The sequence below is a fragment of the Harpia harpyja genome, chromosome 2 (genome assembly GCF_026419915.1).
Source record: "Harpia harpyja isolate bHarHar1 chromosome 2, bHarHar1 primary haplotype, whole genome shotgun sequence".
NCBI lineage: Eukaryota > Metazoa > Chordata > Aves > Accipitriformes > Accipitridae > Harpia > Harpia harpyja.
The window spans coordinates 52,938,301-53,226,658 of NC_068941.1; the positions used below are offsets into that span (position 1 = coordinate 52,938,301).

Consider the following 288,358-nt stretch of genomic DNA (forward strand, 5'->3'; position numbering starts at 1 on the left):
CAATCTTTTGCTGTAAGTCCTGTGCAAGCAAGAATATCCATCCGTAAGCATTGGGCATTTAGCTCCTTTCCTTTATTCTTCAGTCATTAAAATAAAATTTGGAACTGGAACCTAGACAATGCCAACAAGAAACACCTGCCTGTTTAGGCAGGAGTGACACCGTGGCATTTCATTTTTTAAATGGCCCTACAGAACCCTGGTTTGAACACAGAGAATATGAACTGCAGAAGTTACCGGAGTGACATATTAGCACTAGCCATGAGTTTCTCTAGTTCTTGCATCCGAGAGCCAAACTGCAGCAAAGAAGGAAAGGACCATCCTTTCTCTTTGAGATGCAGCACAGATGGTAAGTGAGAGAGGCTTTGTAAAGGGCAATAGTGAAGGATGAGTGGATCAGGCAGAGAAGAAAGGCTCAAGGACAGTGGAGGTGAAGAAATGCTACAATTTTGCAGGAATGAGTAGAGCCCTCCAGGAAAGAAAAGACCTAGACAAAATTAAAAGAGAAAATAGAGGGCAGAATTAAAAAAAGAAGTGTGATTACTCAAGGGCATTGGTTTCAGGGGGAGAAGAATTAGAAAATGTATTGCTTAGGCTAGGAAGTGCGCTAGGGAAAGCTGTCAAACATGGATGTCAGCTATGTAAAAATATACTGTCAGTATTGTTCAGCTGGACTAACATATGGCACACAAAATCCTTGATCTCCCTAGTCACTGGGAATTTTACAGACTAGTTAAAAGACAGGAGGATTTCACTTACTGTTTTGCCCCAAACACAACTTTTTGTGGCCACTGAGATTCAGATACTAACAAAAGTGCAAATTCTTGAAAAGTGAATGAAAAGGTTTTCTCTTGCTGAGGATACAAAGCATTTTATTTTTTTCAGTTCTTATATGAATATGACAACACAGAGGCTCATTTCTCTATTCCCTGCCTTAAAAGTTTGTATATTTGTGTTGGGCAATTCCACCACTAAAAGTTTGGTGAGGCTGTCTGCTCTATTTAGAGTGGAACAGTGAAGACAAAGGACATTTTCTAATCTGCTAAATCATGTAGCCCAAGGACCTCTCCACTGTTATGCACGTGGTTTTCTACAACCCTCAAAAGAGAAGATTAGATTAGATGGAATATTATCAGAACTAGAATCACTAATGTATCACTAGAAAATGAAAGAAGAAGTTGCTGCCTATTAAAGTGCAACAAAACTACTAAACAGGAAATGGATGACTGGCTACAATAAATCAAAGCTTAATAAGGCTTTCAATCTATGTGGGTTTTTATTTATAGCAGGGAATGGAATAGGCTAATATTTCTCATTCAAATTTACATAAATATGTTCTTTACTGTCTGCTAGGTCAAACAGAGCCCTAGTATGTGCAGACACAATTCCCCTGGCTTCTGAGAAGTCAAAGTAACCATGCTTTTGAGGTACGTGTTGCTCTGACAAACAGCAGAGTCAGAAGTACTCTGTGACAGGTAGAAAATTTGCATTTCCATTAGCGAGGCCTTTGTCAAATGAAATCCCTAAAGGCAATGAAGAATGTGTGTGGAAGGAAAATGCAGTGTATTAATTTACCAGCACCCCCCAAAAAAATTTCACTGTATAGTTCAATGAAACTTAAGATAAAAGGCAGAAGGAGAAGATTTACATTCCAGGGGGCCATACAATAAGGGTATAGTGATTTATGCATGCTTTTGCCACAGGATAGTCCAGAAAAGAAACGCTTTTAGATAGCTTGGCTGGCTGATAATTTATCAAGGACTCAATTCTTCTATCCTGTTCAAAATTAGCAGCTGCTCAAGTAATGCCATTAAGATGTACTGAGTTAGGGCACAGGAATCAAACTGAGTCTGCACCTGAACCATTTTGCTCCTCTGAAAAACCTGGTCTAGATGCTCAACTACTTGCAAAAATGAGCCCAGTTTTTACCTTTTTTAAAATATGGATACACTTTAAAGGACAGTGCTTTATCTTTTTGGCTGATGTCTTTTAGAAATTAATGAAAATATTATTGATTCTGATGAGATTCCTATTCTTTTATGCTCTGTGACCCCTGTTTTTCATGGATTAAATTCTTACTAGAAATTAACAGATCGGCAGTGGAATTACAGGTAAAACAAGATACTATTTAATGTGAATAAAAATCTCAGAAATTGGTCCTAAGTTTAATTTGGCCAGTCTTTAAAACACATTAATATTACCACAACTAACCCTGATCATTTTAGGATGTCTATATCCTGCATTAGTTCTTCATTTATATTGCAGATGTTTATCATCAAGGGTCACTTTATCTTGAGACTGATGGAATTAAATTTACAGATTGGGCATGAGGAATGCTCAAAAACACACAATAATTTATTAGTTGATATTGGTTTCCCCAGATATGTTAGAGCATTCAGGGAGAATACTTTTGCATCTGTGTGCACTGTCGATAGCTTCAGGAGTACATGCATTCTCTTTACCAAGTCAGCTAATGAAAGTACATTTCTTTCATCAAGAAGTCTTTTCAGGAACAGCTCAAATATTTACATGCTCCTTTTCATGTAAAACTCTCACAGGTTGACTCTATTGATCACAGCTCAGACAAGACAACTGCTAAGTAAAATTATAGTAATTCTTGGATAGGTATTCTTCTAGTTTATTCCTCCTCCTATATACGGTCATGTTATACTGGCACATGCCCCTGTGTGATGTGTGGTGCTTGTAAACTATTCCATCAAAAGGAAATCCAAAAGCTTGACCCTAACCAAAATAGTCATACTGGAACAAAGGTTATGAGTTAACTGGGTTCAGAAGCATAAGTCCGAATAACGTCTTCCCCTTCGATGGGATTTCTGCTCTGAAGTCATCTATGAGCTTTTAAAAAGTCTTTCCAGGAATAAATGAATAGGTTGTGTGACCATCACACCACCCTCTGAAAAAATCACAACCCTACCAGAGTGAGAGTGCATGTTCTGAGCTGCAAACATGTCCACGATGAAGCTGTTTTTTTTCAAACGTTAAGAAGTATCTCCCTAGATGAATTAAAGAACTGAGAGACCATCCACAGTAGATAGCATCCTATTTTCTATTTGCTCAGAAACAGGTGTAAATTGCTTTCAGTATGCTTTTATAAAACAGTGGGTTATCTGCAGACTCTACTAAGTATTACTTTCCTGTTTGGGCTCTTTCTGCCTCTGTACTTATTTATTCCTGCCTCACTAACTTTATTGCTAGCAAAGTTTTTCAGCATTTCTTTCTTTTTTTCTCTCCCCTTTTCATACAGCAATAAATATTATTCAATTCAACAAATGCATACAAATGGTTTCCATTAGAATTTTAATCTACTCTCAAAATGAAAGAAAAGCTTTGTGTAAATCTTTTTAAATTACCAGAACATAAATTCAGACAGGGACATCTCCACCTAGGCTGAGCTGGGGAGTTCACAGCCTGCTGTCCTCGTTCATAAATTAATTGAGGTCTCTAGCTGCAGTAAATGAACAGTGCATCCTGCAAAAGATCGTATCTGTCAAGATTGCAGATTGGTTTCTATCAGAGTTTGCAAAAGTCAGAGCGCACAATGCTTTCATTATGTCTATGAATATGGCTTCCCAACTGGAAAGAAATGTGTGTTTTGTTCTGTTGGGCCAAGATTTACAGAAAGCAATTTTCCTCCATGCTCCAGCTATGACAAACCTGCTGAAAAATGTCATTTCATGACTTCTTTCATTCAGTCACCTTTTTACTGACAAATATATATTCTTTCTGCTCCATGTGTACGCACCAACTGTGACATTTAATGGCCAAGGAAGGTTAATCACAGGTGAGTACATATCCCTCTTGGATATTGCAAACTATACTGCATTCACTGCCACTTCTCCATTATAAAGTAAGCATGGCTTTAGCTGGCTCACACAACTACCTGTTTTATATTACAAATTCATAAATTTTTTAAAAGGCTCCCTAAGATTCTGAGCACCAGCCAGCATATCCATGAACCTCTTAGGTGTCTTAAATTACGGTAAGGTTGTGACAGAGCATGAAGAGAGTCAAAGGCAAGGTGGGTATTATTGAGTACTCGGTATCATTTTGTTTCTTTCCCTTTGACTTTGCACTGTGAATCTGCAGGCACGCGAGAGGTGGAATAAAGAAAAGACAGAGCATCAGATCTCAGAGTTTGGGAAGTGGAGGTGGTTTTGCTTTTGTTTTTTTTTTTTTTTAATCAGTGCCATATTTGACAATGGTGGCGGGGACCCTAGACACATAAACACCTGTTCGTAAGAATTTGGAAATTAAGGAGAGTAAGACTGACCAAAATAGCTCTTTGCAGAAGTGACTAGAATTGGTACTATTTCAATTTACAGGTAAGGGACTAAAACTCAAACACAGCACATGCGCACTTTTCGTTCCTTGCCTATGTCAGCTGTGCTGGCCCTTCTCTCTTCACAGCTGAATCTGTAGAGGAGGCACCCCCAAATCACCTTAACGCCAACCTTTCACTCCTACCTCTCCTCTTCAAGAGAAGAAAAATGTCCCTGTTGGGGTGCACTGAGTGTTGCCCAACAACTGAGTGTGGTTGTTCTCTGGAAGCAATAGGAAGCCATCATACCAGCTCTTAAAAACGATGGGGAGATTCACCACAACTACAAACACTGGTTGCAGAGAGGTCTTGGTGATCTCGCTATGCAAAAGACTAGCGAAGCAGAGCTAGAGGGGCATACTACGGCATTTTGTTCTGTAAATACACACACAACCTTTTAAAGAATGCAGATTATTTACATGCTAAAAGTTAATGTGCCTGTTAATCTCTATCTAAAGGCTTCTGCCTTAGCCTAATAGTGCCAACCAGTTATGGTCCGTGAAACAAAGGTGGCTGCCAGCCACAAGAGCCAAATATGTACTGGAAATTAATTATTTACTTGGCAGGCTCAGCAGTTACTTTATTATCAAAGCAATTGGGGCAATTTAGCTGTTTTATTAAATACTCATTTGTTCTGACCTGTAATCACACAGGTGACATTTGGCATCCCTGTGTCATGATGCTGCCTCTTCCCATCATGAGTCAGGAGCGCCACGCTGTCAAACTCTTCTCCAGGAAAAATACTTGCAGGTGCAAACATCAGCAGTTGTCCTGGTAGTCTAGTTTAGAAAGCATTTAAAATAAGTATTTTAAATGCACAACTACTCTGTGCTGGGCTCACACAACAGGAGGGAAATTTCAGACTGGAAGTTTTTATTGCAATAAATTACAGACTCTTGAAGATGTGGATTGCAGTGGAAACCCTGATAACATGTTCACCGTAGCAGGGACAAGTCAATATAGTGTGAAAAAAAATCTCTCCTAAGCAAATACTCATGCCAACATTTTCTGTTATATCAGGCTATGTCTGGTATATACTAGCATATAGGCATGTATATCACTCCACTGAACAGCAGCAGAAAAAGGAAAAGGGAAAAAGAGAGGAAAAAAAAGAAAAAAACCTCAAGTATCTGTTAGTTTGGAACACAAATCAAACTGCAGAAATTTTTGTTCACCCACAGTTTGGTCCCCAAAGCCGTGTTGTTGCCGTTACAAGTTGCAGTGATGCTATCAGTATACAATTCCTCCAAATATTTAATTTTCCCCCCTCTTTTATTTTAGCATACTGTCCCTAGTTACAGTTGAAGCAAGTAGCCCCTCCCTATGACTTAAAATATTTGGAAATACCCATTTCAAGTTTTCCCCTCATCCCTGGGTTCCTAATCGCTGTTACGCCCTCTCTGTATTACTCAAAGCAGAAACTGCCCTAGACAGGACCCTAGCACCTAACAGCGTGCAGAACACCTGGCAGAACAGTCCTGTGAGGAAGGATAACTTCTCTCTTCTCCACAACAGACATAGTCCAAAAGTCACGCTTGTTTTTTGAGCTACTGTATCCCATTATCTATTGTGTACTACTGACTAACTCTTACACTACTCAGCCTCTCCTATGAGGACAGGCTGAGAGAGTTGTGGTTGTTCAGCCTGGAGAAGAGAAGGCTCTGGGGAGACCTTATAGCAGCCTTCCAGTACCTACAGGATAGCTGGAGAGGGACTTTTTACAAGGGCATGTAGTGATAAGACAAGGGTAATGGCTTTAAAACAGAAGAGGGTAGGATTAGATTAGATGTGAGAAAGACATTCTTCACTGTGAGGGTGGTGAGGCACTGGAACAGGTTGCCCAGAGAGACTGTGGATGCCCCATCCCTGGAAGCGTTCAAGGCCAGGCTGGATGGGGCTTTGAGCAACCTGGTCTAGTGGAAGGTGCCCCTGCCTGTGGCAAGGGGGTTGAAACTAGGTGATCTTTAAGGTCCCTTCCAACACAAACCATTGTATGATTCTATGATACTTAGTAACTTTTCCCAAAATTTCTCCCTCTCAGGGACTTTCCGTGTTTCAGATAATTTTTCCCCAGATGCAGTAATTTTCTTTTCTCTCTTGTATCCAGGTGCAGAATGGCAGAAGAGTGGTTAAGCCGTCTTGCAATGAACCCAGTCTTGAGGGTAATTACCTGTGTGAGCCTGGAGCAAGACCCAATCAGCCCAACTAACTCCTCATTCATGCTGGGAAGTCTAACACGGTTGAATGTGATACCTTCCTCAGACAAAACTGATGAGAGAAACTATCACACTTCAGACACATTAGTCTCAAATACCACCTTGGTTAGTAAATGTTTGACCTTGATTTGCCCACAGTCTAAGACGGGAAGGAAAAAAGTCAGTGAGACTTAACAACCCTCTTTCCCTCCCTGTCCTCGTTTCCTACTAAGGATCAGCTGTGAATATTTTTACCCTGGTATTTACCTTCAGGTGACTAAGGTACATCCTAAATAGACCACACCAAACCATAATCTAGAGACAACCAACTGTGATGCAGGATATAAACCAAACAGTAACTGCCTGAGTTTACAGGAAGACAATCTTCATAATACGCTGTTACGTATTTGTTCATCAAAGCAGAGGTGGGTTTAGCACTGATTTGAAGCATACAGTGCTGATTCCCATTAGACTATCTGGCTAAATGGACCATATGTGTATTGGGTTAGATTGCAGACAGCTCCAATGGTCCAGACAACTCCCCTAACGAAGGTCTTGCCTACAAAATGGATCAAAACCCCATCAGCTCTAGTGACTGGCATCAATCCCTCCTCACCTTTGTTTTCAGCAACAGTGTCACAGTGCTTTCCATATTAGTAACTGGGGATCTAATGACCACAATACAGAGGTAATTACAGAGTTATGTACAAGGTAACAGTTTTGTTCTATAAATTATTTTGATTTTTTTAAATGCAGAGATGGTTAATGTATGTGATTATCGCAACACTTTTATTAAGGTCTTGCTTAAGAGACCTAAGAAGAGAGACGTAAAAGGAGAACTAGCTCACGCAACTGGTGCACGTGTTTCTGTCCTATAAGCATTCTTAGAAAGTGGCAGAGGCAGGGATTTGAGGATCTTGATTACCAAAACAAAACCAAAAAAAATTAAGGAAGGGTGCTCTATGCATGTGTCCAAAGAGTATTAGAGAGATTCTTTGTCAAGAAGCTGCATTTCTTTATGGCAGGTTTCCCGCTATTGCTATCTATCTATCTGAGGTGTTAAAATAACCTCTACTTCACTGAAGCTTCCATCTGTAGTTTTCAACAGAAATAGGAGGCAGGAAGCCCAGTTTCGGAAATTAATCTACACCTTTGCCTGTGCAGAAGGTACAGACTGGGGCACCATCCCACTTCAGGAGCTTGCAATAAAATGTGCTGGCAGCAGGACAGAAAGCAAGTGTTCATATCAGTGCAGGTAAATTCTAAAATTTGGAATAAAAATACTACAGAAATACCAGTCTTTTGAATACTACACTGCTCTCATTTAAAAGCAGAGAGAAAGATAGGATTTTAGTGCATTATTGCGGGGGCACGGAGAGACAGCTTTCATGTGACATGGAAGACTACACTAATCACCAGTGTCCAGCCCCTAGCAAGCAATTCATCTCTCTCTCAAACTAGCTTTTAAATGAAAGGTGCCTGCTCTTTCTGAAGTTATTGGATTGTATTCTGACAATAAAGTTAAATTATACAAGCGGTATCTAGAATATTTCATCACAGAATCAATGTGCATTATTTTAAATTTTGCTTTCTTCCTCATAACTTGCATACACACACACTGATCTATGAAAGTTTTTGTTCAGTAAGAACACAATTTCAAAAAGCTACTGCTGCCTCAAGGAAAATACTGAAATATATTCTAAGACAGAAATAATTCTATTTATCAATCATTTTTCTTCCTCACCTCTTTGCTATTTAGAATATTTGCATGAAAATGGGATCTTTATTTCCCAAGAGTTCATCAGCTGCTCCTGCTATGATATAATTTCCATGGATACCAATTGTATGTGATGTTGCAAGCATATGACTAAAGGATAAGGAAGAGAGAAATCAACTGCTTTATTCTTTGGCTATGCTTTTGAGTAACTCCATAAACAAAACCTAAAGCTTTATCTAATCGATTCATCACCCACACAAATAACCCACTCAGTCCCTCTCCCTTCCAAGCCCTCTTGGCAAAAATGTCCCCACTTACGTAAATGGGTTCAGTCTTTCACATATTATCTGCTACTCAATGAAGAACAAGACTCAGGACTTTAGAAGGTGACAGAGCAAAAAGCCATTTTAATTTTCAGTTTTTTAAGCTAAACTTTAAAACTTCCTAATTCAGAAAATTAAGTGGTAGATTTCTCCATTTAAAAGGTAAGGTATTACTTTCAGTAAAATGACTAGCAACAAAGAATTATAGAGATAATAAAAGTCTCTCTAGTAAGGAAGGAAGAAATAACAAAGAAAACACCAAGTTTCAAAATGTATTTGTTTCATCAGTAGGTACAGCAATTTAATGCAATGTATCTGTACAACTACACAAGACTGAGTTACTTCACAGTCTGATGTGGATTTTGATACCTGTGTCTTGTTAAAAATCATTTGAAGAATATGTTACCTTTGGTTTAAAGCCATTTCTAATAACAGGTTTTGGATGGACAAGTTTTCTCATTTTGTGACTATACAAAAACTATTTTTTAGATAAGCTTGATCAGACTATGACCCAGGGATTTTAATTTAGCTCAGAAGACAAATGTCCAGAAGCAAAGAGCAGAGTAGGCAGAAAGAACTGTAGTCTCCATCCATCCAGGGAACTCTCATGTGACTCGCAGGCAAGTCCTTGCAATATTTTGATGCAATGGTAACATGCGTGACCTATAGAGATGCAGGAAGACAGTCATAACTCTAAAGCCCCCACCATTATCTATGATCCCTCTTTCCAATATCTCAAAGGCAAGAAGATACTTCACAGGGAAGGAAACACACACACACACACAATGAGATCAAGAAGCTTGGCCAGAGTCAAAGGCCAGGTTGGGAGCAGAGCTACAGAGAGAGGTCCCACAGGAGAGCACTAGCCACTGAGGCACTGAGTCCTGGCCCAAGGGTGGTCAGAGCATGGCAGCCAGGAGCACTAGGAAAGTCTCACTGTGTTTCTCCAAGCCCTAATAGCATCTCCCCCAGCATCTCTCAAGTCACTCCTTAGTTACACTTTGCAAGCAAAATCAAACTTCTCTGCCAGCAGCTAAAAGCCACTGAACCCCTCCGAGTCCCCACTGCTTTTGCTTTTATTTACCCCAGGCTCAGGCAGCACGCTGAAGAGCAACCACAAAAAGCCTCCCTGTAGCTTGCAGGCTCCTGCCTAGCAAGCCCATTCACTAGCTGAGAAGAAATGGATGTTAACCCTCAGCACAGCCAGAGGGAGAGCGATTTAAAGTTTTCACATCCTCCCTTCTGGTACAGAAGGTTCAATGCAAATATCAGGCTGGGGTGATACAGGCTGGCTGCTGCTCAGCCCCCAGGGCAGGCAGAGTGTCCTGCAATTCTGCAGTCTCCTCCCAGAAACTGAAATCCAAGGTATGCATACCCTGCAACACACAGGGGCAAGGCTCGAAGTATGTATTTTCTGTTTGTTCTCTACTTCTCAGTAGCCTTAACATTATCTCTGGGGTAGATATAAACTTTTTTTTTTTTTTAAACTTTGCTCATCTGTCAAGTCTCATTGCCTGACATCAAGGAGATCAATCTGCCTGCCTTGAACACAACTCCTGGCTCTTTCAAGAGGCTTCCCTTTTTAGATGTTGGTCTCCTCTCCACAGCCTGTCTCCCCTGCTGCATCCTTCAACAGATTTTTTCAAATCAGAACAGACAACCCATATCGGCTGACATGCTTTTTGCAGTGCTCGCTGCTCACGTCTGAATGTTACTACCCAATCCGCCTGCATTGCTGGGCAGCACAGCAGAGGAGAGTGGGGCGAGAGGTGTCTGCTACATGTGTATAGGCATGCACCTTGGAATGGTCCCTTTTTCTGTAGTCAGTAAAACTGACATGGGTGAGGAAACTCATAAACAGTACTGCCAGATAGTTTTAAGCACCAAGACCAGGAGATTTCTATGGGAGAAAAAAATAAAAGGAAACCAAGAAAAGGTAAAAAATCCCCCAGACGTTATCAGAATCTCCCCTCTCTTTTGGAGATTTTTTCCATAGAAAGAAAACACATTTGGGCGTGTGAATGCATGACCTGCTCTCTCTTGAATGCCAAATTCTCAGAAACATCATTCATCTTACTAGATATTCCTTCTCTGCCTGAGGGAAAGTCAGTCAGTTCTGCATGCCCAATGCTAGTAGTTACGCCTCAACCTTAAAAAGTGGTCGAAATAAAACAGATATGGTGAAGCTCCAATACCACACAATTATTTCGACTTTTATAGGGAGTTACCCATTAGAAAAGACTGTGACCTGAAACAGCTCTCCTTTGCTCTTCCCCAGTCCTTTCTGCCCCACCACCCCCACGGGATATGTAAAAGAACACCTTAGTTACATCAGTGTGAGCTAAAAACACATTTAAAATCAATCCAGGTAATGCGTAGCCCCCACTTGAGGGCAGAATTTCAAATCGGAATATTTATTACCGAGCTGTAAAGCTGTGTTTTTGCAGACTTTGTCAGGAAGGTGTTATTTGAATGCCAATAGGGACATCAGGCTCCATCTCTTTATAGACCTCAGGTCAGGAAAGGATGTGAGCCCATCGTCAGCTTTAGCCTCACTGACTTAAAGGATAGTTAAGCGTATATTTTACATTCTGTCGTGAACCGGAAATATGTAGTACTGTAGTCATCTTAGCTGCAAGGGGAATACACACACTTGTACAGGCTACCTAGCTCACTGCAAAGGATGGTTACAGCTTTTCTTGCACTCTAAGCTATGATCAACAGAAAAGAAAAGGAACTGGCCAGAAGTGAACAATGGCAGCAGCCTATTAAGGTTTTTATTCAAACCAGATGTATGAAGGTACCATCTTGCCTCACAGCAAGAACCATCCCAGACATCAGTGACCTTTCTGCAGGTTTAAGTCAGTCCTAGGGGGTCTAGGATCCCAAAGGCCCAACGCCAGGGACGTGTATCCTGCTGGGCACTGACCTGGCTCACCCGTGCTCATGCAGCAGCATTTCCAGCCAGGGACATGAGCCAGCATGAGCAATGAGGGGAAGAGCAGCAGGAACATCCTATTTCCAGAGCCGTCCTACCTGAACCAAGCCATGGTGTTGCCCCAGGAGAGGTCAAGTGTCCCTCAGGTGGAGATGCTCACCATGGCTCCCACTCTTCTCCACACAACATGACCCTGGGGAGGCAGCTATAGTGCTGCAAGACCCCATATTTCAGGGAGTGGGAGTGGAAGGAGCAGAGACCCACAGTCCTGCCAGGTGAATGATGACCCACGCTGCTTCTGCCATGTTCATGCCACTTCTGCCGTGCAGCCCTCTTGCTGACATCTCTGCAAATCCCTGCAGGGAAAGAGGCTGTGGAAGAGACAACGGGGCTGCAGGAAGAGGCAGTGAGAGGATGCAAGAGAGCAGGGAGCGGAGGAGGAGGCAGCAGTCAAAACATACACCTGGAAATCACCAGGAGCCACTGTGCCGTGAAAGCTGTTGGTAGGTTTCATTTTTAGAGTAGAGGTGCTGACTCTCAGTGGGAGACAGTCTCCCTCCCTCACAGTCCCCCAGGTTACCGACTGTCTGTGGGACTCCCTAGAGCAGAGGCTATAGTTCAGCTGCATCAAGCCTACACCGTAATTTCAGTGTACCCCCATAAACTAACCACGTAGGTGCCCTGCGGTGACCTCTTAGTGGCCAGGCACACTACAAGCACTTACGAAGCCTATCAGTTTCAAAAGACAATGATTCTAGTTAGCACAAGAGAAACAGATTTTCAGCATACATGTTCCCTAGCCACTTTGAAAAGCTCCTTCAGTTTAGAACAGGGTCGTCTGACATGCTCAGGCTCTCCACCCTCCTTCTTACTCCAGTTTTTTCTCCAGATCACACGGAGGTTCTTTCCCTCCCTGTTTCCAGACAGCTTCCTTTGGCCTTGAAGGGCCTGACAGGTAACAGACCTCTTCTGCAAACATGCGCTTCCTTTTCTCTCCCTTTCATCCTCAGACTTCAACATCCCATCAGATTTGTTTTGCTGTCGAGGACTTTCTAGTCTCCCCTGTCCCTTTCCTCAGGGCAAGTCTCCAAGCACCAGCCAACACTCTTTTAAGGTGTTCCCACACCTAACTAGCTTCTGGTTTTTCTCCTCTGGAAGATAGATAAGCAATGTTAAGAGCAACGAGTAGATTCATATAGACTAAGGCATTCATGATATGGCTGTTTCTTACAGTGTAATGTCCTCAGTTGTCACAGAAACATTTTTTCCCCATGAGATTTAAACCCAGAAAGAATAAATAGGATACCCATATCCAATATAATTAGAGTACAGTCACCCTTGAAAAAGGGAATACATGGAATACAAAACCCTGGCATCTGAATGTGAAGCTCTTTAGCAAAACTTGTCAGTGCTTCAGGAAACAAATATGAAAACCATACCACAAAACACTAGATACATTATTAGTAGTATCTTTAATAACAGTACAAATATTAAAGTGCCGTATTGTTTACAACACAAAATTAAAATTTTAATTTTAATCAGTCCTGTTTACCCAGCAACATTCTGATTAGCAGTCAGAGTTGATTGAACAGTGGAGGAAAAAAACCCCGCTCACAACAAGATATGCCACAAAAAAGACTTCAGCACGAGTCAACGAGCAGCAACAGCAGAGTTATACAGCCAACTAAAGAACGTACCCAAGTCTATAGCAAACCAAGACGCAACTTATGCCACTGAAGTGGTGATTTGAATTTGTTTGTATTTTGTTTCCTCTCCTTTGGTGCAGGGAGCCCTTCTGAATATTTGCATGGCAGAATTGAAATACACATTAGCTTGAAACAATGAAGGAATAGGGAGGTAGAGAGCACGGAGTAAGAAATCCCAGGAAACCGAAGGCAATTGCTTCTTTATTATGCATATTTTGCTACTGGAGCACATTATTCTCCTTCTCCTTAGGGCACCGTTTGTTAAGAGCACAGTAAATAATGTCAATAACTAAAAATCCAGCACATCAAGCTTGATCTTTTTTTTCCCCTCATATCTGGATGAGAGGGAGTGCCCTGACAGAGGCCAGATTTTCCAGCACAAACCTTCAAGCATACAAGACAGAACTAGCAGTTGCCCATTCCAACCCCTACTTCTTAATTCCTCCTAAAAAAAGAAAAAAAATCAGGTAGAAACACGAAACAAATCACTGTAATTCATGTACCCTGTCACATATATCTCTGTTTTAAGTGTTGCCCTTCTGCCGCACAGTTCACAGAAAGATGGTGCCCTTCTTGTTTGTTATTTGGAGGGACAGGCAGCAGCCCTCCTGCCACAACTATCTGGTGGTGCCTTGCAGGCATGGAGCTGCCCGAGGCACCTTCCTCCTGGGATACCTCCTCAGCAGGGAAGGGGTTCAAAGCCCGGCCGCATCGGGGCCGCATCGGTGCCTTTGAAGCATTCGGACAACATATATCCACTGCTCCTGAAGATGAGTGGTGTTAGGAAGCAAGCTGCTGAGATTTAACTCCTGCTCCGGCAAAAAAAATCAAATGCTGCACTCTTCCATAGCTTGATTAACCACATGCTTCCTTAAAGCTTTTGCTGCCATTTAACTAAGCTGTAAATGCCAGGAAGACATTTGATTTTTTGAGTGAGGCAGAGACAGTTCACAAATCCTTTTTTTTCCTCCTCCTCTCATTTCCTCCAAGCCAGAGAAAGCGAACAGGTGAGTTTCTCAGTTTCTCAGGGAAAAGGAAGGGAACATGGATTTAAAGGTTTCATATAGGGTTTCTTAGACAGTCAGCTCTGTTCAATGCTTTTCCACCATATGCCTTCCAGTAGTTCCCAACGTTGAGAACACGGAGCAGATGCAGACTATGTACTTGAAACAAGTTTTACCCCTCTGTTCTCAAATCAGAGAAAGTTTTACATTAGATAAACCTGGATTTTGAAGGGAAGGGAGAGTGAAAACTGCTAAAAGAGGCTTTAGTGGTGCAAAACCTTTGAGCCATCACCACCAAAGAAAAAGAGTTAGTACCTCACACCTTCAGCCCTGTATTATATAAATCCTTTTCTTACCTACAACTGAGAAGAAACAGCTGCAAATAAATGGCCTTTCAGCTGTGGTCACTTCTGTACTTCATCCTTAAGTGCTCCCAGTGTAGCAGAAACCTAAGCCAACCCTGCTAGATTACTAAAGAGTACTGCTTGCTGCTCCACCTGCTCCCCACAGCCCCAGCCGCACCTCGTAAACTTATCCCAGGCCCCCGGGCCAGACCTAGCTCTGTCTAATTGCTGCTTCAGGGCGACCAGGTGAGGCCTCTGCCATTTGTCCCACCTCACTTGCATAAAGACTCCCATCACCCAGTTTCAGAGAGGGGGGGAGGGGGAAGTTAAGAGTGGCAAATGGGAGTTTTTGTTTATTTTGCTTGTTCTCAACAGCTTAAAATCCCTGCAAGATTCATTTTGGTAGCTGATGAACTACTGCAGCTTGTGCAGTTCTGCATGTAGAGCTTTCAGGCTGAGTGATGCACCAGAAGAGCTTTTATTGCCAATGTTATCATAGGCTATTTTGGAAATCAGAGCAATTGTACTGGTCACAGCATACTTTTTGTTATCTTTGTGAAAATATTCCTAATATACAAAGCAATAAAATGCTCAGTCAGTGATCAAATCTTCGAAGATGGAGATTATGCTCTCATTCAGTATGCCGGCCTGTGATACCACCCTTTCTTAAATGAAATTTATGTAAATAAGATTGCCCATTCCTTGGGTTCTCCGACAGGGGAATGGAAAAATATTTGGAAGGAAATTCTAGATGATGGCAGGATTTAGACTTAACCTTTAAGATAGAGTTATATTGAACTGGATAGGATCTCAGCATTTTATCTGAATGTGATTTCTTCCTCCAATTAATGCTCCTGAAGTAACTACCGAAGTGCTTCCCAGAGTCTCCTCTCAGCTTCCTGTACTGGGTTTTTCAAGCAATCCCTAATGAAGCCTCAGCCTGCGGTCACCTCCCCTTCCCCCAGCAGGCTGGAGGGGTGCTTTACCATGGGAGTGGTGCGGGTGGCCACAATGGGACCTGTGAAGTTTCACACTGGTGAGCCATCAAGCTCAAAGAGTCAGTGGTCGGTGGTTCGAAGTCCAGCCATATTAATGGCTGGAGGAATGGGCTGACAGCAACACGATGAAGTCCTGCACCAGGAACAGAACAACTCCATGCTGACTGGGTGCCCACTGGATGGACGGTGCCTTGGAAGAAAAGGACCCAGGAATTCAGGTGGACAAGAGATGAAGTGCCCTTGCAACAGAGGTGGCTATCCACATACCAGGCTCTGCTAGAAAGTGTGTAGCCAGTAGGTCAACAGACGTGATTATTTGTGCTCCTCTATTCAGCTCATGTAAGACCACATCCAGAGTAGCGTCATCTTTGGGCTCCCCAGTATGAGACAGACAGCGAGGGGACACTAAGATGGTGAGAAGACGGAGCACACGATGCATGAGAAACGACAAGAGCATGGCATTTGTTCAGCCTGGAGAAAAGGTTAAAGGTGGGGGGAACATAACCGCTGACTTCAGCTACCTAATGAGCAGTTATAGAGAAGACAGACTCTTTTCAGACATGTACAACAAAAGGATGAGAGGCAACAGAAATAAGCTGGAACAATGGAAATTCTGACTGAAGGAAAAAGACACAGTGAGGGTGTCAGTGAGGGTCAAGTATTGGAATGGATGACCAGAAAGGCTGCAGAATCTCTGTTCTTGGAGATACTCACCTGGACAATGCCTGAGCAACTGGATCTAACTTGTCATCAACGGTGCTTTCAGGAAGGCTTCTAGAGGCCCTGCCAGCCCAAATGGTTCTATTCACCTTGAACTTGAGCTTCAGGAGCAGAAACACATTTTATTATATTTACCTGTTTTCTTTGTTTCCTCTAGTAATTATTCTTTATTTGGAAGTCAAAGCACTATCTCCTAAACTATTAAAACAAAAAAAGCCAGAAGCATACAGATTTCTAGGCATGCACACAAAGTAAGGGTCAAGCCTTCTTTAAGATTTGGTCTAAAACATTAACCTCAAACTAAGCACGCGCTGTCTCAAGAGTTGTACATGTGCTTCTTCCGTTTCCATAAAGTTGCCCTGGAAATGAGAGAGCCCACTTACTAGCCTGTCTCAACTGACAATTACTCTGAAAGCTTGTATATGTGGCTCTACCAGATCAAAAACTGATCGGAACAAATCTAAAGTCCTATCATATTCTCCATGAGTGCTCTTTTGTACACAAACAGGAAAGTCCTGGGGAAAAAACAAAGAGTAGTTATAAAAAATAGTACATTCCCAAAACACCCGGACGTTGGTTCAAAAAACTCCCGAGTTTTTATGCACGTTATACATTCTCATTATCCAAGGCCTGACATAAAAATATTTAAAGTGACCAGAATCACAATGCATATATCTTTGAAGTCTGAACTTAGATCAGCAATTATCTATGAAGAAAACACAATTTTGCTGCCAAAACCAAAAATTCTGCTCCTTCTCTCCCCTCTGTCCCATTGTCAGACCAGTATAACTCAAAATGCTTCTACTTATTAATTCAGGCCAAGGAAAAAGATGTGTATAAGCTGTTTTAGTGACATTTTATTAAAGTAATTTTTCAGGTTTCACCCTCCCCCTCCACATATGTGCAAACTTCTTCTGGCAGTAAGCCACAGACCAATTTTGAGGTGGAAAACAGTTGTAGGAAAAAAAGAGAAAGTCAGAAATTACTTTATAAATGGACATATCTTATAATACATTACAATGCTGCCTTTAGTAGCCAAATGGTTCATGAACATTACATTTTATGTAATATCACAAATGCACAAAATATGCTTTGCATATGATTACAAAACCAGCAGCACTCTGGAGCCAAGCACATGGCTTAATATTATAATAATGAGTCTACTTCAATGTAGTGGATTTTAGTAAGACTTTAATAATACTGGTATGAAGCCAAATTACATAATGTCCCAAAATATGAAACAAGCTTTTATAGAGAAAATAAAAGCTCACTGAAGTATAACCACATTAAAAAAAAAAACAAACAACACAGCTACCAATGTTATCTAAACAAAGCCATTAGATATATTTAATTTAAAAAAATCAAATCAGAGAAAAGGAACTCAAATCTATTCCCAGATCTCAAGATAAAATTAAAAAGGGTATTATTTTAGGCAACATTTATGAAAATGAAGGTACTATGCCAGCACTGGGAAACAAGCTAATACCATAATTACCTCTTTTGGCACAGATACGGATATGGGTTGACTATCTCCAATTTCTCTCAAAGGACAAAAAATGATTCAGTTACCTTACAGGTCGATTTTAAGACTGAGCTATGCTGGATTGCCTAGAAACAGCTTACACCAATAAAATAATTTCCTTCTACACATGAAAACCAACTCCAAGTAAGAGTCCCAAAGGTAAAGAGCCAAATGATTTACTCCCTCAACCCCCACCAATTCTGGAGTCTTGGGGAAAACAAGGACTTGAAAGCACCTGTAAAGCTTGGTCCAGCATGGACCATTCTCAGAACAACTTCCTCTCTCACCCCTCCCCATGTATGACAGTGTTAGATAGCAATTAAAGAAAAATCAGTATTTCATTTGCTGGATAACACATGCAGAATATCACACACTCTTAAAGCTGTATAACCTTTTAAATATTAGTGTTATGCTAGTTGGAAGTTATCCATTTGCATGGATAACATTTTTTGTCCTTTATTAGGATCAACTACTTAGATCCACATATCCAGTAGAGAGATCAACATATATTAGCGTATTCCAATGTATAACTGGTTACAATAAGTACTACTGTTAAACTGAGTCTAAATCAATGCTGACAGCCTATCAGAGCATGTGGTGATGAATACAGCAAGAATCTGAACAGTTTTCTTTACATACATTATATTGTCTCATCTACATGTCTCTAGACTTTTTAAGCAGTTTTGGCATTAAAAAATTTTAAGTAGATTTAGATTCCACATGACAAGATGAAGTGAGTGGGACATTTTATGCCTTGGATTTCTTAGAAGTCTACTTTAGCTACAGAAGCCATTAAAAAGTTGCAAGTAACTTCAAGATGAAAGGCATTAGCAGCTTTTTAGGAAAGGATAATCACACTCTTCTAGAGACTTAATGAGACTTAATTCACAGAAGCTTTTGACTTGGTCTGCTGTTAATTGAATCAAAGTCGATGATGATCTTGTTACACTTTGGCTTGAATTCCCTAAAATAAAGAAAAATACAGATATTAGTTAGTGAGTAGTTAAAACATTTTGCTTGCTTTAGCTCCAGCTAAATTTTGGAAGGAATAAAAAAAAAAACCTCCTTGGATTCACATAGTTTTCATCTCTATGGGAGCCAATTATAGCGCACCACACTGAGAGAAACCTGAACAAGAAAGACTAAGACAAAAGGGACACATGGGGTGGATTAGCCTGTGCATTCTTCGGCTATTGGAGTTCATAAATTACCCAGGAGTCAAAGGACTTTAAACAACTTAGCTGCAGGTGGTGGCATCATGTTACCAGGGCTGAGATTTTTGTTCATATATATTTATATTTCAAATATTTTAATATATATTTACAGATATATAGATGCTTATATGTATCCATAAAAATATTTTAATATACTGTATATGCATTATATACGCACATATATGTATATGTATTTATATATAATAGGTATCTGGAATATATTTTGATAAATATTTTGATCACTTTTTTCCTGCCAAGTTTTCAAAGAACACTTTCAAACTTTGCCTCAGTACATTAAAATATTTTTTGTGCTAGTGGAATAGATCACATTACGCACCATACTGGGGAAAACCAAAACTAGTTAAGAGAGAATCATTTAAAAATTGTAACTTTAGAACTGTAAAATTAATACTGCCACAAAATGTTGCCTTTTATTATCATTAGAGCATCTGCTACAGCAATTAGCAAGGAAGGTATTTGGGGACCAAGCATATATTTTCCAGTCTACCAGTAAACAAAGGATTATGCAAATAGTGTGGATTTAGTGCCTAATTAAGCTCTGCAGTTCAGTTCAAGAGATTCATTAAGTACCACCTACATCCTTAACAATCAATACAATAATGAGTAACAGTCAACACAGAAAAGCACATGCTGCTGACCACAGAAACTCTGAATACTTTGTCCAGAATAGCAATCTGAAATGCAAGAAACACTTCTCACCCTGGAGAAGTTACAAGATTTGACTTGCAAGAGAATGACTTATGCTTCTTAGTCAAATAGTCTTAGTAGACAGGAAATACATGGAAGGACTAAAACTGAATTTCAAGTACTGCTGTGTTTTTTCATGGATGTTTCTTAGCCCAGTAGGCACCTTTCATCCTAAAATTTTATCTGTAAGAATTGTTATGTTTGCAAATGTTTCAAAGTCTTTATATTAATATTGTAAAACTTTTTAGAGTTGCAAAGCCTCCCTGACTGCATAATTAGCCTCACCCGCAGCATGTTATTGCTATCAAACTAGCCGTTGAACAGACTGTCTTTAGGTATCTCTGTCAGTGTCTTTAAAAACCCCACTCTTCAAACATTTTTCAGATTCTCATTACTTTAAGGCAAATATTCCAAGTTTTACGCTTTTCTCACAAGAAAAGCTGACCAAAGAAGACTGGACAGCTATAGGCACCAAGAATTAATTATGGGTGGCTGGTTCAACATGTTCCCAAATTGACTGCAACAAAAAGATACTAAAGTTTCAATAAGGATCAAGTAATCCACAAAAAAAAAAATCACTGGTCATTTCAGTCCAACTCATATGATCATAGGATAACTCAGGTTGTAAGCGACTTCAGGAGATCATCTAGTCTAACCTCCTGCTCAAAGCAGGGTCAGCAATGGCTCTCTGGAGTACAATGTAACAAATAACCACCACATTTGCAATTTCACTTGCAGTCCAGGAATGAAATGAGTATTCCAAATGGAACATTTTCTCATACAAATGTTATGAAATTGAAATTTAACCATACACAAGGCAAAAAGAATGGTGCCACAATCTGTCAATCCAGTATCTTTTGCAGGCATACAGAGCAAGCCATCTACAAACACCACCAAAGAGTAAAATGCTGCACAATGCAAAGAAGAAAAACCTTTGCCCTAAAGTTGGTCTCCTTCACACACCATTTTCTCCCTTTCCAAAATAAAAGTTAATCCAAAGTTCTCTTACCTGTATATAATACCTGCTAAATCAAACATCCGCCGTGCAGCTGTCATTTCCGTAGTGTCATGATACTTGTCAGACATAAAAATAACTTCCTTTATTCCTAAGAAGGTCATATAGAAAAAATGCTAGATTTACACTGAAAACAAAAAAAAGTAATGTCTGGGGCACAAAATCAGAAAAGGCAGCATTCATCCACATGCTCTAGAACTCCTTGGTACACCTCTACTTCCCAAAATACTATAGATTCTACTTGAGAATAAGGCTATGTAAAATAGAGCTGATTCGGAAGACAGTTCTTTCAAAAACGTTGGAAAATGTTTTTCTTTACTTTCACCTAAGTTTAACTTAGAAAACCAGAACCAAAAACTCGTAGGCAAAACCACAAGACAGACAGACTAGAAATCAAGCATTTTTGCAAAAGTAATTGAAAACTTTTCTTTCTGGCTCTCTAATATAGGTAAAATTCCCCACAAAGAACTTAAACCCCCAATCCTATTCCCCTTCCAAATGCATAGCTATAAAAGGATGCTTTTTTCTCTGTTTTATAACTCCCAGTCCCAGGTTCAAATCCTCATAAATGCATCCTGTCTCAAACTGTTGAATGATCTATGCCTAAATTATTTAGGCAGGGGAGAAGTGTAAGGCTGACCCAAGAGAATTCACAAGCAGCCTATCAACATCTTACTGTATTTTCCAGACAACATGAATATCAATACATTGCAGTTTAGTGCTGACCTAAGTGCATAAGGAAAAGGGTGAGTGACTACATTGAGAACAAGCAGCCAATCTACCTTGAAGACCATTTGATTTTGATTCTATAAATAAGAGAAATGTAGCACAAACACAGAATACCATCATCTTTCCCCCTTCACGTCTCTTCATTTCAAACTTTACTGACCAAAATAGAAAGTGTTCTGTTTGCTACTTTCTTCATAGATTCCTGTGGCCATTAATGGTGAGAGAAACTCCCCAGAACAGCAATCCATGTTAGCACTGCAAGAGTTTACTCAATGAGCAAAATATATGCTACCTTAAGCAGAGATTTTTACAGAACTGAAGCCTACTGCAGATACCGCCTAATCTGAAAAAAGGAGACACATTTAGGCCAGCACACTTACTGCAGCGGCACAGATTTATAACAATTGTAATGAAAGACATAATTAAAGTAGGATCATAGAAGTCTTATGACATTTATGAGCAAAGATATTTTAAAATCTTCAAATATCTACCATGCATCACATTCAAATTAAAATTTCATGTATATACTCCCAACAGACCTTTTGTCATGCAGAAGTTTATTTCTTTTTGCCCTACTCTATTCAATGTGTCAGAGCACAGTAAAATTGACAGTAATTATATGCAAAGCCTGTGTTGTTCTTTGGCAGCTCCTGGTCTAAGAAGTTACAAACCTAAATTAGAAGCTCGCTTAGAATCACAGAAGATGCAATTAGCACTGGAAAAACTTGGCACCATTCAGATGCAAAAAACCCCCACAAGTAGCATCTTATGAAGTTGACAGTGCAATTAATTTAGATCTAACAGCAGCAATTTAACATCAAATACATCCGTGGTAAGATACCAACGAGCAGGCAGCACTGCAACCCTGACAAATCAAGCTGGCACTACTCCTTACCTGCCTGGATGATGAGCTTTGCACATTCATTACATGGAAATAAGGCAACATACATGCTGCAGCCTTTCACATCAGCTGAGTTTTTGTTCATGATTGCATTCAATTCGGCGTGGCACACTAATTTAAAAAAAAACCAAAACAATTCATAATACCGTTCATTAAAATAAATCAGTCAACCTACAATTAAAGTGTTACAATATAACTGCTTACATCCTTTCAAAGGCAAATAGCTTGCACAGCTTGTCATAAAGGGCAGAGGAAGAAATAAAAGCAGAAATACCAAGATCAATGAAGGTCAATTGTTCTGACCAGGCTGCCGATTAGTAATGATATCATTAAGCGCATTAGCATTGCCATTTGCTAACACCTATTGCAGGCAACAAAGCCGTAGGCTGTGGGCCAAGTAGTTGCAACCACCCTAAGTGAAGCAATATCTCACAGCTTCACAACTCTCTGGAGTATCTAATTGCCAGTATAAAACAGCTCATTTATGTGTTTACATGCACAGATAGAACAGTCTTATGGTTGTAAGAGCGCGCTGTGCGCTCTTAAAGGCAGGAGAATCGTGAAGTAAAACCGAGCAGCTCTGTCCTCTGGGTCTCAGAACGGCTCAGCGCTGCTGCATGATTCTCTCACCCCAAGAATACACAAGACACACTCAACCATAAAAATGCCCCAGCTTTAATATTAAAGTGAGTTTACTGCTCATTAATACTGCCAGACTTCCCAAGCAGTAGAACAAAGTCCTCTGTTTCTCCATGGATTTGAGATAGGCCAGGTAGCAACAGACTACCCTGCCTTATTCCACCGTAACACAATAGCTCTTTCTGGACAGATTGCACCTTAGGGATTAAGTTTTTATGCTGTACACATCAGCAAATTATCTAATGTGTTACCAACACAGGTGAGAAGAGCACGGTTTCTCTGTCATCCACCATGAACCTCTAAAAAACCATTAGGATCTCTGTGAGAACTTCCTGTTCACTCCTAGGAATGACAGCAAGTTGCATAATTTATATACCTACCTACTAAGAAACTGCCTGCTGCCCTGACTTACTTCATAAACAGGTGCTGAAGTGTGGTGTGGGTTTGACCTCATCTAGAGACCTGCATGTGCAGACAACATTAAGAGTTTTTCCACTGCTTGTTTTGAAGAACAGATTAAAAAAAAAATTTTCCTCTCCCTTGCGTACGTGTGAAAATTACAACAGGCAAAGTTTCATAGCACAAGTTCATAGTATACTTGCTACTATATACTGACCTCTATGTGAATGATCTCACCACACAAAGAACAACTGAGTGCAGTACCTTTAACACGTGGCAATCCTTGCTGAATGGAAATGTTTTCTGTATGCACTAAATGTCTACATGGAATTTTCTATATAACAGCTAATGCACTACAAACTTACAGCCTAACTTACGGCACACGAGCTTTCCCATGTAGACAAGTCACAAAGGACCAAACACTTGCTAAAGAAAGCTCAGTATCGACTTCTACAAGCAGTCCTCAGCACCACCATGACCATGCTGTCCACATACCTTCTCATAACCTGTAAAGCCAGAAACTAACATAAAAAACCCCAAGCATCATCACATTAAGGTTTCTGTTACTATTATTATTGTTTCTATTGCAATTGTAATTGGGTCACACTGTATTTTAATCATATGCCATTAAGTGTACAAGATATACAATTATATGCACCTATACATTTAGAAAATACAGAAAGTACATTTAACTCCAAGTATATTACTGAGTTGCACTAATCTTATGTAGCCTTCACAATAAATAGTTTTTCTGGGGTTACAGAGGATTGAGTGAAAAAGAGTGTCATTCTTTCCGCAACTGGAACTAGGTTATGTCAACAAGACAGAAACATCACTTTTAAGTTTCTTTGAACAATATACTTATGTTCTAGGCAGCAGTCTAAAATATGGAAGGCCTCCAGAAAGAAGAATGAGGGAATGTTTTCAAAGGCTCACAAAACTTAAAAAAAAAGCCCTAATTCCTTCAGTAAATATTTTTCCTTCACTAAAACTCAGAAATCTTCAGCCATAAAACCAGACAAGTTTCATTATTAGTACTTCAACAAGTTTCCTTCCTGTGCTGATGAGAAAGAAAGGCTCTTTTGGCAGACTTCTGCAAACTTTCAACAACAAACCTCTTTCCCAGCAAAAACAAGTTCAGGCCAAAAATAACTTATAGAAGATAATCGGCTGGAGCAAGGGAAAGGAGAGATTTTGCCTCCTGATCATCTTAACACAGTCCGAAGTTAAGAACAGTTACAACTCTCCAGTGTGGAAAGAATACACAGAAGACAATAATAAGGAAGAAACAAACTAATCATTCCAAGACAAAAAGTAGCGGGTCTCTAACAAACCCAGCAAGCTTTCATTTCAAAAACAAAAGGAGGTAGGCTTTTCATGCACACTGTAGCCTAACCAAGTATTTCATACTGTACTTACTGCAGAAGTACTATGGGACTAGAAGTTTGCATTGACTCCAGAAGTAATTTTTTTCCTTCCAATATTTCTTTTTTTAGTCTACTTGGCTATTAAATACAAAACCATTTTGGCTTAGTTGTTGGAACTTGGAAGAATATTCTGCGGAACTATCATTACATGTGTCTTTGTTTTATACATTTCCCTAGACATCTGCTACTGGCCCTTGTCAGGGATATTATGCCAGATGGTCCTTAAGAAGGTATAGGCATCAGACAAATATTTTTAGGCTTTGTCCCATCACTCTTCATTCCCTCTTCCTCATATTCCCCTCTCTCTGGCAGACAGACGTTGACTGTTAACCGATTTACAGATAAGATAGTCTATTATCCCCAGATTTTTCTTAGAGACATGCCCAGCTTTGTACAGAGCATTAGTGAGAGACAGAAAACAAATTCAGGAGTCCAAAATCCCTCTTGTTAATAACTAAGTAGTTCACATTTGGGGTGTTATGAAGTTTTCTAACCTGTTAAGAGCTCCAACTAACAGTTACATATTGTTCTCTCTCAGACAGTAAGAAGCTAACTTAAAATAACCTTTCACAGGTGCACAGTATTCAGAACTCTGAAAACTGTATATTTATATAGACTAGTAAAACTAAGAATTTTTACAGTACCCTATGGGGGGCCCCAGTGTTTTGGTTTTTTAAAAAAATAGTATTCATGTATAGCCAACATAATATTAAGTCTGCAACAGTGGTTTCCATTCTGGAAAAGTGGCTTGAAAAGTATTCTCGAAAGGCTTCATTAGCTGAAGAAATAACCATGCAATGAGAACTTAGTGTGTGCTCTGACATTCCCACCACTTGCTACTATATTCACAAGAGAGGAAAAAAAAAAAAAAAGGCAGAGGAATGACTGCTTCTTTACTGGCAGTATTAATTGCTAGTGTTTCCATCTTTTCTCATTGCATACTGCTTTGTGTTGCATATATGAGGTAGCACTCATTCTCAAGCCTACCCGTAAATAAGAGATCCCTACTTATGCTGTTAATGGACATTTTTCAGGATTAACCATTTAACATGAACATGCTCTTAGTGGGTTGCAGAGTCACAAGTACTCTTCCCACCTACTAAATGTGTTCCGACTAGTGATTTTATAAGAATCACAGGACTAGTCAAAGTGTTTCTTAACACTGTTTGAAGGTTTACATGCTTGATGAAGAGCTTGGAGTAGGGACCACCATAACATGTCACCTTTTAAGAAGCAATCAAAGGAGGGGCTGGGCGAGTGACCTTTCTATGTAATTAATTACTAACTAACTGAGCCAGACTAGGAATTTTGAGAAATTATGCCCTAAATATGGTGTTACATTAGAAAAGAATACATTTCAATGCATATAGATTGTCATGCAGCAAGTTTTGACTTATTTATTAACATAAGTTTTTACACTGCCTTGATAACCAACTTCACAAATAATACGGGTTCCCAATACAGATACATGGTAACAGCATGGCATTCTTCAACATGAACCTGGTACAGAAATGGATACAGGGAGTTCTGTAATTTGGGCCACTTCTTCTTAGTCTTTTGGTAAAATCTGTACCTTTTTGTGTTCATTCCTTGTCCATCCCACCTTTGTCCAAGCTCTACCTACCAGTTATCCTTTACTGGCTGGACCCCCAATACTGGACATAGCAAGGATCACGGAAGGAACCAAAATATTGAAAGGAACGGGGCCTGGAGTGACAACCACTGGGGACAGTGGTTGAGGGATATGGAATTTGTATAATGACATCAATCTTTTTTCAGCCTTTGTGAAAGCGTAGGGATGGTTGCTGGTCACTGCATTAGGGGAAGGCAGGACACTGATGTTGGGCTGTCACTGCCCTCAGTGACATTCCTGCTGCTCTCTTTCTCACTCTGTGTGCTGGAGGAAGAGCGGTTGCTGTGGTCAGGGCAGGGAGGCAAGGATAACACCACCAGCTTTCACTGGGAATCCTAGCCTCTTCAGACTGCAGTCAGAAAAAGGGAACAGCCCCAGCCTCACTGCTTTCTTCTGTGAAAAAGGAGAACTGGGAAGTGAAGATGGGAACCACTCAGCCCATTATGAACATCACAAAATCTGCTGGAGGCAGACCAGAGATGCCCCTCTCAAAACCTTAGAAGCTTTAGCTAATCCACCACATTTCCCAGTTCCTCCTATCCTGCTCCAAGTTTGTTCTACTCTCAGCAGAACACAGAGGCATTTCTTAGTGGGCAAGCAGAATGAGAGAAATTATTCTCAGTGTTTCCAAATCTCCAAAGTTTCTAGCGATATGATGTAAAACACCAGAGTTGGACGGAAATCCATGCAGGACAAGAGAGTGAGTGGCTGTAGGCGGAGACTGTCTCCTATACATCCCCTTTCCAGCTGAAGCTTCAGCTTTGCACTGCCAATTGGAGAGAGAGCATCACACTTCTTCATAGTGCCTTACCAAGTTTTGTGCTGTCAAAATAACAGCTTCTACAAAAGTAACATTTGCCTGAATATCTTCGAATGTTCATCTCTAAAAAATTGACGAAAAGCTCACAGTCCTAACACAAGGAAATGTTGGTAACAGTTTGTTTCGTTTTACACAGCAGGTACTGTTCAATTAGAGCATACTTTTTGCCACAGCACATATTTTATCGTATCTGAACCTGTGTAAATATTTGTAAGCATATTTACTCAATATTTTCTCTATTGCTCAGAGGCTTCTAAATTTGCCAGTCATTTTAATTTAAAACTCTCTTAATTAGAGACTGGTTGTCAAATGGATGTTCTTAGATTACAGTGGAGACAGAGGGCATAACAGGAGCACAGCAACTAGCATTAGCAGGAAGACTTGTGTTAATAGGAGGAAAATGTAGTATTTTAAACGATCAGTGAGAGGAAACTGAGCATCATCAAATCCTTGGATTCATCTAACAGAAAGAGAGGGCACTCACTTTTGACTCTAAAAGCCAGAATTTTGACTAATTATTAAGAAGCTTCTGCGCACACAGTACTGAACACAATGCCTCACGAAGAGCTTTTAGTAACATCTTAGTAAAGTAGGTTTTCAAAACTGGCCTTCCATTTCTCTCATGGGTGCAGAAACATCCCCACTTCTGTCACTGACTAGCAGCCTCTAAAGAGCCAGTTCTAACACAACAATGAAAGCTCAATTTTGTGCTATGAAATGAAAAATGGCATTCTGCAAAACACCTGGTGCTTTCTGACATAACAAGGCTACACTACTAAACTGTTCAAATATACACTACAACTAGAAGGAAAAAAGTTTTAATCTGCTTCAAGACTCTCATAAGGAATGCATAGTATCAATACTGGTGATCTACATCACTACTCCTGTAACACCCAAATGCCTCGCAAACATTTGCATCCTCTGAGGTAAAGCGAGCACTACTGTCCTGGTTTTGGCTGGGATAGAATTAAGTTTCTTTCCAGTAGCTGGTATAGTGCTATGTCTTGGATTCAGCATGAGAAGAATGTTGATAACACACTGATGTTTTCAGTTGTTGCTAAGTAGTGTTTAGACTAAGTCAAGGATTTTTCAGCCTCTCATGCCCAGCCAGCAAGAAGGCTGGAGGAGTAAAAGAACCTGGGAGGGGACACAGCCAGGGCAGCTGACCCAAACTGGCCAAAGGGATATTCCATACCATGTGATGTCATGCCTAGTATATAAACTGGGGGGAGGTGACCTGGGGGGATCACTGCTCAGGAACTAACTGGGCATCGGTCAGCGAGTGGTGATCAATTGCATTGTGTATCACTTGTTTTGTACATTCCAATCTTTTTATTATTACTATTGTAATTTTATTAGTGTTACCATTGCTAGTTTCTTTTTTTCTGTCCTATTAAACCGTTCCTATCTCAACCCACGAGTTTTACTTTTTTTTCCGATGCCCTCCCCCATCCCACTGGGTGGGGGGGAAGTGAGTGAGCAGCTGCATGGTGCTTAGTTGCTGGCTGGGGTTAAAACATGACAACTACCTACCACATTTTGATGCCTTCTTTCAGTAGCAGCTCAGGTTACACTTAGACACAGGTAAATACACATTTTTTAATCAAGCACGACCCTTTCCCTAACACTGAGCTAAGCAGAACCCACACTTGAGGGTCCAGGTTAGATATGTACAGTGTATTGCAGCAGACAGATAACTGAGACATTGGTGAATTTCAAGCCAACAAGTTTCAAGATACAGTAAAATTTAAGAGTGACAGGACTTGTTAGTCTTACAACAAAAGCTTAAAAGGTTATTGTTATCAGTAAGTGCACAGGGGAAGGGGGGAAAGGAGGAAGGGTTAATTGCAATGAGTAAGAAAAGCTGAAAGAACAATGCTGGCACACACAAGAACGTATAAACTAACCACAAATAAATTTAGGGTGGAAATTGGAAGTTTTCTAGCCATGAAACAGTGAATCTGATCAGAGCTGTGGGGTCAGTGCATCCATCTGTTCTGCTGGAGCTCAATAAATTTATTATAGGATCATCTAACACACTTCTGCAAAGATAGCCTCTGGGTCCAATCCCCTGCTATGTCTATGCTGCTAAACACAGACAGGGCCAGGGACTGACCCTTGGCCCTGAGGCCAACTGGCAAAGACTGGCTCATGTTCATCTTACTCAGGGCTCCATCAGCATTACATAGCACTTGGCCCTGGGTTTCCTCAAGGCTCCACATCTCAAGAGTCCCACAGCACCACATACTTATTTTGTATGTCTCAGTTCAAAGTGCACAAAGAAGTGAGATGAGTTTCTTGCAGCCCACCAGAGTGGTATTTTCACAACATGAAACAGAGTATGTGTTGCATACCCCCTAGTATGGCCTGAGGGAGGGAGGAGGGTTAAGCATACCATCTCAGCAGGCTTTGCATTATAGGCCTATACAGGATGACAGTTTTCCTGCAGCCTTTTTTCCACCCTGCCCTCCGGAGCAGCCTTTGAGTGAGCCATTTGCACAGCAATACTCAGGCTTTGTTCCGGAGAAAGCTAGTCAGAGTGGTCCAAAACAGATGGGAAGTGAGCTAATGTTTATGCCTGACCTACAACAGTACATAAAACCAGGAGGTCAGCATTCAGATCTACCCTGGGCCCTTTCCTGTAGCACTGCAGATGCATAAAGTAGCTCTAGAAGACATCTTCCAAGTCCGTGTGGTGGTACATGCACAATTACCGTCAGCTTTACCTAATAAGCTACATTGCAGCTCTAGTGATGAAGGTGCCAGCATTCCCATGACAAGCTAATGGAGCACACAGTAAGATTGTATCATCTTTGGACAAGCTAGTGAGGAAAAAGCAAGGATAAAAAGTTCAATTTACACAAATGCTGTGATGATTAGCAAAAGCGGAAAGGAAAACATGACAGTTTAATGAGATTATAGCAGCAATTCTATGTGTCTTTGCATCTACCAGAATTTTTTAAAGCAGAAGATTTTTTTTTTTTATATATATATACTTGTCTGGTCTGTCAACTGTGCTATCAAGATTAATAAGAAACTGCTAGAGTTTAAATGATCTGTGAATTACAAAATAGGCCCTTTATTCATCACAGCAGACACTTTATGTTACAAAGTTGTGATTTTTTTTAATGAGGTGAAGACTAAGATTCTTGGGGGGAAGGGCAGTAGTAGACCAACTCCTAGAAACGAACTCATCTCTCCAAGCTGTTAGATTGGTTAGTGCATTTTTTAAACATCACGTATTAGAGATTTTTACTTTACTCAACATCTTTTGGAGTCAGAGTTAACTAAAAAAAAAAATTCTCAGGTCATCTTGTACAAAGATTCCTCACAAATTCATACAGCATTTTTAGATTAAAGTGGTCAGCTTAGATTTGAGTGCCTGGAACATGCTCAGCTCCCAGAGACCACCCGCACTGATCTTAGTTCAGAACCGAGACCTTACAGCAGCATAAAGATTCAACCAAAATCAATATTCTGTTTTCAGTACTTCATATTTAATCAACGGGCTAACACTTGTTTCCTCACCCTATAAATAAAAAGCAGTCATATCAAGTTGTACTATTATGGTACCATCATTATATGTAAAACCAGTGCTTCTGCGCTTTAGAGCAGACTTAAAATTTGGCAGGAGCTGGCCCTAGTATTGGGAATCCATCTCTTCGGAAAATAATATGAAACTGTCTCAAGCTTAAGAGTTAACATTAGAGGTTTTATAATAAATTGGTAAAATGAACAAGGACAAAGTACCGGGGTTTTAAGAACTCAAATATGAAACTGATGAATTATGTGCTGAGCCACTGCATATCATCTTTCACTTCAATGCTATGGGAAACCAGAAAATGTAATGCCAGTTTTTAGAGAGAGCTCTGGGTGAACACAGGGAATGTCAAAACTCATGCAAGTCTAATTTCTTATCAGACCAATTGTTAGAAGTTACAAGTAAAAAATAGAATTAGTAGGCAGAGATAAATACTGTACAGTGGAAAAGAGCCAGTATCTCTTTGCAAAAGCTGAACTCTGGTGCTCATTACCCCCCACCCATGCAGGGGAAGGGAAAATTTCTCAGGGTTCTTGTTCAGTTTTGTGATTCTTCCCTCTGCCATTCCTGAGCCCAGGATAGGCTGAGATGCAGCACAGGATGAAGGAGCTCCTAATACCCATTATTCCTGTGCCCATGGCTTCTGCTGCATTGATCTCACCCCACAGAGGTGCAGCAGGATCTGGTGCGGAAGCAGAAAGATGAAGAAGGGGGATTTAAGAGAGCATACACTCCCTTCTTCCTTATCAGTCCTAACCACGGTTCCTCCCCAACATCAGCTATTGCAGGCCACAAGGCAGCTCTCAACTCCATTTCCACACCCAGCAGACAGTACTCATGGCATGAAGCCTGAGGCAGCCCAGCAAGTTGTCTCCACCCCTGGCCCAGAGGAGTAACTGTACAGCCCTGTTGATAGGTGCACCAAGATTCACAGAGAACCCTTCAAAGCAGGCTTGCAGAAGGCAAAACTATACCAGCTGCAAAGACAGAGACAGGATCCAAAGCAGCACTCAGTCACATTTACCATGAAACTGTCCTTGCTCTTCATTCCTTTTACCCATTTAGTAAATGTGAATCAAATCAGAGGCTGAAATAAACAATGAAAGTCAACTCACCCATAGCAGGGTAGATCCACTGCACACCAGATGAGGCAAAAACAGCATGGAATGACAGAATGCAATCACATACTTCAAAGACAAACAAAATTCAGCTCCTTCATAATATGTATTACCTATGCCATCAACACCTGAACACTGGAATTTCCCACAGCCACTGGAGTTTACAATTTTAATAACGGTATTTTAGACCCAATTATTTGTTTTGCATATACATGCTCTCTCTAATTTCTGTGGAGACAAACACACAGAAGCAGCAAGCATCTGCATACACTGTAACCGTGTGCTAATGAGCTGCATTATATTTACAAGTCTCCATTACACAATCCAAAATGGCTAATCCTTCATGAACATACTTCACCAGGAATTCAGTCCTTCATAAAGACTGTTTTCATTTATTTTCAGAGCTGTGCTTTTTATCCTGATGTACCACATATGGGCACGTTAACAAAATCAGGTGAGTGGAAGAAAAACTGATCGATACTTTACCAGCTGAACTTTCACATATACAGACATCACAAGTCTGACCTGTCAACCACAAGAAGCCTTACCATAAGGATATTTCGTGTCCAGTCTATGTGCTGCTGTTCTTGTCCAGGGTAGTACATCATCACTGCAGCCATTAGGCATCCCATTGTATCCAATTCCAACAATCTTGTTTTCTGAATTTACAATGCAGGCACCAACCTAAATAAAATAAGATTTATATAGTACCAGCAGCATGAAAAATGATGTATCAACAAGAAAGATGAGACCTGAAAAGTCAGTCCTACAATTTTCATTTAAGAGATACAAGCTTTGCTTTATATTAAGTCACACCATCTAGTGAGCAAGGCTACAATTGTACCTAACTGGTACAATTTAAAATAAATCAGGGCAGATGCAACCCTGCTACCCCTCTAGTCATGCAATGCCCACTCCAGCCTGCCAGCACCGTTCCTTGTCCGACTATGAAGTGAACCTAGTTCAGGGAGCAGACTGAATTAATCCGCCACTGAATTAATCCTACTAAACGTAAGTTTTCTGTCAGTTCAACTCCCCAAACTAGCTTTTCCAGTAGCAGTACGAGCAGCAGCAAAAGAAAAGTTATGGAAGATGGAACAGAAATGCAGCAGTGTTGACCTAGGCAGAGACAGGCTCACAAACCTTTGTGGCTTATTTATGCAAATGTGCACCAAAATAACAAACCTTTTAATTCCCACCCTTTATCACTTTAATCCAAGTCTGCACAGCGACCCTTCTTACAGAATGATGAAGTGTCCCATTTTTATGTTTTCTGCCCATAGTTTAGATTTATTGAAATGGCAATAGTACTGATTTTAATTCACAGAATGTGTTTATCAACCAGCTCTTGGGTAACAAAAATTTAACCCTAAATGAATAACCTTCAGAGAACTAAAGAGACATAATGTACAGAAGCCAGAGAGTAATTGAACAGACTGTTAACACGCATTTTACTCCATGGCTTTTCTGGCATTTGCTTCCTGAACTTTTTCACACAAAGGAAAACTAGCGGGACGACTGGGTCCTGCAGAACAGCACGTTTCAGGAGATGTATCAATCGCCTCAAACCAATATTCAACAGAGGCACATGAAAGAAGCAAAGAATGGGGTCAGACAGTGAAGCGGAGGGGGAAGGGGAACCTGAAAGAGGAACCAAACTAGAAAACTCCAGTGTCCTGATTTCAGCTGGGATAGAGTTAATTGTCTTCCTAGTCACTGCTACAGTGCTATGTTTTGAGTTTGGTATGAGAAGAATGTTGATAACATACTGATGTTTTCAGTTCTTGCCAAGTAATGTTTAGTCTAAAGTCAAGGATTTTTCAGCCTCTCATGCCCAGCCAGCAAGAAGGCTGGAGGAGTAAAAGAACCTGGGAGGGGACACAGCCAGGGCAGCTGACCCAAACTGGCCAAAGGGGTATTCCATACCATGAGATGTCATGTCTAGTATATAAACTGGGGGGAGTGGGGTTGGGGGGATCGCCGCCTGGGGACTATCTGGGCATTGGTCAGCAAGTGGTGAGTAATTGCATTGTGCATCACTTGTATATTCCAATCCTTTTATTATTACAGCTGTCATTGTATTAGTGTTATCCTTATTAGTTTATTTTTTCTGTTCTATTAAACCATTCTTATCTCAACCCACGAGTTTTACTTTTTTTTTTCCCCGATTCTCTCCCGCATCCCACTGGGTGGGGGGGAAATAAGTGACAGGCTGTGTGGTGCTTAGTTACTGGCTGGGGTTAAACCACAACATCCTGTCAACTCAAGAACAAACAAGAGGGAATTTTTATACCCTACAGGTGAGGAAAAGGAACTTGTAAAATGCTGTGTCTTTAAAAATTACAATCTAAAACTTTTATTAGTTTTATCCTCCTCTAACAGTAACTATATTTACTGGAAAAAGGAGAGAAAATGCATGTGTTATTTTAACCTCCAGATGAAAAGATTTACAAAACTCCAAACCGCAAACATACACACAGAATTATACACGAGGTCAGGCCCAGTAAGAGAACTTCTGTAACAAAAGGTGCTGACCATGTTAAAAATTGAATAGCTATATACTGAAATAACTTTTAATAAGAAATCCCTGAAAGTGCTACATGTGCATCTGATGCGATGTGCAATATAGATTAGGTTATGTTATTCTTATACCTTGCCTTCTTACCTGAGAACTTGGATCCTTGCTTCTTTGTGCTGACAAAAAAGCTACTGCCATAAAATATTCAGGCCATTCCAAATAATCCTCTCTTTTTTTGCAGGATATTTCATTGCCGAAACTACAGTTTACGGAAAAAAACCAGCCATCAGCAAACAACACATAGCTAGAGTTATTACAGATTGTATTCTTTTAATGTGCACAAGTTTAAAGTAACCCGGATCAGAATCTGGCTAAGACCGCACATTCGCTAATATTTTAACAGTAAAACCATCAGTGTTATGTGCTTTCCAGGAACTTATATATGCAAAATTTCCTTTCAGGTGAAAGGCATCCAAGCGAGGTTGTAAATTTCAGTTTTAGATAAGAAGGCTGAGCTATTCAGAGCACCGAGCTATTCAAAGACAGAGCAATTCATCCTTTATAGATAACACCTTGTGTATTTCTAAGATTCAGGTATATCATGTACTGGCATTCTTCTCACCCAAACAACATAATCTTTTTTATGATGACTGTGCTAACTGCAAGCCTCTAATCTAAGCTATGTTGTACTTCTGCCTACGACAAGTGCTCGCTAGATTTCTATTTGGTAGCTTCCTGTGCAGTCATTCGTTTCTGCCCATACAGTTATTTCCACGAGTTTGCCTCTCGTTACAACACTTACCAGCAAAAAATCTGAGGCCATTCTGATAGTTCCCTGCTGAATTTCTCTTGAGATTATGTCCTATGAAAGCCACCTAAAAAGCGAGATGAGATGGGTTCAAGAACTTTTCCCTTAGACATAATGTATATAAGTGGTACAAAAGGTTGCTTCTTTCCCTGCAGTAGGGGGTTTGTTTGGGGGAAGGAGGGAGAAAAAAAGAAGCGATGCATCATTTCCTCTTGCTTGCTTATGGCTGAAAGACTGCTTGGACAGCGTAAGACACAACAGGGGAATTCGTGTGCTTTTCAGCTTAAATAGAGGAAAGAAAGACAGCTCTCTCGCCTCGCCTCCCAACATGTTTAAGGTTTGCAAATTTCAAGAAAAAGATCAAATTCAAAGAAATTTCCCCAAACTCTCACCTATCATTGCTACACTTGAAAACAAAAACAATGGAACATCTCAAATACAATATTAGCCTATCAAAATACAAGGGGCACAGTACTTTTTCTTCTTGGGCTCCTCTTACCAAGGACTACAGCTTAAGACTGAGGTACCCTTCTAGCGATGTACAGCCACACAGAAAAATACATCATAGGTAACTAAAAGCAGCAAGACACCTCCTAGCAACACTAGTACCAGCACTTTTGGAAGACAAATAGACATTAGAAGTATTTTGTTAATTATTATTTTTATAACCAGAAACATGTATTAGAGGCTTGCAGTTAGCTTGTCTTAAAGAGGTTACACTATTTGACTGAAGACAATGCTAGCACATGATAAAATTGTACTTTAGAAACCTACAAGTTGCTACTTACCAAACAGAAATTGCTTGTTTTGAATAGTTCATATATGGAATATTACAAGTTAGCAATTTTGGCTTGTTCTTGGAATGAATGAGGATCATCTTTAAGGCCATCGTCTCAATGTGAGGAGGGAGAAACACGCACTGTTGGTGTAACCAGCACACCTCTCTCACACTTTGACAACATTGTAAATAGTGCCCAGAACTGTCAATTGTCAAAGCAAACACACAAATCAAGAACGTGATTCTGAGAGTGCCCAAACTGGCTTGAGCCATCATAACTAAAGGGTTGGGGCTATATCCTACTAAAAAACAGTGTTCAGAGAACAAGAAGCTCACAGCAGAAAGAAGAAATTAAAGACATGCCCTCACACCTCTCTGTGTCAAATTGAACTTTGACAGGTTAACTGAAATGCCAAGAAAGTGCTTCAGCTAATTTAAGCGATTATTTAAAATATCTCACAAAAGCAGATTTACAAAATCCAAACCACCATTGGACTTTAAATGATCAGTGTAATACATTCCTGACTTCGTGACATTCACAGTGATGTCTTTGGAGAGGCATGCAACACACAATGCCCAACTACACCGAATAAAACATTCTGGGGAAAGGGCTCCAGAAAGACAATGATACTCTGAACTAAGAGATCGTGAGATCTCCTTTTGTTAAATTATTCCCTAGCAACCCTATTTATTCAAAACACAACAAAAGCTACTATTTACTTTTCTCATAAATACAGAACTGTATGTAAGTGGAGGTCCCTCAGAGTACCAACTTCCCAGGGAGAGGAACATATCTGAAAAATAAGCAGAAGGCTTACATCAAAGAGAACACGAAAAAAAAACCCCTTACTCAATTACTTCTACTTAACATCACTGTGCTTGGCGAGATAATTCCCTCAGCTCAGTGCACAGGAACGCAAGAGCGTGAAATGGGCATAAAACACTTAATTTCTGATTGAGCAGAAGCCAAGGCCTTGGCTAGCAGTCAAGCACACACAGCAAAACTAAGTTTATGGATCTGAGGCAGCTGATCATCTTCCTTACCCTCATTTCTAAGTTCTAGAATTGCATGAATGAAAGCTACTCTAGAAAATATTATAGCTAGCTGTAAAATAAGCAATTAAAGATTTTCCTTGTGATAAGTCAGAAGAACTTATGAATAAAAATAATGGGAACTGAAAGCCATAAAGGTAACACTGCTCAAGAAGAAAGGGGAAAAAAAATTCTTATATTCTAGACTGATTAGTAGTCTGTAGAACAGTCTGCGTAAACAGTATTTCAAAGGAAAATAGAGAAAAAGATTCTGCAATTAGAGGGCAGTGCCTTCCTTTTCAGTTCTTTTTCATCCACCTAGGCTTCAAGTAAGTTGTAACAACATCTGAAAAAGGAAGAAATTTCATTCAGCTACTAAAAAGTCTATCTTAATGAAAAATTTAGTTGAGAATCCTAAAACAGAATACATCACCTCAAATCTTTTCATAGGACAGTCATGATGGTCAGCTACACAACAATATAGTACAACTGGAGAACTCAGTTATCAGACTTTTTTCCCTTCTCCCTCTAAGTTTTTCCTCTGCTTTCTTATCTCTGATGTCATGTGCATTATGTTCCAACTGTATTGTAGCAATTTTTTTCCCCAGTATCAAGTATGCTACTGAAGATCAACTATTACTATTTTATCACTCAACTCACAGAATTTAAGGTAAAAAAAAGAGGTAAAGCGTGTATTAAAAATAAAAATTAAACACCTTCAGCAATGCTTGTGTTCCCCAAAAGCCAAATGGGACATGTGTTCTTGATGACTTTCAATACTAGCTGCTACTTTAAGTCTCATGATTTTGTTTATGATTGCTATTATATCAAATGAATGTGACATTTCCTTTACTTGAGGCTTGCCATCTTTCCCCTCATATAGGTACTGAATATGGTCATTACCTATTCCTTATTGGGAGGTAAGGTTTTGAGAGAGATGGAGAGAAAAATCAACCTTTCCTACAGAAAAACGATACTCGGTGCATTGAAAATTAACTATATTCAAATTTTTCCTGAGAGATAACCTACCAAACCTGTAAATATAAACACTTTGTAGAAATATGGAGCCCCAATTGAGCAGTACAAGAACATTTCCCTTCACTGATTGTGTTTTGCTTTTACGGCATCACTTCTTCGACTTTAATTAACTGCATGTTGCTCATGCCGCTCTCCACTTCAGGAAATAATGAATACAAGATACCCCACCTGCTCTTCTTCCTATCCCAACGGTTACAAAAAAAAAAAAACCAAACCCCACAAAAACCACACAGGCCATACCCTCACGACAGGGCCTTCAGAGGCGTCAAGAAACGCCCCCCCCCCACCGGGGACGCGGCGTTTCCCTCCGCACGGCCACAGCCCGGGCCGGCCCCGGGAGCCCCTCAGCACCGCGGAGCCCGACCTCCACGGGAAGCCTTCCCACGGCAGCCAGGCGCGGGGTAAGCGCCCAGCCGCCTCTCCCGTTCTACCCTGCCCCGCTTAGAGCCCCCCCAGCCAGGACCGGACCCGCAGCGCGGCTGCCGGAGGATACCAAGCTTCCCCGAAAGCAGCCGGACGGTGACCGCGGCCGGTGCCGCCGCTCTCTCTCCCTCCCTCCCTCCCTCACGCGCCGGGGCTGGCCGCGTGGCGCAGGCCGCGGCGGGCAGCCCCGCGGGCCCGCTGCTGTGGCTGCCGGCCCCCCGTTCGACCTGGGGGTCAGACCCCCGGCGGGAGCGGCCCGGCCGAGGAGGGAGAAAGTTTAGTGCTAGTGGAAGAGGGAACCGCCGGCTGACAGGCGAGAAGAGCTTGGAAACGGCATCACGCGGGCATTCCCCCCCACACACCCCGCCACGCACCCGCGGCCCACTCCATGCCACTGCTCCCTCAGCGCAGCCCTCGGCGGCAGGGAGGCGAGCCCACGCGCGGGCCGGGCCCGGGCAGCGTACCCGTTAACGTGGCGGCTGGGCTGGTGACCGCTCATCCCGCCGCGGCCCCGGTCTCTTTCGCCGCTTGGCGCCAAAGCGGGAGCGGGCGGGGAAAGGGGCGGGCGGCGGGGAGGAGCGCGGGGGGGGGCGGGGGGGTGTCCCGCCGCCACGTCGCCCCGTGGCCCCGGGGTGCGGGCGGGCCTGGGGAGCCCGGCGGCCAGCAGGCCCCGGGGAGGCCGGTGGGCTCTTGTTTTAATGCACCTGCAGCGCCCGAGAGCTGATCTCGCTGTGCCGGGGGGACGCCACTTCCACCCACCCCTGGGCTTCCGTGAGCCTCCGCCGTACTTCAAGTGAGTTACTTTAATCTGTCGTCTTGTAGTCTTCAGTTTTCCGACAGATGCTGCTTCGAACGTTATGCTTTGACGCAAGCATGCAGGTTTTCACCCAGCTCACGCTCTCGAGGTAAATGCTTTTTGTTAAAGCTTGGCATTAACATATTAAAATGTCTAAAAATGGGGGGTTTGTTCTCTGGGTATGAAATTGATGTGGAAAGTGAGTTATGGTTTATTAATACCTCCAGCTGCTGCCAGGTTTTAGAAGTCTCCCAGGATGCTCAGGTAGCTGAACATATATATATAGCCCATTACACTGCAAAATAAGTGGTATAACAATAAATATTAAATGCTGGTATGGCCTGTTTGTCTTCCTTCTGTGAGGAGCTGCCTACCCTGGCTGGCTGGTTGCCACGGGGGCCTGCCTTTATGGAAACACTCAAATGGGAGCAAGGTTCGCTCCACAGGGCTGCAAGACATCAGGTGAAGACTGCCCAAACCCAGCCGTACGTGTCCGATTCAGTTCCCACTGGAGGCGGTGACAAGTGCAACAAACTCGGTGAGAGCAGTGATGGACAAAAGGAAAACACTTGCCTTTGAGAGTGTCCCCGAGAGGGATTGGTGCGTGCAAGCCATGCAGCTCGCGCTGCACGTGTGCTGCACCATTGATCTGAACGTGGTCAACAGACATGGCTGAGATAATGGTTTCCTGCAGCCTCGTCAAAAAACTTCCTCTTCGTCTAGGAGGATGCTTCAGGTTGGGAAAAAGGACATTTTGGGGAAACTGGGCACATAGTAGTCCTATCCCAGAAGCTGTCTTTATAGTTCCCCCTTACTGACCCTATGCATAGCAAACTGCACAAGTGAGTACACCAGGTAAGTTAGTACACCAATACGGGTGCAAGAAGACGGCTAACTCAAGGAACCTGCCATGCTCATTCTTGAAGCTATGCCAAAAGAGAGCGAGCCTGCAGTGATCAAAACAGGAATGCACTGGTAATATGTTTTCATATTTAGATTGCTGTATCAGCTAGCTATCTTTTTTTTTGAAACAACTGACAAACCATCAAGTATGAAAATGTTACTTAATTTCACAGATATTGCTATTCAGTTGTAACCAGAAAACTTGGCAAAAGCAGCCTGTTATATTGCAACTGACAAGTTTTCCAGCCCTCAGAGTGGGAAAACATAGAGCTATTTCAGTTCGCAAGACTTCTATTATCACAATTTCATATGGACAACAAATGTTCATGTAGGGTTTGTTAATGAATGAAAAGGAACGATTTAAATGCAAGAAAAAGAAAAGAAATACAATGAAAGTAGCATCACTCAGGAAAGCATAAGCCTGAAGGTGAAATGAAAAGGCCTGATTATGGTTGATCATGAAGAGAGTTAAAGAGCACTCATTTAATTAATCTGGAGAAAAAATTAGCGTAATTCAGTTCAAAAAGTTTTCTACTATCTATATAGGTGTTTCTGCACTCTTGAAATACGAATTAAAATTAATAGTGCTACAATTACCCATGCCAAATTTGTTATTTTTCATAATTAAGATTCCGAGGACAAACCGTAACAACTACTAACCTTTAAAAAGCAGTGCTTATATGCTGATCATACACAGTGAATGATGGATTTTCTGTTCTGTGAACACTGATAAGGAGTTCTTGCAAACTATTCCGTTCCTCTGAATTTATCATGTTTTCCAGCTAATATCTATAAATCAGCCAGAAACAAATTCAAAATAATACAATCCCCATTTCTCAAAAAGAAACCAAACTAAGATTCTTGCTCCCTTCTCCTTCTCTCCCATCACAGAAGAAAAAAATACACACTCTAAAACCAGCTGCTTATATTATTAAGCAATGAGGTTTTTATTTTTGGAGTGCAGTTTTCAACTTTCTATAAAATTACACAAGAATTATTTTTGAAATGCAAAACTTAAATGTTTTTGTCATGCTTAGCAAATAAGTTTCTGTAATAATTTGAAACTACTCTTATATCTCCGTTAAGTCCACAAATATATCATTTTTTTATTTTTTTAAAGGTTATTCACTCTTCTATCTTGTTCTTCCTCAAAAACCAGACCAACAACATTCAGCATTTCTAATAATACAGCAGTAATACGTGGCCTGAGAAGGAAAACTTCTGGTGGAATTTTAGTTAGTAGACTCGTATAGTCTTGCTAAATGACACATTTTCTGGAAACCTAGCTACATTTTGGTTTTCTCCTGTTTTGTTGTTTTGTTTTGTTTTTTTCTTAGAATTATACTAAAAACTTCTCTTGTGGCCAAGTTGTGACTGCTCTTCTGACAATGTGCTATGGAGGTGGTACCTGACATGACAGCCTCTTTCTTCATGCACACATTGGAAGTAGGTTATGTGGTTACAGATATCTAGATGAAGTTACACCTGGATTAGGGGAGATTTAGGCCAGGATCCTGTGGTCTAAACATAGGGTTGCGCTGAAGGCAGGTAGCTTGACTTGCTACAGGTGTGGGGCAAAGTCCTGCTGCCTGGTAGGTTCCATAAGACTTCTCTGGCAGCTGCCTGCTTTGCAAAAGCAGCAGCTCCTCTGGATCTGCTGTCTGAATCCTCCTCTCCATTGACTCTGTCTTACGCTGCGATCTAGAAGTTTATTTGCGCCCTTCATCTGTCTCGGGACCATTCAGATCTCTGTGACAGAACTGGAGTGCTTTGACTCAAAGCCCCTGTTAAGACAGGCATGCACTCAAATAGGCTGAATTTCTTCTAATTTTGTATCTGACACTCTAGCCCTGTCCTTACACATTCCTGTTATTGCAGAGAAGGAGGATGTATGTGAAGAAGCATGGAGTACCTCAGGTAGTCTTTCATAGGTTATTTTTGTTTGTCTCTCATTTTCTAGGTGAAAGTCCCCAGCATTGATTATCATGACCTTGCTGTACAGATGTCAATAAACAATCTGAGCTGATTACAAATATTTTAGATGATCTTATTAATGAGAAGTGATACAGGTTTGAAAGACATGCTAAACATATAACCATCCGTCAAGATGCTTATATTTTTAGCTTACTGCTTAGGAAATTTTCACATCATCTACCTTTTGTCAATTTTGATAAAAGCAAACTAAGCTGAGTTTGGGGAAACCCCAGGTTTCAGACACCCTCCCCACTTTCTGGCTGCTTGCCAACACACTCTTAACTTTGTTGGCAAGCAAGACCTCTCCCCAAGTGTAGCATATGTATAAGTTGTCACTCGGAAAGTAATGTTTGCCTATTTGCCAGGATATGGAGTATGCAATTTGGTAGACCACCCTGAAATCACTCTCAAAACTTCAGGGAAAAGTAAAAAGAAATTGCTAATGAGCTGTTGTTTTTTTCTCTAATAGAATGAATTCTTCAGGAACTAATTACTAGATTTGGAGAGAAAGACGAATAAATATGACAATATGTCTTTATATCTTAACATCTGGTTCTTACCTGTCTTTCAGAGAAGTACTGCTTGCTGACAGGACAATTTTCATAGTTAGAGGAGGGGATTCATTTTTAGGCAAGTCTCATCTTCCAAATATTTTTCCAAATAGGAATTTCTACTTGAGTTAAACTTTTCCTCCTATACTTGCTTACACAGCAAGAACATATTAAATACAAATGCAGCTGCTGGTATGTGCTGCAGTTCTCAATTTCTATAGTTAATTTAATAATGAATATGAATTGATGGCTTCCTCACTGATCAAATGACATTTGTTGCAATGTCAGGCTTTGTTTTGTGAACAAAGCCCTGTTGATGGAACCCCCTCGCTGGAAGACGTAAACAGGGTTAGCTGCAGCAGCCTGTTAGTAAACCAGCCCATTAATAGACTGCAATAAATTGTTAGATTTTTATATTGTAGCATTTTGTATAGGAAGCATAAGCATTTCAGAATTGCTACAGGAGTTTTAACTTCAGCATGTAACTCTTTATACTATATAATTTTTGAACTACTTGCTAATAAAGATGGTAAGAAATGCAACTTATTACCAGCCTTTGATCAAAACCAAATAGGATGCTATGGTAATTTTGGTGCAGATGGAAGCCTGTTGCAAATCCAGTATTTTCAAACTCAGGTGCCAAAATTAAGGACATCGAAATCTGTTTAGATGCCTACATTTTTACAGATTTGTAAACACTGAATGCCAGAAACACTTGTGCGTGATGAGTATCTCTGACAGAATCCAGCCAATACTAAGGTATTTCTATGATTTTCATGTCCAAATGGAAACCTTTTCTCTTCTCTTAGATTTCGATGGCTTGTGTATTACCTTACCTTTCCGTAGCACCTGTTCCTTGAAAACTAGAATAAAGTACTGGGTTTAAGTTTTCTTCCTTTCTGTCCAAGTCAGACACTATTTTGAGTACCACATTCTCAGTCTTCCAGACTCAGAATGTCTGCAGTTTACTAACTCCCTAAATCCAGAACTCCCTAAATCCAGCTTCTCACCTTGGTGAACAGCAGTTTTCTCTGAGAGCTGTCTTTTATTTGCACTTTATTCTGACTGGGGTCACAAATGAGTATATAAATAATACTCCTTAAACATGCTTCTGTTCCATCTTTAACATTACAGCTATTTTTCATCTCACCTAAGATTTTTATGAACCTTTGGTGGTTTTCCTAATTTTGACTGTTATCTTGTTTTATTCATACTGACGGTTCTAGTTATAGGCAAATACTGTCTTCCCAGTGCCCTGATCACCTCATCATTTCTTTGATATCAATATATTCTCCGGCTAGATTTGTTCTTTCTGTATATAATTTGCTGATGCTTTCTCTGTTGTTTTGGGTTTTTTTTAATGTTAATCTATGCCTCTGACCAGTCCTCTACTTTTGAAAATCCTTGTTCCATTTATACCTGCCCTTGCATCCAAATTCCCTGTTTTATGCAAGCTAGTACAACTGACAGGACAAAGACAAGTGCTAGAAAAATAGAAGATATTGCATGTGATCTTTTTTCTCCTATCTCCATCCAGAACTGGAAATCCCAGATAATCTTGCTCAGTTGTCCTTTGGAAAGTAAACTGAGACATAAAGTCTCAGGCTGCAAGTCTTCTGGCAACTCTAGTGTTTTCTTTTAAAATATGAATTACCTTCTTTGCCCACCCATACGAGTCATGATCACAGCTATTCCCTAATTAGAAGTGAGAAATTAATTTTCTGCTTTCAGTATAAAATTTCAGTTTCTTGGCATGCTGCTTCTGTACTCAGCACCTGCCTACACACTTCACAGCTTTCTATTTCTTCTGTTACCTTCCTCTTATTTTTCAAGGCTATTTTTAATATCTAAGAAGATTATTTTCTATTTCTATCCCTTCTGATTCGGCATGATTTTCCTATCATGATCCAGTAGCTTTTCACATTACTTCCATGAACTTGCCCTAAGTCCCAAAATCTGTTGCAGTGTATCAACTTGGAAAAACTCCAAATGGGCAAAAACATTACCTGTAATCACTACATCAGACACATTCTGAAGAAAGAAACCCTTACTCTTCCATCGCATACAAATAATCTTGAATACATGTATCCCTTCATATGTGGGCAACTAGTTTGCTCTTTGTAGTCTTTTTTTTTTCTGCTGATACAGATTCCTTTTATGCTTTAACCTCAGTGGAGTTTCTCTCCAAGTTTCTTCTTGTTCCTTTCAGATTTTTCTTTGTTTATGATAAGCTTTAGATTTCTTCTATAGAGGATTTTCCTATTTTTATGTATAATTTCCTGTCATTTATCTTAGCTGTATCTTTAGATTTTGTTATTATGGTGTGATAATACTTAAATCTTCATAAAAGAGCTGCTATACAGAATAATTTTCTTACATCTTTAGATGGGATTTAGCATGGAAGGTTTTAAGTAAATGTGCTAAATCCATTCTGTGATAAGAGATGAATTACCCTTTCAGCTAACCTGTGGACTGGGGTAAAAAAAATAAAAAGACAAGTATTTCAGGATTCTTAGATATATCGCTTTAGCTAGCAAAATTAAACTAAGTTAAAAGAAACAAAAAGAACTGCCGCAATCACCCTGGTTTTGTCCTGTATCTCACCTCAGCATGATGAAATCCCTTTGACCTACTTGCCTTTCAAATTTGCCAATATTCCCGTTTCTCCAAATACCCATTAGCACCAAAGGCATTTTCCTTCCTCAGTAATAACTGCTCCATTCCTAGGACATAGCACCAAGAGAACTGTGAAACAGGAGGCATGAAGGCTTCATTTTGTAACTTCCTGAGTGTTAGCTTGGCAGCAGGGCAGAAGGAACTCAGGTGCCACTATCATATGTGACTTAATCTCTTCCGACTAAGTTCTGGCTGTTTCCTAAACTCATTGATCTAATTACAGAAGAGCAGCTAACAGTCACACTGCTTTAACTTATCAATAATGAAAAGTGAGCTGGAGCTGTCAGGAAATACATTTGACATCCCAGCTTCGAAGAACAGGAACTCTGTGCTCCCTCTGTGGATATGAGGGGAAATATAATCATTAGTAAACCTAATTTATTTCATAAGCAGAGTTGGCAGTGTGATTCATTTTCAAGATTTCCTGGCACTTTCCTATTATGAGATTCTGCTTTTAGTTGTCTACATCAGACAAACATGATTTGTTCAGGCTGAAATAACCCAAGCTGAGCATTTGCTTCTACTAAGATTATTTTTTATCTTTCAGGTTGTATCCATATTTTTTATGCTATTGTAACTTTAAAACCATTATAAATAAAAGCATATTCACATTAGGAAGGTGTTGACTCAGATGGCAAAGACAGTATATGGTAAATGAGGAATTCTAGCATGGAGCCACAGCAGCTTTATGCTATAGAAAAGAGATGATTAGGTAAAGAAGGCAAAGAGCAGGATGTGACCTTTGAAGCAAGAATCACTAAGGAATTCAAAGGTGGATGGGCTACAGATTGTGGAAGGGAAGACAGACATTAGTTAGGTATTTCCAAATCTTATTTCTCAGAATACAACAGAATACTACTAGGGTTCAAAGTACCGAAGAAAAAATGTCTTTTGAGGCCATCCTTCACAGCAGCATAGGGAGATAAAGAAATTAAGTAACTGAGGAAGCAAAAGGGAACTGAAATGTGATATTCTTCATTTACAGGAAAGTAAACTGAAAAACTCCCTATTACTTCTACAAAAATTCAGTGGGTTCTGTAGGGACAGTAACAAGGAGAACTCTGAATCTCTCCACTGGTATATATGTCCTCTGGGGTGAGCATTTTTCCACAGAAGATGAATGTCTGACACAAGCAAAATAAGAAACGAGCCAAAAATCATAAGAATTTTATGAGCTTTGTGAAAACTGGCTACTCTTGTTGGTACAACTTTTTAGGATAAAAATGTTTCCATGCAAAGAGTTTGTTAAATTGACTTTAACGGTTTTTTAAAGGATTAGAGAACAGAGGATTCTTGTTGGGAGACATTATATGGGTCATTTTGTTTGTGCATTTTGTGTTAGAAAATTCTTCAAGATTCTGAACAGCGCTTCAGCTGATCTGCAGTATGAGAACCTGAAATTAGCTAGCACAATAGAATCAGTATCAAGTAGTATTTTGTCTCTGAAAGAAATTCAGTCTGACAGAGAAGAGTAAGAGCAGTGTAAGGAAACCAAGAACCTGGCTAAAAAGCTGGATACAGAAATTCCCTGTAAAGCGGTACAAATTAGTTGATGTCACCAGAGCAAGAAAGCCATAGTGACAGAATAAAATGTTATGCAGGTTCCAGAATACTTTATTATCACCACCTTAGGTCACTAAGCTTCACAAGCTATATCCATTAAGTTTGATAGCAGTATGTATACTCACAGCTGAAGCTAGGTGCAGTGCTTTAATGTACTAACGATTTACATTAAGACACCTGGGTTCAAAGTCAGTTTATGACAAGAACAAAATGGGTTTGTTGGTCTCAGCCTGCTCTCTAGTGGACAATTGCACATAAACCCAGTCCTGAGAAGAATCCCAAGAATTAGATTTGTTGGCCAAGACTTATGGTGAAATTCATATTTTCTGAACAACATTATTAAAAATAAAATTAAACTGCATATCTGTGCTTTCTGTGCTATTCTGAAACTGTAGGATGACACATTTCCATCAGCATCTCTTAGATACTGTATGCAGTATTCTTGTTACAAGGATTTGAAAGGATACAACAGAAGGGGAAACAGTACAATGGAAGGCAGCAAAGGCAATTAGATGCTTCCATGTTAGGGGAAAATGAAGATAAAATGACATACTGCCGTAACAGACATATATAATGTTTATGACTAGGTAAAATATTTGTCTTTATTTATTCTTTTTCATAATACAAGACACTGAGAAACAAAAAAATTGACATACATAATAATGATAAAAGGAAATATTTTCTTGATACATAATTAACCTGTAAACTCATGTCTGAAAGACATCTTAGAGATGAGCTAAATAGGACTTAAGAAAAGATTATGCTTTTTTATATGAATAATAAGAATAGCAAGAGTTATGTTAGATAGTATTAAAATGTATGAGGGATATAAACTCTCATGATTCAAGATATAAAACAAACATAAATTGCCTAGAGCATGGGAAGAAACTACACCCCCAGATGTTTTATTTCATTAGTGTATCCCATACAATGGTTACATTCACTTCAGCAGGCAGGTAGTAGAATGCTGGAGTCTTAGATTTGTGTAGTCTGTGGTATTTCCTATGCTTCCAAGATAAATTCCTTAGTGACTCATTTGCAGAAATCAGCTGCAAAAAATAGTCTGGAACTCTGACCCCATTTCAGGTTATTCCCCTTTACATTGCTTAACCTTTTATTAGTCAAGAGAACAATACTCATTGATATCCAGGCATTTACAGTTACAATCATATGCCAACTACAGAGGCAAAGTAAAAATTTTATTGGGTTAAAGTATCTTTTCAAAGCTTTTTTTAAAATATAAAAAAATAATGTTATCACTAGCTTATAATTGACCATTACATATTATATGTTACATAGTAACATATATGTACACTATATTAACACAGTTTTTTATGGTCTTGTGCTCTGTCCTAGTCCAAGCTGACCATTCCATTATTTTTCATCATGTTATCTACCTCACTTACTTGCAGGAATGTTTCAACACTTCTGCGTTTTACAAGCTTACAATTAAAGTTCAAGATAAATTTAAAATTCAATTCCTATCCAAATAAAGTTCACCTCATGGGGTAGCTACTGTTTACTGTGTTTAGAATGCTATATTTCCAGATTTTACATAATAAATAAAAAAAAGAGCAGTCTCTTTTTCAGTCTCTCAATGTCAGAGCAGCCTCTCTGACATTATTCTGATTCCAAATTTAGAGAATCATCATTTTTATAAGAAAATAGTTTTACCCTCTATTTTGCAAAGAAATGCAACTCCATATATACTATAAAGTGCAATTTATCAAACATTAATTTCCATTGCTCTCTTAGTTACTAATTATACTATTAGTTTATCAAAGCTCTTCGTTCTATGGTGCTTTCATAATTACCACTTCTGATTATTTTATTTCCAATCTTCTGATAGTTGATGGTTTGCTTAAAGGTTAAGCCAGTAAATCCTAGTGTGAAAATGTGAGTTACCGTTTAGAGAAAAATATTTTTTCTAGACTTTGTAGATAGATAAAAAGTGAATTTTAACTACTGTTAAAAAGTGAACTAAGTGACTCTGAAAGCCTCTAAAATCACAAGGCAAATAAAGTCAAGTCTTAATTTATTGGGGAAAGGAGCTGACTCATAAATTCTGCTGATGTGAAGATGACAATATGCTTCCATGAGTAAATTCTTACTCCAAAATTATGTATTTATGGAATAGCTTGACAAGTATAATTTCCTTGAAGATAAAAAAATAATTAGAAATGTTAAATAGGACCTAAATTTATCAAGCGTAATGCAGAGGAATGAAACAGCTAAGACTCATATAACTTCAAAAGAATTTGAATTATGCATTTAAATTCAGACTTGTGGCATGAACTAAGATAATTACCAGAAAAATAGCAGCTTTTGCAGTCAATAACAGACATTGGATTGAGTTTGTCAATTTTTCTGAGCTGACAAATGAAAGATGATGGCTGCTGAAATGAGCTGCAGATTATGAGAACTACTATGGTCCGTAAGAGCTAATGCTTTTATTCTCAAAGCCTGAAGCTGTAAGAAATATTAATAAAGCTATTTATATTTAGCTAGTTGTAGTGCATGAGGTACCCAGTAAAGAAAGGTTTCTTGATGTAGTCTTCTGTTTCTACTTGGCATCAAACACAGCGTTCTAAAAATGTTTTTCTGCTCTATTCTCCTGATAATTCAACAGCAGTAGGACCAAGAAAACCCTGTCAGAAGTATCGACTGCTTGCACAGAATTTCTGTTGTACTCATGACTACCCGCTGGCAAATACTAATGCACAGAACAAAAATAAGTAAGATAGCTATAGCTCAAAATGGATAGTGCTGGAAATAGGATATAGCAAGTGTACTGGGAAAGGAGAAATCCCACCCATAATAGTGATGTCTCACTGCTAGAGGACAAATAAATAAAAACCAGTATTTATGCTATGCAAGATCTTAATCTTTATTTGTGACCTTACAAAAGAGCTTAAAATCCTTTACTTTCTGCAGAGCAGACATCTGTGCATACTAAAGGAGGAACATACTGTAACCACGACTATATATTCCAGGGATATAAACCACTGAATGACAGCTCAGGATCAGCCAAAGCTGATCAAAGCCTCAGGAATCTTATCTCCCCAACTTCTGTGGGAGCCCACTGTGACAAGCTTATCTCTGATCCCAAATTTAGAATATGTCAGAATGGGTTAATCCTACGTGTTTATTTTCACATTTGACAACTTTTTTTTTTTAAATTAAAGTGGTAGGCAAGACCCAAGCTTTTGATTTTCTCACTGGTTTCCATCACTTGGCAAGTGTCATGGCATGGAGAAAAGTTCTAACTTTTGGATTTCAGCTTTGAGCTGAAATCTTTTCAGCTTTTCCTCAGCTCTTCTTCAAAAGGTTTCTGAACTGGGTTGCAGAGAAACATGAGTAGTAACAGAACCTTAGAATAGAAGTCTGAAAAGTACTGTAGAAGGAAAATAATCCCAGTCTGTTATTATTTTTACACCTCATTATTTTGAAAAGTCATTGATTTTTGAATGCTGTAATTGAACTGTCTTAGCCATGATACAGATTTCCCAGACCAGATGGTCAGTTCCCCTGTAACCAAAGGTATGGTACACTTCAGACAAGCAGGCCATTGCCCTGAGCAATGGACGTTCCTATGAGCCTGACTGGTGGCTGAGTTACCCAAGGTATGCAAGGTCCCTTATGTGAGGTTGATGAGAGAAAAGCCCTACACTTTCCTTCTGCACAATCTTGTAATCATTCACTGCTACCATCACGACTGACTTCTGCATAGACGCCTCAGTACTGAGCCATTCCCTTTGGTTCTGCTGACCCTATGTGTGCAAGAGTCATGAAACAGCTAGGTCACTGAACAGATATACCGTGAAGAGTTGTCCCTCTTGCTTTAGCAGGGAAGCTCGAGGCACATGCTACTATCTATAGCCTTACTGTGCAGAGCATCACTCTGATTACCATTGTCATTCCAGATATGATGTCAGAGAAGTCCAGTCACTCCCCACTGCCATGTTCCCAAAATGTCAGTAAGAGTGCCACAAAAATACAAATATGGACAACTGTTCACCGAAACCAATAGCGGTATGAGGGAGAGAAGCACAGGGCAGCTGCATGAATTAATTATCTATAGGGGTAGGGGAAAAAGCAAGGGCAGGGAAGAACACAGAAAGTCCTAGAACAGCACATGCACATATCTCCCCATATCTCCCCACATTTTCATTTATTTGTTCTTTACAGACCGAGCTCTGAGGAAATGAACGCTGCCAGGAATCTCCTTCGACATCTAGACTAGATCATCGTCAAGGAACAGCTAGGGGCTTATACCCAGGCACTTCTTCCCTACAGTTTTGTTTGAATTCAGAAGAGGGTAACAAAGTAAGAAAGAGGAATTTTGTTAAAAAAGCAAGGGGCAGCTCAAAGTCTCAACTCAGTACAGGCACCAAGGAACCTGTTTGAGGATACTGTAGTAGAAATACATACTTTCTTTTAAGAAAGACTTCAGAAAGGGCAAAAGAAAGCTGGTGTGACTAACCAGCAGGGTAAGTGAGGTTGTTAGAAGCAAAAATACATCTTTGAAAATGCTGAGGTCATGTTCAAATGACACAAGAAGAAAGAGTTACAAACTCTGGCAGGTTAAATGTGAAAACATAAGGTGGCAGACCAAAAAACATCTTAAGAATAACTAACAAAGGAATCAAAACTAATAATCCTTTTCTCTAAAAAACACATTAGGAGCAGGAAGTTTGCCAGAATCTGTAAGGCCAGTTCATTTTCAGGGCATAAAAGAGTACCCAGAGAAGACAAGGTCGTTGCAGAGAAGCTAAGTGAACTCTTTGCATTGGTGTTCACTGTGGAAGGAACAGGGAAGATTCCAAAACCAGAACCCTTCTTGGCGGGGGACTCATCTGAAGATCAGTCTGAAATTGACATTACTGTAGAAAAGATTATGGAATAAATATATAAAGTGAAAATCACCAGGACTGTATAGTATTCACTCCAAATTTCTAAAGGAACTCAAGGATGAAAGAGCTGAATTACTCACAGCAGGGTGTAACCTGTTGCTTAAAATTGCCTTGCTTCTGGAAGGCAGCAGATGTGACATCAATTCTTTAAAAAGGCTCCAGAGAAAATCCGGGGAATGGTAGGAACGTAAGTCTGATGTGTACTGGGCAAATTACTAGAAACCATGCTAAGGAACAGAATTAGGGGACACCTGTATAGATCTGATTTATTTGGGAAGAGTTAGCATTCTATTGAGGAAAATACTGCTTTATAATTCTGAGAAAAGTTTTTCAAAGGAGCCAAAAAGGATATGGATAATATCGGGGTGATGATGTCAATACAGTCTACTTTGATTTCCAAGAGACTTGAGTTCAGGTTAGAATTAGGGCTTGCTAAACCAGAATGTCTGCAGGGATGGTAAGCCTGAAGATAGAAAAAAGACCACTGAGGAAGTGCAAGGCAGAACTCTGGGGAGTTTATAGGGAGAATATTATGGGAGGGCATCCTAAGCATGTTCAGCCTGGCCTGACATTGGCCTTGGGGCAAGACTGAGGAAAAGTAGTTGGAAAGAGTGTGGCTCTTGTTCCCAGATGGAGGAAAAGGCCCAGAAAAGCAAAATGGTAAAATGAGACACTATTCAATATGTTATTCTTTTTAGTGCATTCAGATGTAGCTCAGTAAATAGGATTTTGCCAATACTAGTAAAAAGCCACAGACTCTGTAGTGACCTGACAGTGCAGGGTCTCAGGAGGTGTCTGGGCTTGTCTTGACCTGACCTGATTTTAATTTGGGGTTTTTTTCAGTGTATTACAATTGTCTGGTGGTCAAGTGGGTATTGCCTAACTGGGTTGAGCTTGGTCTGTGGATACTTTATATGGTAAAATCCTAACTACCCTATTGTAACAGTGGCTCTTTACATTGAAAGAGGCTGTGGGGCAAATTTCAGACTTTAGCAATGAGAAGGATGCAGACTGTAGTAAGAAAACTCAAGCAGACCCCAAAACAGAGAGGAAAGAAACTCCTACTGTGAACATCAAACTCTTTCCAGCAGAGGACACAGGAGGCCCATGACTCATAACACCTCCATTTCTGATACACTCTTTTTAAGGAAGATGGAAGTTGTCGACCTTAGGACACAGTGGGACATGCAGAAGGTGAGCAGAGCACCAGAGAAACTGAGTAGAAACAAAGTTTATATACAACAATTTTAACTGTATTGTTCATGTATTCTTTCTGTATTAATGGGGTAATTTGTACCAGTAGATTATTAAAACACTGACAGGACTAACACTACATTCTTACCTCTTCTTTTAAGGCACAATCCATTTAGCCCATAACAAGATTTGAATGTAACATGAATCCAGCCTCAAGCTAGGCTAGTCCTAAGGGCTAGGGTTACGGTTTGAAAAACCAGAAAGCTTACAGGGGGTGATGAGACTGATGGTAGAAAAGGGACTCCAAGGAAATGCAGGGCAGGTGTCCAGGAGATTCCCAGGGAGAACATTATACAAGGGGCCTTAAGCGTGCTACGAGGCTTCAGCCTAAGCCTAGTGTTAGCCTTTGACAAAGCTCAGAAAAGGTGGTTGAAGAGAGTGTGCTTCTTGATTCAACGTGGAAGAAAATGCCTAGAAAAGCAGAAAAGACCTATCACAGGTAAATGCCAAGACAATATCTGCTATATTACTCTTTTTAGAATCATAGAATTGTTTAGGTTGGAAAAGACCTTTAAGATCATTGAGTCCAACCGTAAACCTAACACTGCCAAGTCCACCATTTGAACCTGGTGCATTTGAACCTGAGCTCTGGCTAGGCTATGATTAAGGTTTGTTTCAAGACAATCTTGACAGGGATGGTGGGACTGAGAAAACTGGAACTTCATGAGAGTAGACGGCAGGCCTTAAGTGGTTCCTCAGCGACAACATTAGGCTAGGGGATCCTGAACCTATCTAAAGAGTGAGGGCTTAAAAAGGGAGGCTTCCTGCATGGATAAATAGTTGTTTAAAAGATAAAAAAGAGAGCATCAGAGTAAATGGTCAGTTTTTATAGTGGAGGAGGTCACAAGTGGAAATTCACAGTGGCCTGCCTGAGATATGTTCTTGAGCATATGCATAAGTTACTTTGAAATAGGAGCCAATAATGAGATGACAGTGTGTGCTGGTGATAGCATCAAATTAATGGTTAGTGGGACAAAGGTTTGTTATGAAGAACTGCTGCGGTCCCAGAGACCAGCGAAGTCCCTAAACATAAAATAGAAACTATGTCTCATCTTTGAAGGGAGTGAAAGAGAATATGCCAGGAAGGGTACCCACTGGTCCAAGATTATGTAGAGGAGATGTCAACTCCGTCACTTCACTCTTTGGCCCCACAGTTATAACTATATCTAGTGTGCTTCAGGAGGCTTTGGGCTTCATGGTCCAAGAGATCAACTGCCATGATGGACAACTACCAGGGGCCAGAAACCCTCAAGAAGCAATGGTAGGACATGTCAGCCAGTGTGGTAGAAGCATTAAGTCACATGAATGGCTGGAGAACCAGTCCTCTAAGCTAGAGTCTGAGGCTGACTACCAACTTGTGAAGTTGGCTGTAGTGGTCAAGTTTATGGGACCACGCTTTGCTTATGGAACACAACTATGTTCTCTCTGCATGGAGAGTCACAAACTCAGACTTTGTTCTTTGATTTCATGCAGCCAAAGGAGAAGATGCTCACATTTTTCTGTTTATTTTTTGTCATTATTTAAAATCCGTATCAATTAATAAAGCACAAAAAAATGAAGTATGAAGTATATAAGGAAAAAAAAAATGTTGCTAACAAAAGTCTATATTGCCCTTAACGTGCCCACAAAATTTTCAGTGAAGTCAAAAGAACGGCATATGGCAAAAGTCTCAAATCAGACTTCTTTTCACCATGAATCCCTGTGGAATTCATAGGAGTTTCAGTGGCAAGGAATTTTAAAGGAATTCCAGTTCTAAATATATAACAGCCTAATAGGTTGGAACAGTAATTTTTCTTCCATCAAATTTAATGGGCACTTTTTAGATTTAATGTGTTTGTGACATTTTTGCGGACTCATATTTCCTTTGTTGTCTTCACATTGCTACAGAGTCGCACCCCAGGGTACTTTATGAAACTGTAACTGATGTAAAAACTTGATTGGCAGATTTTGGTGTGTAAAATATATGTTTCATGACATTTTAAAGTATCTACTTTGCTCTCTATTAGGCTGTAGTTCTTTTCTGTTATGTGAAAATGTATTTTTGCATTGGGTACAGTACCAAATACATGGCTTTATGTACTGTCAGTAAAATGTTAAATATTGCTCACGGCATTATGACAGGTATCTAAAAATACAAGAGGAACATTTCTATTCTGGTAAACTGCCCAGACCTTCCATGCAAATAGAATTTTTAATATTTCGGTGTGAAGATTACCAAAATGGAAATCATGCATAACAAACTATCTTAATTTCTTTGAGGAAATGACAATAAAAGCAGACAAGAGTAAAGAAGTATACATTATTCACTTGGATTCCAAGGAAGCTTTTAATCCTGTACTAAATATATTATTAATGAATAGGATAAGAAGGCAAGGAAGTAATACTCAACTGGATAACAAACTGGCTTGCTTACAAAGTCAAGGAATGACCATAAATGTAAAAGGAAGATGACAAATGCAGCACCACAGAGCTTAGCATTAGATCTTCGTCATACTAATGAACTGGACAACTGACAGAGCTTCAAGGTGTGCAATTTGATGTGTCAGGAATACAGGTAACAGCTGGTCATGAACAGAAGGGAGGAAAATATAGTTCAAACTGAGTGGAAAAAAAGTGGATATATATATGCCATAATAGTGAAAATTTAAAATGTATAAAAGTAAGCATAAGGAAATGAAAAAAACCCAACAGATTATCCCCTAAAGTATGGGCTGTACTGAGCATGTCAGACTTGCAGTGTTCAATCCAAAGTTTAAAACATCAGGTAATTTGATAAATGATTGTACTAAATTATGTTCAAACCATTTGGTAAGAATGTAAAATACTGTATAAATAGCCATTCAGTACCTGGCAGCAGCCAGAAAGGACAAAAATTGTATGCAGAAGATGAAGAATGCTAAATCCAGAGTCATAGTACAAAGGAGTGTGAAAAGAATTGAAAACTAGAATTTTAGTTTAAATCTGTCCCAGGAAGGCAAAGATTAACAGTTCTTTCCATCAGTTTACTTGTTTGGCTGTCTTTGTGCAGTGAACTGGTAATGATGCCAGCAGACACAGTAGTGACTGACAGAATTGCAAAATGAATTTTTTTCTTTCTCTGCGAATCTTCCAGTTATTCTCAGAAAATCAGAAGGAGGTATACAGGTAGAGGACAGTATTTGTTGGAAGACTGCTGTGATACTGCTGGGAATAAAGAGGGATTTAGCACACCGTATTTCAAAAGTGCATATATTAAGCACTAAGTGATGTTCTTCATTGCTATACTCTAACTAGTGCAGTATATGCTAAATTCATCACTGCTGTATATATCCTTGCACTTGGAGTGTTGCAGTGTGAGTTCCCCCCTCCCCGCAAAGGTGCATACTCAAGAACAGTGAGTGGAAGAAGTGCTATTGCTACCAAATCCTTGATTTATGCAAATCCCATGGAGGTTTAGTCTCCCACCTGCCTTTTCAGTTTCCAAATGCAGCCTTTAGGAGAACCAATTAGACAAGATTAAGACAAGTGCAAGCTACACTTCACCACATCTGACCATACTCATTAGCATAAAGATGGCTTTTCTTTTGACAGCAGCAGCTCACAAACATTTCACTGAAGCTGAAGCAAAGTAGTAAGTGATGCTACTTGAAGAGCTCACAGAGGCACAAAGTCTACTCTGACTGAAAATACAAACCTGTAAGTGGCCAACTCAGTCCATAATTAAGGACTGTTTGTGGATTCCTACATCTTTGCTTCTGGGACTAATGCTTGCTCTTAGGCAGTTGTCTTTGTTGAACTGTGCTAGATGATGATCTTGCTTTGTTATTCATACTTCAGTTACCTAGATTCCAGCAAAGCAGTGTGAAACCTGCAGCTCTCCAGAAGCTCAAACCTGTTACTCATTTTCTGAGAATCAGAGTCAATTCTGGACACATAAAACTCATTCTCCACTCTCCATATTGCTTTTTCATAGATTTGAAGTCTGAAGATCTGAGATCTCAGTATTCTGCAGGCTCAAGCCAAGCTAACTGAAAGCTAGAGGATGAAGAATGGGAGGTTATAGCTTGACACAGTTGCTTCTTTGTCAGCCTCCATCAGGGTAACATCTACCTGTATGACAAACAAAATTCTGGAGGGACTGAGGGTAGGGGGAAGAAGAAAACATAGAATCAATTCTTGCAGAAAGAAAAGACTGTCACACAGGGTCACTACCGTCTGTTTCATGTGCAAGACCAGCTAAACCATAAAACAGATCCCCCTACTCAACAAAGCAAAACCAAAAGACACCTATGTTTCCCCAGTATTCTTAGGGCAGAGGTTAAATGAGGATAGTCATCACACCTCATTATTGGAAGGCATTAGAACAGTGAGATAATAAGTGCAGCGTAAGAAAATTAATGGAATGGAACGGAACAGAATGGAACAGAACAGAACAGAATGGAATAGAATAGAATAGAATAGGATAGACTAGAATAGATGTTTTTTCACAGTGAATTCTAACATTCACGACCTAGAGCAAAACAGCTGCCTTCCTACTGATGTCAGACACCTATGGACAAAATAGGATTGAAAGCAGTGATTGTGGGGGATCCTTACTGAGAGGTTTTTCTGCTGGGGATCAAGGTACTGAGAAGAAAATAAACCTTCTCCTTGCTCCATCTGAATCCTTCTCACAGCAAAGGGATGAACTAATCTCTGCCGTGCTGGCCTGTGCTGTGTTGGTCTTTGTAGATCCTCTACTTTAATTTAATCTTTCTAAGTCAGTATGGAAAGTGTTCATGGTTTTCTTTTATGATTCTCTTGAATTAGCCTATGGCAGTTCTTGCTTAATTCTTAACATATCTCAGATATTTTCATCATCTTACTGGGTGATGGTAATATAAAGGCACTGTCAAACTCTGATGAATCTTAGATCTATACCTCATATCTAATATTTTCATAAAGAATTTTTACTCAAAGACATTCAGATATCCACCTTTGGTAGCTTTCCAGATTTTGTATCCACACATTAAGATGCAAATTTTCCCTACTCTCCCACCTTAAAGCAATCTCCTAATGCTTCTTTTCATAATATTGTCGGTTTCTGACTTTTGAATGCTCAGTTTTGCAATACTAATGACCATTTTTGGTAGAATATGCAAAATAGAGCAATCTGCGGTTAGCATGACTGGCATCAGTGGTATTATTCCTACTCTTTGTGAGTACAATGATGACTACATATAGGCCAAATGCATTCAAGAATAGTTTCTTGGGATCCTGTTCTGGACAATTTTCCATTTAATTGTTTCTTTTACAAAGCTTTCAAGACATCCAGAAATTTTTTATAAGTCTTTGTAATAGGTTGGAAGAAATATAATAATGTTTTTAATAGGCATGTAGTGAATGAAGCTATGAAAATGAAATTAGGGTAGAAGCAGAAACGGAAGCAATCTTACTACTGTACTATAAAAAAAGGACTTACTGTGAGTTCCTTGCTTTATGTTACTATATGGAGAAGAATTAATATAATAAATGTACTTATTGGTAGCTCATTTATAACTAAATGGTCATCAGCTATGGTCTATATGGTGGTCTTGAAAATTGTATTTTATATTCTCTGCGTTTATGAACAATCTGTTTCATCCCCTCAAATCATAATTTACAAAAATGATGTTTCATCCATGATGTTTGCAATAAAAATAATATGGCTTCAGGCATCAACTGACAACATTATTTTCTGAGTACAGGGGAATCATTAATCTTGAGAGACAATCAACTGCTAAATCAATTATAAAAATATAGGGGCTTTCAGTTAGCTTTAATTGTTCATTATCACAAGAAATTCAAACACTTGGTGTAGCTGCCTAAGGCACCAGCTAAGTGAACCTATGATGAAGTTCCAATAGTTTCCATGAAAGTGAAGCTAAAATATTTGAGTAAATCTTATCTAGGAAAAAATAGACCACAGGTTGCCATATGCATCATAGCTACACCCAACCTCTATTAGCCTCCTCCATTTCTTAATTCCACTGAAATTTGAAGCACTGAAATGTAGTGGTAGGTCCTATTGATAGCATTTACAGTAATGGTTTTCCATAAAGCTGCCTCACTTTATTCTTGTGGTCCACCTCCCTCCCCTAGAAAAACCAAAACCAAGAAACAAGCCAGAAATGTGAAGGAAGAAAGAATTAGCTGATGCGGGTGGGGCATTACCAAATCCCCGTGAAGTCCATGGGCCATACCTCAGCCTGCTGTACAAGAAATTCCAGTTGCAAGCATTAGTGAAGGAATTTTTCCAAGTATTACAGCAAGTCACAATATTCCCTTTAGATTATCACTGACAGAATTTTAAAATATTTACATTATTTATCAGCTCTTGCATCTCTTCATCTAAACGTAAGCTGTAATCAATAAATCATCAATACCTCATTTCTTTATTCTGTGGGATCTAAATTATGCAGCTTTCCATTGTTTTTACATATTTTTTTTTATATATATGTGTGTGTGTGTATGTATATATGTAATGCCCAGCCTTTCCAAACCCATCAGAAATAAACTTAATTCTAATCAATAAAGGTGCACCTATCATTTGGGAGCTGTGGCTACTTCTATATATTGAGTAATGAATTTAAATAGCATAGGATAAAATGGCAGAAGTTCTTTATGCATTCCAACTCTGCAACCTTACAACTTTGTAGATGAATGGAACTAGGTCCAATGTTTAGGCAATGATTTTATTTTATTGTGAATTGTGGTCATGTGTCAGGAGAATCGAGAATGCTCAACATCTCAAACTCTATTTGACTGTAGACAGGACAGAATAGAGTAGAATAAAGTTAAATCTCTCTGAATTTCTTCAGTGGTTTTAAAAGGATAGAATTGTGGGATGCATTACTACTACAAACTATCTTCCTCCTCCTGATTTTGTAAGCTTTTAAGTGATTAATAAGGAATGGTAAAACTTAATACAAACAGAGTCTTTGGTTTTCAGTAAAATGCTTCCTTCAGGACAGGTGAGATGGTTCATGAAGCAACAGTAAATGCTGAAGATACAGGTCGGTGTACTTTCCTGTCCTGGTTTCAGCTGGGATAAAGTTAATTGTCTTCCTAGTAGCTGGTACAGTGCTATGTTTTGGGTTCAGTATGAGAAGAATGTTGATAACACACTGATGTTTTCAGTTGTTGCTAAGTAGTGTTTAGTCTAAAGTCAAGGACTGTTCAGCTTCTCATGCCCAGCCAGCAAGTAAGCTGGAGGGGCACAAGAAGTTGGCACAGGACACAGCCAGGGCAGCTGACCCAAACTGGCCAACAGGGTATTCCATACTGTGTGATGTCATGCCCAGTATATAAACTGGGGGCAGTGGGGGTGGGGGGATTGCCGCTCGGGGATTAACTGGGCATTGATTGGCGGGTGGTGAGCAATTGCACTGTGCATCATTTGTGCATTCCAATCTTTTTATTATTACTGCTGTCATTTTATTAGTGTTATCATTATCATTATTAGTTTATTTTTTCTGTTCTATTAAACCGTTCTTATCTCAACCCACGAGTTTTACTTTTTTTTCCTGATTTTCTCCCCCATCCCACTGTGTGGGGGGGAAGTGAGTGAGTGGCTGTGTGGTGCTTAGTTGCTGGCTGGGGTTAAACCACGACATTTTCATAGTGGAAGTCATGTGGGGCTTGTAGTAGGCCTTAGGCTGGCTTTTTGAGTGCAGATCTACTTCACCCACAGACTTGAATGGAAGTTCAGTTTACTTAGGAATTTAACTAACTTTATGTCAAACCACAGGGAAAAAAAGCCTTTAAAACTTCTTACTATTACCCCCAAACTTATTTTAAAGGTGTCTTTTGATAAGAAAAACTAATCCATTAATCTGAATGACAATTATTACTGTTCTCAAAACTAAACCACTTAAAGAGTCTGGGAGTTCTTATGGAAAAGTTTAAAACTATTATACTTCAAATTAAATGTGAAGGTACTGCATATTGAGTTGCCTTTTTTTTTTTCTCCTATCATTTTTTAATTACTAGTACATTTGCATGAAAATAGGTTCTTTATTTCTTGAAAGCTCATCTGCTCCTGCTGCTTATTCTTCATTGAAGATGTCACATGCAAAGGGTTAGATCTTCAGGTGAGGTAGAAGCAACAGATGTGCTTAGAAGAAAGGAAGTTTTTTTTATGCAAATATTATTTTTAATAAAACAGAAGAGGATAAAAAGTGAAAATACATGCTCTGAATCCAAAATTCCAATATCTCTTCCAGGAGGTACAGATGTCCCTCCAAACGAAAGTAATTTTGAACTGTAAAACTGAATATAGAACATGAAAATACAATATAAAAACCTACAGATTCACTAGATCACTGTTTACTCAAAAAAGCCCCCTAATTTGATACTCATGCCCTTACTGTACAATAAGGAAACACAAGTCCCAGCCAGTCAGGTTCATTTAAGCCCTCAAAATAAGACACTTCCTATAAAAAAGTTTCTATTTTTTTATGGTCCTTTCTGAAACAAATGGCCGATATCTACCTGAAGAGAGGCATTCGTATTGTAAAAATCAACCAGTCAAATGCTTATGCCTTAGTGTGAAGAAACCATGAGCAGCCAATACTGAATGAACATGAACTATGAACTACCTATTGGCTCCTCCATCTGCAGATCCAGCTGAAACACAGCGATGCAACACTTTGAGGGAGTTTGCACCACTATGTGCCTGTGTTTTCAAAGAGAACTGAAGGTATTTAACACCATACTTAATATATGACCCCCACTTCTATTTCTCAATAATGTAGCTTGATTCCAGCTGCCAACACAATTGAGTACATGAAAATAGTAATGAGAGCCTGGGCTGTATTAGAAGTACGAGAAAAGCCATCAAAGACTCACACATTAAAATAAAACTGTTCTGCTTTAAAAGAGGTATTGTGCTCTACCAAATTTTATTGAAGATTAACTGGTCTTCAGATAGCTCTGCCTAGTTAGGTAATAAATGTGGTGGTTATGTTTGACAATCATTGCAATTGCTTGCAGCCTATCTGGGAAGCATCCTGAAGTTCATCACACTCCGGGCGCCAGATTGGTGATGACAGTAAATGAGCTGTTATTCATCAGGTATTCCAAAACTGTACACAAAAATTTGGCTGTGTAAATAATGTTTTGGAATGACAAAATGGCGCTAATGATTTCCATGGTCAAATCCCCAGTAAATGTAGGGTAAACCAGAGGCAGTGCTGCCTGTCTGCTGAAAGGGGGCACCACTTGATAACAGAAGGGGAAGGGAAGGGGAAGGGGAAGGGGAAGGGGAAGGGGAAGGTAGGGGGAAAGGGAAGGAAGGGAAGGGGAAGGGGAAGGAGGGTTGGGTTTATAACATGAGGCCTAATAAGAAAAATACAGCTCTGTCAAAGCTCCAGAAGTGGCACTTGACCTCATTTCTGCTGGTACAGAAAATGCCACAGAGGCAGAAGCAAGGCCCAGAGAGTATTTTACCTGCAGCCAGGAAAAATTTACAGTGCACTCAGTCAGATTCAAATCTGCAATACAAATGAATTGCTACTAATAAAAACAAAGCACAGAGTCCCTTTTACATTGTTTTAGCCTGTTTAAAAGACAAACATTTGCACACTGCAAGCCTCAAATGGATAAAAGCTACCATGAGAACTTATAAGCCATCTGCTAGCTTCCTAATGAAGCCAGTAACTATTATTGTTTACAGTTGAACACCGGGGGTCATGTGTATTTGCTGTAATGAAAGAATCAATGCATCACTGCAGATGCTAAAAGAGAACTTTTTTTTCCAGACGGCTAATTATAAATACAATAAAATAGCAAATTAAAAAAAATCTGTTCATCTCCATAGAGGAATAGTGCTTGGCACACCAAATACAAAATGCAGCACTGTTGTGTTTTCTAGTAGTCTCCACTTGACAGACTCGGCTTACAGAAACAGAATCACAAAAAGTCACTCTTCAATACTTAACAAATAGCTGATCACCAAGGAATGTTTAGCCCCTAATTCTCTAATCTTTACAAACCTCCTACAATATTTAATTGTATTGTTTATCTGAATGTAATGATGAAGTGTGCATGAGCAGGTATCTCTGTTGCTGTTTCACTCTGTTTCTCTTGCTTTAAGAAAACACCATGACATATGAAAACTTGGCTCAGTTGAGCTATTAAAAACATCCTGAAGTTTCTTGGATTTTCAAAACGTTGGCTGAAGAGAAACTGATACACAGCAGTGATACAATTGATTTCTGGCTTACTATTTCATCAGTCAAACAAAAATACACTTACAAAACTACACAAAAACTTACACAGTAATATTAATTCCCAACATTTAGCAAAAACAAAGAATGATAAATGATTGGGCGTTTGTACCTGATGGAATTCTTAAATTCACTGAAAACAAGCCATTCATTTTGAAATCTTGTTAATGGCCTTTATTTGCTGTAAAAAAAAAGTATCTTAATTTCAGGAAATTTCCTAAAGCCTGTGAGTCAAGAGAGCTTACTTGCTTTGCTGAGTTGAAACACCGCAAATGACTCCTCACTGTCCTCTGATACCATCAGGGCCATGGCACAGCCTTCTTGCAGCTCGTACTCTCCTCACTCCACCTACAGCATACGCAGAGGTACCTATCTATCATATGGCTAAAATGCAGCATAACATCATAGGTACACGGGTTGCAGTGGACAGGAAAGCTGTATTATTGTAGGCAACAAATCTGTAAACCCATAGGAAAGAAAGGGAACAAGCAATATTCCTCTTTTACAATAATACTTGTAGCAGGTTGTACTCAAGGCGGAAATAAAGCAAGCTGTCAGCGGGAGAATACTGCTTTTTTATTAATTTTGTCTTCATCTTGTAGTGATGGCCAGGGAGAGCTAACACCAGGTAGCCAGAGTGGGCAGAGTTCATTAGTGAGGTCAGAGAGCCCAGAGGAGCATCCCTGGGAGATACCTATTAAGTCTAATGCTTGGATCCCCTGCCGCAGCCTGCCGCTGAGGCTCCTGCACGTCACCCGTCCCCTGCTCCCAGCCCCAGACACCCGCTTTGTTGGATGTGACCGACTGCATGTGGTGCAGGGGCTGGGATCACGAAGGACGGGCCCCACTGCAACCCTTTGCTGCGGACCCCTCCTCGTCTGATGGCTGCACACCCGCGGCCAGCATGCACGGGCAAACGTGTTGCGTGAACTGCCGCACGTCTTCCTGAGGTATGGATGTACCACGAGCGAGCGGCCTGAGACGTTGGGTAAAGAGAAGATGGACGGACCTGCTTAGCTTCCAAAGCTTTGCTTTGCTTTGCTTTGCTTTGCTTTGCTTTGCTTTGCTTTGCTTTGCTTTGGCAGACCTGGCTGGACCCCTCCAGAGAAAATCAGTGAAAGAGCTGAGTGACTGGAGTACAGAAGAGGATGAGGAGAATAATTTAGTTTCAGTTCCTACTCTGACAACGTTTCCATCTTTGTGGACTTAAGTGAATAACTTAATTTATATGTCTTAATTCTCTGTTTCATAAAATGTCTGAGATAATACTTTCTTCACTAAACCACAGGCAAATGTGTATGAATATACTTGCTTCCCCAAATTACAGGGGAGTTGCAAGAATTAATTAGTTAATGTTTGCAAAGTGCTTTGAAGGCAGAAAGCACTCTATAAATGCTAATTATTAAATCAAAGGTTTATCTGACTTTATTACTAAACCACTAATAAAATAAGTTACATAGCTGTTGCAGGTTGGAAAAGGCACTTTTACTGTCTAAAAGATATAAAGGTTTTAATTAGCAAATGTTTTGAAAGCGCTTTGCTGAGGAAAAAAATGCTAACTGTTAATAAAGGCTTTCCCTAATGAAAACGGCTACAAAATATGAACTCCTGGATGCTCCTGCAACTTCTGCATATATTATCTAAAGTTTTGTCCCATGACAACAATATTTTTATTTGAGGCACAATTTTTGTAATTTTGATGAAAAAAATCGTGGTTATGTTTTTCAGACAAATGTTCAGATGCAGCAAGAGATTAAAGGTATCATTCTTCGCAGAGAATAGCAAAACCTAATGTATTGTCAAATTATACGTATATACGCATACCCTTATTTTTGCTATTATTTAGCTTAAACTTGTATTTTGCTAAGCTTCCAAGCTTCTGCTAATTTACAAGGTTCATCTCTTCCAAATGCTCTACTGTACCTGCACATATGTGACCTCCTACCCACATGTTATCTTAAAGTCTAAGCATGCAAACAGATTTTAATGTTATGCATAGGCAGTTAGAAAAACTGAATTCTGAAGGTGCCTCAAGCTTCTGAAACACTGTGGATCTTTAGGTTCACATAGTTTCATCCTGCCAGGAGAAACCTTTTGTTCACCTGTTTGTGACACTTGTTTCCCCTCTGGATTTAATAATATAAACCTGGGTATAATAATAGGAACATGTTGATTTACTAATATGAGTATAATAATAAATGTATTAACATAATTGGTTCTGATTCATCCCCGTCCTCCATACATTTTAGACGTAAACTTGCTTTTAGAGCCTTCCAGAGTCATATCATTCTAATTTCAAGATTATCAGATGGTAATCAGTATTTCTCAAGTGCCAAGGCTAGTGGTTTGAAATGAAGTTTGAAAGTAGACCTCGATATGCTTAATACCTGTTGTAATGTCTGCCTGTGGCTGTAGAAAACATGAAACCTTGAGCAATAAGAAAAGTCCTATTAATCTGCTTTGCTGAGAGGGGAGAGGCATGCCGGCATTCTCCCTACTTAAAACTGTGCTGATGGCAGGAGGATGAGGATGCAGTCAGCCAGGCCTGCTCAGTGAAGCAATGCAGCCCAGCTGCGGAGGCAGAAGCTACCCGTTTCCACGGTCCAGGAGACAAAATACCTTGTGCTGTCCTTAGTGCTCCCAGCAGGAAGGAGAGGTCCAGGTGTTGCTCCTACAGAAACCAAAGGGGTCTGCTGCATTCCAATGTCACAGACCGGTGGCTCCAAAAGGTCCCTCTCAAACACCCCCGGGGGGGAGGCGGTAGTATGTGTTCATTAATTTGAGCCATAAATCGCAATTTCGTATGGCAGGAAAATGTCCAGAAGATGATATGCTACAGCAAGGGGTTATGTCCGTTTCTGTGGTCTTACTATAGCTCTTCCAGGCAGATGGGGAGAGTCAGAGCAGCAGCAGGAGTGATAAACCTTTATCACTGCATCAATTTGTCAAGCTGTCCCTGAAGGAAAGATGACTGAGATTTTTTGGAAAGGGGACAGGGTTCAGGGCTGAGGACAGGAAGGGCTGTCTAGGAATAGATGGGAAATGAAAAGTGTTCAGGAGACTTGTTAAAATGTCGAAGGGGTCCTTAGCAGGAGAAACTCAAGATTACTCAATGGCCAGGGTTTTTTGAGCGTGTTTTCTTGGGTTGCAAATTTACCTTATAAAAACACAATTATTAAAACTTTATGAAACAATTCCAGACTAACTAATAAACAGATAGTAAAATTATTTTGTAGTTAGTCTAAAATTACACGTTGTGAAATAAGGTACCAATGACACAAAGCAAGAGCAGCAGTGCTGAAGGAAGGTCTTGAATGGTATTTTTGTTGTTATAACTATTAGCCCTTATTTTTTAAAAATTATAGGAAATTGTGTGGCCTTTCTGCAGAAAGTTTATGGATTTTAAGATTAATGGATTGTATTAAGATTAGACTAAAAATTGTGACAAAATAAAAATAATCCCTTTTCTGTCTTTAATGCTACATTAATTAAATCAAAATGGAGCCTGGTAAATTAAAGTTATACACAAATCCTTGTTTGGAAAAACTTAAAATGTATGTGTGAGAGACTGAAGGAGTTAATGTCTCAAACACTGTGGTGGGGCAAGTTCTGCATAACAAGTAACTCTGCCTAACAAGGAACCCCAGGTGAAAACAAGCCGACCAGCGCCCATCAGCAACAGTCGGGGAGGCCGTGTGGGAGGGTGCACAGCTCCCTGTTCTGATAATGCTGTTCTGATGTGCTGAGCAGGGCAGCTCACCATGTATGGCCAAAGATGATGGCTGCAGGGAAGGGGAAGCTACACCCCAAATGACCCCCAAGCCCACGACCCGAAGGCTACCTAATTAGCCTAATGAGTTTGAGTGCCTGCCGGAAGGAGGGGCAAGGACGATAAAAGGACACAAGCTGAAGCCCCATGGGCGGAAGCCCACTGGAACCGGACCCCTCGGTTGACTGGACCAATGCTGGATCCAGGACCGGTGAAATCTTTCTCTTTTTTCTCTCTCTCTCTTTTTTTTTTACCCTAATCCCTACACCTCATCCCTTTAGACATAAACCGTTGACCAAGTCTGGGACTAGGAGTGGATCCAGCTGCCCCTGGGCTCCTCTCTGAGAAGAAGTCTAGAAGGCAAGGGGGTCCGCTCTGAACCTTATGACTCAACGGGAGGGATCTCCTTACTGTCCTCCCTGAATTGATTCCCAGATAAGCAAGGTCTGTAGTGTATGTTTGGTCATGTACGGTTAGTACATGTTACACTGTTTACTGACGTAGTTTCATACCAATTTTTGTTGTGAGCAAATAAAAATTGAGTTTTGTGAGTTAAAGGATCCCTGGTGTTGTTTCACCTCAACCCTGACCTGGGAATCAGCAAACCTGAGTCATCGTCCTGAGAAATTGGGATGACAGTATGTCAACTCCCATAGAATAATTTTGATGGCATCAGAGCTCAAAAAGACAGGTCTACCTTCAGTCCTGTATTTTGACATTGTGTAGTTCAGCTTTCCACATTCTGCTATCACCAGTGGTATTGGTCCATTCACAGATGGTAACAACAGAATTAGAAATAATGCAGAAAAAAGCAGACATGCTCAAGAAATACTTCTGTCTTGTAGCTGGCGAAAAGGCACATTAAGTATTAAAAAATGATGCTGATAAAATACTTCCTGCTCTGACAGTAAATTGTGAAAAAACAGGTATGATGGCACTGGGACAGGTATTAGAGCTTTGGAGTATGATGGCCAAAAGTAAACAATATGGGTTTCAATAGGAAAAACAAAATCATGTATCTGGGAAACAAGTATACAAGTTATCTTTAGGGGATGGTGGCCTTAGTCCTGGGAATCCCTGTCACAGAAGAGCTTAGGTTACAGTAGCAATCCTTGGACACAAGACCCAGTGAGGTGCTGTGGCAGGAGGAGTTTATCTAATCTATGACCAAAAAACTGTGGAAATTATAGAAGTGGATAAATGCCACATATCCCTATATTTGGCATTAGTGTGACTATTGCTGGGGAGTTAGTTCTATTTCTGATACTTCAAACTGAAGAAAGATCTCCTTTAATTGCAGTGGAGTCAGAGAAGAGAAATGAAAATGATCAAGGGACAGGGAAGTGAGCTTTATAGTGAAAACTTACCAAATAGGAGATTAAGAAGTGATTTGATCATATTATATACATTTGCAAAATAGAAATAGCAGTTTCCACTTGTGCAAGATGAAATTTAAGCACATCTGATAAAATACAAGAGTGAAGAATTCTGACGTGGAAATGTTTACCTCTTTTCCATAGCTATACTTAATTCTGCTAGGTATAGAGCACCAAAATTAAAATCCAATATTTGAAGAGGATCAAAAAATCGCCTGCTTGACTTGCTTCAACCAAAAATTCAACAGTTACTAACATTTAGTTCTTTGGGTTTCCTGCAATCATTTGAAGGCAACCCTAAAAATGATTTTTTCTATTTGGTTTGGTATTCCATTATCCCTGCTCACTTTAGCAATGTAGTTTTCTTCTTACCTGCTACATGTTTGCTTTCAAGAAAGTCTGCTCCTGTGACTTGTCCCAGAACAATTTGCTTATACAGGTACGCAGATTAAAGATACGCGTAAGCCTAGCAACGCATTGAGACAATCTCACATCTCGGAAATCATGTGTAACAATCCATGTAGATTATATCCCAGTGCTGGTCAGGAAAAGCAAGGCTTCACAGAGGTTAAGAAGCCCTGTCATACCCTGGAATTGACACTGTTTGCCCTGTACCCAGCTAGATGGCATTTGGAATAGGGGATCATGTTGAAGATTTAAATCATTGGACTATGTCATGGTTTAACCCCAGCCAGCAACTAAGCACCACGCAGCTGCTCTATCACTCCCCCTCCTCAGCTGGACAGGGGAGAGAAAATACAACAAAAGGCTTGTGGGTCAAAATAAGGACAGGGAGAGATCACTCACCAATTACCATCACGGGCAAAACCAGATTCAACTTGGGGAAAAAATTAATTTATTACCAATCAAATCAGAGTATGATAATGAGAAATAAAACCAAATCTTAAAACACCTTCCCCCCACCCCTCCCTTCTTCCCGGGCACAACTTTACTCCTGAATTCTCTACCTCCTCCCCACCAGTGGTGCAGGGGGACGGGGAATGGGGGTTATGGTCAGTTCATCACACATTGTCTCTGCCGCTCCTTCCTCCTCAGGGGGAGGACTCCGCACACTCTTCCCCTGCTCCAGCATGGGGTCCCTCCCACAGGAGACAGTCCTCCACAAACTTCTCCAATGTGGGTCCTTCCCATGGGCTGCAGTTCTTCATGAACTGCTCCAGCATGGGTCCCTTCCACGGGCTGCAGTCCTTCAGGAACAGACTGCTCCAGTGTGGGTCCCCTGCAGGGTCACAAGTCCTGCCAGAAAACCTGCTCCAGCGTGGGCTCCTCTCTCCACAGGGCCACAGGTCCTGCCAGGAGCCTGCTCCAGCATGGGCTTCCCACGGGGTCACAGCCTCCTTCAGGCATCCACCTGCTCCGGCGTGGGGTCCTCCATGGGCTGCATGTGGATATCTGCTCCACCGTGGACCTCCATGGGCTGCAGGGGGACAGCCTGCCTCACCATGGTTTTCACCACGGGCTGCAGGGGAATCTCTGCTCCGGCACCTGGAGCATCTCCTCCCCCTCTTTCTTCACTGACCTTGGTGTCTGCAGGGTTGTTTCTCTCACATGTTCTCACTCGTCTCTCCAGCTGCAGTTGCAGCTGTGCAGTTCATCCCTCCCCCCCCCTTCTTAAATATGTTATCCCAGAGGCACTACCACCATCACTGATGGACACGGCCTTGGCCAGCAGTGGGTCCATCTTGGAGCTGGCTGGCATTGGCTCTGTCGGACATGGGGGAAGCTTCGAGCAGCTTCTCACAGAAGCTCCCCCTGTAGGCCCCCCGCTACGAAAACCTTGCCATGCAAACCCAATACAGACTAACAGGACTTCACTTGGTACTGCAAAAGTATCAACTGTCAGGTAAAGCAGCAGAGAAAACAAAGTTTTGACATGCTTATTATGGGTTGTCTTTTATCCATTGTTGTTTGGCTTTGGGGTTTTTTGCTATTTCTTAGTTTTCTGCCGGTCCTTCAGTTCAGTATTTGACATTGTTTCAAAAAATATGACATGACAAGACATCATAATTATCCTGTCATGATGATTTGGTATATTTGAACATATGAATCCTCTGTAAATAAAGTGGAGGGATATGAAAAAGAATTTTAGCTCTGCAGTCTGGTTTAAGGCCTTTGATTTTACTTTGATTTGGAAATGTCATGGTTCGATGCAAGCTCACCAGAGTGAGTTTAATGGATTAGAATATGTTATTAAAATGAGATTGCTGGAGAAGTGTATTCCACAGATGTGGAATACTGAGAAGGGAGATTAAACAAAATGAATGGTGAAAGGCCTCCGCTGCAATTAAAGGCAGTGTACGCTACTTTTTCTTTCTTACCTTACAGGATAAAGGGCAGGAGTAGCACTACAGGTTCACTACAACAGACAAGTTTTCTCTATTTTTAGCTTTTCTTCATTTATGTTGATAGATCAAAAAACATCTCTTAAAGATACATACAGAAAAGCATTAATCTTTCATGTGGTGTTACGGACACAAAATGTGCATATATGTGCTTTTGAGAATTTTTTTATGTTCTTTTTGAGATTTTTTTTTCTGAAACATGTTTTCCATGAAGTAAATCCTTGATTCAAGAAAACCTCTTTTCATAAACAACTCCTTACCTTCCTCTCCCCTGCCCCAGTGTATTTCTTTGCCTCCTCTTACCAAAACGAAACAAAAACTTGTGTTACCTTGCTCATGATCTATGAAAACAACCTACAACTTTATGGATTTAATTGGTCAGATCTTTGCTTTCTCTTAACAGCATCTCGGCGCCTGTGATTAGTGATGTTACATGTAACTTGAGAACAGCTCTCTCCCTGCAAATAGTGTAGAAGGCACACAGATTCCAGGGGTGACAACAGCTCTCAACCTCCAGTTCCTGCTGCTGCTTCTTCCAGCTCTCACTGGATGGAGCTGCTGTTGTGGCTATTGGTGCTGTTGAGGCCACTGAAGGATGTGCAGCATATTCACCTCCACTCGGAGCCCTTCCCGAGCAGAATCCAGTGGCAAGCACTCCTGTTTTGGCTTTGACCCTATTTTTCTGTCTCACAAGAATCGGATGGTTTGAGTTGCAACCCCAGCCACTGACACCAACAGCAGATGTCACTGTCGGCAGCGCGGTCCTTTGCCAGCTGTTCACAGCAACACAGGTATGGAGGTGACTACAGCCACTAACAAGACCTTTCCACAGAGTGGGGATGTGGGATGCTCCGGAGAAGGGACCACCATGGTTGATACAGGTACGACAGCACACCTTGGGGAGCGCAGCTGGGAAACACACCAGCTACATGGAGTAAGCCAGGTCTGTCAGTGTTAGCTCCGCTGCAGCCCCGGCCCTGGCAGATCAGAGCCGACAGCTGCGGAGCAAAGGGAGCGTCAGAGGGAGCAGGTGTAAGAAGAAAGGAGGTGGGAAGGGGAAGGCAAGAAAAAGAGCAGGAACCAGCGCCTGCCATGGAGAAAGGTGACACTACCTTTCCTGCCCCCACCCCCATCAGTCACATCATCAAAAATTACTGTGAATCTTGCTTTTAAGTATATGGGGTAAAACTAGATGGAAGCTGTACAACTACTGGTGGCGGGGGAAGCGAGTGAGCGGCTGCGTGGTGCTTAGTTGCTGGCTGGGGTTAAACCATGACAACTACCAGCCCTTGTTCCGCTACATTTTGAAGATACACTCCACTTTATTTCCTCGGGTTAAAAGGCCTAATTCTGCAATCTGAAAAAAAGCCCAAACGAATTGTTTCTTGAGTTCCTGGAGTGGGAAGCAGGCTGCCGCGTAAGAGTATCGTACTTCTTTCACATTTGTTATGTTCTGAAAAAAATGTATCAATGGTTAAGTAATCAGAGAGTTTCTGAGCTAGTGTTTGAAAACACCATTTTTCTTCTTTGTAGAAAAGAACGCTTTTATTTGTTTCTATTGCTGAAGGTGGCATGTTGAGTTGTACAAGCATGTATTAATGCTTCCATAGAAGAACCAAGGTCTTTTGTGAGTGATGACATCCATGATACCACTGAAGGCTGCAGAGACCGCAGTCCTGAGGAGGTTTCTCTCTTGTTCTGATTGTCTAGTGAGACTAAAGGCAAAGCAGCACTTATTCTGAACATCTGGCTGCTTGCTTGCAGGGGCACCTCTGGCCTGGAGTTCAAGAAGCCAGTTTGCAGTGCAGTAGTTTCTTTGTTTTGGTTTGTTTGTATTATGTGGCACACTTCTGTGCTCTTTTAAGATGTAGAGAAATGGGCAAATGGGAATTTCATGAAGTTCAACAAAGAGAAATGCAATGTCCTGCACCTGGGGAGGAATAACCTCATGCACCAGTACACTGCCCAGGCTAACTGGCTGGAAAGCAGCTTTGCAGAAAAAGACCTGGGGGTCCTGGCGGGCAAAAAGCTGACCATGAGCCAGCAAAGTGCCCTTGCAGCAAAGGCAGCCAGCAGCATCCTGGATTAGTGGTATTGCCGAGGTGATCCTTGGTGATCCAAGGTGATCGAGGGAGGTGATCCTTGCCCTCTACTCAGCACTGGTGAGGCCACAGCTGGTGTGCTGAGTCCAGTTCTGGGCTTGCCCATACAAGAGACATGGACATGACATACTGAAGAGTCCAACAAAGGGCCACAAGGACTATTAAGGGACTCGAGCACCTCACATATGAGGAAAGGCTGAGAGAGCTGGGACTGTTCAGCCTGGAGAAGGCTCAGGGGTATCTCATCAATACATATAAATACCTGAAGGGAAGCTGCAAAGAAGGTGGAGCCAGGCTCTTTTCAGTGGTGTACAGTGACAGAACCAGCGGCAATACGTGCAAAATTAAACAAGAAGGTTCCCTCTGAACATCAGGAAACACTTTTTTCCTGTGAGGGTAACCAAGCACTGGAGCAGGTTGCCCTGAGTGGTTGTGGAATCTCCATCCTTGGAGATATTAAAAAACTGTCTGGACATGGTCCTGGGCAACCGTCTCTAGGTTGCCCTGCTTAACCAGGGGGGTTTGAATGAGATGACTTCCAGAGGCCCCTTCCAACTTCAACCATCATGTGATTCCTTTGGTGTAAGCATCAGCTGTGTATCCTTTGGCTTTACATTCACACCTTTACGGAACAGCTGATTATCAGCAGCAGCTCTGACATTTCATAGTCTGAGGATTATGTTTTAATACTTAAATTTTGCAGAATTTGCCTAGCTTCGAATTATTCTGAATTCTTGTTCAGTGTAATCTTTTTATGCTGTTGGAAAATACACTTTATTAGTGTATTTCATTTATGAACACACAAGTACAGCTAACTGGAATTTATGCTTTTGTTATGTTTCTCCACCAAGAAACTCAAAGGAGAGAGCTGTTGAAATAGTCATGTGTCTTATATGTGGATACAAGCATTTCATAACATATGCTTGACCATATGGAATTGATAACTTCTATACACATTTTACCTGGGAATGAGATACTGAATAAAAGGAATTTTTTTTTGTATGGATTATAATCTTTTCCTTGTGATAAGAAAGCTTACCCCAAGTATTTCTGAGACCACATATTGAAATAATAAAAATGACACAATGCAGTTCAACAAAATTAGCTCAGGAGCTGAAAGCATCCTATGTTCTAATCCCTATCCTATTTCATTTAGGTATTTTTTACTCCATCATGTCACTTAACGCTTTTTTTTTTTTTATGTCCACTGCAAAGTGGACATAATAATATCATGCTGTGTTCTTCAAATTTTTTCAGTCCTCTAAAAAGTGCTAACATTGGGATTCTAGGTTTTGGACAACCAGACTAGAATGAAAATTGCCATGGGATGATTCATACAATTCAGCAACATCTCTAGCAGTCTAGAAGTGCTAAATCTTGGTATTGATGCATCAGTCCCATTTTTGCTATAAATTTGCACAGATTCAGATTTTATTTTTGCAGCATAGGTTTTAGCCTCTGTTAGCAATAAGATAGGATTGAGGTTCCTTTGATGTTGCCCAGGACAGATGTCGAAGTACTTTGCATTCATGCAAAGAAACTTTACTTTTTTGAGGGAAAAGAAGAGGTAAAAAGTCGGTAAAGAGAAAAGAAGCATTTATTTTTTCATATTATAGTTTAGCAGGTTCCTGCTGGTTTTGTGTTTCAAATAAGATTTTTCATTTGTTAGAAGAAAGGTTCCCTAAGCCTCTCCATCAGTCAGAGGATTATTTTTTTTTTCATAATTCAGGTGTTAAATACTCGATTAGTCCAGTCTACTTCATTTACTGCACTGTATTTCTGAAAGTACATGGATGATACAGAGAAGAAACGTACTTCACGATGTCGTTGCTAAAACATTCCTTTTTGTATTTCATCTGTTGCTGCCGCTCAGATACAACACAGCAGACATACATTAAATGCCGCCTTCTGGCTGTGGTGGGAGCACTTACTCCTTGCACCAGTAGAGAGGGACAGTTAAAAGCATTAGTTCTGTAAACCTGTGCACTTGTATGATGCTTGATGGAGTTTCTTAAATACTTGAAGAAATTAATCGCTCTTCTCCACCAAGGCAGTTGTTATTGAGAAACTCCCTCATTCTTCCCTCCCTGCTGATCAGCAGAAACCCTCTATTGCTGGCCTACTTCTGTCTCACACGCAGCCAAAAGAGAAGACCGGGCTCTTCGGAACCTTCTTGGCTGACCAGGCGTGCTTTTGTGGTTCTCCAAAGCCATTAGACAGCAGTGAATAGACACTGCAATTCCATAGATACGATGAAACATAGGAAAGTTAAATTTGTGTGTACAATTATCAGAGATACATTAAAAAAATACAGCAAGACGGTTTCTATGGGAGGTGTAACACCAAGCCAACATACCAAGGCGGCATCAAGAAATTCTGCAGGAATATGCCTCAGAGGCTAATCTGGACCTCATCAATCCTAGGGTTTTTGGAACAACCAAAATTCCCCATCTTCTTTTTTCCTTTGTCCACAGAAACATCAGCAGTACGAATCAGAGTTAACAGAACTGAATGCTAAGTTAATTTAATGAGTGGTTTGGGGTGAGTTTGAGATTTTACCATGAAAACATTATTCACATTTCCATAGTTAGGCTTGAGGCAAAGCTCTTACCACACCAATTCCATTCTACCTACCCTAAACTTTTAATCAGACTAACAATCAGTTAAAATTGTTCAGTGCGCTTATTTTCAGATTTGTAGGATTAGAATTATGTCTGCAAGGACTCGAAATGTGTAATTGCTCATTACTTTCTCCTATGCATGCCTGAAGGCAAAAATAAGGCCAAAATTCTGAGAAAAGCTAGTATATATTTGTTTGAAGCAGAACCTGGTATGGTCTTTTTCACTGATACTCTAGGAAGTCTTTGTAGGACATCCTATTTTAGCAGCAAGCTGTCCAAATGAATGTAAGTGGAAAGAGCAGGCTTTGGAGTAATGAGAAAAGCTGAATGAACATAAACATTATCTGGCTCCACTGCTTCTGCAGAGCTTCATCATAAATTCAACCAGAAACAATATTATTCAAAGATCTTTTACTCTCAGATGTATACATGCATCAGAAGCTGACAATAGTAAAAGTAGCACTCTTCTTCCTTTCCTCCCTCGTGCATGTACACTGTTTTTCTTGACAGGCCTTTTTAAACCGTTCTTAAAATTAAAAATCTCACTGCATAAAGGAGTCCTACTTTTGGTATGGGTTTTTTTGGAAAACATAGCTGTCAGATAAAATTCACTGTTGTTAAATAAACAAATATTTATAATGCTGAAAATACTATTTTTAGAGTTCTACAGTAGCTATATGTGAGGGAAGTCAGACTTGTCCATATTTGGTGGTTTAAGTGTCTAAAAAACCCCAACATAACCAATATATATTTTCAAACATTTTTGTCAGATGTTTTTAGAAATTAATTCTGTCACCATACTTCATAATTCATTCTGCAGTGGAGACTGAACTATGCAGATTTTCAGGGAGACAGCTGCAGCTCTTGATTCAGAGCCATTTGTGGATAGTACAAGTTAGCGTTGTAACAGCTGTAAATTTCTTCAGGGACGTCACTCTAGCGGATCATCAAGTTAAGGGAGTCTTTTGTTATGGAAGGACTTTTTTTGATCACAGTCAGTCCCAAGAACAGATTTACTGTGAAAAAAGAAGCAAGCAGGGAGTATCAGGAGATTAACTATACTAGTACAGACTGGAGTAGGGTATGCTTCTTGTTATGTGACAGGCCGCAACCATTTGCCTTTGTAGAACCACTTTCTCGATTCAGCCACTTCCACACTTCTGTTTCAAATTTTCACATAGACATGTTTTCTCCTAGCTGATAACAGTAAGCAGAAAGGACACAAAATAGTTATAATTCCCCTTAACTCAGTCCTTTAACTATGTACTGCTTATAACGTAAACTTCTCCAGAATAGTTAAACGTACATATGCAAAGCAAAAGAGAGGAACAATTAGCTCCTTTTCATTCAGCATATCTTGTTATTTATCATACTTACTGATAAATACTTAAGTCATGCCATAGCTACATTGTTCTGTGCTTCTGGACAACTCCTTCGTATGCACCCTTCTGTGTTTTGAATAAAGCATGCTTACATCTTCTGAACTATGCTGTCTTATGCAATTAAGCCAAACAATCTGTGGTATGCTGTCAGCTGACAATGTCAGCACAAAATGCTAGGCAGGTTATCAGTTGAGATGTAGGAAGTATACTTGCAAAACTACTTTTAGTTAAAATTTATAGCATATTTTAGGCTAAAAAGGATCATTATGAACATCTGTTCTGCCTTCCTATATTGGACATGTGAAAAAATATTAAAGCATAGTGGAAGAAATTATTTTCTACCAGTCCAAATTGCAAAACTGCAAAAACCAAGAGGATAATTGGATTCTGTTTTGTACAACAATAGCAGTCCTTCAAAAAGCTAAATGTTCTCACTGGTAATACTAAAGGTCTGGTATTTATTTCCACAAATATTACCTACTTTTTGTCACTCTGGCTTCAAATATTGTCATTCCTAAGTAGTCCTAAACAGGCATTGTGGACTGTAAATTCTAAATATAAATACAAACACAATGAAGTACTCAAACAATGGAAAATGGAGGGAGGAAGGGGAGATCCTAACACTTACCATGCAACAGTTTATATTTAAGTGTAAGCACATTTGTACATGCACACACAAGCATATATATATATAAATTAGACAATTACGCAATGATCTTAGTGTATTTATTTCCAAAAATTAAGAACTGCAATTTTGATCTATTTGTGCAAATGAAAATATTGATGTTTTCTGATGAGAAGTTTTACCCTGGTAAAGATGGTTATAAATCAGATCCACATCCATGTGGATCTCATCTGACCCATAAACAAAGATGTGGTTCTGACTGCCTTGGTGGTGACATAGAATAGGAATTAGGTATTACCTCAGGTGCCATAATTAACTTCAGGGGAAGTATTGACATAAATGAGGTTTCAGTTTTGTCTTGGTATTACATCTTTTCTAATCCCATGTTTTCTTTTGTGTGGATTATTTAGGGGGTAGGAGTACAGGAGTGCTGCTGTATAACAGGCCTGCTTTTTCAGGATGAAAAAGGCTGTATCATTATGAAAGCTCCTTGTTAATGCCAAAGTAACTGGCAGCTAGTTTCAGAAAGAAAAGTATATCCTCTATAGCTTTTTATCAACTTACATAACAAAATGTCCTATTGATAACTCAAACCGAACTTTGAAAGGGAAAAGGAAATCCAGTTTATCCTGTCCCACAACTGCCACATGTACTTTCTCACTGTAGGATGTCATCTATAAACAAGTTTATAAAATTAGAGTAGACTATTTAAAAGGACACAAATGTAAATGGATAGTAAAATTGCCTTTTTACACTGATGGAAAACAAGACTGGACTTTATAAATCAATCAGCTCATTGAAACTTAATATTCTCAATGAAAATAAATGAGTCTGTCACTTTAATAGGCAATGATCCTGTTGCTTTCCCTAAGTGGCTGAACTCTTACAGATATCCAGGAGTTAGAATGGCTCAGTTTTTCTCCACTGTTAACCACCAGGGCCTTACTTCATGTATGTAGTTTCACTGCACATTACCTTAATGCAATAGACATAAAATAAAATCTTCAAGATAGCCTGGAGCTCAACATACAGGTATTTTAGGGAGGCATACGAGCCATTTGCAGAGACAGTGTTACAGAATAAAGTAAGTAGAATGACTAAAATAATAAAAATCTTGGCTCTAGCAAATTGGCAGTTAGCTACATTAAAATCATATCTTGCTGGTAGTTTTTTTCTATTTAGGAGCAGATCCAACAATGGGACTTAGACACCGGTAAATTAATTACTGCAATGCCTGTCAGCTATGTGGCCTCTGAAGTGGAATCCAAAAACTTGTTATGTACTGAACAAGTCCAGTACTTAGTAAGTGTAAATTGTCTCAGAAGAATAATTCATAGAGCTGAATGCTAAAGATAGCTATAATGGAGTAGACAGCCAGATTTAAAAAAAAAAAAAAAAAAAAGAAAGAGGACATCTCTGGGTCCTAGGAAAATTTTGTTACTTTAAACCAGTACTTTTACTTGAAAAGGAATAAAACATTCTAGCAAACAGGGACTAAAACTTGGGTTACCAAGGAATCTTAGCCGCTAAACTAGGGAGTCATATTCCCCCATAGGTGTTCTACTTCTAGTGCCAAATCTTGGGAATCAGTTACACATGCAAATTAATAGAGCTTATTAAGTTACCTTCTATCAGCTGAACCATGGTAACCAGCCTGGAGTACTCTTCTCCTGTGGCAAATGTGAGATAAACACACAGTAATTCACACCTGGTTTCTAAACTTAATGCGACTTAGCTGCCTGCTTTTTAGGCCAGGGGAGTTCAGGGCACAAACAGTGTGTGCATGTATTCTCCACTTGTGCTTCTGTTAAAAAGAAAAAAAAAAAAGGCTTGAAGTTTAGGTACTTCCAGGGTTAAAGAAGGGTTCCCTTTTTCATTTGAATTTTGAACTCGGGTATTTTAAATGTCAAGGTCTTTTTTCTTGAGCCTGGCTGGAGTTTAGGGAGCGTTCACAAGGTTGTGAAGCAAGGTTAGCGGGACCTGAACGGAAAGGAAACTCTCTCGATGCCGCCACGGCTCAGGGCACGGAGGCGGTGGCAAAACTGCCTTTTCCCGGGGCACGTTCCCCGTGCCCCCCAGGGTCAGGACCTCCCCCACGCCACCTGATGCGGGGCCGGCAGCAAGTTCGCAGACAAAGGTAGCTTTGTCTGGGCCGCTGGGTCTGTCGGTCGGTCGGTCGGTCAGTGGGCCGGCAGCCCTCAGGCCGGGGCGCCGCTTCCCTCGCCTCACCGCGCCGCAGCCCTTCCGCGCCGCTCTCCCCCGCGGGGTGCTGGTGGCTGGGGCAGGGGGGGTGGAGGGCTGCCTCGTCCTCCCAGCGGCCCAAAAAGGCTGCGGGGACGTGGCCGGAGTGCCTAACCGCCCGGGAGCTGAAGGTGCGGGGGCAGAGGCGGTTGTCGGCCCTGGCCCGTGAGGCCGCCGCTCCCCTCACTCAGGTGGTTGTCTCCTACTCCGCACCGGCCGAGCCCCTGCGCGCCGCGGGCAGAGCTCGTTTGGAAGCAGGAGGGGCCCCCCTTGCCGCCTTTTCCCCCCTCTCCTGCCCCCTGCCCTACGCGCTCCCTTCGCTGGACGTTTTCTGTCTCGGCTCCACGGCCGGGGCCTGTCCAGCCCAGCCCGGTGGCGGCGGGCAGCGCCGGCAGGGTTAACCCTGAGGAATGCGGCGGGAGGAATGTGCATGCAGATGAGATGGATGCTAATCTCATGCTAATGAGCGGCGGCCGCGGCTGCCCGGGGCTCAGCCGGGCTCCCCGCGCCCAGACGGCAGCTGGGCTCCGCCGGCAACCCTGACCCGGGCTGCCGCGGCGCGGGCAAGGCGGCAGCCCAGGCATGGTGGACTGAGACCCGGCCGCGGAGGAGGGCTTCCCTGGGCTTCCGTGAGCGGCCCGCTGTGTCCCCCCCCCCCCCCGCTCCCGGCCCCTTCCCCGTCCCCCCGGCTCGGGTGGGGGCTTTTCCCGCTTCCCGTCTTTCTTTCTGTCCCTATGGAGCAGCTACCCCCGCCGCCCGACCATGCCTAGGAAAGCGGGGAATGGGCAGCTCCCCTTACCCGATGGCTGGGAGGAGGCGAGGGATTACGACGGCAAAGTCTTCTACATCGACCACAACACCAAGCAGACCAGCTGGATCGACCCCCGGGACAGGTGGGTGCGCGGGCAGGGAGGTGGCGAGGCCCGGGGCGGGGGCTCGGAGTGGCGCTGCCGGGCCCTTCGCCGCCCGGGTAGCTCCGTGGCGGAGGGACGGGGCGGGGGGAGGGCAGGAGAAGCCCCTGTTGGCAGCCGGGCACGCCGTGCCCTCCTTCCCGTCGGCATGGGCACAGCCCGTTTTTAAGCCCCTTGCGTGAGTTGATGGCGGGGGGAAAGCCTGTAGAGCTCTTCCCGGGGTCGACGGGGCTCGCTGGCGTTTGGGGAGTTCCGACAGGTACCGAAGTTTGCGAGTCCCTCCCAAAGCAGAGGCGCTGGCTCTTCGCCATTCCTCTCCCCCGGGCGCCGTGGTGCGGGGCCGCCTCCTTCCCTCCCTCCCTCCCTCCCTCCCTCCCGGCTGGCGGAGCGTCCCGGACGCCTGTCCTTCCCGTGCCCCCCCCCCCCCCCCCCGGCCCCGGGGACCGCCGGCCCGGCCGTCCGGAGAGGTCTCGGCTGCTGGCGGAGACGGAGCTGGGGCTGCGGGAGGCCTGGTGTGCTCGCTAGGCCTCAGCAAGCCCAAATCCTCTCAGCCCCCCGCCAGCCGGAGCGCGGGGTGTTTGCTGCCCTTTCCGGGTCTGAGCACTGTAAATCGGCAAACCTCCTTTGAAAGCGCTTGGGTGAGCGAGGTAACCAGCTCAAAGGCTTCTCGCCCAGGAGTCAGCAGGGCAGGTCTTTCATCTGGGGAGGGATTCTGGGTCTTTGGGTAGGCTTCAGTGGCTGTTTTTAATAGCTGGATGATAGACGCCCAAGACACCTATTGTAAAACGTATATTTTGTCCAAAGTGGTCCCGAGAAGTAATTAAAAAACAAAACTTTGTGTGTATTATGAAATACAACGTTGCTGTTGAAAACAGTGCAGTCTAATTATCAAAAACTTTTAAAAGACATTATAAATTTATGGAACAAGCTGCATTGAATTATAAATGAAGGCCTTGGTTTATATTTCTCCGGTGAAATTAGAAAAGGTAGTTGTGATGAAGCTTGCTGGCTGTAAGTTGCATAGGGAAAGTTTTGACAAGCATCATATGCTGTGTTAGGCCTACTTCTCTGTCCTACTTGCTATAACAGCAGATTCCAGTAGTGGCAAACTTAATACTTAAATTCCTTTGTACTTCAAAATATGTTAAATACCTTGTAAATAGTAGTGAGGTGGTAAGGTATGCAGGATAGTGGTTTTTATTACACCTGGCCTTCTGAGGTGTTTATTTATGTTTTTATCACAGACAATAAAAAATTTCTGGTTTTACTGTCTCTAGAAATAGTGGATTTGAAGTTTTGTTTAGTTTTAGACTTCTAATTTGTGTTTGCAAAGCAGAATACAAGGTGATATGATTGAGGTAAAGCAAAGTGTGACACTGGAGTGTACTCATTATAATACCGCCTTGTGAGTGTACTAATTTAAATTTTTTTACACATTCTGTAGTCCTGCAGAGTTCAAGAGTATTCATATTTGGTGGTAAAATTTGAGTCTTCACTCTCATTAACAGAGTAGACAGCTAAGTGAGTAACACTTGTGTGTTTGCCATCCTGTAGGGATAGGATAAATATTGTTTCATTAATATCTTGACTACAGGTGAAAGAGAAATCAAGCCCTGAGACTTGATAATCTGTAATGAGAATGAAGGAAGTAAAGACCCTTTTCAGAAAGAGTGGTATTTGAAATAATTGTTAACCTATGTCAGTCATGCAAAACAAACAGAAAGAGGGGATTTTTGCCCTTGGTGCTTGAGACAATCCATGCTTTAATGTATATGGCTCAACTATGAAGCTGAATTGCCTGCACAGAAGAGAGAGTGACAAGCCTACTTAATGTGCAGCTTACGGTATTTGTATTTACAATATCCACATTTGCAATCTGTATTTATATTGGTGACCTGGTTTGGAAAAGTGAGTAAGAAATGCCTGAAAGTCCTGTGATGACTTTGCTCTAGATTCCATTGTATCTTTCAGGTATTTAGAGAATATACATTCAGAAACCATACAGGACGTAATTAGGGCTTGCTGTCAGAAAAATTGAGAAGCGATCTTCCTAGTTTGTCAATACAATAAAATCTGGATTCGTGCTGTTTCTAAAAGTTATCTCAAATTGTCGAAATGAAGATAATGGATTCTACAGAAAGACTGAAAACATGTTCCCTTGTTTGATGATACTTCAGGACTTTTTTTTTTTCCCCAACTATTTTCTCTGATGGAGGTCATAAAGTTTTCATAATGTACTTGTGGAATATTACAGTACATGGGCTCCTAAAATCTTTCGTTGGTAAAGCAAGTGTAGAATAGATAAGTTTTGATGGACAATATTCCTTCTGCTGTTGTTACACTGCATTCTCTGGATGATTACATAGAAAAGTTATGCTTGATGTTTTAAAATAATTTTTATCCTCTTTGAATTAGATGATGCAAATACTGAAGACTAGTGCCGTGAGACATCAGCCATATGTCTGTGGATTGCCAGGTGTATTTGAGCACAATTAGGAACCTCTTTGTAACTGGTTTAAAATATTAATGTCTAGAAATAAGCCGACATTTGGAAGTGGCATGTTTCAAAGCTTCTTGGAAATATTCTGTGTTTTGTGGTGGTTTGTATGTTTGTTTGTTTGTTTGTTTTTAAATATAGTGATGCTTTTTCTCACGTACTTTTCTAGACTGTTCTGGTAGTACATGTATTTGTTACTGCTTATATGGTGCAGGTCTGTTAATATAATGATAGCCTTGTATACAGCTGTGAAAAAAAACTGACATCAGCTTCAAGCTTGGGGCTTGGTTTTCAGTTTTGCCCACTTCATTTATCTGAGTAATCCCATTGACATTAGAGAATCTCACACTTGTAAGGGCAAGAGTGACTTGGCTTGTGTTTTAGGAGCGTTGTGGAAGCTATTCGAACTGCTCTGTTCCTCAGGGGTTTTTAATGTTTTGCACTATTCAACAGTGATGTTTCTCTCCAAACACTTAGGGTACTGTGTTGATTTGTTTTGAAGACTGGTGGCCCAAAGAAAGGGCACTTTAAGATACAAAGTGTGAGAGAAACATAAGGGCAAGAATGTGGGAGTTGTAGTAACATTTTCACTCACTAAATATATAGATGTTATTTCTTTGTTTATGACTCCTCTAAGCTACAGTAAACTGAGAAGTCACTGATCTTGACAGTTCTTCTGAAACTGGTTTATTGTAAGAAGGGAAATATCCAAAAATACCAATTTTATTCTGCTACTACTTGTCAAAATTATTAAAAGACAACTACGGACTGAAGAGGATGAACCAGATGAAAAGGTGAGAATGGGTTAGAGGAATTCATACTTTTCTTTGCAGTTCCCTTGAAATTACTTCAAGTTCCTGGGATGCTGAATTACAGAAAGGTGTTGGTGTGGGTTTTTTTCTGATAGACAATTAAGAGGGGCTTGGGGTGGAGGCAGAAATTTGAAAAGGAAAATTTTTCATTTTTTCCACCGTTCAACACATTTTAAGTAGGCCTCATGTTTGTTATATGCCTTAGTGGAACCAACAGAGTAGAGCACCGAGGAGGAACAGAATAGGAGATAGGAATCTCAGTACCCTCAAATCTTCAGCAGTTGGATGACATTTGATTTTCTCACCAGGAATGCAGGACCTTCATATCTTGGTTTCTACATAGTAAATTGCCCATGCTCCACTGCTGATCACCACTGACTCAAAACAGATTTTTTTTTTTTTTTTTTTATAGCTTGCCTAAAATGAGTTCCACATCACAAATTCTGAAGCTGCAAGTGATCTTTATTTAACTGTTTATCTGCATTCCTGTCAGAGTAGTAAGGAGTGAGCTGCTATGAAAACAAAACTGTCCTTCCTTTCTTTCTGCCCCCTTTTCAATTCTCCTTCCACTGAGGAGAAAAATCTGTTTACAATATATCTGTACATTTGAAATAGTTGATAGTATACTTTGGCTAGGATGTTTCTAGAGTGCTTGCTAACTGTATAACCAAGAAGGTGCTTGAGAAACATTAGATGTGCAGAAACCAGAGAACTTTCTGACTTAAGAGATTGTGAAAGAGTTTTCTTTGTGGTGATGTGGAGAGGGAATGCAGTTTCCATTGCTGCTTTCATCTTTTGGGGAGGTTGAAAAACACTACCAATTTTTATCATGGAATTCTGTAACTTGTGCAAGATTTGTCTTAATTAGAACATTTATTAGCTTTCAGCAATTAAACATTGCATGCCCTTTTCCCTTGGAAAAGAAGGGCACTTTGTTCCTTACTTTTTCACTGGAACTTGCTTTCTCTTGTCGTGTGAACAGCAGAGGCTGTGAGGAGGGAAGATACTGAGGTTGAAGTTAACTTGAGCAGGGGGCCTTACATCCTGTCTCTTTCCTGGACACTACCGTAGCTCAGGGGTGCGTGGTAGAAGGCTTCCAGTCTCAGTGGAGACTCGGAGAAATAGGAGGCATATAAGTTAAAGGTAGCAAATATGAGGCAAGCAGAAAAGGGAATAGCATGATGGGAGGCATCATCAGAGACTGGAAAATACATTTGGATCGATTCTTTTTTGCATGGAAGTAAGCTGTGTTGTGACAGATGAGTAGAATAACTTTTACTGTCTGAAGTGTCTGGTGTCTGAGGCAAGTACAGTTCTGTGTGAAGTTGGTGATTGCAGGACTTCAGCGAAAACAGGAAAAAATTCTGAAATGTTAAAATTTGTGGTTGGGAGGGAACAAAATTTAGGCAAGATACAGGGGTATGATTCATCAGTCCTTTGAAGAAGAATGATGTTAAATTGAAGTGTTAGTCATTACATTTTGAAAGGGATGGATCTTAATTCTGTTTTAAGTGCAAATCTCAACATTGCTGATTTAAGATACAACTAGAGCAACTACCTGATAAATCCTTTCTTTAGGCTGCTGCTTTCTAAGAATGAATTAAATGGCAAATCATCACTGAATGGTTCCCTTTCTCATTCCCTTTCTATTTTGCCTTGCATCTCCCTTGTTTGCTAGTAACTGAGGAAGGAGTGGGGCTTTTATGTTTTCAGTGGTGTGGAGCTGTTAAATGATTGCCTCAACATACCTTATGAAATTCTAACCTTAATAAGAAATAGTCACCTGCCTATTTTGGAAAATCAGTAGAGGATCATTTGATGATGCTCCAAGGTGTACAACTTGCAATAATCCTGTAGTGAGATAGGATGATGATTTTTTCCCCCCAATGTCTTTTTTTTTTTTTTTTTTTGCCTTGTTTCATCTTGTAGTATCATTTGCTGGTTTTTATTCTAATTCCACATAATTTGTTCCTGTCTCCTTGTCTGCTCAGGAATGTGCATATTCTCTGCGAAACTGTCTGGTATCTCATTCTGGTTTCAGTGACAGGTTGGGAACTGCTTTTACTTAATTAATGTATATTTATTCAAAATAAAACCCGTGATGCAAGTACTGAACTCGCAATGAGAGACTAGCTGTGTCTGAACTTCTGACACCTTCATTTGTTTATCCAGTGTAAAGTAGAATTCTAATATTACAGTGCTAATATAGCTGTGATAGCACCAGACAGTGTTAAAATACATAGTGATTGTGTATGTGGGTTTTTTAACCAGTCTGTCATTTGCTTGGGGCTATGTGTTGTTGATTTTAGCATTAGTGAAAATGGCTATGGTAACTCTGAGATAACGCTTTTATTCTTTATTTCTCTGGGAGTGATAGGGCTGCACTGTATCTTTCATCTCAGAGCAAGTGAAGTTAACAACTCAGGAAATGCTATGGAGTATTTGCTTATGTGGGCAAAGTATGTACCACTGGTTAAAGCCAAGGACTGTGACCTGGTATGTAAAGTGGGGCAAGCGGTCTAGACTGTGGTTTATCCAGACCTACTAGTGCTTGCCTACTGGAGCTATTCCGATTAAAACCTATCTTGACTTACAAGATAATGTTACTGTAGTTGTCATACACAATGTAAGCCTTAATGAGAAGTTGTACACATGAAGGAAAATAGACCTTTTCTCAAATGAATGGAGCTGAGCTGTTTGCTAGAGATGTTTTCCTACTGTAATATGGTTAAACGAAAGAATACTTCAGAACTATCTTGTGTTTTCAGAGAAAGGGAACTGGCTTTACTTTGAAGTAGTGGCTGGGAAAGAAGTTTTCATTTTTACAGGTAAGGGTCAATATTAGATCCAGTAGGACAGATTATTTACAACTTTAGAGATCTGTACAGGTTACGTTAGGACTTCTTGTTTTTCTCCAGTTAAATAACTTGGTTAAAATTCTATGCTTTGAATGTGTTATTAAGGTTATTAGACTAAGAAAAGAGGATTTCCCTACTTCCACTTACTAATGTTTGTAACATCTAGAGACAAGTCGAATTTTGTGAAACAGGTTTTGTTTTGGTTTTCTTGCTACTTTTTTCTTTTTAGCCTAAAAAAATGTTACAGATATTTGAGAATGTCACTGTTTTTATATCACACACATGACAAAAAAACTAGAAGAATACTCATGGAAGTAATGGGGAAGATTGAAAATAGACAAATATACAGTAGTATTTCCATGGTGACACATTTTCAGAAAGGCATGAATAGAAACAATGCTAAGATTCCACAACTGTTATGCCGGGACATGTAAATTCTTATTACAGCAACCTGCAAGGGAAGTGGAAAAGGGTTGCAGAGGGGTAACACGGCGCACTGAGTCTGGACTGTCATGGTTCTGTTTACCTGTCCCTCTCCTGCCACCAAATAGTAAACTGACGCCAGGAGATGATTTGGCTAAAATTAAACCCCTTGTTTTTAAGGTTGTTTTCCAGCAGAATCAGCCTGTTGTGTCGCTGAATGGATATGAGTGCTGGTGTGAGGCAGGAGGCAAGTCCAGAGCTGGGAGCAAAAAGGGGAGAGTGGTGCTGTAGAAACCAAGATGCAGATGAGTCCTAGCTGCCATGGAACTGTCATCTTAGGTGTCCATTTCTTTTGTTGGGTTTCTCCATTGTTTTTTTGTGTGTCTTTGTGTTCACCTTTGCTTTGCTGTGAACCAGCAGTACCACTGTCACAGACATCTTGATCCTAAATGTGTTTTCTGTCGCCAAGAAACCTTTATGATGTTACAAACTTTTAACAGATTTTTTAAATGTTTGTTAATGTGAAGCTCTTGTTGAAAAGAAATGTTGTCATTGCACAGTTGCAGAATTAGATCCTGTTTCCCAGAAATGTGCTGCTGTTGCCAATGTGCTTATGAATAGCTAATTTCTACTCTGTATGAAAGCAGATCAGAAATTCTTTGACTTTGGTGCGTTTTTTCCTAATTATTTATAAAACATATTTTAGACTCTGCTGCAAAGTATCTCACCAGAATGGTGGTGTAATTCAAGACTTTGAATGTTTTGTTTTGTGAACTGGAGCCATTTGTCTTCGTGTATTTGAGGAAGTCATCTGTATGGACAAATGGACTTGTCCTTCATTTGGAAGGAGCAGCTAGTGGCTGAAAAGGGGAGTGATACAGTAGTTATGGTTTCCCTTTTGTGTTGCTTGTTTGTGGGGGTTTGCTTTGTGGGTGCAGGGCTTGGGTCTTTTTAAATAGCACATTTTGAGTGCTGCTGAATACTACTGCTCTTCCCCGTGACTTTTTCTGTGCAAAACCATTAGTGATGGTGAAGTTCCTACCTGATGAAGTCAATCTCTGGCTCTTGTTTTTAAAAGGCTAATGAAAGGGCTTCTTGGGGGAGATTGCTTCCCCCCCCCCCCCCCCTTTAAATGTACTTTTTTAAGGCTAATTTGCTTTAGGAATTTTTTGCTTGGTTAAGACTTCTGGGCTAGAGGCAGTCTGTCAGTGGTATGAATGTATTCTGTCAACTGAAACAATCATTTGCATCTCATAGAACAAGATCAGATGCTATCCTTTGAACTTGGATACTGTTTGTACTTGAAGAAAGGCAACTTTATCTCATCAAGTCTGAATACATATTGTATTCAAAGTAATTATTTGGGTATGTAAAGACATATTGTCTTGAGACAGCAAACTCAAATTTCTGCATATTCTTGCTGCATGCTATACAATACTGTATGTTTGACCTGCTTTGGTATGTCTGTGCTATTTTTCTCTATTGAATCAAACTTCAACCTTTAATTGAAAAACAAAAAGAACCACCATACTGGGATGCCTTCCATAATGCACTGCTTGTTCTGATAATCAGGTTTTCAGTGTCTAGAAATACCAAATTTTTTTACTTTTTGTATAGAGGAAAAATCCAGAAGAATCTGTATTTTAAGTAAATCCTGCTAGGACATTCTCTTTGTCATGTTGTTAATGAAGGAACAGTACTTTACACACCTATTGTTTCTTTTTAAAGTACTTTTAAGTGCTAAACTGTAGTCTTGTCCAGATAAGCATATCTTATGGCCTACAGAACTGAACTGTGAAGAATTCTTACTCTGACTCAATGCCTGTCCCTTTGTTCTTAAGAGCTTAACTCCCTCATAGACCTGGGAATGTCTGACAAAGATGTGGGTATTTTTAATCATGTGGCAAATAAACTTTTGATATTCTGCAGATTGTGTACAAGCACATCATGCCATATGGCAGCAAATATGGCCAACACATGATGAATGGTGCCTGCCTCTTAGCTGTGTGGCAGGCGTATGTCTTAGTAGCATCTTGTCAAGTAACAGGGTTTGACCAAAGCGCAGGTGTCCCCTGTCATATAGCTGAATGGCAGTGTTTTTATTGGGATCACACTGTGGAGGAACAATTCTGGTTGCTTCTGCCTGTCACTCTCTGGGACACTTCTGGTCATCGGAGGACAGGGTGATTTGCTGTGTGATTCTCTAATACTTTCAGAAGAGGAGGTATGGCCCATGTCAGCTGAAAAAGTGAGCGTTTTAACCTTGCTCACTGTCTGTGGTGGTGGATTGCAGAAAATTGTCAGGGGAAGACATTTATTTTCTCTTGATGAGGAAACAGTGGGGTGGGTTTTTCCTTTGTTTAATACAGTCAATTGTTAAGCTGTAGTGCAGTCTAGAAATGCCTGTCTCATGGCCTGATGATCTGACAGACTACTCTTACTGAAAGCCTAGTCCCTTCATTCTTAATTGATTTCCTTGCTTATGCTAAAAATGTTTATGTAGACTTAGAACTTTCTGCCTCTTCACCGATGTTAACAAAATGTCTCTATGAAAACTCTTAATTGCTGTTAGAAATAACCCTGTGCAAAATTTCAGTCGGTTAGTAAACAGTTACTATGCATCAGAGAAAGATGCGATTCAGATTTAACAACTAGGTTTTTTAAATGCTGTTATTTAGCAAGTTATTACAGTCTCATACTGTGATTTGATTCATGTTCATGAGCCGTTCTGGCTGCGTAGGACCTCTAGGTGCATGCTGCTGTCCTCATTGTAGCCTGACCAATGCAGAGCCCGACCAGGGGGTGCTGGTTTTGGCTTCTGTTCCACAGAGATCCAGTGGAGACCAGTTGTCATGGAGAAAGGTTTATAGTACAGTAAGGCTGGAGTGGCTGGGAGCTGAACTAGAGAGGGAACATTTGAATGTTTTTCTTGCTTTTGGGAGGGCAGTGGGGAAAGTGGGACATGCAATGGAATCCAATGGACTTAGCTTCTGTGAAATAGTCTGTAGTTACTGTTGCTTGTAAAGCTCCTTTGATCCATATTTAATCTTTGGTGGTTTTGTCTGAGATGTGTACGATACAAAATTTCCTTGTAAGCCAAGTGACATTTTCTGTTCCATAAATCATCCACTACTCAAGCGTACTTGTACTTCACTTGTCAAATGTGTGTTGTTAATTGGTGTTTGGTTTAAATTTTAAAACATTTTGGCTGTCTTGAGTTACCTCAAGCTGGTATTCACAGTGTATCTTTGTATACATTGTTCCTTGATACAGCACCAAATAATGTAATTTAAACTTTTTACTATTTTTAAAGAGATATGGCAAGCATCCTGTGGGAAACTCATGAGCCTTCAGAAGTTTAGGAGCTTAGTAGCTTATTTTCTTTAGGAAGTGATGGCTGGGTAGGAATGTATTGTTCTTAATTTGTTGTTAAAACTTTGACAAAAGTTAGGTCATGGTTCTGCCCTAAGGACTATATGCTTTTTGTGTACTCTTGGGGATGCATTCCAAGGTGTACCTAAGCCCACTGTCTATCCACATCTGCCCCCCATATTCCCAAGATCGATACAATGTGTACTCAGTGTATTCACATATTACTGAAAAGAAAAATCAAGTCCTTTTCAGCTCATTCTGTCAGTCTTGTTTTAACACGTTATGTCATCTTGTACAGTAATTAGTGATAAATTTTAGAGTATGACCTTGCAAATGTTATGTATGATTGTATTTTTTCTGAGGTATTGCATTGCTTTTAATCACATTGCCAGTAATGGACAGTTTTATTGTCTGCGGGTTCTGATCGAAATGGTATTTTGGTTTTTTGTTGTTTGAGACTTGTAGTGCAGAGTGCAAAGATTTGCACTTACCGCACCTTTTTAGTTTGGATGGAATTGTACAGTGGTGAATGATTCTAGTTTGGAGTGCTATGGACTTCTCTCAGAGAGATTTGCAAAATCAGCTATGGTACGAGTTTAAGGCACAAAACTATTCAGTGCTAAATTCCAGAGTGAACAGTGACAAACTGCCAAAACTGGAATTGGAATGTCCATAGAGTTGGAGAGAAGTAAACAGAATACTGCTCAGATGATGTGATCTCTGATGGTCTGACTTGAATTTCACCCTTCTGAAGTAAATCAGTGTTCCCTTTAACTTACTGGATTGGAATGTAGACCTGTAGAGAAGCCCCAGAAGTTGAGGTTGTCTGTGTTTCTGTATCTTAATGTTCCTGGACAGTAGGAGTTTTGCCAAAGTTTTTCATATTTCCCACATTCTTTTGCAGTTGCCAGCTTTGTTTTGCACAGAGGTGGCAGGCTGAGGTGGTGCTTTAGTGGGTTACAGCATGAAGGATCATTTGGAATATGATATTAAAATAATTAAATACTTAAAATATATTTTGCTGAAGCATTGAGTAGTAAATGATTGTACATAAGAGGATGCAATTCAAGACAGCAATCTGACAAGGAGTAAAGACCTCTGTCATGTTGTGAGTATTGCAATGTTTGAAATGAACTGTTAACACACTTAGAATCATTCTGGTGAATAGTAGAATGGTATGGATGTGAATAATCAACTGAGACTTCTTCAGGACATTCCTGAAATAGTGTTCAAATGACTAGAGAAATTACGGGATGCAGCAAACACACAAACACCATAAGCCTTTTAATCAGGCTAGTGTGGTCAGTGGTTTAATACTGCAGTAAGTAAGGCTTAATATGCAGGAACTTACATAGTAAACAGATTATTTGTTCAAGTTTCTGAGTTTTGTGTGTACTTTTCTGTTTGTCCTCTGTTACTTCCAATCCCTAGGGTCTCTTTTTGTATCTACTCTTTGAGAGAAAGACTTCAGTGATCTAAGGTTTGGGGCTTGCTAAGGAGTTGTTTATTGGTTATACTGCTGTGTTAGCTAAATTGATGATAATGTGGTCTAGAAAGAACGTGAATTGCTTATAGCAAACCAAATTATTCTGGTGATATGGATTAGGCTTTTTCATTCTTGCTTATGTTCTTGTTTGCTTGTCTAGTTGTTGTGCCTCACTTGCTAGCATGGCTTACAATGATCTAAAATAAGCCATGGACTTCTGTGCTGTGGCAGGTTGCTGATTTCCATTCAGGACCTGGCTGGCCCATTTGCGCAGAATACATGAAAGCCATCAAAACTTTATTTTTCCAGGCAAGATTTTGGCAAGAAAATAAGCTCTGAGGACAAATGTAGAACAGTTAAGGGTTTTGTATTAAAAATATTTAGAACCTCCTGTAGTTGATATTTCATGTCCTTTTTTTTTTTTTTTTTTTTTTTTTGGTCAGGTTTTGCTGAAAAGTTGTATCTCTTTTCTGGTCATAGTTGTGGTGCCTAATGTGGCTAGTATTTTAAAAATGTATGAAGAGTATTTAAAAAAAAAAAAAGGAAAAAACAAATCAGTGTTCCCATAATCAACACTTCATTTTAAATTTTATTCTCAATTTGGCAGGTGTACTAGATAGTTAAGCAGCTTCAGCCAGCTGCCTGAAGTTCTTGTGAAACACTTTCCCTGCAGGTGTCTGGTGTTGAGGGGTGACAGTATTTGTCAGAGGACCCTCCTTGTGGCAGTACTGTCATTGCTTATTGAGGTAGTAGGTTTCTAACAGATCTTTGGGGAATAAGCTCTCCTAAATGGCTGTTTTGTAATACTTTAATTGAAAAGTTTTTTAAAATGGCCAGTATTGGAACTTTATCTGAATGCTCTCTTTTTCCCTAGGTATGAGTAGTACCCATCTGTTTAGGACATGCAGTGATGTTTAAAGTTCATGTTGCACTGATGATGAACCCAGTAACATTCAGATACCACGAAAAGTTTCATGTGGCCTTGATGATGGTGATGTCCTGATGCGGGTATTTTGATTACGTGAAAAACTATATAAGAACTTAAGTACTTAACTTTAAACATAAGATGATTGGATACTTGCAAAAATTTGGAAGGACAATAAGCTTAAACGAAGACATTACTTCTCAGCCTTTTAGACCAATACATGGAATTCATCTCTCTGGAGGAAGTCACCTGTGCAGATGCTTTATTAAAAGCAAACTATATCGTAAGCAGAGAAACCTGTGAAACTTAATATATTTTTTTCTGTAGATGTATTATTTGTGCTAGATTGCAAGCTCTGATTGGAGGTATTCCACTGCAGAATGTTTATAAACTTCTTTCTTGGGCTCTCTTCTTCCACCTTTCATGTCACGTGAATACTCTGATGTCTAGCAAAAGTTGAACTAGCTGTTTTTATACTCTTGATAAGAGAATTAGAGGGACAGAGAGATTTTATACTAATCTTTTCTGCAGCTTTTCTTTCCTATGGTGGCTCCTCATGCCAAGATGAGATTTCATCCTGACTTAAGAATGGTTACATGTAAACAGAAAGAAAAGAATGGTAAGAATGGTTACATGTAAGTATGTGTGTCGGGACATACCCTGGAAACCTAGTCCCACAGTCAGCTGAAGTGTAGTTCTGACCAGAAGAGGTCATAGGTCTCTTTTGGCCCAGTTGATCCAGAAGTCAGCACTGGGAGATGGGACTGGTACTTAACCAAGTTTCACTTCGTTATAGAGCGTCTGGCAACTCAGGAGGTTGGAAGCACTCCCGAACCCCACCTTTCCCAGTTGAGATGTATTCAAAGAGTCCTACCTTTCTTTTTCTCCTCGGGATATCTCCTTTGGCTGTGAATCAGCCTGACTTTGCTTGATGATGAAGGTAAAAAGGAACATCGGGATGGCAAAATCTTTCAAACTGCCTGTTCCTATACTGAGCGATCTATTATCTTTTCAAGAACGTTTACATTGAAGTCATAGAATTCTTACCTAATCAGGAAGGAGGGTAAATAAACTTTCTGCTGCTGTGGGCAAACTCATCAAGGTCCAAGCTAGGCAATTTAGGGACGTGGTTTTTATCTGTAGTCTTGAGACCTTTGGATCTGCTGTAGAAATATCTTAAGAATATAATGGGTAATGGAAATCAGATACAAAGTTGGAAGAGAGGGGAGTGGGCAGAGAATCTACATGATAATTAACAATCTGTTTCTTTTTAATTATTTTTTAACTAAAAAGAAGCAAACCCAGAATTTACAAAATCTATGTTTACTGTACTGTTTCAGAGAAACAAATTAGCACATTACTGTATTTCAGTTCTGCCTATTTGGTTGAGACATATTTGATTTTCATGTGAAAACATCTTTAAGTTTCTTTCAGACAATAAAATAGTTCATGATATAGTATGATTGGGGCAGTATTTGGCTGATACTTGTCAGTTTGGGTGGTCTGATGCTCAGATGAATTTATGAAAGAGAGAAATGAGACTAGCAGTCACTGAGGTTTTGGTTTTGTGAAGAAAATTTTGTGCTAGTAAAGGCTGAAGATATTTCCCTTTCCACCTTTTGTTTCTGTTTGACACCCCTCTCTTCAGTTCTACTACACAGCTGTTTGTGCAACTTTGCTGTGAACCAGAGTAGAAAGGCTTAAAAGCAGCAAGAGTAAAGATGAAAAAAAAATCCCATTAAAGGTCATATTGCAACAAAAGCTCATACTACTACTACATCAGTGAAAAGTGAATTTGCCTCCTTTTTTTATTTTGAAAAGATGGATCATCGTCCTTAAACTAGCTTTAGCACTGAAGACTTCGTCTTGTGAAAGCACAATCTCGGGATGGTGTGGAGACTAAGGATAAATTAGGTACAGAATGCATATTGAATAAATACTGACTTTGGTCTTCAATACAGATGTTGAAGTATGTGAAAGTAACAGCAGGCAACTGATGAAAATTAATTTTTCTTTTAAACAAACAGAAACCACAGTGTTTTAACATAGAGATAGAATTTATACTGTTCATTATCTTGAAACTGATGGGCCAATATATAATCTGTATCCCCGAAGAGCTTTAAAAATAATTGCAAATGGAATTGCAATGACTTACTGAATAAAAAAAAATTGGCAGTGTAGACTGGGATTTGTGGGCAAACACTAGAACAGGTTGCCCTAAGTGGTTGCGGGCATGATGCAGAGCAACCTGGTCTGATTTCAGAGTTGTCCTGCATTGGGCAGGATTTTGGACCAGATGACCTCCAGAGGTTCCTTCCCATGTGCATTATTCTGTGATTACCTTTTTTTTTTTTAAAAAAGGAAAAAATGTTTTCTGGGGAAGACTAGCCTGCTATTACTAAAAGCAAATATTTCAGGGTTTTATAACTGGCCTTTCCTTCATTATTTACCAGGCATATGTGGGTAAATGTGGCTTTATCAGGGTTAGCTCATCGGATTAACTAAACATCATATTTTGGAAGAAAGACTATTTTCAGAAAAGTAATGTGTTGATGTAATCTGTTTATATTCAAGGAAAGCACTTACTACCATACCCTGATGTGAAGTCCTTAATCTGAAACACCTGTGCCTTTAATGGAAAAATTAGGTGATGATCAAGTAGCTGCAGGATGAGGAGACTAAAATGTGCTATAGTGGAATGGGAATTACAAGGGTAGTGGGGGGTTAGTAGTGGTGTTTTGCAGTATAATGACAGTAACTCAACGGCTGTTCACTATAGGTAGTGTCTGTAAAATGATCTAAAGCTTCATTTTGCTCAAGCTATCAATCCTACAAGCAAAAGTGTAGAAATTAAATTTCTTTCTCACTTTGAAGACCAGCTCTGCTCTATGTGGTATCAATATGGATCTCCAACACCCAGGAGTTAGCATGTACTTCTAATAACTTGAATTTTAGAATTCAATGAGGAAAATGTATATTACATCTAATGATTGGTTTATTAAAGATAGCTCTGTGTGGGCTATGTTATTTGCAGTGTAATGTTAAAGTTACTACTACTACTAAATGTACTAGAAGCATCTAGTTACGATTTTTTTGTTGTCGTTCCTTCAGATGTGACTTTGGAAGGGACAACATTTTAAAGTTTGTTCCAGAAGGCACTTTCAGAGATGGATGATTGAAAACAACTCTCCTGAATGGCACCTTGCTGTACTTCATAGATCATAACAGCTTTTATTCACCACTGTGATTGTTTTTTAAATTACTACCTGTGGATGAATACTTGAAAGAATTGGCCTGCTGGCTGCATATTTGGCTTGATTGGGGGCTATCTTGAAGTTGCCTTTAAATTACATGGGGTTCTTGATGATCCTAGCATTTTCTAATCTTCTTTGTACTGCATAGTTTTTGTTTCTTAGATTCTTGCAATTTTAGGAAGAACAGTAATTCTATCTTTAATTTTTTTCTTGTTTAAAAAAAAAGTGTGTCATTTCAAGCTAAGATATACAGAGATGCTTCTTTTAAAAATGATAAAGGTGCTGTTGATTTTGCATTATTCTTCCACCGGAAACCGTAAATTATGTAATGAATAATTATTATACTAATAGTTGCTGATGGACTGGAAACTGTTTAATTTATAAGAGATACATTTGTCACAGAGAAAGCTGAGTGACATCAATAAAGGGTGTACAAAAGCAGTACTGCTTTAATAATTTATTGAAAATATCATGGCAGTAGCGTGCTACATGTTTTTCCACAGGTGGACGTTTCATTGGACTGTCACTAACAAGACAGGCAGAAGAAAAGAGGGAAAATGAATGTCATAAGACAAAGTGACAGTTGAAGTTGGTTGAAATATTTGAATAAACAGCTTTTTTCAAAAGTTGCAGTGTTGATAAGTCTGTATAAAATGTTCCATTCTTCTTTTTGATGAAAAATTTTTGTCAGAGGCCCTTTTGGGAGTGTAAAATACTGGGAGGATTTTACTGCTTGTTAGTCAGGGTACTGGTCTGGAATGTGGAAGAATCAGATTCCAGTCCCTTTCCTGGCTCAGAATGAATGGGATGGAAGAGGTACCTGAACATCCCAGGCCTGCTTCCTGAACTGCTGTAACACAAGGCAACAGGAAAAATCTAGGTAGCAGTTTTGAAAATGGAACATTTTGAAAATTTTTCAGGGGGAAAAGCAGACAAACGAATAAAAAGAAACAATGCTGTAGAAGTTCCTGTGAAATGTAATTGTTGTTCTCTAGATAGTATTGAGAGGTATGCCTATCACTAGAAATATTTAACCAATCAAAGACTATCTGTAATCTCCATAAATTCCTCTCGGATTTTTATCAACAGCAGTTCCTAGATTCAGTTGCCGTGTCCTGTGTGCCCTCTGTTCCTAGCATTTGATCTTTTCTCTTTTCATTCAGAAAATAGCTCAAGTGAATAAGCAGAATATAGGAGTGCAATGGAAAGAGTGGGTCTTAGCCCATTCAAATATATCACACCATCTGTATGAATAGTATGGAATAAATAAAAGGTAGGTAAGGGTGATGGCAGCAGGTGAATGCAATATTTTTCCACACACTGAAGTCCACAGTATGTTTTAGCTTGTTGGCAGTTTAACAATACAACTCAGATTGTTAGCGACTGGCAGGAGGAGCATGATTTGCTCTGTACAGTTCATGTTAGTTCTGCTTCTTGGGCCACAAAGACATGCTTAGCCAGGCCTTCCTTTGCAGATCCCCAGAAACTGAGTTCAGAAGGCCCTAGCTGTGTTTTGGGCTACCTTTGCCCTTGGAAATTGCTTTCCCCCCTTCTGCTTTCTTTTTCTATGGCATATAGCAGCTGGAGGAAGCAAAACAGAAGGAAACAAAGACATGAAGGTCAGGGTTGGGGTGTTTCAGTCCTTGTATTGTCTTAGTGGGGAGTTTGCAGGTGACGGACATCCTCCATGCCTCAGCTGAGGGATTTCTTTGACCCTTCTCTACTTCATTCTGCACCTAGTGACTGCAAATCATGCTCTGCAAGCTGTACTCTGTCCCACTTTGCTCTACTGACAAGCAGACTTAACAGTCTTTCTGCCTAATGTATCACAGGAGTATCATGCCACATGGATCATTTTGTCTGTGTCCCTACTGTCTGAAGCAGTTATCCATACTGCAGCACACTCTCAGTTACAGCCCATTCACAAATATTTGGGCCACCCATAAAGGACTTGGGTTGTAGCCTAAGCATAGTGAGTGTCAGTACAGTAAAGGTCCTTTGGACATCAATTAAGCTTCCTAGTCAGGTTTGTGAAAGGAAGAGATTTTGTCAAAGCTCAGTGAAAGGATCAAAAAATGCTCTAGCCTGCTTTTTTCAGCTGGCACAGTGGATTGCCATGCTCCATCAACCAGACTAATTCTTTGGCTGCCAGTGAGGGTCACCAAGCACTGCTGCTTCCTTGTGTATCTCCCAGCAGCTGGCTTTAGAGGGACAACAGGAAGAACAGTCCAGGCATGGAAAACACGGAGACAACACTGTTATGTTACTTTGCAAGCTCTATCTGTCTCTGTTGCACAAGGCCATGCATTTCTTCTGCAGGCTCTGGTCAAATGAAGCCAGATGTCATTATCAAAAACTAAATGTGGTGGTGTTTGGTTTTTGGTGGGGTTTTTTTTTGTGGTTATTAGGATTCCAAATAAAAGATGTCTGCTGTTATGATTAGATTCTTGAAGCAGAAATCACTTCTAGACAGAATGTCTTCCATGTGTTGATGCAGAAATGCTAATAATGGTTGAAATACTGTAATGTTAAGAAATGAGCAGTACTGTTGCTCCACTGATACCCAGAGACTGCTCTGATACTATTTGGTGGATGTCTCTAGTTCTTTAAAGTGATATTGCTATTTATTTAAGTTTATGTAAACCAAACCAGAGACCTTGTTACAATCTGTTTATTGTAAATACAAGCGACAGAAATACAATGACTTTAACACAAAGAAAGCAGTAGGGTAAAGGAGACAAAATGCGATGGGCAAAATGAAATGCTTTTTGTATCTTTGGTATGAAGCACTGAAGTCAGGGGAAAAAAGACCCTTTCACCTGGACATCCAATAAAGAACAGTTTTTCCACTACTTGTTCAGTGTAAAAACTGATGAAACACAGGAGTTGGGTTGGGAGAAGATAAAACTACCATATACTGAAAAAGTCAGTGAAGAGCTATGCAGATTTTTAGGAAGGAATCCAAGAGCTTTATTTTATTGTAAAACCCCACCTTTCTTCCTTACTGTTTTTGTCTAGAAAAGTTCAGTTTTTCATAGCATGGCACAAAAAGAGATGCTTGGTATACTGACAACTGAAAGCATGAAATGATCAGTCCACAAGTGTGTTAAAAATGTTTAGAACTAAATGTAAAAGAATGGATTTTTAATTAAACAAGCATGCAGCACTGATGATTCCTATTAACTTCTACCATTTCAAAGACTTGACAGAAGATCAAATCTCTCTTTTTATGGCTGATTTAAATCAATCATTGTTCTGTCTGGCAAAATTCCAAGTCCACATTTGAAAGCTCTTTTGAGAATTATCCTTCCCCCACCCTAGGTTATATCTGCCAGATCAGGAAATTCCAGCTTCTTCTCTTAAATTTACTGTGGAATCCCCAGAGTCTAAAACGCAGAAAACAGATTTTTGCTGGACTGTGAATAATCATGATCCTCTCTTTCTTCCATAACCTTTTCACATACTATCTAAAATAGAACTTTAGCCACACTGAGTGCCTGCAGATAAGCTAAAAAAGAATTGCATGGACTGTCATGAGCTTGGAAATCTGTCCTCTTGTTAGGTCAAACTCCATGCTTGTATGCATTCTGACAATGTTAGTTTTCCTTGTATTTGTTTTCATTGCTTAATATACTGTACAACATTGAAATGCTTGCAGGCACCTAATGGCATTTTCAACAGATTAGAAGTTTGACTCCTATTTAATTACAGTGCACCTACTTTTAAGCTTTCCAATACTTCTGGAAATTGTTTTAGATGACTGATGTTTATAGGATAAGAGTCAGAAGCCTAGCCTCCAAGTAGATAGATTTTTTTTTTTTTTTAAAAGGTTGAATGATGCATGAAGTAATTTCCCAAAGGAACCTCAGCATATCATGTAGAATTGGAGGGAAAAATAGTATCTCAAAGTATTAATATTTATCGTAAAGATTTTTCACGAAAGCAACTGATGTAGATTGATTTATGAGAGATAGTAAGAGACTTCCATGGAGAAGTTTAAAGAGATTACATAAGTAATTGGATAGTAGAGATTTGTATCTGGGCTATCTCTTAAGAGCAATCTTCTCTATTCGTTTTAAAAGAATAATAAATGGCAAATGGAGATGTAATGCTTATCTTGGCAAGGAGTGACTGCATATTTCCACTATATGAGCTAATGTTGAGGTTTTTCATTACTCAAACTATATAAAAACTTTACATCTAACAAAATACTTAAAGTGATTTTTATGAAGTAATCATTTAAAAATACTGTGTCTAAGAAATTCCAGAAGTCTGTGAAATTGCAGCTTTCTAGTCAGCTGAATTTATTGAAACATTGCTTATATGGCAACTTGCCTCTTCCAGTACAAAAGATATATACAGCGTGGGAGATTACTGTTTAATCAATTGTTTATGCTTAGGTGTTGTTTTTCTATGAAAGTGCCTTTGCTCAGTATTTGAGACAGTATTGTAGTTTTTGGTGTCATTAGCAATTGTTTTTAAACTCTCTCCTTACTAGAGCCACATTAAGGAACTAGTTTTGGCTAAAAAAGGTCAAAATGGCAAAAGTAAAGCCTCTCACAGTAGGACAAAATATTTTTTAGATTTTATTTTGGCAAACATGACAAAAGTCAGGTAACTAAGGTATTAATCACATACAAAGTTTGCTTCTATCCTTGTTGAAGGCAATGGCAAGGCTGTCTTTGACTTTGGTGTAGAAGGAGGGTGCACATGGAATTTTCCTTGGCTTGTTCTATGAAGTTGTGTATCCTTCACAGGATCGGGCACCTCACTGATTTACATTGTTCTACTTTGAAATTCAAGTAGCCAGTAGATCAAGGTATTGCAGTAAACAGAAATTTTCCTAATTGCCTAAGCATTTTCATTTCATAATACAACAGGAATTAAATGCTGTTCTCTGTAATTTCTTCCCTTTCCTCAGAAATAGGGCTTTGCAACCAGTTAAGGTTCATTGTTAGTCCAAAACCCCTCAACCTACCAAAATCAGCCTCCTAACTTTCACCACATAAAAACTGCACAAGGTAGTTAAGCACCTCTCCAATTTTGCATGCTTAGTCTTATCTGTCAGTTCTAATAGCTTAATTGTAAGGAGTAGTAGTAGTAATCATATATAGTACAGTACTGCCTACGAATCTCCATCAAGAACCAGGATTTCAGGGTCTGTTAGGAACTCTGTTGTTTCATGACTGGTTCATACCAATCTGAATTGGGACTGCACGTGGTTCCACCCTCTCTCTTGCATTGACATTTGTACCAGTAGTGAACTGGTTAGGCAGCTAAACTGGTTAAAAAAAAAAAAATTCAGTCTCTCCTACTAGTTTATTTCTTTGAACTGACTTACTATGGAATCAGATGAGTGCCAGCACAAGTAAAAGAGAAGGGGCATGAACACGTAGCATGGAGGAGGAGCAGAAATGTGATAGCCATGTTAGATCCACTTAAATTGTTATGGAACCTCAGTATTTAGTGTGATACAGGCAAGTAACAAAGATTATTTTTCTGTAGTCAGGATACACAATGATGGAGTTCTAAGCTCCAAGAAACAAAGGCAAGGCAGGAGTGAGCACACGTATATGTATATGTGTGCACATGGTTTGGAAGTGTGGCGATAGCAAAGATTTAAAAACTATATGTGAAAAGCAGGGTCGGCTGTGAGATCAGAGTTACTCAGGTACAACTTCTCAGGTTAGTTTGTCCCACCACATGCCTGTCCTCGTGGTGGAAATTTTTTTCCTTATATCCATGCAGTCTGAACTTGTTTCAACTTATGCCTGTTTTCTCTCATCCTCCCACCATGCCCACCCTGGCAAAGAGCCTGACACAGTTGTCTTGAAAAATTCTTTGTAGGTAGGGGCAGGCTGCTGTTGCATCCCTCTGAAGCTGCCTCTTCTCTAGGTTCTTCCTCTTTCCCAGTCCCTCAGCCTTGCCTCACAGGGCAAGTGCTCCAGCTCCCAACCATCCCGGTGGCCTTCCCCTGGACTTACTCTAGTTTGATGTTTTTCTTGCCTTAGGAGGCCAGAACTAGATGCAGTATTTGAGATGCAGTCTATTGAGGTGCAGAGTAGGGGGAGTAATCACTTCCTTTGATCTACTGGCCACGCTCTTGCCTGATACAGAAGGCTGTTGGCCTTCTCTGCAGCCAGGGCACTGGATCACTGCCAGCTCACTGCCCACCAGGACCCCAGAGCTGCTCCACAGCTGATCAGTCCCAGCCTGTATTGCTGTAAGGGGCATTTGCTTCCTGGATGCAGGACTTTGCATTTGTTAGTGCTGAATCTCTGAAGGTTCCTGTTGGCCCATTCCTGTAGCCTAAGCCCTTCTGAATGGTGGTCATATCCTTGGCAGTGTTGATTGTTCCCCCCTAGTTTGGTGTCGTCTGCAAGTCTGATGAGAGTGCACTCTGATGCCTCCTCCAAATCATCGATACGGATGTCAAACAGGACAGGTCCTTCCAATAATCCACTTCTTACTGGCTTCCAGGTAGAATACAACCCATTGACCACTAGCCCAAAAGAAGGCAAGCCTGGACTGCATGCTGCTGTTACAAGACTAGGACAGATGAAGAGAATTGGTACCATGGTTTTAGTCAAAACTGGAGGCTAGCTATGACTTCCTTCTTCCAACTCAAAATGGAACCTGTTGCTGTGAGCTTTGTGGGAGCTGTGCTGCTAAAGTAACTTGTTCCTCTCTCAACTAGGTTAGCTTTCTGTTTTTACTAAAATTCAATATTGACCATATATTATTTGTCATAAATGGGATTAATGTAAATCTAAGAAATGTCAACTTTAAGTAATACTTTTTTTTTAAAACATCCTTTGTGACTATAACTCAACAGAAGCAAAAAAAAAAAGTTAGGAAAAACTCTAGTGACTCATTATAAAATGTTAAATAACTAAATGTTTATTAAATAAGAATATATTAAAGGGACTTAAAAGATATCTTTGCTTATGACTTTGCAGTAGCTCCATAATGTTCTCTGTAGTGAGGCAGTTTTAAGAATTCTTTCTAACAAGGGTCCAGTTTGAAGTGTATGTACAAGGCCAGTCTTTTTTTTCTTTTTTCCTCCCACTGGGAGGCATTCTCTTCACTTTCATCATTGTAAATTAACTCAGGATTTGTTTATTATGTGTTCCTTTCTGTTGCCAAAGAATAAAGATTGTGGCATACTGTTTAGTTATGCTGCTATTTTAGTAGCTATCTTGAAAAGTATCACCTCTCTTCTTTTTTGTGTGTGTGTGGTTTTTTTGTTGTCTTTTTAATCGTTAATGTAAAGGTCAGCAGCTTCTGTGTAGCTAGAGTTTTTTCTTTAAATTTACTTTATGACAAGGTACTGTATCTGACGTGGTTTCTGTCTTTGGAATTCCGATTTCCAGTCATAACAGCCTCAGGAAAGGAAGGAGTGGCAGATTTAATTCATCTTTCTGCATGTGCTAGAAGAGTGAATTTAGAATAGAAACTCCATCAAGAAAATCGTTGCATCTGGAATATCATGTTTACTATCACTGTGGATCTATTCTTTATATTTTTCGTCAGTTCTGCTTTTGAAAGCAGTTACAGTTTTGACCTCAACAAAATGCTGTGGCAGTGAGTACCAGATGTGATTGTGTTGTACAGAACTTTGTTTTGAGCCTGTTCTTCTGTACTTTCTGCATGTGCTTCCTTGTAGTGTGAGAAATATAGAATAAGTGCTGCCTGTTCCTTTTCTTGTATATAATATTTCTACTCTGTAAGAAACTTTCAAGATGAATAATCTTAATCTGTTCAGTTACGTTACATTCTATACACTGATTACCATTGCCCACTTTTCTCTGCATCTTGATCTGTGGTTTTACTTTCTCAATGTTGTTGTGGTGTGGAAGTACAGGGTTATCAGAGCTGAACACAGTATTAAAATGTAATCACACAATAGCTTTACAGAAATTGTATGGTGGTGTTTTCTGTTTCGTTTTATATTTCTTTCCTTGTAACTTGTAAATAACCTGTTTGGCATTTGGGCTTCTGCTAAATGTTGAGCTGATTCAAAGAGCCATCCACAAGGAGTTGAATGACTTCTTCAGTGATGTTGGCAAAAATACTTCATGTCTCTTGCTCCAATTAAAAGTGATTCAGTGGTACAAAATCTCTTCACAGATTTTTGTGCACAATGTCTTTCTTTTTTTAATTTTGAGTTTCTAAGTGTTAGCTTAAGCAGTTGAATTTGAAAATGTGCAAAATAACCTCATATTTTTTCCCCTTCTCGCATATGCTTTCACCTTGAAAGACAGGATTGGTAAAACATTGCTGTTACCTACTCATAGGACTATTGTGAATATTGTTTTGATGTTTGTGTGTTTATTTGAAGAAATGATGATAATTTACTCTATACTATTAGGGACCACAGCCAGGGACTAGGTTTTAATATGTACTGTGTTCTCTGAATTCTTTAACCTGGATTAGAATAATCTTTTTAAATCAGTGATGCAAACTGCTAATAAACCTGAAGGGAGTGTATTTCCACATGTGGGAAAGGTAGACAGCTCTGTTCCAGTCTGGCAAGTAGAGCATTAGCTCATCTGGCAGCTCCAGGTTGCCTTCTACAGTGTCTCTCAGAATTCCTCAACAGTCTTTGCAAATTACTGCCTTGCAAGTATTTCCCCTGCTCTGAACAACTGTTTGTGCCAAATGTGCTCAGTAAAGAGGGATGTGTGATAGATAAGCAATTGTACACTGGGGGTAAAGGAAAGGCTTACAGGGTAAGTTCAGTGCTTGCTTTTTTTTTTTTTTGCCCCAGCCCCCGCCCCCCCTTTTTTCTCTTTCTTTTTTGAACTTCACTCTTCTAGGAACAACAAAAAAAAAAGTGTATCTGACCTGAGATATGTTTAATCAGTTTGACATGAGAGGCAAAAGCTGCTTTCTTTTTTTTAAATCAAAAGCCATGCTGCAATAAACTGTGTATGTGCTGTATTCCTGCTAGTGACTACTAGAAAATTGGCTGCATTTGTTACAGGTTTTGAGGTGGGTTTTTTTCAGGCAGTTTCTGGGAGTGGGTGTGTGGGAAGGAAGTCTGAGCGGAACACTTAGATGTTTCCTGTTGGATAATTGTTGCATATTTCCCATTCCTTAAACCTTACTGCTACTGGGAATAAATTTAATCTAAAACTTGAATTCAATTAATATTGTGAATAAAGAAATATTAATTATTTCTTTATTATTAATTATTATATCAGTAGCAGTGCTGAAGGAACTCTGCATTGATTTTGTTTAATAGAATACTATTTTGGGAGTGTCTTGGAATATACAAAGAAAGGCAGTTTAATTTTATGAAAAGCATTGTGAACTAGAGTTCTACATATTAAAATAATTGGTGGGAGGGATTAAATGTAGGCCAGAACATATATCTGAAATCTTCATATAGTTGTAACTTTACGGTACTGTGATTTTACAGTACCCTGACACTTCAGCATCTTGCACTTTTAAGTTCAACGTTGATTTGTATGAAGCAAACATATTTGCTACCACCCTTACTCATTATTTCAGTTTTGTGCAGTTTTATTAATATATAAGTCAGGCTGTGTGTTCCATCACTCTGCTCTCAAGAATGTAAAGGTTTTTCTAGAGGCTGTCTTCTATGAAACTATAGCTGAAATGATTTGAGGGAACTTTCTGAACCATTTGCACCAAGGCTTGGCAGACTTTTTTATGGTCTCTTATTAATATTAAAATATAAATATATTCCCCCTTTTTTTTTTAGTATTATGCTGCTTGCAGTTGTATAAAATCAGGGGTGTGTTTGTTCATTTCCCATGTAAGAAATTGTTAATACATTTTAAAGATTTCTCCTTCTTTGGTAGCATCTGGAAATAGAGTTTACCAGTGCCCAGAGGTTGGCCAACTGGTTGTGTACTGTTTGAGCTCTGATCTAGCTCAGCCTTTGCAACAGGAGCTGCAGTGTACTGCAGAATACACAATGATTTAATGAAGTATGCATTAAAAATTGTTACAAAACAAGTGATTGGATGAGGAGCTAGAAATTGGGACATGAAGAACTCAGTATTGGGAATAATGGTTAGAGTGGGGTGCTGTCTCCCCTTGGGCGCAGTTTGTAGGTCTGTAACCAAATTGCAGTGACCTTGGGCAGTTAACTCACGTTTGCTCACGTTATTTGAGATGTTCAGTTGGATGGTACTTTTCAAAAGTGCTTGTCACAGATTTAAGTTTCCTGCTACTGAAATTGGTAACACTCCTGCTGACTTCAGTGGGAGCAGAGTTAGGTGAGGAGAGTCTTTAAATATCCTCTCTATAAATCCAAAGGTTCCTTGTAATGCAAGTGTTTGTTTGCTGGAGTGAAGGGGACTTCACAGAACAAAATTTTCAAACTAATTTTCTGTAGCTGATGAGGTGAGTAGTGGGGTGATTTGGAGCATGTGTATGAAATTACAGAGAGGATGAAGGGGAAAGGTTAGGGATAGGGAAGATCTTTTAATGCTGATGTTAACTATCATGATCGTTTTCTGGTTTTGACTATGTTCTTTCTTTGAAATGCATTTCTCTTTCCCAGGTTATTAATTTTCACACTACAGAAATGTCCTATATTTAACCCTTTAGTAGTTAACTATCTGCCACAAAGCCTGCTTTTGATACTTTGTGCCTGACAGATAGCCAAGCTGACAAATCATCTAAAATAACCGAATAAATGTTTAAATCCTTTATTAGAAGTGTCTCTGTTTTCATTTATTCTAATAAAGTATTCCAATCTATGGACATTTTCCTCCCATTGTTTGTTATATCATGCTTCAATTAAATGGTAAGCTTTTGGAGACAGGTGTTGCTCCTGTTTTTGTACAGAAATTATTGCAGAGTCTGTGCCTTTTTTGAATTTCACAAACCGATGTTTGACTGGGTTTCGGTTTTTTGTTTTGGTTTTTTTTTCCTTTTTTTCACTTCTGTATTTCTAAGGGTACATCTTCCTGTTGTAGAGGAATAGTTTGATAATGTATGAAATGAGAAGCAGAATGGTACAAGACAGGTAAAGGAAACATTTCTAAGTCAAGTTTGCAGGTAGAGATTGTAGGATTTGGAACACTTAAAATTACTGGAAAACTATCACGGTGTTTATGGACTTAGTTTAAAATTAATAGCTAAGTTTCTTAAGTGTTCTCAACTGATGACAACATGGTTTTCCTCTATCAACAGTGTACAGTCATGTATATACAAATAACCTATAGCAACACTGCACATAATAGCCTTTTCATAATGTCACTGCATTTGAGCTTTCCGGGGGAAGGCTCAAAGGTCATATCATTGGTTTATGGCTGTGGAATTATCCCTGTGCTAGGGTATGGTTATCAGACATTCCTCACATTCCAGGTGTCTAATATTATAGTGCTTACATGCCAGCACAGGATCAACTGCTGTGTCAAAGAAAAACTCAGGAGAAAACATTCATGGCATTACCCATTTCCACCCCTCTACCCCCCACCCCCCCCCAACCTTTCAAAATGTCATCTTTGCATTGAACTTGGCAATGTTAAAGGGATAAACGCATTACAAGTAGTGATTTGGTTGGGAGCTTTTGCCCTACAGATCCAAATAGCTAGTATGCTGAGCTGGAAAATACTGGTTCTCCTTTTCACTTAAATTTTTGGTTTCTTTTGGTACCTTCAATGATAAAATGATGTAGCAAAATGTATAGCTGTGTTCAGCATGGTTTTTTTTTTCCTTCACTGATGGTAATTGTTAAGTGGAAAGCCAAAACAGTTTATCACAATCAAAAGGAAAAGGAAACAAAAAACCCATGCCAGCAGGCAGTTTGACCTGGTCCTGCAACCAGTGGGTGTGGGTCCCTTCCTTCCCAAAAGCATTCTTCCCCTTCTGGGTCTCAACTGTTCAGTTTATGTGCCTTTTCAGAAGCACCTGTGAAGGGACAGAGTGAGCTGACATTGAGCTAATGTTAACCCCTTTGTAACTGGGAAGAGGCAGTTATGCTCTGCTTCGTTGCTGTTGTATTTTTATGGCAGTCATTAACATGCACATAGCATCTTACAGTAATTTGGAAGGCAGCATATTCCATCTGTGCTCACCTACCCCTGTATTCTGCTTCCTGTACTGAAATCTCAAGTTGTGTGTTCTCTGCTTGCTTCCTTTCATGTGTGTGCGTGTGAGAAGGACATCAGTTCCCCGTTTTGTGTTTTTTCTGTGGAGGAAACAGGCAAGATCATTAGAGAACCTGAAGATTTCCATCCTTAACTTTTCTGTATTGCATAAAGCTTAAGGAGTTTGGGGATGTATAAGATTTTTGAGCGTTGAAGATAAATCCTTTAAAATAAGTAAAAAGGACAGTAATTTTGTTAATACATTGCAAGCACTTAATTGCTGATGGTTTTACAGGACGCTTGCAAAACTGCTAAGTGAAGTAGGAAGGTGTTTTTTGGGAAAACTGTGTGTGTTCCACCATGTAAGATTTATTTTTTTAAATTTGGTTTGGTATGATTTCCCCTACCCCCTCCTACCCCCTTCGGTTACTTGGTGGGTTTCTTGGGTTTTTTAGTTTCGTTCACTACTACTGCAGATTTTACTGGCCCCTCTAAGGCAACCCCACCCCCACCCCCCCAAATATATGTCCTTTATTTGTCTAAAGGGATAGCATTCATTCTGTAGGGGGTTTTTTGTTCAGCTATTTTTATTATCAGGTTGTGTTTGTGAAGAGTTACTTGTGCTGCTGTTAAAATAAGTGGACTCATTCTTTCCAGTTATAAGTAGATTTTTGTTTTAAAGAACTTGTTGCTCTCTATGTACAATGCATCTTTTCTAGTAAATACAGGGCTATGTTGGCTCAGAGGCTGGTGCCATGAGTGGAATTTTGGGTTTTTTGATCACGGGGAGGTTTACACGACACTGGGCCTGCTGGCGACAGATGGAGTCCAGCTATCTCAAAGGGGGGAAAAGGATTCTCGCTCATGAGTTGGTGGGGCTCATAGAGAGGGCTTTAAACTAGGTTTGAAGGGGAAAGGAGGTAAAACTAGGCTCACCAGAGATGAGCCTAGGCGCGGCATGCCCGTGTTGGGGGTGGAATTGATAGTCCAGCTCAAGTGCATCTACACCGATGCATGCAGCTTGGGCAATGAACAGGAGGAGCTGGAAGCCATTGTGCAGCAGGATAGCTATGACTTAGTCACCATCACAGAAACATGGTGGGATGACTCTCATGACTGGAGTGCTGCAATGGATGGCTATAGGCTCTTCAGGAGGGATAGGCAAGGAAAGAGAGGTGGTGGGGTAGCTCTCTATGTTAGGGAGTGTTTCAATTTTACAGAGCTCCACGATTGTGATGATAAAGTCGAGTGCTTATGGGTAAGGATGAGGGGGAAGGCCAACAAGGCAGGTATCAGGCTGGGAGTCTGTTGTAGACCAGCCAACCAGGTTGAAGAGACAGATGAAACATTCTACAGGCGGCTGGCAGTAGTCTCACAATCGTGTGCCCTTGTTCTCGTGGGGGACTTCAGCTTTCCAGACGTCTGCTGGAAATACAACACAGCAGAGAACAAACAGGTCTAGGATGTTCCTGGAGTGTGTGGAAGATAACTACCTGACGCAGCTGGTAGGTGAGCCTACCAGGGGAGGAGCCTCGCTAGACCTACTGTGTACAAACAGAGAAGGACTGTGGGAGATGTTGTTGTCGGAGGCTGTCTTGGGCTTCATGACCATGAAATGATAGAATTCTCAATTCTTGGTGAGGTAAGGAAGGGGGTCAGCAAAACCACTACTATGGACTTCCGGAGGGCAAACTTTGGCCTGTTCAGGACACTGGTTGAGAGAGTCCCTTGGGAGACAGTCTGGAAGGGCAAAGGGGTCCAGGAAGGCTGGACGTTCTTCAAGAAGGAAGTCTTAAAGGCTCAGGAGCAGGCTATTCCCATGCGCCACAAAACGATCTGTCAGGAAAGACGACTGGCCTGGCTGAACAGGGAGCTTTTGCTGGGACTCAGGGAAAAAAAGGAGAGTTTACCATCTTTGGAAGAAAGGGCAGGCAACTCAGGAAGAGTACAGGGATCTTGTTAGGTCATGCAGAGAGGAAATGAGAAAGGCAAAAGCTCAGCTAGAATTCAATGTGGCCACTGTTGTAAGAGATAACAAAAAATGTTTTTACAAATATGTTAACAATAAAAAGAGAGCCAAGGAGAATATCCATCCTTTATTGAATGCAGAGGGGAACATTGCCACCAAACATGAGGAAAAGGCTGAGGTACTTAATGCCTCCTTTGCCTCAGTCTTTAATAGTGAGACCAGTTATCCTCAGGGTATTCAGGCCCCTGAGCTGGAAGACAGGGATGGAGAGCAGAATATACCCCCCATAATCCAGGAGGAAGTAGTTAGTGACCTGCCATGCGTAGACACTCACAGGTCTATGGGACCAGATGGGATCCATCCAAGAGTACTGAGGGAGCTGGCAGAGGTGCTTGCCAAGCCATTCTCCATCATTTATCAGCAGTCCTGGTCAACAGGGGAGGTCCCAGAGGACTGGAGGCTTGCCAATGTTGCACCCATTTACAAGAAGGGTCGGAGGGAGGATCCGGGGAACTACAGGCCTGTCAGCCTGACCTTGGTACCGGGGAGGATTATGGAACAGTTCATCTTGAGTGCGCTCACACAGCACGTGCAAGACAACCAGGGGATCAGGCCCAGCCAGCATGGGTTCATGAAAGGCAGGTCCTGCTTGACCAACCTGATCTCCTTCTATGACCAGGTGACCCGCCTAGTGGATGAGGGAAAGGCTGTCGATGTTATCTACCTGGACTTCAGCAAGGCCTTTGACACTGTCTCTCATGGCATACTCCTTGAGAAACTGGCGTCTCATGGCTTAGACAAGTGTACTCTTCACTGGGTGAAAAACTGGCTGGATGGATGAGCCCAAAGGGTTGTGGTGAATGGAGTTAAATCCAGTTGGTGGTGGGTCACAAGTGGTATTCCCAAGAGCTCAGTACTGTGGCAAGTTCTGTGTAATATCTTTATCAATGATCTGGATGAGGGGATTGAGTGCACCCTCAGCAAGTTTGCGGATGACACCAAGTTGGGAGGGAGGGTTGATCTGCTTGAGGGTAGGGAGGCTCTACAGAGGGATCTGGACAGGCTGGACCGGTGGGCCGAGGCCAATTGTATGAGGTTCAACAAGGCCAAGTGCCAGGTCCTGCGCTTCGGTCCCAACAACCCCATGCAGTGCTACAGGCTTGGGGAAGAGTGGCTGGAAAGCTGCCCGGTGGAAAAAGACTTGGGGGTGTTGGTTGACAGCCAGCTGAATATGAGCCAGCAGTGTGCTCAGGTAGCCAGGAAGGCCAATAGCATCCTGGCTTGTATCAGAAATAGTGTGGCCAGCAGGACTAGGGAAGTGATCATCCCCCTGTACTTGGTGCTGGTGAGGCTGCACCTCGAGTACTGTGTTCAGTTTTGGGCCCCTCACTACAGGAAAGACATTGAGCTGCTTGAGCGTGTCCAGAGAAAGGCAACCAAGTTGGTGAGGGGCCTGGAGCACAAGTCTTATGAGGAGCAGCTGAGGGAACTGGGGTTGTTTAGCCTGGAGAAAAGGAGGTTGAGGGGAGACCTTATCGCTCTCTACAACTGCCTGACAGGAGGTTGTAGGAAGGTGGTACTGGTCTCTTCTATCAAGTAACTAGTGATAGGACGAGAGGAAATGGCCTCAAGTTGCACCAGGGGAGGTTTAGATTGGATACTAGGAAAAATTTCTTTACTGAAAGGGTTTGTCAGGCATTGCAACAGGCTGCCCAGGGAAGTGGTGGTGTCACCATCCCTGGAGGCGTTCAAAAAATGCGTAGACGTGGCATTTCAGGACATGATGTAGTAGGCATGGTGGTGTTGGGTTGACGGTTGGACTTGATGATCTTAGATGTCTTTTCCAAACTTAATGATTTGATTTGATATTGATTTAAAATGGTTATGTTCGTAATAGATATTGGAAACGAAGAACTTTTGTCAGAATTTCGGTTTCTGATGTTGTACAAGTTTAGTAAGTCAGGTATAAATATATTGAGTTTAGGATTTTTTTGTTGTAGTGGGGTTGCAGAAAGGTTAGTTAGTTTGTTTTCATCCTTGCCCTGGAAGTTAAATGTTTAACTAAATCAAGAAGAGCAGTTCCTGGAAAACATTTGAGTAATGGAGTACAGTTTTCTACTGTAGTTAGTGCTTGTCTCCAAAACCAGTCATTGGTGAGGTATCAGCTTGTTATTTCTAAGCAGTACTTACTGAATATGGTGAATGGTTGTGTGCCATGGTACAGTGTATGAAACTCTGAGTTGGTCTTCAGGGAAGGCCTTTTGGCAGTAGCAGTCAGAACCGATAATGGGCTGATACTGCCATTTCACATGGTAGTATTAATGCAGCTGTCTCTCTGTAGCTGAGAACTAAGGTACTGTTCAGCACACTGCCCTTTTCAGCAAAGCATTTCAAAATAGCCTTGAGTACTTTGCCAAAATTACAGAGAAGAAACAGCTTATTCAGTACTCTTAAAAAGGTTTAAAAAACACCAAACCCTACGAGGATGGAAAATGATTAGATTTTAGTTTCTGCTTGATCTTTCTGTGCTTCCTGAACACACTATTTTGTTCACCTGGGCTGCTGGCTAGCTAGACAAGAGTCTTTTACTGGAAATTGTATTTTTCAAAGTCTTATATGTTCCTTGAAACATCATTGAATGTGGTCTAGTCCTATCTACATGAACCCACAGCTCACTTGTAATATGGGAGGTGTTGTAAACGACTGTCAGTACGACTTCAGTACCAGAAACCAAGTTTTTGAGCTTGTAAAATAGTTGCGAGAGCCCATTATCCCAATATATACCCAAATAATGTCCAGCCATTCTGTGTTGCTGTAAGGTGGTGAACTTACTTATGTATGTCTCCTAGTATAACCCCATATATGCCTGTGCGTACATTTTCATTTACCAAGAAAACCCTCTAAAACCCAAGAAGTGTATTTCTTTAAGGTCTGCTGCCTGTCGTAAGTATTCAAGGGCTTAAAAGAATCATAGGATAGAAATTCCAAGCTATTAAAAATGTTACTGTACCTATATGGTTTTTTAGAAAACTAGAATCAGGGCCCAAATATCTCAAGTTTCCATTCTTTTTACAAAAATTTGACTGTTTTGTCTATCTTTGTATTACCAGGAGCAAAATTATCTGATATCTGGAAAACAAGTGAAAATTCATTAAATGTATCCAGGAAATACTTGCTGATGGAGTTAAATCTTTGTCTCTGAAAAGTGTCTAACTCCACTGTGACTTTATTCTCTGCAGTTAATTTTTGAGTATCCAGGTGTGTTTCAAAAAGGTGGTACTGTCAATGTACTGCTGACTGCTACATGTAAATGCTAGGAGTGTGGCTAGGAACGTTTGCCTGTAAACCTATACTGTTGTGTGCATGCATGTGTAATACAAAACAAGCAGATTAATGGTGCACATGCTAGTGGCTATAGGCATAAAGCAGCATAATTTAATATTACTGAGAATTTTTCATAATTAAAGAACAGGGTGACATTTAGTTTTAACTACTCTTAGTAATTCTGTATTGGTGTAGAAAAGGTAACATGCGTGTTTGCTGTCTTTTAAATATAGGCATATGTTAAGGTTTGGTTGCACACATCTTGTGAACAAGGTAAACAGATGCATAACCTTACCATATTTATTTATTTTACACCACTATTCTAAAACAGGGGCTGCCACCATGCTACTACTTGTTTGCTGTGTTCTAATGTGGTACTGATGTCCACTCTAGGTACTTTTTCAAAATAATACCTGTAATAAAGTGGCAGTATATCTTAATAATACCCTTATTAAAAGAGAATGTACCTAAGCAATACAAAGGTTGTACATAATGCCTTGGACTGGTATCTGAGTGGGAGGCACTACTGTGTTAAGAACATGGTGTTTAGAAGCTGAAATCCTGTCAACAGACTCATGAATGAGCTTTTTCAAGAGAGAGAGATTGTGCGTGGGATTTGCTAGTTTATAGAACTGAATGAACAAAGAATATGGCGAAAGGTGTTTTATGGGCATGAAAATTCTGCCCCTTTCTACAGGTAGACAGCCCATGTACCACTTTTTAAAGTTAGGAAAGTGACAGCAGTATTATTAATAGAAAGTAAACGCATTTTGTTGCAGCTTCAGCCACTGTAATTTGTAAAAGAGAAAATAGTCTTCCCATTGTAATGTAACTTTCATGCTGTTAATGGATAGTGGCCTCAGCCATAGGGAGCAGCAGTGCCTCTCTAACTCTGATCTGCAATGTGGAGCTACAGCTTGGTCTCTTGTCATTCTGTATGCACTCTGCTGCCTGATATAGTATTCATCCCTCTTAAATGTAGTTGCGTTGTGTAGACTAAGGAGCCTTGCATTCAGGCTCCTTCTATAGGCACTAGAAAAAGAGGGAAACCTTCATCTGATTCATCTTCAGTCTAAATAGATGTGCTGAATCAGCCTCTATAGGGAACCTAAAGGAGCAATTCAGGTTAGATAACTAACTTTTGAAGTTTATGAGATTAATTGCACCCCTGAGTTTTATGTAAGAAATCCATCTTGGGTGCCAGAAGTGAGTAAAATCCATGTTTGGGAGGATATTTGGGATGGAATTAGAAGACATGTTTATAGATCCTTCAAAGTCACGATGCCTATAGCATTATAAAGTTGGGTAAGAATTGAACTGATTTTAAGATCCATCTTAATCACTAAATTCAGGAGTTCTACTGAAGAATTTAGAATGTTTTTCTTCTTCTATTTATACATTCCTTTCCCTGATAGCTGATTTAAATTTGTACATTTGCTGGTCTTGCGCTACTGGATCAAAATAAGAATCAAACACTTCCAGTCATCCTTCTGCAAAATAAGAAATTAGCTGATGTTGATCATATGTTCCTATTGTGTGTCATTGTGCTAGCGGAAAATACTTGTGGGGAAGCACTCAGAGGAAATTTTTTGTATTACTGTTGTATCGTGTTATTGGTAAGTCATCTCTACACCCTTCTGTAATGATGTGTGTAGTTAAATGAGCCAGATTTCAGGTAAGTGTGCATGTAGTCCTTCCATCATTTGGGTTTCTTCTGTTTTGTTTTAAGAGATGCTCATTCCTGCACATCTAAATAGTAACTTATGTTTTGTCTTCTCACTTCCTAGAGTGTGGAGAAGAGCTATATTTTTCAGAACAGTTTCTGTCTAGAAAAAGTACTAGTGAGTACTGCATTGTAAGAGAAAATAAATAATGCTTAATACACATTATTATATAAGAGAACGAATGGGTGTGAAATTTAATCAGTACAACACTTCATTTAAGTGTCACACAAGATCTTGCTACATGGCAAAGAACATGAGGTCATTTTGGGTAGGAGATAGTTAGGATTTGGAGAAAGTTTTCAAACGCATGTTGAGGTTACTATAGGAATTGACCCTAGTTAAAATTGAATTCAAAACTCCAAGTCTTGACTGTAGGACAAGCACCACACAGCAAAGGAAGTATTCTTGGAAGTCAGTTTGAAAGAGATTAAGATGAACCTGTTCATAATTCTCAGGTATTTATGTACCTCTTACCAACCTGCGTTTCATTCCTTTCTAATTGAGGAAAAGAAGTCTCAGATTTGGGGGGGGGGGGGGGGGAGTGTCTGTGTCTGTCTCCCTCTGACCCCGTTTTCTGAGATCTGCCTACCGTAACCTTTCTCTCTTCCCCACACCCTCTACCATGTATAAATCACAATAAATCAGTCTTACAAAATTGATGTCAGTAGTTCTATCTAAGCAAAACATGTCAAGCTGTAATCACATAGTCCTTCAGAGTGTGAATAAAATCAGGTCTTGAAGTATGCTAAGGTCAGTGATGCTGATATCAGCTGAGTTTAGAAGAGAGTGAAGACCAAAGTCCAGAGTTTGCTATTGATAAAGTAGAGTCCTAATCATAATATGGATAACCTCTGGTTCAGTGTTACAATTGATTTAGTCCTGAATGGATTTTGGAGAAGAAAGGAGTCAGAGAAGGAACGCAGCAGAAGGCAGCATTACTCTTGCATAGAACAATGTGTTAAAAATTGTGTGTGTGTGTGTGTGTGTGTATACATACATATGCATACACATTTTTAAGAACATGCACATTGATAATCTCAGATCACAGAAGTGTGAAATATTGTGGGCTGTCTGTATCTTGACAGAAAGATAGCATTCACTAGTATATGTAGTAAATTTCTCATTTTTTGTGGACCCTGACCTTAGGAAGAAACCTTTCTTCTATGTACTTTTGTGGTCTAGGGAGCACATCAAGTAAGAAAGTTGTCCAAATGGAACTATATTGCACTGACAATCCATCAGTCTGTAGTTATAGTTCCATTTTAGAGTATCATCAGCCTCTTACTAACTTTGGATGCATATACAGACATTCGTATAGGCATAGCTGCAGATGCAATAGCAACTGTTAAAGATAACACATATATCATTGTAGAATCTACATTTTAAGATCTTAGCTAACTTTATATTTTGAAAACTTTAAAGAAAAATGCGGATCTGACATGGTAATACAGCTTCCCAATTTGTAAGCTGTATTTGTCTTCTAGGTTTCCCAGGGCATCTGTGAAGTGATTGGCAATAACTTAATTATGTATTGTTTACGTAATGGAATTACAGAATGCTTCCTGGTTTCCTTAAGAGTAGCCACTTCTTGTTATACACACCTGCTTCTTGTTCTCTTGGTCCAGGGAGTACACTTCAATCCATATGCTGAAATGGGAGCGTTGCAGCTATATAGTAGATAAAAATGTTATATATGAGCTAAAGGCTAGTAAATTAGCCTTCACTTGGAAGGAGTTCTGTAAGGTTAAAAAAAAAAAGTGCCCATAGGTGAGAGTACTTGAGTTTAATGATATGCATTAAAAAAACAAACACCTTTTGTTAATTAATTAAACTTCATAGTATATGAAATGTGGACTTCAAGTCATCCTTTTCAGAGTATCAGCATTCTTTTAAGAACATGTAAGTTGATGACTACAAACTGAAAAAGTATTATAAACTACCTCAGAATATCAGTGCCCTGAGATGCAGCACTTAATCCTCTGTTATGGTGCAATAAACCTCATTTTTCTTGGGTCACAGTTAATGAATGTAATGGGAGTCCATCTATCATAGGTTATTATGTCACAGATAATGATCTTCACACAGACAAGATTCCTTCAGTCCTTGCTCCTAGGTATTAGCTCCTTTCCAATTACATCTCATAACTCTCTGCGCTTTCAACTTTTGTCTTGCAAATTTTCTCTTGCATTTTACTGCTCCTCATGTCATGTTAATCTCATCCATTTGCTGTATGTGTTTTGAAAGTAAATACTGTTTATATCGAGACAGTTCTGAGGGCCCTAAGCAATCAGATATCACCTTGTGCTGATTGCTGCTCAATTGTAAAAGTCCGCGTTGGGCTCAAAAATCTTGTGCTGTTAAAAGACTCTGAAACAAAAAAGAAAGTCTTGGGGGTGTAACACTCTTAAGTAATTGTGATCTTGGTATGTACAAACCTTTTCATGTTTTAAAAATCTACTTGGGAACAGTTTTCCTGACATAGTTCAGATCTTAAGGCTGCAATGTCCAAGCATGATCCAGCAGAGCAGAATTCATAGAATAATTTGTCCAGTACTGCCTGTATTTCGGGGCCTCTGTCTCCCTCCTCTTCTTTTGTTTAAGGTCCAGAGTGGGTCACTGAAGTACTCTTCCACGGTTTTGAAGTGTCACTTTAATTTATGGAGTGTCTGGGATGAGAGAGTGGCTACTATTCATTCTCACGGTGTCTGTTTTCTGACAGGTGATAACACCTGGACGGAACATCCGCATGGCCAGAGTGGTCTGCAGTGTAACCTACAGAATGCGCTATAATAGTAAGAAGTCAGTATTTGATTAAAAATAAAATTGGTGTGGAGGGCAGATGGAAAAGCCAGGAATAGTACTGGGTTTCTGTCCTTCCTGTAGAGATAGTTTAAAAAAATCACATCTTGTGATTGTTGCTAATTGTGGTGTGTATCTTTGGTGAAAGGATTGAATGCTTATGCAGAGTTCTAAATGAGTTTATTAGAGACCATCTGGCCATGTTTATATGAGTTTATGGTCCATACTCTGCTATATGTTATTTCAAATAGAAAAACTATTTGAACTACAAGACTTGTGTTTTGAGTTAATATTATGATGTTAAGGCTAAGGATGACATTGAACTTTTATTTTTACTCAGTTTAAGATGTTTCATGAAAATCCACATTCGTAATCTAATTTGAGGCAGGACTTTCTTCACAGCAAGATGTGACCTTGTAGCTGGCACGGGTTCACATAACTAACCAAACTCATCAAAGGGCTCTTGCTTTTGTGATTGATGCTTCCTCTGAGCAGTAGTGGCCTGGGAACTCTCTGACATGAGTACCCTGTGTTCAGTGTGCTGCGTGCTGTGGACAGCCTGGCTGAGGCTGTGATTGTGTGCATTATCCTGGCTTTAAAAGGCTTCTCCTGCTTTCCTAAGAGCCATCTCTTTCTGTCTAGCTCTTCCTATTTGCAAACAAAACAGTAATCTTTGAAGTGATGCTGGTAATTATTAGTAGGTAGTATTTGGGCAGGTGTATTTGATACGGCAGTGCTAGGCAGCTGCAGCTTTGCAGGCCAGCTGTTAGCCTGCTGAGCTGGGTAGCTGCCATCCTGGCCATGGCAGCCCAGCTGCTGCTACCCTGAGAAAAGGAGGAGGGTGAGGAGCAGAGCGGCGAGTCTGAGCTGGGGTTTCTGGAGAGCTCCTTCTCAGAGCAGCCTCACTCAGCAGTGCCGTGTGTGGATTTAAAAATATATGTCAGGAGTGGGAAGAGGATGCAACAGATAGGCTTGGTTTACTACAGACCTGGTCTCTCCCTAGAGATTGCTGGGGAGTTTACCCCAGTCAGCTTCAGTGGGATGTCCTCTCCTGCATCGTAATGAGGAGGATGGGTCATGTCCATTTGAGATTTCCTTTAGAAAAGGAGCTCTTGATCTGTGAGGCAGCATATAGTGGGTTAAGGTTGAGAAGGAGAACAGGTACTCCAGAAGCTACACCTACTCACTCTACTGGGAAAAGTGTCTGTGGCTGGCCATTCTCATGGAGAATCTCTCCCAGTAAACAGAACTCTTCTCCCAGCTTGCCTGTGCTGCTTATAATCCATATTTTCTATCATAGCGATCCAGATGTAATTCCACATTGGTAATCTCACCTGAATTTTGTAACAGTTTTCAGTGTGTTTAGTGGGTTTGCATAGCAGTTTGTAAGTGCCAATAAATTAGCAAATTTGCCTTACACATGTGAATATGTTCAGGACTTCAAACTAAGCATTAGTAACCTTCATAGGATTATGTTGTAAACTTTGGAGAAATATGAGGAAGTGGATTCATGCTTACAATTTAAAAAAAAAAAAAAATTGAAAAAACCCCCCATAATTCAAAAGGTTTTGGATCCTAAGAGCTTGATTCTTTGTAATTTCTGCAACCTTTGGAGGAGTAAGTGTTGCCCTACTTAAAGAATTGGTAGGTCAGATCCATCAGTAAGAATAATATATTTGTGGGACAATGATTTCTAAATCAAACCTGTGCTCAAATTTCTATTTTCTCAGCTGCATAAAGAATTTAATTCAATAGTTTTGTAAAGTATTTTCTATCTGGTGTTTTCTACACAAAAAAGGCAATTAATTTTGTAGAAAGTAAAATGTACTATTCTCTTTCATTCTTCACAAAAATGTTGATAAACCAGTTTCTTTTGGTCAGAAACTAATTGAAGAAAAAATACTGAAACACAGAAAAGCATGTGTGAATTAGACTGTTAGCTTTTTATTTGTATAGAATTTTAACGATGAGGTGAAAAAACAGTCTTAGGTGATAGAACTTAAGCAGCACTGAGCAAAGGAGGTGATGCTTGTGTGTCCCACAAACTGCTCTTGATAATCTTACTCTGAGGATTTTTTTTAAACTCTGGATATGTACTAATCTTATTGTCATTATGGTGACAATAAAACCTTAAATCTCTTGTTCTTCCTATTAAATACATCAGTATATCAGACATGGCATTTATCTGTCAGTTTACCAACAGGAAACTGAATACTCATTTCTGTTTAAAAAAAAAAAAGGGGGGGGGCAGAAAGATGATGATGTAAAGCTTTGCTCAGCCTCAGTTGGAAAAGAGCCAATGAATTATTGTTATTAATCTATTTCTTGTAACAAATAGGTGCTCTGTTATTAAAATGAAAAACTTTAATTGCCTATCTTCCTAAAAAAGCACGATGTGAGCATCTAAGGCCCATTAAATGTCACTTATAGAATGTCTACTCTATGCACACTGCTGCTTATTTTATTCAAGTACATGGATTGGTAAGTGCTGCTAACTGCATCTTAGGTGGTTGTATTATCTTTTCTGAGTTTCCTGTCTGTGGTCGTTAGAGAAGATGGCCTTGAAATCTTGTGGTCTCATCACAGACTCAAGGTGGAAGGGTCTGGTTCTTCTGGGGACAAACAGGAGTATAGATTTTTTTTTTTTTTTTTTAACAAGCTATTGGTTATTGTTTAATTTTAAACTGTAAAATGTGAAAGATGTTGCAGTGAATTTCTCATTTGAGTGCCTGTAGTGAAAAGATGTTTGCAATAACTTACATTATGTTCTTGGAGTTAATGAATTCAGAAGGATGGAATAGGGGAAGAACAATCAAGAACCTAAACTTTAAGAGGGAGAAAAGAACTTGCTCTCCTCTCTCCCTGCTGTCTGTCTTTAGATTCCGTCATAATAGGAATTAATATGAATAACAAATGTACGTAGGGAAGAGAGAAAAGCTATACCATTAACTTGTTTCTTTGTTTTTAGGTTAACAAAGCCCTTGTCATTTGCGGATTGTGTTGGGGATGAACTGCCATGGGGATGGGAAGCTGCATATGATCCTCAGATTGGTGTATACTATATTGATCACATCAACCGTAAGTATTTTTCAATTTGCCTTATTGATTATATAAGAAGGCTCATCTTGATTAGACTTCCCTGAGAAGCTTCTAAAGCATGCCTGGGAGTAGGGAAAGATTTCTTGTGAGAGAATTGTAGTTAAAATAACAATTCCTAATTTTCAGTAGACAAATTATCCCATTTGTGTGCATGGGTTTGTGGGGGATGGTTGCAGATGTATTATAACTGGCTCAAAATTATTTAAATAACTCTTCATCTTTTTCTGCGGAAGAAGTCCATGTAATGTGTAGTAAATAAAGATGGGTTGCATCTGTTGGTATCTGTAAAGTGTAGGATGTTTGGTGGCTATTAAATATTCAGGAATGCACACTGGTGGAGATAGCCTGATACGAGTAACAAAAACTGGCTTCAGCCTAACTACTGAAAGGAACTATGGAGTTCTGTAAGGTAGTATGGAGCATGGGGGCTAGTATTTGTAACATGTATATGAGGTCTGGCAAAATGTACTGTAGTTCTTAGAATGTTGTAGAATACATTTCAGACTATAAATAATGCTGTGTTTTGTAGTAATTGGAAAGGGAATGGGGAATCAAAGTGCTGGGGAAAATTTGCCCTTTGCTGCATCGTAATTGGCTTTAAAAGGCTTACAAGAAAATCTGCTGGTACAAAATGACTACATCTGTTTCTACATATATTTTTAATTGCATGGGAATTATGTCTAAACCATACAAAACTATAGCAAAATTTGAAATACAATACTTGTTAGACTTACTGAAATGAATATATTCCTGAAAGCATTTCTGTCTTCTTTTTATGCATTTATTACTCCATATTAATTGATACCTTTTTCTGTTTTCTCAGAAATTGTCTTTAATAACATAATAGAAGAGATTCTATTTGAGACCAATACCTGAATATAGGTGCCTGCAGCTGTGCTAGCAGTGCTGTGTACTTAAAAAATAATAAGGTGTCTATGGCCATTTCAGATGCTTTAGGTTAGCAGAGACAACTGCACAAGGTCAGTAGATAGGGCATGGACAGTAAGAGACCAATGGCCTTCTGGAACAAAAGCTGGCAACAAGGCTCGTTACCCATGGCATCTCAAATGTATGGACAATTGAATCAACCCTGAGATGTCTAAGCTGCTTTTGTAGTCAATAGCTATCTAGTCAATGCAGTCAATATAATGTAAAGTGTGATGTAGCTGGCTGGTTGGGTGTCTGCTTTGAAGATGAGCTGATTTAAGCTCCTTTGGTTGGGTTGGACTGGAACTCTGATAACTACAGTGGGACACTAGATATCTACTGTGCTTAATGAATACCTGCAGATAGACACCTAATCTTGAACTGAATCCCACTCGGTAACCGCTTTTATAGCCCTGCTTCATTGGAATAACAATGAGAGTCCTCTGATCTTATGTGTGGCGTTAAACGTTTCTGAATTTTAAAAAAAGGGACATACTTGATTGAATTCAAAAGGTGAAGAAAGTAAAGGATTTGCTTCTCAATCTAAATGCTATTATCAGAGGAAACTTGTCTTTCACTTCTGCTTTGGCCAAAACCATAAAACTTAAAGCTATAAAATTTTGAGAGGCAATCTGCATTTCTGGGTGTTTTGAAAGTGCTTTCAGATCACTGCTCTGATAATTGAACCCTTTTATTTCATGCATGCTCAAAATTTTTAATCCCTTCTAAAACTCTGTCTTGTGGCTTTGTTGCTTCTTTTTTTCCCCAGAAAGTGGTTAAATACTTTCTTTACTTTTAAATGCTATTTCTGTGCATTGAAGGTGAATTCCTGAATATTATAAGCTCTTCATGGGTTGAAGTTCTGCTTCACACACATCTAAGATGTTGAGGCTTGGTCAGCATTGTTTTGGAATTCTCTTGAATATTGTTAACATACTGCAAACACTAATGCTTCCACTTAATAGAGGAGAGTTGAATATATTCATCTATACACGTGCCTTTCTGTGGCTGGGACAAATAAATGCGATTAGCTACATTATATTATGTTAATGTGTATGATGGATGACAAAATGGTGTACTTTGGACTTTGGTATACTTAAAGTGGTTTCCATCCATTTTTCAGTAGTGCATTTGGTTCCTGTTATATTAATATATGAGTTGCTTTGTAGCAATTTCAGTGAAACTTCCTATTTTGTAAAGTGGTATATTTTAGTTTTGCACGCTGTGTTTTGCGCAGTGTTTTGCTGAGAGTACCCTTGAGCTGCTGGGAGGTAAACTGCCTAAGAATCTTGTAAGTAGGTCATTTTTTTGATGTGCCAAATGTGGAGATTATAACTCCTACTTCATCTGACTGGGGTATATGTGTTGTTTTGATGCTACTGAAATCTCTAGTACAGAGATCACTAATAATCAGGGGGGGAAAAGCCTTTCTAGGAAGCAGGTTTTGCACCTGCTTGCAGCTTTATTAGCAGTGTAATAATTCAGATGTGTTGAACATGCTTTTTGGATTTGAACTGTTAAAATTCTCTGTCAGGACAGTGGCTGTGTTAGAATAAGGAGGACTCCTTTATTCTTTCACCTGTATTAGTTATAATTTTGTTAATTCTCTCTCATACTGGACAAAGAAGCCCAATGAGGGAGAAAAACTGTACCCACTGCTAGGAGGAGGACCAAATGGATAGATGCCTGAAAAACAAGTTGGATAAGGTGGAATTTCAGGACCCACAAATGGCAGCTTGAGGGATAGCGCCTTGGGAAGAAATCTACTCCCGTGTGTTAGGTAGGGAGAAGTGACTAAAGATGTTTCATATTCACTGCCTTCCAGCTGGATTTATTTCAGCAAAATGTTTGAGGGAAGGCCCATTGATTCTCTCCTCTTGCATCCCGTAATTAATTATTCTGAACGGCTTCTCTATCTGTTCTCTTTTTCATTTCTTTTTCTCATATTGTTCCTACTGTGTGCCTCTGTACAAAGCTACATTCGATACAACTGTGAAGTTTCATGTTGTCTACAGGACTTTGGAACTGTTGTAGTAAAACTGGCCAATCTTGTTAAATTTCTCAAGCCACCCCAATAAGCTATGAGCAGCAGGCTAGACCTTAGCATAAGAGCGTAAATCATGGTTCTTCCCTACTTTTCTGTTAAAAACTCAAGGTTGAAAATGTTAAGGATGGAATTTCCATTAGTGGTCAGTGCGGGACTTATTCTGCTCCTCTTGAAGGGTGAATATTGGCAAAATTCCCACTGACTTCAAGAAAGCAGTACTAGGCTGCACCTTGCAAAGTTCTAAAAATTCTACCAAATTTCTATAACATCAATTCTTCAAAAATTATTGAAATCAATGTATATATTTTTTTAAATTAAATACTTTCCCCATCTGTGTAATTATCTTAGTCCTTTACCTTCCCTTCTCCCATGCAAACCTGAGAAAAGCCTGCTTTCCTTAACTGCCAGTGGAAACTCAATTTCTCCTTCACAGAGGGGTAAGAGTTGGCTGTGAGCAGTCTGCAGTTGTAAAACACTCCCTCAGACTTGAGGAAGTTTCTTTTGGTGTCAATATGTTTAAGTATAATTTGCTTTTATTATCATCACACATTTTCTATAATTTTATATATGTTAATGAATTTTTTTCAAATATGGTTTGTCTTTTTTTCTTAGCTCTTACCGATTGCCTTAGAGCTTTCTCATGATCCTTTCGGATGATGTAACCCACTTTGAGAAACACTGACTGAGGTCATTACTTTATGAATATATTACCCCAATTAAGAATTTTAATGTGATGCTTTCAGCTTCAAGGGAGACCAGATTACAGGCCATCTGGCAAGGCAGAACATGCATATGATGTGGGTAGCTAATACTGTAAGAACCTAAATGCTTACCCTGTAGTTCAGTAGCGCCGTTTGTTAGAGGGATGACTGAAGGGGTATTATTTGGTGGTCAGGGACTGAGGAGTTCCTTTTGTGCAGGATCCTTCTTACTGTGGCTTGGGAGAGTCCAAAGATTTTATAGCTTATGCTGTTCACTCTTATAATCGTTACTGCATATATGTACTCGTGTGTTCATCTACTTCAGCTAATTTGCTAACGTTTACTAATTTTGCTAAATAACACGGTTAGGAACTCAAGGCAATACCAAAAATAACACAAACCATTACTCCGCTTTATTTCGTATATCTACAGGCAAAGTCATCGCTTTCAAATTTTTCCTATTCTTCTGCAGGGTTTTCAACATCATGTGTTAAGTGGCTGAGATGCAAACATTTATGCTCTTAGAGCTTGGATTTGCAAACACTTTCAAGCTGATATAATCTCTGAAAGAACTGGTCCTGCTCTATTGCTACCTCTGGCCTTTTGTTCTGTCCCTGCAATGTTTTTGCTTATACTGGCATGAACATTTGCATGGCCAGACAGTGAATCAGATCAGGGAGCTGATTCGCGTTGAAACTAATCTGGTATGGAAAAAAAAAAAGTTGCTATTTGTTCTCCTTTCCACACCCCTATTTATGCAAGCAAGAGAGGGAAGGTGACCTGGGGCTATGAATGAACAGTCAGGTGGAGAGACAGGGGACAGCTGCTTTTTGTGGTAGCGCTGGTTAAGGGTATTTTGAAATGACACCCTTGAACTTTCATCTGTTCCGCGCCCTGTGCAGGCTTGCCAGGAAGCAGTTTTGACTCCGAGGCTGTGATTTCCAGGTGCACTTCTCGGGTGGTGGTGGCAGCTGAAGTAGCAGTCATTGCTTGCTCTGGTTCCTGCTCCCACATTGTGTCAGCGGGAGGATATATAGTAAACACCGACAATGGGGAAGCACTCTGCTTCCTGAGGTGTGTGAGTTGTCGTTCCCCACCTCCTCTTCCTTCCCTCAGCTGCTCAGGTTTTCTGATCCAGGTCATTGCATGGGATGTGTGTAGATGAACTGCTGCAGAGGTAATAGGAGCAAGAAAGGGAAACTTCTACTTCTGGCCTGACATGAATAGTCTGAAGGAATCCTGGGCTGGGACAAGTTATGCCTTGCCTTCAGCACTCTACATATTCTTAAATAACTTAGCCCCTTTACTTCCATTTCTTATTTTCAGGCTTGGGAATAACCAGGCAAGTGGTTGTTTTCTTCATTGCATTGATTTAGTTAACCTATAAAACACGTACTCTGCTGTTAGTAATGTTTTAGTGGCAAAGGTAACAGAAAGGAACTGAATGACAGTATTTAAAAGATGAGGATGGGAAGGAATAGCTACTTCTAGCCTAGTAGTATTTCAGACCATCATGTCGCTTTCTTTTTGCCACTCTGTACTTTGTATTCAATATAATGATTTTTGTCCCTGCCTTCCACCCCCAGCACTTTTCTTCAAAATGGAGTTGGACATCTACCTTCTCTGCTTCTGCAGCTCCTCCTTACTTAGTTTTAATTGTGCACTTTGGAAGCATGAATGCACCTTTCCCAGAGACAGCTTTCTACCACTGTTTCATCCACAAAGAAAAAGAAAATTGAATAAGAGTGATGCTAAACTTCAGGAAGCATAGAGGTAGAGGGATTTGTGTCTGCTTAGCTCAAGAGTAGAATTCATTGGAGGTTCCCATTTCCTCACTTGGTTTCCTTCCTTCTTAAAATTCAAAGCCTAGCTATTTACCTACCCTGTTTGATGCTTATAACACGGTATTTTAACTACAGGTATTCTATTTTTTATTGTAATCTTAAAGGCTTTCATGCCAGTTTACACCTGAGCAACTGGTTTATCTAACACAGGGATTTTTGTGGATAGACTGACTCTTCTCTGCTCCAGCCTGGGACTCTAGTACACGTGCATCTATGAAACTATGCCAGACTGTATTTTCAGACAAGGAAGAAATCTGAAAATCCCACTGTGAGTCTGCAATTACCATTAGCTCGAGGAAGTCGAATGGTGTATCATGATCATAAATGTGCACTGTTTCTTCCCATAACCCATCACCATCTTCTAACCAAGTGGTGACATGCAAGCATTTGGGAAACAATTGTGAAGACTCTTTACTGTCAGCAAACACACATGGTGAAAACCCAAGTGCAGTAGATCTTATCTTGAATCTTATTTATAGGTATTTTCTCTGCACCCTGGCTGTAGGAAGGGATTAATCTGGTGCATGCTGGCTACAGAAGGAGGGCTCGAGCAATGAATGCTCTGGATTAAAGATAATTTTAGCTGCTGACTTTTCTGTAAAGATCATACTTGCATGTTTTTCTTATGTCTTAGTTCTGACAGCCATAGAAGTAGAACGTTACCTACTTAATGGATAATGTAGAGCAAAATGCTCAAAGTTTCTACTGCATTTGACTCCAAGATATATATATATATATATAAAAAAGCATATGCTACCTGATATCTAGAGGAAACTAATGTGCCTTAAGGATAACATGTTCAATATTTCTTTGTAAAAATCTCTGAATAAATATGTCTTGGACATCTGCTCATGCTTGCACAGTATAGCTGGAAAATGTTTCATTTTCTCTCATTACTCAAACTCAAGCACAGAATTATTTCATGGAAAAGTGAAGAAGGTGTCTGGAAGACAGGTGGCATTTTTTGTGTGCAAGTCCTATGGCAGGAAACAAACTGTAGAGAGCTCAGTTCCGAGCATACTCTGAATAACCTAATTTTGCTCCACGTCTCTCTTTAGAACCCGTATTCCATCTTATTATGTGGTAGAATGTGATTTTCTTTGAGTATCCAGCAATGTGTTGGATCATTTTTAAGACACTGTATATGTCATCTTGTTGGGCTCCATGGTCTTACTGAAACTGCTGTCTCTGTAATGTGCTATTCTTTATTTTTATGTACCTATTGAACAAATATATCAGTGTGAAATGATGTAATACTTGTTTGTGAATTCTTCCTCAAATTTTTGGGTATGAATTGCTTTTCTTGTTGTTTGAGTTTGAATCATAAGTATTTTTAAAAGTGCGGGGAAAAAAGGAATAAGAAAAAAATGCATTCAGAAAGCCTCTGGTATGTAAACAATAAAGTGCATTCCTTAAGCCAGTCTAGTAACACTTGGTTATTCTCCCTGAAACTAGTGCTAGTGCATTTGCTCCTTTGTTGTTCATTAAGACTTGCATCTCGGTTGCTTGCAATATCTGTTATGCTGGTTGAAGTACTGTGAAGTAAGTGTATTTTTGCAGGCAAAAGTACTGGAGATTTGAAAGCTAGTTTGTTTATCAAGAGACATGGGATATACTTGTAGAATAAACATCTATAGTGATTACATAATGTTGTTGATAAAATTGCTTTCACCACCCACCACTAAGCCAACTCTCATTATCCTGTGATAGCTGATATCAGACACCGTTTTCCCTCTTCTGATGTTACATGTCAAAGGGTTGTTGTTGATTTTGTTTGTGCCATCTTGAGACATTTTTGTGCGAGATACCATTGAAATCTTGATTCTCCTTCGCTGTGGCTGGCCCCAGTTTGGTTTGCCTGCAGCCCTTTTCCAGGGGCTTGCCCTCAGCATGTGGCAGGCTGCTTTCCAGATATCCCCTCCTTCTCAGATCACCTCTGTGGAGTAGATTGTAATCCTACCACAGCAAAGAAATTGTGGGCTGTTCAGAAACCAATCTGGATTTAGCTTGCGCGCTTTCTTCAACCCCTGGGGTTCAGGAGAAGCACCAGTGGTGAGGGATCCTGAATGTAGTCAGCTATTGGGTTTGGAGTTTTGAGGCCTGTGTTACTCTCTTGAAGGTGGGGTTCTGTTTGGCTGGAAGTAGTAGTCCTGCAATTATTATGCAAGATAACTGGACATGTCAGGTGTAATGGAGTTATCTTTTCATCACTTACTATTTCAGGCAGAGAAAGTGCCACCCTGACACAGAGTAGCTGAGTTATGACATGGTGCAGCCCAGAGCACAGCTGGCTGTGTGCGGCACGCTTCTGCATCAGTCAGAACCACCCTCTTTTCAGGGCTCAGCTACTGCGGTTTTGCCACCTCTTGTCTTGTATTGTAGCCTTGGTTTCCAGGTCTGGAGACTTCCCTGTAAGTTAGTATATGAGGGAGAACGTGCATGGTATTGATGAGTAGATCCATACTTAAGATTCTAATGGATGACTTTCCATAAGTAGGCTTGCTGCTGCCAAAAAAGGGATGTCTAGTTCCTTCCCAAGCTAGGTGGTTGTTCCTCCTTTATATTGGCTCATTGGACCTTTGGTAACATGGCACAACTCACCTAACCTGCCCAAACATGATATATCTGCTTTCATGTTATCTTTTGGAGCCAGTGAGTGCTTGTGTGCGTTTAGTACAGTGCTTTGCACTGGGTTGAGTGAGCACCAGAGACTGTGCAAAAGAGATGTGAATGCGTAACGTTGGGGAGCATGCGTTGAGGTGACATGGTGGAAACAAACCATCACTGCCAAAAAGGAGGGCTATTACAGCAGCTCCAGCTGTGGCGTGCAACTCCCCTCTGCTGTTCTCCCTACAGATCTTAGGTCTCTGGTCCTTGTTTCTAGCCAGGTCAACTAGTTTTCCTTGGAATAGCCTCTCTTCTGAGATGGTGATTCTGCTACATTTACGAACTGGGATAATACGGACATGTGTTTAAACAGATAAGAGTTCTCTCTTCAGGATGGTAAGTATAATTTCATGATTTTGTCTCCTCTTGCTATGTATGTGTCCTTCTCAAATAGCAATCTAGCATCTCTGGCATGTTTTTTAGTGGGACCCCTTGAGAGTACTTGTGCTCTAACTGTGGTGCCTAAATGTAATGTATCTGAAGACAGCTACATGTGACTCATTCTAGAGCCAATCGATGCTATTATTTTATTTGGCAAAGGGAGATGTTGGAAAACTATTGCTTCCACATATTGTTAATCCTGTAGTAAAATGTCCAATTCTCTCATGTCTAGCAGTAGGGCGTCAGGGAGCCGTTCCCTTCCCTGTGGGATTTTAATTTTATGTATTTTAGGGAAATACGATCCTACTGCTGATAAGGTAATAGTTTCCTTCTGTTCAAGTAGACTGTAAAAATTTGGCAGAGCTTCTTGATAGCGGACAGGAACATAACATATGAAAATATCTCATTTAAAAAAAAAATGGCATGCCTGACTATTTCCTGTATTCTATGTATAATATATATCTTATGTATAATTACAGAGAACATGCATAGCATTGCTGCCCTTGAAGCAAGTTCTAGGCAAAGGAATAAACAAAACTTTCAAGCCATAAAGTCAGTCCTGGCATTTTGGTTTTGAATTGTTTGGGCCAAATTTTTTGCTGAGTTTAAGTGAATCAAACCTGGCTGGCAGTGAGCCAGGAAGAGTGCATTTCATGGATAGCAGTATGATTAAAGCCAGCATAGCTTCCTCTTCTACGTTACAAGGCTGTGATCATTTCAGTGCCCAGGAACGTCCTTGGGTGGAGCGTGCCATCCTGCTGCTTGTGCAGTTCCGCTGGGCGAGACCACAAGTGTTTTCTGTCTCACAGAATTTCCCCCCCAGTGTGGGTAGTCACTCTGATCTTTAAAAATAGGAGGAAATAAATTGTCTGTTTATAATTTTTTTATAAATTTATTAACTAGGAAGTTACAGTAATTTGTTTAAATGAAATTGTTTTAAATCAAGATCTCTTAATACAATTGAGAAATTTTGATTTGCAAGTGGCTTTGCCAAATGACTCTAAAACGAAGTCAAACTAGGAATGTGTAACCTGAATATTAGGCACGCCACCACCCTCCTCATTCTATTACTCTGGATCATTATTTTGCATTGTGATCGGACAGAGGAAGTTGATATATAAAGATATTTTTAAATCTAAGCAATGCTCTTGATAGAGCCTGATGTACAACTCTTAGTTGTTTAAAGATCCATTTTAAGGAGATTCCTTTAGTTCATATCTAAGTTTATGCCATGAAAAACAATAGCCAGTATATCTTCTTCATTTTCTCTACAAGAAACAGCTGAACTCTTGAATTTAACTGTCTGGTGATGCAGAAAGCATTGGAGAGGTCGTGCCCAGGGGGATGGTTTGTTTGTTCTCCACTGCTGCTGATGGAAGTCCAGTTAGCATTTTCTAGAACAGACACAACCCTACAGCTCTGTCTAATGTTCATAACCAGTGCTTACTCCTCACCTGACCAGCAGAAATAACAGCTCCCCATTTGTCTAGCTAGCAATCTGTTCGTTGCGTGATTCGTATCTGCTGCAGACAAGGTTATAAGGCATCCTGTTGCAGTCACCAGTGGAAACATCCATCTGCCCTAAAAAAGGAATGAGATCTCCCATGTTTATTTTATATCAGCTGTTGAATAATAAGGGTAGAAAAATGTTTGGATGTTCTTTGTGGTTTAAATCTCACTCTTTGGATTAAGCATGAAGGCCTTCACATCTCATTTTGAAGTGTTCAACAAGCTGTTCCCTCAATGACATGCATGTGACTATCCCAATAATATTCTTCTGTATGCAAGTTTGACCTTAACAGCAGGTGCTTAAAACATTCCTGTCCAAGGAAAAAATTCTTTATCTTTGTGAGGCTTTACTCTGAGAAGTATAAATATTTGTTTTTGAAAGAAGTCTGCATTTTAAAAAATTTTATTGGCTCTTAGAAGGTGCATGTGCTCAAATGAATGTACTTTTCACAGTGCAGCACTACAGTACCAGAAATATTATCCATAGTTCTTTGGGTTTTTTTCTCTGTGGAGTAAACCTACTGATTAAAATTGAGACAACTGAAAATTATAGATGAACAAGCATATGGTGCTGCTACACAGGCACATGTTTTTATATATATATATATTCCACTTCATAATATTTGAGAAGACATAGAGTGACAAATACTCCAGAGCCTTCTCTGCTTGGTAAAAGTTGAGTAACAATTCTGGGATAGTCATTCCACTACTGCTTTGCCTTTTCCAGGATTAGGTATTCTCCTGACTGAGCGTTCGTTTCGGAATAAAATACATGCAGATAGAATTGGCTGAGACTAATTTGACCAGTCAATGTACTTACACAGGCAAATACCCAAACCTCAGTATGCTGAAGTTACAGTGTGCGATTTTTAAAATGCAGGGTCACCTTTAACTCATTTATGACTATCAGTATAAAAGATGTTAGCTCATGTAATCATAGTATTGTTTTGCACATGCAGCTTGGAGAAGCAAAAAGAAAATGTTTGATTGTATTTGTCAGCAATACAAAATAATCTGCTGTTGATCAGCTTTGTCCTTCTCTTGCAGTCACAAGGACAGGGCATCTGTAGGCCACGTTTTAGAACTCTGCAGGCTACATTTGGTCTTTGGGCTGCATGTTGAGCAATCCTCACTTAAAACCTACAAGGCAATTACCTACAACATGCTGGAAGATGAGACCTTCCAATCTTGTAAGATTATTCGGTGGCTGCTGGTTGCACTCTTAAAACACAGTCACATCATTACATTCTTCTAAAAAACCAACATAACTACATTTATCCTATTTGGTCATTGACCCATAAGAATCATGCTTCATGCTCTTCATCCTGCTTCACAAAAAAGGACAGCTCTGGAAACCAACACTTCCTATCTTGTGGAAATAACTGTGAATGTGGAGGTGTGTTAAAGCACAACAGCAGTAAGTGGCCACAGATAGGGACATGTGTTGACCATTTAGGAGAGAAAAGGTATTGATTTGCTTCTTTGTGTGCCTGATATCTTTGTGGAAACAGCAGGTGGTTATAAACACAGATATATGTGTGTGTGTGTCTGTAGCTACAGTTAGTTTTTTGGAGAGAGTGTTCCTGTTGGGGTTATTGGAAAACCAACTGTGTATAAAGCTTCTCTGCTTTAATCTTTTATGCACCGCACTTGGGTTTACGTGATTTATACTCTCTATGCATCCATTGTGAACATCTAAGAAATACCTTTCCCAAGTAGAAATACAAAAGCTTGTCATGTTTGTAAATAGTGGAGGGGGGGGGTGTATCTGTATTTGTTTGTTTTTAAAAGTATCAGTAGTTCCATAGACATAAGGTTCTACAGGGTTGGTTTTATGGGATGCTCCTTTTTATTTGCATGTCTTTTGGTTTATGTGATATTAACAACAAAAAAGGCTTTTGAAAAACTGGTAGTTAGTCAGTATGGGAAATTGTTATTAACCAGAACCTGTCTTATCAGCTTTTGGTGTTACAAAATCTGTTTTCATATATGGAGTTGAAAGAGTGCCTTCTCCCCAAGAGTGCACTTCAGCTACAATTTAGAGGAATTGGATTGGTTCTGCTGCAGTTCTCCCCCCTCCGCCATCTTCAGCCACATGTTCCCATTTTTCCCCCCCCTGCATTGGTTCTCACAGTAAAGTGATTCAGAGAATTAAAGTGGCAGAAATCTAACCCAGAGAATAAACTTTCCTCCCCTTTTTGCAGAAAAATTCTGAATTAAATACTTTGCACTTAAATACTTTGGTACTGAATGTTACTTTTTATCTCTGTAGCTCTACCTAGATTTGTAGTATGTAACTTTATAAGTTTGCATTTGGATTTCAAACTTTTCATGGCTATGTCTTATGAGAATGTTTTTGTACTTAGTACAGCTTTAAAGGAAGAATATTCATTGTACAGCTTCAAAAAGTGCTGAACTAAGTCAGGAAGCATTAATGATAAGATTGAACATTCAGCCTTGACTCTTCCTCTTTGCATGTTTACATTTAAAAAAAAAACAAAACTTAAAACCTACAGTGAGATTGATCTCATCACATACTTTCTTAATATGTACCGCTACCTTATGTCTGATCCTCTTGTCTATGCATTCTATACAAGTCTGTCTTCTGTGTGGCTGCTGGAGTTAAAATGTTTGACCTGAAGCCCTTTGTGAAGTAAGGGCCTGTTCCAGCCCACTCATTTATATTACCTGGGTAGTCAGTGGAAAGAAGTAGACACCTAAGAAGACATTTTGGTCCCATGTATCTTGGTCACCTGTCTTTGATGGAGTGGAGTGCCCTCTGAGGGCAGCGCTCTCTGTCTATTGACCATAAAAGAAAGTTGTACCTTGGATCAGATGCCTAGCAGGGATAGGGATAGAGTTAGGTGAGATGATCTGGAGAGTTAATGATCTGTTAGTTCAGTTACAGGGGAAAAGATAAAACTCTTTTATAGAGGGAAAGGAGAGAGATAACCACTATAAAACATAAATAACATATGGCTGTAAAAATTCATGAAGTGGGGAGGAAGGGGTTTGAGAAAATGTAATAGCTAAGATTGCTTTTCATTTTTGTTCAGAAATGCATTCAATTTTAAGATGTCATAGAAAGAGTTTATTGATCCAATTGTTTCCAAATACTCTGATGCAAAAAATAAGTTTTTTCTTGAGTTTTAGGGTGTTATTAATTCAAGGTTGAAGATGTGGGAATGATCTACATAAGCATTTACCTGTTGTACTCTAATTCCTAATTTTGCAATTGATCTCTTAAATACTGTTTCTTACACACGCTATTGTGGCAAAGAAAAACAAATAAAATTGAGCAGCTGCTTAGTAACCGAAGGCAAGCTATGGTTTAGACTTCTATAACTGTGGATTACAAGCAAAGAAAGTTGTCAATTACTTTTAGCAGAGGTCTCTTTAAATCCTTTCTTTTTCTCCTATAAAGAAACAACACAAATAGAAGATCCCAGGAAACAATGGAGGCAAGAACAAGAGAGAATGTTAAAAGATTATCTTACGATAGCCCAGGATGCTCTCAGTACTCAGAAAGAACTCTACCAGGTGAAAGAACAGAGGCTAGCACTTGCACTGGATGAGTATGTACGGTTGAATGATGCCTACAAAGAAAAATCAAGCTCTCGTACAAGCTGTAAGTACAGTAGAGAATACAATGTAATTTCTTTGATCTGTGCCTTGCAGGGGATCCTGCTTCTCTTTAGGATGAGTTCTCAAGGTTTCCTATGAACACCTTGTACTCTGGCTTTTTTACAGATAGCATCTCTACTTTTTTTTTTTTTTTTTTAAATTTAATATAAAGATACTCTGCTGGAGAGAACCCTCTTCTCTCTGATGCAATTGTGAGCTCCTTTGAGCCATGGTTTAGAGCAGTTGGCTCTGAAATCTATTTTGTCATGCAGTTTGTCAGAACAAAATTCTGCCAAATCTAGGTTCAAAGTAAATAGAATCTCTTGCACTTCATGGCTGTGTACAGGAATGACCCTACTGTCTTGACAGGTGTCTACAACAGACCAAGAAGGGAATTTGTTGCTGCTTTGTAAGAATAGCTTATAATAATTTTGTAGCTTTTGTGCTGTGATTAGGGGTGAAGTAGAGATACATGCTACAATGTGAGGCAAGGAATTGGCATGTAGTAAAGTGCAGTCAGAAGCCTGTCGTTGGCCAAACATCTCTCTTGGAAGTAGACAGTGTGATGAAAGTAACACGTACAGCTGTGGATGAACAGAGTGGTTGACCTCTGAGGCTTCTGGATAGATCTTCTGCTTACCAAAAATCTCCTTAGAAATTACAGCTTCCAGGAAGAGGTCGTCACAAGATGGCTTAACTAGAAGAATGGGAGCAGAAGGCAAGGGATAGAAAGTCAGGGAGAATGAGGTGCTACTTTAGGATCCTGGGCTAAGTAAAGGAGGAGAGATACCAAATAGTGGTAGGGGAAAAAAGGGGGAAATTTTGATTATTCATTAGTTATTGCCACCCTGCAACACTGACCAGTCTACAAAAGGATTTTTTTTTTTAAAGTATTTTATGTTTTTCTGCACTTTGTAGTTTTAGATCAACATGGATTCATTGAGGAAGGGACTAATTAATGATTTTAAAGTACTTAAATATTTGTCCTTTTTTGTCTTTTAAAAAAAGTATTCTCAGGTTCTTCATCAAGCACAAAGTATGACCCTGACATTCTGAAGGCTGAAATCTCCACTACAAGATTAAGGGTGAGAGTGCTTAACTCATTCATTTGTATTCTGTGTGCAAAGTTTATGACTATAGAATAAGCAAAGCTTGAACTAGCAGACATACCTTGTACCCTGATACTGAAACCTCCTAATATTCTCATTAATACCATTCAGAAGTTTTTAAGGAATTTTTAAAGCTGTCTCTGTTACTTTCACATAACACATTTTGGAGAAACTTTGACAGATACTCTAATTAGATGTGGGTTTAAATAAATCTGGTAACTATTTTTGCTTGTAAGCTTTTGTTTTTAAAAGGAAGAGTAAAAATCTTTAGGTGAAAATAGAAAAGTATTAGGCCAAGGTGAGCTGCAGCTAGATGAATGTTTTTACACAATCTTTCTTCTGAACTGACTCAAAATTTTCTGTTGGTTTAAAAAACACTTTTCAATAAAGGTGTGAAACTTTGGTCTGTTTTGTCAAAATGAAACAGTTCAGATCAAGAATGAAAGTTTGTGTTTGCATTTTGAAATTGCTAATGAACAAAAATCCTTTATTTGGTCAACTGTGTTCAGTATGGTCACTAACAGACTCCATGTAAAGAACTTTCATTCACAGGTTAGTCTTTAGTGAATTTATCTTGAATAAGGAGGAAATGGTGTGGAAGACATTTAAAATCTATATAGGGAGTTCATTTAAGTTGTGGCATATAATGCTCTATGGATAGCCTAGGCTTTCTGTAGTTAGTAATGAAAGAAGTTAGATCAAACAATGCAGGTTAAAAAGACAGCACCTCACAGCATAGTCCTTCGATGCGGGCTGGAATACAGACTGCGGGAGCAGAAGCAGCACAAGCGACAGCAGTTACTCAGCTCTTCCATTGCCCCCTCCTGGTTTCCATACAGAGCAGCACTCATAGAAACCTCCGAGAGTAACAGCCTCCTTCACCTGGAGTAAGAGTTATGATTAGGAATCTAAACAATTAATGTTTAAAACGAACTGTGGAATAGCTCATTAAAATTTTAAAACCCAGTATAAATCAGGGATGGAATGCACTGAAAACTGGCGTCCAGGTGTTGCCCTCCTGACTGCTTGTACACCTGTTTATCCTTACTAACCTCTATTTGTAGTCCCTTATCCTTTAAGGAGAAGGGAAGGTGGTTAGTGAGAGAACTTACTTCAACAGTGGAGGAGATGGGAGGAAAAATTTTTTAGGTTTAGTAGCAAGAATCAACAGCAGTAAGGACCCTGTCAGGAACAAGAATAAAAAGACAAGGTGAGAGCTTCTTTCTAAAATAAGTGAAGCAGTAACAAATGTTCCCTTTGGCAAGGGGATCACTAGTATATTTGGGAAATTAACAGTGTTGTTGAAGAACAAAACACATGACCAAATTTAAATATAGTCACCTACAATTCAAAGAGGGGAAAATTCAGACATGGTCCTATGCTCAGTTTTTCCCGTTACCTAGCTCTGATCACCTCCCAGCTCAAGATGCAGAAATGCTGAATCACCTCGTGGCTGCAGATCTACAGTTTGTTCACTGAGGAAAGAAGCAGATGTGTTAATCACAGTAATTAATTTTTTGGAGGTGCTTTCCTCTCTTCGTTGTTTCTTGGAGTCAAGAAGCCTAATATCCTGCTGGTTCCCGACACCCGATTTAATGGCATTGCAAAGTCCAAGTTGCATATGTGCCTAAAATAGGTGACCTGAATCTTGTCTGCAGAGTTTAGAAGGGTGCAGTCCAAGAATATCTGTATCAGCATAAAGTGTGTTGTCATCCAAAGCCACTGGATATGAAAATCATTGAGATAAGAAAAAGTGGAGCCCTGTGGTGCTAGGGCTGGAAAGTGGTTTTCATGGAAGATGGCAAGAGAGGTATGACTATTATCATAGTTTACCCTTATTTGAATGCTTGAGGATGCTTGCTAATATGCCACCTTTTGGCATTTTACGGTATATGCATGTGTGGACTTAATGGAAAACAAAGTTAGTCATTAGTAAGCTGCTAGCCAGCTAGTTAGAATTTGTATATTTGGTGAACTGTTAGGTCAGATGTACTAAACTGGTTTCTCCCTCTCACACTGGCTGAGGCTTACTGGTATCATCAGGTTAATGGTGGCTGGAGGGGGAAAACTCAGCATTCGAGGAAGTTCTGAATTGGCCTTTGGCCTTTTACTTGTTAGCTGTGCTTAATATATGCATGTGGAGCCTTTTGGATACATGAATTGCCTATTGTGCAATAGGTTGTGGAGAAAATATGACAGAAATCAGACAGCTGTTAAATGAAATAAGCAGGAGAAGAAAGACCTTTCTCACAAGATTAAAATCGAAGGATCTGATCATTCAGTGGACTTTGAGTGGGGCCATTTGGGGTCTTAATTAGTAATCAGTAAGATAATTCAAACAACACAAAGCATATGTGATCACAGTATGTTTTATGCATATGCAGTGAGTAGGGGATGCACCTTTATAAAATAACAAGGGAGGGGGGTTTTTGTTGTTGTTCCATTAGTACTCAAGTGCTGGGAATAGAAGGAGGTTAGCACAGGAGCCTGCTTGAAGATGCAGTTAGAAGGAGGAAGCGAGAAGCCTGTCAGGTGACTTAAGATGATGTGCAGAAGCAGTAGGAAGGGGGTGAAGGATAAAACAAGTGAAGAGTTGTGAAAAAGTGGGAATTATATGAAAGTTTTTGAAGGAGAAGACAAGGAGCACAAGAATAGCTTATTGCAAGTATGATGCAGTAAACAGTCTATATTATCATGTAGGTCACGTCCTTCTAGGATAATGTGCCTAACATTTCTTGATAATGAAATGATGATGAATTACAGCAGAGGACACTCAGAAGATGATCTTGAGGAAAAAATGTAAGGGTTTCTGAGAGATCCAATCCTCTAAGTTGAAATCAAGTGTGCCTTCTGCTATTACGATAAAATCACATTTCTGATTTAAAAAAAAAAGGTTTAGCCATTCTGTGTTTCTCAGAAAAGTTGGGACTTCTTTCGTATTTTACACGTTACTTTACCTGGAACATAGAAGTGATATCTGTTCATTTTCTATAACCTTGATCAGAACACTTGAGAGATTTTTCCTGGGGTTTTCATGCTAGTCAGGGAAGAAATAGTTCAGGAGCGCTGAATGTGTACTTAGAGACATTGTCTATTTATCGTGCTAACTATTCAGTATGGTCAAAATAAAAAGAGTTTTCTGTCAAGTAAAGCAACTAGTGATGATAGTTTCCAAAAGCCTGAACCTAATACCTCATCTAGAGAACAGGTTTTGCTTTGGAGAAAGTGGAGATTGAAAGCATTTTATTTCTGTCACAGAAAATTCATTAGCCAGAAGCTACAAACTTGAATGCCTAAGTATCATTCACAAACCCGTACGAAGACCCTGCAAAGCACTGGTTATTTTAGACATACAAAGTATTTTAAGTCTCTTGGAAAGCTACAGCAGTTGCTGATGCTCAGTACTTTTAGTCACCTGGCATGTTGGGAATCTCACTTTTTTTTTTTTTTTTTTTTTAATTTGAAGAATAGCACCAAGTAGGAAGTCTAAGGGCATTTGGATATAAAAAGTCTTTGAGACATATTTTGAAATTAATCTCAGTTAAAGTGGTCAAAAGTCTTCATTTTAATATAATCCATTTTTCAAAAGAGTTGAATATTTGAGGACCTATATAAAAACAAGCAAGAATTTCACAGTGGTACGTGAGAGCAGGGGACTTCCAGTAAGCTTTTCCTTTTTTCACCTTACTGATTGGAAAGTTAAAAAGCCTAACAATATCTGGCTAGTATGTAGAGTGCAAACAAGCCAGGTATAGCTGTCTGTCTCTGTGTGTATACTGAGGATTAATTTTCATTTGCGTTAAAGTACACTCCTTTATAGGTGGTCCAGAAACTTTGTTTTAGTATGTTTGGGAAGTATGACATAAAAAATTAAGTGGAAGATTTTTTTAATTTAATCTTGATTCATAAATATTTTTTACTGTACTCATATCTGCCAACATCTGAAATAGCAATATTAAGGTTAAAAAGCAATCGAGCATGCAAATTTAGGGAAAGTAGGGAGTGTTTTGCCAAGGACATTTCTATTAAATATATTTGCATATATTTGCGATCCAAATGTGTTTAGTGATTGTTGTCTTGGAATTAAATGAATGTGAATTATATATTTAGGGATCCAGTGTCTATAAAGCTTTATAAGAAAGGATGGTTCATAGGGGAAAAAAAAAAAAAAAAAAAAGGAGTCCATGCTTTGTCTTTTACAGTGCAAATGACTTGAGAGCTTCCTGGAATGAAAAAGTGAAAATATAATAAGCCTAAAAATAAACAGGCATTTCCCTGTAGGACAGTTGGAATGCATGCTTAACAAGTGAGAAGTAAATTACTTGTTAAAGTTCTCTCAGGTTTAATAACACAGTGTGGTATCGATACAAATAAGAAATGTGATTTAATCTGCTTGTGTCCCTTTAATACTAAAGCATGTTGCCCATAGACATCAGGAAGAGAACAGATCCTTTTGTTTTTAATATGTGTCAGTAGAGCAATTTACTCTTTTTTGGTTTTGGTGGGTTTTTTTGTTCATCTGATGTAGAGAATACATTAAGTGTTCAAAGCCATGTGTTACACTGTTTAACAAGAGGAATTTTCTAACTCTTGCTTTGATTTAACACACAAGGTTAAGAAGCTGAAGAGGGAACTCTCTCAGATGAAGCAAGAGCTGCTGTACAAGGAACAGGGCTTTGAAACACTGCAACAGTGAGTAAAAGAAAACAGTTGAAACTGACTTAATCCAGTTGCCTGATTTCTTTTATTGGCATGGAATTGAATCCATCTTACATGAGAGAATTATTGGGGGGAAAAATGAGAATCTAGTAACTCTTTTTGTTGTAGTTAGGAAGCAGGAAACCTGTAGAAATGGCAAACCTATTGTGCAAGTGTTAACGTGAGAAATCTGTTCCCCCTCCTATTTTTTTTCCCCACGAGGTAGCTTTTGTTGCAAAGAGGCAGAAAGAAGGGCAGTGGTTAAGGGTCCCAAGGAAGAATTTAGCTGCTTTGCACGTCCCATTTAAAATATTTCAAAAAAATTTGAAAAAGTAATTAGGTCTGTCTGTCTTCCTTTCCCACCTCTGAGCTCAAAGGAGTGAGAGGAGGGTGCTGGTTCTTGGAGGTATAAATGGCGCACAACTGTGCGGGGTTTGAAATGAGTCACAATTTGAGGATTAGAGACCTGACTTTCTTTGTTCCAGCTGCTGGGATGCCTGATGTCCAAAGGGCTGATGCTGAACTGGGTGAGCATTCTGGGTATTTAACCAGTTGGATTATCAGGGAATTGATTTTTTTTCAGTCTGAGAACTCCCTGCTGCTCTGAGTTACAAAGTTGGGCCCTAAAATATTAAACATTACTGGAACTGTCACCACAGAGAACTTGCTGCAGAGGAAACCTTAGTAACAAGCATGTTTTCTTGACTAACGTGAACAGAAATTTATTAACGCTAGTTGTTTTCCCTATTGTGGTATGTACTCATACATTAAGGATACATTTACACAGTAAAATGCTGAGCTGTGTGCTCTTAGTACACTAGTTCCAGTAGCAGAAGCAATGTTGCAGCATTAATGTAATATTGTCTGGATTCATTTACTCTTTTTCTCAGGACCTCCTGTGTATGGCAGTGTACTGTCAGATAAGTAATAATCTCTATCCTGGAGAGCTTGCAGAGTAGGGCAGATGGGACAAAAGGTGGGAGAAGGGAAGCGCATTTCCATCTTCCAGGTAGAGTACTAAAATGCAGAGAAGTGATTTGCAAAGGATGACAGAGCATCTGTGTTTGGAGCTGAGAGACTGGAGTTCAGTTCCCAGTTCTAACCAAAACATCTTGTAGGCTATTGCCTGTGTATTTTAATAGATCAGTTCTATACAGTAGGAATTTTTTAAGTGGGAGAAAAAAATTCTGGTCCAGGAAGTGGCCAATCATAATTAGAGACATGTCAAAATGGACAAAAATATTTTTCTGGTATAAAGAGTTTGAAGTCAGTTGGGAACTGAAAACCCTCACACCTTAGGAGGACGCCAGTCAAGTCTCTATCCTCCTTCATTTTGACTAAAACAGAAATGTAAGATTTGTTTGTTATTTAAATATATAAAGACTAGTGAGGAGTGAAGGGAGAAGAGGATAGCTGATGGCATTTATTTAACTATAAATCAGACTTCATGTGAAGCAAAATTTAGAAAGTCGTATTGATTCTAAAGCTTAAGGTAATAAAAACTCATGCTGCTGTCCTAGGATTAAAGGTTAGCCAATCATGCTGGTTTTATTATATTAATTCAACAATGAAGTATTGTTTTAAAGCAGCTTGCTCACAAGCCATTTTGATAGGAATCCAAAGCATGTTTCAGAAACTGTCAACAGCATTCCACAGAAACACAATGGACGTTTGTTTTTAAAATTCAGTCAGCCACTTTCAAACAGTACTAATCCTATTAATTTAAAACAGGAAGATGGAATATCTTGTATGTCAGAGATCCTTCATGTCCATCTTAATTATATACAGAATAAAGTAGTTGAAATTTGAATGTGGCACATCATATTACTAGGCAGCATGTGGTGTATTACCCAACTGTTCATTCATGATCCCAGTTGTTGGCATATCCTGTATCTATTTGACATTAGCAACCTGCTAAGTTACCAAAAATTGAGTGTTGTCAGACAGTAAGTGCCTACCTGTGAAAGAGTTTGAGGAACTTTCAAGCTGAAACAAATACATCCTTGAATAGGAATCTGAGTGCTGAGTCACATAGGTAATTTTCTTACACAAATGCAGGTCTAGGTTGCACAAAAACTGAAATGTGGAGAAAGGAAAACAGACATGCTCACAGCTTTAAAGACCATTTAGAACCTTGATATCTTTGTGCACAAAACCGGAAGAAAAATAGAATAGTTACAGGTGTTTTGTGCAAGCTGCTGTTCTTGCAGGGGATGCTCGAGATCACTTCTGATCATTAAAATGTTTGTTCATTCCTCACTCACAAGGTTAATGTCTTCCAGCAAAGATGATGGATGATGATAAAAACAGAAAACCAATTGCATTATAAAAAAATGTGTTCCCTACTAAATGCTTGACTTTTGTGAAGATGGCTGTTGGTTTTAATTTTGTGAAGCACAGCTGCAGTCATTTCTATGATGCTATGAAATATTCAGTTAAACTAGAGATCAGAGAAATGTGTTTACAAAGTGTACTTCTTGAAGTAAATATGGAAATACTAAAATGAAATATCTTTTTATCTCTATGTTTAGGGGCTTTTTGTTTTGTTATTTTCAAGTTACATTTTTAAAAATCATTGACAGTCCAGGAATTTAGTAAATTGTCCAATGTATGACATATGGTAATAATTACCCAGAGATTTTGTGAATAGAGAGAGCCTGGTGACTGGCTGAGCAGAACAGCTGTTCCAGATGGTTAATGCCTAGGATTAGGGTGAATGAGAGGGAAGCTGAGACAAGAATGGTGCTGGTTACGTTTCTTCTCTGCAAGGCTGATTAGTACCAAGAAGCTTGCTTGTCTGCCTGTGTCATGATGTGGGTCTGGGTAGAGGAATACTACTAATAACAAATTTTGCTTCTGTAAGGGTCACAAACTGTTAATAGTAGGAAAGGTCTACCCAAAAGCTGCTTCTGTGCTGCAGAGAGTTACAGTGGGGATGGGAATTCTGACAGTGTTGTCAGCAATAATGCTGTACTCCTGGTAGCATGTGTAGGAGTCTTCAGTGCTCTGTGCCCCTTATGTCTTTAAGACTGGATCAACTAGAATTGCTTGTGGAGTCTGCCTTTGGTAAGGCCCCAGTAGTTTAGCTAAGGTGGTTTTAAAGCCAACAGAAGTATTTTTCCATGAAATTTCCTGATGTCAGAAAAAGCCATTCACTGGGCGCTGTGTATGTGTTGGATAGCTTGACGTTTTTGCCGAGGATTAAGTAGTAAGTATTTTAATGGAGACTTCAGTGTCCTTTTTCCTCTTTGCATGTCTGTTACAGGAAAAGGTATCTCTTATCTCCATCTCTTCTGTTCTCTAACTATGCTTCTGTCTGAAGCAGAAGAGCAGAGATGTTAGTATTATTTTCTGTATCTAGTATTAATATTCTCTTTTTCCACAGAATTGACAAAAAAATGTCTGGGGGCCAGAGCGGGTATGAACTGTGTGAGGCCAAAGCCGTCCTGAGTGAACTAAAGTCCATCAGAAAGGCGATAAGTTCAGGGGAAAGAGAAAAACAAGATTTAATGAAGGTATTTTGAACAGTTGACATAAGTTTTGTGTGGATTTGTTTTAACATGACTCACTTTCTAGATGATAAATACTTTGCATTTTATACTTTTTAAGGGATTCTCAAAATTCTTTCAGCCAAACTAGTATTAAAATCAATTTTTGGATGCAGAAACTGAAGCCTGTGACGTTCCTAGTTCGAAAGGCCACTGTATGTCAGTCAGAGAATATAGATTTCTGAACTTGTATTTAAGGTACAATGCTAACCTATTTAATTGGTTGACAAGTTAAAAAAACAAAACAAAAACAAAACCAAAAATGAGACACACAAAACCATTAGTACATTACATTGTCACAGGTGTTGGTCACTCTTGGTGTCACCTAACAACTGTTTGATTGAAAGGATAGTTTGCTTAATATGAAGTAAACCCAGAATTTTCATATTGGAGTCTTTTATGTAAATATCTTTTGGGGATAAACTGGTATAAAAATGGTAAAGTGCAAAGGAACTTTAACACCACCTCCTTCTCTGTTTCCTGGACAGAGTCTTGCAAAGCTGAGAGAGAAATTCAATCTTGACCAGACCATCGGGACATCTGAACCAGACTTGAGTTCCAGCTCTGTAAACTCCCAGCTGTGTTTTTCTAGACAAACTCTGGATGCAGGGTCTCAAACTGACATTTCTGGTGAGGTGAGCTTTTTTCCATTTTGTCAAATATAAAGAGAAATTGAATCAGAATGCTGCGGTTAACGGAATTGGAATCAAGTAGTTATTTACTGTTGCTGATAGGTCTATATATACACGTTTGAGAGAATTACTTAGAATCAGTTATCTGATTTTTTTTTCCTCTTTAAATTTTAAATCAAGATTCAGATGAACTTTCTCATAAATGCTTCATGCCAAACATATAATGTGATTTAATCAAATAGTTCCAGTAAGTGAAGATTGGCATAAGTAGATAGTGGGTTTTGGATATGTTTTACCTTACAGACTTAATTCAATATGAAGACATTTTTACTTTTCAGAAACAAGATCTCAGAATTGAAATGTGCGATTTCATTTCACACAGCTGAAAAGCTGTTAATGGAACTACTTGTTCAGTGATTCATTAAAACCTCTGTTTCACTGACGGTATATTTTACATACACAGAAATCTGTGCATAATTTTGGTACCTTCTTTGAAGTTGTGTGAGCTAAGTTTATAGGGAAGAGACTGTACAAGGTCTTCCAAAAAAAAGAGCTAAGCTTCTCTTATGTTTTGTAGCAAATTTATTGAATTCTTACTTCAAAATGCACTGACTTATTTCTAAATTCTGAGTTCAGCGGAGTTCAAAGTAGGAGATTTAAAATTTCGAGTGCAATCACTGCAAGACTACTTTGAAAATACTCTTGCTCTACTCTGATGGAGTATGGACAATTGGTAGTATGGTAGTTAAAAATAGATGAACTGGATCAGAAGAAAGCAGCACTGTTTTGTACATCTGAGTAGATTCCTGACTAGGCATTTAACAGCGAGTGTGCTGCAGGTGGGTGTGGTTTTACTTAAGTCATAATTTTTCTAGCCTGTGCATAGGTTTTGTTGATTCATTTAGCAGCTTTACACAGTAATAAGGCTAATTTTTTTCTTTTTTTCCTCATCAGGTTGGAGCAAGAAGTAGATCAAATTTAGCAGAGAAGGTCAGACTAAGTCTTCAATATGAAGAGGCAAAAAGAAGGTAATCGGGTTAGTTGCTTTGTTAAGTTACAAACAAAGTTAAGTCTTGAGTTGGGAAGGTGTCTGGTCTCTGCAGCACTAACATTGTGCTCGCAGTGACATCTAGTGGACGGCTCTCTGGAGGCACTGTGGGCATCCCTGGAAAGGGTTTCTTTTTCCTTCAGAATGCAAGCAGACTTTCAGGAGCAGTCGGTGCTTTTGAACAGTAGGTTTTACATTTAATGCTAAGTTGAATGTGTTAAGAAAATGCAGAGAGTGACAAATTAATGGCAGTTCCAGGATTAGGGGAACAGAGAGTGAGCTGCCTTTCCACTGAAAGGAGTCACCAGGTTATTTATGTCCATTATATCCTTCTTTGGGATCATCATTTCAGTTTACTATGCCACTGAAGGCTCTTCAGTTTTCGAGTTGCTTCAGACTTCCAGTGCAGATTTAGTAGGCTTAATTATTTCTTCTTTCCCTGGGACTTTGGATAAAGTAAATACTTGTTATCACTATGGGGTTGGGGTTTTTTAATGAGTTTAACCTGACGAGAGAAGAAATCAGAAACTGCTCCACTCATGAATGTGGAATGCCTTTCAAAGAAAGTTCTGCAGTGGTTGCTTATGAAAGCAGTGCCATTTTGATGAATTGCCACAGCATTGAAAAATGGGCATCAGAAAGCAGAACGTTCAGGGTTAGAATGACATGTCTTCTGGTGCACCAGAAGTGCTGCATAATACTGGGGGAAGATATACTACTTTAAAAGAAAAAAAAAGTGTGTGTGGGATATCTTGCTATTAATAATGTATTAATTGTGTTGTATTAGTTTCTAATACTTTGCACAAAATTAGGTGTCAGCTATTCAGAAAACTTATAGTTTTTGTTATGGAGGTGATTTGTAATTTAAGGGGAATAGAAATCTAAAAAAGTTATCCCACACGCAAAGTTCCTTTTTTACTATAAAGAACTGTGATGGGTTGACCCTGGCTGGATGCCAGGTGCCCACCAAAGCCGTTCTATCACTCCACCTCCTCAGCTGGACAGGGGAGAGAAAATATAACAAAGAGCTTGTGGGTCGAGATAAGGACAGGAGAGATCACTCACCAATTACCGTCACGGGCAAAACAGACTCAGCTTGGGGAAAATTAACTCGATTTATTACAAATCAACCGGAGTACGGTAATGAGAAATAAAACCAAATCTCAGAACACCTTCCCTCCACCCCTCCCTTCTTCCCGGGCACAACTTCACTCCCAGATTCTCTACCAACCCCCCAGCGGCACAGGGGGACGGGGATGGGGTTTACGGTCAGTTCATCACACGTTATTTTCTGCCGCTTCATCCTCCTCAGAGGGAGGACTCATCACACTCTTCCCCTGCTCCAGCATGGGGTCCCACCCACGGAAGACAGTCCTCCACAAACTTCTCCAACGTGGGTCCTTCCCATGGGCTGCAGTTCTTCATGAACTGCTCCAGCATGGGTCCTTTCCACGGTGTGCAGTCCTTCAGGCACAGACTGCTCCAGCATGGGTCCCCCACGGGGTCACAAGTCCTGCCAGAAAACCTGCTCCGTGGGCTCCTCTCTCCACAGGGCCACAGGTCCTGCCAGGAGCCTGCTCCAGTGCGGGGTTCCCACGGGGTCACAGCCTCCTTCGGGAACCCACCTGCTCCGGCATGGGGTCCTCCACGGGCTGCACATGGATATCTGCTCCACCGTGGACCTCCATGGGCTGCAGGGGGACAGCCTGCCTCACCACGGTCTTCACCACAGGCTGCAGGGGAATCTCTGCTCCGGCGCCTGGAGCATCTCCTCCCCCTCCTTCTTCACTGACCTTGGTGTCCGCAGGGTTGTTTCTCTTACGTGTTCTCACTCCTCTACTCCGGCTGCCGTTTCCCGTCTGTCCCAACTTTTTTCCTTCTTAAAAATGTTATCACAGAGGCGTTACCACTATCACTGATTGGCTCGGCCTTGGCCGGCAGCGGGTCCGTCTTAGAGCCAGCTGGTATGGGATCTCTCGAACACAGGGGAAGCTTCCAGCAGCTTCTTACAGAAGCTCCCCCTGTAACCCCCCCCACTACCAAAACCTTGCCACACAAAGCCAATACAAGAACTAAACAAGGCAATAAAATAAAAAAACAAAAACACTTTTCCCCAGATGAAAACTGTGCTAAAATGCCATTTAATCTGAGCTTTAAATATTATTTCAGTTGGAATACTGTGGCATGGTCAATTAGAAAACTAGGAAAAGAAATTGCAGCTAATAAGTACCAAGTAAAGGCATAGTTGGTTTTTATGTTTTAAATGCAGGAGGCTGCACAACCAACATTTTTTTTTGCCTAATTTCAAATATAAACCCTCCTCATACTGAGTAGTAGCTACCATCCTTGCTGGTAACAACAGTAATCCTTTATATCCTCATTACAGATCATAAAACTTTACTGTATAATCAATGCATTCATCAAAGAGCGCTAAGGCTGTTGTGTTTGTTCAGGATTGAACATGCATGATTCTGGCTCAGAATCATCATGTACATAATATTAATTGTCAGGTGGTGTTTTACATGCAGATAGATGGCATTTTTTCTCAGGTGTGGTTGATCCAAAACTGGATCCATCCTCTGTTTTGACTATTTCTTGATACCAAGAAGTCCCAGCATTGTGTTTTATCTCTCCTTTGTAGGAACAAAAAAATTCCTGGCAGTAAGTCAGTTTACTAATTCTACCTAAAAAAAAAAAAAAAAAAAAGAAGAAGAAGAAAAACAGTACAGTATTCAGAGTATGGAGTAGTGCAGCACAAGATCTTACTTCCTCACAAATTAGTCAGCCAAGAATGTGGGTTGAAATTTCAGTAGCTCATGTACTTACCTTTGCATAACTAAGTATTTGTTCTATATAACATTAGTGTGTTTCACGGTTAAATTATCTCCTTTTAAATGGTATCTTTATGCAGTTTTGTCTGAAAACTGTCCAGTAATGAATATTCTTTTCAGCTTTAAATAGTCATATTCCTTGAAGACACCATTAGTCTTTAAAGTGTTTGCACATACCAGTTTTATCAGTGACTACAAGGTGAACTTAATAAAGTGTACATATCTTGGAATAATGAAGATATATACCAGTTTGCACATAAAGTTCAGTCCCTAATTACACCCCCCCAACTATTATGGCCATTTTAGTCATCACTATAATTTAATAAGTATTGACCATCTTTTTAAATGTGCAAATTCTTAGTTGTTTTGTGTTAAAATAACTATGAGAAAGAAAGGGTCTTGTAAGTGAACTTCTGTACTTGAAAACTGTCAGATAATTTTGTATTTTGAATATTTTATGTTGCTTAGCCAGCAGAATGTCTTGAAGAGGTGGAATGTTGATGCTAACTATGCTAAAGTCAGTTGCAATTGTTATTCAAAAGGATCTGGTATAGCATGCTGATAATCCTATCCTGATGTGGTAAAGATCTGGCTAATATGCCTTGTTGACCTGTTGAGCAAGGACTTCCTCAAAAGAGTGAGACCAGTTCAGTTTTCATATCCATCTAGTCCTTTGCCTGTGTGATGAAGCAGCTGAACAGTGTCAGTTACAGTAGCAGAGAGTTGTCTATAGCAGAGAGAGCAAAAGAACTGTTTGGAGACCACCATCCCATCCCATAAGCCATCAAACAGCTGTCAGTAGCAGCTACTTTCAGAACAAGGTTAGCTAGAACCAGTGACCTGGAGGTGAAAGTCTTAACATTTCATTATTGATCTGAAACTATTCAGTTGTTTTCCCTCTGAATACTGCTCCTCTAAAGGACTGTTGAATATAAATGATATATGTAAAAGCTGCAAAATATGTTGAAATGCTTCATTTCATTTCATTCCACCATGTGGTTATGGTAGCACTGCTGATAGTATTTCTGTTTATTTTACATTGTTTTTCTGTTAAAATACCCTGAGTCAAACTTGTTCTTGCAGGGGTTTGGTGGGAGTATAGGTTGTTTTCATTTTTGAAGCTGTTGTTTTTTCATTGAGGTGCAGACAACAAGGAAATGTTACCCATGGAAAAAGAAAAGGGGGTGGTTCCCTTAAGCTTCTAGTATAAGCAATGGGATAATTAAATTCAACATTAACAATTCTTAGCTTTGACCATAAATAAATGCCTTAATGTACTGTAAAATTAGTACTGGAGATGCAAAATAAGCATGATATTAGTTTTGTTAACCACAGAAAACAAACTGGAAAGAAGAAAAACGTTTTCCCAGAAATCTAATAGGACTACAGAAAGATTATACATACCAAATTATCTGTGTGTATTTATGAAGTGTGGCATGGGTCATTACCTTAGGTAGTGCCTGGTAACATTGAAGTTGCACAGACTTGTATCAGTTGTTGAGCTGACTTAGGTGTATTTTAGTATGGCAGTTACAAATAAATAAAAGTAACAGTTTAAGTAACAATAAAAGATCAGTTCCTCTTGCCCTAGGTTGTATGGGAACGTCTTTCTATTTTGACTTCTCCTGTCTCTGCCTTTTTCCCAGCCTACGAGAAATAGGTACAGGATGCTAGGAGCTGTTACATAGTTCAAAGCTTCCATATCTTTAGCTATGCAGCTGGTTCAGGTGTGGCTAAGGCTGGAAGTAACTGAAAGTTAACATCTTGGGAGACGGTCCTGAAGGGCAAAGGGGTCCAGGAGGGATGGACATTCTTTAAAAAGGAAATCTTAATGGCTCAGGACCAGGCTATTCCCATGTGCCGCAAGTCAAACCGCCGAGGAAAACGACCGGCCTGGCTGAATGGGGAGCTTTTGCTAGGACTTAAGAAAAAAAGGAGAGTTTATCATCTCTGGAGGAAAGGGCGGGCAACTTGGGAGGAGTACAGGGATCTTGTTAGATCATACAGAGAGAAAATTAGAAAGGCGAAAGCTCAGCTAGAACTAAATCTGGCCACTATCGTAAGGGACAACAAAAAATGTTTTTACAAATATGTTAACAGTAAAAAGAATCCCAAGGAGAATATCTATCCTTTAATGGATACAGAAGGGAACGTAGCAACCAGTGATGAGGAAAAGGCCGAGGTACTTAATGCCTTCTTTGCCTCAGTCTTTAATAGTGAGTCCAGTCATCCTCAGGGTACTCCACCTCATGAGCTGGAAGGTAAGGATGAAGAGCATAACATACCCCCCTTAATCCAGGAGGAATTAGTTAGGGACCTGTTACGCCATCTGGACACTCACAAATCTATGGGACCTGATGGGATCCATCCAAGAGTACTGAGGGAACTGGCTGAGGTCCTTGCCAAGCCACTCTCTATCATCTATCAGCATTCCTGGTCAACAGGGGAGGTCCCAGAGGACTGGAGGCTTGCCAATGTGACTCCCATTTATAAGAAGGGTCAGAGGGAGGATCCGGGGAACTACAGGCCTGTCAGCCTGACCTCGGTACCGGGAAAGATTATGGAACGGTTTGTCTTGAGAGCACTCACACGGCAGCTCCAGGATAAGAGGGGGATCAGGCCGAGTCAGCATGGGTTTACGAAAGGCAGGTCCTGCTTGACCAACCTGATCTCCTTCTATGACCGGGTGACCCGCCTAGTGGATGAGGGAAAGGCTGTCGATGTTATTTTCCTAGACTTCAGCAAGGCCTTTGATACTGTCTCTCATGGCATACTCCTGGAGAAGCTGGCGTCTTGTGGCCTGGATAAGTGCACTATTCACTGGGTGAAAAACTGGCTGGATGGCTGAGCCCAGAGGGTAGTGGTGAATGGGGTGAAATCCAGTTGGCAGCGGGTCACAAGTGGTGTTCCCCAGGGCTCGGTGTTGGGCCCTGTTCTGTTTAATATCTTTATTGATGATTTGGATGAGGGGATTGAGTGCACCCTCAGCAAGTTTGCAGACGACACCAAGTTGGGAGGCAGGGTCAATCTGCTTGAGGGTAGGGAGGCTCTACAAAGAGATCTGGACAGGCTGGATCGATGGGCTGAGGCCAATTGTATGAAGTTTAACACGGCCAAGTGCCGGGTCCTGCACTTCGGTCACGGCAACCCCATGCAGCGCTACAGGCTTGGGGAAGAGTGGCTGGAAAGCTGCCTGGCAGAGAAAGACCTGGGCGTGCTGGTTGACAGCTGGCTGAATATGAGCCATCAGTGTGCCCAGGTGGCCAAGAAGGCCAATCGCATCCTAGCCTGTATCAGGAACAGTGTGGCCAGGAGGAGCAGGGAGGTGGTTGTTCCCCTGTACTCGGCACTGGTGAGGCCGCACCTCGAGTACTGTGTTCAGTTTTGGGCCCCTCACTACAGGAAAGACATTGAGGTGCTGGAGCGTGTCCAGAGAAGGGCAACCAAGTTGGTGAGGGGCCTTGAGCACAAGTCTTACGAGGAGCGGCTGAGGGATCTGGGGTTGTTCAGTCTGGAGAAGAGGAGGCTGAGGGGAGACCTTATTGCTCTCTACAACTACCTGAAAGGGGGTTGTAGTGAGGAGGGTGTTGGTCTCTTCTGTCAGGTGTCTGGAGATAGGACAAGAGGAAATGGCCTCAAGTTGAGGCAAGGGAGATTTAGGTTAGATATTAGGAAAAATTTTTTTACTGAGAGGGTTGTCAAACATTGGAATGGGCTGCCCAGGGAAGTGGTTGAGTCACCATCCCTGGAGGTATTCAAAAAGTGAGTGGATAGGGTACTTCAGGACATGGTTTAGGGGGCATGGTTAATGGTTGGACTTGATGATCTTGAAGGTCTTTTCCAACCGAAATGATTCTATGATTCTATGATCTTCTTAGATATGTGGCACCTATAATGGGAATTTTTAGGCTTTCCCAGTGGACAGTGAATCTTTATTGCAAGACCTGTACTTCTTAAGCTATGCTGCTGAGCTCATAGACAGTATGATTATGGAGACTGAACACTGGAAATAACCTGTCTTGATTGGGACTGAGCTATAGTACAACAATAATGTAGGGAAGTTTCTGCTTCTATTATATGTGTGTATCTGCAAAATATGTATGGATAACAAAGTCTTGGGTGTCTTAACTCTGTGATTTGACATCTGCAATGGGAACAGTAGCTGCACAAACTCAAACTTTTGAGTTAATAATCTGCCTTCTCTTTAGGTAGCCACTGTCCTATTACCTTTTATTTTAATCACATAGAAGAGCAATGCTTTTTGCCTTTTAAGATTTGCATACATGCATGTTGCTGCAGTGAGCACCTTGCTATGGTGCGCCTTCTTTCACCATGGTCATTGCTGTTTCTGACGAGCAGTCAGCCTCCAACAGCTTAGAAATCCATCATACTCCTCAATGAGTAAAGCATAGTGCCACTACTATGTTACCAGACAGATCGCTTTCAATAAAGCTTTTATTAACGTTGTGACTTCTTCTTCAACTTGGCATTGGAACAGGAGCAACTGATTTTTAATGCATATGCATATTGCTGTTGGCCTGGATGGGTGGCTTTTCTGGCATAGTCTGCATTCTTGCGAAGCAAAACCAATTAAAAGTATGGCTTTGAGTAGAAAATGTTGTTATATCCTGATACCTTTCGAAGTACTGTATCACTTCTGTCTTTCCTGGGATTTGTGTGCTGTGCTGGGCTGAGACAAGTCTGCTGTGTTTTATTTTAGCATGGCTAACTTGAAGATTGAACTCTCTAAGCTAGATAGTGAAGCCTGGCCTGGGGCACTGGATGTGGAAAAGGAAAAACTGATGTTAATCAATGAAAAAGAAGAGCTTTTAAAGGAACTCCAGTTTATTACACCACGCAAACGTACTCAAGATGAGCTAGAGCAGCTAGAAGCAGAAAGGAAGAGGCTTGAAGAAGAGCTGCTGTCTGTAAAAAGTACACCCAGTCAAGCACTTGCTGAAAGGTAAGGGGTTGTCTTTTGCTAATATGAAATGCTTCTTTCTGCAGTCTAACCTTTGTACTCATTACAGACCCTGAACTATGCCTTGATGGGCTGTTTTCCTTCAGTAACTGTTCTATGTAGATCTTAATTAAATTTGTTATTAGCCCACTGGGCAGAAACACAAAGAAGTCTTCTGTACTGTGAGAGAATGCGAACACCGTGTATGTGCTCTGCAATATCAGTTGCTCTGTGTTTGTTACCAGCATGAAAATGCCTGTGACAGATGTTAAATAACTGAGGAATGTCAACATACCAGCAGGAGGGCAATACATCATTCACTCGTTTCTGATAATAGCTGTAAACTATTTGAACTCAGGTTACAAAGATTATCTTGATTGTTGCAACATCTGAAGCCTTTCATTGTGAGTTTTATTACATACAAAAATGCAACCAAAAGGGAAAAAAAAAGTTCAGAGGAAGTATAATTGCTGCAAAAGTTTCCTAACTTGCTGCTACCTAACTGGTAACCAAAGCAACTCCTGCAATAAATTGTTCTAGCCAGATTCAGAGTTAGAGAAAATCAAAGGTGACTGTCACAAATGGACTTTTCATCAACTGTAAGTGGAAATAAATTTATGGCCACCTCTAGCACACATAAAATGCAATAAACAGAAAATGTCATTGTGTGTATCAGTGTAGTATGCCTTATTGAAGTAATACAATCAGCACTGTAAGCCTTTCCTGCTTCCCTCTGCTAGGAAACACCTGCTGTTGCTCCAGTTTCACTGAATGGTGAAATTTCTGTTAGTGGCTTTAGAAGCTGGGTCCTAAATTGTAGCTGAGTAGTGAGGAAATTTTTTGTTTACAAAGGACATATATGTGCATTAGGCTTGATTTTTAAACGTATTTGTACACTTTAGAATAGTTTAAACTGCATTGTATCGATAATCCAAACGTGTTTTAGAAGAAGGGTTATGTCCTACAGGAACTATATTTTTGCAGAAGTGTTACCTGTCTGTGTTAGTAGTCTCTAAAGTACCATGGATCCGTTGCTTTCTGACTTCCATTAATAAATAGAGAATAAGGGGTCAATAATAAAATCGCATTCACAAATAAATAATTTGAATCTAAGATTTTGATAATGTGCTGTTATAATAGCTAAATCCTGACTCATGCTGTAAATAGGTAGCTGGTTTTAGTCTTGTTTTGGATTTGCTTGTTTAGTGCCAAAGAAAATTCTGCACCTGACCGTTTTCCTTACATGTCAGATGCCAAACTTGGAGTACCAAGGGCAAGTAAAATTGTCTCCTATGTCAAGAAGAAATAAAATGGCAGATTTTTTCTATGTGTAGTGACACAACTAGTTGTTAGAGCTTAAATTTTTTCCCTCTGTTTTCTTCCGATTTTTCTGCTTTTGATTTTTATTCCTGAAAATGAGGAATCTTTTTCTGAGGTTATTGTAAGATTTCATGTCATACACTGCTGGTTGAGGTGGCTTCTGGTTTGCTTTTTTGCTATTCCAGTGAATCTCCATTGAATTTCTATCTGCAACTGTTGATGATATATATTAAAACTGTCTCCCTTGATGACTTCAGAGCACATCAGTTCTTTCACACCAGGCTATTCTGAGATTATTTCTGGTGTGTCTGCTATAAACATAAAGAAAATCCTCATTTTGTAGAAGGATTCTGATGGTGAAACTTTTCCTGAAATGTTAATTTGAGAAAATGATACATTTAATTGTATCAGATCAACCATCAGCATTTTGTTTCTTGGAGATGAGGAAGATTCTTTTCTCCATTATCAGTGGAGGAGCCACACCATCCTCAAAGTGCTGCACTGTTGTTGCATTACTATTTTCTTTCATGAAGTTTCATGAATGCCTTTAGGTTTCCAGTGTTTTCACAGGTACTGATAATGAAGCAACAATGTAAGCAGCTATGGATTGTGTCAGAGCTTGATGCGATGAGGGTTTTTTGTTTTGGTTTGGTTTTGTGGGTGGTTTTTTTTGGTTTTTTTTTTTAGTTTTTTCTAAAGGGGGAAGAAACAGAAGACTTGCTCTGACTTAAAACAAAAACATTATAGCGTAGCCCTGGGTTATTTTGGAATAGGATACTGAAATTGCCACTAGTAGATGTACTTGGAATCAATTTACAGAAGGAGGGTATAAATCATAACGTATCAGCTTCAAAAAAGCAGAGACAGGGCATAATCTGACTGCTCTAAGAAGCCCTCCAGCCACTATATAGAAATAACTGGATTGTGAAACTGTTGAGAACTATTTGCTACTTTCTTGCCTCTGTGTTCATGTCAGGGAGATTCCATTACTGCTTTAGTCCTGGGCAAAATCTTCTAAGTAATCACAGGCATTTAAACAGATGCATGAGTTAACTACTTGATTGTGCTGTTGCCTGCAAAACTGGCCCTTGCTCTTGTGCCTGTCATAAACAAACATGTCCACATAAGTTTACATTGAAAGGTGACGTATGTGCACTTTAACTTTCTAATGTATTTTTTTTAAGATTCTATGCCCCTCTCAGCAATGTTACAATTTAAGATCAAAACTAGAGAAAGATGTCTCACAAACACTCAAGTCGCTCCTGCAATGAGTAATAGGCTAATTTAGATAGGAGGGGTGCAAAGAGGAGGGATTGAGAAAGGCCCATGTCAGAATAGATAATGTGATGGTTGTTTAGGTGTTTACATATTCTTGGGGATATTAAAGTTCCTGCTTATGCTAATGCTATGAAGAAGGAAGGTTCATTGTTTGAAAGTTTTGGGGGTTGTTTTGTTGTTTGGTTGGTTGGTTTTTTTAATTTGGCCTGATGTAGAATAAAAAAAATTTCCTTGAATCTCAATTTGTTGTGAGATAGTAAAATTATTTCCTGTATGTCTTGGAAATTCCAGGAGCGATTTCATCATCTAGCTTGTGTTTGTGACTTGTGACTAACATCTTTCTGAAATTTCCCTACAGGTGTTAATACTACTTCTTTAATTACTAGTAGATCAAATTACATCCAGGAAAGAATTTTTTTTCAGGAGCTGGATTATATGGGATAAATTACATTTTGTCAACCTCCTTAAGATAATAAAGGAAAACAAACTTTTGCTTGTGCTTTGAAGAAAACAAACCTTTTAGTTTAATAGTACAAATTCAGTGGATCAACTATAGGTGTCTGTTTTGAGGACTCCAGTCAAAGAAGTTCCTAAGCTTTTAATTTTCCTTCTTGCCTTTTGCCATTAGCAGTTGAACACATACAGCAATTTTTGTGCCTTTTCCTTGAAGATAAAATATGATAATTCACTATGAAAAGCCACAAAAGAGCTAGTGAGGAGCACTCTTGCTTGGGAAAAGCAGGACAGATTAAGCTTTAAAAGATAGAAGGCATTGATAAATAGTAGAATGGTAGGAAAGAGTGTCTGATACCATAGATGAGCATAATTCTTAGTTCGGAAACCCGTGCGTGTGTCTTCCTGAGCAAAGAATGAAATACTGTGTATGCTTTTAACAGTCTTAGCAGGTATTGGTAGATGAACATATTATTGCGGTGTAAGAGCACACGCAGTGTAGGCAGTGGAGTGGAAGTTCACACCCTGGCTGACCTCGGGGTAACTTATTCACCTTTGCATAACCCAGATTTGCTCGCTGAATAAGCATGGGTGTAAGCAAGTGCTTTTCATGCTTTGCTGAATTGAGGACTTAATGTCTTTTTACTGGTATCTGACACTCAAAGAGAGTGAATTCTGGGAACTCTGGAGTATTTCATTCAGTTTGCATAAGAAAGCAATGGTTGATTTTGGGGTTTTGTTCTCTGAAGTGTTCTCTGCTTTGAATTTTAATTTATACATCCTTGAGATGCCAGAAAGGCCAAAGGAACAGTTTCTGAGAATGAACATCAACCTTTTTTTTATCTTTTTTTCTCTCTCTCTTTTTTTTTTTTTTTTTTTTAAAGGAAGGGAGGTAATTTCTTGTCTCTCAGATTAGTTGTTTGAGAACTTGTGACATCGATCAGTTGACTGAGCAAGGGCTAGAGGAGAATATACTAATCCACAACTACAGGAGGGTTTTAGCTGAATCCACTGAGGGAAAGCAATTTACTTGGTGTTGTAAATGGGAGTGATAAAAGGGAATTATAAAAGGAAAAAATCACTGTAGAGGTTAGTGAATGCTTTCTGCTAGCAGCCAGCCAAAAGGAATGGGAGAGTTCCAGCATTCGTGGTTTTAGAGCTGCACTGGATAATGTTGCAGGAGGCAATAAATCCTGCTTTTTCATAAAGGTGAACCTTGATAATGAGCATTACAATGCTATGTGGCTCTGAGGTGATGACAAAGTTGTTGAGGTTGTAGAGATCTTTACCAAGGACTCCTAAATATGGTCCATTGTCTCAGAAGATTGCGCTTGAATGCTGCTTTGATTTTCTGTGCTCTGTCTCTATATGAAGACTCTGAGATCAAAGGGAGTGCTTTAATTTTAAACTTCCTGCAGTGCTACCCCAAGTTCCTGCATTATTAGAACTAATACTGGTATTAATGTTCTTTGGGGTTTTTTTCTGAAACTGTATTAAGTGAGGAGCCAGTCTACAGCATGGCTTTTGAAAACTGTATTAGTGCAGATCTTATTTTCCTGAAGTTGCAGCTATTTTCCCAGTGCTCATGTGTTGCTCTTTTATTGGGTGCACGTTCCCCTTGGTACAGTGTGAATGTACCAACACTGCTTGCTTGTACACTCAGCAGGTTTGTTACAGTGCTTAGTATTCTGCAGGTGAAGTCACTCTGCTGAAGTGGTTAGGGTTTTACGATAGGACTGAGAGCTAACACAGTCTTTTGGATTTTAGTAGTTGGCAACTAGATGAAAATATGAGGGATGTTCACTTTGTTTCTGTCTTATCTATAAAGTATTTTAGCCTCCAGATTATTTTGTAATGCTTTCCTGTACTTATATGTACCTCTCTTTCCAGACTGAAATTGGAAGAGAGAAGAAAAGAGTTGGTACAGAAACTTGAAGAAACTACGAAGTTAACTACTTATTTGCATTCACAACTTAAGAGGTGAGACTGTACTGCATAATGTAAAACCTGTTTTCAGCAACAATCTAATGGACCTGGATGTCTCAACTTCATTCTTAGGTTTTTCTGTTAGCTGGAAGCTGAAGAAAATTTGTTCAATATTTAAGGAAGAAAATGCAAGTTGAATAGCTTCAAGCGTTTTGCCACCATGCAAACCTGGTGTACCTTTATAATTTCAGTAAGCACTCAAGACTGGATTGAATGGATTTTTTGCACAGCTTCCATAACTAAGCAGGCAGACATTATTTTGCTTCAGTGTACATAAATAAGTAAATCGGGAATTCTCTAATTGGTCATATCTTCAAAATCCTGTCATTGAGAAGACCAAATGCTTTCTCAGAGTTCTGTCTAAAAAGAGTTATTAGAACTGTAGCCTTTGTTCTGTGTAATAACTGGAGAGACTTAATGAGTGTATGCATGAAAATACTTATGTGAATAGTTGATTCTGGTTTTATTCTGCAACATGGACATACGCTTTCTGTAGATGGAAATGTATCCTCAGCAGGATATTTTTTTTCCTGACAGTCACTGATTCAAAATCTGACTCTGGGTTTATGAAATTCATAGTGATAACAAAAAAGTAATCAGTTACAGCAACTGTGAATTCAAACTCATTGCTCTGATGAGAATTCCAATATTTAATGATACATGTAACTGGTCCTAGGGAAGAGTTTCTCTCAATTCTGGACTGTTACCCTGGGCTACCAAACCACGTGTCCATTATATTTATTTAGAAAATCCTGAATTTTCTTGCATATCCCAGTGGGATACACCAATCAGACAATGTATTAACGGTTACCTGTTCTCTTAGAAGTCAAAATGGGGCTTTAAGAGGAAAAATGTTTTTAAGCATTCTATAAAGGTCCTCTCACAATAAGCCATACCATCCTATTCCTGGGATCTAGGCTGGCTTAGCTATTTCAAACATCTCAGCCAGATCCCATAAATTGCATCTTGATTGGTGATTAGTTAGGGAAAGAGTCTTTTAAATGTTTTTTGGTTTGTTTTTTTTTTATTTTTAAGTATTTTGTGCTCATGTTTGTTTGGACTTTTGGGAATCTCTTTGTCCTGTTAAAAGCAGTTTTCTAGCTCAGTGGCAAAATTTTTTAAAGTCGATAGCTCTGTTATTGTCCAGTAAGCTTCTTTTAAGTGTTTAGAAGGGGCTGCCTTAAATTATTTTTCATGACATTTTTTCCCGGTAGAGTCCTCCTGAGCCAAGGCAGTAACACTTGCTTTCTCTGGCCTGGCAGGGCTCCTTATCTTCTATTATTAACAAGAGAAGATTGTATGTTACGGCCTTGGCCATGCTTATGTAGTTGCCTTTAGCGGGCATGTAGAGTGTGTGTTGTCTGACAGATGTGAAGCTGTTCTGCTATAACTTGTCTCCTTCTAGCTGCCATCTTTCCCAGGTGCTTGGGCAGAGGGCAGGCTGCATAAATTGCTCTAGACCTGGCAGCACTCCTCTGCTGCCATAACCTCCCTCCCAGGGGTCCCTTTCCTGTCACATTGACCCCATGAGCCCCCACATCAGAGTGGAGCAGATCTTTGAGGGAATATAGCAGCTGAGAAGGCTGCCGTTACTGCTGGACCCATTTGTCAAATCTGCAGCCTTCTCCAGAAGAAAAGGGGCTTTGGCAACAGGCAGTAAGCTGGATAAATTGGCCTGATAGCGTGCAGGTTGGGCACACTGATGTAAGCCAAGTATGGGTGCTTAAAAAAAACGTAATGCTCCAAGCAGCATTCAGTTGTAAATCGTTATAGTGCAGCTCCAGTCAATCTTATCTCTCCTTGTACCGTTTTGTGCTTGTTTAGTTTAGTAACATCATTGTACCTGTTTGTGCTTTCTTTGCAGCCTCTCAGCTAGTACGTTATCTGTGTCTTCAGGGAGCAGTTTGGGATCTCTGGCATCCAGCCGGGGATCTCTGAACACATCAAGCAGAGGGTCATTAAACTCACTCAGCTCCACGGATCTCTACTATAATCAAGGCGATCAAATAACAGATTTGGACTATCAGTATAAACTTGACTTCATATTGCAAGAAAAAAGTGGTTACATTCCTTCGGGGCCTATCACGACTATTCATGAAAATGAAGTGGTCAGTTCCCATGGGAGACTGGGTTACAGTGACTCTCATTCAGCTGCAGACCATCCCAAATTGACTGAACCTCCCAAATCTGTGACATCACTGTCTTCCAGATCCTCCCTGTCTTCCTTGTCCCCCCCAGGCTCCCCTTTGGTTTTAGAAGCTGCATTTTCAATGTCAGCTCAAAATTCCCCTCTGCATCAGCTCACTACAGATTTTGAAGACTGTGACCTTTTGGGTGATTTTGCAGGCATTAGTCTCTGTGAGAACCAAATATTATTGGACTCTGAAGCTAGAGCAGGATCTCGGATTTCTACAGATGATAAAGATCTTAATGAAGGCGTCAGGCAGCCTCTGCCTTCTCTACATGAAGGAAGTTCAGGTAATAAAAAAATCTATTGTCAAATGTATATGCAACATGAAAATTTTGAACTAACAGCTGGCTCTTGAATGGGGAGGTACCTCATGTAACTGAAGATTATCTTGATCAGCCTACATTTGCCATGGCAGGCAGGCAGTAATTCTGATGGACGTTACGTAACTTCTAGTTTAGGCTGCAGAGAGCTACGATCACCCTGATTCCTTCTGCATTTTTCAATAGCTGTCTCACAAGGAAAGTTCATGTGTTGCAGACTCTGTCATGAAAAAGTAACAGAAAAACCTGAAGCGGGATCTTGAAGACACGGAGCATGTGTGGTATTCCTAGGTGTTGTCAGGATGTATGGGGATAGAGCAAAAATACCCTCTGCTGGTTTTTGGTAACTTGAAATCAGATACCTTGTTTCTCACTGAAGAGTAAGTTACAAACTGACATCCTCAATAAAAGAGATTTCTGGACTTAAAAAGAGTTAGAATTTTTATGTGTGTATGTATATCTAGTTATTCGAACCTGCTGTTGCTGAAAGATCTGTGTTTCACTTTTTTTATGTGAGTTGAGAAAGACAAGTGACCACATGCCATGTAAGTTACAGTGAGAGTCTCCCTATTTTTAACGTGGATTTCCTAGCTTTTAGCTTTTATCTGTCTGAGTTAGAACAGAGCTCCTAAGCTAGTTCAGGCTCTCCCTGCAGTCTGTGGGTAACTTCCAAAAGGATGAGTCATCTCATCCTAAAACATACTTCCCTTTAAGGAAGATGGGATGAATGACCCTGTGAGTTATCAAGGTATCCTTAGTAACTAGTTAACTTTAACTTTGAGGTGACTGAATTAGGTGTAATGAATTCCACTTCTAGTCTGCAGTAAAAGCCCTGCAACATACTTAGTCGTCTTACATTGTCAAAGCCTTTGGCAGAGTGAGAACTTCAAAAATCCCAGCTGTCAAGAATTGATGGCTTGTCCTCAGTCTTAGAGTTGACTTTGCTGCCTTTTGTTAGGGTTGACAGTACGTTGTCCTTTCTCTGCACATTATTGACTTTTCTAGTGGCATTCTGTGTCATTGTCTTTAAGTATGTTGCAAACATTCGTTACACAGTGGCTCGGTTTTCCCAAGGAAGAACTGAGGGAGCCAGATTTCCAGTAGTGCTGAGCACTGGCAGCCCTGTTTGAAACCTGGTCGGCACCTAGTATTCCCAGCTCCATGCTTCTGGGCCTAAGTTGATAGTGAAGCGGCTAACTAAGGAGTTTGGGTGTCTTAGAATAAATACAGCCTAGCTCTAGAGAGTGCATTGTCCAGATTTGTTGCTAAGCTTGAACTCTTGTGCCTGGAGTTTGCCAGTTTTTAGTAAAAGTACCTGGACATATTGATACAGACATATATTTTAATGAGAAATTTGGGGTTTTTTCCATCTCTCTCTATATATCTCTCTCAATGCATTGTTGTAACTTCTGTTGGTTAATTAGCTTAGCTTACTGCACTACTGTAGTAATTTCAATATTGACCAGAACAGTGTGGCACCAGAAGAGAAATGTATGGTATACATAGTACAAGCTGGGAGTCCCCCCTCTGTCCAACTGTGCAGAAAGAAAAAAAGAAATTGACTCATGTCCGAATGGTCTGAACCTGTGAAAGCAAAGTGGAAAAACATGGAAGGGCATTTGGGGGGAGGGGGGTCATTTGGTCCTTTTGAGTATAGTGAAACACAGTAGCTATTTTGCTTTAGAGCTGTATTATAAAAGATGGAAAAAGTAATTAATTTTCCTGCCCATATTTCAGCAGCATATCCTTTCCAAAATAACAACTTTCGGTCTGTCTGTCTTTGCAATCTGGCTGCAACTTATCTAGTCTGAGAACTGAATTTAAGATGGTTTGGGATTTGGGAACACATAGGGCTATGAGGAATCAGAATTATTTTTTTTAAATTTACTTCTTTAGATCATTATTTTCAAAGGCATCATGTGGTTGTCTAAAATTTTTGAGCTTTTTTGACTACCTGTTATTCTGGATAGTGTCAGGGTGTCTTTTAAGTCTATAAGTAGTTATGATTTTTAAATACAAATTTGTGCTGTGATTCTTCATACTGATACTTCCTCATGTAGTGTCATATATGTGATAAAAATTATCTTTAGTCTGTATTAAGACTGCCAAAACAAGCACTCAAATTTTGAAAAGCCAGCTATTAATTAATTATGCTTCAATACCTCTAATTTCCATAGTAAAATGGGCCTAACGGTGAGGCTTCAGTAAATTAGCAGGGAGACACAGACCTGGGGTTGGTTCGGTGTTTCTACTCCAATTTCATTCTTGGAACTGCTGCAATGCTGAACGGGAAGGTTTTCAACAAACTCAGCTGGAGGCATAAAACCTGCATGGAAAATTTCAGCTCACACTTAAGTTTTACAAAACCACAAATCTGAATACTGTTGAATCGTAACTTGGAGGTAGACAAACGTACCTGAAGACAGTATAGCTAGTATTTCGATGTAATAATCTGCATTGGCTCTTTAGATGCAGTGCTTACCTGCTTCTCTGTCTGTCTCTGACTTTTCTGTACAGGTGAACCATGCAGATATTTGCTCCTCTGCACATGTCTCTGCTGTCAGAAACCAAGTTGGAATATCATGTAGCTCTTCCACAGTCAGTCTCTGTCATTGTCAAAGTCAATTCAGGCTGCTGTGGTAATTCCTAAGGGTAATCAATAAATCATGTCATCACCTTCACCCCTCACGTGGCGGCGGGGGGAAGGGAAAGAGCACTTCATCATCAAGGAAAAAGCATTCCTACTGCCATAAATAAACGCACAAATGCAGCAATCAATCACCTAATCTGAAGCCTTAAATTTTAAACATCTTAACAAGATGTAAAGTCATGATTCAGGTGGGGATGATAATGCATAACAATATCCTCAACCCTTGGCAGATAAAAGTACTGCGTAGGCCCTCAACTTACTATGCTGCAGAACGTGGCTTTTTGTGAATGCTGCTTCTTCACTGCATAACACTAGCATATGAATGAGAGTTGAAGATTACAGCTAAGTAGTGGTTGATAGTAAAGAGACTGTAGCATAAAAAGTTTTTGATGTAGTAAGCCGGAGGGGATTTTTAATTTCTAGCAGTTATGTCACTGAGGAGAGGGTGTCTGTCTGACTTCTGAATATTTAATAAACAGTAGGCAAGCACTTTGCATGTAGCCGAAGTGTTACTACAGTGCAGAATGTGAACGTGGCAAATACAGGTTTAAAGATCAGGATAATGAGGGTTAATAATGAAGGATAATAACTAGCTCAACAGATACGGGTGATGATAGGAGCCTGTATCTCTGGGAAGGAATAATAGTTGTACACTTTCAAGTTCATCAGTTTGGCTATATCCCTAGCCAGAATATGTGATAACAGCAGTACAGTCTCAGAATGTTTAATGATGTGGAGCAAAACTACTCTGTGATACTCAGTTAAGGGTCACCTCTTTCAACTTGACAACTTTCTAAGCTATGCACTTCTCTCTTTCTGACTATTAATCTCTTAGACTGATTTTCTTTCTTTCTTTTCGTAGGTGTTGACTTACCAAGAAGAACAGCTAGTCACCTGCTTGAGGAGAAAACAGCTTGTGTATCTGCTGCCGTGTCCGATGAGTCTGTAGCTGGAGATAGTGGTGTATATGAAGCTTCTGTGAAACAGTAGGTTTGAGAAATAATGCAAGTCTTTCCACCAAAAATCTACATACATCTATAAGTAGTTATATAATACCAGCATAAGTAGTTTATCTGTCTTGCCTTTTTTTATAAATATTTTGTACTTTCATATTGAAAGGAAGGCATGTTTGCCAAACAGTGAAGGGGTTTTTTTAAGCTAATAAATTTGCATTAGAGTGCTTATATAGCTTGGTTGAATAGCATTCATATGCTACCTTCTACTCTTGGGTTTTTTCTTGCTAGAAGTGTTCCTAGGACAAAAGCTGGATTTAAACTACACAGGTTCTGCCATGTGACTATATTGACTCTACTCAGAGTGACTCTTGTTACTTCTTGTATTGTTTAGATACAGTCTTAAGATTGCATAGCATTTTGCTTGAATATTTTCTTTTTTAAAAAAGAGGATATAGGAAAGATAAGAAAATCCTCAGTTGTAATGTTGGTATAAAAATAAGCCAGGTCAGGGTTTAATGTTCTTGCTTTGCTGTGGTGAAAAGGATATAAGAAATGTATCTGCTGTTGTTGCTTTTTGACAAGACAACTTCTACAGGATTCTTCATACTAGTTTGTATAGTGTTGTCTGTTTTCTGGCAGGGAGAACAATGAACTTTAGGCTGCGTACTAGAAGACTATTGCAAACTATGAGAGAAACCAAAATATTTATTTTTCACCTCAGTTTTGGCAAGTTGTTGACATTTAAGAATTTTTTGTCCTTTTGAATATTCAGATAGAGAAGTTTTAGCAGTATTGTTACAAAGACGTAGATGCATGTCTTCTGTTGCCAGGCTAAATGTTTTTATATTAGCACAGGTAAAGGTGCGTTATGATATCATAAATGGGTTTTATTGGCCTCTGATAAAATTACTTTTACTTGTCAAGTCTTTCACAAATTAAAGGGTAATAAAAATAGATGAGACCAAATAAAAAAGCTGAAATCCAAAGGGATTTCTCCTAAAGTGTTACAATGCCCATTCAATCTCATCTTAGGTCATGGACCCATATTTCACCCTGAAGTCTGAAACCTAGTATTAGTTTGCTCCATGTCTGCAGTTAGACGTAATGCAACTTCTTAGGCTGAAATAAACTCCCATCTATTAAAAACTTAGCTTTCACTTGACTGAGTGGCTTTGACTGTGTATTTTGGTTCAATAACCATTTTTGTCTTTCCATTTTATTTCAATTCTGAGCCACTGTGATCAAAACTTACTGTTTGCTCCAGTTATAAGACCAGTGGATAGAAATGAACAGACATTGGACCAAAAGCAGTGGGTGTTCTGTGGAGCAAGTCTTTAGTCCTCCAATGACTACGAGTAGTAGGATAGGTGGAAAACAGAACAAATTCCTGTCGTCTTCCTGTCATTACTGAGGAAAAGAGGAAAGAAGGCAGTTGCATCCCCTAAGCCTGTGTACAAAAGGAAACTATTGCCATTTGTGCAAGCTAGGATTTACAGACTCTAGTTATTCCATGATAGTTCCAGGTGTGGCTACTCTTAATTATTACTGAATAGGAAGTAGTGAAGAGGTAATGAGTGCCTCTGTGTGAGTTGCTTATGTTTAGTAGAAGTGTCTTTATGAGCACTGTGTATGGAATGACTTACAATTTGTCAGTATGCTCCTGAAGTTACAGTACAGTGATTTCTGCTGTATAGACCAGTTGTTTGTATTGAGTAATGTAAGGCAGGGGAGGGAGTAAATACACTCTATCAAATTAGCCATCAGCCAGGAAATGAATAGTAAAAAGGAAACCTCTAAATGCAGCGTCTTAAAATAATGCTGTCATGTCTTGTGGGATGTCTGTGTCATTCTCCACATTTCCTGTCTTGACATTTTCTATCTTAATCTTGTTTATTGATTCCAAAAGTCTAGTTTTAAAAATCAATGAAACACATTAATACAACATCCTCACTCAAACCTTCCAGAAGATGACTGGAATTATTTTGCCACATGGATTCTCTGTAATTCCATTCAACGCTAGAGTTGCTCTTCAGCTGCAAGACTTGAGTCCCTTTGGTTCTTTGAATGGTTCCGAAAACAGGCTCAGAGGAAAGATGCTTCTTGTTTGCACAGAAACCTCTTTATTTTACAGAGCTCCTGCTTCTCAAGTATTCTCCAAAGCAGTATTTCATATCCAGTTTACGTGTGGTCTGATGTTTATTACAAATTTTAATTTCCAATTTTGTATTCAGGGAGATAAAGAAGTACTAAGTATGTATAGGAAAATGTCATGAGTTTTTCTCTTGCCTGTTAGTTTGGCCTGCCTCAGTAGTCAGCCTAAGGCCTTCCTGACTCATTACTGGAGTCGTCAAACTGTTCAGGCAGCGATTGTGTCTAAATCAGGCATTGCTATTCTGTAGGTTCTGAAATTCTCATTTGGAGTGCACACTGTAATTAAATCAGCCTGTTTAGGAGAATGTGTATACATTCTGTGTACGCATACCTTAATTATTGCTGCAAGCTAACTATAATTTTCCTAAATTTGAGTATTTGCCTGTTTGCCCTAGACCAAATGAAACTGAGGACGTTGTATATAGTGAAGATGATGCGACAACTCTAGAGGCTGCCCAGGTACAAATAGGACTCAGGTAAGTAACCAGCAAAGGGAATATTTCTGTTCATACATAAATGTGAATAGTAAACTTCCCTCACGTTGTCCTTTCTTTAACAGATATGACCACAGCAATTCAAGTTTTGTGATAATCATAGTACGGCTCAGAAATCTTCCAGCGTTTTCTGTCCCCCTTGGCTCTAAAGTGTAAGTCAAACAATCACTGAGCAGTAGTGTTGAAATATGAGAATATAATAATAAATTGTACAAATTCTCCAAAGGAATGGATTGATTTAAACTTTTCAAACTGTAGTAGTACTTAGCTTTTACACATTCCAGCAATACTGCAAGAAAAAGAAGTTATCGGGAAATTTGCACGTTGCACTAAAGTGGAACAAAAAGAATTTTTTTAAATGATGCTTCATTTAGTGTTTTTAAACATTCTGTAGCTTTGTGAGTACAGAACAGCTATTCTGTAGTTACTAAAAACATTCTTTTGATACTTTGCCATTCTTTCAGCTCAGAATGTTGTCTTTTTACATTTATGTGGCATTTTGATGTAAAATGATGTTAAAATAGTATGTGTCTTTTAAGTGAGCTTTTAATGGTAAGGGGTGATTTGATAAATTGCATGCAGACAAGCACAGCCACATTGAGATACACCATCCCTAACAACTGGAGCTTGGAGGTCTGTAAAGACTTAGTTCTTGTGTTGAATTGGACCAATATGAAAGGTCTGAAAGTAATTACAGTGGAAATCATGTGTAGGAAATGAACAAAAATGACTGAATAAGAAAATGTTACCGCTGAGATTCTAATCCAAAACTCTCATCTGTACAAGTAAGTACAGCTTGCCTTGGCTCCTTGGGGACCCTTGTACTTCAGTGAGCTTTTTTACAGACTGGAAAACTATCTTAAACTGTTGAGAAGCTTAATAAGATTAGAGTAGAACATACTCAATACTTGGAAAATTTGGTTTTCTTGCTGGTCCCCTTCCTCCTGTCCCCCATCACCTTGAATTCAATTGGCAGATCAATAGGAAGCCACTGAATATGGAAAGGATGTATGGAAAGGGATACAGGCCTGGGTACCTGTTGCATTTTCTCTGTTTGTTTTTGTTTGGTTTTAATAACAAATGGTTGTCTACTACCATCCTTCCTTCTCTGACCTCCATCTTTCCCCTGCTGACCTTCCAAGTTCACTAGCATTTAGCACAAGAATATAGAAAAACTATAGAAGAGTAAATTGACACAGCCGGGAGGAAAAGTAGACAATGTAGAATATAAAAAAATGCCAACAAAATGTTCAGTAAGATAAAGTTATGTCATAGCTGGCATCTTTTTAGGAATTAAAGTATGAAATTGTAATTACAGTAGTCAAGCATCTTCAGTGCAGAAGGCCAGATCTGCTGCTGCTAAAAAGATTTAATAAAAATAAAGCTACACAAAACAAGGAGAAAGGACAGACAGGGTAAAGGAAGGACCTTGCAAACAGCATTTTCTCTGTCACTTGCCATTGTGTGCATATATGTATATAATGTACAGATATGTACAATGATAAAATTCGGGTCTGGAAAATGATGCTATGTTATAACTATTTTTTAGAACATCAAATTGGATAGATCAGTACTTTATTGAACCTTTACACATAGAGGAATAGATTTGACATGAGGTCTTACTGATACCTGTTTCCACACTGTTTGTAAAAGCTGTTCATTTTTAGAGTAGGTAGAGCCTAGCTGAATACTTATTATTTGCATCAGGATCATTTTTTCATCAGTTCAGAAGTCATAGGTTTGTCACAGCAAAACCTGAGGCATTGGTTAACTTTTTAACTTTTTTTAATTAAAAATGAAAGTAAGCACTCTTTTAAAACAAAGCCAGTGAACAATTTATCTTTTACTTCTCTGTTTACCCCTCATTCTGGCGTGATGCCAATAAATTGGCTAACAATTGTTAAAAGAAAGCTCCAATGAATGACCTTTTAAATATACTTTTAATATACTTTATCTTCGATTCCTACCTCTTTCCTAAATGTTTCCTAATTGCTTAATCTATTAAAATGGCTGTTTTCAGTAGACCATGCAAATTGCTCACCTACATTTATGTGAACACAGCAGCAGCATTACTGGGATTACATTACACTACCACTTAACTTTGGGATGGGTTTGTCAAAATGCTGGATACCTGCTATCCAGGCTATATGTGTGAACCAAGCAACTTAGATCTTACTCTTTATCCCAAGAAGCTTGTATCCCAAGAAGCGTGGCATAATTGGGGAATAAAGGCTATGCCCAAATTCAAATAAGAAAATTAAATTTCTCACAGACCTAATTTCTTTCAGGTCAATTAATGTAAAACTAAGTTTTTAATAGTAATAGCAGTATGTACGTAGTCATTACCAGAAAATATAGCAATAGTACTATAAATTTTGGGAGACCAAGTTTTTTCCAGAATAATTTTCCTTGGTCTGCTTTTTCTTCTTGCTGTAGCTAGCTTCATTGCATTCTGTTCCACAGTGAATGTCAATTATATTTACAGCCAATACCAGAAATAGACTAATGCATACACACAAAAAAGATGTAAAATAATTACTATGCTCATTCATGTGTATGAGAAGGTGTGCAATCGGTAAATAGCATGTACAAATTGCATTAGGAATGTCTCTACCAAACTACTACTAAAGTGAGACCTGGAAGTTAACCAGTACTACCTTTATCCACATAATATCCATTCATATTTGTTACATAAAAAGAATGCAGCCGTGTAACAATTTGAAGTTATTCCCTGTGCTTGTAATTTAGGCTTGCAAGATGCATTCTTCTAAGTCTCACTTAATATATTATGAATTGATCTTAAGCAGCTATGGCCCTAGCTATTTTCTTCCTCATTTTCTTTAGTTTTCTGGTTTCTTTGGAGGTTTTGTTTTGTTTGTTTCTTTAAAAGATTAAAAGACGTCACTTCTTTTCAGTGCTGCTCACATTGTTCTAAGAGTTTAATTTTTACATCCACCCAAATTTTTCTCATTTTTTTAAATTAAGATCATGTTTCCTCCCATCTGTGACATTATTTTCAGTGTTCACAGTACTAAACCAGAGGACAAATTTGGATAGAGACAGAAATAGCTACCTCTCTTGCTACTACCTTACCAGGCACAGAAATTACTTTTTGGAAAATGTTTCTGCAAGGGGCAGGAGGAGTTTCTCACTCCTGTCTTTCACCTCTTTTCCATTCCACCTCTGATTTGTTGCTGTTTCATTTTCTTGCCATGCAGTCCTCTAGTTGATTGTGGTCAACTTCTATCATGTGTCACCAGCAAGTGCGAGTTTAAATACAAGTAAAGATTTTGTTTTGTTTCTGGCAGGTATGTTAGAGTAGCAGTACTTCCATGCTCAACTGATATCAGTTGCCTGTTCCGCACAAAAGTTCATCCTGCCATGGAAACCATTTTATTCAACGAGATATTCAGAGTAACCATTTCCCAAGTAACACTGCTACAGAAGACGCTGAGAGTAGATGTTTGTGCTGTCAGTAGAAGTCGTCGGGAAGAATGCTTGGTATGCAGTTTTATTTATTTCTGGCTTTTTTTGGCATGCATTTGTTTGTAGTGTCCCCTCTTTTTTTGATGGTCAAGGCTGCTAAAATTCCACAGTACTTGGAGACACTCTGAAGCACAACTTGGTTGTTGCTATAGTGCTTAAAATACTACCTTTCTCTGAAATTCCTGATACAGAAGTCTAATCCTAGATGGAAGTTTTAGGAGGTGTTTTGATAATTGTAACGCTGCATTACCTTAACCCTTTAATTACAGATTGATGCTCCATCTTTGCAGTTTTATACATAAAAAAATCCCCATAAACTTCATTGCAACATTACTCTAACACTAGATTTTAAATTAAAAGCTGAATAAGAGCCACAGTACGTCCAAAAAAAAAAAGCAAACCCTCATTATCACAGCTTGTAATAAAGAACAAACTAAATTACATTTTTGCACGTTGTTGTAGATTATATGATGTCCAACTTTTTAGTCTTTATGATCTGTAGAAATAATAAAAAGGCATGACATTCATAGACCAGCCTATTGGCACTTTTAAAATTTTGTTGTTAATTGTGTTCATCACCTAATTAGTGCTGAGACATTTACTTTCAAATTGCTTTTGCATGGTCTGGTACAACTCAGTTTAGTTTTTCACCATGAGTCCAACTTAGTAGCGCAGCAGGATTTTTAGTTACAACATGCTGAAGAGATGGTGGAATCTGGTGGGGTTCATCAGCTCCGACTACTGGGAACAGCCTCTCACTTTCAAAAATGCAGAAGTTAATTCCTGGGGAATGTGTTGGCCTTTTTCAGTATGTAAGAGGTTTTCCCCTCAGGTAAGAGAAGGGCAGTGGAACAAAAATGCAACAGAACGCAGGATACAAAGGTGAAGAAAAACACCCAACAACAACAAAACCCCACCAAAGACATAAGGGTTAATCACAAGATCAAAAGAAAGAGTTGGGCGTACCACCCTGTTGTGGTTTAACCCCAGCCAGCAACCAAGCACCACGCCGCTGCTCACTCACCTCCCTCACAGTGGGATGGAAGAGAGAATCAGAAGGGTACAAATGAAAAAACTCATGGGCTGAGATAAAGACAGTTTAATAAGTAAAGCAAAAGCTACGCACGGAAGCAAAGCAAAACAAGGAATTCATTTACCACTTCCCATCAGCAGGCAGGTGTTCAGCCATCTCCAGGAAAGCAGGGCTCCATCACGTGTAATGGTTACTTGGGAAGACAAACGCCATCACTCCGAACGTCCCCCCCCTTCCTCCTTCCCCCAGCTTTATATACTGAGCATGACGTCATATCGTCTGGCGTATCCCTTTGGTCAGTTGGGGTCAGCTGTCCCAGCTGTGTCCCCTCTCAACTTCTTGTGCCCCCCACAGCCTCCTCGCTGGTGGGGTGGTGGGAGAAGCAGAAAAGGCCTTGACTCTGTGTAAGCACTGCTCAGCAGTAACAAAAACATCTCGGCATTATCAACACTGTTTTCAGCACAAATCCAAAACATAACCCCATACCAACTACTGTGAAGAAAATTAACTCTATCCCAGCCAGAACCAGCACACACCCCCAGCAGAAAGCCCTGGGCGACATGATGAGAGTCTTGGCAAGAGCTATGTGCGCAGCCCAGTAGCTCTGAACATGATTTGCTTTGCCAAAGAAGAGACGATTTTAATCTCCGAGGCACAGCCCAAACACGAGTACTTCATAAGTTTTCCCAGAGTGCCAACTCAGTGTATGTCAGTACTTGTCCAAATGAAAGGGTTTGTTAATCTCTTTTACTGTCTTTTCATCTGCTTCCTCGCTGGTTAGAGCAAACAAGGTCATCTGTTATTGTTTGCCATATTGATGATTTTTATGGTGGAACAACTGAAAAATTGACTGAAACTTGCTGCTCTATGAGTTGATGCTGCAGGTTTCATTGGCGCAGTTTTTCATTATTGAATGCTGTAGAAAGCAGACGTGTGCATTACAGTGATATAGAGGTTTTTGTGTGTGTGCATGCGGGGAGAAATTCCACAGATTGAAATAAAAGATGGCAGAATGGATAATATGAAGGACCTTTCCATGTACTTCTGTTTGTTTATTTTAGCGAGAAGTGGAGGGAAATAGAAAATTGTACAGTTAAAAAGGGAAGTAAGATTCATGTCAAATTTGTGCTGCCTATTTTACATGATAAATACTGTAGAATTTTTTCAGCTGTTTTGTGGGAAACCAATTTCAACAATTTTCTTCCATTTTCTTATTTTGTGCAGGCTGGGACTCAGATCAGTCTGGCAGATTTATCGTTTTCTGATGAGACTTGTACTCTATGGTACAACCTGTTGCCTTGCAAGCAAATTCCTGGCAAAAAAAACAAGGAACAAAATGAAGAATCCATGTTTCTGTTAAGCAAGCAGTCATTGGACTCACTGGACTTGGTGAGCAGGCTATTACTGTAATAGCAAGAAAAAAGCCGTAGCCTCTAATTGTGCTGTTGCACTGTGGTTATTTGAATATGTGAATTGTCCTCCCCTGAAGGTCCAAAGCCCTGTTGTCTTGCAGGCACTTTTGTTTATAGTGACTTACTGTGGGAGTAGGTCCTGTATGGGGTTTCAGACTTGCTAGCAAGTGTGGATAGAGCTGATGCTTCTTAGCAGCATACAAAATTGCACTCCAATTTGAAATACTTCAGCTGTATTTCATTTTAAAAAGAATGTTATTGAAGAGCTTCCTTAAATTTACCATTTATTTTCATATGCACACATTAAAAATTGCTATTTATTAATTATTTTAATTTGCATACTTAAAGCCACTGCACTGAAAATGCTGTTTATTCAAAACACATACCAATTCTTCTGGTTAAATAAGCTTTTCTGCTTTAATACCTCAAGAGAACTATGTTAAAAAATGTAACTTTTAAGAACAACCTTTTTTTACCTGGGGATATTACGAGAGGGAGAGACAAGACATTAAAGGATGACAGGAGCATATTTGATTGCATTATCATTTTACAAACAATCTATTTTTGATTGAGATTTACTCTGTATAAAAACAATTGGTTAATGTGCTACACACTGACAATTCAAACCCCTTACACTTGTGATCTGAGTCATGTTTTTGCTGGCATCAGGGAGCAGCAGGGTAATACAGCTCTTGCAAGAGCTGTCATTTTTTTTACCTATGTTATGTATCACTCAATTCTGGTTTCATCTTCTCTTTCCTTGTGAGCAGGATGCTGTGTCAGCTCTGCTGGAGAGGACATCTGCTGAGCTAGAAGCAGTAGAACAAGAGCTGGCTGAAGATGAGGAGGAGGAGCAGGAGCAAAGGGGCTCTGAGGAAGACTGGTAAAGCCACTTTTGCTCCCTCACTGTTCATGCCTGAATGATTCCACTCATTCCTCCTATTCTTAGACAAATGAAAGGGCTGTACTTTCGGAGGAGATCATAGGCTCATGGAGCAGTTTGGGTTGGAAGGCACCTTTTAAAGAACATTTAGTCTAACCCCCCTGCCATGGGCAGGGACACTTGCTAGATCAGGTTGTTCAAAGCCCCGTCCAACCTGGCCTTGAACACTTCCAGTGATGGGGCATCCACAGCTTCTCTGGACAACCTGTTGCAGTTTCTCACCACCACGGGAATTGGGGTAAAGTCTTGTGTGGTCAATTCATTCACCTTCTTTTAGGTTTGCTATGTCTTGGCTGCTGTATTAACTCCTACTGCTGATGTTCCTCCACTCCATGTACATCTTCCTGTGCAACCACCTGGGGAGTCTAAGCCACTGGAGGTGTACTAGAACGTCTCATGTCAAATACTAGTTGCATTTACAATAATAAGCAACTAATAGGATTTGAAGAGAGAGCTGCTGTCTGACAAAGTGTGTGTGTGCTTCCATTGATAGTCTTGTTTTCGGAGAACTTGTGAGCTTTCCTGAGAAACAGATTTCTTACTAAATTGCTACGTTGAGTTCTGTTCCTGTGCAATTTCTTAGCTGCGGTGTAGAAATAATACATGCTTTATTATGAGGGAAGGGGAGACTCACTCATTTGTTTTCTGAATTTATTGCAACCAAAGTCCTTCAATGTTATCAACATACAGCTATTGAATGTAGTGCGGTGTTGTCATAATGATCTTGAAGGTGAACTGTAGTAGAGCTTGCTGGGTTTATTGGAGCATATAATGAAATGTGCCTTCACGTGAACTTAATGGAAGCATTTGGGTGATACTCTTGTTTTCCCTGTCAGGAAAATGCGTACATTGTACATGGGTGAAGGCCTAGGCCTTTGATACCTTTCTCTGGTGGGCTTTTTCAGTTTGAGAATAAGCCTGGGCTGCTTCTGTTCATACAGGTTGGAAATGCTTGCAGAAGCCTCTGATGAAATTGTGGATGAAGAGGAAGATGGCATTAAGCTGGCAGTAGAAAGCAACTGTACTGATGACATGGGATTACTCGTTGATGCACAGGAAACAAGTGAAGACAAGGACAGAGAGAATGGTGATGAGGCCCATGAAAGCCAGCAAGCTGCTATAATACTAACACTGGTGAATATCTTGAAATACACATTCCTATGGTATTTTACTGCATCTGAAGATTTATTTCTGAGCAGTTAATGTAGAAGTCTGCTGCATTTAAAATTTGATGTAGCCTTTGCTGTAGTGCTTGTCAGTATGTACTTTTAACGATATCGGTGTGGTCAATTCTGAACTATGAAGAGGACATTTAACAGATATGCGAGGCAGAACCTCTAAGTCAAAGACAATTAACCAAAAATCTGTATCTTCACTTTTTTTATTGCATAGGGAGAATATTCAAAATACAAGTGCAGTTCAGTAGCTTCAACTCGTGCATACTTAAAATACTTCTGCACATCTGTTTCATTGTTTCCTTTTTTTTTTTCCTGATTCATCTGATAAAGGGGGAAGGACAGAACAGGGGTCAAGATCTTTAAACCAATTAGGGGATTTCCTTATTTCTTCTCTCTATTTTAGGGTGTGAAATACAAAAACTGGCTTAGCAGAGAAGAGGAGGAAAGATTAATGAGCAGAAAATTCCAAAATGTGTATTAAACTGTGTACTATTGAACTACCCCCACAGTGCACATAACAAATTCTGATTCCATGTTCTTGTTAACCGTTTGCTTTACATCATATTCCACCTTTCTGAAAGCACTTTCAGTAAATTTTTAGTAAACATATCCCTGATGTGGTAGCACACACTCTAGAAATAAAATTTTTAGAACACCTTTCCGCATCTTAATGAAGACACTGTTGCATGCATTAAACCCACAGGTTCTGTAAAATAGAAAGGTAAAAACGCGAAGAATGACATCTCGTTCCTTCAAGTTAGTGACAATACAGAAGTTCAACACCTCCATGGACTTGCTGGAAACTGTAATTAACTTCCAATTAATGTGGCAAGATGCCATATGAGCTAAGGCCATGGTATAAAAGGACTGACAGTCTGCTGGGTAGCAAGCAAATACAGATCAAAGCCCAAACTCGGCAAGGGGAGACATCAAGGACAACATCTGAAGGTTAGGCACGCACACAAGTGTTTTGCTAAGCCCGGGCTGGATAGACCTGGATAGCGAGTGAAAGACATAGCAGACCTCATTGTAAAGCCAGCCACAGATCTTCGTGTGCCAGATCCTCTCAGGGTTGCAGTTGTGTTATTTAGGTCACTGTATTTATCACCTGCACATTGAAAACCATGAACCTTGCTAAATTACCCAAGTTGAAGAAAATGCCCCAGTGCACATCAGTAACATCAGAAGTGCCAGCTGCTGCAGTGCTTGTTCTAGCTTGGCTGTCAAGGTGATTGCTGCATGTAAGTAAGCACAGGCTGCACCACCTACAGGGATGTTGGCACCTGAGGCTCCCTGTGGCACATGTGGGGCAACTGTAGTAGGCAGCAGGTCGTTCTGCGGAACTGCAGCTAGCTAGTCTCTTCCCTGGGTTCACAAGGCTGGTGCAGCTCTGCAGGTTGCCATAAAGCAGCCCCGCTGGTGGGGCTTGGGGGACATATGACAGTATGTCTGGGAGAACCTGGGCAGTGTAACTTTCCCAGCTGCCCCTTTCAGTGTGCACAGGCGCCATCTCTAGCATGGCAGAACCTTGCTGTTCTGCAAATGCAGAACAAAATAAATATTAATATAAATGCGCAATAACGATAATAATAATGTCCACAAGTGGCAAAGCAAAACACTTGTTGCACCGTGGTTCCATCAGACCATCTGTAGGGCAGCAAAGGCCTTTCTGCAAAAGCTTTGGTTTTACTGGATACACAGAGTACCTTCAAAGACTCTTCGCACGCTGTTAAGTGTTTTGGGAATTTTGTGTTTCTTTACTCAGCATAGTTTCTGTGTATGTGCAAGATGCTTTTCACTGCTGGTCTTTTTCCATCTGCTGCAAGGTAACAATGGTTGTAAAATCCAAAGGCACAAAACCTATGTGGTGGCATGTGTCTGGATATAGTAGTTCTTATAAACTAAATTCCTTTTCATAGGTTGATAAAGAGACTAACACTGAGGAGTTGGTTAACGAGAACGCAACAGTCCGACCCAAGGACAGAGCCAGCTGGAGCTCAAGACAGCGTCCCTTTGTCAGGAACAGCATGATAGTGCGCTCACAAACCTTCTCTCCAGGCGAGCGTAACCAATACATCTGTAGGGTAAGAGGAAAAACACTTGGAAGGAAGAGCTATTAACTAAAGAGTCATTTAACTTCTTGGGAATGATGCATTAATGACAGTGAGTCATGTACCAATTTTCCCTGCAAGAGGCACAGCCTGTGCTTTCTCTAGATTCGTTCTTTCCATAACTGATCTGATGCATAGTAGAATTGACTTTCAGCAGAGTTGCGTACTCTTGCAGAACACCTTTAGTAGGGCAAAAATACATCCTATTGGAGAGAAGTAACATGGATGCCTGTGCTGGCTGTCTGCAAAAAGTGTGTTTCCCTGCATGTCAGCAACTACAGCTCTCACACAGCAAAATAATTTGTTAAAACATAGAATAGAGTTCACTGTAAACTGCCATTGCATTACCATATTTTAATAATGTAACCATTTAAGGGTAACAGTGTGGAAAGAGCTCCATCATCAATTTTAAATCTCACTTTGTATCTCAACTGGTTTTAAACCTGGGCAGCCCAAATCCTGCTGTAATTACATCTTTGAAAGACGTGCGAGCGCTGCCTAGGGGCTGAGTTTTAAACATGGCTTTGGCAACAAAGTTCTCCAGTCTTTCTAGATCCATGGTAGCATGGAAAAAAAAAAAGATTTAGATTGTCAGCCCTGTTGCTGCTAAACTAACTGTGAAAATCATGTGTTTAAAGATTTAAGCATGGATTACCAGCTCTATAGATTTTAATTTCAGGCACCTTAGAAAAGGCAGTTTATTTTGATCTTTAGTTTCTACAGGTTACTCACACAAGTATGACTTTTTTTTTAAAAATACTTATGCTTTAATTTTTCTCCAGTTCAGTTAGAGCTGGTTGTCTTAATCATTTGGGAACATTGAAGTTTATCACTTCTCTGTGATTATCATTGGCCTAAAAAAACCAAAATAATCTGTAGTTGATATCTACATACTTAAATAACTATTCCATACACCCTCCAGAATGAAACACAGCAGATCGTTTTGTAACAATCTTTACATAATTTGGGTAGATTACTGGCTGAATTCAGAACCTAACCTTCATCTTAATTCCTGTACACTGGAAATTAGGTGTATTGGCAGAAAAATACAGCCTTAGCTTACTGCCTGTGGAGGTCTTTGACAGGAAGTAACACTAGTTGCTCTGATAGTTTAGTTAGTATAAAATCCTGAGGTTTTTTGCATCTGGAAAACTGTTGGGCTTTTGTAGCTTTGAACATTGCTATGTACCTACTGCCAGAAGCCAGAATCTAAAAAAACATACCTTGAATAAACCATTCTCTTTGTCATGTACGGTATTGCCTGGAAGCAAAGTACCCTAGGAAAAATCCATGTTTGCACAGATTAATCTTTTGCAGTTTCAGAAATACTTGTAGTCCACTGTCGGGGCTCAAGAGTGGGCACTGTATCTGCGTCTGAGTTGACGGAGGGGGCTGAACAACGGGGGTCTCCCCAGTCCTAGTCCCCAGCTTGCACCGCAGGCATATCCAGCCTTGCTCGCTTTGTGGTGCCATAGTAGAGGAAAGCACCTGTTGGACACGCTCTGGCTAACTGCCAGCTGCTCTCTTTTCAGAAGAGATGGCCTAGCTTTAAGAAAGCACCTACTCTCATACGATGTTACAGCAAACACAAAGATTTTTGAGGCCTAAAGGACTGACCCAAAGTCTGTTGGTGCCTTTGAAAATCTCCCTTGAAAAGTGCATAAAGAACATCAGTGATGATAGCCACCTGTGCATATCCAGGGGTGGGCTCCCAGTAGTGGCTCCATAGTGAAGAGATGGATTTGTCTCTCGAAAGGTGTATTCATATTGCAAGAGGTGGTATTTCTCACCTCCAGCTCCCAGTCAGTCCTGTGTAAGCATGCTTCAGGGCTCTGGCTTTGGTTATTGAAATGTTAGCTGAATGATTCTTTTTGTCTGTCCTTTTCTGAAGAGGTGAAGTAAATATCCTGCAGATAGATGTTTCTGTTTCTCTGAAGTTTACCACCATGCATGCTGATGCATCTAATAATCTGTCTGCACTGATGTATGTGGAGCTAATGCTATAATTAAGCAGAAACTACTGCCGAGCTGTGGTGCATATTTTTGAGAAGCAGGAAGTGCTTCTGAAGGAGGCTGTAGGCACACCTATACTTATTACAAATAATAATACAAAAATACTGTTTGTTGGACAGGTGCATGTCTACAGTAATTTACGATCCCTGTAGTAAATTTGTTAAAGCCTGCCCCAGGTAAATGAAATCCGTAGTTTATAATCTGCAGCCAGACAGTGATTTGGCAGTACTTAATAACCTAACCGTAGTTATCTTCCTCGCATTTCTAAAGAGTCTACTTACCAGTTGTTCAGTAAGATCAATAGTTGTCTTGGTTTAGGAATAGAATTTTGGAGTAGACGCTTATTCTAGTTGAAAAATTGTTTACTTTATACTAAGAATGATCTACACGTATATCAACACTGAGGTTTTCTGTCTGGTTATATCAATACAGATGTAGTTGTATGTGAAGGTGCTTTATTTCTCTGTTTGTTATGTACATTTTGACAGTTGAATCGAAGTGACAGCGACAGTTCAACACTAGCCAAAAAGTCTCTCTTTGTGAGAAATGCCACAGAACGGCGGAGCCTAAGAGTTAAACGGGTATGTGCTACATTACCTGGACGTGGTTTAAAACAAAGTATGGAGAGAGAAGGAATAACAAACTACTTAAACAATATGCTTTATTTCAAGTATTTCAGCAAAAGCAATGCAAGTACCACATGTAGTCCTGTAGTTCCAGGTTGAAATCTTAACACGGTGGTCTCAGTCCTACATCATCCCCACCGACAAAGCTTATGTTGCTCTATTTGTGGCTGAACCAGCAGCAAGACACTGGTGCTTAGCATCGTGGCATTTACTGTTGAACTTTAGCTTGTTACTGTCAAACGGATCTGGGTTAAAGAACCTGAATATTACAAAGTGACCCAAGATGGCTTATGCTGCACAAAAGTCAACACCAGCAACATATATCTTGAGCAAATTTTGGTGGAAATTTCAGGGATCCAGATGTCCTTTTAAAGGGGATGTACTCTTCTCCAAGAGTATTTTGAGTAGCAAAAGGATTCAAGGACAAGAGAGTAAGATTGTATTTCTCTTGCATGGAGGTCATTCTTAAATAAGTTGAGAGAGTTATGTTTTAATCTTGATTGTAACTAAAAAAACCACTTCTGCGGAAGGGTTGTTACCAGGTAGCAGGATTACATTTGGCATAAGAAAGAAATATTGAATAGTCTGGGATGGCTTCTCCTGCCTGACTTACTCATGTGAAAAGTCACTGTGAAAGGATAGTAAATAATGTAAAATACACTAAAGAAATGCATGTTTACAGAGTTCATAACATTATGTGTTTGTTTAGGCCTTGAAAAAGCAAATGTTAATAAAAATAAAGAATGTAGTTGAAATCTATGGGGAAGTCTGTGTAGTGTTGATCTCCTGGCATTGTGTCATCCTGGGGATCAGAATAGGTCTTTTGTTTTTAACCTGTAAATATATCATGGTACATCTGGTTGGAGAAACTTTTGCATTTATTTTTAGCTAGTGACTGAAGAAAAATTCCAGAATAGATGAATTTTTGCACTTGGATCTCATCATAGTAGCTTTCTGCTAAAGAAGAACAGAAAACATTTGAGCTTTTCTGACTGTATTATGTGAAACCCTACACTAGTCTCTCTAGATATTAATTTTTATTGTTCTGTCTCCCAAATGATTTAGCCTGTTTGCCAACCAATCATGCGAAGAGCTACGCAAGAGTGCCCCATACGCACTTCCCTTGACTTGGAGCTGGACCTCCAGGCATCACGCACAAGACAGAATCGTCTGAATGATGAGCTTCAGGCCTTGCGGGATCTTAAACAAAAGCTTGAGGAAATGAAAGGTAGAGGAGAGACAGACCTTCCCCTGTGTGTGCTAGAGGATGAACGATTCCAGAAACTCTTGAAACAAGCTGAAAAACAGGTATGAGCAGCATACAGAAATTGTGTGAGTGAATATGCATATGCCCCTACCTTTTCTATAAATTTGTTAAAGAATTCAGTCTAGCATGTTAAAAGATTTTTACAGAAGCTCACATTTGTCTAATTACATCTCTGAATTACGCAGTGTAAACAATATTTCTTTATTATTCAATACTACAGCATTTAAACCTAGAATTTGAGGTAGTATTTTTCTAGTGCCCTCTAAACACTTTAGTAATTCACAGTAAAAACACTATTATTTGGAGTAATAGTTGTGGTTGGTGTAGTAAAATAGCATTTACTTAAAATTTAATTTAAAATTCTCATGTCCCAGCTGTACTCCTACAGACATGTATGTGCTTTTTGTCCTTCAACATCAGTTGATTTGCAGTCTGCACAGAACTTGTAGCCAAAGATGTTTGTAACAGGTAGAGAGAGGCAATGACCATTACTCATAGTGGTAGGGACATGTGGGAAAGGCAGTACTTCCACTGTGGTTTATTTCCTTTTCAGGACATACTTGTTCTAGTTTTGGCAAAGGAAAGCCAAATTCTATTCTCTATGTGATCGTCTCTTAAAACAATACAAGTATATATGCACTGTCCCTAAACTGCCGTAAGGTAATGGGATACCCTCATGTGGATAAAAGACAAAAAACAGGATAGAATGAGTGAGAGGCAACAGTGACAAGTTGGAACATGGAAAATTCCAACAAGATACATTAAAAAGTTGCATGCTGTGGGGTTTTTGTTATGTTTTGAGGAGGTTGGTGGTTTTTTTAAATTGTGAGGGTGATCATACACTGGGATAGGGGCCTAGAGAGGTTGTAAACAAAAACCCAACCTCCACAGTTGGAGATAGTCGGAACCTAACTAGACAAGACCCTGAATACCCAGCTCTAGCTTCACCTACTCTGAGCAGGAGGTTGAAGTAGATGCCTTCTGTAGCCCCCTTCCCATCTATGTCCATCAATGTACATTAGTTTTCAACGGGGGAAGGTTGCTAGTGACATCCAGGAAGGAGTTGTACTCTTTAGCTATTTATGGTTGATAGAGATTAGTGTTTTGATGACACCAAGATATTCAGAGTAGTAAAAATGGAAAGCAGTTTTAACACGGTGCAGAGGACCTTCTTTCTAATATATAAGCAACAGTTGTTGGGTTTGTTGTTTTGCTTTTTTAAAAGCTGAATGTCAGTAAATAGCCTTGTGTAGAGGAGGGAAGAGATGATCCCAATATTTGCATATACAAAGCTGAGCTCTGAATTAGCTGTTAGGAATGAGATACTTCGGATATAAGAAACAAAAACGTCAGCAAAAACATCACAGTGATCAGCAGATGTCAAAAAGCAAGTAAGACGGGTATTAGTAAGAAGAAAAGTTGGAACAAAACAAATCATTGTTTTATGATATAAATACATGTTATGCCTGTAACTTAAACATTGTTCAGTTCTGGTTCCTCTTCTCAAAGTGGATAATGAAACTACAGAGTGTCAACAAGGATGGTCAAAGGAAAAAACAGCTTCCATGTTAGGAGCGGCTAAGTAGCTACAACTGAAGTCTATAAAATCATGGGTGAGGTGGAGAACAGCAAATTAATCATTATCTTTTATTACACAGGAAGTAGGGAATTGAAGAAGTGGCAGGTTAAATGCAAGCAAACATAGCACAATATTTAGAAACTGTAAAAACGTTTTCCATGGAACACTGAGTGCTGCAAGTTTGCATAGGTTCAAAAAACAGTTTGATAAAGTCATGAAGAAAAATCCATCAGAGGTCAATAACCATAATGATATCACCTACTTCAAGAAGTCCTTGACTGTCTGATAGCTTAGGAAACAAAACTTTCTCCCAATATGTTCTCCCAGCTCTATGTTTATGCCCTGTTCTGTCTTCTCTGTCGTCCTGTCTCTCTTTCCTTGGCATCCACTATTGACTATAGCTAGTGGAGTTCTAAAATGGCTATAAAATACTAGCAGAGTTTAGGCCAAGCATTTACAAGTGTTCTGAAAAACGCTTGGGCAAAATGGGATAAGACAATGCAATGTTTAAACATCACACAATGTAACTGTGTGGGTTTTTTTACCATGTGAATTCATTGGATGGATTTTATCTTTCTCAGTTTTATCCCATAAAAATAGTAGCTTATATAAAGGAAGCATAGCTAAATTTATTTAGAAGTTCATAGTTTATATTTACTGCGGGATAGAAATGATAATTTTTAATTCTTTATTTAATTTAAAACTACTCCCCCTCTAAAGCTATTCCTGCTAGAATAGAGTATGCCTCTGCAACATTTAATTTTATAAATCCTTTGGATTTACGCTTTCTTATTTCAGCTGGCTCTTTCAAGGCAGCAGATAGGTTTGTCATATTTTATATCTCTGGTGTCAGTGATCAACACCATGACACACACTGCAATGAGGAATAAGAGTAATAATATACGTTCCTAAAATATATGCAATCTGCAGCACAGCATTTAAGTCCTTCTTTCCAAGCTAAAAGTCAGAACAATGATCACAGCCACTCCACCTCTTTTGAAGAGCACTTACAAAGTTTCTAGAGATATTTCTACCCTTAAAATCATTGCAGCCTTCCCCTGTGGAGCAAAACAACCCTGAGAATGCTGTACTCTGCTGTCAGTGTTTCCTCTTGGGTTAGCAAAACACAGCAGCCTAGAGAACATTGTCATAGATTATTTTTTAGATCCTGCAGGCATTATAATGGCGCAGACTAATGCAGCAGCTGGAAGTGCCAGAGAAATTGAGAGAGTCTCAAGTGAAAAATGAAACTGCAGATGTGGGGGATGTTGAAAATCAGTGCTAGCACACAGTTACTCTGCTTGAAGCCAAATACACAGACTCCCTTCCCTCCCCTTCCTACCACACCTTCCTAAGTACAGCAAGTACATAAAGCCTATGTACATAAAGTACATAATACCTGCAGATCAGAAAACGGTAATTCTGTGCACCAGAAGCATTTTCTCTTATTGAGATTGCATTTTTGTGAGAAATCATGCAGTATTTCAAAGTTTGAGTCTTAAATCCTTATACAAGTAAGTTTTCAGACACCTAGTGTCCTCTGAAGTACTTCCTCTTTGTGTATGTCCAGAAATGATTACTGTGAATATCTGTAAAGATCTTGTTCTTTTCAGTACCTCTTCTATGTAGAGGTAATCTGTAATTATGTCGTCAATACCACAAATACGTCCTTGTTCCAGTGTTTGGTGTCTAGTACAGTTAACAGTTTTTCTTTAGATTCACTTTATTCTATACAAAAACCACTGAAGGTCAAGACAGGAATTAGGGTTTCAGCTTTAATTTTGATAGTGTTTCTTCTTTGTTATCTCACGCTTAAGCTAAGCACAGACACAGAGATTCCTATCTGGCACTTATTTTTGGCAGATAAGTGCCAGATTTTTGGTACTCGCTGAATGTATGGCCAAGGTATTAGTGTGCTTTTCTGTATTCTATATAGATGGAGGATTCACTGTCTTCATAAAACACTTGAGAAATATGATGTAAATATAAACCTGGTCATGTACATAACTTCTCACATGCATACTCTTAGAGGCATTGGGCTGAAATCAAAGTTTCTCTGAGAGCATCCTGAAAAAATAGCAGGATTGAAAAAATTAAAAAGGAGTACATAGTAACAGAGAATATGAAAACAAAGAAGTCACTTATGCTGCTAACCTGAAATGCAGTAGTCACAAGAATCTCGTGTATAGTTAGAGAAAAGATAAAATTAGAAAATTTTGAAATATTGTATGTTTAGTGCTTTGATGAAAAATATTAACTAGGGGACCTGATAAAACATATGGCCAGTGACATATGTAAAATTAAGACACTACCAGTTGTAGATTGCAAATTGCTGTTCACTAACTAATAAGGAAAACAATATTTATAGGTTAATTTCATTTTAAAATCATAGCTATTTTGGAGTTGGGGACTGAAGAAGTTAACAGCAGTATAAGCTGTTATACTTATGAAAGGGTGGTGTTCTTTAATGTAAAACACTTCCATCTAAAACACTGGAGTGCGTTTCAACAGATAGGGTACCACTACCCTGCTGTGAACAGCAATACTGATGTACAGAAATACTGTAACTTAGAAGTGCGTATGTAGCTGCTCAACAATATTCACATCAAGAAAGATCCTTAATCTGTTGTTACCACTGGTGTTCTGTTCGCTTGACTTTTACACCTCTACAATGCAAATGAAAAAAATTGAGTCTTACATGCAAAACAGGTGTCGTGTCATGAATAAAAGCACAAAAGTTCATGAATATTAATATTGCTAACAAGGGCAACAAAACTTGAAAGTTTTGCATGGAGGAGGAAAGTTTCTCAACAAAACTTTGAGAGCATGCCTCCTCTATTTTTCTTTTGTGTGTTATTTTAGAGTAGGTACAGGCAACTTTCCTGAGAGCTTTCATTAGGAAATAAAAGTATTTTACGTGGGAAGAGAATCACTGTCTCCCAGTTCTAAAAAGGTATTTGGATAGACGACACTTGTTTGTACAAATTTAGGTGTTGTCTAACTATAGCCCTAAGAAATATCTCACCAAAATTTATAACACCTAGTAGCCACCTGTGATGGCATGGGATTTGCTCTATTTATTTTTTTCAGGAAAAGCTCTGTTACCTTATTTTGTGCCCATGGCTTAGGCTTGTGATGTCAGTCTTCTGTCTTGCTGACCCTTTGCATAGAGATTTTCATAGAATCATTTAGGTTGGAAAAGACCTTTGAGTCCAGCCATAAACCTAACACTGCCAAGTGTTTTCCTTGACACAGAAGGATTTGCCATTTCTTTGAAATGAGTAGTTGTTCATTATTAGCAAAACATAGTTATTTTTCCTGTTTACAGGCTGAGCAGTCAAAAGAAGAACAGAAACAAGGTTTAAGTGCTGAGAAATTGATGAGGAAAGCTTCTAAGGATGTATGCCGGTTGCGGGAGCAGAGCCAGAAAGTGCCACTGCAGGTGCAGTCATTCAGGTATGGCCTGCTCTGCTTTTCATGCTCTTTTTAATGTAGTGAAGTAACATGAATTATTTCCAAATATGATCAGACATGCCCTGTAACATTAATCAAAAATCCACACACCTTTGAATTTGCGAGAAACATCATACATTTCTGACATAGCTCAAAGTTGGAGTTTCAAAGGACCAGGCCTTGGTGACTTGCTCACGTGGCAGTATGTCAGCTGAGCTGTGGTGGTGAGGACGAAGAGTGAAAAGTTTCAGACCGCTGTGTGGACATCTGCTGTGGGCAAGCACGTGTGTGACCATTGCCGTGGCTTGCCTCACCCACAGTAGGCTGACGGTGAGCTTTAAGTAATGGGATCTTTTCTGGTGATGGCAGGTGCCTGAAGCAAATGGCCTTATTGTAGTAGAACAGTGTGCATCTCATCAGGAAACTGATTAACAATTGCTTGTGCCTTGCTCAAGACTTATTATTCAAGAAAGATCTTGAATCCCTCCTCCTTTTTGTTTCCTGTCTCCTTTTGGTTGCGGGAACAGCAACCGATTACATGAAGCAATTAATCAAGTGTTCTTGCTTAGCATAAGCCAGAATGAACACTTGCTATCTCAAACCTTAATTCTAACTAGTCTGAATTCCTAAAAGGCTGGACAGTAAGTGGCAGGCTAGCAGCCTGAAGGCCACAGTTATATATAAACATAAATATAAAACTGGTGATTGAAAAATACAGTGCTTACTCTTCCACGTAGAAACAGTACTGCAAGCTAATTTAATCTGTTTTGTCACTAACACACATTTTTAAAGTCTGGTTTCTGGATTCCTGTATAGGAAATTTACATCAGCTGCTAACAAGTGTAAGGATTTTTCTCCTTTTTTAACCCAGTCTGTTTTGAGCAGTTTGAGAAATCCATAAGCAAATAGGGGCCTGTGAGGCACATACATGCAGAATCAAAGCAAGAAAGAAAGGAAGGGGGGTCCTCCGCAATGAAGCATCACAGCTGAGCTATTCATCTTCAGCATGAAATTCAGAGCATCTTCAAACAGTTTTCACTTGCTGTGCAAGTCTTGAGAAAGAGTTTTGGTCAGTGCTGGTCATTTAACAGTGATCACAAACAGACCGCTGCCCAAATTTACAGGAACGTGTAATAGTGCTCAAGACACCATTCCCCTGCAAGAAGGGTATCGTAAGACTCCATTCTCCTTTTATCTTCTAATCACCACACAACTAGCCAAGGAATCCAGTTTACGTAATTGATTTTGCTCTGAGCTACTGTTTTTGATGGGAACTCAAGCTTCGCTAGTGGAAAACACTGTTTAGTCTACTGGACAAATAGTTACCTCCTCAGGGTGAATTGTACGCGCCCTGCTAGTTGGACTTGTTACAGTGCTGTGGCCTCACACACTAATCACACAGAGGCATTTCTGAAGCTCTCAAGAAGAATGACTCTTCTGAGCTTTAATTTTTATGCCCCCAATACTTATCATCTGCTTCCTAGGCTGCTGGCAGACAAGCTTGTATAAACTTGTTATGCTTCAGTAATCTCTAAGTTCATAGGAGACAGAAACAGTAACAGCACAGGGGAAGCAACTAGAGAATGGCTTGACAATTCTGCTTCTCTGAGTCTTGCCCAGACCCAATTTTTTTTCCCCTTGAGTCAGGATAAAAGGTTTTATTTTGCCTTTTTGTCCCCCCCACTGAAATATCATCATAGGAAATTCAGTGACTAGATCGATATTTCAGTCTCATCACTGCAGTTATTAATGAAATATTGATTATTTTTTTCTTTTTCAAAATTGGAGCTGCTTTTGACATAAACCTGCCTAAGAAGGGAATAATGTCAGAATGTCACATTTGTAAATAAATTCACTGTGTGTTTTCCTCACTGTATATTTTCCAAACCTGTATTTTAAAGAACTATGCTGTAACATGAGCAACTCTACAGCAGATGACTTTGGAGTCATGCCATAAATAGTAAAATAATAACTTGTTTTCTTTTCTAATTTCAGGGAGAAGATAGCATACTTCACAAGAGCAAAGATCAGTATACCAGCCCTTCCAGCTGATGATGTATAATTATGCATTTGCATTGAAGTGTTTTTTCTGCTTGTTCATCTCTTTTCAGATGAACTTTGTAGTTCCAGTGACCTGCTTTAAAAATCTTCTATTTTACATTCACTATTGATATGTTTATTTGTAAAATATAGTGAATTGAATTGTTGTATGCTTAAAAAATGGCAAAAAACCCCAACAACCAGAAAACCAAAGTAGATTAATTTTGGTATACTGATGCTGATTTTGTACAGTTTGTATGTATTGCATGTGTGTTTTTATTTTGTAAAGATGGAACAAAGGAACAAAGGCAGTACTAAGCATGTATCCTGTTGAACTGCACTGTGTTGAGAAATATTACGTTCAACAGAAGATTGTTTATCTTTTCACTATTTTCATGTGAGCAGACTGTGAAGATGGCTGTTTTGCCATGCAATGTTTTTGTACAAGAGTGTGACTTTTATAGTTTAAAGTTAACCACAAGCGTAAGCTCCTTTCCAAAACATCAAGGCTGCCTCACAACAGCTGCTAATTAGATCCATCACCCACATTGGAATTTTGTTTCTGAAAACAAATGTCTTCTGTTTTTGTTTTTTAATACTTTGTAGGAAGAGACAGAGTTCAGAGTTTAGTTTTGTGAATGTACAGTACTTTAACCTGCACTAAATGGTTTCTTGCATCTGCGGGAGAGTAAGAAAGGCAAGGCAGACAAGTAACCCTAAAAACTAATTGTGAGACTACCAAAATGGGCAGCTGCTTTCTGAACTGGAAGCTGAATCAAATTCATAATACCAATATTGACATCAGAATAGTTATATCCACTGTACACGATGTTAATCTTTTGTCCTAGAGGGTATCTTATTGCCAACTAGGAAAACTTAAAAGTGTTTGTTAGGTTTACAAGTATGAAGATGTTTCATTAAAGTATTTGTACCAGAAGAAAAATCTGCCATATACTAACTCAGATATCATAAGTCTTGCTGGTAGGGTAAATCCTTTCTCAAAAAGAAAAGCTCCCAACTAGAAGTCTTCACATATTTCGGTACAATAAATAACATTTTTAAAAATACACAATTGACCCTGTATGCAGTTGAGGGTGCACGGTTTAATAAATAGATGTGAATGGCATGTTTCAAATTTGTCTTACATGAAGCAGCCAGCTAGGAGGAAGCATCAACTTGGATGCATTCTGTTAGAAGTCCAGAACATTAGAGGTAGGTGTTTAAGCAGCCCTGTCTTGGTAAAGCAGTTGGGGTCTTATCTTCTGTGGGTACTGTGTAAGTAGGTGGACATTGCAGAAAACAGAATTATTTCATTTTCTACTTAATATGTTGCACTCAGATGTATTTAATTCACTGACTAAAGTTTTCTTCCCCAAGCAACAAGCCACATATGCATGGACTTCATCTTTCAAAAGGCTATAATTACTTGATGAGAAAATGGAAGCAAATATAACTACACTATGGTAGCAGCTGTCTTAAATTCAAAGTGACAGTTCTGTGATGAGAGGTCTGTGTAACACCTAAGGGTTTTCTTATGCGCAAATACATCAGTTCACTTAAATGTATAGCCAAACATGCTATTTTGGGCAAGATGACTGATTGAACATCCTTTATGAATGCCCCATTTGTTTTTTGTTTCTTGGGTTTGAGATAATATTCGTGTTTGAAAGGTCAATTTAAAAATAAACAAACAAATCTGGAATTATTTAATGTAGAGGTGAAATGAAGGTTGACAGTTTCAACTTCTCAATTTGATTATATAAGTTGTTTGTAGAATGATGTTTAGAGGTGTACTTTATGATTTTTCTTTTATTTATTTACAGTCTTATTTATGTTCTGTTTAATATAGTTCAGTTCTGGCCATAAAAATATTTGACATTAAGTATGCAATTGTGAAAAATATTTAGAGCTGTCTAAATTCTTGCTAGATTAGCTGTTTCTCCTCACATGTTGAATAATTTTTTAAAAAAAGTATTATTGTCTGATTTGTAAGCATGAGGTGAGGTCAAAATTTAAGTATTGCTGGCTTTAGCTTGCAAATCTCATTTAAAAATGAGAGGCTTAAACATACTCATGCTCCTCATTTTCCAAATTCATAAAGTTGAACATATTTGTAGGCAGCTTTTAAGAATTTTCTGGGTTTGGAGTTTTGGGGGTTTTATACTAATTCAGATTATTCACACTTGAAACACTCAATAGAATAAGCTAAAATAATACATACAAGTAAACCCCCCTCAGTTTAAAATTATAAATATTACTCTTGAAGTGGAATTTACTCTGCACAGCAGGGTATAACAAATGTAATTAGTTCTGTTTCCAGGTACCAATGTCACTGCAGTTGCATATATCAAAATCTAAATATTACTGGTAGAAGAATATTTAGCCAAATGAGCAAAGTTTAGCAGAAATTGTAACAGAACACAAATCAAATAATTTTAAGATTTTTTTTTTTTACTATTGCTATGTTTATACTGTATTAAATATCAAATGCTCAGGACTGAACTAAATATTTAATCAGGTTATATTCTGAATGTGTTTCTGTTCTAATTTTGTATGTAAGAGTATGCAAGTACATCACATAGATTAACTTGTCTCTGCACTTTCCATGTGTTTCAGTGATTGGAAAATACATTTTTTAACAAAGCTCTTTTCCAGACCAGTGTTTGATTTAATTCTTTTATTGCTGTTCTATGTCTTTATATGCTCTTTGCAGAAACAGATGGCTGCTACAGCTTTGTCAGTGTAAAATCATTGCCATTTCTAGAAAGTTCACATCAATCACTGACAAGTCTTAGGATGAGTTATATAGAAACTGATTCATATACTTTAAGTTAGTTCTTCACATTCATGAAGTAAAAGCTACAATAGCAATGAACATGGTCAACTCTCCACTGGACAACATCTCATTATTATTCAGAAATACTGGCTTTCCTTAGAGAAAGATTGTGCAGGGATATGTTCAATCATTCTCTCTCTCTCTCACACACACACAATGGAGGATCTTGCATTACATGACACTATTTCTGAGAACATTTAGTTTACTGTAAATGATACAGGTCCAGGGAACTTCATTCAGGGTTGTACTGTATTAGGTTTTTGTAATGTATGTTGAACTGACACTACAAACTTTCAGGACTTAAACTAATATTTTTGTAAAAAAGACATTGTTAAAAGCAGCCCCAGTAAGCGTTCAGCCATTTAAAATATGGTCAAGTCTCTGTGCATGCCTAGAGATTAAAAATTTTATAGTCACTTATCCTAAAAAAAAAAAAACCAAACAACCAAAAACCTACAAAAACAACATCTGCAAGTGATCAGATTTTGGAGAAATACAGTGGTGACTTAAATCTCCATAGCTCATCAATTAATGTTAATTAAAATTGAAGGTAAGTAGTGATTAAAGGAACTACTTTGTAAGAAACAATCCCCCCACCCCGATCTTGTAAACAGTAGCCTGTCTGTTCAGCAGACCTTTCTTGCTGTTATGCAAGAGTAAGAAATCTGAAAACCTGATATCTACCCTTTTAAAAGTCTGTTTCCAGCTTCCAGATGTTGATACCTGTTGATACCTGCCGTTGCATACTGCTCTGGTAATTGATGGTCAGATGATAAGCAGATTGTGGAGAGGAGTAGAGATCCTCCTAGAATTATAAAAAATCCACCAAACCAACCACTGAACAGTGCATCCCCTATTTCCCATCTGGGCACAATCTCTGGGATGTCTTCATCCCAAAATTCCTGGATTATAGTATGGGCAACCCAAGAAACAGGGACTAGGGCCAGAACTCCAGACATCCACAGGAGTATTCCTCCAAGTAGTAACAGCTGTTTCTTCAGCTTCTGCTCTGTATCCTCCACCTTTAGGCAGTCCAAACCAAGACTAGAGATCACACAAGGCTCAGAAGTCCTAGCCCATTCGATGTAGATACTAAAATCCTGGAAATCTTGAATTCTAGAGGCAAAGCCGGGAAAGAATCAAAATCTTTACACTGTGTTCCTCCTACATCTTGGACTACACAGGTTTGCCAGAGTCCCATGGTCCAAAGCTCCAGTACATTTAAGTCTAAGCTGAGATTTTTCCAGTCTGATAAATAGTTACAGGTACCAGTTAAAACCCATCCTAGTACAGACAACAGAAATCCAGCTAACTGTAGCCTGTGCCTGTGGACCGAGTTCATTTTTAACACTCACAGAAGCTCTAAACCACTCACTTTTGCGGACACTGTTCAATTCTTGGTCATACCGAACATAAACAAAAGTTAAAACAATGCTTTATAAAGCATGAAGTACTCCTCCCCCTCCTGCTTTGTGGTGCCTGGTTCCACCTGCAGTGTTTGGGGGACAGGGAAGTAGTGTGGTAAACCAGTAGCTGAAGGGTGTGGCCACAGCTGGGCTCACCTTTCATTAGTTTTGGGTTTTTTTTTTTTTAAGAAAAGCATGTATTTTGCTTTCCATCAGTCTGCTAAAGCATTACAACAGTTCTGTTAGTTTTGGCATCTCACAGTTTGTTTTTAAATTAAGTTTTAATACCACATTGATACATTTCTACTTAGAGCAAATGAAGCTGTCTGCTTTGTGGCCAGTTAAATATCATTCGTTTAAAGTCCAGGGTTACACATTCAGAGCAACATGTTGCTGTAAGTGAATGGACCTTAAGGAGCCTTTGATGGGATGCATGCCTCAATACCTGTATCGGAAGAAAATTGTGTAAGTATTTTTTTAAAGCAGCATTTCTCAGCCCATATTTGGTGCATAAAGTATGCAGGTGCCGGAAACGCCTAGAATAACTTCTATGGGCAGCTTAATGTGCTAGACTGGGAAAACACAATTGACTTACTGGGTATGAAGCACCTACCCTGTAACACCCCATGCACAAAAAGACATCTGCAAAGCTTGCTAGAATTTCAGAAACCTACAGTTTCCTTAGCACAACAATTTCCAAATACACAGAAAAATTTGATGCAATGCATGTATTTAGACTGTTCCGGATGTAAAAACGCAAGTCTGTACGTCACTGCATTAGGCAAGTGGAAAATTGCAACAGGGAATCAAGCTTTGAGGCTCATTTAATTGGTTGTGTATGAAAAGGAAGCATATTTTGATTAAAAGCCAAGCTGTAAGAGAACATGCATATTCATTTTCAGGATTTTACAGTGCACTTGAGAAAGCAAAAGCACTTTTTCTGCATAGTCTATGAAAACTTCAGCATTCTGCTGTGAAACAAAGTTTTAAACAGGTGAGAAAGCAGGTGAGAAAACACACCACCTTCCAATACCAGTTATGGAAAAAACAGGCATAAGTTTAGGAAATCAGCTAAGTAACAAAAAGTCCTTTGAATTACTACTGGAACAAGCTTCTGGCTTGCGCTAGGGTTTGAAAAAGATAAGGCAGTCTTTCTGTACTGTTTAAAACCTTCCATTTTAAGGTCTAGTTTCAGTTTCCACGTGTTGACACTGATCTTGCTCTTCTGGTACTGCGTAATGGACCGAAGATGGATGGACTTCAGTTGAACAGATTGTGCAATTGAGTAGGGATCCTCCTAATATAAGACAAAATCCAGCAAGCCAGCCAACAAATAACGCTTCCCCAAAATCCCACCTGGGAACAATATCTGGTATATTCTCATCCCAGAATTCCTGAACTGTGGAATGGGCAACCCAAGAAACTGGGACAATAGCTGTAATCCCCGATATCCAGAAGAGCAATCCTCCAAACAGCAACAGCCGTTTCTTTTGTTCCTGTTGTCTTTCACCAATTTTCAAACAGTCCAACCCAAATCCTGAGAGCAAGAGGCCCAAAAACCCCAATCCATTGGAAAAAAACATCAAAATCCTAGAAATCCTGAGCTCTGGAGGCAAAGCTAGGAAAGAATCAAAGTCCTTGCACTGCATTCCCCCTTCTTCCTGGACAACACAAGCTTGCCAGAGTCCCATGGTCCAGATCTCCAGTTCATTCAGTTCCAAGTTAAGATTTTTCCACTGGGGTAAATAGGTAGTGAGACAGGATAGGACCCATCCCAACAGAGAGACTAGTATGCCACTTAATTGCATCATTGGTCGATAGACCAAGGCCATTATAAGAGCAGAGTCCTAAAAGCCTGAGGAGGAAGGTCTCCCCAGCAGTTCTGTAACAACTGCTACCTTGAGTGATGGTGGAAGCAATGACGATTTTAGTTCTCTGCTGCCCCAAATATAAGCCCTTGCTATTAACCCTTTGTAAGCTCTGAAACACTTTTTTGTTCTTCACGCATATAAAGTTTCACATAAAGGATGAAGGACTTCTTCACTAAACCATGAGTTAGGCTTTCCGATAAGGATTTGATCCGTTACCTTCCAATTTGCTTGGTAAAATTATATCCCAATGCCTGATGATTACAAGCCTGAGGATGAACAAAGAGGGCTCTATGACCCCTCACCCTAAAACACAACAGAAATCTTTGTGCTTCAATACGGATTAATTAGATTTTAAGTGGTGATAAAAAGTCAGCTCTGTGTGCAACAGGACTTCATTGTAATAGCTAAATTTGAGATTTCAGGGATGTAAATCAAGGCCTTGTAAAGAAAGGTAGACTGTTTGCCTATAATCTTTATTCTTAGACTTCCTCAACATACATAATGGCTTATCTTCCACTGCCCTGTTTTATGTCCCCAGCACTGTAAAAGACGCTTTGTAAAAGATCCTTATGGTTCACATTTTCTACATTCATTTCTCTTAAAGTGGGCTTTGTTTTGACTGACTCTTAAGGGGAAAAGGAGACGGGTATGGTGAAAGTACCATAGAAAATGAAATCTTAGACATCCCTCCACCATAATAAACCCAGGCAGATCATCAGCCAGCGTAAACTTTACCTGCCCCAGCACTTCAGCAACACCACGGTAGCAGCTTACACCATCTCAGAGTGTCCCCTTTCCTAGTGCCCACATCCCAGATGGCACAGAGTGTATACCCTTAGTGTCTAACAACATTTGGCACTCATTTGGCTCCCAGGGCCAGGAATGCCTAGTACCTTTCTGATCAAAGCAAGATACCATTATGCCGTTACCCCATTAGGAAACCCCGCTTTTTTCCTGCTCTCATGTCAGCTGCACTTGTGCTTGTCTACAGGGTCAGCAAGGAGAGCATTTGTCTGCTATTCCCCTCCACAGCTGTAACAGCACAGCCTGTACGGGAGGGAGCTGAGCAGTGTGAACACATGCACACGTGTATGACCCAGAGATGCTTTCCAGTCTTTCTTGACTTCATTTCCTAGATATGTTAATGTACTCATCTGCATATTTGAATTCTCAGTTGCTCGAAACGGGTTATCAGGTTATAGAAAAACATAACATTGCTTTTGAAGGTTTCCAAAATCCTGAAGGGTATCATTAAGAAATGTCACTGTGAGAAGATCTTCTTCTTCATTTCTGTATTGGATCTTAATTTCTAAACCTTGTGTTCTTCCTGTCACAAGCTGTGAAGAGCCAACAGAAGGAAAGATGATCAATTTCCCTTTTGCTTGTGTACCAACCCAGTCCAACGGCTTACATCTGGTCAAAAAATTACCATGGACAAGAGCAGGAATCACCAAGGATATTCATTACTGACAACACTGAGAACAAATTGATGCAAGCAAGGCTCTAACTTTGGCCATCCACTAAGCAACAGAAGAAAAAAGACTAACCCTGAATTCATATCAAACTCCAGATTGTGTTTTCAGATTTGGCAGTGTCATTTCTCTCCCCTTTCTCTGTTCAGAGCAAGAATGCTAGTTCTGGAAATCATCATGACATTCAATGAGAAACTCCATAATGCCATTTGAATAATTTTTCAGATAGATAAACAACTACACTCCAGGCTTCTGCTCATTCAGGGGCTACGTGCTTATTTGACTTTAAAATCACGGTTACTGCCAGACTATTACTGAAAGCCTGTTGCGCTTCTCTTGTCTGTGAACATTTAACATCATCTCTTAACTCCAACAGTCAATACAGCATGAAAGCACAAGATCAGGCATGTGAAGTCCATTCATTTTGCTAATGTTGACCACAGCTGGAGCAGTATGCCAGCCTTTAAATTTTAGCAATCACAAGCATTCAGACTGCAGCATCAGTAAGATCTGCCAATTAAGTTCTGCAACTTATTATTAAACATGTACTAACCTAGAGCAAGCAAAGCTTCCTCGTACTATCCTGTGCAAGATTATAAAAGAATCCTTGTTCTCCAGTGGAGGGGAAAAAAAAAAAAAAAAAAAAAAAAAAAAAAAGGTAAGACTTGCCTTGTCAACAGGATAGTAACAAGGTCTGAAATGCCTTTACTTGGAACTTACTGATCTTATGAAAATCTCAGCAAACCCACAAACAAAAAAAGATCTTCCAGCTGAACTGAGATATGTAAATTCTCAGGTCAGTAACTGCCTTAGCCCTATCTCCCTTTTCCTTCTTTCACACTTTTCCTCCCCACCATTCTTTCTTTCTTTCTCAAACATCTAAAAATGTCTCATTCCCAGAATAATTTTATTTTGGTAGACTTCTGCCTACACAGAAAGTAACATGTCAGAGTTACTGCAAAGTCTGAGAGCTAGAATTGGGCTCCCATCAGTTTCTGCCCTACTGCTCAGGGTAATTTGAAGCATAAACCCAGGGTGCACTGTTACATTACCGTGACAAAAAACATCTGCCGACATCTGCACAGCCTGAAACAACAGATCATCTCAAGGGGTTTCAGTGGAGATGGCCACTGCCCCTCAAGCTGGTGGGGCAGGGAAGCTGCCTGCCAGGGACCTCCCCAGCCAGTGCCATGGGGCCCACGCAGAAGTGAGCTGCTCCAGGACAGCTCTGCCCCTTCTCCTTGCCGTGCTCGCCTTGCCAGCCTCTGCAGCGAGGACTGTGCTTGTCTAACACACGCTTGTCTGGAAGAAAAGGAAGAGCAAGTACAGCTATCACCAACCAGTGTGCTTTCAGGTAAGGAAGGTGAGGATGAATTTAGAGGGGGTTTTGACTGGGTTTAGAGCATTCCCCCCCCCGACTTTAAAGCCTGATGTATGTAACATCCAGGGATACCATCCTACAGAGGCTTAAGCAGCTAAAATAATCTCAGCATATGAGGAACTGAGCTGCAGAGAAGAGAGATTTCTGGTCCCTTTGCCAGAAGGAGCAGAAGCCAGCAGAGACTCTCCAGAGCATCAGCCCCCCTGAAGCCAGGCACTTGCCACAGACACACAGATTAGGACATCTTCACGTGCTGCTGTTGCCATTTGACTGTTTCAGCAGCCAGTTCTGTGAGACACTGAACTTTTGTAACTCTCATTACAGACAATGCCCACGAAGAACACAGCGCAGGTCACGATCAGGTTCCTACAGTTTCAGTAATACTGTTTAAAGCCTCAGAGATCACATCATTCATTCAAACTAACTCCAAGCATCATTTTGCAAACTGATTTTGACTAGACTAAAGCAGAATGGGAGTGGTCAGCATGCATATAATTTTATGCAGGCAAGTGCATTAGATTTTTACTCCACATAAAACCATTTCAGGCTGAACACAAGGATTCTGAATCTCATTGCAAGTAATATGTATTTTCTTTAAAAGATTTAGCACTACACTAACTCTTCTGGGAACCTCCATGGCCAGAGATAGATACTCTAATACTTTACCCCCTGCAAAGAGTATTAGGGAATTGTTGTCTTTACACAGCTCTGCAGCCCATGCAATTATCCAAATGTTTTATGTTCAGCATAAGTGGAAAGAAATATCAGGTGCGGCACTTTGGGAGCTGATTAGGCAACTTAATCCCACAAAAGCAGTCAGTGTATTATACGAGACTGACTCTTTCCTATGCTTTCAGTTCCTATGCTTTCAGTTCTTTTGTAAGGCATAAGCGTGTTCACATTGTGGGCTTGTTTATTCTCCTCTGGCGGTCCAAAAGTGTGCTCATCTGTGAAGTACAATTGTGTCCAACAACGTTCCCCAGACACTACCATAATTTTTGCTAATCTGAAGATAGTCACAAAGTTCCCTAAATATTTTTCGTTGCTCATTTAAATATCTAGTATTTTCATGAATCATTCACAGGTCTCTCTTATTTTTAGATTTCCATCTTGTAGATACATATGCAAAAGATGGAAATAAGAATCAGCGTATAGATTTTCCATAACTGAATTTTAGTTACAGCCAGTAAAACATAGCTGCTGTCAGAAGTTGGCAAGGTAGTGCCTTCAGCGTCTTACTACAAGTGAGTTCATTCATTCAGCTTAGCAGTCTTTTGCTTTCCACCTTATTGCCTGAACTAGAAGTTGTGGGAGTTATCGTTTTCTTACCCAACTAAGAACCCATTTCTTTGTGATGCTGGAGCATCTTTTGCTTTTGCATATCCAATGTGCCCTTCAGTGAAACCAATAGAAACATCAAGCAAAGAACACAACCCACTTCTACCCATATTGAATTACTCTAGTCTGCATTTAAGTGAACTTTGACAAAAATAATTATTTTTATTTGTAGATCCTAAAGTTTCAGGGTGCTTCAGAGAGCATCACAGTAGAGAGAGGTTGACTTGTCCCTGAATAATTATCTGTGTGTCTCCAACCACTGAGACACATAAACTTTGCAACAGAGTGATAGGAGGTACATTCTGGCCTGCTGATGAAGTGGACTGATCTGAATTTTATTTATTTATTACTAAAGTTATTATGGTTCTTCTGCTGTTTGATTTCCTCCTTGTTTCCCCCATTGAAATTACAGTACCACATTAGACATAACCTCATACAGAGCTGGAAGGTTAGGCGTAGTGGTCATGTGAGAAGTCCAGTGAATCAAACTGACACAACATCCACAAATACTCCATACTCCAGTGGCACTGGTTGTTATACACCTGCTTGAATCCTAGTGCAATCCACAGCAGCAACCCTTAATTATGGACACTTAGAGGCCACTGTGAAAGCAGGGAAGAGAGGCAGCATGGAAAGGGATACGCTGGTGATGAAGATAATGACAATTTCCATTTTGGAAGGGGAAAAGAGAGTAAATTTTAAACACGCACACAGAGTTAGCTCATGGTGTCATTACACTTTCATAAAACATCTAACTCAATATTTCAAGGTGATGATTTATGAGACTACATTATTTGTTTCTGTATTACATCTGAAGATAGTGCCTCTCAGTGAATGCTAGGATACTGCTAGAGCAAAGAAGTCACAAAGCAAACAACTGAACATTTTGTGGAATGTTACAGCAGAATGGGACAGTCCAGCAGAGACAAAGCAAATCATTATGAAGACCTTATCACCTCTTCTGATCCACCCTCCCTGACGCAGGCAGAGAATACACCCCAGCAGTACAGCCACTGCTGATGATTTTACACCGCTGGTGTACCAGGGCCAGCGTGCAGAGAGCACGGCAAACCTGGGGTGAGGGCAGCAGTGGAAGGTGGGAACTCAGCAAGCACATGCCACCTCAGCACCTTCAGAAGAGTCAGGAGGGGGCTACAGAACCTTCTGATGTGGGGAAAAAGGCACAGCCATCACTGGCCTTCTGAATAGGACCTCCCTCTTCAAATGGACACATTCCCAACTTTTCACTATTGCAAGGACTGCCCAACCCTGCATACCTTCCCTCTTCAAACACTGGATGTTATTCATTAAGCAACTTTAACAAAAGCCTATTATGTATGCAAAAGAAAAGTACTTCTGGGAGTGAAAGACCTTGCTAACAGTTTCACTTCTGTAAGATTAACAAAAGCTTGAAATAAGATGTCATGTAGGATTAATGGCAGTTGGACAAGATCTAGAAGGGAAAGGCACTGAAAGAGTTAAGCACAGCAAGGTGAAACTGCCTATTTCTGCTTTAGGGACTTATTCAAAAGATTGAAATGAGAGAGGGTAGATTTGCCATCATTACACTGGAAGAATAAAGAATGCTTTAAGGCTCAGTACTTCAACCTTTGCAAAAACTTTTCCATCACCATCCCAATCCAGACTTCAAAGTGAGGGTTGACTGGGTTAGAAAATTAGCCTTATTCTTCAGGGAACTTTTTCTGATGTACTGTCAATACAGGAGATTACTGTAAGTATGAAAACTCATGTCACTTAAACAGTGATTGGAATGTGATTTCCTTGAATGATGGAAGTCTAAGAAATTAATTTCTGAGCTGTGAAATGTGTAGGCTTCTTTATCATCATCCATCCCTTATTATGAGATTCTGGTTTAATAGAGTGTTAAACATATATATTTCTATAATGCTCTTCATCTAACACCTGCAAACAATTATTATAATAAGCTTTCTCTCATTCCTTAAGACATGTTTCTTATTATCAGTAAACTTATGAGAAATTACTTGTAGTACCCAAGTTGAACCTACATGGGGAATTGTTATTGCATGACAATAGGGATTACAAAGATAATATTAACTTGTTAACCATAAATTAGAAGACTGCACATACCTTTTAACATCAAGCTAGCCAGAGTGTGAAATGAGCCGTGAGAATTTCTGACAAGTGAAGGAAGTGTGGGGCACCTGTGGCGTTTTGCTCATCTGCCATAATTGAGATTTGGGGGGAAGGGAGAAAAGAAGCTGAACAAATTTATGGTAGTCATTTGAAATACGATTGTTCTTCAGATTCTAGTGGGTTAAACTGTTTTAGTATTTTACCTTTTATGGTGCAGGGAACTAGGAGATGCAGAAAGGAAAGGTCTTTCCTAGCAAGCAACTGTTCTCTCTAATGTTGCAGATCTTTTCGGCTTAAGAAAAAAAAAAAAACCACCCAGCTTTTCTTCCCTCCCAGGTTTTAACCAGGATTTAAATATCCCCCCTACAACTGAAATTTAAGCAAGCTTATAGTTTAAAGAGTTCACGACATCCTGCCATTAACAAATTAAACAATTAACATTTGTCAGTATTAGTTAAAACTTAATATATGCCTTACTGTCATCTTCATCCCTGCCCCTTTTCTACTCCCTCTCACCTTCCCTACTTTAAATCAAAAAAGCTAAAAGGCTTCTACCCTTCAGGGGGGCAGTGAGGAGGGAGTCAAGTAGAGATGCCTATGGCTACTCCTGAGGAAGGGATAGGTGCAGGGAGAGGAGGAGGAACAGCAGTTTCCTCCCTTCGCTTTCCCCTGGCCCTTCCACTGATTGTGGCCACCCAGCAGCATCCTCACATGTCGAATACTGCCTGCAGAGGTGAAAAGTATAATGCATAGAATCCACTAACACATCTAATTCATGAGGTATTGCAAAATACAGTATAGCTGAGATGAGTGAGACTGCAGGAGTTCTAATTAATTCTGCATCAGTAAACTGAGATAATGCCAGCCCTTGTTCAATATCAACCCAGAGAGAGAGAACTGCTGAAGACTTCTAATATCATGCCTCTGCAATAGTTACGTGATAGTTATTTCTGTTTTAACTAATTGATGATGACTGCATATTGGAAAGGTACTAAGTATGTTCTGCAAAGTATCGCACACTTTCTAAACACACTTACGTAGAGGTGAGGGCTACCTCCATACCATGGATTCAAACATTTTAACAGAGAATGCTTTATCCTAAATGAAAGACAGTGAAGAGGCTTAGGTTCTGACTGCAAGAAAACAATTGTGAAGATGATTACAACTGGTATTTCCCAATTTAAAGATAACCTCTGTTCACTCGAGCAGACATCTGCTTTGAATTCTTCGGTCAGTCACAAGAATCTACTTTTTCTTTTACATAGTAACCAGAAAAAGAGACTGGGAAAGTGACCATTCTGCAATATACTCAAGGCTTTGTATTATTTTGTACAAAATCCCATGTAGACAAAAGGTAACAACCGCATGAGTTAAAGGAATGTATAAAGACAATGCAGACATACACATTATTGAGCTTGGTATACATTTGCAAAGCTACATTCACTAATACAAGAATGGCAGTACTAGGTCAGGCCAAGCCAAGCCAAAAGTTTATCTAGCCCACCAGGAAAAGAATATAACAACATAATAAGGATAGATTGATAATGTCTCCATCCTACAGTGTAAAGAGCCCTGAGCCTGGACTTTAAGTCTACATCATCAGGTTTAGTAGCCTTTGATGGACCAGCCCTTCCCCTAAAGCATACACTTGCTGCACCCAAAGCACCTTACAACAATAACTTCCACAGTTTAATTTTGCCTTGCATCATTTTATCCCCTGTAATTACAAACTCACTGCTAGATCATTTTATCTACTAGTCCCTAGTTTTTATGTGATGTTCACTATTCTTCCTAAGTCTCTATCTCAAAACTATTCTTTTTGGTATATACCTCTCTAACATCCTTATGCAGAGGTCTTGTCCATGCTAAAAGATCCTAGCTTATTATATATACAATTATCTCTAAACAGATGAAACAGTAGTGATCCTACCTTCCCACCGTCAGGGTTCAATACAGTGTACATGCTATCATTCCATAAGAGAATTAATGTGGGAAAATAAAACTCTCTTCTTTCACACCACTAGCAGCATGATTGTCATAGTTATGTTCCTGTTCACCATACACTTTAGGACAAAAAAAAAATCGTTAAAATCTTTCCTGAAGTTGGAAATATTGTGAACAGAACCATCTTGTTGGTATATTGGTATCTGCATTTTGCCATTTTTGGAAAGTAAGAACTCTAACCCAAGAAATAAAATGGAAAAAATGAATTCTCTCAACAGTAGTCTGCCTGAAATCTAGTATCTTCCACTGTAAGATATGATCCAAAAATGGGTAATTTTTTTTTTTTTTTAAATAGGAAGGATACACTCCCAAGTGGATGTACAAGTGAGTTTCCTGTAATACGCTGCCAGATGCACAGATGGCATGAGATTAGGAAAGTGCTCCTGGCACCAAGTGTATGATGATTTTCATAAAGTATAGGTTCAGCGGTTGGGAGTAATGCATCTATATTCATGTGAAAGCCCTTTATGCTACATCATACTATCATGCTTTCTCGTTACCTAATTATCACTTCTCTGCAGGACAACAATCACAGAATCTGCTGCTATTGTGGTAGAGGGAAAAATGGGGCATTATATGCCTCAAGGAGTGCAAGTGAACTTCTCTCTCTGCCCCCTATGTCCAGTTACATGAACCACAGCCCACAGGAACACCACTGACAGCAGGGTGCAGAAATATTTTTAACCTGAGGAGTTTCCCCACAAAGGTGGAATAAAATTACATGTAGTTTCCACATAAATTGAAAGAAGCATTAAAAGTCATTTTTGTCCGTCTTTTTCTTACAAGACAAAATAAAGCAAACCTAGACTAATAGACAGTTACTTAGTTTTTCTTTCAAAATCTCTGCTGACAGAAAAACCACAGCATTCCTAAGCAACCTGTTCTAATGAAGCACTGGAATACAGATCATATTTCCTAAGGCCATGTTCTCATTCTCCCCTTTTGTCCTCCTTTCCTGAGCAATAGCACCTAGTGGTTAATGTCACAGAGACGGGCATTACCTGCTCTTACAAACAACATTCCTCTTGTTGCAATCCCTAAAAGGAAGTAGCTTGTTGTTGTTGACGCCATCATTAAATCACATTGGGTTTATGATTTGCTATAATTTTAAATTCTGTTATGATGTTCACATTCCTTGCAGCGCACACACATCCTGTCTTCTGATGATGTTGAGAGGACAAGGACCTTTCCCAGCTGCTAGCACATGTACGGAAGAAGATGGGGGCTGACAAGCATTCCCCTTCTTCTACTCCCTGCTAGATATGATGGAGAACATGCATGTGTCTCTCCATGTAGCCCTGACAGGAAAGCCTTTGTCTCTCACCTCTGCAAGTGGTTTGCTTTCAGAAATGTTTGATCACTGGGCTCTCTGCTGAACTCTTATTACACCTCCACAAATGCAAGAGAGAGGCAGCCTTTTTCAGATTTCTGAATCAGAATCAAACTACATCCAAATTGTGAAAGGCTGGAAGTGGGATGGCTTGAGGAAAGGGTAGGGAAAGGATATAGCTTGGGAACATCTTGTTAAAGATCTGGAGCTCAGTTCCTGAATACTGTGCCCACATGAGGCATAGTGCGTATCAGAGAAAAGGTGAGTCAGTATGTAGCTTTGGCGCTTTCTCCCTCTTAATTACAGAGCAGTCACATCTCTTGGATTATTTTCTAGGGCACAGAAAACGTTAGTGTGCCCAAATCATCTCACAGCTACCACGCAGAACATTTACCTTTCTTGTCATCAGACTGTGTTCCACAAAACATAGCAAATAAACTGGCTTCTCAGACTTGTACAGGAAAACATGGTTCTATCTCCAGTTGATCGGGGATAGCCCAAGCTGCAAAGCCAGCAATCCTCATGGGGCTGAGGAGACCAGCTGCAATGAAATCAGTCAGAGGAGGGAACAACTTTATCAGCATACAGCAATAGTGCTGCATCACAGCCCTGAACTCCCCACGCAAAAGGATCTTCTGACCCACTGTTGACTACGGAGCTAGTACATTATTTGTGCAAGACCAGGTGAAGTGGGCCAGGGAAAAGTTTGGGAGCTCTCATGGTGAAGATGACAAAAATCCTGGCTCCTTTGTCTTTTGTGTGATTTAGCTTTCTGTATCAGAGAAAGCAGGAGTGAAAATACTCTGTTGGAGCCTAGTAAGTGACCTAAACAACCAATAACACATAAAAAGATCTTGGAGTGTGATGGAAGGAAGATACTGAAGTTTCAGTAGAAGGATCTACAGCGTCAAGTACTGCAGCACAGCCTGGGACTGCCACAGTCCCCAGTGCTGGTTGAAATAGGAATTAAGGGCAGAAATGAATGACTGTTGCAAATGAAACAGGAGCTACAGATGCATATTTTGGAAGTTTCCAACAGCTCAGGGAAGAAGCTGTAGCTGACAGAAAGCTGAGAGCTGCCTACTAACATTTCAGCAGTAAAGGCAAGAAAGATTTACAGTCAGCTGGGCGAACTGGGACAAGAAGCTTTCTTTGAGAGTGTGCCTCACAGAAATGCTGCAAACTAAAGCATAAAAAGATCTTTGAAATGCTATGTATATTAAGTGTTAGATAATTAATATAGAAAACTTGAGACTCTGCACTGCCATGAGCATCTGATATAGATAAAAAACTAATTTATAAAGACATATCTAGGGCCTTGAAGGCAAAAAATAAAATAATTTAGATCATAAAGCAAAGAAACCCCATTGTTAGAATTTGGTATCAGGAGTCAGAGGCAGGCTGTCGCAGGATTCAAAAGGCAGTTTGTATCTAAATACATCTTGAACTGTCTTTGACTACCTTGCTTTCCTTTGTTTTTAAGGGGGGGGGGGGGGGGGGGGGGATCAGTTATTTAGGAGAGCCCAAAGAGTTTCAACTGAAAACATACTGACAGCCCCAAACAGTACAAAACCTATTCTGTTGCCCAGACACACACACAGATCATGCCAAATCCATGAAGGTGCATTAAGAGCACAGATTACAGCCATACACCAAAGCACCGCTTAGCCAGTATCCTATTTCTGCCAGGGACTGGTAGTAGATGCTAGGGAAGAGCAGAACAACAGGGCAAGCAGATAGTGCTATTTCCTCAATATCTTTTCCAGCTTTCACCTAAATGCAGGTCAGGGGCTTCCTAAGTCTAGAAGTGGTGTCTTTGCATTCAATAGACCTACACTGTTCTTTCACCATTTCGTCCAAGCACTTGCTGAAATCATGTTCAGCTACAAAAAAAATTTCTCATCTCAGGCCAAGTCTACAGAAAACTCTTGCCAGTAAAACAACATTAGCTTGTGGTGAAAGTCACTCCCTTCCCCTCTTTTTTAAAATCAGCACCTAAATAAGTTTTTCTCCTTGTACAGTTTATGCCCTTTTGAGGGAGTAAAATATATTAGACAACAAGACATAATAGAAGGGTTTCCTAGTTCAGATATCCTAGCAAGCTATTTAGAAATATAGCCAGATGACAGAAATATATATTTAATAGTGCCCACAGAAATTAAACATTTAAATATAAACATGCGTATTCCTTTTGGTATTTCATGTATTTAAAAAAAAAAAAAAAATGCCAAGCTGTTCCAAATTTCATTTTCTGTGAATCAAAGCTTATGCTTTACTTTCAGAAATTGAATGCTGTTCCCAGTAGCCTCATCTCATCTATCCTTAAAGCATAATACTTACGCTACAAATTATTTCTTGGGGTTCTGGAATAACTGAACAGTGCTTTATGCCTTCTCTTTGTTTTGTTATGTGCAAACTAAACGCTAATCCCCTCCAGGCACAAAACAGACTTACTGGTTCTATGGAAGTGACAAGAACCTCAAAGGTAGCCTAAAGTTATTGTACAGCAGTAATCAGAACCATAAAGTCAGTTTTAATGCATTGAAATAAGCAGACAAATCCCCCAAAAAGCATTAACAAGTAGAGTTTACATGAGTGGCCATGAGAAGACCTGAGCTCAAGTTTTGATCTCCACACAAACTGGATTGCTGACAAATAATCACAATTCACAGTTTCATAATAGAGTCTGGGTTCAGTGGCTGTCTAGCCCAAGCAAAGCAGTATATTACATGCAGAACAAGGAAGACGACCAAGGGCCGGAAGTCAGGCTCAGGTCTTTTTCTCAACTCTGATAATGGACTTACTTTTAAGAAGCAATTTAACTACATTTTCTGTAAGTACTTTGTTTTTCTTCCCCTATAAAATGGGATTCAGAGCAGAAAAAACTATTGCACATCTAAGGTGGCCGGAAAGAACAAAACAGATACTGTGTAAGATATTTGTACAAGAAGCAACCTAATTTTGCATATTTACAAGGCAAATCATTTCACTTTTGAAAGAAAAAAGGCTATATTGGATGAACATTTTAGTGTACAGCACATTTAGGAATAAGTCTAGCAGTGTCAGTATTCTGATGAGGAAAGTGGTCCTAAGGGTTGTTACATCTTACATCTACAGGAGAATTGATAGTAGAATAGAATTCTTTTATGTTTTATCTAAAAGTTTTGCTCAATAATTCAATAAAGAGATCCATTATAAATCAGGAAAGAGTAAGAACATGCCATGAGTACAATCCAGTAATGAATAAAAAACAAACCAACACAAGGATAGCAAGTATCTGTAATTTAGGAAGCATATAATTCACTATCTAACCCTACCGAACTAAGTTACCTGGGGTATAAACCCACACGGAGTCTTGAATCTAAATAGTGACCCTACTGTAACCCCTCATCCTGTGAAAGTGAATAGATGAAAATTACACAGCAGCTCCAATGTTTTTATTAGCAAACATGCAATGGTCTAGCTTTTTGATCACCTATTGATGCCAGATTTTTTCAGGATGCCATGTGAGGCAAACATAGAAAGGAAAAGTAAGATGTATGTGTTTTGATCCTTACACCTTTCCCTCTCATCCCTGAACAAGTACCATCAGGTCAGTTAGATACCCCAGTGCCTATTATTTAAAACTCTGTTGTGGCCCAAATCCCAAGAACAGGATTCAACAGGATTCATCCCAAAAAGAGGATTTACCTTTACTTCATAGAAAGATACATTGTCTTAGTGCTCCCAAGTGTCAAAAAGAACATGTGGCACAACAGGATTGGATTTCTAGAATTTCTGGTGGACACACCTTCATGGACACCTCATTTCCCCTTCACGCTGCCTATATTTAGTCTCACGTACAGAAGATTAAAAATACTAATTTCTTACATTCCCACATATCTTGCCATTCTGCATTTTCTAGCAGGAACTACAAAATTATTTTACATAACCTCACAAGGAATCTGCTAGCAGCAAGGAAGCCAAACCAAATTAGGAAATGCATTTCCACAAAGAGTCTTCCATCAAAACACAGCAAATATGGAAATTTCCAACAACTCAGCATGTTGCTACATTACCATTTGCCCATAAATTCCAATAATACATAGCTCTGGGATCCCATTAGCATCCTAGAGAGTAAATAACAAGTGAGCTATAAATCTCAAGCCCTATAATCACAGTCAGGGCTACCTATCCCCAATCTTTGAATCAAAAAATATTTTTTAAAATTGCATTAGCTATTTTTATTTTATTTTGTGCCAAAATAAGCAATTCTGAACTGAATGACACCTTTTATCAACTCCAGCTGTAACCCTGTCATCTATCACCACTCTCTCTAAACAAGACATCCAGGTAGGAAAAAAAAAAAATATATATATAAAAAAAAAAAATCTCTACTTAAGGATCTGTTATTACAGCAGCAACATCACAACTAGGTATAGAAGGCTAAGCACTTTGTGCTTCCTTGCTTCCCAGGAAGTAATATTTCTACCTCTTGCTATTCTTGTATCCCATCCCACGCCCCCGCCAATACTTATTCTATTCCAGATAGTCCTGATTGTCCCTTCAGAATACATCATAATTTGTCCCAGATGCTCCTCTGTAGGTATTGATTAAAATAATAATAATAGCCATCTTTCTTCCTGACCCAGGTACCACTGAGGCACCCAAGGTCAATATCGACACAAGCCAGAACTTAGCAGGACGTGACAGTGGTAACATTGGCAAGGCAAGAAGATCTTGCTTTAATCAATCTCCTGCTGCTTTATATTCCTAGTCTGAAGGCAAATGCCACTAGGTTGATATGCCTTCAGGTAAAGAATAGCTGCCTTCATTTTATTATCCTAACAGGATTGTGGGGAAAAAAAATCAATTAAAAAAAATCCATGTCTCTAAAAGATTACTTAGGAACAAGCTCTGAGAATTATATAAACCTTCCTTATGCTATGATGTCAGGCATAACTGGAAAGCCAGAAGAAATTGGAAACATAAGCCTGAAGAACTAAATGCAAGTGAAGCAGAACTAAACCATCTCCCCTTAAGCCTCTATTCCATTTCTTTTTCTCAGTTTTGGAAAGCTGTAGTAGAACTCTGCTCCTTTACAGACATCCCATAAGTATTCAAATGTAAAACTTCTCAGATTGTGTAACAACTCTTCAACCTGAGGCATGGGCTTACATATATGGCAATGGAAATTAGAATTTGCTATACTTGCTATAATTTAAATTCTTAAAAGTCAGATCTGGCAGTCAAAATTATGTTAGGAGCTCAACACTAAAAAGGTGTGTGTTGTAAAGGGTTGTGGTAGTATTTTTAAGCTTATTTTAGCTGTAGAACAGGGGCTTTATGCTTATGCTGCTATTGTCTCTAGGTATTCACTTTCAAGAAGGCTAGAATAATTTACTGTACCATAAACTAGCCCTGACTTGCCAGATTTACCTCTTTTTAAGTAAGCCTTGTTCTTTTAAACAAATCCCATAAAAAGTTATTCATATACACAATGTTTTCTGTTGCTGCGTATACTCATATCCTTTAATAAGAATACAATTTTTAAACAGGCAAAATGTAAAAGTGTATTTCTGCAAAACCATGATCAAATAGTAGTAAAGTGGTGAACAACAGTTCCAGACAGTTTCCCCTCCACTTACATGAGAGACATTTAGGGGGTTATTTCCAGACACAGTTTATGTGTATTCATAAACCAAACCAATTGGTTACATACGTCAGAGAAAGTTACAACAGACTATTGATTAACATTACACTTACCTCTCTTACATTACAACTTCTCATGTTACAACCTGAGCTGACAGTGTTTTCAAAGATTAAGTTTTCAATTAAATGCAGCTTGAGTTCTTCAGTGTCTGAGAGACGAACTGCTAAATGTCCTTATTACATAGCTTACAGACATTTTAACTCTAGTGCAATAATGTATGACAAGTTGATTGTTATTGCTCTAACATAATAAAGGGCATATGGTTCCTGTCAGGCTATTCTGTTTATTTCATTCTTACAGCTGTTGCGGAAGCAAATAGAAATTTTAGGTAGACCTCTCAAAACTTTAATTGGTTTCTGTATGCATAGCTATTTATGCTAAAAGCTTTCATTTGAACAAATACCTTAGTGCAGTTAGCACAACACACAAGCAATTGAGAGTCATTCACCATTTGTTTTTCCTTTCATTATACAACTACTCAGTGATCCTAGGCACAAATGGAGCAGTGCTGCAAGACATGCTATGACAGCATACAAAATGTTAGTGCCTGGTCCTGAAGGACTTTCAGTCAAAAAAAAAGATTAAAACCTTCTGTAATCGTTTCCCTGCAGGCCTGATGAAAAAGCCACATTTAATATTATTGCAAAAGTTCACTGAGGCTCCAACCAGTGCACAATAAAACTAGATGCTGTGCTAAGTAGCAACACTTGCTTCAACTTTCTTTGCTCTTAAGTTGGGTCTCCATTCTTACCAGGAGCACAGCCCATGATCAGATGGGCAGCCTGGGGCTAGTTAAAGAAAACATTCATTCTCCTCAGCTCTCTGACAGCTTTTAAACAAACAGTTGTTTAAAACTGCTTCCAATTTTGGAACATTAGAAATGGTCTCAGTAAAAACAGATCTGTAAGGCACAGAAGGCTGCCAGCAGTGAGAAACAAGTTGAATCAATGAAATTTACTACCTCTCCATCTGATGGAAGCTAACACCTCTCTTCAAACTGTAGCAAATACACGCAAATATGTTCTATTCCAACAAAATATTTATTTCATCATAACTGGAAAGATTATAGCATTGTCCCTTTCCCTACCAGCAAAGAAAAGCAGCACCCTGGTAGAATAGGTGGAGTAGATTCATACCTGGATATCCAGGTTTTGGGCTACCAGCTTACAGAGTCCTGCAATTTCATCCAAATCTATGCTTCCAGTTTTCAATCATCAAACATTAGCAATGCACGCCTGAATGTGCAGAAAGCCTAATTCAATTGCTCTAGCAAACACAAATCACTTCTTGACCACGCATGGGTTGTAACGTTATGACCCACTGCTAGACCCATAGAACATGCATGCCTCCCAAAATGGAGCTGTACATACACAATGGGCTCAGTCAAAATTGTTGCTCTACCATCCATATATTATGTTTATCTAGAGTAAAGCCTGCTTACTATTGCTCCCAACACCACTCTACAGGGACATTTGGAAACACAAAGGGGCCTCATGGCTCAGTGTATAATCAAGTTTTTGGGACAGAACACTTACAAATTTGAGCACGTCCAACAAGATTCTGGGTGCACTTGTCATTACCACATATCTAGCAAGCAAATAAATCCTATGAACACACATCTGTGCACAGACAGTAGTATTAATAACCAGGAAGAATAAGTGTGCTTCACATTTATATTAGTAATGTATTATCTTGCTGTAAATACTAACTTTGCTGTAGTTTAGACAGCTAAATGCAAATTAATGGAAAGCTTATGGGAACATAAAGAGACTATGCTCTTAATGATCTTCTTAATACTACCTTTCAGTGTACCAATGGGAATTATGGAGAGATGCATTGTGAGATATTATTTCTAGTGCCATTAGAGCCTTAAGACACACAGATAAAAGTATAAGATGACATAAGTATGCATAAGGAGGATTTTAGTGACATTTTTAATAACTTCTTAATCATAGAAGTGTTTCTAATACAATTGTTTCCAGCATGTAATTTAAATTGAAAGTTAATTTTTAACAGGAATAGATGTAATGAACCAGTTTTAGTAGGATGTCTTATTAGAATACTTCAGTTTTGCCAATTAGCAGAAGCTAACATTTTAATATTATACACTACCATAGTAGAAGACAAAAGCTCTGAACAGTTGGAAGATAAATAGCACTGCTTCTTTGTTCAGCCCTGTTTTGTGATAGAAACCAAACACAATTTCTAATATATGCCACTTAAAAGCGTTGAGGGTGAAGAAAGAGAGAAAACTTCCATTTATGAGTTCATAGGGGAAAAAAGCAGCTGAGAACCTTTATATGGTAAGACAAAATACGTATCATAGCTACAGGGAGACCATTTTGTTTTTGCAGAAGAGACAATTGCTCAAGACAAGATTGCGATAGATGTTCTCTAAATCAATTAAATGCTTCCCCTTTAAGCAAAGTAACTTCTAGATGGAAATAGGACAATCTAGTAAAGCTCTGCTGGATAATGTGCAACTTCAAAACAGTAGCCCCTGAGATTACCTAGACAGATTTCCTGAATTTAGACCTGCCCTGTACGAGAGTTTTGCGACAAGATTCAGCTCTTACACCGCACCAACTTAATGCAAGACATGCTCTGTGTCACCAGCAGTAAACTCTATGGCAACAAAAAGGCCTCAGGTAACCTATAGATTTCCTCACAATACCATTATAGATACAACTAATTAGCTGAAGAGTGAAAATCTTGCATCAATTGTGTCTCTTGAGGGTTGAAGCTAGTTAGAACTATGCAGGGGGGGGAGCTTCCTTGCTTGCATTGACTGATGGGGCATGTAGGGGGATATACCACCAGCCCTTTTAAGTCACAAATTCCAGGTTCAAACAGGCCTATGGAGCAAACAAGTCCTACAGTCAAAAACTCGCAGTGGTAATGACCAGTCTGTCAGCTATGCTGCCTGTATCTCTTTTGGAAAGCAAAGTTTCAAAAGCCTCCATCTCGGGCATTAGAAAGAAATCCATAAGCACTCATTCAATACACCCGGGTGTCACCAGACATTCACACCAAGGGGACAGACAGGACATTGTTTATGAATGCCAGGAAACAACTGGAAAAAGCACTGTCTAAGAAACATGAATACCAAAACTATGTAGCAGCACCCAGTGCCCTGCCATAGGCATGCATAGACCTAGCTACATCTTTTTTCAGGGAGGGAAAAGGTTAATTTGCGGGGCAAGTCATCAAAGGTATCAACCTCTTTCCAAGGAACTGCTCAACATTTCCCTTTGTTCAATCTAATCTCTATCTGCAAACAACAACTTTCCACACCAGTGCTGCCATACAAATCCTGCTGGACTGTGCAAACTGGAGCCCCAGTCAGGATTTAAACATGAGCACCACAAAAAAAAAAAAAAAAAAAAAAAAGCTTTCTTCAGAGTGCTCAGCAAGGCCTTGCAGCAGCACTTCTCACAGGGGAGCACAGCTCTTACCATCCCTTGCTAAACATCACTGCAGAGCAAGTAGGCCTCCCCCTCTCACAGCACAGTTCTCTGCAGAGCTCCCATTTAATCCCAGCCTTCCCTCACTCAAAGGACAGACCATAAACATAAGTTTCTGCTCCCACCTGGGTTCTTCCAGCTCCCTATTTCCTCCCTCGGTTCACACAGATCTTGTGATTTTCTTGTAGCCAAGCACTGTCACTACAGCAAGTTCTTCTCCTCTTGTAGGTCTTTCCTTCCCACCTCCCCTGCTGCAGCCACAGGTTCCTCAAACCCCCAGGCACAGCTGAGGGCTAATTAGGTACTCAGGCTCCATTAAGCCTCCTTTCTGGTAATTCAGGGTCATACCCCTGCACTGGGTCAGTCCCGCAACAACTTCCCATCTCTGTGTGGAAAAGAGGGCAGCCTTCAACCCCTGTTGTGTACAGAAGACATTCAGGAGCTTTCGGGTTGCTTTTCACTCAGAACAAGGCAGGAAGCAGACTGCTTTCTGCCATTACAAAGGTTTGCAGCTGTTTCAGAAAAATATTTTGTTTTGCTTTGAGATGGACCCATATGCTTTAAAAACCTACAGGAATAAAATGAGATAGACCTGCTTGCTCCAGAAAGAATAAACAGTTTTGGTTGTTCAGCTGAGATCAAAGAGATTATGCAAACTGATTTTGACCTCTGTCCCTTAGATTTCAAATGAGTGTCCTGGTTGCTTGGGTATGTTCACACATGTATACTTGCTTTTGACTAGGAATGCCATTTACACTGGAGAAGTTTTCAGTGAACAGGTATGTTCTTGTAGAAACTGCTGAGTCACCAAACTAGCCCTTTCTACAAACAAACAAACAAAACCACTTCCCTCCCCCACAAAACATGAAGATTTTTGCCTTTAATGCAGCAAAACTGAACACAAAGTACTCTTGCTGCCCTGCTTCATCAGGTTCAGCAACAGCAGTGAGGAGCTGCTCCTCAACCCAGTGTGAAAGTACTCAATTGAATGGCCCGATTTTTAATTTTTGCACGTAAAGAGAGTAACCTCTATAGCCTGGTGGTTAGGTCTGCACAAGGGAGGACACATGGATTTCAGTCCCTCTTTTGGCAACTATCCTACACTAATTATTCATAAGAACAAGAACCCCCCACCTTCCCTTTTCTTTGGGAGTGCTCTCACCAGCAAGTGACATACTCACTCTTCCTGATCCAAAGCATATTTAATTATTCCATGCAAAACTTCACTAAAGGCAATCAGTAAGCAGAATACTGGAACACTTTACAGCCTGGCAATTAGGGCATTGCCTTTCAAATTCCTGCAAGCAGTGAATGATATGGACTTTGTCTACCTACTATCCGCATGAATGCTCTAATCATTAAGCCTGTGGATAAACAAGGGGAGGGTATAGGCCACTCTTGCCTTTTTACCAGCCTAAGATAATAAATAAAACTTTTCTATCTCAACTTCATTTTAAACACAAACAAAAAATACCCATAGCTTGTCAACCCACCAAGCAGCAAAATATTTTCTCTACCCTTTCTCTACCTGACCCTTCAGGCCAGAGTGTAGGAATGGGCCACCATCACATAGGGTCACTTGGATACCCACACCCACTGAATATCCATCCCTTCCAGAGACACTCATCTTTAGACCACCCACTTCTCTTTCTGGACTGGTCCAATTTACACAGTTGAATATGAATCAGGTGCCCACAGGTTGTTTTATTAAGTATTATGGCTGTTCTCCCAGGCCTATAGAGTACCTCTTTCTCCATATTTCCTCTCCTAAAAAGTACCACTACCTGTTCCTGAAATAACTGTGTTTTGCATGGAGCCTCTGCTTGTTAAGTCCAGAATGATGGCTGGATTAATTTCCATATATGGAGGAGGTACCTCATCTGTGAACCTCAGCGGAACCTGTAGAGATGAGAGAGGCCCAGAGCTCTCCAGCACCATCAAGTGTGAGACACCCCTGAGCACAGCATGTGCTATGTGGGAACTTTACTATCAGAGAAGCAGGCACCTGTGGATTACAGATCCTTCAAAGCAAAATTGCAGCAGAGTGTAAATTTTAACCTCACATACATAAATACCACTTAAATCTATTTGTGGATCTAACTTTTAGGCCTTTTTAAAAAAAACCCTAACCTCAGCAGGTGTTTTTCTTTCTTTGCTACTTTTCTCTTTCCCATCTAACCTGGGAATTAAAAGAGGCAAGCAGTTTACAACAAGGCTACAAATCACAGTTTGGAATTAAAAAAGACAGAAGGCCAATTTGCTTAACATCTACCCCACTCAAATGAACCTCAAGTTTGTTGGGCATTTATCCCTCAAAGCACACTTGACAATGGGGCAACACGATGCTGAAATGCTCAAAGGCAAAACTCTCTGGGATAATCGGTTTATCTGTGCATTGACAGAGTGTGCCATTCATTGTATGCCCAATACGAACCCCTTTTCCGTGCTAGAAGACAGAGGGCTCTGGAGGTTTACTGGCCATGAATGAGAAGTCTCACTTTATATCACAATATAAGCTAGCAAATGTATCATGAAGCCATGCCAATGCATTACAGTGCAGGATAAACTAAAAGAACATGTCAAGATACCTCTTTAAAACAATGCAGACTATACATTCATAGGATAGCTCCTTCCCAGGTACTGAAAATATGGGCTAAATGCTAGTTTCAAATCTGTGCAGCAGGCTCCTTGACTAACATCTGGCTCTCAGTAAAGAGATTACTGTAGGATTAAGCCTTACCTTGGGAGGTAGGGAAGAAACAAATCTCTAATTATCTCTACTCTTGTACTCTGGCCATGATTTCTTTTTCTTTGGGGAAAAATAAACTTTGTATTGTCTAAAGTTTAATGTGTGTATTCTTTCATTAGTTTTAATATATTTTAAAGTATTAATAAGGTAACTTGTAACTTTTATTTTCTAGTTGTTACATGTACTTTTTAATAGCAATATTTTTTGTAATTGTTCTTGCAGCATATACACATGTTCATGCTAAAAAGCCCTCTTTTAAATATTTTACTCTATAACCTGAAATTCCCTTTTATGTATGACGTAAACCACTTGAACCACTACAGGAGAAGGAATTTTGGATTTGCAATCAAATAGTTTACTTTTTGTTACTATTTAACTAAACTATTGACAAATATTTGCAAAGCAAACTCTCTTTGTTAATGACTAAACACCATCAAGAACAGAAACAACCTTCCTCATTTAGAGAGGAATGCCATCCAAAGGGCAAATTTTACTATCTTATTCTTCCTCCTAGGGGCAAGGTTGAAGTTGGAAGAAAAAAAACTGAGGAAAAAACCAAAGAAGTCTTGATGTAGAAAAATAAAAACATGGCTCTGCTGAGTGAAGAGGGAAGGAAGGACCTGCTTTCTAATAATGTGAGAGAAAATATAACTCAGTATGTGACTCTGACGGAGAGAATGAGAAGTTAATGGCAGACAGGAATTGCAGTTTAAAATAACTTCAGAAAAGCACATGAGATGGTGCTTTTGGTGAATTTGGTAAAGAGGAAAGAAAAAGATGAATGCAGAGAAGAAAAGATGTATAGAAATTAGGGAGACTGAAAAGACATCACAAGGAGGTACAGGAAGAGAGTAAGGAAAATCATGAGGAAGATGTGAGAGGGAAACATGGATTGTTGCATGAGAGGGAAAACCAGGATAAGTATTGATGTTGCACATGCAGAGGAAATTAAAATCACCAGGAAAATTCACTAAGCTATACTAAAGAAACAGGAGCTAGAAAAGGAAGAAAAAAACATGAAAAATGAAGAAAACCCTAAGTTATCTGTCATTTTCTCATTTCTACTAAACCTAATCTAAATTACACACACTTCTGTTTCACTTAGAGGAAGTCAGGAAAGCTCTGCAGAATGTTTTTTCCCATTTTGGAAAATGAAGTGTCCAAATTACAATTTTCCTGAAATGTTTCTATTCTGTTAGGAAAGGTAGAACAAAATATGTTATTCTGAGTTAAACTGAATTGATGTTAAGTTTGCCTAACCAATCAAACCCCCTCATCTGGGGTTAATCTATAACTAAACTTTTCCTGTGTTAATTGTTGTAGGGTTTCTGGGGAGTTATTGTTCAACTACCACATTCTATTCAATGGATTAACATTCCCAAGGAGGATTGCAGCTTCCTGTCTGCCAAAACTGTTACATTATACACTACTTGCAGGAAAACCGGCATGTCACGGGAGACATTGCCTAAACAGACACCTAGTCTAGAGACAAAAATGGGAGTAAGGCACAGAACTGTTTCTTTCATAGAGCCCCCCTTCCTACTTGCACTCATTATTTGCTTCCAGTCCACAGCCTTATTATGGTTTTCTGTTTCCTACCCTCACCTCCTCTCACACCCCAAAATATTTCTTCTATGCTCCATGCTCTTACCACCGCTTCCACATCTCTTTCCATGTTACTGTTGCCTTCTCTCTGCCCCCATCCTTATTTACTAGACACTGTCTGCTACGAAGACTAGTATGTCTGCTATGAAAAGTAATATGCTGTCCTTGGTATTTTGGGCACATCAGCCTGTCCAGGAATCTTCATTCTCAAATGGCTGTCACTCAGACCCTTTTCATGAGCCCAGAAAACAAGCCTCTTAGCTGATGCTAGTTAAGGGGTTGATGGAGGATGTGAGTGTGTTTGTAAAACATGAAGTCCTTGGTGTGTGTTGGCACAGAGGATACATATTTATAGGTCAAAGAAAAAAAAAAAAGACTCAGTACCAACAAAGAATTTCAAGCATAAAAATGAGAACATTTTTCAGTTATGTGTTGTGATGTATATGCCCAGGGGTGTAACACGTATGTGGCGCACGTGATAGGTGTGTCGATGATAAGAAATGTTTTCAGCTCCTGCTGATTTTTTCCTTACCCCTAGGACTTGTTATAGAAGAAAATAGATTTCCAAAAATCTGTTACAAAAAATAGAGTAAGATAGTTGCATTTAAGATGTACAAAAGAAATTTAGCCTTGGATCACAGTTCAGTTGTAACTAAATTTCTTCTGGCTTTTTTAAAGACAGCAACTTCATGTATTTTACAAACTAAATAAGCTTATATGCAAAATTAACCTCTATGTATTGCAAATTTGTAAGGCATTTTAGCTTTTCCTTCTGGAATCAACTAACCTCACCGATTAGTCACACAGGAAAAAATCTTTTCAAAGCTTCCCTCCAAAGAACATTTGTGTCTGAATGATGAGAGACCTAAAGGATGAACCAGTCAAATGTTCTCCAAATCCTGAGTAAATAAGCTTTGTGTTGGAGAGGAGTTGTCTTCAACCCCCACAAAGGAATTTCAAAGGTGTGAGTTACTCAATGTACTTATATTTTTCAACAGAAATAACAGATGTTCTCAAGTTTCTCCAAGCTGTGACTCCAACTGTTGTGCTGAAAAAAGTCATGGCCCAGCTCCTACAAACATATTAAAACCGATTTTATTTCACTTTACATTTTATTAGCCAATTGCTCTGTCTATTTATACCATTAAACATGATGCTTTCAACGACAAAGGGACTCATCACACACTAATTGAAACCAATGTCAACACTCCAACTGGGTGCCAGAGTCCTTTACAAACATTTGCAAGCATACTCAATGAACTCATGTATAAAAAAGTCCAATCTTTGCATAATCTCTAATGTCTTGTGGCATTCAGAATACCAAAATAATAAGCACGGGAACCAAAGCAGTTTGTCAAGGATCTGTCCCTTTCCTGTTACACCCCAAAACTATAAGGTTAGACCTGCCTTCTCTCTATTTTATAAAAGAGGTTTTATTAGATGCCTGCTTGAATAAAGCATATATGAATCAGTGATGCAACCATGGTATAAAGCTCATGAACTGTTCATTTAGTGCAGGACAGGAATAAATCAAGTTCACAGTGGAAAGTGTACCTTTAATAATACACAACTATCATTTGCATGTCTTCTTTTGGCCATCTCATCCCCTATCTGCAAGCTTGACAAGAGGTAGCACGTGACGTGCAATTTCTGAATTAGGCTTATACCAACTGGTCATCTAGCATACCTTAGGGAAATGGTAATAGCTGAGCTCCTTCCAAAACCTTTTCACCATGGGAGCCCTCATGTGATTTTCTCCCTACCCACCTGTCAATATTCACAAAACTTCCATGATTCCAACTGGTTTTGATATTTAAAAACAAATTTCTTCTCAAACTTGGCAGAAACTGGACCATAGATTCAAAATTTGTTATGGACAGATTGATAGACAAAGAGCGTGAAACCAGGTAAAACAGTAGTATTGCACAAAATTAATGCAGCCCATGCTGAATACATTAAAATTGCCTGATTGACAGACCCTAAAAAGTAATTACCACAGTGAAATCATTAACTAGTACTGTGTTAACTCTGTGGAGCTCTGCAAACAAAGATTCCCTTCTAGTTTGTCAGTGACCTAAGAGAATTGTATCTTTCTCTTCAGGATTTATGGGCTGAAATACTAAAAGAGTTTGTTATCCAAGTCAGACAAGTCTATCACAGTAAAGCCTTCACTTAAAATCTCTGTTGATAACACTAGTTGCTTGTTACAGCCATATTCATAATCCCAAGAAACTTTCTTAAGCACAATACAGGTTGCACTTTGTTACTTTAGGAGATACCAGATGATTACAAGTCACTAAAAAGTGTACTTAATTTTGTCTCTCAAAGCAAATTACACAATTTTTAGTTTAATATAAAGTCAGATAAAGAATGCCTGTCTTCTTACAGCATTGTCTCAATCAAAATATACTTTTGAAGAAAACAAAATGTCTTGACTGCTGACAATCGAACCGATTTTATAGAAAATAATTTCTCTAGTGCCTTGTTTCCTACACACACCAGACGAATATTCAGAGCCCCAGCTCTCTACACATTCATGGCTAAAAAGACGTGAATGCGTAGCCTTTGAGACTTTTTCACATAAAGAAGGAAGGAGCCTTCCTTACCTGTAGTCAGAGAGGTTTTGTCTGTTTATGGTTTATTCATATAGTGTGTACGTTATTTGAATTACTTCAGTCAAAGGCCTTTTTACTATGTACTTGCTAAAATCAACACTTAACATCCAGATGATTAATAGGGTTTGCAGCTTAGGAATCAAGTCTTTCTGAATACTAAAGAGTCAAATATCTAGTGGTGTTTATTGGGTGTATAATCTACCTTTTAAAAGCGTAAATATTCTGAAACTTCATGGCCTATCACCTTAATTAGCCAAACTACTAGACAATTAAAGAGACATTTTATTATCAGTGCTTTTTGTTCCCGAGTGCTAGAAAAAAGTTTTGCCTTTCATTGCCTGCATGGAGAAATTACTAAGAAATCTACTGAGAATTTTGCTGAGAATTGTACTGAAATCACCGATATTAAACTTCATATAACTTCATATCAGTGAATGGCATCAGGGACTGATCACCATCCCAGAGGGACTGAAACCCTCTAATCTCAACTGGCATGTGTGTTCACACTACTGGGGCTGCAGTCGTACTGAAGGCTTTGAGAGTAGTTTTTGCCCTTTCACTATTCAATCCATAGACTCTCTTGTGATTAGTCCAACAGCATGCAAATGATAGCTGGATATTTTTAAAGATATATATAACCACTGCGAACTGGATTGAGTCATGCCCTGCACTGGGCTCATTTTAAATCAGTAATTCATGAGCTGTATTTCATGGTTGCATCACTGGTTCATATGTGTTTTATTCAAGTAGGAATCTGATAATACTTGTTTTATAAAACGGAGAAGACGTCTACCTTATAGTTTTGGGGTGTAACTAGAAAAGGACAGATCCTTGACAAACTGCTTTGGTTCCTGTACCCATTATTTGGTATTCTGAATACTTCAAGATGTTAGAGATTATGCAAAGACTGGACATCTTTAGAGGCATTATGAGGTAATAAAATCATGGAAAACCCAGAAAGGAGGCAGGCTTATTGCTGGGAGCTGTGACATAGCAAACAACCGTATAGAAAACCAGGTTTAATTTGTTTGCTTCCCATACATCTCTTTTATGTAGGCTGCCATACAGAATAAAACAAATGCCTGACATAAACTCTAGTGTGTTATGTCAATAGAGTCATCTTTATTAAATGTACTTGTAATCTTGCCAGAGAACGGTATCAAAGTTGTTTGACAAGACCCATTTTTCTTGAATAAAACAGGCACTTTATGGTCATGAATAAAAATGTGATATTCTTGCTGCTAAATATTGAAAGCATGTAGATCTCACAGTTCTCCAGCTTTCTATCCACCTCTCAGTGATGTCTTAAGTCTCTAAGAATCTTAACTTGCATACCTTGGTTATTAGCCTAAATTCTGCTCCAGTCTCATCACTTCCAATTGCTTTTTGGAAGGTATAACTTACAACAGAATATTCACTTTTCTCTACCTACACGAGGTGATAAAATAACAGATTTTCCAAAAGGAACAGAAACAGGGAAAAAATGTCATTTTATATTAGCTCTCCATAAAACAGAGTTGTGCAGAACCACACGTAGCCCCATTCTAAAACCAAAATTCTAAACAGATGTGGCCAGATGTTTGTCCAGTCAGCATTGTGGGTGAATTTGATTGTGATGCTGGTAAGGAACCTGTAAAAAACACCAGTGTGCCCCCATCACACCATCCTGAGCATGGTTCTCACTGAGTGAGACAACCAGGGTGACTACAGCCCCCCAGGGTGCAATCTGGTAATACTACTAAGCCAGTAACAGTCATCTGCCACAAAAGGCACAGTCCCGGTCCCCCTCTTGCTCTCTTAGTCTCTATGGCAAATTTGTTCCTGGAATCAACAGATGTAAGCAACTTCGGTATGGCAAATTAAACATCCTAGGTTGGAGCTACTTCCTGGAAGGTTGTTACACACTTAAAAACAAGACAAATAATTTGGTTTACTCTGTTTTTATTATTAACTCTACTCTTAAAATTACACCTAAACCCACCCTCATTGTAGCTTGCACTGTATAGGCATAAAAAAAAAAGAGACTGTTTTAACTTTGACGTGCTTATTACTTATTACTAGGCTTATAGAGAGAAGATGAGCAGGAAGAAGATGTGATACCAGTTCATATGAAAAAGTATATCTAGCAAAACAGTTATGTAGCTATGCTTGGACTCTGACAAACCTTGGGGCAGAGACAAGATGCTTGAAAAAGCAGAGGAAGATGGACTTCAGGGTATTTACACAGATTTTGTGCTATGCATAATCAGCAGCATGGGTGAAAGCATGAAAGCGAATGTACAAGAGTGCTTTAAAAGACTGGCATCATTTATATAATGGCAGTGAGGTGACTACTTCTTGCTGTTGTAGAGGAGACATGGCTTGAAAACTAAAGAGAAGTCATTTGTATTTCACACAGTGAAGGAAAGGGAGCCAATGGCATTGTGCAAAAAAGAGGAGTGACAGGACTGGGACAATGAGCCAAGAAAATGACCTTTGCAATTGGATTGAAAGACAATGAAAGTGTTGTGAAGTGCATATACATCATGCACATAGCTCCCAGCAGGTTGTTCTGGGGGGGAGGGAGGCAGCAGGCCATGGGACCTGAGAAGGTAAGCAAGACATACCTGAAAGAGATAAAAAACAGTAACAGGACAGAAATCAACTGTTGAAAACAGACTACAGCCCACAGACTAACAACTTGAACAGCTGGTTTGGATGAGACAGGAGCCAGCACAAATGCATCCTACCATTAAGTGTCCTGTAATTAAAGGTTAGAAATATTTTGTAAGAAATTCATACAAACCTGAGACTGCAGTCTGCAAAGCAGCAGTAATGCAGACTCACTCAGAAACAGTGTCAGTCCTGAAGCACTTAAGCACATGCTGAACTTCAGGTAAACTGGACAGTTCTTGGTGTTTGCTTTCTTAAAGCAGAGGTGAACCTCAATTAAGTTTAAAGCAATTGCATTATAGTTACTGTCTTTCTCCCAGCATCTCTCCAGTTTTCCCATTGGGACTTAAAAACTGTGAGCACACAGAGATGAAGGATGAGTCTTAAGAAAAGGCCTGTCTCCTGCCAGAAGTCTTAAGCACTGATTTGGGGATACAAAGAAGATGTGGATTTGGATTAGCAGGCTACCCATGGATTCTCCCAGCATACTGAATTCCCCTGGATTGTAAGGGTCTAGGTATAGCATAAACAGTAAAGCAGTTCCTGCTTTGTCCAAGAAAAAAACCCCTTTATTTTCTCATTCTGTCCAGGTGTTGTTCTGCCAGGGAAAAGGGATTTGCTGTAAGCCTTTAAGTGTTGTACACTGACCAAATTCTATATTAAAAAGTTCCATGTGGACAAATCAGACTACAGGACACATTTAGAGAGACTCGGAAGACCTACAGGAGTACTTTCATGCAGTGACAGCAAAGAGTACTCTGATAGCTAGCAAAATTCAGCTGTGAGCTGCTAATTATCATGTGCTCCAAACCTCTTTTCACAGACTAAAACCCTCTGCAGTTGAAGCTCTGCAGTCTCTGAAAAGCTTATCTGGAGTTTATCCTCTGGAGGCTGTGAGGAGAAAGGGAGTGACCCTTCCCTGACTAATTATGGAGCTTTATCTGCCTTCTCAGATGGAAGACGAAATTTCAATTTTGAAAGCTTTTATATAGTCTTGCCGTATTTTTTTCTGCTTTAAAAAAATAGTTACTCAGTTTTGCACTTGAATAATTACTCAGTTTTATTTACTCAGTTTTGCTTTTTGAGGTATAGGGCTCTGAGAAATGATCCATCATCCTTTTCCCAGGAGGAGAAAAGGTTGCCCTGGTATAATCAATGCCTCTTTCTGTGCCTGCATACAGCCTGGTGGTTTGAGCCCAAGCTGTATCCAGCCTGGGAAGAAATGGTACCACCCCAAGGTTGCCTTATAGTGGGGAGATGCGCCACCTTTCCAGCATGGCCTGTAAGGAATCAAAGACAGGATCACCCTGTGCTACTAGCTCACAGCACTAACAATATGAAATAGTCCTATAAATCTTTAATATTCTGCATCCTATGCCTTGTTAGGGTGTCCCCCCTTCCCTTTTCTAGGACTAGAATCAATTTGTGTTTTGTTCTGATCTACAAGTCTATGAACTTCTAAATACACAGCCATCAGGTCTTGCAATCAGACAGTTCTTTATGACACTCCGTCTGGGTTGTCTGGCAGGCTTTCACATGACACTGTCTTCTCAGCATAGTAATGTTTCATCTGGTCTTTGGTGGAACACGGAGAGTTTTGATATCTTTGTTCATTATCTGCTAAATGCATTTATTGAGCAACACTTCTTACCTAAATAAAAGCATAGCTCTACATTTGGCATTCATTTCTTACCAACAGATTCCCTCTTACTGAATTATGGAATGGTTGCATTGTCTTAATTCTCTCTATACTGTTTTCAGCTGTAGCGTTTTTCTTTAAGAAAGGGGTTTTGTTTCCTCAATCTTTGCTAGAGTAAATCTGATCACTTTTAAGCCACTGTTCTGCATTTAAATATAAGGACAAGAAAAGAGAAAATACCCTTCTACAAACTCATCAGGAGTTTGCATCTTGGAGATCATTTATTTTATTGTTTTACTGTATTTAGCAAATAGAAAACCACAAGCTTGTGCTTATGGTATCAGCAGTCAAGGCTCTAGCTTGTAAATAAAATAAGTAACACGGTAGCTGTAAGTTTAATATTTTGCTTGTGTTGTTGCCAGCTCCCTCTTGTTTGTGTAAATGATCTCCATGCACTCACTGTAGAAGCAAACCTCTGTGCTGGCCCAGCATAAGAATGTATTTCATTTTTGCCCCAGTGTTAGATTTTGAGTTCCTGTCTGCAATAATTAATTATAAACCATCACTCCCAGGCCACCTTCTCTATTACTGTTTTCTAAACAGCAGCTCCTGATTTTGTATATATAATGATTATTATTTCTTCCCAGGTGTATTACCTTACATTTATCTATATTAAATCTCATTTCTCTTTCCTCTGTCCATCTCAAAAGTTGTCCCTAACCTTATTCTCCACCAAGGAGAGATCCTTTCTCAGAGCTGCTTTGTTTACGAGATGCATTGCTGGAAGGGCATAATGGGTAAAATAATTGTGTAGCTCTTCTATACTTTTCATTTCCTCTTTTCTGCATTCCAATTCTGCCCCCTCTGATGTAGTCATTGACTTCAATTCAATCAAGAACAAGCATTTAAAGAGCTGGCCCATTGTCTGGATAATGGCAGTAGTCCAGTTATTGAAATTTCTTAATCCTTTGTTTGGATTAAATTTCTTGTTCTCTTCTGAAACGGGCATGGGGGATGAGAGAAGAGATTAAACTATATTACACTGCATCCGAAGCCTACAAAAAATATTTCATAAAAGCGACTTGTTAATACTCTCAGTGTCTGCTGTATTTCTGCACCTGAAGGAGGTTGTCTAATGTGATGCCAGCACTTTTATTTTGGCCTGTTTGGATTCAGTTGTGTCTCTACTGAACTTAAGTTTGATTTTTAGATGACAGATTTTTGGTTCTGGGCTAGCTTTTGGCACAGCAGCCCCAGTACTCTACATCATCATTGATTTGCACCCTGATGTCTCTCAAGTCTTCTGTAATTCTCTCTGCATATCAGCAAAATGACGATGAACTAGCTGAAAGCAACCCTTTGGATTTTAGATAGCCTTTGACAAAATCTTGCCCAGGAAGTAGATTTGCCTGATCCCAGCCAGCAGCCTAACTGAATCTGGGCAAGCCCCTCATACAGGTGAGAAAGTGAATCTTTTCCACCAGTGTCACTTGAAATGTTCTTGAAATGGTCTATAGATAACAACAGTTGCTGCAGTAGCCTACTCAGGGGTTTGGGAGTTCCTGCCCCCTTCCTGGCTTTGGCACTAATGATCATGCAGTCCCGCAGGGAGTCAGCTCAGCAATGATGCTAATTAATTACTGCAGACAGGAACTCAAAATGTAACGTTGTTGAAAAAATCAAATGCCTGTGCTGTTTTGTCTGCAGCTAGTGTCTAATGGCTGCATTTGGGGAAAATCTTTAGCACAGCTAAGAGCAAAAGCACTCTCTCACTGCTGTTAAAGAAATACAGGAGTGAAGGGCAGAAGAGTAGCAAATGCAACAAATTAGAAAGTGGTTAAAGTAACATACAGGATAAAGAAAAATTAGTTCTTGACAGTTTTGACAGTAGGGTGCTCTTAGGAAGGATACTGCTAGAAACATAAGACTGGAAAAGACCATCCGGGTTACCGAGTCAGTCCTTGCAAACACAAGCTGTCATTCAATAATCACTGAGTCTAGAATGATCCACAGAATATCAGCTCCACATGCCTCCATACATAACAGGCCTCTTTCAACATCTTTACAACAATCTTAAGACCTACTGTGAACACAAAAAGTCACATCAGTAATGTGCTTCAGGAAAAGAACAAGTGAAATCATGGACATTGTCATTGTCTGAGGACACAGGTTCACGATCCAGCCTTTCTCTCTTCCCCTTCTCACCACATGTACCACCACACTGCATCAGATCAGGTCACAAGTTTGGCTGAAAACTCACTGTATAAAATAGCGATTCACTTGCAGCCACATCAACTCCCTGAAACCAGTTGAAAATGAGCAGCTCTTTTTTTGGCAAGCTTAGTTCTTGGCTACAAAGCTCCCTGGACCAACCTACTGCTCAGCTGCAAAAATACCAGGAAGGACCATGATAGCTCTGACTTAGATAAGGATAAACTGCTATGGAACTGCACTCCAGAGATGAAATTTCTCATTGCAGCAAAGCCAACCAAATGGCTAGCTGCCACTGGAAGGAGCAGTTCCATACAAGTCTGCCCCAACTGACACTGCTACTCAATCAACCATTCAATAACTACTCACTTTTTATGGTGAGGTTTGTTTTCCTCTAGTTCAGCTCGCCATGGCCACCAGAAAAGTGGAAATGCGTGGCCAAGGAGGAGGGGGAGAAGTAGAATGACCTTACTTTTTTGCACTGGCAAACTGCTAGAGTTGTGTGGTTGCATTGCAAAGCTGCGCTGCATAAGCAGTTCCCTTCAAATGCTCGTATCTGCTCTTGTACCATTCCTGTGCCAGCATCCAGTCATACAGCCTTGTGATGGACAGAATCAAGGACCTAATTAAACTCAAGAAGTCTGGAGAAAAAAAAGCACTTTTTTCAGCCAGAGGTGTTCCTTGATTGAGTTCACATTAGAGCTGAACAAGATTTGCCTGCATGATAGCAGAACAAGAAAAAGTGGATAGTTGTAGTAGATAAGGTGTTGGAGGAGCTGTGGACAAAATTTTCAGATGATCCGAGGAGGTCCATTCCTGAGCGAGTGTTGGTGATAGCCTGCTTCAAGCACAGAGGTGGACTAGATGACTTCCAGATGTCCCTCCCAAACAACATTTCTGTGATTTTAGAATTCCCTACTACAGGAATTAAAAGCCATACTCCAGTACTCACAGCAGTTTTTGTACACATGCTAAATGAACTATACTATTAAGTGTATTTTAAACCTACACAACCTATTAATGACAATGTTTCTCTTACCAGTTTTTCATGTGTCCAGACTTAAGGCAGCCAGCTCTGTTAAATTTCAGCTCTTCTTGGAGAAAACTCCTAACTGGGTCCTATTTCCACTCTCCTGCTGTCCAGGAAAGCAGTTACTCAGAGCTTTCTCAGAAGACTGCCACTGCGCGCTCTCAGTTCTTCTTTGCTCTTATTCCTCCCTTAGTTCTTCTACTCTGAGCACAGCAAGAGAATAGTTCCTCTGCTTGTCTTCCTAATGTAGGACCTCTCCTACAGGAAGGACAAAATTCACTCTTTACAACGTAGCCTTTCCCTCTTTATTTAGAAAATATGGGATCTACCATCTTATTGGTAGGATTATAGCAAATAGCAAAAAGGGACATAATACGACAGAAGGTCTGGCAGGCATTGTTCCTTTAACTTACAGCACACGTTAGGTAATGCAAACACACATTCAGAGTGCAAGTGTCACACCTCCACAGTTCTAAGGACTGTGTCTACCAATCCATTGATACACGCGATGTATCCACCAAATGCCAGCTGTAATATATAATAACTGTTTATCAGCTGTGTGAAAAAAGGAAGTAACTATTAGGATGTGACCTTGCTGTACACACAGCATCAGAAAAAACAGTGCTCATGATTCAAGAAGGATATGTAAACCCTAGAAAAAATTCAGACAGAGGCCAGCAAAAATGATGCAGAGGTTGAAAAACCATCTCTAGGGTATAGGGTTTAAGAAATCTATGAAATCTTTCAGAGAAGAGTGGTGACTGGATCACTGTGCACAGATATATACATATGGAAAAGATACTTGATAGTAGGGGGAGCTTTTCAGTCTTGCAGGCAGAAACACAACAAGACCTAATGACTGGAAACTGGAGTTAGACAAATTCAAGATTGAAATAAGATGCAATTTCTTAACAGTGCGGGTAACTATACACTGGAACAACTTACCAGGGGAGGTGGTAGAGTCACCATTGCTTGGAGTCTTTAAGGCAAAATGAGGTATTTTTCCAGGAGACATACTTCAGCCTCTAGGAAAACTCCTGAAGGAGATTAGGCAAAATGATCACTAAGGTTGCTTACAGCCTTCCAGCCAGGAAGCCTTTTCATACAAGTCTATGAATGCACCCCAACAGAGTGCCTGCTATGTTGTTTGAGTTGGGAAACTGAGGCTGGGCCTACAGTAGCAAATTTATAATGTCCCTTCTGGAAGAAATAGTGCCCTTGTATCCGAGGCACAAATTTGATCTAAATACTTATCATCTGCTAGCAGCAGATGGATTTTTTAAATTAAAACAACCAAAAAAACAAAAAAACAAAACCAGAAATCAAACATTTACTGCCTGTAAATATTTACGTAATTTTCATGGATAATGTTGGCTTTTGTGTGTCTCTCTTTAAAAGCATTTTGCTAAGTGCCATGACTTTAAAAGTCAGAGATATCTAGCTGTGCATGCATAAATTTTCCTGGCAGACACAGTGGAAAAAACCTAATTGAAGATAGCATCAAAAAGGATTAAAAAAAAAAAAAAAGAAAAAAATACCCAACTTCGTTTTCTTGACTACTTACTCTGTGTGAGCCTTTCGCTTAGCAATATTATTTTTTACAATCTATGTTCCTGCTATTGTGTGCTCACTATTACTGTTATACCTTGGATAAAAAAAAATAGGTTGATGACATTATGAAGTTTACAATGATTGCTCAAATCTTCAGGGAACCGGATCCCTCCCTGTGACATTAAACAATTCAGAAAACACCAGGAACAACAATTCCAATATCAAGAATCTATTCATTTTCGTCATTTTCATAATTTCACAAGTGTCAAATCTTAATCCATTACACCCAAGTATATTATGCTGCATAGTTCCTCGCTGACTTGCCATGTGCTAATTATTGATGGTTCACTACATTCTAATAAAACCTCTATCTCATCTGTCTGTCAAATGGAAATGAAATAACAGAGAGAAGCTGCCAAAATGACTACTTGAGATCCTTTAAAAAATACAAAAGAGGAGAAAGATGTTCTATTACCCTCCATCCCATAGGTGATTCTGAACACTGCCTCTTGAACAATGTTTTTGTTTTGCTTCTTCGGTTTACCTTTTTCTTACTAATAAGCACCAGCCTTCATACAAATATCAACCTGAATCTCCAAATTATTTTGAAAGAATGCTATGTTTATGGATATATTAATCAGTTATTTGAAAAGACAGCAATTCTGCAGTCAGTGCTTTGGGAATACACTTGCCACCCAGTTACTCAGACACAGAATTTATGCTGTAGTCACAATTTTATCTCTAACCTGACACATTGCTTTGTCTCACTGAAGGGGAAGGTAGGTCTCCTGATAAATGTACTGGAGGAGGCTGTGCTTTGCTCTTTGCCATACTGCCGTCTGCCTCCATGACCTCGCAGTAGATTCACAATTTCTATAAAGTTATGGTGAAAAAATAACCATGCCCTTCTTTCCTGCTCCTCTCAGTACTTACAGTCTTAAGAAGTAAACCAGAAGAGTTTTAAGCAGCTACGGTGGATGTCCCTTATTCCACAGCAACAACTCACAGCCTGAAATACACACTTAAAAAGGGCATCTTCTGTTTTTACCAAGAGGGAGGTAATCCCTGGCACAAAGCCACATCTGACACCTCTGTGTAGCAAATGCATCTGTTACTGCAGCTAAACCCTACAGGGTTCATGAACAAGAGGCCACCGGCAAACGATTTCTCTCTGGATGCGCACATATGGCTTGATGCAAGCAGTATGTGCAGGATCCTCGAGCCAGGTCTGAGCTAGAGTCACAGGCACCGTGTATTTGCATGTCCACAGTGTTGTATCTAACCTAATTAGCACCATATCCAACCTAATTAGCACCACCTACCAACAGGGTTAAGTACTTTGGGTGCAGCGGCACTCATATGCAAGTCTACAGCTGCTGCTTTCTATTCTGCAAGTAACTGGATGAGTATGCGCTCTGTTAAATCCTGTGCTCTGTTGCATGGTGTAGAGGTGCCCTCTGTCATGTTTTTTTTAAACAGCAAACACAGATAATTTTATTTTACTGCTTCCAAGGCAATGCGAAGCTTCACTCACTGCTGTTTTCCATAAATTTTCTATTTAACTGAATAGGAAAAAAATGCTTAGCATACCAAAATACTAGGATAAAATATGTTTAGGATATGCTTCTACATGTGTCTAAAAAGAACCCAAACAATGAAAACAACTAGGTGAAAAGAAATCCCTAAGTCTCTGTGCTCAGCTGCTCATGTAAGCACTGACTCTCTGCTATCTTGTCTCTGGGGCACTAATTTACAATTCTGTAAGATGTTACTGTAAACTGCTTAGTAGCAATGCTATGTCCATTTGCACAAGCATGAATGATGATCCAAGGTGTGAAGCAACAGAAAATCAGCCTCTGGTATTTATATATGTCCTTAGGGAAGTACATCTCCTTCAGGGCATAGCTTTGGGAATTTTTGTTTCCAAAAAAAAAGATTCTGTGGCAGTTTAATCCCTTTTTGCTTCTCAAGTAAACTGATAGAGTCTGCCCATTTCAAGCTAATACATGGACACATTAAACGTAGTAATGAAACCCAAAATTCCTACAAGCAACTAAACTGGGCGTTATCAGCTGGCAGTTTAACACGTGTCATGGTAGAAGAAATCTTGAGAGATTTGAAGGATGCAGCAATCACTTCAGGGAGGGTATTCCATATGTTGAGGGTGACCAAAAGGACATCATTAAAACAGCTATGAGAAAAGCAGATGGAACAGATATGGAGACTGAGAGAGAAGAGGACAGCAGATGACAGGAAAAGGCAAAGTTGTGAAGTGTTGCGGTCCAATTGAGAACACATTTGAGCTGACAGAGCATCCAGCTGCAGCTGAGCAGGTAGGCTCCATGGACACTCAGCAGAACAGCCAGGCAAACCCTTAGAAGTGAATGCTTCTGTGCCAGGTTAGCTCCCACAACTGGCTCACTTGGGTGAGATAAGCACCGGTGTTGGCACAAGGGAAGTGCCAGGAACCAACCCATGACAAGGGGTGGGGAAGGAGGCGCAGCACTACCCTTTCGGCAGCAGCTAGCTATTAGCTTGGCTTAGCTCTATCATCAAAATCAGGTCACGGCTCAACAGCTAGCAACCGCGCTACATAAACCAGCATAAGCCACTGCTGCTCTGCAACCCCGTGTCGCACGCCACTTGTCTCTGCCCCAAACCCAACCCCTCAGTTGCACCAGCAGAAGTGCTGCCTGATAGACTAGACTGGAGAAATAAACTGGTTGAAAAGGGTGCCTCTCCTCCCTCCCCCATGCTGCTTTTCAGCCAAATCGGGTTCCTAGTCTGGTTTACCACACAGCTGAACAAAACAACCGTGCCAGCAAACTAGCAGGCATATCAAAGACACAGGAGTGAATGGCTGGGAGCAGAGACTGTCTTAGGCCAGCACAGCTGCCAAAAAAATTGTCAGACTGCACTCTCAGAGGGCTAGAGGGCTTGCAGAGACAGGGAAATCTATGGAGATATACTAAAGAAGTAAGTACAAAAAGGAGCCACAGAAATAGGCCAGGGAGATAAGTGCAAGAATAGTGTTTCAAGGGACCTTTTTGACAGGTCAGGTCGGGCGTAGGAAAAAAGCTGTCATAAGCAGGATGAGAGATAACAAAAACCTAAAAAAGCATATCTGTGTTGTGGACAGAGATAAGAAGAGACTTCAGAGAAGAAAAAGAAACAAAATTCATATACATCAAGATAAACAGGTCAAAAAAGAGAGTGGAGTCAAAGATGACTCCCAGGTTATAGGTCTGATTGACAGAGAGTAATTCTGTGCCTTCCAGGCAGGATCACAAAGTCCCTACCCAGGAAAAAGCAAGGGTCCTTGTGTGGGAACTGCAGATGGTGTTTCAAGTTGCGACGTTCTCTGAAACACTATACGAAATTTCCTCAACAGGTGGAAGCTTTTAATTTTGCATGAATTCCTATGTAGTTTTTTCAGATGAGCTTAAAAGCTAACATCCTTGCACTTCCTCATAATGGTAGAAGTGGCCAGTATCAACAGCATTGCCATGGAGGACAGGGACCAAAAATTCTTCAGATGTTTTGTAAACCTTCACATAAGAATCCAGAATGGGCCAAAGCCACATATTTTAGCCTTTACATTTTTGAGGGGAGAAGGGGCATTCAGATTCAGGAGCCTTGACTCTGCCTCCACTGTCATTTTGCTACTGTCAAACCCTAGAACTACAACTAGGAGTGTTTAAGAGTTGGTTTTGATGACAAATTATTACATCAGGATGGAAAATGAGTCCACATTTGTCTATTTCAGTAATGGAATAAAAAAGTAAGCCTCTCTCACTTTTTGGAGTTAAACTCAACTGCTGGAGATATTTCCAGGCAATCTTGTCTCCTTCAGTGCCATCAAGTGGAATTAATGTGAAATATCACGCCTATGCACAAGGAGGATATACAAAAATACCACAGCACACAAAACAGCTCTATATTTTCAGGAGGTGCTGTTCATACCAGGTAAATTGCAGGTTGTCAGGGATATTGGTATAACAATAATGAAAAACAGAACCATGATTTTCAATAGCAATAATTCAAATTAGATCTGACATTGTTGCCTGGAGTCTCAGGAAAGCTCCTTATATCATTTCTAAAATAGTTATTTGTGTCTGCAAAATATGTAGCACATACAAAATTCATCCTGGTACAGCACGGTATAAAGATTTAATAGCATCCATTTGTGTAATGCACCTATCCAAAACCCAAGCCAATAAAATATTAGTTGTAATTTTTCTTTTCCTCCAAGGCATGAATAGTTTGACTGAAGGAGCAGGGGTATCTAGATTTATAGGTGCTCAGACTCTCAATAATACAAGTATTTTTAAAAACTTATTCACACATGTCTATATTGTATTACATGTGCATACATGGACATGCATTTGTGTTGTATACATATATATATGCACACACACAAATAAAAGTTCAGTAGTTATAGCCTCATAATAGATTCTTTTCTCAGATAAGACCTCTTTGCCCTTTTAGTGCTTTCCTGAATCCTCTTGAATTACAATGAACTCACGCCAATATTTGCATTAAGATTCCTAAGGCTGTTTTCTTGCTTTTTCCAACTCTAGGGTAGAGCTGTCTGCCAAAGGCCTAAGGCTTCCTACCTAAAAACTCTTCAAAGGTGGCTTACAAGATGGATTTCTGCAAACAAATGGATTTCTACCTCTTTTGTTCCTTTATAGCACACAGAAAAGACAAGAAAATGTCTTACATTAAATTAGAATGGCAGAATATTTTCTTGGTCTTACTTACCCTAGCAGATGTCTACTGCAATGGAAAAAAACATTGAAATGCTAATGTCTCTCTGCTTGCCAAGTTTTAACTTTCCTTTCTCTGAGTCTCTGTTCAAATCCCAGTAGTTCCTCTGTCAGTGCTCCCCTTCCCATCACAGCTTGTCCCTTTGCTCAGAGTCAAGACTTGATTCTGTTTGATTTTATCAGCTCTACCAATGTGATCTCATTCTTCTGGTTTCCTCCCTGGCTTCCACGTCTATCCTCTTTCATTTCTCTTAGTCCTAGGCTCCTGGCATACAGTCCCGCTCCGATTCCTCATCTATATGTACTTGTCCCCTTGCCTTGAACTCGTTCTCCTTCATTTCTCCTTGAGAATTTAATTTCCTTCCTCACCTAATCCCTGTATCCTATTCCTATTACTCTCACGTTAAGCTTTTCTACCCCCTAGCAGTTTCAGTCTCACCATTATCCCCTGCCTCCATACTTACTGTTTCCCTCCCCTCAGGCAGGTCCTTGTCCCCTCACCATTCATATCAGACATGCTCAAGCACCTGTGAAGAGGAGAAAACAGCAGCTTTTTGGGAGCACAGCGGATGGTCTCCACAGCCTCACTCTCAGTCCAGAGACCCACCGCAGTCCACAGTGGCAAACAGAGGTCTATTTTTGGCCCTGCAGCCCGCAACTAGGCTAGACTTGACTGCAGTAGTAGCAAGGATGGTGGCGACATATGCTAAGTCAGGAATGTGGAAAATTCATTTCTTCAAAAGCTTATAAATTATGCTAAGTGTAGTCAGAACATCAGACACACCCCTGCCAATTCAGTTTTTCATGACAAATTCCAAGTCTGCTCTAGAGCATAAAGGCATTTAAGCACTTCAAAGAGAACATCTTCACAATATCTTATCCTAGACAAAGCCCTTTTCTTCCTGCCTTTCTTCTTAAATCATGTTTGGTAGCTGTAAAGTCATCCTAAACTTCCATCCTCGGTATGGAAAATTGCATGCCAGGCCATGGATGTTTAGCAAGTGGTATACTACCCAAAGCATAGTTTAGCTAGCAAAATTTAGCAAGTGGTATGCTACATTTAGCTGTAGTTAAAGCTTAACAAACTCATTTAAAGGAAAACAACTGACAACTCTATTGTAGGCATTGTTATATATTTCAAGTATAGCACATTACTAAATACAAAATAGTATTTAAGCTAGTAGTAAGAGCGCATACGTATAAAGGAAAATGATTATCAGTTAAGCTCTTCATTTTTACCTTTATCCACTGCAATTACACAATACATTTTCCTCAGTTGAGAAATCTCGGAAGAGTGGATGGTTTTGTAATCCAGAGCTGCTTACAGTAGCGTAACAACAGTTGCATAACTCTGGTGAAATAAAAACACGGGTTTACTCTAACTTCCCTTCCACTGACAAGCCTACATAGTCATTAATGCTCTTTTAGCAAGTATTTTCTTTTATTCCAAGGATTAGTTTACTGAACCGTAATGACTGGCAACCTTGGTACATTGTCCTGGTTTCAGCTGGGATAGAGTTAACTGTCTTCCTAGTAGCTGGTACAGTGCTATGTTTTGAGTTCAGTATGTGAAGAATGTTGATAACACTGATGTTTTCAGTTGTTGCTCAGTAGTGTTTAGACTAAAGTCAAGGATTTTTCAGCTTCTCATGCCCAGCCAGCAAGAAAGCTGGAGGGACACAAGAAGTTGGCACAGGACACAGGCAGGGCACCTGACCCAAACTGGCCAACGGTGTATTCCATACCATGTGACGTCCCATCTAGTATAGAAACGGGGAAGTGTGGGGGGGAATCGCCACTCGGGGACTGGCTGGATGTCGGTTGGCGGGTGGTGAGCAATTGCACTGCGCATCATTTGTACATTCCAATCCTTTCATCATTACTGCTGTCATTTTATTAGTGTTATCATTATCATTATTAGTTTCTTCTTTTCTGTTCTATTAAACCGTTCTTATCTCAACCCACGGGTTTTGCTTCTTTTCCCAATTTTCTGCCCCATCCCACTGGCTGGGGGGGAGAGAGTGAGTGGCTGCGTGGTGTTTAGTTGCTGGCTGGGGTTAAACCACGACATACATGCAGACACATCTCCCTGGAAGTGCTGTCTCTTGCCTGGCTAGGAGACCTTCCACGATCTGCTCCGGCAGAACATGTACATTATCTTAAGAAACAGCAATATGTCTCTTCCCCATCCTTCTTCAAGCTGCATTTCTAATGAACTTAAGCCAGAGCTCTCAAGTGTTTACTTATTACTTATAGCAGGGACCAACCTACAGATGGTGCTCAGAGGATTTATTGTGCCAGGCCAGTAAGATCCCACTGTTATTGCCTTTCTGCAGCAATAACTCTGAGCTTTATCTTTGCATTGCTGTGATGTTAAGGGCACACTTCTCATATTAAGCTGAATAAAGAGTGTCACTATATATTAACCTTACTGCACAGAACATAATTGAACTCAATGGGGCTACTGCCCTCTGTGTTTCAGCAGGACTTGACTTTGAAGAAATAATAATTCACTGGTTTACAAAGGCAGAAATAAACTTTATTATACAGGAAGTGCTGGCGCAATACTGTGATTATAGGCACTGGCATGATTCACCTTGGGATTTTAGTTATACCTTGCCAAAAGAAGCTATTATCAAGCCCCAAATGACTCTAACAACACTACTATCAATGTGGCATTTAGAAGTTCCTTCCCTAGTGGGAACAAAACCATCTCTTTTCTTCCAGTGTTGAAAATTAAATGCACAGTATTAGTACCATCAATGAGGTGTTTAACTTCAAAATTGCCTTTCCTGGTGAGAATGAAAATGCTAGTTGTTTCCTTTTTTAAAATTAACAGCAGTGTTTTTCTCTCCTTTCTACCACACATACTTGTTTAATCAACCTGAGACACAGTATGTCTCTAGTGCTCAGAGAGCATTGCAGGTATACACCTATGTTTGTCTGTGCGTGCATGTGTGTGACATCCCATGCTCCAGGGCTGGGATCTAGCCTGTTGCCAGTATGATTCAAGCACACAATAACAAAGTAGGAAAATATGTCTGGAAAAACACATAGCGAAGACAAAAGGCTCGATTTTGGTTTAAGTCATCTTTGTACCAACAACAAGGCTATGTTGATGCAGAAGGAGCATTAGAGAAAATTAACCCCAAATTAACAGCATAAGGTGCCGGAAAGGTACCACACCATAGAAGTTGCTCACTACAGCCAAAAACTGTTGTGAACCATTCCAGAAGTGTGCAGGACTGTCCTCTGACCTTTCTCCAGCTGTCACCTATGTTTGTGTTCACATATATGGTCAGTGGGCAAAGAGGTGAAATGGCTCTCAGTCCATTTCTCCTCTAAAATTGGGCAAGAAAAAGTTGTTCTCATCAGTCTTTGAGCTACTCTAGGACCAGATAATGTATTACGCTCTGTAGCTGTGCTGTCTCCAACATTCCCTAGAACGATGCTTTTGGAGGAGCCTGGGACTCACAGGTAAGTCCATATAATCTTATGCACATAGGGTGACCAAAAGCAGACACAAAACTCCGAGATGCGGAGGCCTACCTCTGATGTTTGGCATCAGGAGCTGTCATTCACCCAGCAACACCAGAATATGACTTCTGGGGATCCTCTGAGTGTACAGGATGCCCCTACCACCCTCTGGAGTCTAACCCTCCCCAGCTCCTACTCTTAACTGGTATCTGAGCAGCTCAACATGGACTAGTCCCTAGTCGCTTCACTTGGCAGCTCAGATGGTTGTGGAGGAGGACAGGGCATTCAAGGCTGTGTTGTTTGCTCTGTTACCCTTGCAAGAGTACAGGCAGTCCTGCTACAGCTACTCAGGCCTGGTTGAATTCCTGCTGTCCCTGAGGGGCAGATCTCAAGCCTGGGCCAAGTCCGAACTGGCTTTGTTAGAAAGCAAAACTGGCTCATTGAAGAGTGTGAACAAACAGGCTGGCAGCACGGATGATCTCAACTCGAGTGCAAACTCAAACCTATGTTTGCCAGGGATTCCATTCACCCTTCCCTTCTAGGGTCTGTATTGACCATGAAGTCAAGAATCATGGTTATCACAGACTCAGAGGTCTAGGAGAGAGGCCCACTTCATTTCTAAGTGGAAATCCGAGCGTGACAGATCATGCCTCTCATGTATTTGAGCCCACATTACCAGATAACCACATGCAGGACTGATACAACTAATGCCTGGAAACAGATGGGTAACACTACACTGGTGGTGACCCCAGTGCTGTTTCTAAACCTTCTGACATTGTTTCTAAACAAACCCATTGCTCCAAGACACCCACACCAGAGAGTATACAAACTTTCTGCCCTTTTCTTCCTCTACATGCAAATACAAAACAATGGTGAGTCTGTCAGGTCCCATCCCACTCATTACTGTTTGCTCGCTCTTTGTCACTGAATTATTCCTGCTGATGCACAAGCTAACATCGTGTGGGCTAACCAAGTGAAGGAAAAGCACTTCCACTCTAACAATGGATACAGAGCAAAAGTGCATTAGACTGTTTTTTTCTGGCTTAGTTTCCTTAATCACTTGGTTTTGCACCATAGAGGTACTACAAGATAAACCACTACCTAACAATTTCCATGAAATAAGACACTGAAGTCACTTAAGGAGAAACACTCCCTCCTTAAATGCAATCTACTTTGTAGTCCACTTCATGATGACACGTAGGTGTTAAAAATTGAAAACTTAAGCAAACACAGACTTCTAATTCGCGGGGTGGGGAATCAATACAGCTCTCCTGGGACAGTCCCTTTGGAATTCAAACCTCTCTCCTCTGTCGCACAAATTCAGCAAGCACCATCTCCGCAGACTGAACCTTGTGGTATTTTCACAGCATGCTTATTACTTTTTCACACAGAATTCTCCAACTGGTTTTGAATCAAATTCAGGGGTAAACTTTTGCAACATAAAGACAGCCTACAGAGTGGCACGAGCAATTATCTGAACCCTTTGTAGCCAGCTGCCCTCATACTTAGGACCCCTCATGCAATGTTTCCTCCAAAACGCTACAACAAGCCATTTCCTTGCCACTACCTCCCTATCGCACACCCAGGAGGTAAAAACATGAACTGATCCCATGAACTCTGACCTCAGCAAAGCCGGAACAGATCTGTAAGCAGAACTTTTGTTCACACTTTCACCAGGCAGAATACAAAGTGGGTAACCGTGCCCGTACCATCTCTTTTCCCCCGGCACCCCAAAAAATCTGAGAGAAGGAAACAGGCAGTCTGTCACAGGCTCGAGGGCTGAGGATGGCACGTGAGCACCCCTCCAGAAGCTGACAACCCTGTGAGCATCAGCCTGAACGCAACAGTTCGCGTGCGGCGTCCACACGCGCACTGCGAAAAATCTGAGGCTTCAAGCTGCAGAACCAAGGGAAAAAAAAAAAAAAAGAAGAAGAAAAAAAGCCAAACCCCACCCAGTCCGTGGGCCGCTATAATGGAGTGCGCTCAAACGGGCACGGGAAGCGAGGGGTCTGAGGAACGACGTGCTCGCCGTGACCCCACCGCCAGCATCCCGCCGCGCCGTGAGGTACCGACCCCGCGCCCCGAGGGGGGCATCTCCGCCGCACGGCCGACCGTTAGGGCGGGGGCGGGGCGCGCGCCACTCGCCGCCTCGGGCCGTTGGCGGCAGGAACGCCCCCTCCCTCCTCCCCCTCACGCGCCGCAAAGCGGACTGGGGCGGCGGCCTGCCGCTCGCGCGCGCGCGCGCCGGTTGTGAGGTCATCCCGCGCGGCCGGAAGGAGCGGAGCGGTTGTTTCCGTTGGTGGAGCGGGTGGGTGGGGGGAGGAGGAGGAGGAGGAGGAGGAGGGCGGCCCCGCTCGCGGAGCCGGGGTGGGTGCGGCGGGGAGGGCCATGGCGGCGGGGAAGGCCATGGCGGCGGCCGAGCCCCTAGGGCGGACGGCGGAAGAGGTGGCTTGGGCGGAGGCGCTGCGCGGGGCCTGCGAGCCCGAGCACCACTGGCGGCACCGCCGGGAGTTCCTGCTGCGCAACGTGGGGGAGCCGCCGGCGGCGGGCAGCGCCCAGCTCCAGCGCCTGGTGTCCCTCTCCATGGTGTGGGCCAACCATGTCTTCCTGGGCTGCCGGTGAGTGCGGGCCGGGGCGGCGGGCCCCGCGGCGGGCGGCGCGGCCGCCTGACGGCACCCCTCCTCTCCCCTCCTCTCCTCTCCTCTCCCCTTGTCGCCCCTCCAGGTACCCGCCGCAGGTCATGGAGAAGGCGCTGGAAATGGCCGAAGGCATCCGAGTGACCGGCGCGCCTGTCCGCACCACGAGAGATGAACTGGTTGCCAAGGTGAAGAAAAGAGGCATATCAAGTAGCAATGGTTAGCAGATCATAGCTGTGACAATACATAGGAGTCTAGAAAATGCTTGTTTTTGAATGTTTCTCGGTTTGCCTCGGGCTTAGAAAGTAGTGGAAATAATTTACTCCTTAAACTCCCTTGTTAATCGTTTCCCCTCTCTGTGCTGTTTTTTCCTCATATACCTGTAAAATAGATGTAACGCATACGTATCCTGTTGCTAATGTAGAGCTCTTGTTTTGCATTTCTGCAACTGGTGCACTTTAAGCTGATTATTTTTTTAAGGCGATGTAGACTATTGTGCTCCAGCTCAAAGTATTCTTCTTTGCCTTTAGTGCTAGTTGGACGTTATTGCTTTGTGCGAAACCTGGTTTCTTAAAGAAATTCTTAAAGTGCTATTGTAAAAGATGCTTTTATGCTATTAGTAGACAAAATACACTTGTTTGTTTGTTTGTTTTTAGGTCAGATAGTCTGTTTAATGTACTCTGGTCATTTTTGGTTTGAGCTTCAAGAATAGAAATACATACTTGCCTACGGGTCCCAAACCAAAACCTGAAATCTTGCACCTGAGTGTTTTTAGGTTTTTGTCCAAAAAATACTAAAATATTCAGAAATAGTAGGTTAATACTTGAAATTACAGTTCAAAGTGTATTTCCAATATATACCTTTTAAATTCACAGAGATTATTGCTAGAAGTTTTTAGAAAATAGATAAATTGTCTCTAGATGGATATTTCATAGTGCAGAAATTAAAGAGGATAACATACTTCACTTGTTTTGCAGAAGGGGTAGAGGAGCCCTCCAAGAAGCGAGCTGTGGAGAAAAGCAAAGATTCTAAGGATACTGGGAAGGATGTGAAAACAACTAAGGCAGAAGCCCTAAAGGAAACAGAGAGCACATTGCCAAAAAAGCAGGAAAAAGATACTAGCAAAGGTCCAGAAAGCTCCCAGTCAACTTGCAGTTCAAATCAAGAAATGGTCACAGCATCAGACATAGAAACAGAAGGAAAATCTGCTAACACTGAAAATACTACTGAGCAAAATCCATCTTCATCTGAAAAAGAGTCAGGAGAGAAGCCTTGCTCAAATCCGCCTAAGGAAAGCAAGTCTGAAAATGTGCCGTCGCCCGAAAAGAAAACTACAGTAAGCACAGCGCCACCGGCTGCCAAGAGTGCCCCGCAGGCGGTGGCGGTGGCAGTGCCAGCAGCGGTGCCACCTGCTGCCAAGAGTGCCCTGCAGGCGGTGGTGGTGCCACCGGCGGTCAAGAGCACCCCACAGGCGGAGGCGGTGGCAGCGGCGGTGCCACCGGCCACCAAGAGCACCCCGCAGGCAATGGCAGTGGCAGCGACAGTGCCACCCACCACCAAGAGCACCCCACAGGCAGCAGCAGTGCCACCGACCAGCAAGAGCACCTCGCAGGCAGCAACAGTGCCACCGACCACCAAGAGCACCCTGCAAACGAGTGCTACATTGCTGTCTTCCAAAAACCAAGTGAGTGCCTCAGCATCAGTGTCCAAGAGCGGCGCTCAGGTGGGCAGCTCGCTGCTTCTGGCACCCAAGAGCAGCACTCAGGCAGGCACCTCGCTGCTGCTGGCCTCCAAGGGCACTGCTAAGGCGGGCTCTTCGCTTCTGGCCTCCAAGAGCAGCGCTGAGGTGGCTGCCTCGTTGCTGGCTGCTCGGAGCGGTGCTCAGCAGGGATCCTCACTGCTGACTTCCAAGAGCAGCGCTCAGGTGGCTGCTTCGCTGCTGGCTGCTCGGAGTGGCGCTCAGCAAGGTCCCTCATCACTGGCCTCCCGGGGTGGAGCTCAGGCAGGTGCTTCCCTACTGGCCTCCAAGGGTGGCACGCAGGCTGGTTCACCACAGCTTGCCTCCAAGAGCGGCTCACAGGCAGGTGAAAGCCCTGCTAAGGCTTTGTGCAAACCGTTAACCAGCGAAGATGCAAAGGAAAGACAACCTTTTTTCAACAGACTGTACAAAGCTGTAGCCTGGAAACTGGTTGCTGTTGGAGGCTTCAGTCCTAACGTAAATCACGCAGAACTTCTAAACTCATCTATTCAGTCTGTAAAAGCTACGTTAGATGTTGCTTTTGTTCCCCTGAAGGAGCTTGCAGACTTGCCTCAAAATAAGAGCTCTCTAGAAAATATAGTTTGTGAACTGAGGTGCAAGTCTGTCTACTTGGGTACTGGCTGTGGTAAAAGTATGGAAAATGCCAAAGCGGTTGCTTCAAGAGAAGCTTTGAAATTATTCCTCAAGAAGAAAGTTATTGTGAAGATCTGTAAAAGAAAATACAAAGGTAGTGAAATTGAAGATTTGGTACTTCTGGATGAAGAATCAAAACCTTCAAATTTACCCCCAGCTTTAAGAAATCCTCGTGAGATCTTGTAGGGGAGAATCGCTGTTTGTACCCTGTAGAGTATTTCAACACAAGGACTGAAGGTTAATTTTGTACTTTAAAAATGTAGGCTTCCAGATATTTTGTATTTCTTTCTCAGTTTTGCAAGACAATGATAGTCCTTTCACTTGGTAGCAATTGTATAAAAAACTTGTCAGAGATGACAAGTGCGCATTTAAAGGTATGCCTTAATATATAGCACACTAGTGTGCTGTTTTATTTGCAAAATAGTCTACCTAATTCTTCTATTTTTAATTAAATGATTAAGGTACAATTTGCTGTTTAAAACCTGACAATTTTGTAATTCTTACGATTTGATGGCAGTGTGCTCAATTGTCTACCACGTCTTTTTTAGCCACATAGAAGTATGTATATAGGGACCATAATACTTGAATGATTGAAAGTTGTTTAAAAATTTCAATCAAAAAGTTGAATCATCTGTTTCAGGCTTGTTGCTCATAATGTTCACTGTTGCTCATACTAGGAGAGAAAATAGTTAGTTGATTATTTTTATGGGATGTTTTCGTAACACTCGCAATATAAACGACTCCCTGATCCCATTTAACATTATACTAGCAGGTTAGATCCCATTTAACGTTATACTGGCAAATTATCAATTAGCAGTCAAGTCACAGCTACTTCAGCCACCAAAACTCTGTAAGCAGATTTAATTTATATTGTGAAATAACATTTACAGGTTTTTTTTTTTTTCAAATAAACATGGATTTCTACACTAAGCATATTTTGACTGCTACTAAAACAATGAAACCTCTGGGATATGCTTTTATAGTACTTTGGTTTTGGCCATTAAATATTCCAGCCATTTCAATAACTTTGCAACACCTTGAGAAAAGCTTTACTTTGAGTGGCTTCAAGGTGTAATCCCACAAGGATGAGTTGTTTTCTTTGGATGTGTAGCTGAAATACTGTAAAACTGATAGAATATCTATTTCTACTTTTGTAATGCCAAGATAAGCAAAATGAAGATGCTGCTGTCTGCTGGAGGCAGCCAGTGTGTTGTAAAGCATTCACACTAATTGAGCCCTTCCTTTGCTACATTTTTAGGCCATGAACAGAATGGTATGAAGCAAAGAAAGTGGGAGATTACCTTTTATTTTCAATGTTACTGAAATACCTGCACAAACTGCATGTTTTGATATATTGGATAATGACATGTAATTGTAAAAACATAATGTCTTCAGTGCTACTTTGAATTAATCTTGTCCGATTACAGTAGTTGGCATCGTTTAGTGGCGACTTTACACTTGACTGACAGATCTGTTGATCGAGTACTGCAGGAGTGAATAGGAATTCCTGGGATCTCGGTAGTATACATGTCCACTTACAGACTTCAAGTTCTGTTGTGATTTTTGGGACTAAACCACAATGGCGTTGTTACACTGTACCCTACGTGATTTGAACAGCAGTGGCTGTCCAGTCCGTAGCACCTGCAGCCTGCAAGGCGCTCGCGCTTCCCGATGGCCGGTTGAGAACTTCCTCCGTCTGACCCCTGTGCTTCTGTGCCCTTGGTCGCCCTTCGCTCTAGTTAGGTTTCTCAGGAGTTCCCCCTCGGTGTTTCTGGAGCACCACCTGACATTTGGAACGCAGTGCATTAAATTGCGTCTTACAGGGCGTAAGAACTGGTGTGTTCTTCTAGTGCAGAGTGAGTTTTGTGCTGTATTTAGGAGTCGTGGTATTCACACCAGGAAGTGTGAGATTTGTTTTCAAATCCTCGCCCTGTTCAGGTGGAGACACAGAATGACTGTTTTTGTGGGGCAGGAATTGCATCCTGTGCCCTCTGAAGTACAGCTTTTCTAGCTGTTAGCTCGGGCATCTCCAGACTTCTGGCTGAGAATTGCAGCATGTCTTGCAATGTGAAAAACCTGTGTTTCCCGTCTGTAAAGCGAAGCTCACGGTATTTACTGACCTCAAGGGGGTGTTAGGGTAACTGTGTTAAAAGGCTGAGGTGCTAGATGCCTTTTTTTAAAGTCCTGACTTAAGCTTACTTTTTTTTTAAATTTTTGAATGTTATTCCTCTTTGATGTTTGGTTGTGATTCATTAAAGAATGAGTCTGTAGCTACTCTTAGTAGAAACTGAAAGTTGAAGTGTGTTATTTTTATTTCACATTCTGCATGGAAAGCGACTCGACAAGGAGATTCTAACTTAGAAGTAAAAATAAGCATTGAGTATTTGAATGAATGAGAATTTATTAATGTTTCATTAACCCTAGGGGAAGAAAGAAAAGAATTTCAAAGAACCGGCTGTGGCAGGAAGTGTTTGTGCAGTCCTGCCAGTTCTGAAACCTCTGGGTCCGCCTGCCGGCTGCTGTCCCGGTCTCTAGCAATTGGGATGCTGGTCTTGGATTGTCAGACCTGGCTGACGAGGACCGGCTAGAGCAAACGCACTAACGCTGTCGCCGTGCGGAGTTGTCTCGGGGGACAAAAGAAACCAACCAACCGAAAGAAAAACCAGCCCTGTTTTTCTGCGGGAGTACAGGAAGTTGCAGTCATCAAAAATGACTCCCGTTTCCTCTGCGGGCTGCTAGAACAGCTTAAGAACATGCTGTCGGTTCCTTACGGACAGCTGCCCAGCTGGCGGCCGTTACCGGGTGACGAGGTACACACCGATTCGGGGGGTAACCGGCAAAAGCTCCCGTTTTCCCGCTGGCAGGCAACTGAGGTGACGCGGGGCGCTGGCCACAAGGCGGCGCTAGAGCGTCCCGCCGCCGGCGCCCCCGGCTCCCGCCCTGCTCGCCCCGCCCCGCCCCGCGCAGGCGCTGCCGGCGGCGTCGCGGGGGGCGCGGCTCCGCGCCCAGCAGCCGCTCGAGCTGCCCGCCTCGGGGGCGGAGCCGCGGCGCTCAATTTGCTTAATATATTCCCGGGGGCGGCACTGTTCCCTGCGTGGGGTCGGTATCGCGCCCGTCCGTGAGCGTGGCGCTTCTCCGGGGCGGCCGGCGGCCTCCCTGTCTGTGCATCGCCTGCGGAGACCAGCAAAGAGGGAAACGGGGGGGGGGGGGGGGGGGGGGGCGCCGCAGAAACGCTCGCTGTGTCCTTGAGGGTCTCCCGCCTGGCGCCTCATATAAGGCGGCGGGGGGGGGAAACACAGAATAGCGGGATGTTCTGAAGACCTGCTCGCTAGGCCACGCACGGAGGACAGTGGTTCCTCAAGGGCCCCGCGCCCGCCTAGGGGAAAGTCCCCGGACCGCCGGCAGAGAGTGCCGGGCGCTGCCAGCGCTCTCGCCCGCCCCCCCCTCACGCAGCCCCCGCTGAGACGCCCCTGGGCCGAGCGGGGTGAACGGGGGGCGGGCTTTCGTCACGGCCACAGAGACGCAGGTAGTGCGCAGGCGCACGCGCACTAACAGAACGGGGCTCACTCTCAGGCCATCCCCTTTTATCGGGCGCCTGCTCCCCCTCGGCGGGGCGGTGCCTGAGTCCCGGTGGGCCGGGGGAAGAACTTACCGCTGCGTGGTAACTCCCCTGGCGGAGCAGAGTTGTTTGCAGGAAGAGCAAAGCACGCGTGGGGACGCAGTGCTGCTCCGGCGGGCAGGACGCGCCGTCCACGCGCCCCCCTTCTCCTCGTGCCCACTGGGCTTGTAGGGTGCCTCCTGACGTACGGACTCGGTCGGGGAGGCACTCGCCCGGCGGAGCGCCTATCCCTGCCCGAAATGCTTTCCTTCCTTCCCTGCTCCAGGAAGAAGCAAGAGGCCGGGCGGAAGTACCTTGTCACGTTCCTTTGCAGAAGTTAAACATCAAAGACGGCAGAGTCAGGTGCGTATCCGAGTGACAGCACAAAACCTGACACAGCGCAAACACCACGCTTCGCCAGCGCGGCGGTCCCTTAGGCGCACGCTGCCGTGCAGGGCGTACCCCGGCTCTCCCCAGCTCACCCGCACCTCCTCGGGCAAGGCCGGCACTCTGACCAGCGAGTGCCACCAGTGTTACCTGCCCACGCTAGGCAGACGCTCCCTGATGCTGGGCAAGATGCTGCTGCCTGCACGAAAGCACTAGCCATGCTGATAAACCGAATTAATTTCGTAGGCAGTGGCGTTCTTGCCCCTAGTATGTCGAGCAAGTAACACATCACCGTGCTCGACTCCGTGGAATTAAGCCCTCTGCTGCCCTACAGTCATGTCTGGTGTGAAACGCGACACAAGAGCACTGCCAGAGATCCCCAAAATAACATCAAGTTGATGCATCTCAGACTCAAAAAACATGATTAATGCTCCCCTTACCCAAGCAGCCCAGAGCCAACACTTCCTTCTGCTCATGCTCTCTTGGTACTTTTGAAGCTCCTGTGATGACCCCAGGTCTGCTAAACTAGCAGTGTCTGTCTTGTTGGTCGAGCGACAGGCACATGGCCTATGTGTAGGCACAGTACAGTTTGCAAACCCCGCTGGTTTCCAGCCTCTGCCATCCTTCTTCCAGCAATATCCTCACGGTGACATCTTTCCAGCCGTGTCAGACCCCTGTGCTAGGCAGAGGAGACCAGCGTGCAGAGTGGGGAGTAGCTCTGCGCAGAACTGGCTACGACAGCTCTGACTGCTTTGCACAAGAGCTTTGTAAAGGATGCATGGGGGGCTGACAAACCACCTGGCTCGAGCTGTCGTTTTGGTTGCTGTCTTAGCACTTGAACTACTTCAGTGTCCTTCTCTCTTCTCTCCCGTAATTCTTCATGTGATCAGCTACACATACATGGGAAAACAGAGATTTCAAATTAAAATGCTATCAAAGAACCCATCCCAAAAGAAGCAACTAAACTAGGGCACACCTCTATGAAGTTCTCTGGTTTTTTGGTTGAGAAACTGTAATGAAATCCCAGTGTCCTAGTTTCATCTGCTAAAAAGGATATATCTAAGGCTCTATGAAGCTAACGTTTCATGAGCTGTCATCCCTCTGTAGTGCAGGTAGCACCTGCAGTGCAGGTTGAAGACCGCAGACAAGCTTGTGTAGACAAGCTGAAGCTTGTGCAGTGACTGATGTGGGTTTGTTTTTCTTTTTTGGCTCTAAAGGTTGCACTACAGTGCCTTAACAATGTGGGATGGTTTTGTTTGTGTGTGGACAAAATTCTCTCACGTGTAATTTATGGTAAATGTTGGTCTTCAAATTTGTTAACAGGAGAGAATACGTCAAAAATCAAACTCATCTTGACTGTAGATGACAATAAGCTGGTATGACGTGGTCCAGAGACTGAGGGGAAAAAAGCACCCATTGAAAGAGTTTTGATGCTGTCTCCCTCTTTCACTAGTTAGATCTGTCCCCCAGCTTTACAAGTTGCAAACTGTAGAGAAAATAACAGCAATATCTGCTTTGTAGAATTTTTTTAAGCTTTTCTTTCAGCCAAAATGTGCATTTTTGCAATGTTTTCCATAGTGTATAATATGCCATGACCTTTGTCTATTTAACAACAATTAACTTGTATTTGTGTGCCTTCTAGATGGTTCTATTAGTTGCCACTGCCATAGCAAAGGTATTGCCATTAGCTAGGTTCTGTGTTTTTAAGAAAATATTGTAATTTATGCCCATTACCCCTGCACCACCCCCCATTTTACATCTGCTGTCAGGAAGTATCAATTATTATGTTGTGATTAATTCCGCTCCTCTTCCTTGCATGAATTTAAACCTGTGATTACAGGAAGACAAGCTACTGCATGTGGCTGAGCTGGGCTACTTGCCAGCGTAAGGCTGGCCTAAGCGGAGTGTTACCAGCACTTGCATGTGACTATTCAGACATACGGCTGGCCTTTCGTACGTGACAGCAGAGGTTTCCACCTGCACTGAAGACACACGCATATACAAGAATTCAGAAAAACAGGTTTTATGTTGATACCTGGTAATAGTTTCAAATACGTTGTAGGCTGATTTTGAAAATGGCACATCATAATTTCTGAGCACAACTGCCTGTTGCTACGGCAATGGGAGATTGAGTTCCAGTGGTTACCAGTTAGGTATTTTCTTCCTCCAGTAACATTCCTGCAACTAAAAAAGCATTGTTCAGCTCCGACATCTGAGCCTACAGCCCTTTAAAGTTTCAACTGTCACTAATGGTCAAGTAACATTAATTGTTAGGCCCAAGTGGACTGCAAAACGACTTGTTTTAAATACCACTCTCAGAGATTAATCACATTGGGCAAAAGATACTTTGTCACTAGTAAGAAAGCCGATCTAACCAATGTTTGCCCCATTTTCTAAATCCTCTGGTATTTTGCATTTTAGCTGCAGTCTAGGAGACAAACTATGTTCAGTCAGATGCTGCTCATATTTTGACAAGAGCCTTCCACCCCAAATCCCTCCTTAATTTGGAGCAAATGTCACATTTTTGTTTATTATTTTGGGGAAGAGGATGGTTGAGAGGCTAGGGATCTGTTTATCTTGTTTAACCAATAATTTTTCTCACAATTACAACTGAATAATAAAGCAAATGTAAACTCTGTCAGTTCTTGGAAAAAAGTATATATCAGTCATATGTTAGTAGTATAGAATAACACTAATTTTTGGTAACTTGGAGTAAGTGGTGGCACTGAAAAATCTGCATAGCAGCAGCACCCCTAAGAAACACATAATGTAGACAACTTGGTGCTACAGAGTTGTTTTGAAGATATGAAATTACTCTCTGGTGCTATTTGCAGTGACTTTTCAGTTGCACTAGAGATGAATCATTTATACTAGGTTTGGATAAGCAGATTCCAAAGAGAAAAAAAACAATCCACACTAGGAGGGAAATAAAATGAGGCTTCCTCCTGTTTGGTGTTGAGTTTTAATGATGTATGGCAAAACTCTATTCGAGTTTTCAAGGGAACTCTGAAATTCATAAATGGTAACTATAGGCATGTAATTACCCCATTTCCACATATGGAGTGGAATTCATTTCACTGACATCTCTGACAACAGACCTGGGCTGCCCTTACAGTCAATGGAGACGTTTTTAGGGCAAGACCTATTTATACTGATATTGTCTCTCATTCGACGTATTTGGCTGGATGATTCTCACCTTTATTTCCTGAGTTTGAAAGGAAAATCAACATACACATACAGGCAAGTATTATGAACATCTTAAGCCATCAACTACTGAAACTTCCTGCAGGTGCACCGCCTGCCCTCATTTCACAATCTTGATTACAAAGCTGTGATTGTGTATGTTTGTTCCTCACAAAAGGGAGAACTAAGAGTGTGTTTTTCCCATGACCTGTGCTGAGTAGCAGAATCACAGAAATGCAGCATGCATGTTAGTGTGTATCTCAGGTAAAAGCACACAAAAAATCCTTTGTTTATTGTGGGGAAAAAGGGGCTCAGTTCTTTTCCATTAAAGTCACCTGGATTCCTCCATTTACTTGAATGGAAGAGGATCAAGCTTCAGAGCTCAAGTAAGACAATAAAGACGGTTGCCACATATTTGCATAAGATTAACTTGTTACCATTCCTCACCTGCCTTCCCTAAACATCATCTGCACACTTCGTGAGTTGTTTGGCGTGGTGATTGGCTCTGAAGCCGGAAAGCAAATCCACCCATCATTTGTGCTTTAAAACAGTAGGTAAGGAAGAAGAGTCACTGTCTGAAAGCTGTTTCCTGGAGAGGAGAACAGAGACTTGTTACTTCAGCCACGAGTGGACAGATCCGTGTTGCAAATGACAGGGAATGATCCATGTGGCTCTACCCATCGCAGCAGCCAGATGCTGCCCCTCGGCTGGTTCCCTCCTCTAAGGAGCTGCAGTTCCTATGCCAGTCAGCATGCTCCACAGCACCCGTGAGAAGTTGGTGTTGTCCAGCTCCTGCCGACTTCCAGAGGGCACTCTGAACAGAGCGGATACTCTCAAAAAGGAGCAGTGAGGTTCTGCTCAAAACAAAGTGACAATATGTCAGTATGCTCTGATGGAAGCAATGATGTCATATAAAAGTGAATTCCTTAATATCTCCAGCCTTGGGCCTATCAACTTCTCAAAACACTTTTGGGTACAGTCATGGGATGAGAGTATGGAAGCTGAATGGGAAGAACTGTAAAAATAGGTAAATAGTTATTACAAAACAAAGCACAAAGTAAACATAGTTTGCACACTTTACTCCATTTTTCACTCTGCTTATGGTGAGATAAACAGAACCCATCAGTTTGAAGAAAAAAGATGAGCTGGATATTGCAGCTGCCTTCTTCCCCATGTTAATACAAGTCAACTGATCACTAATTTGGGCTCAGGAAGAGATTTTCTTTTAGAGCATATTGACAGAAAACTTGGAACGTCTCCAGGTTTTGAAAAGATGTTTGCATTTGGATGAGGGAAGAACATACATCTCCTGATCAGTGCAGGATGTTTGTTACTTGTTGCTACAGAGCTCTTTGATAGAGCTGAGGGTGAGGCTAGCTGGGAAAAAAAACACATGCCAGTGTTTTCAGGAAATGTACTGGTTTAGTTTATCACCTTATTGAAATGATCTGATGTTAGGCCATGTCTTATTTTTAGGTGTCCTACACTTGTGTAAATGAAAGAGAAAAATAGTAATGGTTGTTTCCATATGATTTGTGTTCCACCAGATAAATCAAGGCTAATATTTAAGGAAAATCGAAAGCGATGATGACTGCCATTACAGGGAAGTATCTTTTTTGGATGACCTGTTGTTAGAGAAGTTTTCAAGAATAGCTTACCCGGACAAACACGCTACTATATCTGTAGCTCTGACAAGGATAGCCTCTTCCTGGAATATCACCTATATGAAGGTCAGCTATGGCCTTTCTATACAACCTTTCTATGGCCTATAGCTTTCTTCAGCTGACTTTTTAAAAAGCCCATCTGGCTTGTACTCATTCTTTCTTTTCTTTGCATTTCTCTTCTTGGTATCTTGGAGAATTCTTCATCCTCTTCATCCCATGGAAACCAGAAAAGCATACCCACCAAGAAATATATATCATCAAAAATCAGTTCTGTTCCATTTACTTAAAAGAAGCACCCTGTGATCATCCTTTGAGCATTTCCACTAAATGCTAAGTAGGTCTTTCACACTTACAGCCCCTTATGGACTTGTCCTCATCAATAATGCTGCTTTTCATTATTTCTTCCACAGGCTGAAACTCTTCCTGGGGTATCAATGGAAAGAAAAAAAAGTCTAACCAACTTGTGTATTATTAGGTGAAACAGGACAGGAATCAGCTATGATTTCAGGATGTAAAATCAGGATTATGAAAGATGAGAGGCAAAACTGCAAATGGGGAAAATAAGATTTGGATTAAATATCTAGAAATATTTTAGCATAGTAAAATCTATAATATAATGAAATAATCTTTCACAAAAAGAAGGGGAGTACTCTGATTGGTACTTTAAAAAACTATACTGGGAAATGATAAAGTTGGGATCTATTCTCCATGAAAAGTGGAGGTAGTTTAGAGACATATAAATAAATCTAAATAAATTGAACATAGGACGTCTGTGTATTATTTACTCTTGGAAGACAACCATTGAGGCGGCTTTTATGCAATACACCCTAATAACACATCCCTGATACCACTGTGAGTATCAACCGCAAGCTGACAATTCTCCACTTAGTGGAGAGGGCTGGTGGAAATGTATGGTCATTCTGCCTGTCCACCTCTACAAATAGCAGGGTTTTGCTCTACCATGCCTCTTCTTACCTCCAGATTATTCTCACAGACATCGAAAGAAGAGACATGGTTGGGTTGCAGAGGCTATCAACCTGCAAACTTGAGTCCAATACATCAAAATTCTCCAGTGCTTGCTCCTAGCCATTTTGAGGCATGATCAAACCAGAGAATTCATCCTGCTACTCTTGCTTTCCTCCCCCCTGAGGCTTCAAACATGCAGCAAGCTGAGGCTTCTTTTCCTAGGGAAATCTGGTCTAACATTACTGCTGCATTCTTAAGACTACTCAAAATTTAAATCTTTTAGTGTTCGAAAGCAGCAGACAACATTTAAAGTCAGGAAACATTAGCTGATCTCTGCTGTACCTTAGATACTGCTTCCCCCATAGTGACAAACAGCAAGTTTTTAGCACAGAAACCACCTGTAACAGATGTTACTAATTATTCTAAAAAGACTTTCTTGGCTATTTCTTTACCAGTGGTGCATACATAGTTTCTTGTCGGGAAAAAAGTGATGTCAAAGTGTTATTTTTAAATTAACATTAATTGTAATTAATTTTTAATTTTAAATAACATGTTAATTTTTAATGAACATTTTTGCTTTATTTTTCTGCTCTGTAGGGGAAATCTCTGTTTCTCAGCTTTATTTCTTCATGAGGTGGCAGAACAATACAGCCATTCAAATTTGCTATAAGCAGAAACACAACCCCTCAAAACAGCCAACATCCTTCTAAAGAATATAGTACCACTTACATTAATCCAGGTCCTTTTGCACTGGTATACAGGTAGTGTTTTTTGCCTGTACAATAAGTGTTATCTGTTAATATTATATTAAAGAATTCAATTGATGAGGCTTCAGTCACTCAGAAGTGACAGCAATGAACACCATACAATAAAGCATCAGTGGTTTACTACTGATGGAAGTGAAAGTAAGTAGGTTATTTTGACTTTCTAAAGCTATTGTGCAAAAATGAGACATGTAGCATAAAATGATCTGAGGCTTAGCTTCATTAATCTGAGCTGTTGCAATACACAAAAAAGAGGCAGCTGGTTTTACTGGTGTTATGTATTTTAAGATGAAGGTGTCCTCTTAAGAACATGAACACATTGAGTTGCAGACTTCCTGGTTTTTTTGGCCAGAGTGACATCAGCGTAATAAAGAATGTTTTGAAAGTACTGCCTACAACTTTGTTTTCATTCATTTTTATGAACTTGCCAACGCATTGATGACTCGGGCAGAGCTGTCCATCTACAACTACAATGACTCAACATCTTAGACGTAGCCATCTGAAAAATCACTGTCATGTAGGATACCAGCTTAGCAGCTGCACGAGTTGGAAGTTATGAATGTGTTTAAATACTTTCATGAACTGGGGTCTTAAGAAAATACTACTTGCAGTCTGCCATCACGTGAGATGCTGATCTGCAGGGTGGTCAGACGAAGTCAGTGAAGTTCAACACACTAATTTTGTTGTAGGACTAGCCATGGAGCCATCTGGCACAGATCACGTATTCACAGAATTGTAGAAAAAAACACAGGCTGGAAGGGATCCTCTGGAGGCCATCAAAGCAGAGCCAGCTTCAAAGACAGATCAGATTGTGCCAGGCCTCATCCAGTTAGGCTTCAAAAATATCCAAGGATGAAGACTATATAACCTGTGCTGCTGCTTAACCACTACTCTAGATCATGCCATCCTGAAATGTTATCTACAGGGTTAGTATGGCTACTCTTTTAGTGCTGGCCACTCACCTATAGGTAGGAATGTCAGACAGAAGGGGCTTTGGAATTTTTTTTTTTTTTTTCATTTTACCCTTGAATTCAATCATCTCTGATGCTGTTTTTTCTAAGTTTGCCAGATGATGTATTTTTCCCCACTTTTTTTCAGGTTCCTGAAATACAAATGCAACATACTGCAAGACATACAGGTCTCCTCAGGATGTTTCAAGACTCGCACAAGATTTTTTTTTTTTCCTGATGCTTATCCATTATTATTCATGTAGTAAAGATCAGAAAAATGTCTGAAAGAGACGTGGGGATGAAATCTCAACCTTTTAGTAATTCTGTCTGCTTTATCATTCTCCCAGTAGGAAAAAGTATACAGCTAAAAAGTATATTTCTAGTTTTGTTTCCTATTATATTTGCTGTGGCCAACATTTGACACAAATTCTGCAACAGCCTTGGGAAAGACAGGATACTCTGTCAAAATTGGGAGATTTGTTGGCAGGCGAGTGGGTTTTAAAAGGCTAAACTTCTTTGACGCCTTATTTAAAATTCTCTGAAACGATTCCTCAGGATAAAATGTCACCCAGCTTCCCTAAGTAATAGTTTATCACAAATCATTTTGCTCTTCTTTAAAGCTAAATCAAGTAGCTCTTGTTATGGGCGAGAACAGTCTAAACTGCTGCTTCTTGCAGTTGGAGAATATGAATTAATTAGATGCCTCACTCCATCAACTGCTACAGTGAGAAAAGCTTGACTATGGAGCACACTCTTGTGTACCAGACATAAACTTGCCTTCCCTGCACACAGCCCGTCACTATGCTATTGGTACAAACCTCACCTCATGATGAAAACTGCTCTTTCGAAATAAATTGTTGGAGATATAGCTCACAAGACTATTTGGGAGAGAAATATGCAAGCCATCTGCAAACAATTTAATGTGTATATACATTTTATTGCAATAAAACTTGCTTGCATTCCCCTCCTGTCAGACACAATGCCTTCGGAAAGGCGCGTTTCGAGAGACTTAGTGCCATCAGTGCCGACAGATTATTTTGTATGCCAAAATACTGCAAGAAAATGAGAGGACGGTGCAAAGGGTAAGGCTTCAGCATGAAACGTAAAACTTCTGCACTTTTCTGCTTGCTCAAATATCTTTTGTATTACTTCCTGAAAACGTGGGAAGGTTCAGGGTCAGGACTGAAAATACAGTGCAGGACATGATGGCCTATACCGGGAAGAAGTGTAATCTGTGACAGCCGCAACATGTCCTCGAGATAAACTCCTCGACGTCTCCAGGGACAAGATAACATTTTGGGAAGAGCGAATAAACACGGGAGGGCCGGGGAGGGGAAGCCTGACCGAAGAAGGGCGTTAATCAGTGCTAACAAACACAGCCCACGAGAGCAGGAGGAGGCACGCCTGAGGGACCCTCGCGGTCTTCAGAGCCAGCTCGCAGCGCCGCTCCCCGCCCCGCTAACGACTCTGCAGCGGCAGAAGCTGACTGAAGGCTGCAGGTAAAACGGGACTACTCACACCTGGCGGTCATGTCCGCTCTCTTCACCTTCACCTCACAGAGGTGCAACGGGGCCGCGTCCGCAGCGGGGGACACACGCCGACCCCGGCTGCCCCTCGGGGAAGGCGGCGAGCGCCGTGGCGAGGGGGGGCCGCCGGCTGCTCGGTGAGGCTGGGCGCGGAGATGGCGGGCGCAGGCACCGCGGCGGTGCCCGAGGGACGAACTCGTCCGGCCGTTGGGGGAGCGGCCGTTGGGGGAGTCCCCGCCCCGCGCGCGGCGCCTCAGCGCCCCTCGCAACGGCCGCCCGCCCCCGCCCACACACGGGCGCCGCCGGGGCACCGGGAGGGGAGGGGCGGGGCGAGCCGCTCGGTTGCAGCCGCCTCGCTGCGCGCCGCCGTCGGGCTGCGGGGCGCGAGTAGCCCCCCGCGGCGGCCGCTTCCGTCAGGCGGCGACCCCGCGCCGCGCCGCGTCCCCCCCGGAGGGGTCACCGGTCCGCCCGGGCGCGGAAAAAGGGAAGGCGTGCGCCTTTAAGGGAGGCTCCGCCTCCGCGCTAGCTCCCGCCCCTTGCCGCGCGCCAGGCCAGTAGGAGCGGGCGAGAGAGGAAGGCGGGAGAATGCGAACCCCTCGCAGAGCTGCTAGCCGCTCCTTATAAGGGCAGGGCCTCGCGCATGCGCGGAGCCTGGCGGCCAGGGGCGGGGGCTCCGAGTGGGTTTTGCTTCGGCGGCGGCACCGCGGCGGGAAGGGGCGCGGGACCCCGCGGAGGGACAGCCCGGCCCGGCGAGGCGCTCGCCCCTCACCGCCCCCCGCGGCGCCTCGGCGCCGCCCGCGCAAGCTCGGCCCCCTGCGGGCAGAGGGGCGGCGGTCGGCGGCAGGAGGGAGCGGAGCGGGGCCGCCGCGGGGACCCCGCGCCCGGTGCGGGCGGCGCGGCGGCGGCGGCGGATGTGCTGCTGGCGCGGGGGGATGATGCTGGCGGGGCCGCAGCTGGTGGCGGGGCCGGCGGCGCCGGGCGGGGAGCGGGCCCGGCTGCTCTCGCTCTACGTGCAGGACTACCTGGAGTGCGTGGAGTCGCTGCCGCTGGACATTCAGCGCAACGCCTCGCTGCTGCGGGAGATGGACACGCAGTGCCAAGGTGGGCGCCGCCGCGGGACGCGGCCTCCGCCACAGGGCACCGGGCGGGGGGGGGGGAGGCAGGGAGGGACGGACGGGGAGGGGGGGGGGAAGGAGGGCGGCCGCCCGCCGCACATGCGCCCGGCGCGGAGGGGCTGGAGCCGGGGCGGGCCCGGTGGGGGGGAAGGGGGGTGGGGGGAGTGGGCCCCCTACTGGGGCCTGCGCGGGGCCGAGTCCGCGGCGGTGCCGGGGCGCCCCGCTCCGCGTCTGCCGGGGCGGGCGGCAGTGGGTCCTTCCCGGGGGAGGGCGCCACGCGGCGGCGGCCCCGCCCCGGGGGCGGTGGGAGCCGGCGGTTCATCGCTGCCAGGCGCTAGGCCCCGGCTCCCCGCGGGGGCCCGCCCCGCTCCCCCCCCCCCCTCCGCCGGGCAGCCCTGCTGGCTGAACCGTCGGCCGTGCTGCTGGAGGCGGGGGCACGGGTATCGGGTTTACGGCTCCGTCTGCCCCGCCGCCGTGCGGAGCCGTGCCCCCGTCCCACGGTAAATCGGTGCTCTCCGGCCCGGGGCGATGAGGGCCGGCGGGGGGGCTCCATAAAGTGTTAGCTGCGTTCCCTCGGGTCACGGAGAGGGTCCGTCGAGCGGGAAGTTACCCTGAACTTCAGCCAAAGAGACGGCTTCTTCCGAGATGCAGGTTAAATACCGGTTACATCCGTGCCACCTCGCCCTCTTGGGCTACGCGGCTGCGGTATCTTTTACTTCCAATTACTGCCCTACCGCCTAATCGTGAGACGGGACCCGCTCCTGAAGAGCGTTATTGCTTGAAGTATGCCGCAGAGGCCGAGTGGCGTGGACCCATGGCCGGAGTGGTCCCGTGGGTAGGAACTAGAGCCGGATCTCCCTCCCCTCCTAATGGGAGGCTTTCTTCAGTATGGGTGGGAGGGGACAGTTAAGGCCTTTCAGACGTTAAACGGGCCACCTCAGAAGACGGCTATTGTAAAAGGATTCTTTCAATTATCTTTCTAATTACCCAGGAAGATACATAAGAACAGGCTTTGGTAAGTTTTCTGGGCTTTTAAAGTCTAAAGGGCATAGACTTGTCTGCAGCATTTTGAATTCTTAGTCGAGGCTGGACTGCCTAGCAGGCTCTTTACCTGATCTGTGCTGACTAGCCAACGTTCCACATCTGTCTTGAATAGATTCAATCTTCTATTTAGGCTGTATCTCTTATATGTATTCCTCCAGCCACTAATACAGTTCTGGGCCAAAGCAGAAGTTTGTTGCTAGTTTTACCACTGTTTTAAAAAACAACAACAAAAGAAACCCCCAAACCCTAAAAAATGGATACAAATATTTTAGGCCCAAGTCTGAAGATGTAAAAGCAGTGCTATATAATTTCAGCTAATTTAAAGGTAGTGATAGTTCATGCAGGAGGGACAAAGCCACTGCTGTGCTTGGAAAACTGAAATCCTTTTAGCTTTTATTAGCTACACCAAACTTAATCAGATTATCTGTAATAAACACTTGGCCCTGGATTGTGTTGTGTTGGGTTTTTTGTGGATTTTTTTTTTAACAGGTGTTTCAGAGCTATTTAGTTGGACAAATGGATGCCTTCTCTCACCTTAGGGACCAACAAGGAGATTGGTGAACTTGTATCTCTGTCAGTCCAAAAGTTATTTCCTCTTTTTTAATGGATGGTGATCCATTTAAAGTGTTCAGCATATTTTCACAGGCTGCATCTAGGGAATAATCAATGTAGGGTGAATGTTGTTCTCTGTCACAATGTGAAAAAGCAAACAGTTATTGCTTGTGGGTTCTTCTGGGCAGGGCATTCTCAATATGGGAAATCTGTGTAACTATACCTACATTCTCCCCCATGGCCCCCTAAAAAAAGGCTGGGTAGGAGATAATGTGACTGCAGAATATTGTACTCTGGTTATGCCTTTCTAGTTCAACAGCATACAAAGGACCTTACTCTGTGCTTTTCAGGAGCAGAGTGTGAGATTTCCACCACCCCCCCCATCAGGGCAACAGGCAAATGATGCAGTTGAAGATGCAGGGAAACAAAGCTTGTGTAGCATTCTTGGTAGCTGGAATGGTAGTATTGAGAAAAAATAGGTTAAGTGATTTACTGGACAGGCAGAGTAGTGATTTTTATCTTCCCCTAGTAAAAGTCTGGAACAGAACAAAATGCTGTTGGCTCCTGTTGTCATACAGGTTTCAGAATTTATAGTAAAAAGCGGCCGTTCGTGCTTAAGGAACTGTTTCAAGATGTCAACAGGAAAAAAAATCACTGTGAACAATGTTGAGATAATATCTATGCCTTCCATTTAGCACAAGCTTGAATCATTTCACAACTGTACAATGCAGACAAATTTAAAAATGAAAGTCAGTTTGTGAAACACAGGTCTTTAGTAAGAGATAGATTGTACTGCATATCTTCTTGCTTTAGAAGTAAATAGTTTAGTATCATTCATAAATTCCCTGGGCTGTTCAAACAAAATCCATAAGTTGTTTCTGAAAGAACCAGTACTGTATCTAACACTGCATCAGGTTTCACTGTCAGTTCTACTAATCTACTTCCTTCCACATTAGCAATTTCTCTGTCTTTTCTGTATAGATCTAGCATAACTTTTGGTCTGGAAAATATTATTTTGAAATCCAGCAATACAGAACAATAGAGTACAGACTAAGACTGGCTTATAAGGCATTTGTTAATCTCATATTTGGGTTCATTAAACTTGCTTCGAAGAATTAAATTTTATGAAAGATTCACAGCAACTCATCCAGTTATTTTGCGTGACTTGCAAGAAGAAAAGCTTAGAAGTCAAACTGCAAGCCACTCATTACTAGTTGCTTAAAAATATCATGTGATGCACTAAACAGTAGGTCACCTATTCTGAAAAGTTCAGCCTTGATTTAAAATGCAACTTTTGCTGTAATTTGTTTTGGTAATAGGAAAAGCATTTTGAGTGGTTTAAGTTGATTTAAATCCTGATTGTAAATTTGATATTGTGTAACTTCAGTTGTCATACTCTTTTTATAACTATGTCTACCTGAAAGTGTAATACCAAACCTTTAGATGAATAAGAAGGGGAAGGCAGAGGACCTGGATATCCTGATTCCAGAGTTATATATCATGATATATAATGATTATATGAATTCTAAGTTTCTTCCTGTGATACAATAAGCTATTGCTTTGGTTAGTAGACTAGGGTTTTAGAACTACTGGTAAGGACTCTTAACAGAAATTCCTGCTTTTTCAGATGAAGGCAGGATCTGGACTATCCACACTCCAGCAGTTGTGGTCCCCTTTCTTGGGTTATCCTTTCTTTTTCCAGTGGCTAAAATAAGCTTGCTTTTTCTTAGAATTTGAGAATTTTTTCTTGCAACAGATTGTGATCTTAAACATTGATTTGATGACCAAGTGCAACATGAATAAAATATCTGATCTAGCCCACTAGGGAATACTATAATTAAAATTTGTACTATTTCTCATCAGTTAGAAATACATTTCTATATTTTCTTGAGCATGTTCCATCTTGTGTAATTATTCTTATTATCTTTATTTTATAGAAGCGCTAAAAGAAATAGATGATGTCTATGAAAAATACAAGTCTGAAAATGATCCTGTTCAGAAGAAACGCTTGCAGCAGCATCTTCAGCGTGCATTAATCAACAGCCAAGAACTTGGAGATGAAAAAATTCAAATAGTTACTCAGATGCTAGAACTGGTAGAGAATAGAGCCCGGCAAATGGAAACACACTCTCAGTGTTTTCAAGATCTGTCTGAGAACGAAAAGCCTCTAGAAAAGGCAAAGATGGAGTCCTGCCAGCCAGAGAGATCTTCACGTAGACCTCGTCGCCAGCGAACCAGCGAAAGCCGTGATCTGTGCCATATAGCAAATGGTATTGATGACTGCGATGATCAGCCACCTAAAGAAAAAAGATCTAAATCTTCTAAGAAGAAAAAACGCTCCAAAGCCAAACAAGAGAGAGAGGTTTCACCTGTAGAATTTGCAATTGATCCTAATGAACCAACTTACTGCTTATGCAACCAAGTGTCTTACGGCGAAATGATAGGATGTGATAATGAACAGTGTCCTATCGAGTGGTTCCACTTTTCGTGTGTTGGACTCACCTACAAACCAAAGGGGAAATGGTATTGCCCCAAGTGCAGAGGAGACAATGAGAAAACGATGGACAAATGTACTGACAAATCAAAAAAGGATAGAAGATCGAGGTAGTGAAAGCAATTCATGTTTTAAAGAGTTGCTCCTTTTATATTAAAATGTTTAATTTCCAGAGAACGCTGTTTTAGGAAATGCATAAGACTATGCAATAATTTTTAATCTATAATATTAATGGAGTATTAAAAGCTGTTATACCTTCTGTGATCTTTAACTTTCTGCACTGAATAACCAAATAATTGAAACAGGGTGGCTTCAGACTTTCACAGAAGACATTACAACATATGGCGCTTGGTTTCAATTTAACCCCATTAGTATTTTAAAGAACCTTGTGAATCTTGAAATAATGGTGGTGGGAAAGATACTGAAGAACTTTTCATGTTATGGGAAAGGCATTGAAAGGCCTCACGTAACTGCTAGAATCTTAACAACTGAATTTGTTCTTTATCCCAGGTCCTAAGTTTTCAGTTTTTGTGTTAACATCACACATTTGGAATTAGGGGTTTTGAATTCAGCTGTAACTGTAAAAGTCTTCCGAGCTAAAAGCAGACCTCTTCAGTGACTTTCATATGACCAGTATGTTATTTCAAGGAAGAAAATACTACTAACTTAAACTTTTTTTTTTTGTCAATATTAAACTCTTGTCTTTGTGACTTTACACTTGGGAGTCAATTTTTGGATATGATAGAATTATGGTGTATACGCAGTTTTGGATATTCTTAGTACATCTGGGTTCTGTCGAGCATCCTGATGTGGTCGTTGTTGTTTAAGATGGTCTCTAATGCCAAAACTATTTCCTTGATTGTTCATGTTTTGTCACTGCCTATATAAGACTTGAAGTGGTAGAAGGGATCCCTTGAGAGGAGGGGATACTGACATCTCAGGGAACAGAAATTGCAGATGTGATGAAATCTTCATCATAATCGATCTCTAGAGAGCTGAAACATGACTGGTGGTCTCTGGGATGTAAACTTTGGTTTTCCTGAAGTGGTATTTGTGTATGTGTGTGGCCACACCTGGGTTTAGGCACAGCACCACAGTTCTTGGACTTGGGCAACTATCTAAAAAGCCTGAAGGCAAAAGCTTTCAATAAAAGTTTTGATAGATAATAAAAAAACAAAACATAAGCATGACTGGCACAGAGCCGGGAGACAAATCCTAGCAGGTTTCTGACAGGCTATGTAACAGTGTTGTCTTGAAGTATGCTGGTAGTGTCTAAACACTACTTGGGTGGTTGTTAAAAGTGAACTTCCTCACCCCTACGCTGTAGAGGAGGTAGAAAAAAGATGAAAACAGCTGTTCGTGCTCCTTTGCAATGGGAGATGCTAGTAGAGAAGTGAGTGGTGTACCAAAGGTTGCACCTAGGGTTCCTGCTCAACAGTGTTCTTCTTGAGACTGCCTGTGCCTTGGTGGGCTTGGCAAGGCAGACAGAGCAGCCCTGCAGGGCTGGGTGTGGGGTTTATCTCTAGGTGGGCTGCAGGCACTTCAGAAGTCCCCGTAGGTCTCTGCTCTTTGCCGCTAAGATCTCCCTTGACTGCACAGAGGTAGAAGCGACACCATCTGTGGCCAAGCCTGACTGAAAAGCAGTTGTGCTGAGTTGGGAGCAGCCCAGAAGGCAGATGAGCAAAAGCCAAGCCACCATGGATGAATGCCATCAAAACTCCCTCCTGCATCTCCACTAGAGGGCTGTAACGGCTGGGGCTGGATGCATGGCGCTTGGCATAAAGAAAGCCTCAGTGCTGTTGGGCCAGATGGCATGAATCAATCCGCAGGACTCTGAATATTACAAGCTATGTAAAATACTGAGCCTGTTTCCACAGTTATGATCTGATTCCTTAACAGGATTTAGCATTTGCAAGTAATACTAGTTAACATATGGCAGGGGAGTCTAAAGCCAGTGTTTTGAATTTTTGCCCTAAAATTGTAGGTTTATTAAGTAGACTAGCTCCACTGGGGAGAACTGTACCACAGTAAGCAAACAGCTCTTGCAGGAAGCTACTGTAAGGGCTTTGACCATCAGCAGGGTAGGAGATAAGGTAAACCTTACCCAAGGCCCTGTCTTGCTTTCCAGGCTTAGTGGCTAATCTGCGGTTGCAAGTATAGGCTTCTTGAGGGGGCTGGATCATGGCTACTGATGGAGAATGATCAGGCAGCTGTTGGAGACAAGTGTTCTAAGTCATCCTCTGTGCATTTTACTCTTTTTTCTATTTTTTACGGCTTAATGTTTTTTAAATTTCCTTCTTGGGAAGACTGGTTGGCAGCCTTGGGCTGGGGATTGTATCGATGTTTAGTGTCTACCTAAAATGGTGATGCTCCCTAGTATTAAAAAAACCCCATCACTTAAGTAAACACTGAAGTTGCAGAACAAAGTACAAGTGAAATTGTAACTATTAGCATTACTAATTTATCTTTAAAATTATTGCTTGAAATCCTACAGGCTAAATCAAGAATACTTTTTTCCAAGGCAGAGGAGAAAGCTGGGAGCCTTATATAATTGTTCATCTGGAATAATTGCTAAAGTAGGAAGTGTATGCTGTGGTGTTACAGAAAGAAAATTTTAGATTCTGAAAGTGGTCCAGATAAATATGTCTAATGCAGGGATGCTTTCTTTTATGGTAATGGCCCTTCTAGTAGGTAATGTGAATTCTCAAGGTTTCCAGTGAAGATATTGCTGGGGAAACGGCACTTGCTTGCCTAATACACGAAATTGCTCAAATGCAGAAATAATTCAGTTAATAAGCAGATTAGCAGTGTGCCTTAAATATACATGGGTGCATCTAAAATTACCTCTTAAATACTCCGGCTAATTTGTTAAAACATACATGAGAAAAGATCTGATGTTATCTGGCATTTAGTGTTTTACCACCTTTTTTAACCAAACCCACATTTTGTGGTTTTGCATCTGTTTTCATAGAAGATCAATGGTAACTGCTGAAGACGCACATAAGATGCTAGTATGAAATCAGAAAGGTAAGTAGAGAACTCCTACGTTGCTTCTTAATGTTGAGTTACTTTTCTTAAAGGGATGAACCTCACTAGTGAAGTGAAAATGAAAAGTAAACACTGTTAAACCAGTTCATCTTCAAGATATGTATTGACTGTCATGAAGTAAGTCTAGCTTCTTGCAAAAAAAAAAAAAAATCTGGGCAACAAACACTTTGGAAGTTGATAGACGTGTATGTAACACACAGGAAGCTGCTTCCTCTTTGTGCAAATTAATGCTACATCCTAATTCAGCATAGGTTACATTTTGTTTTCTTGAAGGTTACAAAAATATGGTGCACTTCCAAGTTCTTGCTTTTTGCATTTCAGTTTTGAAGTAATGCAAGTTCATCAGCTGCAAAAGGTCCCCATGAACTATTTAAAAGGAATGGTATCAGAGCAGGAGTATTTCTTGATCATTGTCCCATGGACCAGTTTGATTAATCTTGACAAAATAATAATTTAATGAAACCAAACTTTAAAGCAAAACAAAAAATACACCTAATAGATTGCTGTTTGGAAAGCCAAAAGAGCAATTTAATAATATTTGCTGTCTATATTATAAGGCCATCTTGCTATCTGTAGCAGTTACTGCTTTTTTGGGGGGTTCTGGAATTCTGGCAGGTCTGGAATAGTACACAAGATTAATACAGGCTTCCGCCAGTTGCTGTGTATTACTTTATTCTGCCGTGTAAGCTGCCTGAATCCAAATACAGTTAATTACCAGCCATGATAGGTACAAATTCTTTTAAGTGTAGTCTTCTGCATGCTGTTGTATGTTCATACCTGTTGATTGCTAAAAAGCACAACGATACCTCTGTATTTAAACTAGTTTTTACTACATTTCCCTGCCGAGCATTAACTGATCTACACATCCAGAAATGGTAATGTGGTACCAACAAGTCTTGAAACTGGTACAGAAGGGCGGTAAGTGAAATGCCCTCTTCTTCCTTGAATTTATCTAAGGATTTTCCATTTTGGATGTTCTTTTAGAGCTGAAGTGGGCCTTTGTAAAGATGGCTTTTCCTAACTTTGAAAACTTTTTCTTAATTTAAAAGCCTCTAACTTCAGCTTGAAGGAAACTTCTACAGTTTGTCTGAATTCATACTTAAAAACGAGCAGTTTGGCACTTCTGTGGCTTGTACCGTTTCTGACTGCAACAGATCTGATTCTTAAAGTCTTATTCTGGGTTTCTATTCTTTCGACTCAATTGGGCTGAACTGCACCCTGTTTGGTCTCCCCTAAAACCCAACCAGTCTATTGGGACAAAACTGCAGTGATTGCCACATCAGCAAGTTAAGGGCTTAGAGTTCTTTCTCCCTCTTGTCTGCATACATATTTCTTTTACTAAGAGGTCTCAACTCCAGTAGCTCTGCAATTCTTTGACATTGTCACCTCAGACTGAAAAAATACCACAGGTTTCATATAAAAGCCCAGCTTGCTTTAAATGCTGCAATCTAATCTAGACCTTTTTTTTTTTTTTATACATACCTGAATCTAACAGAGCAATGATAAAAGCCCCTGCAAATCATGAAGATACTTTATCACACAAGGTAGTATGTCTGAAGTTCTTCTGTGGCATATTTCAAAGCTAATACTATATTGGTAGCTATTGCTTGCTGAAGCCTGCTTTAAACTCAAATGACAGATATATGAGTCCTGAAAGGCAGCCTGTCTACTCAGTGAGTCTCGGCAAAGAAAAAGCAACTTGTTTATGCTATAGCTTAGAAGTAGCATATCTTCCCTCTGTCAGGACTGGCTAGGCAACCCTGGCTGGTCTCTGCAGAGGAGACTTGAGGCAGGCCAAGTATAGTTTGACCTGTGGAATGCCACAGACCAAATAAATTGAGATATATGTTGGGAAGATCTGCACTAGACCAGTCAGATGAGGTTAGGAAAGCAGTAGCGCTTACTCTTTTGTGAGTTTCCTATAGGAGCCTAACTCAAGAAAGGTTGAAAACCTTGAACGGAGATGTGCATCCCCCTGCAATTCAGAGTAAAGCATCTGTTCTTGAAGATACTTGCTTCTTATCTTACTCACCTCACCTGTCAAAAGTTCTTTTGAGCTACTTTAAGCAGTTTCCTTGACCGTTATGGCTTTCTGAATCCTATTCGCAGTGCACAGCTTTTATTGGGCGCAGTGAACAATTATGTCTCTGAATAGCTGTCTTTAAGAGATCCAAGATGCTACTTGTGTCTTTAATCATCAGACAGTCTAGTTTTCTTCAGGTTCTTCCTGGCTGCTAGTGGATACTTCTCCAAAGAAGTCTTTTTTCAGTGGATTGGATGGTTGGGTTTGCATCTGATCCTCTCAAGATGATGAGCAGGGGTGTTACTCAAACCCACAAGAATTGTTTTTCTGTCCAGTGCTAGTTAGGTAAGACATTTTGCTGTCAGTGGTAAAACCAGATGTTACTGTGCAACTGTTCAAGTCCCACAGACTTACATATCCTAGGAGGAAAAAAATATTTCTTTTTACTATTATCATGCCTCTTTTGTAATACATGCCATGAAAGAGTTGAAAAAGTTTTAAATCCTGTGTTTTGTGCCAATTTTCTGATTACCCTGCAGTCTTTGGAACAGCTCGAGGATTATGGATTTCCACTACAGCTGGCCAGTAAACAGTTCTATTTAGTTAAATTCTGGCATTTTTTTCATTAAATGAAGCTGTCATTTGCCTTTGAATCCAAGTCTCTTCTTAAGATAAAGATCATACTGCATCTGAACCCTTTCTAATTTTTGGTTGGGGTAGAGTAAGAGTTCTAAAAGCTTATTTTGACAAATTCTGCATTTTTTTCCACCTATTTCTGCATTCTTTTGGTTAACCTGGTAGAGCAAGCTCAGTTTTAAGTCAGCCAGCAATGTTTTAACTGCAAGTATTAGACTGGACTGCATCTCTGTTCTGCTGCAACTGTGTTCTCGCAGAACATTACTGACTGTAGCACGGCCAATTTTGTACTTCAGAGATGCACTTCACGCATTGCATGCTTCTTTTTTTCTTAAATATACATCAAGGAGGTTATAAATAGCATAAACACAGATTCAAACTGTAATTACTTCTCCTGTTCCAAAGGCCTGTTTTCCAGTGTAGGGATTAGGGCTTATTGGGCACATAGAAAATAAAACCCTCCCCAAAGTTTTGCTCTGCATATTTATGGAGTACCTCCACTGAAAACGGTAGAACTGGTGAATGAATTTCACTACAGTGATTAGCTGCGCACATTAAGACTAGTAGAAAGTTACAGTTTATAGTTGGAGGAGTTGGGGAAGGGAGCAACTTGGGTACTTCTGTGGTTGAATGTAGCGTGATTTAAGAAGCCTAAAAGGAAACTTTCATCTCCTGCTGAGAAACAGAATAAAATAAAAAGAATTCTAGAACCTCTGAGAATAACTTTTCAGTAGAGAAATTAGAATAAAATCCTGTCCCAATTTAAATACTGTTGAGCAGGGTTCTACCCAGCATACAGATTTCCAGCTTCCTTTGACTAAAGCCTAAAAAAAGATTAAAGCTCCATGGCAACTGCTATCTTAACTTCTGACAGCCATAGTATAAATTACATCTTGGAAAAACCTAATACTGAAAGTTTTATTTAGGTCACCAGTCAGGCTGGGAAATGGTAGGCTTATAGATACCATCCCAAACTTCATTTTGCCCCTGCATGGTATCAGTGAGGCAGCGATTTTTGCAGGAGGCAAACTGGATGCTATATAATTACATGCAGTATGAATTTAAAAATCTGACAAGTTTTAGGTGTGTAAATTTGTTTCATACTTTTGGGGAAAAGACTGCAATTTACTTGAAATTGTAACCTTCCAGTGAGGAATACAGGAAGGTTCATCTGGGAGACAGCAGCTCAGACAGGTACAATGTGAGGTTACCACGGTAGCTGCATTTGCTGGCAGTGGAGGAACACTATTGGTTTGGGGTTTTGGTTTTTTTTGTTTTTTGTTTTTTTATGGAGAGGGGAGAGAGCTGGCCAGAGGTGGTGCAATTAATTCATTTGCCCACAGGTACCCTAGCATTCATACTTGTGCCATGGAAGCTATATGTCCCTTTTGGGCTTGTATGGAGATACTGCTTTCTTGCTGTTTGAAGTCAACCATGAATAGATTATTATTTTGAGTAGTGGAAATGAATATAAAAGGACATTAAAAGTCTAGAGTAAAGGGAACCTGTGGTAAACAACAACAACAAAACTCCCCAAATTTCTGCTATTCGCATGAAGATTATCTGGTACTGTTATTTCCTTAGTTTCGCTTCCTTGTTCTTTGACTATTTTTGACCCTGTCCTCTCTGGACTATGTGCTTTTCAGACCTTGAAGAATGCCTTTAATTGTTGTCTGAGGAACACTTTATCGGAGCCATTAAAATAGCCTGGTGTGCGAGACAGGGAGAGATTGGTAACTGGGATCATCGATTCTGCTCTGCAGTGCAGGGACAAAAAGGGGGGCTGCATGCTCCCTAGTCTGTCAGCTGCTCCTGGGCAGACACAGAATTATTCTGAGGCTCCTTTTAACCTCATCAGATAGCAAAGTTTCAGTCTTCAGTATCCCATTTAAAAGGAGGAAAGTACCCATCATTTCTCAAATAAAAATAAACCCACAATAGCATCAAAACCATACTAGAGTTGCAGCCCACTGTATACTTATGTTACTGCTACTTAGAAATTTTGCCTTGTAAATGTTTAATACTAACATGCCATCTATTACTGGAGAAGGATGAGAAACAGAATTGTAGAAGCATTACCAGCATAATAATCAGTTTTACAGACCTGCAAGTAGGACTGCTTTTGCCCTTTCCTCCAGCAGCTGGAGTTTGCTAATCACAGTATGATATACGCTTTCATAACCTGGAATAATGGTATGCTGGTGTTCAAAAGGATCCCAAACTTCTATCCTGTGAACACATAACAAAAACATACTCAAATACATACAGACAGTAAATTCTAGAAGAAAAAACCCAAATATGTTTTTTCCCCAAAGATGTAATAACAAACAATTTTATTGTCAGTTGAACACAGTGAGTTGTGTAAGTTAACCAGTAGCACTGGGACGTGGGTTGCAAGATAATTTCACTACTAAATGGCTTTTGGGAGAGTTTTTAAGAAGCTTAAAAACGGTTGATGACTTGGATTTCTGAGTATCAGTTAGATCATCGGAATTTCTGCATCGGTGAAGAACTCTTCATGTTAATTTCATAAAGCTTGGAAATGTTGAATAATAATTGAAATCATACAGAAACAGACCATTGAGCATTTTCTAAGTAAAAATACATACTTTGTTGGCTATGATTTTCAGTGCAGTAATCTGTAATCTAATGATCGTATACACCAGAGTGGCAAATTCATCTATGCTATGATTAGATTTTATTTAGCAATAGAAGGTAAGAATAATTTTAAGTCTTTCCCCTCTTACACTACTGAAATATTTGTAGTAAACGGCGAAGGTACTTCTGAATGATTTTATGTAAAGAACGTTGCAATAAAATTTGTGATTATTTTACCAGAGCTATTCTAAACTCGACTTCAGAAGACATACCTCCCCATTCCCAAAGCACTGCCAGATCAGGTAAGTTAACAGAGTATGTGTTCATTCTTATGCCTGTGCAGCAGTTGGCCCTGCTTGCTGTGGGGAGTGTACTTAATGTGTTAGCTGATGAAGCTTTACAAGCCACAAGGCTTGTCTTCCTGTAAACATGCTATGCACTTTTGAAACCTGCTTGAGGATAAAATATAATGCTTCCTTGAAAAGTGACATTTTAAGTATTTAAATTTTTCATTAGAGAAATCCCAAATGTTTTGTCACACGCTTGTGGTTGTTGCCACGGAGACAGAATTGGTTTGGGGAAGCAGGTCAGACATAAGTCTCGTATTTAATAAAATTTTATTTTGCTAACACCTCTCTCTCGTATTTAATGACTTGTCATCTGTACTTGCTGGCATGAGGTACAACAGCAGAGAAGAAAGCACCCACAGATTTCAAAGGCTTTACTTTGTGGAGTGCACCAGAGTAACTGAACTGCAGCTTCGGTAACTGCCAACTGTAAAGGGCTGTTAAAAGAATTAAATGGACTAAGAAGAAATTTAAAACTTAATAATTGAAATCATGCGAGTCCCTCACAGGAGGAACGTCCTGGCTTAACCAGAAACATTCCTGCATCTATTCTATCTCTGGATGAAGGATTTAAAAAAAAAAATTAAATCCTGATATTTTGGAATACAGCCTCTAGGCAGAAGTTTATTCAAAAACCACAGTAGGAAAAAGTTGTTATTAAATTAAGATCATGTTAGTATGCTTGCCAAAAAAACAGATCATTTGATAAGGCTCCTTCTTGAGCCTTATGGCCAAAGTAAATCTGCATATAGAGATATATAAAAATGTGCCCAGATTATAGTCCTAGTTTTCCTTCTCACTAAAGTAAGCACAGCTTCTAAATGGGATTATCTGATTAATATAAAAATGACACACTTCCATTCAATTCCTTATAGTTGAAGCTAAGTTTTTAGGCTGACTGTGCTTCCAAACAGCTTTTATTTTCCCACTGATACAAACTGATATTATTTTCTAACAGCTTGTGCCTTTCCTCTCTGCCCGTTTCTCCAAAGGTGTTGTGCAAACATGCTCTTCAGCAGATGCTTCATCTCCTATTCAACAGCCTGAATAACTGATAAGACCGAGGTGCAATTTTAAATCATGGCCTTGGCAAAATACGGAATCTGCACAAAGGAGGTTCTGTCTCTGTCCAAAAGCTGGCTCTATTCAAATAATAAAAAAAGCCATGAACACATAATGATCTTGAAACTGTATATTTTTGCCTCACATAGCAAAAGTGAGGAGAGCCTCTCGGTATAAACTCCTGAACTAAAGCCAGTCATGCAAATGCTGACTAATTTGATGGCACTAACATCATTCCTCTAAGATACTGCTTACGTTTTCAGCAAAACACCCAAGTTTCTACTGAAGGCTTAAGTGCATCAACAGAAAGCACCTAACGAGGGTATCTTGGCTGAAGTCTTCTAACTTAAGGCTCTAAAACATGGCTAACCTTCTGCTGGGTCGGGGTTCTTAACACTCCATGGGAAGTAATTGAAGCAATAACTGTGATATTGCTATTTCTGCCATGCTTTTGAACCACGTAGGAAGATACAATATTTAATGGAGTGTTAGGAGTTTCAGCTGAAGATGGTGCTCATATAAAAAAGTCCATTAAAATAGACTGTATAATAGCTTTGGCATAGTTTTATTTCAGTGTATCATTTCAAGCAGATCTCTCTTTAAACCTTACATAAAACCCATTAGAGATCACCATGTATGCTGTTATACTTGGAAAGATCATGAAACAGCACAACTGTAGAGGCTGACTGGACTTCCAATAGCTCTAAATAAATGGCATGCATAGCTTCTCTCAGTTGTCTCTCATTATTACTGTGCAAGCCTTAAAAACACTAAGTTTCTTCTAAGTCTTAATATGAATATAGACACTGGAATCCTGTCACCTTCTGCTGGAATCTCACTGGGTAGTTGGGAATGGCTGGCTGCCTTTCTCACTAAATTTTCCCAAGATCCCTTTATTTTGTCTGATGCTTGGGCTTCTAAATTGTACCTTCTTCAGCCCAGAGTCTCCCTGTGTTGTTTGTGTTGCTGTGATTAGATTTTTACACCAGAGTGCAATTATCATCATCTACTTCAGCTGGGAAAAGAGGGTGCCATTCACAAATAGCCATACCTAAAACCCGAGTCCCATACAAAGAGAGCAGTGCTTAATAAAGATGACAAACAACAAAGCCTAATTTCAAACAAAACATGCAACTCTTTAGTAATGACTGCCCAATGTTCATGTCATTTCCAGTTTAGAAGATCAGAACATGTAAGCAGAAACTAATTCATTTGTCACTCTAAACCATCGGTTATCTGTCATGTGTCTCATTTCTTAAGGTAGCAAAAACCTCGCAAGATGACCAATCATAGTTTTATCATACTTAGTGAAAGGATGCGAGTGGAAGAAAATGATGTAAGAGTCATATTGTTTGAAAAGATAATTTTTACAAACACAATAAATCCTTGACTTATCAGCAGAAACACAGAATCTATTAGCTTATTCTTTGCATTTCATGAAGTTACTTTATCAGCATTAGCCAGCTTCCTCATTTTTCCTTTCTGAGCAAGTGATTCGGTACAAGAACTTGATGGTTGTGGAGTGTACCATTCATGTAATAACAAAAGAGGAACATATTCAGGAGTTTACCCGTTTTCCATCATGACTGCAAAACCAATTCTACTGGCATCATCTTTAATTGTCAAGCAGTACACATCTGGCTCATTTTTCAATAATTTTTAACCTAAAATTTAGAAAAATAGTAATTTTAAGTACCTGTCAGATAAACAGCTCTACTATTAATTTGATATTAGTCTTAAGGAATAGCACTTTAATGATTATTTAATATAGTACAATAATCATTGACAATAAAACACCACCAGTGTTTGAAGAGAGTAAGATCAACATGTCACTAATTTTGCACCATTGCAAAAAACCCAAATCTGATTAATAAATAGGAATGCTGTTTTAAGACATGTTAAGTAATTATATGCTCTTCAGTTTTGGAAACCACACTTAAGGGTGGAGAGAGTTCAAATAAGTGACAAGATAGAGAAGAGGTGTAGAAGACAATGACTTCTAATGAAAAATAGAACAAAGGCTAGAAACAAGAGGACTGAAGTCAGTAGTCCTCAGTAATGTGAAAGTTTGCTTCTGAGAGGAAAGGGACAATCTGTCTAAGTGAAAAGGACGATAATTAATGTCCTTCAGATGGAGTACTGAACGTTTAAATAAGACACTAGGGAGAAAACAAAACAAAAAAGAACTGCCCAACCATAATGACAGTGAAGCACTGGAATATATTACTTTGGAAAGTAAAGATCTCCAGTGATGAAGATGCTACAAGACAGGCTAGACAGTCATGTCAGCATTGGTTTAATTATAACTGATCCTGCCCTTGGGCAGGGGAAATTGATTGGATCAGCAGTTCTTGAGGTGTGGGAAGGCACTGACATATCCTTGGAGGCCCAGACAAAGCTCCAGGAGAATTTAATCTGATTATTTCTCCTTCTTCCAACCTTTTCCCCTGAAAGTTCTCTCTGAAAATAATTTGAAGAATGTAGTTATTTTCTCTCAGCCAGCAGGACAGGAGGGGAGCAGAGCCATCAGATCCACCCTACCTAAGGGCACATTTTGAGCATCGCCAGCGGCCAGCTGGGTGGACACTTGTTGCATGTTCCTTGCATTCCCCTGGCAAAAGTGAGCTGAATGGTGTCAAAGGTTATGCTGCCACAGCGGCACAAAGTCCATGGGGAGGGCTGACCCTTCTCTTCCCAGCAAAATCCAGATCCACAATTGAGGAACATTTAAAGGCATAGGATGTGAGGAATGGTGCAATTTCCCAGGGGCATCAAGACTAGGATCAGGGAGAGGAAGCTTCTAATGATACCTGGCAATTCAGATGATGGCTGCAGAACACAACTACCCAGGGACAAGATTCTAGCTGTTGCACAGAAGTACCACCTATTTGCTGGAGTGAAAATAGGGATGTTTGTATATATGAAGGGCCTATTCTATTACAGTAGAAAGATAGGCCCAATAATAATAAATTTCAGTACTGTTGAAATGAATGACCTCCTAAATGGATTTCCAGCTCTGCTTTCTACTTGCTGCATATGTAATTAATTAATAACAAAATAATGATATTCTCCACACTCATAGAAAATTTGATGGATGTTCAGGTATTTTAAGCAGCAAACCTGGATACTATGCTTTGGTTTCTACCTATTCAAGAACTGTGGAATAATATTTCACAGTATTTTCTTTGATGAGTGTTAATTTTTGGTGGAAGGGACTGGCAAAATGAGTACATGAATTTTAGCAACTAGAGAATATGTTCAGTAAGTAATCCTTACTGTGCTGATCATTTCTGAGTAGTTTTATGCAGATATTCATCATCCAAACTCTTGGTTATTTTTATAAATACCACATCTAGCAGTCACTTTTCAACACTAAAAGTGAATTTAAGCTTACAAAAAATAATACCTACTGCTCTGGTTTCTAAGTTCCACAGTATGATACAGTTATTTTCTCTTCTTCAGTGTAGCTGGGAAGTACCAGATAGTGGCCAATGTAGGTCAAGGCAGTAGTGTATAGAAAGAGGACGGATGTGCTGGTTTCAAGAAGACAGAGATGGCACAGGGCTTGCAAACTGCACTCAGAGAGATGGTGTGCGTGTTATGAGCACACTGTGACCTAGGGAGCAGGAGATCATCTAGCAAGTCACTCAGAAGCTCAAAAACTTTTCTTTTTTATCTCATTTATATCTAATTTAAAATATGTCCCCTTTTCTCAATCTTAGCATATTTATTTATATAAGTAGTTAAGTGGCATTGGTGTTGGTCAATGAACCTTAAAACCAAATGGACCTCTAGGCATAAGTCCTTTCATATGCACATATAAATTATTTTATATGTACACATATGCACTTGTAATAACTTCTCCAGCTGATCTGTCTGTTGACCCAATGCAGTGATGACTGAGAAAATCAAGGTAAATCATGTCAAATGAACACAGGGCTAAGACTATCTACAGTAAGTCAGAAACTGTTCATAGTAAAGCCAAACACAGCCTACCAGCGATAATTTATATATGCAGATGACAGTAAATAGCAAAGAATATTAATAAACTTTGCAAACTTGTGAAAAAAGGAATTCTGGTTACAACACAATGAAACTGTAAAATTCTTATTACAATTTAAAATTTGATCTTTAGGAAGAAAAACTATAGAATTTCTGAATAGAAAATTAATCATCAGTTTAAATTAAGCAATTAAAAGGTGGACTTAGTTATGACCCCAGAACACTTACCTATTCGAGACCTTCCTGATACCAGATCATAATGGTAACTATGGAGTGAAAACAAGATAGAAATAAGTGACATAAAAAAAAAGGAATACAAAGTAGAACAAAATGGCTTCTCAGCATTCTAACAGTTGTTACATAACATACCCATCAGTAAGCTGAACAATATTTTGAGATTTGAGAGAAACTGTATAAACATGATACATTAGGATGTTGTTTCTCACCTTTTCATCTCCACTAAGCAAGTACTGATCAATGGCATTATGTTTTTCACTAGTAAGTTCCTTTTTTTCCATTTCTTGTTTTACTTTCTTCTCCAGTCTCCTTTCCTGTCTTAATTTCCTTGCACCTTTCCCATGGGGTCCAAAGTTCTGAAAAAATATTAAATATTGATATTTGTCACCTGATACAACCTTTTGATTACATTAATTGAAGCAAAATTCCTCAGAAGGAAGGATGCACAATTTACCTAATAGGTGATCACTACAATTTCAAAGGCTTCTGGAAAATCTGCTTCCTTCTCATATTTTGTATGTTGTGAGCAGGTGGTAATAGACTGCACCTTAAATAACTACTGTGAACAGCAATGGTAGATTCAAGATAAATTCCTTGCATCAGAAGTCAAAATAGGCTGTCTGCAACTCCAGACTTTAAGAGGTGAATGGAAAGTAGTGAGGAAAACTGTCAGTATGCTTACCTTCCATTCATCCAGGACTGCCTTGCCAGTGGACAACACTTACGGGTTACAGATGGAAAAAAGATTGGAAACCAGTGGTTTAGACTGATGTCTAGAGAGATGGTAATGCTACTTAAATAGCATTTAAGTGAGCATAGTCCCAATTCCTCCTTCCCACTTCTCAGGCAGCTAGGATCACTAACGCTGGCAGTTGAAGGAATATAATAATTGTACATCATCAGTCTGGTCTTCATCTCTTTGATCTCCCTGCTTCAAGACAAGGATGCTCTGGCTTTAAGGAAGGTTACAGTGACCTCATTTATTTATTCCAATAATTCATATTTCAGTGCAAATCCATGGCCTGGACAACCAATGTTTCAGCCGCAGGCCTGCAGTGCTACAGAAGTTAAAGCTGTCACCTGTCGCTCCCTTGCTCATTCTCCTTTTGGGTGAAGTCTCCTGGCACAGGTCCCTGGCGGCCTTTGACAGAAGATGACCTGCCAGAATAGGTTGCTCAGGAGTTTTCTTTGTATTCCAGCTCAGCCAACCCTTTACAAACCCAGTCTCTAAATTCCCAATGACAAAAAGGTCCCTGGCAAAACATCAGGATTCTTTGCTATCACATGAACCATGTTCTGGGAACAGCACCAAAAGATCTTATCCAAACATTTCTCACAGACCTCACAAATGCTAGAGAAAACCAACTCAGTCCAACAGGCACAGGGAAGAACGAGTTGTATCTTTCTGCTCCAGTGAGGTCTTTATTACTGTTAGAGGGTTTTATCCCCAGAAAGTGATTTCTTTTGTCTTCTTCCATTTCTGGAAAAGGGAGCCTTAGCTCACAGTTTAGGTCCCACAGCAACTTTGAAACTAAGAAGTACAGCTGACCTCGACCAGATTTAAAGTTTCCACTCAGGTACATAATATAGTATAAAGAATTGCTTATTTTCAGATTTTAACTTTATTTAGAGACACTTCCATGAGTATCTGGTGGATTTCAGGAGAATGCCCTTTATGCTAATGACTATTGTGATTCAAGAACATAAAAAAAGTTAAGATGGTTGACTGAACAATCATTCCATTTAAAAGTATTTAGCAGTTAGTTGTATGGCGCATGAACATATGATTCGTTCTATATATAAAACTTTGTGGATGATTCAGTCAGCGCCAGAGAAAAACTCCTACCTATTCTCAGAGAGGCCAAGCAGTAGCCCTCCCTCAAGAATCCTGTACTCTTTACTTTGGCAAGGAACGATGTAATGACCTGACTGTTTCTTCACATACTTCTTTTTCAAAAGGTCATAAGTTAACAGCATCTAGCAAAAATATAAAAAATCCCCACCTTGCCTGCCTTGTGTAATTAATTATCTAAGGAAATGTCTTGTTTAATTAGGTTTTACAGAAATGTAAAAAAAATCCATAAGCATGTACACCCCCCCAAACTTACTTTTTTAATAAATTTGCATTTAGTACCTGAAAAATGAGTGTCAGAGAATCTGGAAGAGAGGCAAATCCCTTGTCTGTAAAGACAAAGAGTTTTGTATCCCTCACCAGCACAATTTCAATGCTTTCTACAAGTCTCTCTTCCATTCTAACAGCATGGCATTTTGATTTTACTATGATGTGCCACGCTGTAATCACTCCAGCACTGAGATTCCTGCATACCACATATTTCCAAGATAAAAAAACCCCCGAACACTCACCAATCTATGATTCTGCCTACAGAGTTGTCCCTGTTATGTTTTAAAGTTTGAAGTGGCTTGGTTTATGAATCTTCTGAACACTCCCATGACAGCGATCTCCAATTCCCCCACATAGATATGTATGTATCCAGTTGCAACATCGGGCTGAAATCCTGCCCTCACTGAAACCAGTGGGAATCAGGAGTTCACTTTTGGAGTTCTGATCTTTCATCATTACAAAAAACTACTTTTCTTCATTTTTTTGCTATAATTTGGCTGAGACACATTCTAAAAAAGTCTCCACATCAAGGTGTTGCAAGGATGAGTCCTTTGGCTCTTTACGTTCAACTTGTTTTTAACTGGAATATTCTAGCAGTTCTCAGCATTGTGTTCATTTATGTTAATTCTGAATCCAGCCCTTTGCAATGTGTAAACTACTTCAGAAACAGGCAAGGCAATTCAGGCACAAATTACAGAAATTAGTATATTTTGTCTGTTCTTTTTGGCAGGACCACCTTTTAAGGTTTCAGTCATGTTTTCAAATGCAACACTGTGCCTGTCATGTTGTCTTGTCTGCTACCTGCCCTAATCTGAAAGAAAGAAAGAAAATACCTGTGTATTTTGAACTTGACTGGGATAATTCTGCATAGCCACAATGTCTCAAATTCCATTTGTGTTTTTTCGCTTGTTTGTAGCAACAGTCAAAAACTGGTCATTGATCTTTGCAGCCAAGTTCCACATTTGAAGGTAGATCTCTTCACCACAAAAGGCTAAACAAACAAGTTCAGGATGAACACCTGTATATTTAAGGTTAAATTGGAAAAAAAAAAAGCATTTGTATAAAGGAATAGAATATTCTGCAATTAACACGTGTGTCTGTGGTTGTTCTACTGGGACTATCTTGTGAGGTTGCTTGAACGGTCTACCTGAATTTTGCTGTCCACCTTTTTGGTAAGTACACAAAGGCCAGGTACACAAACATCTGTACTGGTGATCATTTCACTTTCTGTGTAAAATACAGGGTGCTGACCACTATGTATAAAGCCTGATGTGATCTGGCTTACAGAGAATGTAGAAATTAGCAAAATTTTCTCTCTGCAACTGTCTTACCACAACTGTGTTCAGAAGGAATGTTTCCAGCTATCTTTTCCTGAGCTAAGCTGCACAGGATTTAAGGACTTGGACATTTTTTAGTATAAGCCATTGTTTGATTTTAATGCCATCAAATATATGTTTGGATCTCGTATTACTTACAAGAAGATATAAAATACATATTCAATTATAGATCTTTGATAATAGTATTCAGTTTACTGATAAAGTATTGAGATAGCAACAGAAGCTTGAATACAGCACTGGAAATCATATCTTTGGTTTCCAGAACGTGGAGATTTTTAGGATTAGAGAGTACATTTCAGTGATAAGGAGCAATCATAACCTTTGGAACTTAATTTAAATTCTCTTATAGTTCCACAAAATTCGCATGAAATTTGGTTCAGATCTCTTGTATTCTCACAAGAATGAATATACTTGTTCACCACTTAAGCTCGTCTCCTTTGTCACATGATTTGTTTCAGAGCACTCAGATCACTTGATATTCATCATTTTAACCACATGGCACACTGTTTTTCATTGCAATCTTGTTACAGATGTTCATGTGAAACAGTAGGAGATTAAATAATGTACCATGGTAAAGTAGAGGAGATTATTGAAACAGAATATGGCATGACAATATTGATAGTTTGAGATTTCCATTTGCATGATCCTTTCAGAAATGAATCAGTCCAAAGAAACAATTCTCCTTTATTTAACAAATGGCAACAGAAATGAAACCATTCACCTCCAAGATGAACTGAAGGTAACTTGGCCATGTGCCTGTGGTCTTCAGATTCCAGAAGTATTAGTGTCTGGAATATGGCTGAATGCCACAAGATGATAGCCCAGATGATTAATGAAGCAGGTGCAAATAAAGTCATTGCAGCAACCCTGAAGAGTGTGAGAGTATGCAAAGGTGCTAATGCTGAAAGGCATAATAGCCTGCTGCCCTGTAAGGAACAGCAGAGCTGTTCGTAGCAAGGGGGAGGTTCCTAGTACACCACTACAGGCACTTTTGAAAAACAGTTGCTGTTTTAATCTGTAACACTATCTGAAAAGAAAATGTGCTCTCTCTCAAGAATATTTTAGGGTCAAACTCACCTCAGTGTAAAGCAAGGGCAGCCCTGCTGACCCTTCTGAAAGTGATGGAATAATACAGAATTTGCTCTTGGAGCAGCTGCCAGGCATGATAGGATGCACGTACCAGAATCTGGAAGGTTTAATGGAGGTGTGAGAGCGCTGAAAACTCCTGCCTTCAGACGGAACACAGCTAGGTGAAAAAGTTAGGGGTAAAAGCCCAAACTTTTAGGACAAATTAAGCACCTAAAGTTGCTGGAAGGCTGCCAGTCTGATTTTCAAAAACTCCAGAAGAATTTAGAAAAGATGCTCCTGAAGATCTCACGGGCCACCCAAATATTTAAAAAAATTGGGCACAACTTCCTTTTCTGGAGAAGCAAGAATATGGTTTCTAAACATTCATTACCTAAAGATCACAAGGAAGTAGTCATTAGTCACAGCTTTTCCCTGAACAGTGGCCACAGAGCCTTGGAATATCAGATTAACATCCACATCTCCTTTGCTAGCACTGAACACCATGGCTTATTTTCTATTCCTGTACAAAAGAAGAGTCAATTAAAACAGAGGAAACATACCTGTAGCCTTATTCTGTCACACTACTAAATAAAACCTGAAGACTAAGTGCATGTACAAGAAAACTGAATTGTTTCCAGATGCGTTCCAGACCTTGTTCTCACCAACAAGGAGGGGCTGGTGGGGAATGTGAAGCTCAAGGGCAGCTGCAGTGACCATGAAATGGTGGAGTTCAAGATCCTTAGGGCAGCGAGGAGGGTGCACAGCAAGCTTGCTACCCTGGACTTCAGGAGAGCAGACTTTGGCCTCTTTGGGGATATGCTTGGTAGAGTACCATGGGATAAAGGCCTGGAGGGAAGAGGGGCCCAGGAAAGATGGTTAATATTCAAGAATCACCTCCTCTAAGCTCAGGAGCGATGCATCCCAACAAAGAGGAAGTCAGGCAAAAATGCCAGGAGGCCTGCGTGGATGAACAAGGAACTCCTGGACAAACTCAAACACAAAAAGGAAGCCTACAGAGGGTGGGAGCAAGGACAGGTAGCTTGGGAAGAATACAGAGAAATGGTCCGAGCAACCAGGGATCAGGTTAGGAAAGCTAATGCCCTGATAGAATTAAATCTGGCCAGGGACATCAAGGGCAGCAAGAAAAGCTTCTATAGGTACATTGGTGATAAGAGGAAGACTAGGGAAAATGTGGGCCCTTTCCGGATGGAAATGGGAGACCTGGTTACCCAGGACGTGGAGAAGGCTGAGGTACTCAATGACTTTTTTGCCTCAGTCTTCACTGACCAGTGCTCCAGCCACACTGCCCAAGACACAGAAGGCAAAGGCAGGGACTGGGAGAATGAAGAACTGCCCACCTCAGAAGAACAGGTTCAAAACCATCTAAGGAATGTGAAGGTGCACAGGTCCAAGGGACCTGGTGAGATGCATCCATGGGTCCTGAGGGAACTGGCGAATGAAGTGGCTAAGCCACTATCCATCATATTTGAGAAGCTGTGGCAGTCCAGGGAAGTTCCCACTAACTGGAAAAAGGGAAACATAACCTCCAATTTTAAAAAGGGAAAAAAGGAAGACTCAGGGAACTACAGGCCAGTCAGTCTCACCTCTGTGCCTGGCAAGATCATGGAACAGATCCTCCTGGAATCTATGCTAGGGCACATGGAAAATAAGGAGGTCATTGGTGACAGACAACATGGCTTCACTAAGGGCAAATCGTGCCTGACAAATCCAATGGCCTTTTACAATGAGGTTACAGCGCTGGTGGATAAGGGAAGAGCAACTGATGTCATCTACCTGGAATTGTGCAAAGCATTTGACACTGCCCTGCAAGACATCCTTGTCTCTAAGTTGGAGAGACATAGATTTGATGGGTGGACCACTCAATGGATAAGGAATTGACTGGATGGTCGCACTCAAAGAGTTGCGGTCAATGGCTCAATGTCCAAGTGGAGAGCAGTGACAAGTGGTGTTCCTCAGGGGTCAGTATTGGGACCGGCGCTGTTTAACTTCTTTGTTGGAAACATGGACAGTGGGATTGAGCGCTCCCTCTTCAAGTTTACTGACAACACCAAGCCGTGTGGTGTGGTCGACATGTTGGAGGGAAGGGATGCCATCCAGATGGACCTTGACAGGCTTGACAGGTGGGCCTGTTTGAACCTCATGAAGTTCAACAAGGCCCTGCACATGGGTCGGGGCAATCCCAAGCACAAATACAGGCTGGGCAACGAATGTACTGAGAGCAGCCCCGAGGAGAAGGACTTGGGTATGTTGGTTGACGAGAAGCTCAACATGACCCAGCAACATGCGCTTGCAGCCCAGAAAGCCAACTGTATCCTGGGCTACATCAAAAGAAGCATAACCAGCAGGCTGAGGGAGGTGATAATGCCCCTCTACTCCACTGTCAAGTAGACCCCACCTGGAGTACTGTGTTCAGCTCTAGGGCCCCCAACATAAGAAGGACATGGACCTGTTGGAGCAAGTCCAGAGGAGGGCCATGAAGATGATCAGAGGGCTGGAGAACCTCTCCTTCAAGGACAGGCTGAGAGAGTTGGGGTTGTTCAGCCTGGAGAAGGCTCCAGGGAGACCTTATAGCGGTCTTCCAATGCATAAAGGGGGCCTACAAGAAAGCCAGAGAGGGACTTTTTACAAGGGCACATAGTGATAGGACAAGTGGTAATGGCTTTAAACTGAAAGAGGGTAGATTTATGTTAGATGTGAGGAAGAATTTCTTTACTGTGAGGGTGGTGAGGCACTGGAACAGGTTGCCCAGAGAAGTTGTGGATGCCCCATCCCTGGAAGTGTTCAAGGCCAGGTTGGATGGGGCTTTGAGGAACCTGGTCTTGTGGAAGGTGTCCTTGCCCATGGCAGGGGTGTTGGAACTAGATGATCTTTAAGGTCCCTTCCAACCCAAACCATTCTATGAAAACTGGTTAAAGCTGGTGTATGCACAACCCAGTGCAAGAGGTATATGACAACATCAGGTCTATACTGTTAGAATCAACTAGATGAGCAAGGTACAGAATAAACCCCAGATACTCTGATGCAGCCTGATTTGGACTTTTTATAACAACTATGACATGACTGGGAGGGCAATCTTGCTGCACTGATAGTGACAGTTCAGGAATAAAAAACTATCAGATTGCCAAATATGCTAGTTAACTGCAAAATTTAATGCTATAAGAGATTGTCATGTACACTAGTTGGGATTTTTAATGTGGTTTAATTTTGCTTGTTTTTAAATATTTTGCCTCTGTCTCTGCCTGCACTGAATCTAGATGCAGCATACATTATGATTTGCTGTGCTCCCAATGTCATTACCATCTGCAAGTCTAGCTTTTAAACCCTTCAGACATACCAGTGATAAAATACAGGACCGAATAAGTACATCAACATACACTTTGGATGATTCTCTTTATAATCTCCTTTATGTATGGCCTATTGCTTCCTTCCTCCCTCATCAATTTTCTTTCTAACATTTTGTCTTAACTCCTTGCAGCTGGATTTGCCTTTGGAAACTATTTCTGTCTTTGGTATAGAATATTGCCAGTGCCATTTGAAAATCAAATTAATGCAAATGGCACACACTGGACTTCTAAACCTCGACATTCAAATTCTGTCAAACATACCGCATAAGCAATTATGACTATCCTTTTCTACCATTATATGCTATAGAAGCGGACTAGTCACCCTTAGAAGATCTATCTTTTTTTACCTGACAACAATATTTACACAGAGCAAAGATGAATAACAAACTCCCAGCTGATACTGGGAGAAGGACACCAACTGAGAGAACGCTCCTGCACTGCACTAGCACAAATCTTGTTCTCAGAAATTTCAGTTTGACAATCTCAACAAACATTGTGTAAAGCTGCATGCTGGATTGGCATATCAAACCAGGAAAGAATGCCCTTCAACTTATGTTTGGAAGAAGTACTTGAGTAGCAGTTTGTTAGTGGAAGATATAGTAGGTTGTTGAAGGGATGAGGGAATTCATACCTACAAAATGTATCCTTAGGATTAATCCCTTATAACATTTGGATTATATAATGACAATACATCAATTATAGAGCAATGGAGTAAATATAAAGAAATTGTCAACAGACCTGACTTTCACAAAAATATAATGATGGAAGGCTGATATTCAGTTGAGTTATGAAGAGGAATTTTTTAATCCTAAGTTCTCATTGGTGACAAATACTTCCTACTACTCTATAAGCACATAGAATATAATCTTTCACTGATTTTCTTGATATAAGTATGGAGCAATCCCTGTGTATAGGAGTATCTGCTGAAGAAATGTGTCTTTCATGCAGCAACTGGCATGAGTCCATCAGATCAAAACCCTGAAATAATAATAATAAAAAAGTACAGGTTCAAACACAGAGCTGAGTATATTTCCTGAGTCTGCAGCTGGCATATATTCCTTTCCCTTCCCTGACCTCAGAATAAAGTATGAGGCAATAAAATTCTGAGGGGAAGGGAAGTCAAATGTGAAAACAGAGAATATGAAAGTATCACCCCCACACAAAGCAAGAGAGAAAAATAAGCCCAAACAAGAGAGAGAACTGAAACAAAGATTGAAATGACAGCGGGAATGAAGTGCAGAGACAGAAGAAAAAAAGCTGTCAGAAATAATTAGGAGGACTGTAAAAAGTAATCCAAGAAAACTAAAAAAGAGAAGTGAAGGGTCATTTTATAGCTAGTTAACTGCATCTGAAAGAAATTATAATATAACATATCTCCTCTTCCAAAAAAGTTGTAAGATTTTCTCCCCTTCTATTTTCTTTAATTAAGAAAATCCTGAGTGCACATTCACAGTGTCATACAGCGCTGTAATTTATCCAAGAGCCACTGCTGAGGAGGTATAATTGTAAACTGCATAATTTAAGTTTGTTTTGGTTTTCAAATTTATGAGTCTCTTGCTAACCTTTTTGAAATTTTTACATTTCTCTTTTTATTTACTGTATTTGACAGATTAATTCCCATTGATATGTTGGAAAATGCCTATTAAAAATCCAGACAAGTTATGCCATTATTTAACTAAATTGACAGCAAAATAAAAACAGAAGTAAGTCCTCCTCTCTGAAATGCTGAAATATGGATAATGAGCCCTTCGTAAGTTAGATAGGATCCAGACATTAAAAAAGAAAAAAAAAATCTATTAAAACCTCATGCTCCAGTATATAAGGCAGCTTCTAAGGAAGCCATAAAGCGAAATCCATTAGACAATAATTTGATATAAACTGTCTTGTACATTCCTTTGAGGGACATGACAAAATACTGTCAATGAACAGAAACCTGAGCTGAAATTGAGGTTATTTGATGTGACTATTACCGTTTTTGTATGACGAGATTTTTAATTTGGAAAAAAATCCCATAGGAGGTCTAATAGGCTGTTTACCCACCACTGGAGGTGTATAAAGCAAATTTGACTATTAACTAGGGAAGTTTCAATCTCTCCCATTGGTCATAATTCTTATTACCAATAGACTAATGGTTTTGCAGAAGTCAAAGGATGCCACAGCACTGAAAATTACAAATGACTTGAGCAAGTAGCAAGCAGCTTCGAGGCAATAAAGATCAGCTTTGTATATGATTGCTCAGCTATAATTAACTGTGTGAGCTTTCCTGCCTTTTGTAGTACAAAGAAGTCAACTCCACCTATTCCTAAAGACTGTTTATGTTCTTATGGTCAGCTACAACTCAGAAATGGTATAAGAAGTTGTTCCTTACCACCTTTCAGCTGTTAATCTCCATGTCTCAACACCTACTTATTTCTCTGTGGATGACTTATTCCAAGTGCAGAAGGAAACGTGAGAAGAAGCTCATTTGTCCAGAAAGACCAGCACTCCTTCTGTCCTCTAAGTCAAAGGAAGATTTTTATTAAAAGTTGATGAAATATAAATTGATCTTATGATTTAATGAACAGAAAGAAAACCAAAACCAAGAACAGTAAAACCCCTCTCACCTTGACCAATTGGTTACCATAAAAAAAAAAACCAAACCCAAGGAGTTCCCTGATCATTGCCCGTGTCAGTATTGGCACACCCAAGACAAAGAGATGTATGTGTTAATTCCTCATGTTTATCGATAAATAAATCAGTTATATCAACATTCTCAATAATTTTTTTTTTAATTGATTGCTTTTTATGGGACTTGTCAGGCTCCTAGCCTGTTCACCACAGCACTAAGACTTAATTTTAAATCATTTTACAGGCCTGGGGTTTTTACATGTAATAATGAAAACATAGCTTGATATAATTAAAAAATGGCTTGAATTTTAACAAGCTTCTATCAATATACATTTAAGAAACCACTGCAGTTGAACTGGATAAAAAATTGGCTGAGTAAAAAAATCAGAACATTCTTCGGTATATTACCATGAATTCGGATAAATTGGAATATGTCAAAATACTGTGATTTTTAAGGAAAAATGAAGATAGGCGAGTTTGGAAACAAACGTTTAGTTCCAAAATTCTCAGTCAAAATAAACACTTTAGCCACTTGACACATATTTCTGTGCTGAACAAAATCACAACACATAAGATGCTTGAACTACACCTTCTATCCTTTTTCAGCCAATTTATTTCTTGATAAACAAAATGTCAGTTAAATATATAGCAGACATAACCTCCAGCCTGTTTGTAGTGAGGAATTTTGAGAGATTTCCTTTTAGAGACACAGATAACCTATTCACCTTTGCTTCTACCTGGCCTAATTTTCTCATGGATAATCAGTTTACTCTCAAAGTTATTTCTTTTATACAATTTTGGTGTCCTTATTCATGTTACAAAGAACGGCATACATAAAACCCAAAGAACAATGACATGTACCACAAGGTTTTGGTTTGCTTGCTTTGATGCTGAAGTGACAGTTCCCAAAAGAGGTCATAACTTACCATAGGGAGGTGCACCAATTTCCTACCCAGTCCCCATCTGCTCCCAAGCTAACTTGAGGACAGATGCCCAAATCCAAAGCCCTGTGAAGTGTAAGAGCAGACTTTCACCAGGGAACCCCTTGGGAATTCAAAAGCCAACTCAAGTTGCACCAAGGAAGGTTTAGATTATCAAGGGTTATTATATTAAGGGTTATCAAGCATTGGAACAGGCTGCCCAGGAAAGTGGTTGAGTCACCATTCCTGGAGGTATTTAAAAGATGTGTAGACGTGGTGCTTAGAGACATGGTTTAGTGGTGGACTTGGCAGTGTTAGGTTTACGGTTGGACTGCATGATCTTACTGGTCTTTTCCAACCTAAACGATTCCATGATTCTATGAAAATCTGACAGTTCTTGGCTTCGGCTCCCTCTGGTGGGTAATGCACACTCCAGAGGACAGCAACTACTGGTAAAGGTAACCACCACGAAACAAAACAACATGCAGGTTGCTATGTTTTTCTTAAAACATGCAGAAATACACCAGCTGAGTAATGATTATAACTGAGAACAGAGCTTTAAGCTGCAACGTGACACATTCATCCTGAAATGAGGAAGATCCAAGGTTCCTGCCAGAACTGAACTCCCTTCAAATTCAGAGAAGAGAGATGGGTGGTTTGGTCCAGGCAGAAATCTGTTTTCAGCACCTAATGTTGATTAAAATAAAATAAGGAACTAGTTAAACACTATTTTTTTTTATGAGAATATTCTCTTGGATTTCTGTTCTTGAATGATACTTTGAGGCCTAAAGTTTTATGTCCTTTCTCAAAACCATTTTGTTTGCACGATTCAGAAAATATTCATTATTTCACAAATCTCAAACCCCGGAGACTCTTTGTTACAAGGAGTTTAGTTCCAGTGGAAAAGAAAAATATGCTTTTAAATCTGTGATATCTTACCTACAAACCATGTAAGTCCACACATTTACCAGCTGAAACAACTGAAATTTTGCAAACATCAGCAATCTGATAGCAAAGGCTTAGAATTACTCGTACTTTTCTGCTCTCACCAGTGGCACCAATAAATCAAATTACAACTCTTGCACCCCTGTGTTAAAATATTTTTTTTTTCAGAAGCTTACTTGTTGATCTGAAACACATACCTATGGTTGTTTTGTTGGAAAAATAACCAGGTTGGGGTTAAACCATGACACTAAGCTGCAGGCATGTACTTTACATCACAACTTTCATTCTGAAAGAAAACTGTAGAGTTTATAAAAGACATTTCTTTCTAATTAATATTTTCCTCCTTTTGAAAAGGAAACCATCCAGCTTTCAGGTACAAATAAGAATCTTATATCAGAAGCTCTTCACTAGATATGTAGTTTTACTTGGAATTCTAAGCAATGGATGAAATACCCTAGAAACCTCTCCTAGAATTATTTTAATTAGTTCCCTCTCCCCTTATGCTGCTTCATATGTTTGCATCTTACATTAACTAAGAAGTCATATACAGTACAGACTGACTTGTTTGTAGACATGTAGGACTGGATCCTTCATGTGGTCTCTGCTGGCTAATTAATCTGTAAATTTATGAATCTTCCTGGTTGTGTATCATGGACTGGGGACAGAACGGATTTGTATCAACCTGCTTACAACA

The 288,358-nt window shown here is 40.2% G+C and overlaps 6 protein-coding genes and 1 long non-coding RNA gene across 15 annotated transcripts; 3 read left to right on the forward strand and 4 right to left on the reverse strand.

Moving 5' to 3' along the window:
• Positions 1-17,123: 17,123 nt before the first annotated feature.
• DCTD (dCMP deaminase) lies at positions 17,124-80,812 on the reverse strand. 7 transcript variants are annotated; one of them, XM_052779671.1, is made up of 8 exons: positions 80,679-80,812; positions 79,264-79,442; positions 35,268-35,340; positions 34,613-34,724; positions 32,496-32,631; positions 22,365-22,481; positions 20,735-20,831; positions 17,124-18,767 (listed from the first exon to the last, which is right to left on the reverse strand). In XM_052779671.1, the coding sequence occupies exons 4-8, from the start codon at positions 34,661-34,663 to the stop codon at positions 18,689-18,691; spliced, it is 480 nt and encodes a 159-aa protein (XP_052635631.1). In that variant the 5' UTR covers positions 34,664-34,724; positions 35,268-35,340; positions 79,264-79,442; positions 80,679-80,812; the 3' UTR covers positions 17,124-18,688. The 7 variants fall into 7 exon arrangements, with proteins under 7 accessions (XP_052635631.1, XP_052635643.1, XP_052635658.1 ...); XM_052779683.1 differs by lacking the exon at positions 35,268-35,340 and adding an exon at positions 63,646-63,748; XM_052779698.1 differs by lacking the exon at positions 35,268-35,340 and having other exon boundaries at positions 79,347-79,442.
• Positions 80,298-191,541, forward strand: WWC2 (WW and C2 domain containing 2). Its single transcript, XM_052779657.1, has 23 exons — positions 80,298-80,772; positions 121,273-121,382; positions 134,904-135,107; positions 136,112-136,188; positions 140,825-140,904; positions 144,296-144,425; positions 144,947-145,093; positions 146,045-146,118; positions 153,690-153,932; positions 158,871-158,960; positions 160,831-161,444; positions 164,990-165,113; positions 167,630-167,710; positions 167,794-167,880; positions 171,037-171,229; positions 173,472-173,636; positions 174,430-174,542; positions 175,544-175,736; positions 177,700-177,864; positions 180,393-180,485; positions 181,596-181,838; positions 186,705-186,832; positions 188,825-191,541. Exons 1-23 carry the CDS (start codon positions 80,642-80,644, stop codon positions 188,889-188,891), a joined length of 3,552 nt encoding a protein of 1,183 aa, XP_052635617.1. The 5' UTR covers positions 80,298-80,641; the 3' UTR covers positions 188,892-191,541.
• Positions 191,542-192,385: 844 nt separating this feature from the next.
• LOC128139072 (claudin-22-like) lies at positions 192,386-193,551 on the reverse strand. The gene is given in 2 exon segments (XM_052781011.1): positions 192,386-192,760; positions 192,763-193,551. Coding segments are annotated over 2 exon segments (660 nt in total). The 5' UTR covers positions 193,048-193,551.
• Positions 193,552-193,692: 141 nt separating this feature from the next.
• LOC128152551 (claudin-22-like) lies at positions 193,693-195,012 on the reverse strand. Its single transcript, XM_052810913.1, has one exon. The coding sequence runs from the start codon at positions 194,941-194,943 to the stop codon at positions 194,290-194,292; it is 654 nt and encodes a 217-aa protein (XP_052666873.1). The 5' UTR covers positions 194,944-195,012; the 3' UTR covers positions 193,693-194,289.
• A 45,410-nt stretch (positions 195,013-240,422) lies between these two features.
• Positions 240,423-245,397, forward strand: CDKN2AIP (CDKN2A interacting protein). 2 transcript variants are annotated; one of them, XM_052779710.1, is made up of 4 exons: positions 240,423-240,694; positions 240,801-240,931; positions 241,690-242,087; positions 242,145-245,397. In XM_052779710.1, the coding sequence occupies exons 1-4, from the start codon at positions 240,465-240,467 to the stop codon at positions 243,288-243,290; spliced, it is 1,905 nt and encodes a 634-aa protein (XP_052635670.1). In that variant the 5' UTR covers positions 240,423-240,464; the 3' UTR covers positions 243,291-245,397. The 2 variants fall into 2 exon arrangements, with proteins under 2 accessions (XP_052635670.1, XP_052635663.1); XM_052779703.1 differs by having other exon boundaries at positions 241,690-245,397.
• Positions 245,398-246,745: 1,348 nt separating this feature from the next.
• On the reverse strand, positions 246,746-252,279 carry LOC128138493 (uncharacterized). 2 transcript variants are annotated; one of them, XR_008234039.1, is made up of 3 exons: positions 251,931-252,279; positions 249,125-250,861; positions 246,746-247,979 (listed from the first exon to the last, which is right to left on the reverse strand). It is a non-coding gene; the product is annotated as an uncharacterized LOC128138493 (long non-coding RNA). The 2 variants fall into 2 exon arrangements; XR_008234042.1 differs by having other exon boundaries at positions 249,125-251,126.
• A 3,945-nt stretch (positions 252,280-256,224) lies between these two features.
• Positions 256,225-262,062, forward strand: ING2 (inhibitor of growth family member 2). The gene is made up of 2 exons (XM_052779718.1): positions 256,225-257,243; positions 260,791-262,062. Exons 1-2 carry the CDS (start codon positions 257,054-257,056, stop codon positions 261,459-261,461), a joined length of 861 nt encoding a protein of 286 aa, XP_052635678.1. The 5' UTR covers positions 256,225-257,053; the 3' UTR covers positions 261,462-262,062.
• The last annotated feature ends 26,296 nt before the right edge of the window (positions 262,063-288,358 follow it).

Excerpts from the sequence above, each read along its gene's own strand:
- DCTD (XM_052779665.1), bottom strand. The coding sequence starts at position 39,043 with ATGAGCGGTCACCAGCCCAGCCGCCACGTTAACGGGTACGCTGCCCGG. Across the intron at positions 32,632-34,612 it reads GCAAGGATCCAAGTTCTCAG|GTTGGTGCCTGCATTGTAAA; the intron begins GTAAGAAGGCAA and ends TATTTTATTTAG. Across the intron at positions 18,768-20,734 it reads TTAGCAGGTATTATATACAG|GGAATTCAAGCCAAAGTGTA; the intron begins GTAAGAGAACTT and ends TCTTTATTTTAG.
- WWC2 (XM_052779657.1), top strand. The coding sequence starts at position 80,642 with ATGCCTAGGAAAGCGGGGAATGGGCAGCTCCCCTTACCCGATGGCTGG. Across the intron at positions 146,119-153,689 it reads TATGAAGAGGCAAAAAGAAG|CATGGCTAACTTGAAGATTG; the intron begins GTAATCGGGTTA and ends GTTTTATTTTAG. Across the intron at positions 181,839-186,704 it reads TGAAACAAGCTGAAAAACAG|GCTGAGCAGTCAAAAGAAGA; the intron begins GTATGAGCAGCA and ends TCCTGTTTACAG.
- LOC128152551 (XM_052810913.1), bottom strand. The coding sequence starts at position 194,943 with ATGGCCTTGGTCTATCGACCAATGATGCAATTAAGTGGCATACTAGTC.
- CDKN2AIP (XM_052779703.1), top strand. The coding sequence starts at position 240,465 with ATGGCGGCGGGGAAGGCCATGGCGGCGGCCGAGCCCCTAGGGCGGACG. Across the intron at positions 240,695-240,800 it reads CATGTCTTCCTGGGCTGCCG|GTACCCGCCGCAGGTCATGG; the intron begins GTGAGTGCGGGC and ends TCGCCCCTCCAG. Across the intron at positions 240,932-241,689 it reads AGGCATATCAAGTAGCAATG|AAGGGGTAGAGGAGCCCTCC; the intron begins GTTAGCAGATCA and ends CTTGTTTTGCAG.
- ING2 (XM_052779718.1), top strand. The coding sequence starts at position 257,054 with ATGTGCTGCTGGCGCGGGGGGATGATGCTGGCGGGGCCGCAGCTGGTG. Across the intron at positions 257,244-260,790 it reads GATGGACACGCAGTGCCAAG|AAGCGCTAAAAGAAATAGAT; the intron begins GTGGGCGCCGCC and ends TTTATTTTATAG.